Raw genomic sequence first — 288,358 nt, forward strand, 5'->3', positions numbered from 1 at the left:
CACTGCATAGACGATGTTTCGTGTTTTGCAATTTGTAAACACCTCGTGTTTCCACTTGGTGCCATGATTGATAAAGGTGTCGCCCTCTAATGTGGTGGAGCATGATACACAGTTCCCACATTTGTGGTGCCCACGAAGAGGTTTCAGGTTCCACTGAGCTATGAGGTCACTTCTCGGTGGAGGAATGAAGCTATCTGCTTTGATGAGATGTTGACCAATGCTCATGTTTTTCCGCATTGCAAAGATGGGTTTTGGAAGGGGGTACTCGAGAGATTCCAATAAGTGCCAGTTATTGCGAATGATATTTTTGAATTGGTTTGTGTGTTGACCAAACGTGGTCACACATACCAATTGGTCTAATTCCTTCTTTTGTTTTGGCTGGAGAAGTGTATCCCTGGGGGTATATTGTGCCCTATTCTTGGAATGTTTAAGCAATTTTTTGGGGTACCCTCTTTCGACCATCTCATTGCAAAATCTGGTTGCGTGTAAGTCAAAATCTTTAAGGTCGCTACAATTGCGTCGAATCCGTAGTAGTTGGCCGTAGGGTAAATTATCCTTAAGGCATTGCGGATGCGAGCTGGTGTAGTGAAGGATTGTATTCCTGTCAGTTTGTTTCTTGTGCAAAGAGGTCGTCAACTTGGATTCACTGGTGCCTACTTTGACGTCAAGAAAGATCATTTCTTTTGGACTTGAGTTCAACGTGAATTGAATGTCAGGGTGCCTAGAGTTGAGCCATGCGTGGAATTGATCAAGTTCCGTCTGGCTCCCCTGCCACAGGAGCCAGACGTCATCAATGTATCTCAGCCATTGCGTGATGTGATGTGAAAAAGGATTGTTGCTATGAATAAATCTCTCCTCGTATTGGGCCATGTACAGCCCCGCCAGCTCCGGCGCATATGGACAGCCCATGGCCGTCCCTTTGATTTGTGTGAAAAAATTGTTCTCAAACTTGAAGTAATTACTCCGTAGAGTGATTTCGGCCAATGTGAGGATGAATGAAGAGGGCACCTGATGGGGTCTTTCGCGTTTTTCAAGATACAACTCAATTACTTCGAGTGCCTCATCTTGAGGTATCTGAGTATATAGCGAAGCTACATCCATTGTCGCCATTAACTCCAAAGATTCATCAAATGTGCGACCCTCAATTCGGGTGATAAAATCAGTGGTGTCCCTAAGGTGCGATTTGACTTGTGTTATGCATGGTTTCAGAAAAAAGTCAATATATTTTGAAACAGGTTCAAGCACAGAATCGCACCCGGACACGATGGGTCTTCCGGGTAGTGCCGTCTCATTTTTGTGAATCTTGGGTAAGAAATAGAGAATGGGTGTCCTTGGTGATTTTTTATTGAGATATTCAAACTCTTTAGGCCCTAAGAACCCCTCGTCCAAGCCCCTCTGCGTGATTTTGCTTATTTTATCCTGGATGGCGAGGACGGGATCTTCTTTAGACGGTCTGTACCACTCACGATTGTTTACATGTAATTGTCCTTCAGTGAGGTACATGGGGCGGGGCCACAGGACCACCGCCCCACCTTTATCCGCTTGCTTGATAACAATAGACGTGTCAGATTTCAGATCACCAATGGCTTTTTGGATACCTTTACTGATGTTGTTTTTGACAAAACTGTTCTTCTTTTCAAGTTTGGTGAGTGAGGACAACACCGCCTGTTCAAAAGCAATGATTTGTTTTGGAATGTTGGATGTCGGGGTAAATTTGGATTTAACTCTGAGTCCGGTAGTTTCTTGGGTTGACGCCATTTCAGCACCAGCGAAGTAAGTTTTCAACCTAACTTTGCGGCAAAAATCTAGTGCCTCCAATTTTAATTTGGTGAAATCAGTTTTTTTCGCCGGGACAAATTTGAGGCCCAGGTTAAGAAGCATTTCCTCATCTCTCGATAATTCTTTATTGGAGAGATTGACTATGGTAGACAGGTTCAGTTGTTGTAATTCTTGTTGCGGGTGCGCATTTGCCAAGGTTGTTTGAAACGTGTCCGTGTTTGTCCGCCCCTGGCTAAAAAAGGAGTGGATCCTCCTCTAGCTCCTCGTGTTTTGGGGTTGGACTGTCTCGAATCAGAGGAAGAATCGGAAGAAGTGGTATCAGAGAATGTGAGAAATCTAGTTCTGGATCTTCCTTGGAATGTATTAAGGGCCCCTCTCGACTCCCCCGAGGTGTAGAAGTCCTCTTTGAGAAAGGAGTAGACCTGTTCGAGTCGAAATGTTTTGGAGTCTTTATCGAATTGGGCAGATTTAATATTCAAAGTATAATCTTTGAATGTAGCGATTTCTTTCTCTATTTTGTCAAGGAGGGCCCGCGCTTCACTAGTAGTCTGGCTATCATTAATGGATTTGATTAAATCTTCAATTTCTTTTTCTTCCTGATTGCAAATGCGTTGAGCTGTCTCAATGGTGTGTACCATTAAGTCTCTACTGCATTTCGTGTTAATTTGACTAAAACCTTTCTTGTACTCAGCATCTTCTGTGAAGATGACGGGAATGTTCTTAACCTGAAGGCCCCAGGGAATAGTCCCTGCTTTTAAATGTTTGAGTAAGAAGTAACCGTGAGCTCAGTTCTAATGTGCTTCTTCTGAAGCCTAATCAGTTTGTCTGCCTCATTCTGTTGTTTTGCTGAGGTGCTGAGGGTAATTGAAGAAAATGGCGAGGTATCAATAAGATTTTGGATATGGCTTTCCGTGAAGGACAGCGTATCCTTGTCTGCCATGTTACGCAAGAGTCAAGCAGCAGGCATAAAGAATTGACGTAGCAGCGTCGCAGAAGTGCCTGCGTTAAATCTTGTAGATTTCATGCAGGCACTTTTGCGAGGCGCAAAGCTGCCTGACCGCCCCCCCCCCTCCCCCACCCCTGCGTGGGAACGCACCCATTGTGGCGGAGACCCAGGCCTTAACGTGGCACATCTCCCTAGATGCAACACGTTGTACATGACTCACAGGGATGCGCCACGTTTATGTCGCTGTTGCGTCAGGTAAGGCAGCGTAAACGTGGCGCAAGGGGCTTGTAAATCTGCCCCTTTGTGTCTAGCATTACGCAGTTCTGTAAAGTACACTCATACATTACTCAGCCCAATTAAATGAACACAAAATAGAAAACAAATAAGCAGTGGCACCGCCACAGAGAAGGAGAGCAGTGCACCTGAAATGCACAGAAGATTTTGAAATATTAATTTACCTCTACTATCAATGTAATCGGCAGCATTATTGCTCTTTGTAAAAAAGTTAAAACAAACATTTGCAATATACACACAGAGCAGGTGAAAAAACAGAGTAGTGAGTGATGAAAAAATTGCTACTATTACTCACCAAGCCCGGGGACCTCCACTCCCAGCAGGTCGAGCAGGTCGCGCTCCCTGTCCAGGATATCCATCCAGCGGTGGGTCACCTGGTTGTAGGTGCGCTGGACCCCCGAGATGTCAAACAGGGCCCGGCACACCTGCTCCCACCGCTTCCGTAGCTCCTGGCGGTTGGTGTAGCCAGCAGCGATCCTGCCGCCTGCCGCGATGGTCCTGGGGAGGCGGCGCTGTACATAGAAAACCAGTGCGCCCACCTCCTCAGGGCTGAAGATCTCCCTGGGCACCACCATTTCCGCCCGTAAACGGCCACACGGGAGCCGGGCACGGGCTGCGGGGCCCGTCTTGGGCAGCTTCACTGCTGGCTTCACCATGGTCTGGGCAGGTGGTAGTAACAAGGAGAAAAAATGAAAAAGAATAAGACTAGGGAAGAAGAAAATAAAAGTTTAAAAAAGTAGTTGAAAAGTAAACAAAAGTAGCCTAAAACACAAAAATATAAAGCTAGAAAACTAGAGGGATAGATAATAATTTAAATAGATTCAAAAAATAATAAAACAAGCAAAGGATGGCAGAGATATAGAGAGGATTAGAAACACCATGCCCAGACACATAGGAATGAATGAAAAACAGGATGGCGGCCCGATCACGTGCGCGTAAGTAAGTTCGCGCGCTCATTCCACGAGATTACACATAGCGGGCGGAAACGGAAGTACGTCACGCAAACAAAATGGCGGCGCCCATACTCGACCTTGGGGTAATTTGCACGAGTTCGCGGCTTCCGCGGTCGATTTCGCGCGACGCCGCGCCTCGCGAATAGCACGAAATTACAGAAAAACTATTTTTGCAAAAGCAAAAGCAATGAGCAGGTGCAAAAGTTCAACCTCATCATTTGTAACCATTCCCTGTAGTGCTTCCTGAAGGGGCCCTCCAGAATTCGGTTAGGTTCCTGTTAAAAAAAATTTACATTGCAACAAAAAGGAAAAGGAAAGGAAAGGGAGCAGACAAGCAGGTGCCAGCCTTCATTAATGTCAGTTGGGGCAGGGCAGGTGTTGTTGTAATTTAATTTTGCAAAACTTAAAGCACTTAGCAGGTGTGCTTTGCTTTGCCACAATAATGTACACTCACTGGTCAACCAGAGGAAGCTGTGATGACACCGAGGGTGGCATGGGTGTGCCAGCCTGAGGGTGGCATGGGTGAACCAGAGTGCCAGTGTTGACAGAGGATGGCAGTGCTTTGCTTTGCCCCAATAATGTACACTGGTGAACCAGAGGGTGCTGTGATGACACAGAGGGTGACATGGGTGAGCCAGAGGGTGGCATGGGTGAACAAAGAGAGTGCCAGTGGTGACAGAGGGTGGCAGTGATGAAGAAAGGCTTGCAAACAGGCTGGGCACGTAGAAACAACAAGTTCGCTGGCGACCTGACAAGTAAGTTCGCAATTTGCGAAGTTGTACAAAACCCTCGCGAACTTGCAGAAACCCGTGCGAACACACAAAACAAAAATCTGCAAAATCCGCGAGGATTCGCGGATTTTCGCAATCCGCAAATTCGCAAATCCGCAAATTCGCGGATTGCGAAACCGCAAAATCCGCCCATGCCTAATTTGCTCCTTAGTATCCCACAAAATATTTTTGTAGTGTTCTGACCCCCACACACATACAAGAACTTCCCTCTCTATTACAGAGTAATTATGCTCGGCTCCATGGAGTGTTCTTGAAACATGAGAGACTATCAATTCTCTTTCTTTTCACTCTCTGTGAGGACTGGTACTATACCACAATTACTTGCATCCACAGCTAATATATATTCTTTTTCACAACATACGGGTTAAGACAAGGTGCAGTGCTTATTAATTCTTTCAACACATTGAAGACATCAGTCATTGCTTCATTCCACTCAAATGTTGCATTCCTCTTCAACAAGTCCCCAGAGAGCTTGACCTTCTCACTGACGTTTTGGATGATATTCGCATAACACTCAATGAATCCTAAAAAGGTGATCAATTGCTCTGTTGTTTCATTTATAGGCACTTTCGCAATAACTTCCACATAACTACTATATGGCCCGATACCTGTCACACGTATGAGATGTCTCAAATACTCTACTTCATGTTCTGAAAATTCACATTTGATAATTTTCACTGTTTATCCATTATATGTCAATGCCTGCAGGACTCAATCCAGATTTTTATCATGATATTCAATGTTGCACCCATATATCAAAATATCATCCTGGACGACAATTGCCCCTTATACTCCGTCCAGTGTTTCTTTCATTAAACGCTGGAAAACAGAGGCAGTGCTGGCTGGACCAAAAGGCATCCTACAATAACAGAATATTTCTTCTGATGTAATAAATGATATTAGCATTTGAGATTCATCCTCATGCTTTAACTTGTGGTAAGCACTAGCCGAATGCAGGGTAGAAAAGCATTGGCACCTACCAGGGTTGAAACCATTTCATGTATATTTTGGAGAGATGGATGTCTAACCAAATGAAATTATTGATATTTTGCAAGTCAATGCAGAGCCTTAGTTCCCCAGATACTTTCACTGGAATACCAATGGGGGACACCCAATGTGATGATTCTACTAGATTGATCATACTTTCTTGAATAAATCCTTTAGCATCATTTTAAGTTTCCCCTATACATAAACATTACATTTCTAACCTCATATCTTACAGGTATTGCATCACCCGTCAACACTCAACAATGTTTAAAGTCCTTATATTCACCTAACTTTCCATTGAAAACCCCATTATATTTGTTTTCCAATTGCAACCTAAACTCATTCACACATGTTGAATTCCCACAAGTACTGTTCTTCCATTCATCAACTACATAGACAGGTGAACTTAACTTAGGATCCAGAATAATACTCGTTTCTACTTGTTATGTTATGTTATGTTATGTTATTATGGGTCTTCTATAGCGCACGGCTACTCCAAAGGAGTGTCCCGGCGCTTTGTGCTCCAGACCCAGAAAAGGAGACAGGTAAAACATAACAGAAATAAAAAGAGAGGCAGAACCAGAGGAAAAACTAAAAAGCTCTAGCCAATGAAAAGCCAGGTCTTTAAACCCTTCCTAAAAGCGAGCAAGTTAGATGTGGACCGCAAAGACAGCGGTAGAGCATTCCATAACTGAGGGGCTAAACATCCTGAAAGACCGTCCTCCAATACGGACTTTCTTTATACGGGGGACTACTGCGAGTGCCAATGACTCTGATCTTAAAGATCGTGTCGGCAGGTAAAAAAACAGCCTCTTTTGTAGGTATTTGGCACCCGTGGCGTGTAAGGCTTTGTGAGCTAGTGTCATAGCTTTGAAAATTATCCTCTTCCGTATGGGGAGCCAGTGTAAGGTTTGCAGCAAGTTCGAGGCACTGGCTCGACGATGCAGGCCAAAAATGGCTCGTGCCGCTGCATTCTGGGCCACCTGCATACGTTGTAAGAGGTATTCCGGAAGACCCAGATACAGGATATTAGCATAATCCAATCTGGATCCAATGAGGGCCTGAACAGTTATTCTCCGATGTTCCTCAGAAAGCAGCGGAAAGAACTTTCGGAGCATCCTGAGGATACCGAAACATGTTCCTGTGAGGGTCAGCACCTGGGATTTGAGCGTAACCCCTTTGTCAATTTTAATTTCCAAGTTCTTGGCCGACTCAGAAGAGTGAGCTGGAGGGAACATGTCGGCAGGCCACCAACCATGCCAGTCCGGTTCCGATGGGCATCCAAAGAAAAGTATCTCGGATTTATCCGAGTTACACTTGAGGCTGTTCAGTTGGAACCAGTTAAAAAAAGCCCCAAGGCAATCACGGATCCTTTCCCCATCAAATTCTTCGCTCTTCCGGCAGGTGAAGAGAAGCTGGGTGTTGTCAGCATATGAGACGATCTGGGCCCCGTAGGACTCCACCAATGCCGCCAGAGGGGTCATGAAGATGTTAAATAGAGTAGGGCTCAGAACTGAGCCCTGAGGAACTCCGACTCCCAGAGGCGACATTTCGGCAGATCCCGGGGAGGCCCAGACCGTTTGTCGACGGTTGGCTAGGAAGGAGCAAAACCAACTAAGCACCGTCCCCCTCAGACCGATGTCATGTAGTCTTGTGAGGAGATCCTCATGGGGGGCGGTGTCAAAAGCCGCCGACAGGTCTAACATAACTAACATCACCCTGCCTCCGGCATCCAGCGACTCCTTAACAATCTCTGAAACCTCCAAGAGCGCTGTCTCAGTACTTAGGTTGGGTCGAAAACCCGATTGAGACGCGTGAAGAAGCTCATTGGACTCCAGAAAGTTGGAGAGCACGCTGTGAACATGTTTCTCCAAGATTTTAGTGAGTGCTGGAAGGAGCGAGATGGGTCTATAATTGGCCGGTACTTCAGGGGCAAGGCTAGGCTTTTTAAGAAGAGGGATAACCATGGCCTGTTTCCAGGAATGTGGTATGGCTCCCTGACTCAAGGAGAGGTTCAAAATGGGGTTGGCTAGGGGGTTGACAACGTCTGCCATTTTAGCTAAAAATTTGGCCGGACAGGGGTCACGTGGCGAACCGGATTTAAGGTTCCTCATGAGTGTTAATGATGAGGATACCGTGAGAGGCGGGAAGTTCGCGAGGACAGGACCAGAGGTGGGCAGAAGGGCTAACTCTTCCGGCAAGGTCGAAAGGTCTACTCTCGGTCTCGGGGGGGAAGGAATCCTGTATCTGCCTAATTTTGGTGGTAAAAAATTGGCAATAGTGTCAGCCCAGGTCTCAGTCGGTACTTCCTGTGCTGAGTTTGATCGTAGGGAAGTGAATTCCCTTACGATCGAGAAGATCTCCTTACAGGAATTAGCTGCTTCCTCGATTCTTTTGGCGAAGTAGCATTTCTTTCCCTGTAGGACTAGTCTATGATAGGATTTAATCATAGATCTGTAAGTCAGTTTTGCCTCAGCATCATATTGGGCTCTCCATGTCCGCTCAGCGACTTTACATTGTCTGCGGGAGTGGGCCAACTCCGCAGTAAACCAAGGGGCCGAGACCCGTTTGATGACGGATCGGGGGGGCTGTGGGGGGGCAAGCTCATTCAATCTAGCTAGGAGCCAGGTCTGCAGGGTTTCGAGGTCATTGTCCAGATCACCAGTGTAGGACACGGGATGGTTCACCAGGGCCTGGGCTAACAGATATGGGGTCACCCGGTGATAAGCCCTGAAATTGCTTCCCTGCTGTCTCATAGCAGTAGTTGCTGGTTTCTCAGTACCAAATATTTGGAAGTGAGTAAGTTGATGATTGGACCATAGTACTGGCAGCAGTGCAGTGACCTCAATTGGTGAAGTGGAGAAGACCTGGTCTAAGGTGTGACCTTTGTCGTGGGTAGGGCCAGAGAGATAGGGGAGTAAGCCCAAGGCAGACGTAACATCAAGCAACTTAATAGCATCCTGATCATGACAATCTTCCATGTGGAAGTTGAAATCTCCTGCCAGTAAACACCACTCAGATCTCAGAACTAATGCAGACATGACTTGCTGGTGTTCCTCAAAGAAGGACCCCGCAGGTCCCGGAGGTCTATATACTAAGAGCCCCTTGACAGATTGTTGAGGTGATAGGGATAGGGAGAAGGCAAGGGATTCGGTGCCCGTGATGGTCTCCATGTGAATGACTGAACACGTGAATGTTTTTTTTTACCACGAGGGCCACTCCTCCCCCTCTACCCTTATCTCTATCTTGTCTAAAGATGTTATACCAAGGGGGGATGTGAGCCGCAATGTCAGGATGGGAGGACTCATTGAGCCATATCTCAGTAAGCATAAGACAGGTAGGTTTGTCCATGGAAAGGAGATCAAAAATCTCCTGGGCATGTCTATGCATTGACCTGGTGTTGAGGAGTAAACAAAGATGTTTAATGCTACGCTCCTTCGTATGGAGTGTGGGGAGAGGAACGCTAGTAAGATGCCAATTACAACCTGGGCATTTGTGCTTACCCCTATAGCGACCAGGGAAGACTGAGTAACAGGACGCCGCAACTGAGCGCAAGGAGTGGAGCTCCTGGGATGAGTAAGATAACATGTTGATACAGGAGTATGAAGAGTAAGGGCTAAGAGATCCTGTCACGCCGTACACCTCCGGGACGCTGACGGGCGCAGACGGGCAGGACTCTGGCACGACTCCGGCGCAGATCCGGCGCGTCCGCTGTACGCGTCCGCTACGCGGAGGAAGAGGTGAGCTTTTTATAGCGCTACTAGAGCGCGAGGGCGGAGAGTCCTACCCCCAAGATGGCGGCCAAAGTCAGATCCCAGCCCTCGGCGTCAATACTCGGCCGAGGGCTGTCTGAAAACCCAGGCAAGGGGAAGGGAGCAGACGAAGCGCCTAAAAGCGCTGGGAAGTCTCTAGCAAGGCAGCAAACGCTTATTAGTCAAGCGCGAACCTGAACTGCACACAATTTAAAATGACTAAACAAGCAAGTCAACACACACGAATAAAAATGTGCAAAGGAAAGAAGGGAGACCTCCCGGCTTCCGCCTCAGGAGGGAAAAGGTTGGTAGCAGATGGTAATCCCAGAACAAATGACAAAGTTCCCTTTTATAGCGCTACTAGAGCGCGAGGGCGGAGAGTCCTACCCCCAAGATGGAGGCCAAAGTCAGATCCCAGCCCTCGGCGTCAATACTCGGCCGAGGGCGGTCTGAAGACCCAGGCAAGGGGAAGGGAGCAGACGAAGCGCCTAAAAGCGCTGGGAAGTCTCTAGCAAGGCAGCAAACGCTTATTAGTCAAGCGCGAACCTGAACTGCACACAATTTAAAATGACTAAACAAGCAAGTCAACACACACGAATAAAAATGTGCAAAGGAAAGAAGGGAGACCTCCCGGCTTCCGCCTCAGGAGGGAAAAGGTTGGTAGCAGATGGTAATCCCAGAACAAATGACAAAGTTCCCTTTTATAGCGCTACTAGAGCGCGAGGGCGGAGAGTCCTACCCCCAAGATGGCGGCCAAAGTCAGATCCCAGCCCTCGGCGTCAATACTCGGCCGAGGGCGGTCTGAAAACCCAGGCAAGGGGAAGGGAGCAGACGAAGCGCCTAAAAGCGCTGGGAAGTCTCTAGCAAGGCAGCAAACGCTTATTAGTCAAGCGCGAACTTGAACTGCACACAATTTAAAATGACTAAACAAGCAAGTCAACACACACGAATTAAAATGTGCAAAGGAAAGAAGGGAGCTCATTATTGATGAGGCCATTCCAATAATGATGCTTCCTTTTCATGCTACATACACTTTTCCTCTAGTACTGTGACCCAAAAACTCCAACCTTCCCCAAAAAGATCCTACTACATCAATTTTACGTTCTGTATATCTCTGAGGAGCAAAATCAGGTGCTATTAATATTTATTAGATCATTGTTAATCCATTATCCCTTGCTCAATATTAGTGTACCAAAAACAGGAATCAACTAGAACAAAAATTTGCTTACTATCAAAATTAATTTTGCTGGATGGAAATTCTCTTTTGACTGATCCATCACTTACATTCAACACAATATTTGGATCTTGCATCACTTCCTCAACTTCTTCGAACTAGTCCTTGGGAGAAGTGTGGCTCAGGGGTTAGAGGCGGCAGACCCGGAAGCTGAGATTGGCCCTGGACTAGGGTTCAATTCCCCGCCTCGGCGGGTCTTGGGCTCAAAAATTTCACGGACTCGATAATTCTCGCCCGGTGCCTTCTCGACTCACGGGTTCACACTCTGCGACTCTGGGCAATAGCTTGCTTAACCTCCACAACGGCCCCTCGCGGCGGGATGCCTGGCTTTCACCTTGTGGATACCCTGCCGGGGTTATCTCACAGGGGAATACCAGGACGGGTTTCCTATGCAAACGCCGGGAAACCCACTGCGGGTAGCTGTGCGCTATACAAGCTCAAATACATTTACATTTACATTTGCATACATTTACCGATTTCGTTTCCATTCATTGGCTCTACACACTCTATTGAAGTGCTCCTTTTTTATTTGCATTTAGTGCATACTTTATCTTTGGCAGGGCAACCCTTCAAACTATCTAAATGTGAGTGCTATCCACATGCATGGCATGCTAGTGATTATTTCTTGACCTCTCCTTTTTTTTCAATCGTTTAAAAAAGTTTTTCGTTATGTTTTGTAACTACATGAATCTCACCACTCGGTGAACCCCTTATCTCTTGTACACATTTTCTGAATGTTATATCGTTTTGACAGTCTCAATGGCAGCATTAAGTGGCATATCAGCACTAGCCCACAACCTCTCCTGGACTTTTCATCAGGATCTGATCTCTTAATACCTGCTCATATTTAATGTGCTCAAAATCACCAGTTGAAGCAAGTCACCGTACCTTTGAAATATATTCTTCTATAGATTCATCGACATTTTGTTTCCTAGAATAAAATGGAAATACCTACATAACCATATTTGTTTTTTTTCACATCTTATGTACATTTGCTTTGAAGCGTATTGGTAAACATGCAAGTCACAAGCACTAAGTAATACTTGTGGAGTTTTGTATTCCTTTAACCCAAAACTACCTAAACAGTGCCTTAGTAGAGACAACTTTCTTTCAGGTCCATAATTATCACCTACCAAAACGTTTTCATAAGCAAGAAACACTGCTTTCAAAGGGTATACACCTGTTACAACGCATTTGTTACAACGCACTACCATTACAACGTGACTTTTACAATGCATACCATTACAACGCATTGCGCTGGGGGGCGCTCTAGGATAGGGAATAAGTATAATTTACTATCCAACACCTTCCCTAGGGTCCACGGGGACTGGAGTTAGAATAGTAAATTATACTTACCACTATGCAGCACCTCAAAGCGCTATGCGTTGTAATGGTATGCGTTGTAATGGTCGCGTTGTAATGGTAGGTAGTTGTAACGGTATGCGTTGTAACATGGTACATCCCTTTCAAAGTTTACCAATCCATGGGAGGCTCCCCAGATGTTGGCAGAAACAAAGAGGGTGGTACTATGCTTGACATAATCATGCGTGATTAGAATATAATAGCAAACCTTTCCACAGATTGTAAACGTTGTATATTCATTTACTAGGTAAAAGAACAATTTAGAATATGATAAAATGTACTTTCACTGTTTCATTTCTACCTAGGTGTCCACATCACCATAAACATGCTGAGTAAAAGTAATTAATAATCATTTGGGTGTGTGCATCACTGTCAATGCGCCTCTCACTTCTACTTAGGTGTGCGCATAATTGTGAAAGCAGAAAGAAAAGTTAATAGTGATCACTTGGATGTGCACATTACCAGTCAGTCAGTCAAAAAGCTGTATTATCAGCAAAAAAGCCATAAAAGCGACATAAAATACAGTGTTTAACTAATTAACAACATGCCCAGTTAGTAAGGTAATATAAATACAGGATAAAATTTGATGATACAACCATTTAGTAAACAAAAAAAGAAATAAAATCAATGATGTTAAAATGTACATGTTGGGAATTTGACAATCCTCGCCTGTTTCATTCTTTGGCTAATTACTGGTAAATTCCTTACAGTGTCGACAGTCTCACATATTGGATTTTTTCATCTTCGCACTTCTAGAACACCATATTGACAAAAGAAACCTAGAGGTCACAAATACAATCAAGGGAGAGGTATCGGATTTTAATATTCTATAAACCTCACTATAATCTCTAAAGCCCATGTTCTTACAAAGTTGAATAATCCATTTAGCTCTTGCTTTGGAGTATAAAGGGAAAAAGAGAAGAACATACAAATCCGTCTCATTGCCATATTCACACCCTGGACAGGCCCGAGGAGCAATAGCTGCACTAGACCATTTGTTAGTAACTGCCCTAACTGGCAGTGTACCATGCCTAAATTGGACATAAAGTTTCTTTGCCAGAAAGGGCTGGATGTCATCCAGGAACAACTCGAAGTGATAATTGGCCTTGTCCTCCAAAAATTGCCTGCTCAGTGGGCCTAGCGCTGTGTTCTGAGCAAACGCGCCCGTATGGTACTGTTTGAGTAAGTTAGCTAAAGATTTCTTAGAAATCAAAGGGCATGTTTGTTCTGGTGCATAACAGAGCTGTTTCACATGCAATAGCCAAGGTATCCTCCCCACACCCCTTGTAGCCAAAATGTCCTTTAGATCCTCTCTATAGCTGATTAACTCTGGGGTGCTCCATAGGCGTCTCCAGTATAACATGGGGCGATCAGTTATAATATCCTGGATTGGGACCAGTCCCAGGTGTAAACGTAGTGGGATCAAGGGGGTGCTCTGTGGGAGTCTTAATAAACGCCTTATGAAGCTATTCTCAGTGATAGACAATGGAGTAGCTCTAGCGTGACCCCACAGCTCTACTCCATAGAGCGCACCCCCCCCTCGTCTGAGATCTATAGATTTCTACTGGGGGGCCCAATATCTTATGTGAGCAGTTATTATGAACCTTTAAGATTTTACCAGAGTCTTGTGCCCGATTTCAGATTGGCTTTGGCCATGTGGGGCCCCCACTCCATCCTATCATTCAAAGTTACCCCCAAATATTCAAAGGTGGATGCTCTTTCCAACGCTGAGCCTTTCATATGGGGGTGCGGACAATTGGCAGATCTTGCACGAAAGACCATATATTGGATTTTGGATAGGTTGATCTCCAAGTTTCTAGTTTTACAAAAAGAGCAAAACGCCTCTAAGGTTCGCTGGATACCCATAGAGGATTTAGATAACAGAAGCGTGTCATCAGCGAACATTAGGGCTGGAATCTTATGCTTGGCCAAACTGGGAGAATCAAGATCCTTTGCACCCAATAGATGGTCAATCAGGCCATTAAGGAACAGAGAGAAAAGAGTGGGGGCCAACACACACCCCTGCCTGACCACCTCTTCCACTGGGAAGGGCGCAGAAAGTTCCCCATTCCTCCTGTACCTTACTCTCGCAAAAGTGCCCAGGTGTAAGCGTTGTATGGGCCGGGATGCCCGCCACCCCTCTCAACACCAATTCCCCATGGGAGGAGACAGACACAGATTTGAACTTTTGGAAGGCGGGGGGCCTCACGACCCCCCGGTCGTATTTATTAAAATATGAAACAAATTTAAAACTTTAAATTAAAACTTTTCATGGATCATGTACAAATTCAACTTTAATTACATCTTGATGAAGACAGGTTTTCCAGGCTAACCTTAACAAATCTCTAATACAAAGGTTTCCTAGCCGAGTCTAGCATCCTGATAAATACATTACATTTTTGAATTTGTACAACCTAACATTAAGGGCCAACGGCAAGGTCTTAACCGGTGTCAGATCCCTATGACCAACTTCCCGCCCTCACGGTGTGAGTGGCGCATGCGCAGAGGACTTTACCCTTGTAGCCAACTGTAACTTCCCTTGTCGTGGGGGCCCCCTTTTACTCGACGCCATCTTAAGGTCATCTGAGTTCATGTGCGAGGTATCCGTAAGAAGGACAGCGTGGACTCCCCCCTTCCCCACACTCTCTTCCTCCGGAGCGGATATCCGGCCCCCGGGAAATTCGGGGGAGGGGCATATAGCCGACTCCCCTGGGAGGGGCCTATGGCCGTCTCCCCCTGGGCGACCCATCCGTAGTGGGTGCCGCCCCCCGTGGGAGGGGCCAATGGCCGCCCCCCCCGGGGGCTCCCATCCATAATGGGTGGCGCCCCCCCCCCCTAGGGACCTTGAAATCACTGCTCACAGATCATGACCTTACCGCCCGACCAAGTATAAATACGACAATTGTTTTACCTACTAAGGAAAGAAAAAACTATGCCTAAATGTGCAACAGTTTAATAATTCACCGACTTCACTTTGCTACAAAGGGAGAAAGGTCTTAAAGCAAAACACAGACTATATTGAATCCATTCCTTTACATCTCTACAAAGGAAAAAATGTCCTATAAGCAAGTGTTCAATTACATGCATACCTCGTCATACATTCTCGATGCAAGAAATGACTGTCATACATTGTTATTACATCGAATAACACCAACGATATTTCTTTTATTTTACAACTCTGCAACAAGGGGCTGGAGGGTGGGTCAAAAAAGTGCAGCTTGTTCCCCTGAGGGCTCAGGAGCGACGAGTGGTGCAGCCTTCAGAGCACAGGAACAAGAGGAAGCTTCGTCGGATTCCCGCACTATTTATCCAGCTGCGGGAGGGCGGGGCTCCGCCTCCAGCACGCCCATCAGTGCACGGACTTCCGGGCAGGTGTTTAGGACAACCCCTCTTGAGTGGGAGGGGCGTCTTCCGGCCTCGCTGCTTCGGGCATACCAGCCGGGACACGCCCCCCGCCCACAATGGTTTCCAGGGGGATCGGGGCACCCATCCATACGTTCGGGGGGACCGAGTGGTCTCCCCTTTCCATATGGGCCGGGATGCCCACCACCCCTCTCAACACCAATTCCCCATGGGAGGAGACAGACACAGATTTGAACTTTTGGAAGGCGGGGGGGCCTCACGACCCCCCCGGCCGTATTTATTAAAATATGAAACAAATTTAAAACTTTAAATTAAAACGTTTCATGGATCATGTACCAATTTAACTTTAATTACATCTTGATGAAGACAGGTTTTCCAGGCTAACCTTAACAAATCTCTAATACAAAGGTTTCCTAGCCGAGTCTAGCATCCTGATAAATACATTACATTTTTGAATTTGTACAACCTAACATTAAGGGCCAACGGCAAGGTCTTAACCGGTGTCAGATCCTTATCACCAACTTCCTGCCCTCACGGTGTGAGTGGCGCATGCGCAGAGGACTTTACCCTCGTAGCCAACTGTAACTTCCCTTGTCGTGGGGGCCCCCTTTCACTCGACGCCATCTTAAGGTCGTCTGAGTTCGTGTGCGAGGTATCCGTAAGAAGGACAGCATGGACTCCCCCCTTCCCCACACTCTCTTCCGCCGGAGCGGGTATCCGGCCCCTGGGAAATTCGTGGGAGGGGCATATAGCCGACTCCCCCTGGGAGGGGCCTATGGCCGTCTCCCCCTGGGCGACCCATCTGTAGTGGGTGCCGCCCCCCCGTGGGAGGGGCCAATGGTTGCCTCCCCCCGGGCGCTCCCATCCATAATGGGTGGCGCCCCCCCTAGGGACCTTGAAATCACTGCTCACCGATCATGACCTTACCGCCACAGGCCAGATAGTTGACCGACTATCTGGCCCCCCCAAATCTTCTACAGGTCATGTCTCCTTAAAGCCACTAGCCAAGCAATGAAGTCTCCTATCAGTAAGTCATTCCCAGCCCTGGACAGATGCACCCCATCATGCAAATAACAATGATCGCCCCTGGGTCCTTCTTCGGGACCACTCCCAATGGGGAACACACAAAATCAGTCACTGGTGGGTCGCCAAATGGTCCTGCCACCCGCCCTAGGCTAACCTCTTTTGCGATCTTTTTGGCGGCAACTTTTGGGTTGTGTTGAATCGACAACTGATTTCTGCAGGGAGAGCTCCCCTGAAAATTGCCCACCGGGATCCTGAAGCCATATGAGAAGCCATTCCTCAGAGTCCCGGCGGACGCATGATCAGGGTATTCGTTTAGCCAGGGGGTCAAAGCCAAGATATCTATGGGCGAAGATGTTGGCTTCCGAAGCACCACATCAATCCTGCTTGGGACCCCCTTTTCCTCCTGCGCCATTGGCCTTTGATCGGCAATTGGTTTCCGGGTGTGAGGAATTCCCACAGCCCGCGCACGCATGCCGGAACCTACACGTTCCATGGGGCCTGCTACAAGTTCCTTTGTTAAAGCCCCAACACACCCCTCGCTTGCTTCTAGGTTGGGCCTCTCCCCCAGAGCTCGCTCGAAAGGGCTGTGACTGCCTCTGAGGGAATACCCCTGAGCCGCTCGCACTGGCCCCTGTCGCACTCGCCGGTCCCGGCAAGAGCTGCGCATGCCAGGACACTGTATCTAAACAATCCCATGTCAAGGCGGCATTAAATTCCTTCGCCTTTCTAAAGGCAATATCATAGCCTTTCCATTCGTCACCCCAATACTTCGCATGGAAACTTGTTATTCTACTCTGATAACATGCCAAATCAGTCAACACCTCTGGTGTTCGTTCTCCTATAATCGATACAAAGATAGAGAAGGCCCTGATCCAGTTCATCATCGTTTCATCGACCCTGAATTCCGCCATCTTGGCCTGCCATACACTGGGGTGCCACAAATCTTTCTGGGTCTTTGCATACTCTAATTCACGATGATCAGTCAACAGTGAAAACATATTAACATACTTATTTGCCCACACCATCTCTTTCGTAGCCATGGGAACATGTTGAGCTAATCTTTCCCGCCTTGAGGGTACTGCACCCTCCCCCACCATCTGTAACGATCCCTTACCGGCTTCTGCCGCGCTTCCAGCCGAGTCCTTTGTTTTCTCCTGGTTGTCTGCCGCGACCACTTTCGCAACCTGCAGGGAAATAGAAGGTACATTCGCCGTCCCGGCACCCCTTGCCTGCCGCAACTGCTCGATGATTATTCTGGCTTCTTCGGCCGGGTCACCCCCAGCCGCTGATCCCCCTGCTCCCTTCTTTAGCCATGGTAACACCGCTGCTAACTGAAGCGCTAATTCTGGGGGCATCTGGTCATCCCCCAACGGCGTGATAAACACAGGAATAGGCAACCCCCCATCCGGTCCCGGTACCGGGCTGGCCGCTGGCGCGACTGGAATGGGTGGAGTTACTACTGGAACTGGGGCCTCGCTGGGACCTGCCTTCCCCTTCCTCTTCTTACCCTTATCCCCTGGGGTGACGTTCGGCAAGGCCGGTCCTATGACCCTCTTAGGCCGTCCCGAGGGGGCATTCTGGCCCTCCACCTGTTTCTTGATGGCCGCTAAGCCTAGTCGGTCAACTTTACCCAACTTTCGGTCCATCACTGCCACTTTGTTCACCAACGTGCGCAGCATCCTTTCCATCTAGGAGCTCTTTCCGGAATTCTTGCCAGGCATGTCCTTGATCGATCCGTCCGACCTGATTTAAAAAAGGTGACTCGATCTCCAACCACGCCTTGATAACTGAAAGAGAAAGACAAAGATTACACCTTCTCAAAAAAGTGCAGCTTGTTCCCTTGAGGGCTCAGGAGCTACGAGTGGTGCAGCCTTCAGAGCACAGGAACAAGAGGAGCTTCGTCGGATTCCCGCACTATTTATCCAGCTGCGGGAGGGCGGGGCCCCGCCTCCAGCATGCCCATCAGTGCACAGACTTCCGGGCAGGTGTTTAGGACAACCCCTCTTGAGCGGGAGGGGCGTGTTTCGGCCACGCCGCTTCAGGCATACCAGCCGGGACACGCCACCCACCCACAATGGTTTCCCGGGGGATCGGGGCACCCATCCATACGTTCGGGGGGACCGAGTGGTCTCCCCTTTCCATAATAACTGGCAAAGGTACATAGGGGCTCCCATATCTAACAATAAGGTCCAGAGCTTGTCCCTCTGGATCAAATCAAACGCAGATCAAAGATCTACAAAAATTAAATACAAGCTACCGCCCCCCATTACCACCGTCTTCCAATATGCTAGTTGGAGTCTGAACAGTTGATCGATGGTGGAAACCTTGGCCCGAAAACCCACCTGCAGAGAAGTGAGGATCTGATGTTCTTCTATCTAACACTGAAGCCTACTTAATAAAAAACGGGCAAACAGTTTCTGCAGGACGTCAATTAAACTGATGGGGCGGTAGTTTGCCGGATCAAGAGGGGAGCCCATTTTAAAGATGGGAATAATCTCTGCGCCCAAACATGTGAGGGGGATCTCCATGCCATGGAGGATAGCATTAAAGAAGAGCCAAATGTAAGGTGCCCAAACCTTCTGCTCACTAAGGAACAGGTCTCCGGGAATCCTATCCAATCCGGGAGTCTTCCCCAAAGATAGGCTACTCAGTGCCGCCTGAACTTCCATCGTGGTGCAAGGTGAGCAATCGTTAACATTTACCCCAAACCAACCTGGTGCAGTCAATCCATTCATTGGGGGGGAGGAATCAGCAACGGTTGGAGTATCACTTTGAGCATACAAGTTTTTAAAATGTCATATCCAAACCTCTTCGCTCAGATTAGGGGTTAAAGCTGGAAGTCCTTCAACCGAACCTGTTCTAACTAAATTCCAGAAGGCCCTTTAATCATGACCATAATATGTGTGTAAATTAGTGGCCCCTACCTCACAGGAAGAACCCTAGTAGGGAAACTATACTTTTAGGAAAAATTGAAATTCGCACCGGGTTACGAGCAAGGATTTTAACCACACAAGTTAGGCGCTGAACAAGGATTCAGGTACTAATGAATGTTTGTGTGCTCTATTTTTTATTTATTTTTAATGATTATATCCCAAAAAAATTGTACATCTTATATCTTTTTTTAAATTACATATTTTAGGACTTTGCTAATTGTATCATATTGCATGTGACCATGTGCAACTATTAATAAATTACAATCACAGATAAATCACATAAAATCGATCAGTCTTTTCTTGGAATACAGAACCAATTCCTCTTCAACGCGTTTCGGCGGTTAGCTTTCTTTAGGAATTCTGTATTTTCTATGTGACAGATTGATACTATGATAAAAAAAAACTTAATTTTAGTCGACCAATCTTACAAGTTTGATTAATAGTTGCACATGGTCACATGCAATATGATACAATTTGCAAAGTCCTAAAATATGTAATTTTTTTAAAAAAAATTGACATAAGATGTACAATTTTTTTTATATAATCATTAAAATTAAATAAAAAATAGATCATACAAACATGTGTGGTTAAAATCCTTGCACGTAACCCGGTGCAAATTTCAATTTTTCCTAAAAGCCTATAATCATGTCCATCCAGTGCTCTCCTAATGTTTACCCACCTTGTGGCCTCACACTCTGACTTAGACTCTGCAATTGTGTTCTTATAGTTGAGCCTAGCTACAGGAGTTCAATTTTTAACTTCCCATAGGAGCACACTTTTAGCCAGCCTACATATTTTGGTGTACCACTGACCCATTTTGTTTGGCTGCAGCTTTTTATTAACAGTAGTGTAAAAGTAGGTTGCCAATAGGGTAGTTAATTTAATATGGATAGTGCCAAGAGCAGTGAAGTATGAGGGCTCAAGGTTATCTGCCAAAAGGTCAAAGGCTTCCCCAAGGAGACGTGCAGCATTAAGGTATAGGTCAGCTATCTTGTCTGGTACTATCACAAATTTTGCCCATCTAATACGTTTGCCACCTGCAGCTGTGATTAAGTTTGTAGCAGATGGGCACTCTATATCACCCTGACTTTGGGAATATCCCAGTGTGTATTTTTTTTTAATTTTTATTTATTTAATTTTTTTGAGCAGAAATGGGGAAGAAACAAGAGGAAAGGAAAGACAAAAGAGAAAAGCATAGGCGACAATCCGCCACATAGCCCCACACAGGGGGCGCTGGAGAACGCTGCATTGTAGAGAAATGAGGGGAGACAGCATATACGACTGTGAATTGCAGTGGAAGAGTCATTGTTCGTCAGATGCAACAGATGAAGTAAGCTCAAATCCCTCAGCAGATGATACAAGCATGTCATGGATGGAGACATCCCCAACCAGGGAGCACAGCTGTAGAAGAAGGCAATCTAGTCCATCTGCAGAAGCGAAGTAGTGTCGCAACCAAGATAGAATAACAACCCATTCCCAACACCCCACCCTCCTCCCCTTCCCCTGTGGTGGCGACCAGCATTCATACACAGCAACTTTCACACAGAGCAGGTGGTTAAATTTGGAAGAGGTGTAGAGCACGGAGCGCGGAGGGGCAGACCGCAGATGGTAGACCTCGAGATAAAAATCTGACCAAGGGACCCCAGCGGAACAAGACATTTTTAAAGTCACCCATTAATATGTCCGACATTCTCTCCATACTCAGCAGGCGCCATAACCGTGCGTGCCATAAAGAGACAGCCGGAGCAGTCGGTTTTTTCCAGGCGGCTGCCAAGGTTAACTTGGCCGCCCCCAAGCACAGCCATATATTTGTTGGCTCTAGTCTGATGTTCCAACAGCGGGTCCCGAAGCCCCAACAGGACATAATCCATCGAGTCTGAGATCGGATAGCCCATCACCTCCTTAATGTGAGATAAAATTTCAGACCAGAACGGTCGGATGGTAGGGCAGTCCCACCAGATGTGGGGGAAGTCACCCAACATTCCGCAACCCCGCCAGCACCTATCCGAGGCAGTTAGGAAAATCCTACGCAACTTGGATGGGTAAAGATTCCAGTCGAACAGAAGCTTCATATGGGCCTCTCTAAGGTCAATCCAATGATTATGTGCCGCCACATCTCGCCAGAGGCTCTTCCACTCGCTTTCGGAGATGTCCCTGCCCAGAGTGGACTCCCAATGGTCCATGTATCGGGACGGGGGGATACAACGGTGTCTAATAACAACCAATAAATGAAGGAGATCGTCCCCTTCATAGTGGACGTGCGAAGAATAAAGGCCTCAAACCTCGACCATGGTCTTGTAGCGGCGTCCACCACTCCAGCCGATGTTGCCCAGTGCAAGAGCTGAATGTGTCGGAAGCGTTCAGTGGGTGGAACACCATAGTCTCGCATACAATTTTGAAAGGTGAGAGGCGTCACCCCGTGAAACAAGTGGGTGAGGGCTCTGCATCCACCCTCTCTCCATACACCAAAAGGTCCGTCGCTCTGAGCCGGAGGGAAAGCCGGGTTAAAATGGATAGGCGTAAATGGAGATGGGAAGGTGGTCCAACGGTCATCGCCTCTGACCGTGTCCCAGACTTTTAAGACCGTGCTGGTGGGAGTGCTGGTATATGCATTCCTGGGTCGGTCAGCTTTAGGCTTCCAGGCCAGGTCCCAGATGGATCTCCCGGCCACACTCCGATCCATATGGAGCCAGTGCTTCTCTGAAAGTTGCTGGGACCATTCCACCAGTACCCTCAGCTGTGCAGCTTTATAATACAGGTGCATGTCCGGGAATCCCACCCCACCCTCCGTCCGCGGACGCCGCATCGTTGCATAGGAGAGTCGCGCCCGGCCTCCCTGCCACACAAACTTCAGCATCATGGTTTTAAGCCGGCGAAAAAAGTCCAACTCCACTGGTATAGGTAGCGCCTGGAAGAGATACAAAAACTTAGGGAGGAGGACCATCTTGAGAGCGTGGACCCTACCCAGCCACGAAATGTACTTTGGCTTCCATCTCTCCAGCTCAGCGCGTATTGTTGTCAACATCGGGGGAAAATTAGCCAAAAATAGCAAGCCCAGGGTAGAGGTCAACCTCACGCCCAGATACAACAAAGATGAAGTCGCCCACGACAGTGGCGTAAGCGCTCGGACCCGGTGTACCTCCTCGGGGGGAAGAGTCAGGTTCAGAATATACGATTTGTCGAAGTTGACCCTGAATCCCGCTACAGCTTCAAAGTCAGAGAGTACCATGTGAATGTGGGGCAATGATATCGCCGGGTCCCCCACCAACAGCAGCACATCATCCGCGAATAGCGAAATCTTGTGCTGTTCACCCATGAAGGGGAGACCTATAATTTGCTCCTTCTCCCGAATCGCAAGGGCCAACGGCTCAATACTTAAAGCGAAGAGGAGAGGGGAAAGAGGACACCCCTGACGCGTTCCACACGAATGCTGAAAGCATCCGGATCTGTGTCCATTAATCATCACCCTAGAGGTGGGATTGCTATAGTTAGCCTCAATCATTCATATGAAGTGGGGGGAGAACCCGAAGGCTTCCAGAGTGCGATGCAAGAATCCCCAGTCGACGCGGTCAAAGGCTTTTTCCGCGTCAAGCCCCACTAACACCGCCGGTATGCGGAATCTATTGGCCTTCTCAATCAGATGGATCACTCGCCTCAGGTTGTCGTGAGTCTGTCGTCCCTTTATGAATCCAGACTGGTCCGGATGAATGAGGGCTGGCATCAAATCCTGGAGTCTACTTGCGATGATAGAAGAGTACAATTTAGCGTCCAGGTTGAGGAGGGCTATCGGGCGATAAGACGAGCATTTAGTAAGGTCTTTCCCCAGCTTGGGGAGAACGGTAATCAGGGCCTCGGCCATGGTCTCAGAGGTTCGACCATCAGATGCCATCCCATTAAAGAGGGAGACCAGGCAATCGCACAACTCTGACGCAAATGTTTTGTAAAACAGGGCAGTATAGCCATCCGGGCCCGGAGCTTTGTGGAGTTTCAGAGCCTTGATAGCGTCCAATACCTCCTCCCTAGTGATAGGGGCAGACAGCAATTCATTCCATTCTCTGGAGACCCGCGGTATAGGGAGGCCGTCCAGGAAAGCGAACTGGGCCTCTGGATCAAGGGTGTCGCCTTTATAGAGATTGGCGTAAAAGCGGCCGAAGAGAGCCGCCTTGTCTGCATCCTGGTGCAGCACGGAACCCGCGGGGTCCTGTATACCCCCAATGTAGTCCTTATCCCTTTTGTACCGGAGTTGTCGGGCCAAGTGCCGCCCCACTTTGTTCCCCTGTGAGTAGGAGACACGTCTGAGGTGCAGGAGAGTGAATTCAGCCCGATTGTTGTAGTGGGCTCTCAATTTCCCCCTCACCGCTGTTAGGGGCAGTAGGGTCACTCTAGACGGATTCGATTTGTGCGCCTGTTCCAATATGGCGAGTTACGCCTCCAGGTCTTCCCTCTCCCTCCTCCGAAGCTTGTTGAGGTTCGCATTGAGGCCTAAGCATGTGCCCCACCACGAGACCTTGCATGCATCCCAAGTGTTATATACCGAGGTGTCTGATGGTGGGTTAAGAGCCAGGAAGTCTCGTATAGCCCTCCGCAGCTCCTTACAGGACACATCATCTCGTACCAACGCTGCCGGGAAGTACCATTTCCGCCAACCGCCCCCCCCCCCCCCCCCCCCATCGACCAGTGCAATCCTAGAACCATCAGGCTATGATCTGATACTGAGAGTGGAAAAACGCTGGAAACTCGAATATCCCCCCTAAGAGCCTGACTAACAAAGATATGGTCTATACGGGAGTAAGAGCGATGGACATGGGAAAAGAAGGTGTAATCCTTGGTTTGGGGGTGCAAAAAACGCCAGCTGTCCACCAACCCCAGTGCGCCCACCTGCCTCTGCGTTTCATCCAAAAAGACCCCAGAGTCCGCCCTCTGAGCTCCTGAACTATCCATGTCCCTGTCCCACATCATGTTAAAGTCCCCCAAGAGGAACAAATGCCCTTCCACAAAATCCCCCAACTTGTCCAGCAAGTCCTGCAAGAAGCTATTCTGTCTAGCATTGGGAGCATACACTACCACAAAAGTACACTGTCGACCATGTAACGACCCCTTCACCGTCAACCAACGGCCTTCCTTATCGCCACTCACCCCCAGAGGCTGAAAGGGAAGGGATGCCCGAAACAGGAGAGCCACCCCCCTATGCTTGGTGGAGGCCGACGCCCTATAGATGAGGGGGAAGTGTCTGGGCCGGAGTCTAAGTTCATCTTTCCTAGCTAAGTGAGTCTCCTGGAGGCCCACCACATCAAGATGATGATCCGACAAGTACTTCCATAGCTTCTGGCGCTTCTGCGGGGAATTGAGGCCCTTCACGTTCCAAGTACCCACATTAACAGGCATAATGAAATAGGAAACCCCCGTGCTGTGTGCCCACTAGAGTGATCAGAGCCCGCCCCCCGACCTTCCCCAACATCCACTCCATCCTCCCCAGGCCAGTCCCATCTCCAAGTACCCCCACCCTACTCCCAAGCCCTCTCTCCCACCGCACATCCCACGTTTCAAAGCCCCCCAGAGGCCAGACGTCCAATACGAGGGACAGGATTACCAGCAGAACACAGCACAGTGACAACACCTGAGCAGAAATACCAGTATCAGTGACCCACCCAATACTCTTCCATATGGCACAGCACACATCCCACACATCCATCGGTCCCCACCACCCCTTCATCCCCCCTCTCCCCCGACCCCCAGTGCCCCCCCTACGCAATTCTCTCCCCCAACGCCTTCTCCCCCACCCCCCCTGCAAACAGAAGAACAGGAAAAACATGAGCACAAAACACAGTGCACTGAATCTGAACATTGTACACCTCAGTTCCAGTAGGCCATAGTCCGGAAGGTCCCCCCTGGCCTGGGAATGGGGTTGGGGCACCAAAGTAGTGTCCCCCAGGGCCACGGTCTGGGGTGTCTTCTCCAAAAGTACAATCAAACCCACAGGACCCCAGAGCATGTGCCCCTCCGGCACCAAACCAGCAGTGGCTCAAAGCTCAAGCTGCTCCAGAGCTTTGCTGGGAATCTGCCAGTGTGGCCGATGCCACCGTCGCCACCGCTTCCCCCCTCTCCTGTAGACTGGCAGTGCGGTCCGGCCGCACCCGGTCTGGGGACGGGCCCACTCTATGCCATGAGGAGGAACGGCGACGCCTCTGTGACGGTGAAGTGTTCGCCTCCTGTGCTGGCGTGTCATCATCCAGGCCCAAAAGATCCTTTGCCACTTGTAGAGAACGAGTCTGTTTTGCCACCTAAATATGATGCGGAAGGGATGACCCCATGCGTAGGAGATATTGCGTTCCCGCAGGAAGGAGGTCACAGGGCGGAACTCTCGTCTCTTCTGGAGGGTCGACGTCGCCAGGTCCTGGTAGAGCTGCGGACGGTGCATTGTAGAGATGGGATGGCTCTGGCCTTCCGTAGGATGCGTTCCTTCAACTGAAAGTCGTGGACACAAACAAGGATGTCTGGAGGAGGTCCCCCTCCCCGCCTGGGCAAGCCGACTCTATGCACTCTATCCATCCTAATGTCCTGCACCTCCTCCTCATCCAAGATCTGTAGGAAGAGCGCCTGAACATATCCTCGCAGGTCCCCTGCTTCACCGTCCGAAGGCACAGCGCGGATGCGAATGTTGTTCCGCCAGGAACGGTTCTCCAAATCTTCCGTGTGGGTCTGGAGGTCTAGATTTTGTTCCGTGAGTCGGATGATGTCTTGCTGCAACTGGTGGATGTCGTTCGCCACACTTAGGTCATGATCCTCCAGCGTTGCCACCCTCTCTCCAATGCCATCTACATCCCTCCGCACTTCCCGGAGATCCGATGCCAACTGGGCCCGAGTTCGGAGATGTCTTCTTTAATGGAGGTGAAGAGCTCAGTCATAAAGGCCTTGGTGGCGGGGGCATCATCATCCGACTGCTTGGAGGACCCGCTGGCACCGGGAGAGGCCGGCTGCTGAGAAGATTTCGGTGCGCCATCTTTCCCAGGCCTCCCCTTGCGCAGGGTGTTAGACATCTCGGGAAACCCGCCTCGGTGGGGGGCAAGGCGGCCCCACTCGACCTTCGCGAGGTATGCCACCACCAGACCTCCCACTATATCCGGAGAGGGGGACTGAGTGTATCGCGTCCCCTCCAGCCAGCTCAGTCGGGGATCAGCTCTCCCATCTCTCCCCCAGGGAGCACCGTCAGAGACCTCGCCTCAGTAGACACCCACGCAATGACTCTGTCAATCCACCTGCTGTGTCCAACAACGGGGGGACCGGATGTTGCGAGCCCCCGAGCCCAGTCCAGGCAGGTGGGTCCAAGAATGGCAGCCAACAAGTGTCCAGTTGGGGCAGCGTCGCAGCAATGGCCTCCGGCAAGAGGGCACTCCCCCTTTCTCTCCGTATATCCTCCCCAGCAGGGGGCAGCCCGAGATGGCCAAGTGTCAAAAGCGTAGGCCGCGTGGCCCTCTTTGCAGTGCGACCCCGCCGCCCGTCAAGGCGGAGAGCCCGGGCCCCGCAATCACTCCAGGTCGGGTATCTGTAGGCCTCAGATCGCCTAGATTCGCCGCTCTCCCACTCGTCTCCACCGGCCCTCTGGTGTCTCCCGCCCCACCTGCGTTGCACAATGGGACACTGCCGGACCCCGGCAGGTGAGGCAATTAGGTAGGGCGGTCCGTCCCGGGCTCAAATCAGAGGCGGTGCGGGAGCAGCACCACGGCCGCCGCCCCCATGGCTCCAGCCGTCCTGCTCCACCAGCACTCGTTCCCGGACACTATGGGGCCCCTCAGGCAGCCGCTCCTCACCGGTGGTAGGCGTGAGCTCCGGCAAGCGGCGGGATGGGAGCCGCGAGCTCAGAGTCTGCCGTGGCCCCCCGCTGATGTCCCGACTGCGCCGCTACCTGCCAGGAGGCCGGCCTCTCCGTCACGCATGGCCGAGGCTTACAGGCCGCAGCTCGCCGCAAGGCCGAAAGTCGCTGGGCTGCAACTCGCTGTCGCTCCGCAGTCCGTTCCAGGCGGCCTCCGCTCCCGCTGACAGCACCGGACACTGCTCCTCCGCTCCGGGGAGTCTCCGCAGGTCTCCGGAAGGCAATTAACACGCCACCTGGCAAGCAATACAAGGCTAAGAAGGGTCAGGCGCCGGAGGGACACGAAAGAGCGTCTTACTCCGTCGCCATCTTGGCCACGCCCCCCCCCCCCAGTGTGTATTTTAATTCTAGTGACAGGAGGTTGTGATCACTGTCTATTCTTTTCATCACACTGACATCCTTTATATGGGACCAAAATACTACATTGGCCATTATATAGTCAATGGTTGTGCCTTTTCCCATTCTATTTTAAGTGGTATTACCAGGAATGTCAGGATGGAATCTGCCATTGCAGGCTCTAAGGGAATGAAATATAGTGAGCTTATTTAGCTGTAGGGCTAATGGCGACCAACGTTTTGCTGGATACATGGAGCATTCCAGTATGGACCAAACAGAGTCCCCATCTTGTGTTATGGGCGAAATTCCTGCTAGAGGCTCGAAATGACAATTAAAATCGCCACCCACAATTCTGTGCATAGGCGAAGGAAATAAGGTAAGGAGCTCATCTAGAGCATTTAAAGTGGGGGAGACCTCATTAAGAGGGAAAGGGCATGAATAGACATTTAAAACAGCCACTCTCCTACCATCTGGAAATTCAAGAAGGGTACATAGAATATCCGGTGTGTGAGAATCCATTGCCTTCACTAAGCAACCCAAATGGGTACCAACCGACGTGCACATGCCCCCATATGGTCTCCCTCTTACTCCCTGTTGGGCTGGGATGTGGAAAGATGCAAATCCCACCCGATTGGGTACTGTTAATGCCCATGTTTCTTGGAACAGACAAAGGTCATACTGGTCCGTTAGCTCTCCCCAATCTGGATGAGCTAGTTTAGAGCAAATACCAGAAACATTCCAAGACCCAATCAATGTGATATGTAGCTCTTCCCTAGGGGGAGTAATTACGGGGGATAAGGCCATGTTGGGTAAGGGCACTTTAGCCGAATTACCGGGATAATCCATGTGATCAAAAGGACTACGGGCGGTACTATTTAGGCTCAGTGGTGAATCATCTTCATGAGTGTCTAGTCTAATGGCGGGAGTCCCACCCTCTGTCCTCTGGCTCTCTTTCAAGGGGAGACCTGCTTCTGGAGAGTCTGTTTTGTCCGACCTGGGAAGCGTAGGTAGTCAATCCACATAATCCAGGGGACTAAAACGGTTTGCTACGGAAAGATTATAAACTCCTGCCTGATCTTTGAGGGGGGGTCGGTTTAGATCAAAACCACCAGGTACTATCTCCGGGGGTAGAAATATCCCGAGGCTAAGGGAGAAATTGAGCCCGGAGTATTGGGGCTACCCCAATCTAGAATGTGGTTTATCACTCTGGGGATCCCTAAAGTTAACTACCACGCAGTCCCCACTAATGTCTTTAGATTTAGTCCCCAACCACTTTACTCTCCTAACAAATAGTATTTCTCTTTGGCCCAGACCCATTAGGGGACGATTCTTATTTAACCAAAAAGTGGTTTTGTTCTTAAGCTCATGAAACGTTTCGCCTCGCTCTGAGGGTAATGGGGGAACTCCTGTTAATAGGACCACGTACGGAGTGGCCGCAGGGGGGAGCTATAAGCAGGGTAAGGACTGATGTGTTTCCTTAGATGATGAATTAGAAGTTATTTTGTATGGGCCCAAGGACTGGCCTGCATTATTCATATTAGCATCATGTACATTTATGGCTCGGGGACCAGGGCAGCCGTTAGTAAGAGCTGCGCTACATGGGGTAGCAGACCCAGGGAGGCTTTTCCTGATGGTTAATTTTGGGCTAATCGCCTGTTCCACTACAAGAGTCGAGCTTGCACAGAGGGTACTATTACCGGTGATAACACTTTGTTTTGCCTGCTTAATGGGATTCGAGTTTACCTCCACTACAGTTCTCTTAGTAGAGGCAGATGTCTGGCCTCTCCACACTTCCCCCCTTGGTATTTAGCAAGGAGACAACCTTGTCAATTGGAATCAACAGATTTTTAAAGTGAGATATGATAAGCTGCTCTATATTTGTTTGGAAATCTATCAGATGGTGAGTAGCCCAAACCGGGGGGGCTGGGATGGCGTTAGCAGAGGCAATCTCTGGCTGAGGATCCTTTAGTTCTATTAGGGAAGCCGCTGCTGTTTTTTTGTTGTTGCTGGCTTAACTTTCCTTGTTCTAACTTGACGTTTATAGACCTTGCTTTCAAGGGTTTATCGAGCACGAGCTTAGAAGGGGGGCTAACAGCAGTTGTAATATGCGCACAGGGGAGCTCACCTGAGGGTGACCTGAAGTGTTAGGGGTAATTAGTGGTACACTCCCTGATGGTGAATGAACAATCGAGATAGCGGGAGTTAGGGAAAGACGCCTTTCAGTATCTACAATGGCAGATGAGACCGCCCCAATCGCTTTTTGCAGCATTTTGTCAATTGCAGTCACACTAGGAATAGGGGTCGATAGTGCTGCTTTCTGCCGTGTCACGGGACGAGAACTGGGAGGGTTAGTTTTACCCATAATGTGGCTAAGAGAAATTTTGTCCAAAAAAAGTCCCCCTTAATAATCGATAAAACAGATATCACTAAAACCTGCTTAGTTAACAAAATATAAAATTTCCCATACTCTTATGGAACCAAATACAAAATATTAGGCAAAATCCAACAACTAAAATAAAGCTTTGGCTGGTGTAACTATTGAATACCGTTGACATAAGAGAGTTGGCCCTGACGAGTCACTGCGTGTCACGAACAGGCACAAACGGGCCCGCCCTTGGTCCCGGCGTCATCCCGCGCTGCTTCCTGCGCCGCTGGAAGGGTGGAGAGGCTTTTATTCTCCTTCAAAGCACCTCCCCCAGCAATGACTCACAGGTGAGCGAGTCAAGATACCCCATGGGAGTTGGTATCCATAAACCTGCGTAGGAAGCCGTCAAATAATCAGCGTCCAAAGGGGGGGTCAGACAGCACTCCGCCTCCCGGCACTGCTCACGCTCTCGCCGATTTCACACCAGGTAATGCCTCAAACACCAACGGAGAGAGGAGGAGTCCAGCACTTTTATTCTCCTTCAAAGCACCTCCCCCTGCAATGACTCACAGGTGAGCGAGTCAAGATGCATCATGGGAGTTGGTGTCCGTGAACCTGCGTAGGGAGCCGTTGAAAAATCAGCGTCCAAAGAGGGGGGCAGACAGCACTCCGCCTTCCAGCACTGCTCACGCTCTCGCCGATTTCACACCAGGTAATGCTTCAAAGACCCATCTTGGAGGGTGCACATTACCATCAATGCTCTAGTTGATTTGGAAGCATACCTCTCGATTCCTCCTCGTAGGAGCAATCCAAAATGGCCACCACGTTGTTGATTCATGGCATGATGATGTCACACCAGCCCCAAAAAGCTTTTAAAAGGCACCCACACCTCTGTCAACCAGCAACTCCTCCAGCTGATGCAAACAGAATTGTGTACACAGGCTGCCTCCCCTCGTTTAAAACATTCTGAAATGTGTAACTGCTACACTTGCAGAGTAAATCAGGTTTGGGTGCTGCCCAGGATGCGAGACACGCTCACAAAGACTTTCCCTCATAGTCTGGTAAATAAAACGGATTCAAACGTCGATCTCCTGCAATCGTTCCTCTGCGTTCAAATTAATGGCTGTGGTTACCCATCCTCATCCCCAATGTAGAGGGTAAAGGGTCACACAGAAAAATTGATTTCACAAGGTATATGCTACATATTTTCATTCCTCAGTTAAAATGCTACAAGTACAACTCCAAGTCCCAGTTGTCCCCTCGATCTTGTGCCCTTCCCTCTATTCCCATCATCATCCCTCTCCTTCCCCGATGCTGCGTCCCCTGCAGCCCAGCCCCCCTGACTGCCCATTCGCTGCCCCCGCCTCCTGCCTCCCAGCTACTCCTCCCTCCCACCTCCACATATATGCCGGCCTGAAGGCGCACCTAGGGCTAGCTCATCTGCACCCATCTGCACCTGGACCGCGCCCAGCGCCAGAACCCCTGGCCCCCGCTCCCGCCACGATGACCGCCACCGCTATGATGCCAGCACACTCCACGCTCTCAACCCCGGACAAACTGAAGGACTGGATTTTTCTAAGACCCAGCGGTGCCAGGGATAACACCTAAAACCTTTGTGGGTAACCTGTTCCGGCGTACAAATGACAGAGACACGGGACCCTTCCTTCGGCGTCAAAGATTCGAGGTTTATTACTGCAGGGAACACAGAAGTCACAAGAAGTACAACACGTGTAGGTTCGAGGAGACTGCTTCGAATTGTATCTGTGGATCGCTCTTTCTATGCAGTTTTTAGTCATAGGATAACATGATGGACAAAAGATTACAACCTGGTTCCCACAGTAAATGTCATAGGGGGTCGCTTTCATGTATTCAGAGCCCGGAACATAATTACAGTAGCATTTGGCAGTTCCCAACTGTAAAAGTACATCTTCCCACCATTAGTACATTCCGTTCGACTGTAAACGAATCAAGGAAGAGACAGAAACAGGTGCAGATGAAGACAAGGATATTGAACAGATCGAAGAGAGCGTGAAAGGGGTGGTATCAGGAAACACGATTGCAGGGATCAAAGGAGACGTGCCTAATGAATGCACAACTGAGACAATAGACCGGCACGGCAAGATGAGCCTCGAGCGGGGCCATCTGCCTTAAAGTGTCATCCCCTCATCATAAAGACACCCTCAAAGGAACACGTGTCTTCCGCAAGAGTTTGGGAATCCCAGGGTCACGAAGCGGACAGCGTCCGTTCACTGGCTACTTGAGGGCAAGAGACAAAATGGATGCCGTATCTAAAATGGAACCCGTGGGTTCAGATGAAGAAACCCACAAAACAAACGAACGGTTTAGGCTAGCACAGCGAAAACGCGTACACCCACTAAACTCGTCATTTGCGGTTCATAGATACCAGACTCGACCATATTCGGGCGAGTCGAAAAACACCACTTACAATTGTCACAGAACCTCAGACGCTCCTTTTGCCCTCATGTAGGCAAGCACTAGTCGGAATCAGAATCGATTTCGATATTCATCAGACCATCCAGATGCTGCTGCAACATGCTTCTATCCATCAGCGTTCCTTTGGTAACAGGCGGCCGCCTTCTACACGTCGTAGCACAGAGGCCACATAAGGCAGGACCACACTGCACACAAAGACAACACGTGAACAGGAATGCTACAACAACCCCAATGATCATCAGAATCTTCCAACCCCAAGTCGACATTAGGCCCCAAAACCATCCTAGTAGCGTCCAATCCCCTACGTCCACGTGTATGGACTCGGAGATCTTATGCAACTTCGAGATGGCTTGATAGACAGTTGGAGCGTTGTCAGGAATGAAAATACAACAGCTCGAATGGATCACCTTACATACTTTGCCTCGATCTGCTAAGACGACGTCTAAAACCATACAATTTTGTAACGTCATAAGCCTGTCAGCCTGAAGCTCTGCTGTAATGTTGCCAAGGGCATTCGCAGTGATATTAGCGGTCGATTCCACCACTCGAGTCAACTGTCTCAGGTTCCTACTATTGATCATAGGTCCCCAAAACGGCAAGAAACCCTTGAAAAAGTCTCCTGCTTCTTGACCGGCAGTGTCCTCTTTGCTAATCACGCCTCTCACAACTCTAGTCTTGTGATAATCTGAGGCAACCGTGAAAGTCGGTGGCAACAAATTTGCAATATAACAGGTGCCCGAGAAGTCAAGGGGCAACCATGCATATGCACGGTCGTAACAGACAAAGTACGTACCCTTGGCAGTCAGGAGAACAGGGGAAGAGAGCATTGGTAAAACATACGTTTCAGTGCAAGCACTCTCCCCAAGGTGAGCTCTCGGGCTTCGGCCACGACCTTTCAAACAAAAATTACCAAGGTGGGGTACGATCCATATTGGAGATGAACTTTTGAGCTGTCTATCACCCACGAGCACACTATACTCGGCCTCACTCAAATCCCTATAGGCTCGCACCTCTTCCTCTGGGATGAGCGATGGATCATAGATATCCCTATCTAAATCAGCAATCGCTATTGCCAAAGACTTATGGTACGGACCGGGACCAAAGTGTGGAGAACGTGGCTCTCGATTGGGGTAGGAATCTAGTGCGCTTCGAAACATTGTTTGGAATGCTCGAGCTGAACCCTGGGAACTGTAAGGAAGGACCAAGTACGGAATTCCCTTATCGGTGGTATGTGGCATTAACCCACACACCCAACAATTGGTAGTGTTCATCACCAACTGATGCTGATGAAGGAGCTGAACGAAGGAATTGTTCATAAATTCCGCACGTCTAACCTGCTCGTGTTGGGGTAGGATGTGGAAGGAATGAGGAGAGACAGTGGAGGTAGGTTTAGGGTCAGAAGAAGGGGTAGGTGAGGCAGAAGGCAACAATGACTGTATCATGTAATACACCCCACCCACCAATAACGAAGAAACAGTTAGGAATAGAAGGAACACCTGAAACATGAAGCATTTAGTACGTACAATTCTATGCAGTTCGAATCTTTGAGCTTGAGCCTTTTCCAATTCCGACAGCTTTGAGAAAGCCATCCTCTAAAACCGTCCGCAACGTTCTTGACACACTTCGTTCTGTGTAGCAATAGTCAATCCCCAGGAGTTCCTAGGAATCGACGGTCTCCGACCTAGTGTCAGGACCTACTAACCAGAAGGAAGTACCCGCACGGCCCTACGGTCCACCCGGATGTAAGGTACTTTAATTAAACAGTATATACAAAATCTCCTAGCTGTGAAAACAAATACACATGTGCAGAAAAGGACTCAAAATTTACGAAAATTGTAGTTATTCAAAAATGTTCAAAGTGAAAAGTGATAATGGGGTAACGTGAATGTCAGGGGAGAAAGCAAGAATATTTTTTATTTGTCTCTGGTGTTGGAACGGAGAAAATATCTGCTTCTCCCTGGACGAGTCTGATCTTCAAACAGTTGGTCCGAAGATGAAATAGAATCCTGTCGACCAGACAATTGTTCAGATCTTGAGTCCTCCGATGACAAATGTTCAACAATATCGTCCGGCTGCACTGAGGTATCTCCGACAGGCTGAGCGTCGCTGAATGGGACAGAGTTCGGTACAACCTCAGCTTCAGACGAGGCGATGCCCTTCATCACCCACGAGTCCGCTGGCAAAGGTATAGGTACCTTCTTGGTGTGGGTGGCATGCACCCAGTGCTTGCGCCCCTCCAAACGAACAGCAGTCCTCGTGGCAAGGAGCACCTGATAGGGTCCAATGAATCTTGGCTCAAGATTTCTTTTTCGGCCAAAATTCCTCGTCACCACCCAGTCTCCGGGCTGGAGCTGGTGGCCTGGACCCTCCGTCTGCGTCGGTAGTGCTTCAAAGACCTGTTGGTGAATTAACCTCAGTTTAGCAGTCAGATCATGAAGATAATCAATCAACATTGGGTACTCAAGATCAGAAAACACACTGGGTCTAGGGACCCCCCAAACATTGGCAGGACGGCCGAACACAATCTCATATGGGCTGAGCCCTACCTGAGAGTGTACAGTCGCCCTAGTTGACAGAAGAGCTAAGGGCAAAGCGTCAGGCCACGAGAGACCAGTCGTAGCCTGAATCTTCGCGAGTTTCAATTTGAGGGTGCCATTGTACCCCTCAACCAAACCTGCTGACTGGGGATGATTGGCGCTGTGGAATTTCTGTGTAATTCCAAGGCCCTTACACACACTCTTCATCACACTCCCCACAAACTCACTTCCGTTATCAGACCATACAATCCGTGGCATTCCATACCGAGGAAAGTATTCCTTCAGTAGGACTTTTGCAGTGGACAGGGCAGTATTGTCTTTAAGAGGATAGGCTTCGATCCATCGGGAGAATGCGCAAACCACAACTAAAACGTATTTTAGGTTATTGCATCGCTTCATATGGATGAAGTCTAACTGGATCACCTCAAAGGGACATGAAGGAGGAGCAAAATGGCCAGGGGGTGTAGGAGTTCCCTTACCAGGATTGTACATCATACATATCATACAATTCTTGACCAACCTCTCAGCACACTTAGCAATACCATCATTCTTCCATACAGGGGACAACGACTTACAAATACCTTTCGCACTAATATGTGACAAGCCGTGTGCCATCGTCACAACAGCGAGCACATACGCATCCGGCAACATCCACCTCTTATTCTCGGACAAATCGATCCAACAGCCATTCGCATCCAGCTTTCCCGTACTCTCTTTCCACTTGGTCTTTTCAGTCTCGGTGGCCTCATTCTGAATCGCTTTCACACTCTCAATAGTGTCCTCACACATACCAGTTTCTACAGGCCACCTTACCGAACTCGTCACATACATTCTAGTTGTAAGATTCCTTGCAGGCTCCTTAGCAATCTCATCAGCGAACGCATTGCCACGACCAACATCATCCGTCACCTTACGGTGTGCACTACATTTAATAATCGCCACCTGCATCGGCAATGTAAGTGCATCCAAAAGATCATTCACAAGTTGTCCATGCTGAATCTTTGTTCCATGCGATGTCATAAAACCTCTCTCTCTCCACAATCGTCCAAAGCTGTGCGCAACACCAAACGCATACTGGCTGTCCGTAAACACATTCACCCGTCTCCCTTTCGACAAAACACACGCTCTGGTCAAGGCAATCAGCTCTGGCACCTGTGCAGAATTCTGATTTAATCTCGCAGTCTCCACAATGTACTCAACGTCACCACAGCATACGCAGTCGTCACATCACCATTCGGCAACTTAAAACATGAACCATCCACATACAAGGTACCATCGGGGTCTTCCAATGGAGTGTTTTTCAGGTCAACACGACCTTTTGTTTCCTCCTCAGTTCGTAGGTAACAGTCATGGGGTGCTACCTCATCTGATTCCATATTGATTGGCAACAAAGTCGCCGGGTTTAGGACATTGCAGCGCTTTATTTGAATGTGACTTGCCAGAAGCGTCAACTCATAACCAGACAACCTTGCGCTCGTCAGATGTTGAGTTTTCGTACGATTCAAGAGAGTGTCAACTGTGTGCGGAACCATCACCGTAAGCATATTATCCATGACCAATCCTGCAGATTGTCGGATGGACACCGCAGCTGCCGCTGTTGCTCTCAAGCAACTCGGCAATGCTCTAGCTACCGGGTCCAAGGTCGAGGAAAAATATGCACATGGATGCTGCTTACCACCAAATTGTTGCGTCAAGACACTCAACGCACAACCTTCCCTCTCGTGAACGTATAGTGTAAACGGCTTACTGTAGTCAGGAGTACCTAACACAGGGGCCGAACACAACGCATCACGCAGTTCAAAAAAACTTTTCTGACATTCTTCCGTCCATGGTAAAGGAGTTGGAACATCCTTGCATGTAAGAGCCACCAATGGTTTCGCTAGCAATGAAAAATTCGGAATCCATTGCCTGCAGTATGACGTGATACCTAAAAAGGCACGCACATCTCTCTGAGTTGTTGGCACAGCTATTCGAGCAATTGCTGCAATTCTCTCTGGGGTCAACCTCCTTCCCTCCTTTGACAATAAGTGACCTAGATAGGTTACTTCTTGACAACAATATTGCAGTTTAGAAGGTGACACCTTGTGATGTAAGTCACAGAGATGCTGCAACAACGACACCGTAGCAATTTTGCAAATGTCCTGTGTGTCCGCAGCCACCAATAAGTCATCGACATATTGGATCAAGGCTGCACCAGCCGGCAACACAAATGCGTCAAGTTGGCTCTTCAAGGCCTGGCTGTATATCGATGGACTCTCACAGTAGCCCTGGGGAGCGTGTTTAAACCTAAAGCTGCGGCCACCTAGAGAGAAACCGAAAAGGTCCCTACTCTCCTCAGCAATCGGAATGCTAAAGAAAGCATTCTTCAGATCGATCACCGAGAACCAGGACGCAGATGCTGGAATCAGAGTCAGTAAAGCCGTAATGTCGGGCACCACAGGGAACTGAGGAATCACAATTTTATTCACCTCCCGTAAATCGATGACAAAACGATAAACAGGAGGCTTAGATGGATCAGTGCGTTTCAGAATGGGCAGCACAGGGCTATTACACACGTTTCCCCGAGTCTCCTCGATAACATCTTTCTCGATCAAATCGTAGATGATCGCTAACAGCGCACGCTCACCATCAAGGGAGATACGATACTGGGGAATACGTGGTAAACGCACATTGGATTTCAGGTGAACAACATAAGGGGAGATGTCAAGCAGGCCCACGTCGTTGGGACCTGTTGCCCACAAAGATGCAGGAAGAGAACTCAATTCCGGTGGGAGCTTATCGATAGACAAGTACATAGGAGAGATAACTCTCTCACCCAATGTAAGCTTTACTCCCGCAGGAGAACAATACAGAGTCGCATACAGACGTTTCAGCAAATCCAGACCCAAAAGATTTTCACCACAACCAGTAGTCAGAATCAAAGGAGCTTGCAGCTCACGAGGCCCAATTGTAAGGGGCAAAGGGCGTGAAACCGGATTGCTAACAGGGGCGCCAGAGAATCCAACGGAAACATTTGTTAAGCCAGACAAAGGTGCGCCAGGGAGTTTCGAATGCATGATGGAACTTTTCGCTGCACCAGTGTCCAACAGAAAAGGCTCAACTACGCCCGAGGTGGCAACTGCGACGTAAGGCCCTCTCTGATCAACCGGAACTGATACTACTCCCTCTCCTTGTCTATGGCTGTCCTAGTAATTACCGTCGTCAGTTCCCTGATCGACGTAATAATCGTCCACATGTACTGTGCGGATCTGCCTTGCGATGATCCACGCTGATCAAAACAATTATTAGAATCAGAAGAATTATTAGAACGATCATTTGGATTTTGCGTGACACCACGACCTCTACCTCGTGAAGCTTGTTGAGGACCACTACGACCTCCTCTAGATAAATTACCACTATTCCGGTCACGCAAAACTGGACAATCAAATTTCAAATGACCCTCGTTTCTACAATAGGCACACTGATTGTTCCCAAGCATAGATCTCTGCGAAGAAGAGTCATTTCGTGATTGTGACCTATTTGACTGAGACTGCGATCAATTCCGCTGCTGCGAATCATTCTGATTCAAACGCGGAGGATATGCTTGTTGCAACAACACTTTTGTTTTGAGCTCTTTCGTCTTTTTGTCCGCACGATCACTTTCCTCTTTCTCTCTATTCTCATAATATTGGGCCGTAGCCAATATCTGAGCAGAGGTGGAAACAGCCCACGCACTCTCTGAATTCCTTAATTTGTTGCTTAGGTCCAGCAACAAATTCGACACAAATTTATCCACGAACAACCTCTGACCTCCCTCAGTGCCCATATCTTGACCACTATGATCAATGAATGCCTCCTCAAATCTCGTAAAGAAATCAGAGACACTCTCATCCTTCTTTTGCTTGCAAGCGGACAACTTGTCCCAATTAACCTTCATAGCTGGCATAAGCATTTTCATAAGGGTAATTATTCTCTGTGGCAGATTGGTAATGAGCTGGTCAGGCTTAGCCCCACCGACTTGCAAGTCATCTGCGGCTCTAAGTGCAGCCCAGTCACCACCTAATTCTGCTGCATGATCCTGCTGACAAATCTTTGCCCATACCGGTTGCGGTACGACATTGCCAAACAGCATATCGATGTCGGCAAGATTCATTATCGTAGCATCCACTAGCTGCGACAATTCTTTATAATACCCTGCAGGATTTTTGCGAGGGTCAGGCAAAGATTGCTTCACCTGCAAGACTTCCGATCGTTTCCACGGAAGATGTATCCACACTCTCTGAAAGTGTGGCAGGACCGCAGGATTTCCACCAGGATTACCTGGCATCCACACTGGTGGAACCTCGCGCATGGGATACTGACCAGGCGCTGCTGTCAGTCCCTCAGTTTCATCTGAAAACAATGCACGAGGTGTCATAGTGGGACGAAAAGACAGCAGCTGCTCGACTGCACGTCGAACATTGCTACCCACAAGTATTCCTCTCGCAAACTGAAGCTGAAGGTCAGTTAGAGTAGTCAATACATCGTCAGGTGCATCAACCGATATCACATCGCGTAAGAACTTACACATTTCTTCAAACACGAATCTTTGTGTCGGATCATTGAATTGAGAAAACGTATCAGCAACCACACGTGGAGGATTCCTAAGGGGATATCGAATCCAATTTGTCACCATATTATATAGCGTGTCACGTTCCCTACCACCAGGGAACTGACTTCGTCTTTGGGGAGCATCAGAACCCGCGGACCCAAGTACTGGTCCAAGAGAAGAGAAAAAGTTGGCAGCAATATGAGGAATGCGCCGCCCAACAGACGAGGAAGAAGAGAGAAGCAAGGGGGTAACAATAGAAGAGTCAGAAACAGAAGGAACAGCAGGAGTAGCCACAAGAGTAGAAGTAGCGGGAACAGGAGTATGAGAAGGTATAGACGGAGGAGCAGTAGGAACAGGAGCAGGTTGAGAAACAGGAACAGGGTGAGGAACAGGAGCAGGCTGAGGAACAGGAGGAACCACAGGAACGGTGGTATCCTGTGCATACGGAGGTGGTGACTTCAATAGATAGGACAACAAAGGGTCCTCTACTACTTCCTCTCCCTTCTTATCCGTACCCGTCGGAAAAGCGGGGTAACACTTATCCACTGTCATACGCTGCAATCTATCAAAAACTTCCTTTTCCTTCTCCTCCTTATCTCGCTGGAATTGCTCTGCATTTCTCATCGTTGTAACAATACCTTCTCTCTTATTACGTTTAAGCTGCTTGATTTCTTTCTGCTTGGCTTCTTTACGCCACAACCGAAAGGAATCAAACATGGCCGGCCTTGCTTTTCTTTGGAACAATTTAGCTTCAAGATTATCTAAAATCGGGGCCTCAAAACTACCATGAGGTGGCCAACTAAGGACACCGTCTTTTTTGGTGTAACGAACCCAACACTCATTGAATGTGATTGGACCCAAACCATGTCGACTATATAATTCGTAGGTTGGAGTTCCAACCGGAGGTATCGGACACGAGTCCTCCAGCAGGGAATCCGCACCACAACCTCTAAAGCAACTGAACAAAGTACTACGGCCAGGCATCGTGCACACTAACCGAGTTTCACAAACGTCAAGGGTTAAAGGATTACAATGTCCCTGCAAAAGTGCAAAAACCCTCGGTTTTTGGCGACTGCAGACGTCAAATAGCACAACAAAGAACAAAATACCAAGAACCACAAATGCAATGGAACCATGCAACAACTAAGTACCCACAACAACAAAGGACTCTGGGAGTGACCCACAAATACTCAACTCAAGGATCAATGGCGTCACCAGGAAGGCCCGTCAATCGTCTCGCTGTACCAAGGTCTATGCCAGGCGCCAAAACAGGTCTACAGTCAGGGCAGCAGTCCGTCGCAGCCATCAGGAGGCGGGGATCTTCGCGGGAAAAGTCGTCGGGCCACTTGTTTCGACAACAGGATCGATGAAGCGGGGTGCACCTTCCCTCGGAGATTTCACACGAAGTTCCTCACGATCGTCGGGCTTTGGACCGGTACCGCTGATGCAGCCCGACGTTGGGCGCCAACTGAAGGACTGGGTTTTTCTAAGACCCAGCGGTGCCAGGGATAACACCTAAAACCTTCGTGGGTAACCTGTTCCGGCGTACAAATGACAGAGACATGGGACACTTCCTTCGGCGTCAAAGATTCGAGGTTTATTACTGCAGGGAACACAGAAGTCACAAGAAGTACAACACGTGTAGGTTCGAGGAGACTGCTTCGAATTGTATCTGTGGATCGCTCTTTTTATGCAGTTTTTAGTCATAGGATCACATGATGGACAAACTCTGGACAGCTGCGCAGCACACAAGAACGCCGTCCGCAACCACCATCGCCTCATCAGGGCTGCCAAGAGAACCTCATTAAAAGACCACCTCGACAGCAACGCACACAATAGCAAGGAGCTTTTCAACATCGTTAAGGAACTCTCCAACCCCAGCTCCAACACCAACAACATCCCGCAGTCACAAGCCCTGTGTGACTCTCTCGCCGCCTTCTTCCTCTACAGCAAGAGATCAGACATCCACAACAGCTTTAACACTCAGACAGACCCAAAAGACAGCAACACAACAGATCAATCAATCAATTTGTAGAGCGTGCTATATACCCTCGAGGGTCTCAAGGCGATGAGGTGGGGGAAGCTTTGCTACTGTTTGTAGAGCCAGGTCTTGAGCAGTCTTCCGAAGGCGAGTAGATCTTCAGTCTGCCGTTGGTGGGTAGAAAGGGTGTTCCAGGCCTTGGCGGCGAGGTAGGAGAAGTTTATGCCACCTGAGGTTGTTCGTTGGATGCGGGGGACAGTGGCAAGGGCGAGGCTGGTGGAGCGTAGCTGGCGGGTCGGGTGTGGAAGCTGAGTCTGCTGTTCAGGTAGGCTGGTCCGGCGTTGTGGAGAGCTTTGTGTGCGTGGGTGAGAAGTCTGAAGGTGATCCTCTTGTCGACGGGGAGCCAGTGTAGGTTTCTCAGGATGGGGGTGATGTGGCTGCGGCGGGGGATGTTGATGATCAGTCGGGTGGAGGAATTTTGGATGCGCTGTAGTCGTCTTAGATGTTTGTCTGGGATTCCGGCATCGAGTGCGTTGCTGTAGTCCAGCCTGCTGCTGACGAGGGCCTGTGCCACCGTTCTTCTTGTTTCGGTCGGGATCCACTTGTAGATCCTGCGGAGCAAGCGGGGGAGGAGACGGCGTTGACCTGTTTGGACATGGAGAGGGAGGAGTCGGGGATAAATCCAAGATTGTGTGCGTGGTCGGTGGGTGTCGGTGCTGTCCCCAGAGTGATTGGCCAGCAGGAATCGTCCCAGGCTGAGGGGTTGGGTCCTTGGTGAGGGAGAGGAGGAGCTGAGTGTTGTCGACTTCAGAGATAATGTTGAGGTTGTGGTGGCAGGCCACTTGTGCGAGGGGGGCCATGTAGATGTTGAACAGCGTCGGGCTGAGAGAGGAGCCCTGGTGGACACTGCAGATGATGTCGCTGGCTTCGGATCGGAAAGGTGGGAGGCGGACACTCTGGGATCTGTCAGAGAGGAAGGATGTGGTCCAGTCTAGGGCATTCTCTTGGATACCGGCTTCTTGGAGGCGTGTTTTTAGAGTGTGATGGCAGATCATGTCGAAGGCGGCCGAGAGATCCAGGAGGATGAGGGCAGATGTTTCACCGTTGTCTAATTGGCACCTGATGTCGTCTGTGGCGGCAATGAGGGCTGTCTCAGTGCTGTCGTTTTGTCTGAAACCGGATTGGGACGGGTGCAGGATGTTGTTGTCTTTGAGGTGGCGGGTCAGTTGCATGTTGACGAGTTTCTTGATGACCTTCGCCGGGAACGGGAGCAGGGAGATGGGCCAGAAGTTCTTGAGGTCCTTGGGGCCTACCTGGGGCTTTTTGAGGAGGGCGTTGATTTCGGCATGCTTCCAGCTTTCCGGGAATGTCAGTGTTTCGAAGGAGATGTTGATGATCTTCCGTAGTTGGGGTGCGATGGCTGCATCTGCCTTGTTGAATATGTGGTGTGGGCACGGGTCTGTTGGTGATCCTGAGTGGATGGAGTTCATGACCTTGTGTGTGTCATCATCGCTGATGTTGGACCAGGAGGTCAGGCGGTTGGCGCTGTTGGTGTTCAGGAGAGGTGTGGAGTCTGGTGTGGTCGGGTCGCTTGTGGTGTTGAAGCTTTCGTGGATGTCGGCGATCTTGCGGTGGAAGAAGATGGCCAGTGAGTCGCACAGTTCCTGTGAGGGTGGGGTGTCGTTGGTGTTGGAGCTGGGGTTGGAGAGTTCTTTTACGATGCAGAAGAGCTCTTTGCTGTTGTGTGGGTTGTTATCCAGGCGGTATTTGAAGGAGGATCTCTTGGCTGATCTGATCAGGTGGTGGTGTCTGCGGGTGGCGTCCTTGAGGGCTGCGTGGTTGTCCGGTGTGCATTTGTGGAGCCATTTCTTCTCCAGTTTCCGGTGTGCGCGCTTGGAGGCCAGGAGCTTGTCGGTGAACCAGGTGGCTCTCTTGCTGGCATGGTTGTTGGAGGGTTTCTTCAGTGGGGCGAGTGTGTTGGCACAGTCGTTGATCCACTGTCTGAGGTTGCGGGCTGCGGCGTCTGGGTTGGTGGGGTCGGTGGGTGGGTTCTGGGAAAGGGTGGTGATCAGCTGATCTTCAGTGACTTTGCTCCAGCAGCGGCGAGTCAGCTGTTGGGTGCGATGGTGCGTTGTTGGTTTTTTGAAGGTGAAGGGAATGCAGCGGTGGTCGGTCCAGTGGGGTTTGATGGTGTGGTCGAAGGTGACATGGGTGGTTGTGGAGAAGACGGCGTCCAGCGTGTTGCCGGAGGCATGGGTGGGCACGGTGATGAGTTGTCTGAGGCCAAGGTTGGCAAGGTTGTCGATGAGCGTGGAGGAGTTGGCGTCGTTGTTGTTCTCAAGGTGGAAGTTCAGGCCCCCGAGGAGGATGTAGTCCGTGGAGGCGAGTGCGTGGGTGCTGGTGAGGTCGGCGATGGAGTCGCTTAAGCGGGACCGAGGGGTCTGTAGATGAAAGTTCCTCTGAGGGTGGCGTTGGGGTCGGTGTGGATCCGGAAGTGCAGGTGTTCGGCGGTGTTGAGGGTGTCATCTGCGTGGGTGGTGACCTTGAGGGTGGACTTGTGGACGATGGCTATTCCTTCTCCGATGCCGTTGGCGCGGTCCCTGCGGGTGATCTTGTATCAGTTTGGGAAGGCCACGGCGATGTCTGGTGCATAGGAGTCGTTCCACCACGTCTCGGTCAGGAAGGCTACGTCCGGGCCTGTGGTGTCGAGCAGGTCCCAGAGCTCGACGGCATGTTTGCGTGCGGAGCGGGTGTTGAGGAGTATGCAGTGGAGGTGGTTGGGTCTGGTTCTTGGTGGTTTGATGGTTCTGTCGCAGGTGAATCTGCAGCTGCGGAAGGGGAAGGGTCCGTGGGTGTCTTCGGGATGCCTGGTTGCAGCGTTGGTCTCAGCCGGTGTTGAGAGCGTGGAGGGAGTCAGCGTCGTAGCTGAGTCTGGGTCAGGTGCGGTGGGGGGTGCGGGGCCCAGGGGTTCTGGCGCTGGGCACGGTCCAGGCGCGGACGGGTGCAGACGGGCTTGCCTCTGTCCCGCCTCCGGTGCGCCTGCGGCACGGCCGCAAAGCGGCCTGCATTAAGAAGGGGTGGAGGGAGGGAGGAGCAGCTGGGTGGTGGGTGGCGAGAAGGGAATGGGAGAGGGGGGGCGGTGCTGCTGGGGAGCAGTGGTGGGAAAGGAATGCGGGGAGTGCCGGAAGCAGGCGTGAGAACTGGCACAACACAAGGGCACAGAAATGGGCAAAACAGAAGGCAACAGTTGACAAGAAGCACACAGAGAAGTAGGCAACAAATTACAGGCAACAGTTAGCTAAAGCAAAGTACAGAGAGACAATGCAACAGATACAGGCGACAGTTAATTAACGCAGCACACTGAGATAACAGGAGACAGAGACAACACAGATACAGGAGACAAAAATTCGAGGCAGGGCACAATAAAGCAGGCAGTAGAACAAACCGAATACTTACCACCCACCACTGGGCCAACAGGGATGAGGCGCAGGCGGGAGCCTGCGGGTGTAGGAGGGCCTCGACTTCCCAGCAGCAGCAAGGGGCAGCAGACAGGGACACACCAAAAGAAGGGGATGCTGGAGCAGTGGGGATGCGTCCTGGCCTGAACACAGGTCAAGGTGTGCTTCCGCACACCATCAACCACGACCCTCTGATAGCCTGGGCCAGTGTGAGCATCAATGACACCATCAAGACCATGAGCACAATCCACTCCAGCTCTCCGTCAGATGCCTTCCCTACAACCACGTCTTCAACAAAGCAAGCAACTCAATCGCACCCCACCTGCACAAAGTCATCAATCTCTCCCTCGAGACCGTGACGTTCCCAGAGAGCTGGAAACACGCCGAGATCAACACCCTACTGAAAAAACCCAAGGCAGACCCAAGAGACATCAAAAACGTCCGGCCCATCTCTCTGCTCCCCTTCCTGGCCAAGGTCATTGAGAAAATCGTCAACAGACAGCTAACCCAATACCACGAAGAAAACAGAATCCTGGACCCTTCCCAGTCAGGGTTTGGCAGCAACCACCTACCACCAACCAGCAACCACCAACCAGCAACCACCCTCATCCCCACCACCGACGACATCAGGACCCTGCTGGACAACAGCGAGACCGCAGCACTCATCCGCTTAGACCTCTCCGCCGCCTTCGACATCGTCTGCCACCGCACACTACATGCACGCGACAAGTCTCTGGAATGGACCACCTCCTTCCTCTCTGGCAGTACCTAGAGTGCCCGCCTGCTGCCGTTCCGGTCCAAAGCCTCCAAGATCATCTGCGGCGTACCCCAGGGATCCTCCCTCAGATCAACACTGTACAACATTTACATGGCCCTGCTCGTACTCATCGCCCAACAGCACAACCTCAACATAATCTCCTACGCCGACGACACTGAACTGATCATCTCCCTCACCAAGGGCGCCATCACCGCCAAAGCCAACCTCCATGAAGGAATAAAGGCCGTCGCCGACTGGATGAAGACCAGCCATTTGAAGTTGAACTCGGACAAGACAGAGGTCCTCATACTTGGCTTCAACCCTTCAGCCTGGGATGACTCCTTGTGGCCGACGGCACTAGGAGCGGCCCGACACCCACCGACCACGCACGTAACCTGGGAATCATCCTCAACTCAACGTTCTCAATGACCAAGCAGGTCTACACCGTCTCCTCCTCCTACTTTAACAGCCTCCGCATGCTCCGCAAGATCTACAGATGGATCCCGACAGATACAAGAAAGACAGTCACCCAGGCCCTCGTCAGCAGCAGACTCGACTATGGAAACGCTCTCTACGCGGGAGCCCTGACCAAGCTCATCAAATGACTACAACGCATCCAAAACACCACGGCATGACTGATTCTCGACGTACCACACCACGGTCACATCAGATGACTCTCCTTCTACATCCCCAACCGCCAGCTACGCTACACCGACCTCGCACTCGCCACCGTCCCGTGCATCTGAAGGACAACCACTGGTGGGATATCCTTCTCCCACCTCGCCGCCAAGACATGAAACACCCTCTCACTGAGCCTACGACAGACCTGCTTACCTTCAGGAGGATGCTCAAGACCTGGCTGTTCGATCAGTACCGGCCCCCCTAGTGCCTTGAGACCCTTGCAGTTATGTAGTGCACTTTATAACTTACTGATTGATTGATTTAAAGTTCTATCCCCACTATTTATGCTCTCAGGACATTCTCCTGCAGGCACTCACATAATTCATAAGACAATAATCAACCCCCAGCAGTTTAAATAGCAACATTTAATGTGTTACATATACAGCTCCCATTAGTTCAAATAACGACATTTGTAACAATTGCCACAAGCAGGGGTGGGGAATTCGTATCGCCCGATGCCCGAGACATCTAGATTTCTTGCAAGGGCAAGAAATTTTAATGTCTGTTTTGTCTGAAGGACAAGAAGACTCTGCACTATACTAATTCGATACACCAGATGGAAAAAAAGTACTTTATATGCGAGGCAGTTACATTACACAAGGATTCACATTTTATTGCTGTAGGCACGTGGAAAAATTTCCCCAGACTCACAGGATGTTAAACAGACACGGAGAACCGAACCTGGTTCCCCAGCTCCAAAGTCGGCCGCTGCAGCTGTTAGGCAGCATCGTCTCCATTGAATATGAGCATGATTAAGTTCAAATTGGCAGGTAGAACTTGCACGGTGCTGTCAGCTAAGACGTTTTTGTTTTTCCCCACAAAGCATTAATGCGGCTTCCAGGTTCCTCTTCTGGCTCTTTCAATCCTAACAGTAAGACGGAAACATGATGCAGCTTCTGCAGTCCGAGAACTGCACGCATTGGCGGGTGAAAGCCTGACGGACCCTGCTCTCACCTGGGCTCTCTGTTCACCCTTTTGATGTGCTGCCCTTCGACCTCTCAGATACAGCCCTGAGCCCTCAGGTCGCTCCCCGCTCACTCGCGTTTGAGTCCTGCAGTGAAGTAATTCACTGGCCCCTCCCTTCGCACATTACTTTCCCTCTGCACTTATCTCGTGCCTTTGCTCCCCACTGGCCTCACCTGCAGCCCCTGTGCCCTGCCCCTGGACCTCTCATGTTACAACCAGGGTGTAATTAAAGCTCCGGCCAGTACTTCCCTTTCCATGAGCCTCTCATGTTTCACACGGTTCTTGCACTATGCCTTTAAATCTTCTGTGGCTTATCTGTCCCTTTGAGCCTTAATTTCAATTAAATAACGTTGCCAAAACTTTGCACTTAAAAATTTCAGGGACTTTACATGCTTTTCTGTGCATCCGTAAGCGTGAGTTTAGGGATGCACTGGGGCGCTAAACTAAGGGTGATCTCTTCAATTTAACACTTGCCCAGTGGTTGTGATTAGAGGCTCCACGCCCTCGTGTGGCAGACAATATTAAACCAATTATGCAGGAACCCAATCGCTCCCATTCCAGAAGCACTGTTGCATCGCAAAAAACATATGCCACAATTATTGTCCATTAAGTCATTTTATTCACTTTGATCCAATCTTTTAAATTTTTCGGTTTATCCTGTCTCATGAAATCCATTAAATGAATAAAAATCTGATGCTGAACGTATGCCCATCCAGGCCTTTTCACAACAGCAGGACATATACATATTACATCCTCAGTAGTGTATATTTCCCAATGCATTTTGGGCTTCTTCTTCGCCCTTCGTCAGGGGTTCACTACAAAGCATAAACAATACCTTTAGACTGTGTGTTTCGACCTATAAAACTTATTACATTTTGAACTTATAGCATGCTCATTGTCTCTATATTTATAAAATGCTTCCCTCAGCGTATTCCCTCTAATGACCAACAACTAGAGACCTGAATATAATACTACCCCGATCCTCTTGCTCTTAAACTAACATTGTGAGTCCTATTATGCCCACTGTGGAAATTTTGCCCCGCTCTCTTAATACGCAAATAACCCTGTGCACGTTAAACCAAACATCTTGGAAATGCTCGCGTATCTGTGATGCATGTCCTGATCTTATTCCTCCTTATTTAAAAAAACGTCTGTAAACTCACTCACACCTGCTTCTCTTTTTACAGCCTGACAGACCCCTCCCCTTCTCATCTACAACATCCTACACTACAAAACTCATAATTCTCCATTTCGTTATACCAGAAACATCATCCCGTTCGAGCCCTTAATGATCTTCAAATGACAACACCCACAACTATTTGCCCTGCCCTCCCTTTCGATGTTACATACCACGCCTAATTTCAGATTTATTTATGAAACATTTAAAAAAAACATTTTGAACTTAAATGAAATGCCGACATTCCAACAGATCTCAATTATTACATGAATTTCGGAATTAAAATCCATATTGTGAGCTGCTCCATGTTGTCACTATGTTCAAGATGTGCTTATGAAAATCAAAACAAAAAGTGTCCCTCACGATTATAGACACAGGAGCAGTTCAAGTATGCCACACCAAGTTGAGGAGAGTTAGTTTTCCATGTGACCAACATTTTTGCTGTTTAAACCTTATAAGCCACGGGTGCTACTTCAATAGGGCTGACATAATTAATTCAAAAACGTGGAGTTTGAAGTGCACACCTTTTATCCTCAGACTGAGGGTAAAAGGTGTGCACTTCAAACTCCACCTTTTTGAGACAATAATAAAGCCACATTTACATAAGAGCCTGGTGCATTCTGTGCCTACATAAGACAGTAATGTACTTCAAATGTACTGGGAGGGATAAATAAAGCAGCATGTATGGCAGGACAGTGTGTTTATGCAGTGTACGGAAAGATATTTCTTAAAGATAGATAGTAAAGTAAACTGGGTTGAGAAGGTAATGTAAGTGTTTCCAAAGAAATCTGCCTCTAGAGCCCCGGATTCTCTGTCACAGCTACACCCCCAAACAGTGTCAACCAACACATGCCACTCACTTATCCGTGCAGACAGTCCCCAGGAACAAACGAGACAGACATCATTCTGTTCATCCCCGAATTCAAATCTATAGGTAGAGTGGACACCCTAAACAGGGGCAATATACTAAGACTCATCCACTCAATTGAAAGTCTATCACACATTAATACAGCAGATCTACTATCAATTGAATTTTACTCACCGTCTGACCGAAGAGACAGAGAAACAACAAAGTCAGTATGGAAAACAAAAGAAATAGTAGGTCAAATTTTAGGGGATACACTCAGATTCTCCAAATGGGGAATAAAATTGGTACCGGGAAAGAGACCCGCTTATCCCACCCCACTCCTAGAAGGAAGCAATAAAGACCACCCAAAAAAAGTCAACTCGATTCTAAAAGGAGCACGCAATAACTCACCAGGACTGAATGACACTCCAACATCCTCGACAACTTACCAACTTAACCCAAGCTGGGCAAACATACGGCGGACAATAACCGCAGGAGCCACAAAGTGACAAAGGTCACAAAGCCAGTCCTCCATAAAAGCTGACACTCCAAACATTAAAATATGCATTTGTAACATAAACGGTCTGACTAGTAAACTAGACGACCCAGACACACTAAACAACCTAAAATCATTCGACCTGATTCTGCTCCAAGAAACCTGGGAGAAGAAAGAGTTCTCTCTTCAAGGATACTCAACTCAAAATCCATCCAGCCATAAGAAACTCGTCCTATGGTCACAGCCCAGGAGGCTTGGCATCGCTAGCTTCAATACTTTCCATAGGAAAAATGGAAGCAATAAAGGCAAAAATTACACCTCCAAGCGCCATACAGGCAATAGTAATAACGATCAAAATAAACCAGGTTACCCAACAACTGCATATAATAAACACATATTTACATCCCAAGCATAGATTAAAAGGCACAGGAGAATTGGTCAACGAGGTGGCAAGATTGATGGAAGAAAGGGAAATAGAGAACTTACTCCTGGCAGATGATTTTAATCTTCAACTCTTCGGAGACCAGAAGACGAAATGGTACAGGACCTTAACATCGCTTGGGGAATTCCTAACCAAGCCGCACCCACTCCCAATAAGCAAACAAGATGCTCAAGTCAGCTATTAGGATGCCTAGAGCAGCTAAAACTGAGGGTATTAAATGGTGAATTTGAAGAGGACACACCTCCAGCATTTACGTACTTTTCCTCATCTACTTCGTCGCACCTCGACTTCACCCTCGTAACACTCCCTCTGTTTGACGCTATTTGCTCATTCATGATCGGTGTAAATGGTGAAAGTGACCACCAACCACAGGAAGTGGAACTATACGGCACCAGAGGGATTAACCTGGAAGAAAGAAAAACTGCTGGCTCTGAGCACACCACCAATCTCAGACGGATAAGGTGCAAGACTAATAAAGTAGAAGAGCTTACAATCAATGCAAGAGCAATCCTGAATCAGATCTCAAGTTTGTCAAGGAACCCACTAGAGGCTTGGGTAGACTTTGTAACAGAACTCGGAACAAAATTCGCCACAGAGCAAAAAGCCAACACTACGAGCTCATCAACCCACACAACAGCAAAAGTAACCACACAGGAGATAAAAAATCTAAAACGGGAAATAACTATGATCCTTAGGAAACTCCGTAAACAATCGAACAACGACCCCTTGCATGAGGAGCTGCGATCCCTAAAGACTCAGCTCAACAAGTCAATCTGGGAAAGGAAAAGTAAAATTAACGAGGACCTCTGGGCGAAAATCGTAAACAATTCAAAACAGAATAACAGCGCCAGGTTCTGGAAAACAATACAAAGTCTCCAACGTCCAAGCCACAAAGGAATAAATTCCCATGTATCCGAACCCGAATGGGCCCACTATTTATCAACACACTTCAATGACAAAATTCCTGAGGAGGGCTCATTTAGAGGAAAAAATCTAACTATGAGGATCATACGAAATGACATTTAATCATCGAACAAATGCAAACGAAAACAAAGACACTATTCCGGTGAAGACACCATGCAACTCTGCAACGCTGGAAATTGACGGAATATCAAGCTTTAGACCACCTTTAGGCAGCAAGGATAAAAAACATACAATAACAGCAGCCAGGATTAAGCAACAAATATTCAAAGGGAAACCGGAAGGAGCTCCTGGTCCCAATGGAGTCCCGCCAATAATGTACAAGTACAAAATCAACTTCTGGAGCGAGACACTGGTGCCACTCTTCCAGGAATTTAGGGAAACAGCGACGTGCCCTTCAACCTGGAGTGGATCAATACTTAGTCCGATCCCCAAACAGGGTGATAGGAGTACTCCAAGTAATTATCGCCTCATCTCCCTAATTGATGCAGAGGCAAAGTACTATGCGGGCTTCCTCCTGGAGGAACTAACATCGTGGGCAACCCTAAAATACATCATTCCCGTCAACCAAACCGGATTCTGCAGAGGACAGGGCACAATCACAAATATCATGGCGTTAACTCTACTGACAGACGCAGCCAAGACAACCAAGAGCTCACTATTTCTATGTTTTATAGATTATAGTGCAGCGTTTGATCATGTTGACCGAAACAAACTCTGGTTGAAACTAGACAAGTGAGGGATACCGGGGCCATTACTGCAGCAGCTAATACTACTCCATACCAACACCTGGGTCAAGATCAAACAAGGTAGCGGGACCCACCTTCCCAGGCAAATTAACACCACTAAAGGTCTGAAACAAGGATGCGTCCTTGCCCCAATGTTGTTCAATCTTTTCCTCGCAGACTTGCCCGGAGAATTGGACAAAACCAATTCACACGCGCCACGGCTGGGAGACATTTCGCTATCAAACCTTCTTTATGCCGATGACCTGGTCTTGGTAAGCCATCCCCCAATTGGACTGCAACATCTCTTGGACACTACCAATCAATTTTCAATAAAAAACGCTTTGAAGATTAACTTAAACAAGACTAAATTCATGTCAGTGAATTACAACAAATCAAAGAAATTGGCATGGTTCTTGGATGGTCAAAGGCTGGACCAAGTTACCAACTATAAATACCTTGGCGTATTATTAGACAGCAGAGGCTTGTCCAAACACCAGCTAGAGGCTATAGCACAGAAGGGAACTACTTTTATTTATTTATTTATAGGTTTGTACTGCGCTGGAATAAACTCTCGGAGGAGTATCTCTGCGCCTGTGACCTAGAGAACGCTTTCAACAAGTCCAAAGGAAATGATTTATGACTGAAACAAAAAGGTCTTCAGTTGTTTCCTAAAACTCAGATGTTCTGTGCATTTCCTGAGTAGCAGGGGTAATCCATTCCATAAGGTGGGACCGGCTACAGACAAAGCCCTACCACCCTGCCTTACTTTCTTGGCAGCTGGCACTGTTAGGAGCAGCTGGTTACTAGACCTAAGAGATCGCATCGGAGTGTAAGGTATAAATTTGTCTGTCCAGTATGTTGGCCCTAATCCATTTAAGCTCTTATGGATAAGGCAGCAGGTCTTAAATATCACCCTTTTCTGGACAGGGAGCCAGTGTAATTTATCCAAGAGTGGTTTAGATGGTGTTCTTGAAGGGGCATTTTAAACCAGCCTTGCTGCCGTATTTTGCACAACCTGGAGTTTGTCTTTAACTCCCTCGTTGGCAGACAGCAGGAGCCCATTGCAATAGTCTACACGACTAAGAATCAGAGCCTGCACCAAGGTTTTTCTGTGGCATCTGGTAGCAAGGGGGCGACTTTTCTAAGAAGGCCGATCACATGAAAGCAAGTGCCCACCACTGAGTTGGCATGTTGCTTCAGGGAGAGATCTCGATCCAGGTGTACCCCCAAGTTTTTCAAAACCTGGCCCAAGATCCTGCGGCCACCAATCTGGGGATCACAGGATCTTAGCTTCTCCAAGAAGCAGGACCTCTGTCTTCTCTACATTGCATTGAAGGCAGTTTGATGACATCCAATTGGCTACTGCCTTCATGCCGTTAGAGAAGGAGACTTTCACTTTGTTCGTGAGATGCCTAAAAGGATACAGTAGCTGGGTATCATCCGCGTAAGATACGGGGATGAAACCAAACTCTCTCAGGATATTTGCCAGGGGGGCCACATAGATGTTAAAAAGAGTCGGGCTCAAACAAAAGCCCTGTGGCAACCCCTTGGTGATCTCCATTTCAGCGGAACGAAATGTACCCATGCTAACCGTTTGACTCCGGTTAGATAGAAAGCTTTTTAGCCAAGCTAAGGCTGTGTTCTTCAGCCCAATGTCAGCAGATCGTTTGAGTAGGATACTGTGAGAGACAGTATCGAACGCTGCTGACAGATCTAGCAGCACCAGAACAACGGAGAAGCCTCTATCTTGATATCTATGGAGATCATCTGATAATAACGCAGTCTCCGTACCATGTTTGGGCCTAAAGCCAAACTGAGAATGATCCAAGCAGTTTGTCTGTTCAAGAAAATTAGATAGATGCCTATTTACATACTTGTCAGCTAATTTTCCCATAAAGGGGAGTAGAGATATTGGTCTTAAATTAGACAGATCAGTCCATGAGATAGTATGGTTTTTCCTGATCGGTCTGACCGATGCTCTTTTCCATTCTCTAGGCACCTGACCATTTGCCAATGAAAGATTCACTATTCTCTGAATGCCTGGGCCCAATGTGTTCTCAACGATTGGCATTATTCTTGCTGGAATAATGTCCAATTTCTCAATGAAGCCGCTACAAAAAGTTCTCCCTGATCGATCATTTGGCCCCCTCCTACAGGTGATTAATGCACGCCTCCAGCCTGTGCTCACATACGGAAGCGAACCCATGCAAGGGAAGGACGCTAATGCCCTAGATAAAATAATCAGCAGAGCATACAGGGCAATCTTCCGTTTGCCAAATTATGTAACTTCTGCCCAAATTTGGCATCCAAAAACAAACGGTAGAGAGAAGAGGCGCCTATATAAAATGCTGGCGCAAAATCAAAGGCTCGGAACGAGGAACCCTAAACGCTCAGTTACGGACAGAACTGTTAATACGATCAAAATCACCCGCTAAGAAATATCTTTTAAACTCTTTGGAATATCTGGACCCAACCAGCCTTTGGGAGTCATCAGCTGACAACAACAGTTTCAAAAAGGTGGTAACAAAAGTTACTAAATTAATATCATCTATCGAACATAAAGAAACCATGGCCGAGAGGGCACATGGATGGGCCCTGCTGAAGGATTACAATGCCCTGAAACCGCATAAATATCTGAAAATGGGCCTCATGCGGAAGACAAAAGATACATTTCTAAACCTGCGCTTTGGAATTCTACCAGTTCTAACTCACTTGGCACCATGGAAAAGGAGGCCAGATGAACATCTTTGCCGTCTTTGTAAATCAGGGAATGAGGATTTAATCCACATAATCTGTATCTGCCCTAACCTGATAGACATAAGGCGCGCCCTATTTCGACCACTTTGGAATCAAAAAGGTGTAAAAAGCTGCAGGCAAGCTGTGATGATATGTTTCAAACCAGAAGAGGTCCAGTTAAATTGCAGACTGATGAAGTTTTTTGACATTGTATCCACAAGACTTACTCAACTACACAGCACAGTGATCAACGGCATGTAATAACTCGCCAATCAAGAAATAGTCTGCCAAGGTCCTGCCAAGCCAAAGCAAGCAGAGAACATTGACTCACACTTTCAACTTCACAAGTGGGTTACTGTAATCGAGAATGATAACTTAATATGGTTTTATATACCTTTTTCCTTTAACAATACACACGTTTTTAAGTTTATAACGATTTTAATGATGTACGTTTTATATTGTGAGTTTTAATTAACTGTACAATAAAGTAAATATAAATCTAAAATCTAAATCTGTCACAGCTACATCTTGCAATGAAGCTGAACATGAAATGACACCACAGATCCAAGGCTTGTACTCCCAGGCAGTCAGGAAGGACATTTTTTTTTCTGCTGGAAAGTAATCATATGCAAAATAAATAAATACACCACATGGAAAAGTTCCAGACAGAAGCTGCTTACAGCAGAAACAGCTAACTTTGCAAACCTCTCAGGAGTGGCAGCAGAAGCAATTGAATGTGTACTTGTGCTTTGTGCCAGCCGGCATTAATTACAAAAGTACTAACTATAGAACATCCTCTACTTGCTATGTAACACCCTAACCACCTCAAGCTCTGTCTACCCCCCTTTGCTTCTCCTGTTTGCAGTCTCAGAACTGTCTTTTTTCTAATTCCCTGCACAACTCATCTCCTTTCTCTTGCTGTGTCTTAAGTCTCTGCCATTCGTACAGTTTACCATTGTGACCAAGCCTAATCCCCATGCTGTATCTCTTACCCAATCAAAGTCCCCCTTCTTTTCTTGCTTTTTATATAAATCCTTATACATCTCTAGACAACTTTGGCTCCCTTCCTTTGCTCTCAAACTACCAAGGTAAAACCACTATTCCTCCATTTCCCTGACCTGCTGCCCTCCCTTCTTTCTGCCCTCTACCTACCATCTAATTCCCTGTGTTTCTCATCTCCCTTTTCCGTTAAATGCCAAACCATCTCTCTTCTTTAAAAATCAGCATAACCCTAGCTTTGTTGTATTCCCTCCCCTGAAGCTATAAGTGGTTCCTTCGTTAAGAACTCTCCCATATTTAGCTGTGAATTTATGGTCCATCAGTGATTCCCACTTTAACCCCCGCCTAAGGGCATCACTGCCTTCCTCTGCAACTCCTCTTTCCACCTGCCCACCCCCTTACATCACTGCCACCCTGTGTAACTCCTCCCTCAGGACATCATTGCATCCCTCTGTAACTCCCCTGCACCCCCCATACATCACTGGCTCTCCATGTAACCTTTTGATCATCACGGACTGCCACTGTAACACATTTCTCATCTCTATAACGAGCCCAAGTAATGCTGAAGTGAATGTTTGTAAATGTTGTTACCTCCGTCATACATGTGATGGAGGGTTTTCCATGTTCTGGTGTCAGGGCATGCCTAGAACATATTATACCTGGAGGACTGACAGGTGCTCATTTTAAATGTCTCGTGTACAGTGCACAGGTGCAACACTTGCCTCACTGGTAACTATTGAATTGCTCTCTGGCTGCTGTCATGTGGATTTGTGAAGTATTATTCACATACTAGAAACATTATCAATTTTTGGAGGCTGAATACTGGCACAGCCACCTCCATATGAACCGCATGACCAAGGTGACTGTTACGGTTATTGTACGTTCATCCTTTTCGTCCTATTTTTCCATTCCTCTTTCTTCTTTTGCAAATGTCCCTAAATTTCCACTCTTCCCATCTCTCTCTGACTTTTTATGTTGTCTTTCTAACACCCAACTTTGTCACCCTTTCTTTAAGTTGCTATTCATTTTTGACCCTATTTCATAACCTATCATTCCTTTCTGTTTATCTGCAGACTTGTGAGTTGGTTTCCGGGACAAAATGATGATTGAGCACATCCCAATAGCACAAAGTAAAAACTATTAAAAAGTTGTTGTTTCTGGTCAAACTCCTGTGTCTGCACCCAAGCCCTTTCAAAATGTCCCCACAATTTGCTAGAGTAATCTAAAGCCTCCATCTGAAAAGATGGGGAAAGTTTTGAAAACAAACAAGTAAATTCTTCTGGCTTTTGTCATCAGGCCCCCAAGTTCTTTTTTGCTAGATTTATTCTGCCAGTCACATTATTCATGGTTCTCCCTGGATGTCTGCTTATACCACAGTATACTTTATTTAAAAATGCAAGGTTTGATTCTAGCTGATATGTGAAAATCTTTATATATTCATTGTAAATATCTTGTACAAAAACATACGTAATGTTAATATGTAATATTGATTTACCAGTATAGCATACACCAGGCAAAGTATCATTTCTGATTCTTGTATGCTCCCTCTTTGTTGACTTTGTTCTCCCAATGCTGCACTAGGATGTCTAAAATGCAGTCTCTAAGACCAAACGTACACTTTTGGCGGTCAGTTTAATTGATTCAGGAAATATGTTAGACATATAGATTTCTTTGCAGGACAAGTAGATTTCTACACAATTTTGTCCACTGGACAAGTAAAAAAAAATTACATTCCACACTCCTGCACAAGAGAATGATTACAATTATTCACAATTGTTTTAGCCTTCCTCAAGCCAGTTTGCAGCCTATCATAGGATAGAGGCATGTCTGCTTAGTTTCTAGATAGACACGTATGTTTCAGGTGAACCAATTAGCACCTCTTGGAGGGTTTGGAAAGACACCAAAGTGTGGTGGTAGATATGAGACTGTGAGAGATGTTCATGATGTAGAAATGATGTATTCAGCAACATGGACTGTAGATATGATTATATGGGACAGGGACACAGGCAATTGCAGATTGCCATTGAAAAGCGTTATTAACTGTGGAGAAACTGGATCAATGATAATATCGTAGGATTACATTTGCAGAATTAAAACTCTTAGACGCTGGGTCACGTTGGCTAAAGAAATTAAATGGAATATCTAGACGAATGTTATATTAGTAACAGAACATATGATATTATACCTCTACCCGATAAAGCAATTAAAACTGCCTTTCCTGGACCATTTAGGAACAGAGGGTATAACGAGACATATAATGAATCTCCGTTACAAAATGGCGGATATATTTTTAAACAATAACTGATGCAGGAATCTGACTGTGTTCGGAGAATGGATTGGCTAAAATTGACCATGTGACCACGAACCAACTTGAAATCCCCTGAATTTGGTAACAGGTGTCTTGACTTAAATAATTACGAGTGCATTAGGCTCTGGCAGCAGTGGTATAAATGGTGGGAGCCAGTGAGCAGCAATCTGAAGGTGTGGACGGATGCTGTGTCATGGGCTCTGATGACTATATGAATAAGAAGTAAGTACAAGCTAGAACTCTTGCTGGGGCTGTTGGCAAATCAAAGGGGACTTAGCATATTGACTATCTAGTTGGTAAACTAAAACAAACTGGTGGCTAAAAAAACTTTTGGCTCTGGTGATTATAGGAAAAGGAAGTGAGCAGAAGTTAGAACTCATTTTTGGGGCTTTCTGTAAATTAAAGGGGACCTAATATATTGGCTAAAAGCGAGTTATCAAAATAAATTGTTGGCTAGCAAAAAAAAGAATAATATTTTTTTGCAATTAAACAAGGATAGAACAGAAGCTGTCCGTTAATAGCATGATTCTCAATTGGGAAGCCACAGTGATAATAACAACAATTATATACGTCCTTCTAGGAATTATTAAGCAGTTTGGAGAAGTTTTGGATTTACAACCAAAGAAAAGGAAAAGATATAAGGTAGAACAATCCCAAAATAAATATCAGATGGTTGAGTGAACACCAGTGCAACGGAAGAAACTCCGATAAAAGGTACCCCCATATTAGAGACTTAATTCTAATAGATATCAGAAAGTGTTTATATAATGGGGGCTAATCAGGCTCTCTGTGCTTCCTATCTATCTATACAGAGTGAACAACGAAAGAAATAAAAAAACACACCGAATCTATACTTAACTCACGCTGTAAAAAGGTAAGAAGGGGACCTTAGACAAACCAGATAAATATAATAGAACAAGGCAAGAATAATTTTAATATTGGCAACATATGTCTCCCTTCAGCTATTGGAACATAAGGTTGAAAAAAGTATAAACAGAATTTTAAGCTGGGCAAAGATAAAAGCATCACACACAGACAAGAGTAAGTGTGATATAACCTTTTTTTCTGATATATGAATGCTGTAACTAAAGGATTCAGGAACAGGGAGTTATAGATAAAATGCCTATTGTAAGTAGAATCGGTGTAAATGCCGAGAGTAGGTGTGGGCAATTACGTATAGTATGAAAGCCTGGAAACATGTTAGCACTGATTGTTAGTACTATCCTTGCCATTTTAATACCCGCCTTGACTTAAGTAAGTAGGGCCAACGAACAAGGTACCAACAACAAAGGTGCACATAAATGGGAAAAGAATGAATGTAAGTGATCTAAACTCCCCACAGGTGTGGCATAAATGGTACTGTGGATATGTTAAGCACAAGATGAATGTGTTACGTGGGTCCAAACGGATGTTACTTTTTAATGTATTAGTATAGGGGCACTTTACGTAAAATCTTTACTTATATATATATTTCTTTTGTAGATACTCCTGGGTTAGAGATCCCTATGCAATTGTCTGACGGGTCCAAAAGAAGGTGGTTATCAATATCGCTTATCCCACCGAAACGTGTTGACCAAGTCTATTATTGAATCCTACGGAATGTAGTGAAACTATTGTGATCTATAGACAAACAACTGAAACGTGCCAACTTGTACAGATGGAGTGTGTTGTGTGAATAGTGTGCATGTAGTATGTATGTATGAGGTTGGTTGCATGTTTTCTCTACCCAGGTATGGATGCTAATTGTTAGAGGTTTTTTGTGCAAATAATTTTGTAATATTGTAAATTTTGTAAAGGAATTGTATTTGATTTGTAAAAACAATTGTCTTTTGAAAGAAAATGGTGTTTAAAAAAGAGAAAAAAGAGAAAAAGAGTTTACAAGAACCATAAAGGACTATATAAAGATGAATAAATAAAATGAAATAAGAAAGTAAAAAGAAACAATTGGTCTTTTTGGTGATTTGTAGTGCCCTAGATGGAATCTTTGACATAGATCCTTAAAATAAATGGGTCGTGAGGGAGAGTTTCTAGAGCAATCAGAATTAGGACTTAGTCTATACATACCCAAATGTCCATTTATATCAGCATAAATCAAATCAAATTGAAGACAAAATGATATACTGAACTGAGGCATTATTACTTCCGGACTCATTTAAGTACAGCAGGGTGGTTCTTCCCGGTCAGTGGGGGCTGTCATGCTTTGGTCGCAAATTTTTCCTGAACGTGCTTCCAGTGAAATGTGGCTCTCATGACACTCTTTCTGAAACAAACCCCTCACTCAACAAGGGGTTACTTCTGAAAAAATAAATGTGACTCATATGCTCTCTCAGTCAGCAGCAAACAATTCTGTGATTTTCCCGCCTGGGACTGCTGAGACTTGCATGAGGTATCAGGTAATAAAAATAGTGTTGTAAAGATGGTGGACCTTTCAACACTATTAAACCCGTCATCATTTTGCTGGTCTACTACTGTTAAATGGTTTCTGACGGAAGGAACCAATACGTTTCCCTGAATCGAGAAGAGGTTCAATCACCGAACAGGTTAGATTCCATGCAAAGAGTATTAGCTCAAAGTACTGATGAATAGCAATGGGGCTCTTTGTGCTATCACACATGAACCTGTATGGGGACAGGTTAACAAAAGAACAGCTGATATGAGGGTACCTAAACTATTACTATTCTTCTTTTCACATGGTATTCTTTGTTTATACAAATATTGACGTTGACCCAACCCCATTGGTGGTTAACCCGTTCGCTGCTTCTGTCGGCCAACTGTCATTGAGAGCACTACCTCCGTAGTGCTGCACATGTCCGTTGGCCGACGCAGCCCCGTCCACTCTTTAAAACCACTGCAACTGAATTTTGGCCCCGGTAAAGGGGCTAAATTCCTAGCACTCCTTAGTATAGATACCTTAGAAGTCAAGCATTATAGTCATCTTGCTAGCTTTTCTGGGTGCTATTCTGGGGCAACCCACACTCCAGTTTCCCAACTGTCTAATCATGTTTCGACCTTTAGGGGAGAGTTGGCAGAGTTGGCAGATAGAGCTTTATACATGTTTTGTTGCTGGATTTTTTTCAGGCCATTGTTTTATACTCTGTGTCTAGGTAGGAGCTATGAACTTTGATGGGGGTTGTAACTGTGCAGAACTTGCAGCTCTCAATCAAAGAAAAGTCAGCCTACTAGGTTTTTCCTGGCAGCTATTTTGGTACAATGTGTGCTACAGCTTACCACCTCTCTTTTGTCATGTCTTAGCCTTTTGGGGAGAATAAGATTAGTTTAAGGAGGAGTGCTAAAGAACAGAAAGCATCAATTGACAGTCGCCTTGGCCAACATGTTATTGGTTCTTCTGGAATAAATTACTCTAAGGCTCTTCTCTTGGATGTAAGATGTATGACATTTATTCCATGTAAGAAAGTCATCCTTTTTGCCCTGATCACCCCCATTTTTTGATTGATACTGGTGGTAACAGACTCTGAGTTACCAGAACCAGGGCGCTGCTCTGATATAAGGTTTATGATAATTAGGTTTAATCACAATTGGTACTAACAGCCTTGCTGTAAGTCCCTAGTATATAATAGGGCTTGTAGGTTTAGAAGATAAATAGACTTAATGCACTTAGCATACTTTGTATCCCGAGCAAAAATCACAGATTATTACAAAACAATGTTGGAGTTCAACAAGGGATTCCAGTCCACACATATATTTTATCTTCTTTTATTATTTTCACAGCAGCATCCTTGTGGATCCTAGCCAACACGTGTTTCGTCTTAAAAGCGGTATACGCACAAAGACTTCCTCAGGGCAACTCCATTTAGGTAAATTCTTGTGCCACAAGTATGTTCCAATAACAAAATGCGTTGTTCAGTTAAACAGATTATATTCCAGATTTTTTTTTTTACATAAGGCAGACCACTCCAGTATAAACGAATGTCAAACCCCACGTCTAGCTAGATGCCAAACCCTTGTGCTGATATTTGCTTGTAACATACATGATTGCAGGACTACCCCTTACATGGGGTTTGACATTTGTTTATACTGGAGCGCTTTGCTTTACGTGAAAAAATAAATCGGGAATATAATCTGCCTGAAACAACAAGGAGAAGAAGGACTGCCCTGCTGGAATTCTGATTTGGACCCAAAAGATTGCACTCTGAAGGACTGCACCTGCTGCACAATCTGGAACGACAGCTCTAAGGACTTTTGCCTGGCTTCACAAAGAGTAAGATATGGACTCCCTGACACCAACAGGTTAACCATCTCCACTAAGACGTCCCGAACCTGATGTGAGTCTAGTGGACTTTTAAGGAGTTGGTCAGGTGCACTGTGGGAAATGTACAGCATCCCGAGGACCATCTCAAAGCTTCTAGACTCTTGGATTTGTATTCACTTTGTAATCCCAAAAGGATCTTCTGGAAGGAGGTCTAGAAGTCTGGAGATGATTTGAGAATTTTTGTCAAAAATCTCCATAAGGTGACCGACTGTTCAACGATAGTCAAGACGCTGACATCACACTGCGACCTGGCTTGGATTTTAGGTTAATCCTGCTGAAAGTTCTAGAGCTCCAGTTATTGATGAGACTTCCAGGACTTGACTGGGCCTCACATTGAACCAAACCTGACAAAGTGCTTTGCTCAATGACAAGGGATAAAAGCTCTGAAAATGATTCTAAATGCGAAGGTTAAATTTTGACCGAGGCCGCTGTTGTAACCAATTGGCTCGGGATATGTAATGAGATGACCTCATGGATTGTCATAAGGCATTCTTTCCTTGGACAAGCTGGTGAAGAGACCTGTCGGTGATTTCCAGGAATAAAGCTTTACCAAAGCTTCACTTCTTTCTGGTTTTTAATGCTGGCAATGGTTATTGTACTTGAATAAGGACAAGTAAGCCCCCACTGACTTCCCTGCCAACCCATGCATACTGCCACCTCGGCACCGTTCTCAGCATTCATTGTTTCCTGCATTGCTGCACTGTATTTCAACCCACGGACATCTAGCACACACTAGAGTGTGTATTTTGCCATTTTTTTCAAGACATGGATTTTTCGCCCACACAACAGTACAACAGTATCCCTTGCGTGCCAACAGTCCATGTCTTCCATCATCTTCTCCTTGGAGGCTGAATAATGCTACGCGCATACTGACGCTTGAAGTACGCGTCGTATCACGCAACGTGCAAAGTGTAGCAGCCATGCTTTATAAAGGTTAGAGAATTCTTCATAAGAGAATTGTGCCTAACGCAATGACAACACCACTTTCAACGGCACAGAGTAACCGGGGCTGAAGCAATTCTTCAATATCATAAGCTAGCGTTACGGTGAGACTTTCTTTTTCCTATAAATTTATATCTTGAAGCATTTTGGGGCATATTGGGGTAAGTGACATTTCCATTTTACACTAGTGAGATTCCATTTTACCAACTACCTTGGCCACATCTACTAATATGTCCCAACCCCCTGCATTTCTGTCAGAAAAAGGGGAACCCACCCTCCCATTGAAAAGGTGGAGGAATCTATTTGACTCATATTGTGGCAATTGGGGGAGAAAAGTTCTCCGCCTTCAGAAAAAAAGCTATCCCATTACATAATTTGGGCATTGATAGTAGACATATTTATGACAGCATGGACCTTATATCAGTGGTGAATGGAGGAGAGCCTGCTAATGTTTTTGAAATGTCAATAATCATGCTATGTTAAAGTGTACTAGACATGTATCAAAGTAACCTCATGCACAGCGTGAATCACTCCTGGGAGTGTAAAACAGAAATCTTTAGTCAATATAAAATATAAATGTTTTTAACAATTTTTGGAAGAAAGTACACTCAGTATTCTAACGTGGATACAATGAGATGAGACATGTAGTTCATGTTCTTTTTGATTTTGTTTCTTTTATGTTGAAACAGACAATTTATCCATGGAAATGTTCAAAAAGCACAAAATCCAGGTTTGTAGTATATACTTCTTCAGGTACAGTTCAATTATAAATCCCAATGCATTTCGGGCTATACAGTTGGCCCTTCATCAGGGAAATCTAGAGAGACAATATCACAATTTTAGTACTGAAAGTTTAAGCTGCAGGCTTTCTACCAACACAAACGTGGAGGCGAGGAAGAGCAAGCTCAAGATAAGGTAAGTAATCCAAAGGAGAAACACAAAGTGGAAATAAATCAAAGCGATATACAGTGAAATGTGTAATTCAAGTGATTGTTCAGTAATATAGGTGAAACTCCGACAATCCCAAAGATAAAAAGGTGAAAGGATAGTGAACTGATAGAATTAATTAAAATGAGCGCGAAAAGTGCTGGGTACGATGTGCACAACGATGGTCATCAGAGAAGTGTCAATGGTGAAATGAGAGATGACTCCGATAGTGTGTAGCCACTTCTGGTGAACATGCAAATCAAGCTGACATGCGATATCGGACACTTACGAAGCTAAGAAATTATAATGGAGTTTTAGGCCATCCCGTTATTTTCAAAGATCTGTGCTGTTCAAAAAATGAAACGTGAATCACAGTGAGTTACCACTCATCTCTGTGACATAATCATTGAAGTGAAAGCGTGTATACGTGGCTTACCATTATAGTGTTGAAAATGCCATTTTCGTAAGCGCAACATGATCATGCTAGAGCATTATTTTGGACCTTGCATCGATGTGGTTCTGAAACGTCACAGACTTTTAACCAGAGTCCAAGGTCCAAGTGATCCTGTGGGCAGTTATGTTGCTTATCTTAAATCCCTTGCTGGCACGTGTGAGTTTGGAGAACTTTCAGATTCACTGGTGAGAGATCAACTGGGAAGGGGCACTAATAGTATCAGGATATAGGAAAAGCTTTTGTCCAAAAATCCATCGTTGGCTGAAGCCATTGCTCTTATGGAGGGTGTTGAATATACTTCCTCTTGGGTTAAGGAGATGAAGAAGAATCGTGAAGACAATAAACAAAGTCATGGTGAAGACAATAAACAAAACCAGGGTGGTGTTTATGCTTTATCTGGAAATTACTATTTTGAGGAACTTCCCGACAGCATTGCTAAGCTATCATCAGACACTAAGGGTGAAAGTGCTCCAAGGAATACACAGTCGAGTCATCTTCCTTACAAAGATGTTCAGCCATACACAGAACGTGATGTACAACTGTGTTATCCTGATCGAGGAAGAAACACTAATGACAATCAGAGAGGGCGATGTTATAGAAGTGGATGTTATTCCCATTCATCAAATTATCCTAACTGTTATGCAAAAGATTTTATGGGGAACAAGTAAGGCATTAAAGGGCATTATGTTCTTGTTTGCAGATCCTTTGGGAAGGGTCGTAGGGCTGACAGCACTTCTGAAACAATTCGCACCATCTGTGTCTCAAGTGTCACTGACTGTGATGGGGCCGTTGACTCTGGGAAAACTAACATGCCTTTTTGCAACATTGCTGTGAATGGACAAGAATTTAGTGTCATGGCTGACTCAGGCTCACCGTTTACCTTGACTGGTAATAAGCAGTGGAACCAGAAAATAGGGATGGACAATGCAACATTATTACCTCCTGACTTCAGTCCACTTAGCTATGGTGGTCCTCGTACAGATGTTATGGGTACCTTGTGGCTAAGATTGTATTCGAAAGAAGAGAGACGGTTGGAAAGGTGTATGTGGCTGAGAGAAGGGACAATTTGTTAGGATAGAGGCATCAGTGTGATTCAGGCATAATTTTGCATCCGGTTGCCAGTAATCCCCAACACCAAGTTATGTTGGTTGATAGTGTGAGTGAGGGGAGATACATATTTTAAGGATTTGTCTGAGGTATTTACAGACACCCTAGGTTGTCTCAAAGGCTTTGAGCATCAGATCATCATCACAAAGGATTGACCACTTTTGTAACTCCTTTGAGGGCTTAGCGATTTTTTAGAATGCCTTTCGGATTTGCCTCGGCTGCAGATTGTTTTCAGAGAATTATGAAGATTGTCCTGGGAGACCTGTCTAATGTGATGTTCTTCCAAGATGATATTTTTAATTTATGGTAAGAATTAATCTGAGCATGGAGATATTTTGAGGGCAGAATTGAACAGGTTAAGAGAAAAAGGTCTCACGGTTAAGAAGAAGTGTCACATTTGTTGGAGGTCTGTTACCTACCTTGGTCACACTATTTCTGGAGAAGGAGTACAGCCCAAATTGTAATTTGCTGAAATTATGGATAAGGCTCCTACACCTGAGGACAAGGAACAGGTTAGGTGTTTTCTATGAATGGCAGAGTTTTACTCCAAGTTTGTTAAAGATTTCACTAATGTGGTGGAGCCTATCAGAACATTGTTGAGGAAGGGTGTGCTTGATGAGTGGTCCCCTGAGAGCGAGGCAGCTTTTGTTTTGGTAGGATGGCAGGATGCCAACTTTAGGACACTTTGACGCCAAGTTGAAAACGATCTTAACCACTGATGCCAGTCTTAAGGGACTTGGAGCCATGCTCTCTCAACTTGATAAGGGAGAGGAGAGCATGGTAGCCTTTGCCTCCAGAGCTATTAGATAGGCAGAGGTCAATCACTCTTGTATTGAGAGAGAAGCCCTGAGTGTGTTCTGGGCGGTGCGTTATTTCAAGTTTTATCTCTGGGGATCCCATTCACTGTTAAGTCTGATCATCGCCCTCTTGTCCAAGTGTTCTCTTGTCATCATAGTGACCACATGACTCCCAGGCTCAGGTTATGGAGTGAAGGTTTGCAAGAATTTAGTTTCCGAGTACAATACATTTCAGGGCAAAGTAATATGTCTGTTGACTGTCTGTCACGATTGCCTTTAAGCACTGGGCATGTAGTGGAAGAGTTTGAGTGTGTGAGCTGGATAACTGAACCTTCCCTCTCAAAAGAAGAATGGCTATCCTGTGTCAACAATGATAAGGTATTTTCCCCTCTCAAGGTATTCATTTCCAAAGGTTGGCCGGGTTGCCAAGATCTTGATCCTGACCTAAAGCCGTATGACCTCACATTCTGCCATGGAATCTCATGATGGGCAATTGAGTGGTTCGTCCTGATGAGCTTAACAAGAAAGTTATCAATATAGCCCACAAAGGACATCTGGGTAGAAGTCTTACCAAAACATGTGCCAAACAGAGGTATTGGTGGCCTGGCATGGATTGTATGATTGAAAGTGTTGTCAAAGACTGCGACTTGTGTGCTATTAATGATAAATCTCATGCCACTAGTCACGCTCCTTTGTCCCCTGTGGAAGTCCTAGATGTTGTGTGGGCCAAGTTGGGTTAGGACATACTTGGTCCATTTGAACTAATGCCCCCCATGAGAGATTTGTTATTCTCCTTGTTGACTATACCTCCAAGTGGGTGATTTCCAAGTGTGTGAAAATTGTTAACTCTAAGACTGGGTTCAAATTTCTAAAATATGTATTTGTATCAGAAGGGATTTCCCAAATACTTGGTCACTGATAATGGGGTGCAATTCACATATCATGAAATGAATAATTTGCTTAAAGACCGTGGGATGGTTCATCAAAAAACCGCCTTATTTTCTCCACTGGCCAATGGCCTCACAGAAAGGATGAATAGTACTGTCAAGAGTTGTGCTCAACGAGCATTAGATTCAAGAATGTCCTTCAGCAGTGTGTTAAGAGAAACCTGGTGGGCATATCGAACTGTTCCCAATGCCATTTCTCAAAAACCCCATTGAAGCATTAAGAGGTAGATTGGCCAACTCTAAATGGAATCCAGTGTGGCTTCCTTGGTGTAAAAGGGAGGTTATTTTCAATGAACTGAGGAAAACTAAGCTCACTAGCTATAAACAGAAGTACAAATTGAGGTATGACAGTAAGATGTGGGTGACCTGGTTTTAGTGAAAAAAATGAGACATGGTTACAAAGGCTCATCTAATTTCATAGGTCCTTTTACCATCAATGCCATTGGGAAAAATGTTGTAACTCTGGACAATGGTTGTACTTGGAGTATGTCCAGACTTGTTAAATTCACTCAGACGTCACATCGTACTGTTGTTGAGCCTTCTTGTGATTTTGTTTCTCTGGAGAAGAACAACATTGCTAGTGATCCATGTAGGCACAAGTGGTTGCTTGTAAAATGTAAGGACTCTGATCTGTATTAGCATGTTATTGTTTTCCCTTGTTTCTGCGTAACAAATTTCATATGTAATGTACCAATTTTGTATTAGCATGTTCTTCCTACTTCTGGTTTTTTCCTTGTTTTTTTAAATATTGTAATCAATTGGCTTAAGGCATGGAATTAGATGGCCTCACGGATTGTCATGAGGCATTCTTACCTTGGAAAAGCTGGTGAAGAGACCTGTCAGTGATTGCCAGGAATAAAGCTTTACCAAAGCTTCATTTCTTTCCGGTTTTCCGGCCTGACAAAGTGCTTTGCTCGATAGAAAGCTCTGAAAAAGATTCTAAATGTGAAGGTTACATTTTGACTGAGGTCGCTCGCTTAGTGTACACAACCACAGCTCGATCATAGTTGACTTCAATTTTTGACTTTGTCCTCGTCAAGCATGACCAGATGTCCCAAGTTGGCGCTTTTGTTTTATAAGCACTGGAGAGTGTTTATTGTTTAAAAATTCATATCTGCAATTCATTACATTGGATGTTTGTTGTTTTGGTGTTTGTTCATAAAAATAGAATCTATTCTTAGAAATTGGTGTTGGATTATTATTGTGTGTTGAGTCTTTTGTTTTTAATGTGCTGGTGATTTACATACCTGTCTCCTAAGTTAACACTGCCTATTCATTGCCACCTACCAAGGGTTGAGCAAGGGAATCATTTATTGCTACCTTGTTGTGCTTGTGGCCATATTATTAGTGGTAGGTCCATACTTATAACTACTAATGATCTACTTTCCAGCAATCCACCTTGTGATTTTGATCTCTTTCCTTCTAAATTAAAGGTTGTAGACATGAGTCAATAATGTTCACAGTTTTTGAACCCACAGAGTTGTGTACTCACCCTTTTAAAGTTAAATATTCTGGACTCTTGAATGTGAGATCTTTAAATAAACATGGACATGAAATGCATGAACTCATTACTGATAATAAATTGGACCTCATTTTCACAATGTCTACATGATAACTGAGGCAAAGATATCCCCTGACTAGTTCCTGATTGCATGTGAACAGTGAAAATACTTACGGTCAGATAAGCTTTCTGAGATCTGACCTGACTTTGTTACCAGTGCTAGGATGCTCGCAGGCTTTAAAAACCCATCAATTCAATCAAATCCATTACTGAATTTAGACTTCTTTACATACTAGTAAATTGGGGTGTGGGACACATTAGAGACTGCAAAGCACTGGTTCACTAACCCTCCAGTAGCCTCCTAGTGCAACCCTTTATAATGTCTTACTGGACACACCTTCCCTTCTACAAGCTTTGTGAATAGAGAGAATGAGGATTCCTTGGTTTCCAGAAGCAGAAGAAAGAAGAGAAGTATTCGGCTGAATAAATACTGGACTATGAATTGGTTTCCACACCTTGTGACTGACTTTCCATTCCATTCGATTTGATGGACTCCTGTGGTGTTGATAGGGCCTTCCTTCTCTTCATTAGGGGGCCGATTCCGATTCGGGAAAAACCGCTCCGAATAGCCGTTCGGAGCGTTTTTCCCATACGAATCATACCCTGCAACGTCCCCCGTACGTACGACGAAGTACGATTCGTACCAGGAGCCGTACTCCGTACGAGTCGTACAGAGACCGTACGACTCTAATCTCCGTACGATTCACCCTTGGAACCCGCTGTACGTGACATCTGTATGGTTCGCGGCTGGTTATTACGACCCAGCAAGTACGATACGTATCGGGTATGCACCGTACGACCCTTTTTATACGGGACCTAAAAACAGCCGTAAAAGCAGAGTTTGCGCAGAAACAGGTACGGAACGGCCCCCCGGGTAAGGTGCGTACCCCCCATGATCGCAGGGGTACGCACCGTACCCCTGCGATCATGGGGTTTACGAGCCGTACCCCATGTATGATGGGTGTACGAGCTGTACCCCATGTACGATGGGTGTACCCCATCATACATGGGGTATGGCTCATACACCCATCGTACATGGGGTATGGCTTGTACACCCATCCACATGGGGTACGGCTCGTACACCCATTGTACATGGGGTATGGCTCGTACACCCATCGTACATGGGGTACGGCTCGTACACCCATCGTACATGGGATATAGCTCGTACACCCATCGTACATGAGGTACGGCTCATACACCCCATGATCGCTGGGGTACACACCGTACCCCTGCGATCATGGGGTGCATGGACCATTCAGTGTGTATGTTTTTGTGTGCTTTTCCGTATGACTCACCCTTATCTGGCGTGGACCGTACGAATCGCGTCCTCATACCCCGGTCCGGATCGTACTCGTTGGGTCGTACGCCATGTGTATGAGTCGTACGGCATGGGTACGAGTCGTACGGCATGTGTACAAGTCATACGGTTCACGGTTTCAGCCTTGCAAAATGTACGGATCGCGACGATTCGGACGGATTCACGGAATACGGATCATACTACGCCACTCGGACGGACGGGTACGATTTGTACGGAGAGGGCTCCGGATACAAATCGTACGGACGTTTTTTTTCCCGAATCGGAATCGACCCCTTAGTGTGTGAAACACTAAGAGTCTGCAGGCCTAATTGGGTTGGGATTGTCAGAACCAGACCTGATCATATTGCAAACACCTTCAAGGTAATGCTGCTTGTGTTGCTGAAGCATTAGCTGGTAGTTATACCAATAAAAGAAATCTTTGACACTTGAGAACATTGTTAAAGAACAACAAAGGTACTGTTGCACAAACTCCAGAAAAATGCAGTCTTGTTACTCCTATAAAAAATCCATTTTTGTACATGATGTCCAGTGTGAGCTCCCAGGACCACAGTTTAGGGCAGTGGATGACTGTTCAAAATAATAGAGTCCCTCATGTCCCCAGAGCAACTGCAAGGTCAAGGAAACATTGAAGCATATTTCAAAGGAGTTAAAACCGCCACACTATCATTTTTTTACGCTGCAGCATTTTTTTTTTAGAGTCACATGTACAAAGTGATGCTAGAGCCTCCTAGCATCACTTTTCCTCTGGTAGTGGCTATTTTTTCTTCACCAGTTCTGGTAGCAGCATTTTCTAATAGTTATATACAAGGTAGGTATTCCCTGGGAAAAACCCACACAAAACTGACGTCGCCATATGTACAAGGCTTTCTGAAACACTGCTATTTTTCCAAAATAACGGCATTTTTTACCGCTAAGGAAAGTCTGGTCTTAAAAATGATGCTAGTGCAATTGCAGAAAAGCAGAACAGCTCCAAAGCAATATGGCAAGCTCAAATACACCATTGATCTACTGCTATTGTAGCTAGGAGCACCAAGGAGACCACCACTACTATGACCACCACAGAGGTAGTGCAGAGGAATGGAGCAGACATACCATCGGAGGATAAACCTTATTGACCCAAGGATGGAAGATATCATTGTCCATTACAGGCTCAGGAGGGAGGTCCATTGTCCGCCTCCTGCACCAGATTGTGCCAAGGCTGCAGCCAACATCGCAGTGATGCACCACCATTCCTCCGCGAAGCGGTATCGTAGAACTGCGCTGCATTGATTGACTGTGCCATATTTTGAACTGCAAATTAATTGTATAGACCTCGCTTGCTTGCCGGTATCGTAGAACTGCGCTGCATTGATTGACTGTGCTATATTTTGAACTGCAAATTAATTGTATTGACCTCGCTTGCTTGCCGGTATCGTAGAACTGCGCTGCATTGATTGACTGTGCTATATTTTGAACTGCAAATTAATTGTATTGACCTCGCTTGCTTGCCGGTATCGTAGAACTGCGCTGCATTGATTGACTGTGCTATATTTTGAACTGCAAATTAATTGTATTGACCTCGCTTGCTTGCACCATATTTGTCTTGCGATTGAGTTAATTGCGTGAAATCCCCCGGCGCCCTGCTCGACTCCCCCCTCCATTTTGTCTCTGTTGTTGTTGTGCTCCGTGTTGACCTGAGCCCGCCCCGCCTCCCAGCTGAGCCGCCCTCCCACTAACTATTTACAGCGCTCCCGGTCCCAGAAGCGCTGTGATCCCTCTTTGCTTCTGCTCTGAGTGGTCGCTCCCCTGTCTCTCCACCGAGAAGCGGTATCGTAGAACTGCGCTGCATTGATTGACTGTGCCATATTTTGAACTGCAAATTAATTGTATAGACCTCGCTTGCTTGCCGGTATCGTAGAACTGCGCTGCATTGATTGACTGTGCTATATTTTGAACTGCAAATTAATTGTATAGACCTCGCTTGCTTGCCGGTATCGTAGAACTGCGCTGCATTGATTGACTGTGCTATATTTTGAACTGCAAATTAATTGTATTGACCTCGCTTGCTTGCCGGTATCGTAGAACTGCGCTGCATTGATTGACTGTGCTATATTTTGAACTGCAAATTAATTGTATTGACCTCGCTTGCTTGCACCATATTTGTCTTGCCATTGAGTTAATTGCGCGATATCCCCCGGCGCCCTGCTCGACTCCCCCCTCCATTTTGTCTCTGTTGTTGTTGTGCTCTGTGTTGACCTGAGCCCGCCCCGCCTCCCAGCTGAGCCGCCCTCGCCCCTCCCCCTTCCCACTTTCCATATATGACAGTAGCCCATGCGTGCAGCGTACACGCGCAGCGTTCGCGCCCAATCCGCGCCGAAGGTGCGCCAAAGGTAAGCCCGTCTACGCCCGTCCATGCCTGGCCCGCGCCTAGCGCCATATCCCCTGGCCCTCGCATCGCCCAGTCCTCCCGCATCACCTACGATGCCACCACCCTCCTAACCCTTAACCCCGGCCGCTCCCCCAACTGCGTCCAAGCCGCTCCTGGACACACCCATGGACCCTTCTCTTGCTACTCCTGCAAGTTCGACGGCACCAAGAACAACTCCTCATCTACGAACACACAACAGATATCCGACCCCAACCACCTAAAATGCATCCTGCTCAACACCCGCTCAGTCCACAGGCACGCCATCGACCTCTGGAATCTACTAGACACCATATCTCCGGACTTCGCCTTCCTAAGAGAAACATGGATGAACGCCTCTTCCGCCCCAGACATCACCATTGCCATCCCAGAAGACTATAAGATCATACGCAAGGACCGTACCGGCCACACAGGAGGAGGAATCGCTATCGTCCACAAGAAATCCATCCACATCTCAACCAGCTCTGATGTCAATCTCGCCAACTCTGAACACCTTCACTTCCAGATCCACACCGACCCCAAAACCACACTCAGAGTCACCCTCCTTTACAGACCTCCAGGACCCCGCGCACAATTCAGTGAGGACATCACGGATTTCATCACTCCACACGCCCTCCCATCCAAAGACTACATCCTTCTGGGAGACCTCAATTTTCACCTTGAAAAGAGCAACGACCATAACTCCACCACCCTTTTGGACAACCTCGCCAACCTTGGACTTAAACAACTGGTCACTTCCCCCACCCACATCGCAGGTCACACACTCGACCCTATCTTCACTTCCAGCAACCATGTATCCTTCAGCCACACTACGGCTCTCCTCTGGACTGACCACAGCTGCGTCCACTTTACCTACAACAAGCCCAAACCCAACAACCACCCCCAACCAACTCTGCAAAGAAACTGGAACAAAATCACCATCGACCAGATCTCCTCATCGCTTCTTCTAAACCCCCAGCCCACTCCTCAAACCCCGACCAAGCCGCCACCAACCTCACCCTATGGTTATCCAACAGCGCCGACATCCTAGCTCCACTGAAAAAACGACAAATCAAACTTGGCAGCAAGAAGCCTCCTGGTTCAACGATGATCTCAAGAAATCCAAGAAACTCTGCCGCTCCCTGGAGAAGGCCTGGAAAAAAGACCCAACCACCAGCACCAAGGAAGCCTTCAAAAACGCCACTCGCACACACCACCAACTGATCCGAAAAGCCAAGAAAACGGCCTTCAAGGACCGACTAGATAGCAACGCCCACAACAGCAAGGAACTTTTCAACATCGTCAAGGAATTCACCAATCCCTCGGCCAACTCCAATGACATCACCCCCTCTCAAGCCCTCTGCGACTCCCTAGCCTCATTCTTCCACAACAAAATTGCAGACATCCACAACAGCTTCGACAACCAACCCGGAGACCAACCCACCCAACCATCTGCTGGACCTTCACCACCCTCGAACATCCTTAATGACTGGAATCCAATCTCTACTGAGGACACTATCCGCCTGATGAACTCCATCCACTCAGGATCCCCAACTGACCCATGCCCTCACCACATCTTCAACAAAGCAGACTCCATCATAGCACCGCACCTCAGAGACGTCATCAACTGCTCCCTCAACTCCGCCACCTTCCCGGAAAGCTGGAAACACGCAGAACTCAGCGCCCTTCTGAAAAAACCCACAGCCGACCCCACCGAACTCAAAAACTACCGTCCCATTTCGCTCCTTCCATTCCCGGCCAAAGTCATCGAGAAAGCTGTCAACAACCAGCTCGCCGCCTTCCTCGAAGCCAACAACTCCCTCGACTCCTCACAGTCCGGCTTCCGAGCCAAACACAGCACTGAAACCGCCCTCATCGCAGCAACAGACGACATTCGAACCCTACTGGACAATGGAGACACAGTCGCCCTCATCCTCCTCGACCTCTCCGCAGCCTTCGACACAGTCTGCCATAACACCCTTCTACAGCGCCTCAGAAACATTGGAATCCAAGGAAAAGCACTAGAATGGATCACCGGAAGAACCCAGAGAGTCCACCTCCCACCATTCAAGTCAGAGGCCACTGAAGTCATCTGCGGCGTTCCACAAGGATCTTCACTCAGCCCCACCCTTTTCAACATATACATGAGCCCCCTCGCGACCATCGCACGCCAACACAACCTCAACATCATCTCCTACGCGGACGACACTCAACTGATCCTATCACTCACCAATGACCCTCGCACCGCCAAAACTAACCTACACGAAGGAATGAAAGAAGTTGCCGAATGGATGAAACATAGCCGTCTGAAACTGAACTCTGATAAAACAGAAGTCCTTATATTAGGTACCTCCCCCTCCGCATGGGACGATTCTTGGTGGCCAGAAGCCCTTGGAAAAGCACCCATCCCGACAGACCATGCACGGAACCTGGGCGTCATCCTGGATTCCTCACTTTCAATGTACAAACAAGTCAACGCCGTCTCTTCATCCTGCTTCAACATTCTTCGCATGCTCAAAAAAACATTTCGTTGGATCCCCACCGAAACTAGGAAAACGGTCACCCACGCCCTGGTCACGAGCCGACTGGACTACGGAAACACCCTCTACGCCGGTACTACCGCTAAACTCCAGAAAAAACTCCAACGAATTCAAAACACCTCAGCCAGGCTCATATTAGACATCCCGCGTAAAGAACATATCTCTGGTCACCTGAAAAACCTCCACTGGCTTCCCGTCAATAAGAGGATCACCTTCCGGCTACTAACCCACGCACACAAAGCACTCTACGAAATCGGACCAGAATGCCTCAACACACGACTGTCCTTCTACTCCCCCTCCCGCCAGCTACGATCATCCAACCAAGCCCTTGCCACTGTACCTCGCATCAACAAAACCACCATGGGAGGTAGATCCTTCTCCTACCTGGCAGCTAAAACCTGGAACTCCCTTCCCACTCACCTTCGCCTTACCCAGAATCACCTAGCATTCAGAAAGCAACTTAAAACGTGGATATTTGACAAGTAATTCCCCTCCCCTCCTCAAGCGCCTTGAGACCCTCTGGGTATGTAGAGTGCTATATAAATTCTTTGACTTGACTTGACTTGACTTCCTGCACAGGCAGGAGTATCACAGGCATCCTTCTCATGGTTCCTCCCCACCGTCTTGGATGCCATCATAACCCTCACACCCCAGTACCTCTACTTCCCCAACATAACACAGCAACAACAAGACAACAAGCAAGGCCGTTATAACCATTGCAGGATTCCCACATGTGTTGGGACAATGGACTGCACACATGTGCAACTTGTGCCTCCTGCTACGACATCCTATATCTACAGCAACAGGAAGCTCATCTACTCCATGAATGTGCAGGCAATCATGGACCATCGGGGCCATTTTATCAATGTCCTCACCAAGTACCCAGGCAGTGCACATGATTCATTCATGTTCCGGCATTCTGCCATCAATGAGCGTTTCAAGAATGGGACCTATGGGAATGACCTACTGATTGGGAGGCACATGACAGACCAAAAGGCAGTCAATCATGTAGGAATACATTGACATAACAGTCTTCAGTTGAATGACACAGTACATATGTAGTTGCTGTGGGCCTATATACTTGCGCCATACTTCATGGAATATGCCCAACACAACCCCACAAGTCACACATGTCAATTCCGCCTACGCCACAGTGGACCACAAGTATAGAAGAAGATGTGCTGATTAACTATCACTATTCATGATGCTCTGATGTAGCAGCTTCCCAAATTACATCAATGTGGCAATACAAAGTCTGTCTGTATGACATTGCATGGCCTTATTGGTATGCCTTAAATCAAGCCATGCTATGCTAAGGATGTCTACCATTGGCTTTGCAGAGACCTCTCCCATTCAATACCAATGATTAACTCTTACATTTTACACATAACCTGAAACTAATTTCCCCATCTCTCCAATTCAAAACACGGCGTCCAATTCATTAAGTGAAGGTCGTGCTGGAGCAGGCTGCCTGGGGTCCCCTGCCTCTTCAGTTATTCATCATCCCAGGCTGGCCCCACGACGACGTTGCTCCTGCGCTGGAAAGAGAGAAGGGAAATCCTGAGAGAAAATGGCTCTCTTAAAGGATTTCCCTTCCTCCAACAAAGCTCACCTGGCATGACGTCGTGGTCATGCCGTGACCTCCACTACTCAGTGAGGAAACAGCTCTCACTGCAGTAGCATATTTCCTTATCCTTAACTGAGAAAACATCGCAGCAGCAACCGCCAGGGCTTTAAGTGGGTCAGTTCTGAGTACCAGCAGTTTTATTTTGGGACCATCGAAACGGGTCTAAAAAAAAAAATTAACAAAGGACTATCTTTGTCAGCCGCGAAAATAGAGCCCGATAGAGACCCATTTCGAGGGACCAAAAAAAACTGCTGGTGCTCAGACCCGGACAGACCCAGCCCACTTAAAGCCCTGCCTTTCTCTTTATCACCTTAGTGTTGTGAGTGTGACTGTCCTCCTCAACGTGGCTCTAGGACCTCCGACCAGGACTGCAGCAGTGCACAGTTTCAAAGACAGCGTGCAAGCAACGATATAGCACGCAGCCCAAAACTGAAACTGGGAAATGCTAGATTTGCTCTTTGGACCCAGATCCCAGCAACCAATCACTTGCAAAACAACAAGCAAGTTACAACTGTTGCTTGGTCTGGTGGAAGAGGCAAAGGTGACTGCCACACCCCCACACATCTCGAAACCTGACGGACTGCCCCGCCCACAGCCATTGGGATTAATGGAGGGCCTCCAACTCCTCCCTGGGCCAAGCTAATAACGCCCCAAATCAGGATGTTGTTCTGGCAGTGAGACACAGGCTGCACCCACCAGTGTGTCGTCACTGCCCTGCTTTGTGGCTGCAGGTCGAAGAAATCTTCACCCAGCCAAGAGCAGGCACAGAGCAAGGGCCATCCTCCCCCACCCCCTTAAGAAAACCACAGATTTGCCCATGTTTGTCGGGAGCAGCCAGCCAGCATAATTGTTTGCTTTTGCTGCTAGCTGCTCAGTGTTCCATTAGGACTTTTGGTTAGGCCCCCTGGGTGGCAGGGCGACGCCCATCTCGCCCATGTACACCAGCCCCCCTGGTTGATCATAGTCAACACTGTCCTCCCCCTCAACTTTAAGCATTGACTCCTCACATATGACAGCGAACACCAGCTCCTCCAAGGGATACAGCACCTCCTGGGATGCTGGACTACCACCTCCTGTCTGAAATGCTACCTGTAGATTGAATGGCAGTTTCTCCTTAGTTTTGCGCTTGGCATCATGCCAGCGCTTCGTACATTCCTTTACTGTCCGCATGACTTCAACAACTCTGTTCACAGTGTCCACTATGGACTGCCATATGGTATTTTTCTTCCCCAATGACACTTTGGAGCTGTCAAAGAGCTTGTGTTGGTGCTGAGTCACTTCCACAATCAAGATCTCATTCTCCTGATTGAATTGTCACTTCCTCTTCCCTTGGGACTCTGGCTGGTCATCCTGGCTGTTAATGTCGCATCGCAGCGGTCTGATTGGAGTGGAGCACCATTTCTTGTACATATACCCCATTATCTTTTGTGATCTAATTAATGAAAGGTGGGCCCTTGGTGAGAAGTAAACTTAGATGTGCATTCTACTAATTTAAGCAATGGCCTACATTATATTGATTATCACGACATACATTGATAACTTTCACAGAGTTATTTAAACTGATACTAGTAATGATTTGTCTTTATATGTGTTTTGCAATCTGTAAACTGTGTACATACCATTTTTTTCATTAAAGAAAAGCTCAATTTCCTTCATAAATATTGCCCTATTGCAAGTCAATGTTCACATGGCTAATCCTTGAAACTTGGATTGCACTGGATGCCAAGGAGGCTATAACCTCCACACTCTGCCCCATTCCCACATGTATACCACCTTCGCCCATACTGTATTCCTTATCCGGACAAGAAAAAGCCAACGTACACCTTTGTCACATAGTGGTCATTTGTTGGCCGCAGTTTATTAGGAATACAAAGAAACATGTATATACTTTTCATATTTTGCATGTTATGTCCTGACAAAACGTTCTTGTTATTGTCTCTTGGCCCTTCTGGGTCGTCCTCTTTGGTAGGTTGTTTTTTGCGCTCACTTTGCGCGGGGAGGGAGTAGCTTCTGTCCAGGAGTTGGGCCCCCTCGCTACCTTGTCCGACTCTTGTTGTGCCCTGCCTTCAGGCGGGGGCTGTGCTGCGAGCGCCGTCTCCGTTTGCTACCCCCCCATCATTGGTAGGCCAACTTCCTTCCCAGCCGTGAGGCATCCCAGAGTGAGTGACCCTACACACCTGTCTATTAGGCCAACTCACCCAGCCATGAGGCATCTGAAGGTGAGTGGACCTATTCTGGCACACCGCCCTCCGGTGTGCCTCCGTACCAACCGATGTCAGCGTAGTTCTTCGCCACGCTTTGCCTGTTCCTCAGCCCTGCGACATTGCTGTTCCTTAGGTGTAGGTGGGTGGGACAAGAATGTGTGCTCCGCCGCAGGTGCTGCTCCCCCGCTCCGATAAGATTGGAGCTTGCCTGGGGGAGCAGCACTTATATGCCCCCCCATTCGCCTTCCAGGCCAGGTAGGCCCCATGCCCATTGGAGAGTTCGTAGCCTGCCTCAGCCTCCATTGGCCAGAAGTGCCGGCGCCTCTTCAGCGGCCGCCGCGGGGGAGGGGCCGGGCATTTCCTTAGTTCCTGGTCGCTTTGCGCACCAAAAACCGCCCCCCCCCTACTAGTTGTTTGTGTCCGGGGACGCAGCGCTGGTTATGGCGCCGGCTCTCGAGCCCCCTTCGGGAGCAGCCTCTGCAATAGCCCCCGCACTCTGCCCATTTCCCACATGTATACCACCTTCGCCCATACTGTATTCCTTATCCGGACAAGAAAAAGCCAACGTACACCTTTGTCACATAGTGGCCATTTGTTGGCCGCAGTTTATTAGGAATACAAAGAAACATGTATATACTTTGCATATTTTGCATGTTATGTCCGGACAAAACTTTCTTGTTATTGTCTCTTGGCCCTTCTGGGTCGTTCTCTTTTGTAGGTTGGTTTTTGCGCTCACTTTGCGCGGGGAGGGAGTAGCTTCTGTCCAGGAGTTAGGCCCCCTCGCTACCTTGTCCGACTCATATTGTGCCCTGCCTTCAGGCAGGGGCTGGGCTGCGAGCGCTGTCTCTGTTTGCTACCCCCCCCCATCATTGGTAGGCCAACTTCCTTCACAGCCATCAGGCATCCCAGAGTGAGTGGTCCTACACACCTGTCTGTTAGGCCAACTCACCCAGCCGTGCGACATCTGAAGGTTGAGTGGACCTATTCTGGCACACCGCCCTCCGGTGTGCCTCTGTACCAACCGATATCAGCGTAGTTCTTCGCCACGCCGTCTGGGAGGCTTCCGTCTCCCCGCGCCCACCCCCCCCGCACCGCCGCCCGCACCGACCTGCATCCTTCCTGCGCACTGCCGTTCAGGCTGCCAGTGCTGGAAGTTGGGAAATGATGTGCCTTTTCTCAGCTCCTGCCCAAGACGTCCTGCTTCTCCCAGCAGCAGTGGGCGATCCTCACCGCAGTTGTCTCGCCTTCGTTCCCCCTCTGAGGCATGTTGGAAAGGCGGGAGGCACGGCAGGCAGCCGGGTCATCAAGGTGGATGTCCCTTCAGGCTCCCCGGCCGTTGCCTCACCTCACGCTGCTTTTGATCAGGCTGTTTCCTGTGCTTCCCTTGCATCGGGGCGGATACCGGCTGCAGCCCCGTGCCGGCCTGCGTTTGCTCCTCACCATGGGAGGGGGTGGAGGCTTCCCAGCCCTACACCTGTTCTATCGTTCCCCCCGGGCATGGCAAGATGATACCCGAATCAGCTTTGTAGCATGGGCAGAGGCTCCGATCACGCTGTCGAACTTTGCCAATCGGGGTCCTGCTGGGCCTTAGCCCGTGTTCAGGGACGAAAATCGGAATTTCTGCCCGTGTCCTAATGCCCCTAAACATGGCAGCAGGGTTCTCCTAGCGGCTCAATGACCAGCAAGTTCGCTGACTTCGCTGGCCGGGAGTCTTCGGTTCTAAGTTTGTTCTGCCCCTGGCTGACCCTGCTCTGCTCCAGGCGGGGTGGATGCTCTCAGCTGCGGCGGTTGCTCCTGATGACCATTTCGTGCCGGGCTTCGCCTTGACTCATGTACTTGGCGACTCCACGATTAACCTTATCTTAAGTGTGAATGACACTTAACCTTAGCGCACTGTTGCTCTAGCGCTAAACACGCTACAAATTATATAAACACTCTTAAATGCGTTTTCAGAATTGATTTTAGTGATTTTTTCAAATGAAAATTTTTCAAAACATTACAAATAAACACAACATGTTTTCGTTATATATCAAACACAACACATGATTATAACAAAATGTTCAAAAACTTCAATATCAGTTTCTTTGTGAATTATAACATTTCATCAGTATATGCCCAATGCATTTCGAGCTGTGGGCAGCTCTTCGTCGGGGGCCTGAAAAGATAAATGTGGAATACAAAGCTATCACTCAAAGATCTTTTAGCACAAGAAAAATAATAATAAAAAGTGGAGCATCATCACTCCAGTAAGAGAAACCTTCACCAACACCTAAGTGCATGTGTCAGACTAACACCGAAACAAAACGTACTACAATCGCGCTCCTCAAGCGCTATATCCTTCTGTAAAAACAAAAACAGAACATACACTCTAACTCATATGTTCACCCTAATAGCTAAAAAAATATCTGTGGTCCAAAACATCAACACAAACTAGTGGAGCAGCACGTTACCTTGTCTTGAACTCCAATATTCAAGATACTTTGCTTTGCACCCAGCGCTTCTATATTCAACCTGAAAATGACGGAGAAACCAATGTCTATCAATCGGGAAAAAAACTAACCCTGGCGGATGTCAATAACACCACTGCTGTATCGCAGCACGCTCACCTAGTACGGCTTCCTCAGCATGTACAACGGAACTCCTCTCTGTTAATCTCTCGATCGCTCTGTCTGGGAACAGTGAATGCGAGGGAACAAACCTCGCCGGTTCTATACACGGAACTGCGTCCAAAAACATAGAAAACGGACTCATAACTCATATCTACCAATGCTAACCCGCGCCATCTTGTAATGGCTAAAAATAAAGACCAAACCACTAAATTACAAGGAAAGTTGTGAAAGAGAGAAATAAAATGATAAAAAATAAATAAAATGTGCCTCAGAATGCATGAAATTCAATACAAATACAATATGGCAGTACAAGTCACAGACAACATACTCAGGTACAGAGACAAAGTCAAGGGTAATCATAGAAAACATGAAAAATCTACTTTTTCATTGAGACCTTTGGGTTCTTGTGACGATAAAAATTTAATCCAGTGAATTTCTCTCTGGAGGAGGGATCTGGTGAGATCAACCCCCTCATGAATTTTAACTACCTCTAGGATGGAAAACCTTATCTGAGCTATGCTGTGGTTATTGTCATTCCAATGTCTGGCTAAGTTGCTTTTGGTATTTTTGTTTCTAATCGTACTCTTATGTTCTGAAATTCTTGTTTTCAGTTTTCTTTCTGTTTTTCCCGTGTAGATTTTGCCACACGGGCATTTGATGTAATAAATCAAATTTTTTGTGTTGCAATCACCGTTGTAATGTAACTTTATTTCTCTGCCAGTTTGCGGATGGTTTAACGCATTGCCTACAATTACATTGGAGCAATGTACACAGTTTTGGCATTTCTTCATACCTCTGTTGATTTCTTCAATTGCCCTGGTTGGGGTCATCAGTAGCTGTTTTAGGTTTTTTGAGCGTTTGTAAGCAAAAATGGGTGTATTGGTGTATATCCCATTAAAATCAACTTCATTTCTTAAGAGGGTCCAATGTTTATTTATTATTGTTTTCAGTTTGTTAGATGTTGTAGAGAATTTAGATACAAACACCTGTCTGTCTTGAAGTTTCTTGGGTTTTTGAATGAGCAAATTCTCTCTACTATAAGCTTTAATGCGGTCTTCAGCTTTCTTCAACACCTCCTCTGGGTATCCTCTATCTTTGTAACGTTGGTATTGCAAGTCTAGGTTCATTCTACATTCATCCTCTTCAGAACAAATCCTCTTGATTCTCATGTATTGAGATACCGGAAGGTTATCTTTAAGGTGTTGGGTGTGAAAACTTTGGTACAGTAGTGAGTTGTTGACATCAGTCTGTTTTCTGTATATGGTGGTAGAAATTTGTTGAACATCAATTTTAACTAGTACATCCAGGAAAGAAAGTTCTTTTTCACTTATGACATGCGTGAATTCAATATGTTCTGAACATAGATTTAACCTTGCTATCTCCAGTTCCAGGCTTTGTCTAGTTCCTGACCACATCAAAAAAATGTCGTCGATAAACCTCCTGTACAAGGTTGTGTGATCATTCCAAAATTTGTTATTGTACATGTGATCTGCCTCAAATTTCGCCATAAAAGTATTGGCATATGCCGGGGCCCCGGCAAATCCCATGGATGTTCCATGCTGTTGAAGAAAAAACTCAGAGGACCATTTGAAATAACTGTGATGTAAACAGAAATGTAATAGCTCTAAAATAAACACTTTGTTGGCTCTTATCGGATTCTGTTGTAGCAAAGCCCATTCCACGGCTTCCAATCCAGCTAGGTGGGGAATCGAAGTGTACAATGACTTGACGTCAATGGTACACAATAATGTTGGACTCGTCATGGTAACATTTTTTAGCGTCAAAAGAAAGTCATTGGTATCTTTGGTATACGATGGCCATTGTTGAACGAATGGTTGTAAAAATGTGTCGATATACTGACCGAGTGGTTCAAAAATGGTGCCACACCCGGTCACAATCGGACGCATGGGGGGGTCTAAGAGATTCTTATGCACCTTGGGGAGCATATAGAGTGATGGTCTCCTGGGATTTGTCACCGTAAGAAATTGTTTGGTCGTGGCAGTTATGTGGCCTTGGTCAAACGCTTTGGTCAGGATTTCATTGAGAGTTAGCTGCAATTCATCTGTAGGATCTCTGTCCAATTTCAGATATGTCATGGTATCATCTACATGTTCATTCACTTTCCTGTGGTACATTGACTTGTCCATAATAACTATGGCGCCTCCTTTGTCAGCTTTTTGTATGTGAATGTTTTGATTCTCCTGAAGGCCTTTTATAACGGATCTATCATAAATAGAAATGTTTTTCCTTTTTGACTTCTTCAGGTTCATACTCTCCATTTCATTGAGAACAGAGTTTTCAAAGGCGTCCAAGATCTTGTGGGTTACTGGGGCTTGAAATTTAGATTTCGGCTTAAACTCTAGGAATTCTGGTTCTTCTTTCGCCGCTTGTTCAGGTACCACATTAGTGAAGAAATGTCTGAGTTTAAGGACCCTCATGAATTTAAAAAACGCAATCTCATTTTCCAAGTTATTGGTGTCATATGTTGGAACGAATCCTAATCCTTTGTTCAACATTCTCATTTCGTCCTTTGTCAGTTCAGTCTTTGAAATGTTTAGAACCAAATTTACCTCGTGCTTCTTGTTCGAACCCCTTCTCCCTCCTCTCCTTGTTTTGATTGTTTTTTCGGTTGCTTCCCTGGTGGTTGACTTGCATCCCCTACCTGGGATAAAAAAGGCTGACTTGTAGTGGTGGATTTGGTGACTTCAGTTGATGTTTGACCAGTGCTTGTTTCTGCAATTTGGGTTTGAGCTGCCGGTCTACTTGTACTCAATTCACTTTCGGATACTAAACTTTCTTCTGAGGTTACAACAGTCTTTTTCTTCTGGAATGTTCTTCGCTGGGCATAAACTTCCGCCCACGTGTACACTTCATTCAATTTATAGTCCAAAGTGTCACGCTTAAATTTCCTCAATTTACCCTCTTGAAGCTCCTTTTGGTATCTTTCTAGCTTTGTGTTTAGATCCTCCAATGATTTATCCCAATCTGTTTTATCCATCTGAGACTCCAAGTTATGTTTTATTTCGTCAATTTCGTTTGATAGTTCATGAATGACTTTTGCCAGCTCTTCTATCAGTAAAAGAATCAAGTCCAGCGAGCATTTGTTTAAAATTGAGAACCATTTCTCCATAAACTCCTTGTTTAGGTGGAATCTGTGTAGCATTGGTTTTATAGACATCCTTAGACCACGTGGAATCCTCTTGACCCTGTGGTACTGCACCAGGGTTGATGCATGTAACTTTTGATTTACCTCTCGTTTTGCAAGAAATTCAAGTTGCTTTAATTGTTGAATGATGGTATTGCCTTGCACATTTGATGATTTAACGTCCTGAATTAAAGTATAAATGCTGTCTGCTTGTTCAGATGTGTAAGCTAATGTTTTAGCCCTGTTTTCTGTCATACTTGAAATTTGGTCATAAGCCACGATTAAACCACAAGAATTTGTGCTCCGCCGCCGGTGCTGCTCCCCCGCTTTGATAAGATAGGAGCTTGCCTGGGGGAGCAGCGCTTATATGCCCCCCCATTCGCCTTCCAGGCCAGGTAGGCCCCATGCCCATTGGAGAGTTCGTAGCCTGCCTCGGCCTCCATTGGCCGGGGGTGCAGGCGCCTCTTCGGCGGCTGCCGCGGGGGAGGGGCCGGGCATTTCCTTAGTTCCTGGTCGCTTTGCGCGCCAAAAACTGCCCCCCCCCCGCTAGTTGTTTGTGTCCGGGGGCGCAGCGCTGGTTATGGCGCCGGCTCTCGAGCCCCCTTCGGGAGCAGCCAGCCTCTGCAAGAAACCTCCTAAATCAGTGCTGTGATGTAGAAATATATGTATATACATCGTTTTTGGGTTATGTTTAAATTTTTTGTGCATTTAGCGGCACGAATGGCCGCCTTGAGGCCACTTCAGGGTGCAGTGCGAGTGTTAAAGATGCACTTCGACAAAGAGGTCCTTAAGCAACATACTTAGAAGTATACGATTTTAATTCGTCAGTTTATTCCACAAAGACCCGGGTCACATCACGTGCGTCACCAGGATTCCCTGTTTTTATAGATCATAGGTAAAGACGGGGCACCGCTGATGGGAGAGATTGCTTATAGGATTCCTGGAGAAGACATGCTTTGAACGTTCTCCAGTAAGGAAAAGATATCTTTTAGCAGAGTTAGCTGTTTGTTTTGTGAAAGAACAGGGCCAATTACGGCCTCCAGTTTTCTCCATTAACTCAGTGCACCCCTTTTTAAAGTCTATGTAATTTAGACATGCATGTTGCACCAGACTATAATTAATTTATATTATTGTTGAGTAGATTGGCTAGCTCGCGCCTCAGCTGCTTACAGGCCACCTGAAAGGAAGACAAATGTTACCATAAACACCATTACTACCTGTCTCATCCTGGTATTGATCTCAACGTGTTTCCAGAACGTGTCCGCTTCCATTCAATAACGCTACCTGTATCTATAGATGCGTTTTATTGTTTAATCAGTTAATGGGTGTACTCTCCAATCTCCAGCCTTCACTTGACAAATTGCCGCTGCCAGGCACGCGGTGTACGCCGTGATTACAGAACAATCTCTGCAAACCCAGGAAACTTATTCCAACAGGTTATTCTCCAAAATAGACAATTACAACAAACGAACTGCTTGACAACCTATCGATTTTCTGCGGTTTTTATTGCATTAAAGATGAAATAATAAACAGGCAGTCTGCGTGTATGGACATAGAGTGCACTTTCTGAAATTGCTCGTAGCCTGCATACTCGGCGCTGTAATGAGATTGATTATTTTCAATCTCCCTCTGGCACGCGGCCGGGCTGGTTGCTAGGCAAGCACGGCCGAGCTTTCGGTGAATGATAATGCTACAGCGATGGTTCCAGCCGGGATACTACCTTCCGAGGTCGGTGGAGTGATGCGCCTCTCAGGGGAAGTTGGTATTTGAAAATAGGAGAGAGCCGGAAAGTTGGGTATTAATTTTGAGGGGGGGGGGGGGGGGCTTACCAACTTTCTGAAGAAGCACTGGTTATGTCTCAGCACGAGTCTCAAGGAAACTCGACTGAACTGGTAGCTATGGTGTAGTCAAATGCGCGTTAAGTTCAAGCGTACCAACAGTTCTAAACGCAGGAAAACAGCAGCTGCATTTCAAAAACAGCATAAAAAAAGAGAAAAATGTAATAAACATAATATCATAAAGATAATAATATCAGATGAGGAGAAGGGGAGAAATGATTGTCCATTTTTTTCAAGGCACGTGCTACTAGAAATAGAAATGTGTCATTGAAAACACCAGTTTGTGGCTGACCGAGATGTAGGCACAATTGCATACGAACCTTGGTGGGGAGGAGGTCGGATACAAGAAGGGGTTAACTCTAAAGTTGTTACCTTTGGAATTAATCTTGCAAGCAGAGCCACTAGTTCCAGCTAGAAAGGTGTTTTTTGACTTCCCGATGTGTGTGCTTGACAGAGCTGATTTTAAGCCAGTACTGGTACAGGCAGTCCAAGTACTTGTAATACAATCTGCTCATTTGCCAGTTAGTAGCCTGCAAGTACTTATTATCAAAGAGAAAAATATTTTTGTGACACACAGAATCAGACACAAGTGGATGCCGCAGCACCTCAATGTGCACAGAGCCGGCTAAGGAGATGTAAGGTACAGACTTCTATATATATTCAAATAGAGGACTCCAATGGAGATCATGCTTTGAAACTGAAGCAAAAACATTGCAGGTATCTGAAGTAAAGGGAGAATTTTCCGATGACCGTAAAACAAAGGCGGTAATGCAAACTTTCAGTGCTGACCACGTTATTCAGAATTTCTCGTTTAAAGTGCCGAACATGGAAATAAAGGTTTACATGCCAGATGCAAGTGCAACTTGAAGCATTGATTAGCATTCAGCACAAAATGGCACCAGCATGTAAATGTAATCTAGGGGAACATTTTTGAAATTTCACTGTCCCTACTTTTTTTTCTTAAATTTCTATTTATTAAATTTTGTTTTCTCAGTAATAACAAACAAGCAAGATAATACATTTTCCAAAGATCTTCGGATATTGCTTTCTTGCGGCTAATTTGTAGTTACAGAGTCATTCAAGAGATCCGCCAACATCTTCAGAACTATGATATTTCTCCTACACAGACTAGAGTTGGTGGCTGTATCACATAGCACAACCCCCTGTACCCTTCCTTGACTGAGGTGTGACAGAGTAGACATAGCTTCTGATAGTGTAACGGCACAATGTGTAGCCTATACCATTAGCGTAAACATTTAGGCCACCTTTCTGCTTGTGACCATTAGCAAATAAAAAACTCTGCTAACGTGGAGGGTAACACACCCCTAAATAAAGAAAACCCTCTCCCTCCCCCCTATAACCAAAAGAAAAGAGAATGGTGGTGGTGTCAAGTGTGCAGTGTAGCAGGTCTCGATATAAGGCGCCATCTTCTGACTGCACACCCGCATAGGAGGGCCTTGTTGTGGACAGGCGCCCTTGCAGATTCCAGCTGCGACCGTGAATGGCAGGTACATGAGCTATTGAGGTGTGATGCTCTCCGTTGCAACCACGGAAGACGAGAAGAGGTCTCCTTAGCTCTTGTGGTGCTGAGATACACGATAGGACTAGGAGCGGGGGTTTGGCGACAGAGCATTTCAGTTACCATACACTGCTGATTTGCTGGCCCTGTAGGGTAGTATGCAGACTGGTGGTATATAGCCTATCTTCGATTGTTTTGTTCAGTGTCATCTGTGCAGTGGACATCCCCTTCAGCTACTGGACAGGAGCTGGCGAGTCATTCTGTGTGCTGGTGCTGCGGGTCCGTCACAAATACCAATAATGGACACTGCTTGTAGGTCCAAAAACGCCAGCGACCAGAAGGCCTAGGTGTACATAAGTTCCGAGTTACAGCCTATGCATCATAGAGTGGGGGTACGCTTTGCTGCGGCTGAGCTGAATTTCCACCTGACTGCTGGGATCATATCGACAGGCGCCTAAACTGCGCAAATAGGTAGGCTCTCCGCGGGTCAACTGTGAAGTGGCCGAACTCCCTCACATTACCTTCTAATAGGCACCCCTTCCGGGTCATAAGGAGCGTCAAAGTCGACAAGAGTGGGCTGCAGTGGCGATGGGCAAACCGGACGCTAAGCAACCCAAGATCGTGTTTAAGAACAAACAAAATGCTAAACAGTCAGGCCAGGCTCAGGACACGCAGGGCCCAACAGGCCAGGATGACCCATCCGGCAGCCCCGGGGAAGATATTTGCTCATTGATGATAGATGTGAGATCCAGCCTGCGCTATATTGACGCAAAGCTTGACGCTATCACCACCCAACTTAACTCAGTTAAATCCCAGGTCTCGACTCATGAGACACGTCTGGACAGCCTAGAAAATAGATGTACGGAGTGTCATGAATTCAGAGCAGAAACAAAATAGCAGCTCTTGAATATGGACAAGCTACTAATGGTCATCAGAGCAAAGAATGATGATTTAGAAGCGCGTTCTCGGCGGAACATCCTAAGTGTCACTGGAATTTCGGAGACGACTGCAATATCAAAGATGGAGATCTTCATGTCGGACTTGCTTCATGAACTCTTTGACCTTCACTTATCCCCGGTGTTCACTGTTGAGCAGGCACACAGAGCACTAGGCCCGAAGCCGCTGGTGGGGGGCAAGCCGAGACCCATTCTGGCTAAGCTTTTAAATTATCAGGACAGAGATCTCATATTACGGCTAGCGAGGGAGAGAGGACAAATCACGCAAAAAGGTAATACCATCTCCTTTTACCCTGACTTTACCCCTGCAGTCCAGGCGGCAGGGAGGGAATTCCTGCCGGCGAAATGTCTACTGGGACAAGCCGAAATTCCCTACTCCCTCATATACCCAGCCAAGCTGAAAGTCTCACATGATGGCTCACCTCACTTTTTTACGGATGCCAAATCAGCCCTTAAATCTAAACGGAGCGCAGCTGCTACTGCGGGGGGTCAGGGGGGAGAAAACTTGAGTGACAATGACTGATGTAATTTGGCCTCATTATTAGATTACAGTCCGTACTCTGCTACTACCATTGTAATGATGTTTTGCTTTCTATATACTAGACTTGTGGCAGCAGGGCCAATTGTGATGTCTCCTAAGTCTAATTTTCACTTACCCTTGTTCGCAACATGTAGGCCCTCACTCTGGTCGCTAGGAGAAAACCGAGCTTCTGATATATTATGTTGAGCCTTCGCAGATGGGCTGGATATACCCCCAGCCACCCTGTTTTCACGGGGGTGTATGCTGGTACTTCACGCCCCCACGGGAAGTTTCCCACTGTTTGATTCATGCTGCCTCGCAGAAGTTCTTGGGGGAGGTTTACACAAACTAATTGGGGGGTTGGTGTGGGTGGGGGGTGGGAGGGTAAGTTGGGGTTGGTTAGCATGCCCTGGCACACACGCTCATTGCATTTTGAGGTGATACGTTGGATGATTATCTGCCCATGGGTACTGGGCATCTATGCACTTAATACACACCTTCAATAATAGCACGCACTGTAAAATTTAACATCCTCACTTGGAATGTGAGGGGAGTCAATGACGGCAGGAAGGCACAACTGGTGCATGCATATTTGATGAGACACAATATTGACATCTGCTTCATGCAAGAGACACACCTAAACACACAACCTACTCCAAGATTGAAACATAGTAGATGGGGGGAGGTACACCCTGCAGTCTACTTCAATTATGCCAGCGGGGTGGCTATTCTAATCGGTAGGGGACTAGATTGGAAGGGAAGCTCCACCTGTGCAGATCCCAAGGGAAGATTGATTGTGCTACACGTCAAATTGGGAGGCAATTCGGTGGTCTTGATGGCCATATATGGCCCAAATGTAGATTCGCAACGAGACCGCTACACCCTAACGCCAGTCTTGCCCTACACGATCTGATTTCAGAAGGTGACCTAGTAGACATATGGAGAGTTATTCATCCGGGGTTGAGAGAGGGGACCTACATTTCTAGCCAACACGCAGCATGCTCCTGTTTAAATTACTGGTTGGTGTCCACAGATGTCGCATTCATGGACGCTGGAAGTAACCCACCTTGCTCGCTCCCTGTCAGATCACGTTCCATGCCTGCTTACGATATCATTCCCGGACTCGCCCCCCGTGCCTTCAGCTGGAGGCTCCCCCCTCATGCGCTACTAGACAAAGCATTTAAGGAAGAGATCAGAGTGGACATCACTGATTACTTTGAATTAAACAAAGGGTCGGTGTTAACTGCCACGGTCTTATGGGATGTATTTAAAGTTTTAGTCCGAGGGAAGTGCATAGCGAGGCAGGCAGGGGTTCTGAAGGCCATTAGGTGTACCATTGTAACTATAGAAGGGCGAATCAAAGTCCTGGAACAACGCTTCAGCGCTGACGCCTGTCCGGAAATTGCGGCGGAGCTTAAGGGTACACTCCTGGAATTCGCTGAAGAGGCACAGAGAGAACTTAAGTTTCTGCGGAAGTATGCAGAGGCACGAAGATATGGCACGAAGATATGGCACGGGGATAGGCCAGGCGGAACTTTAGCCGTTATGCCTCGCGGGCTTAGGTCCAATGCCTTTATACACACGATACATAACCCGAATGGAGACACGGTATCGGGACAGTCAGAGGTCCTGCGTGAGTTTGCGGGCTTCTACGCTTCTTTGTACACTGCCACCCAGTCGGAACAACCGGAAGGCCTACAGGAGTTTTTGGACTCGATAGCTATAGTTTGGTTCAATGATGTGCACACAGGCGGTATATGGACCTCCCGATTACGGCAGACAACATTAAACAAGTGATAACGGGCCTGCCACTGAATAAGGCTCCAGGGCCAGACGGTCTAACAACTGCTTTTCACAAAACGTATGGGGAGGAACTGGCTCCCTACCTCCTGGCCGTGTACGAAGAGGCACTGGAGACGGGGGTACTCCCAGATTCTATGTGCGAGGCCCTGATCATCACATTGCTTAAGCCTGATAAGTAGGAAACAGAATTGGATTCATACCCCTGCTTTCACTAATAAACGTGGATATTAAAATCTATGCCGAACTACTTGCGAATCGCCTCCAGCCACTCCTCCCCATGATTGCCCTCCTGGATCAGTCTGGGTTTATACCGGGATGTTCAACGTCTCATAACCTTAGAACATTGTTCTCCATTTTACATTATTTGCATCTAAGTGTACAGGCCGCTGCCATTTTCTTAGATGCAACAAAGGCCTTCGATTGTCTCGAGTGGCCTTACCTATTTAGGATACTAGGCTGCATGGGTTTCAGCCCTCTATTTATTAGCCACATCCAATTATTATACACCAAACCACAGGCTCGAGTCCGTGTGAATGGACTGGTCTCGGAAAGATTTGACATTACTAGAGGGACCAGACAGGGTTGCCCCCTGTCGCCCCTCTTGTTCGCCATCGCAATGGAGCCCCTTGCAGCGAAAATTCGCCAGCACCACACGGCGAGGGGGATTGGTCTCAGCACTAGAATTCTCCTGATTGCGCTCTATGCTGACGATGTTACCCTGTATATTCTGAACCCCGCAGTGAACCTTGACCCAGTTCTCCGGGAATTTATTAACTGGAAAAAAATCTGTCATTTTCCCGCAGACCGATGGAACTCCAGAAGTGGTGTCTGGATACCCCTTGCGGTGGGAAGCGGAGGAAGTCAAATACTTAAGCATTTGGCTTAGTGGTAATCTGCAGGAAATTTGGAACTGTAATTTTTGGCGAGCAATAATGTGGCTGGAGGGTAAGGTGAAGATCTGGTCTAAGCTACCATTGTCCATTGCGGGGAAAGTGGCCCTGGCATAGATGGTTATGTTGCCAAAATTCTCATATTTATTCACAAACGTACCCGTCCCTCTGACACAACATTTTTTTAAAAGTCTTCGATCCCACTTGCTTTCCTTGGTGTGGGCGGGAGGCCAGGCCAGAGTGTTGTGGGATCTTCTGACTCTGCCACTGCGACAGGGGGGATTAGGTGCACCGGACATGCAACTCTACGCCCTCGTGCACAAGCCCAATTCCTACACTTTTTGATATACCAGACGCCCTACCAGCCCCATGTGGCTGTTGAATAGACGCAGTGGCACCGACCCCGCTGAAGGTGGCGCTCTATGAAAAGGCGCCACGTCCAAGGGTAGATGTGGACACAGCTGACATGTTGAGATGGGATTTGGCGCTAGCTCAGATGCCGTGCTCGCCTCCCACTGCTCTATGCTCCATCTATGCCGCTACGGCACAACACATTGCTGTCGTGCTTAGAGAGTGGAGGGGGAACGGTAGAGATTGGAGGTACGCAATTGCTAACATTGGCAGACCTATACCCTGATAACACTTTCAGGCACCCGCCTGAAGCAGCGGAGGACGGGGAAGTGCCTTTTATGGAGAGGTTTGCTTATCACCAACTGAAGATGTCATGCCAGGCGCTTTGTGAGGGGTTTCCTCAGGCCCCCGACACTGAGCGCATTGGAGAATATTGTGGCCCGTGCTTCCCCGCGTAAACTGGTGACACGCCTGTACACAGAGATGCAGAATCAGGCCCCGATTATAACACCTGCGTCCCTAAGACTGTGGAACAAGGAGCTGGATCCCCAAATCTCAGATGAGCAATGGGATTTCTGTTGCAAGCAGTTATTGGAGTTATCCCCCAACTATAAATTACGCCTGATTCACTTTAAGTTTTTACACCGATACTACAGAACCCCTGTTGGCCTTCATATAATGCGCTTACGAGATAATGCAAAATGCTGGAGGTGTAGTTTTGAACCGGCTACATTCCTGCACATGGCCTGGGACTGTCCCAGACTGGCCGACTACTAGGAAGAGAAGTCTATGAGGCAGTCAACCAGATACTAGGGAGCACTGACGCCCTCTTCCCACCATCTGGCTTCCTTGGACTCGTACAAAGCACTGAGCCCGCATCACGTAAGCTACACACCCTTTTGCTGTTGTACGCCAGGAGACAAATACCCCTTAAATGGGGTAGAAGGAAGGTACCTACGCTCAAGGCATGGTTGATGGATGTAACGTATGGCCATACTCAATTGGGCATATACTGGGAGTTAATGCCACCCGCCTCCCGACCTAAAGATATCTGGGAACCATTCTTTCAGTGGACCCGAGCCAGAGCAACTTCCCCCACTGAGGATGTATGAAGGGACCTCCCTTGCGATGTATCTATACTCCCCTATCAGATTTATATCGGCCTCCACATAACATTGATATGTATATGACGGTTATGCATGGTTGGAACAGCTTTCCATGGCTGGAAAGTAAAAAAATTTGGAAATGGGATAGAAGTCGGTTGACCCATGCTCTCCTTGTTATAGATGAAATGTATATTACTGTGTGACGCTCTACTTGTACCCATGATATATTACTGTTTGCACTAAGTATTCATGACACAACTTGATGATGTAAAAATTGCATGCGTGTATAACCAAGGGCACGTATTTAGTTTGTCATTGTTATTTTGAGCTGTTGTATTTGTAACTCTTTTCCTTCCAAAGGCTTGGATTTTATGGAAAAATATGTATATTGAAGTTTGCAGAGGCTGTATACTTGCCTATATATTTGTAAAATCAATAAACAAATTTTATTTAAAAAAAAAGTGTGCAGTGTATTGGGCTTGTAGGTCAGATTGGAGCGAAGATACACACTTCCGTATGGGTGGTGTCTATCTTCTCCAGGGAGCTAGCAGGGTGTGCCCCGTAGAGCATTGTTTCAGTGTTGGTGATCTATTAACTAGAGCTCAAAGAGATGCATATCTCTGGTGGAGGGTGGGCACACTGCCAGGGGTAGTCCCTGACTCAGATAGGAAACTAGAGGACCCCATTTATATTAAAAAATGTTGTAGTCATCTGCGAAGATATTCGTCACTCTCTCTAGACAGAGTATTCTCCACAGCCACGCTTGCCACATCATACGGGTGGGGGCCACTGTCTTCTTCCAAGCCACTGCAATGCCGATTTTGGCTGCCATCAAGCAGGACCATAGAATGGCCTTGCCCCTCAATAGTAGTTGGTATGGGATAGGCAAACATAGTTCTGATATGGGCTAGTATCTCCTCCCAAAAGGATCTAAGAACGGGGCAGTCCCACCAAATGTGTTGAAAGTCGGCAAGGAGACCACAGCCCCACCAGCACATATCTGATGTGTTCGGGAATATTCTTTTAAGTTTGGTTGGGTAAAGGTACCAATCCATCATGGTTTTTAGGTGAGCCTCCCGCAGTTCCATGGAGTGGTTGCATTTAGCTGTGTCTGACCACACCCCAGCACATTACCCTTTGGTTATGTCTCTCTGAGTAATTCCTTCCCACATGGCCATATATCTCGGTCTCGGTGAAGGGGTGGAAGCAAACAGAATGTTATATAGAAAAGAGATTCCCCCCTTCATAGAGATAGCCGTTTGAACGAATGTTTCAAATTTAGTCTTCTCTCATGTGGCAGCTTCATGGATCTGAGGTGTGAAAGTCCAATGCTTGAGTTGAAGGTAGTGATAGTGTTCCTCGGGGCCTAAGTGAAATTCTCTCCTGCAAGTCTCAAAGGTTAAGATATCATAGTTGTGAAATAGATCTTGTAACATGAGGCATCCTCCCTCCTTCCAAGCATCAAAGGGCCCCTCATTAGGAGCTGGTGGAAATGCCGGGTTGAAGTGTATTTGCTTGTGTGGTGAGGAAAGCGTAGTCCATTCAGCTCCCCCAGAAACGGAGTCCCAAACCCTTGAAATGGTGTGTGTGGGGGTGCTAATATAAGCGTTGGCTGGCCTATCCTTTTTGGGTTTTCATAATAAATCCCATATCGACCTCCACACGATGGCCCTAGCTATATGTAACCAATGTTTTTCCGAGCTTTTTTTTTTTGATTACGTGTATGCGGCCTAGCCAGGAAAAGAACATTGGCTTCCATCGCCTAAGGTCATCCTGAAGTTGGCAGAGGAGAGGAGGGAAATTGGCCTTATAAAGACCCTCTATGCTCGGGGTCAACTGTACTCCCAAATATTGAAGGGAACGCTTTGCCCACTGGAAGGGGGTGCATTTCTTCAATGTCTCTACCTCAGGTATCGGTAATAAAAAGTTAAGGATAAAGGATTAGTCAACATTAATTTTGAAATGCTAGATGACCTTGCTCCACTCTCTACGCCTCGCTCATCCACCAAGCGTAGCTCGGCGCCATGGTTCTCAGAGTCTCTTGCTCTGGCTCGGCGTAACTGTAAGTTAGCCGAAAGACTCTGGCGGAAGCAATACGATGCGGAAGCCAAGTCCGCTTACAAATCATCTATTAAGTTCTATCACGCCGATATTCTGGAGGCAAAAAAGAACTATTTTTCCAACAGAATTGAGTCAGCATCAAACTCCTGTAAAGAAATCTTCACTATTGTCAAGGAGTTTGTCTCTCCCAAAGCCAGTGCAGTTCAGCATAAGTTCTCTGAATCTTGGGTAAATGAGCTGGCGAATTTCTTCACTACAAAAATCAAACAGATCCAAGAATCTTTCCCTCCCTCTGGCCTCAGTTCAGTTCTCACTGATTGTAACCCTTCGTCCTCTTCATCTGAATCCAGTCCTGTTCTATCGGAATTTCCAGTTCTGTCTACATCTACTTCTCTGGATCTCCTTCTCAGGATCAAATCAGGCTCTCCATTGGACCCCTGTCCGGCGACCTTTCTAGCTAGTAATGCCAAGATTTTGAACCCTTTAATAAATCCTGTTCTCAATCTATCCCTGACAAGTGGCACTGTCCCGCCGGCCTGGAAAAAGGCAATGGTTGTTCCACTCCTGAAAAAGCCTGGCCTTGATCCGGAAAAGCATGTAAACTATAGACCAATATCTCTGCTACCTAGTTTAGCAAAGATTTTGGAGAAGCACGTCCACTCTGTGCTCTCCTCTTTCCTGGAAGACCATGGTCTACTCCACCCCACCCAGTCAGGCTTCCGCTCCAATCTGAGCACTGAGACCGCTCTCTTGGAAGTAAATGAAGCCATCAAGGAAGCTCTTGACTCAGGTGGAAGAGCTATGCTGGTGATGTTAGATCTGTCGGCGGCCTTCGACACCGTCCCCCATGAGGCCCCCTTGAGTAGACTCTATGAGATCGGTCTCAGAGGGACGGTGTTGAGCTCGCTTAGATCCTATCTAGCGGGCCGTCGACAGGTGGTCTGGGCCCCCCGTACTCTGCCGAGGTGCCGACGTTGGAGGTCGGAGTCCCTCAAGGGTCGGTGCTTAGCTCGACCCTTTTTAACATCTTTATGACTCCATTGGCGGTACTGGCAGAGTCTCTTGGTGCCCAGATCATATCATACGTTGACGACACCCAGCTTCTCTTCACTTGTAAAAAGGGTGCAGAGTTTGACGGGGAGAGCATCCGTGGCTGCCTTGGGGCTGTCTTCGACTGGTTTCAGCGAAGCAGCCTCAAGTGCAACCCTGACAAATCGGAGGTGCTCTTCTTTGGCTGTCAGGTTGACCCGCCTTGGCAGGAATGGTGGCCGGTGAGTATGTCCCCCCCATCATCTTCCTCCTCGGTCGCCAAAAACCTTGGGGTCAAAATTGATAACACTCTTTCACTGAAATCCCAAATAACAGGTCTCACCGGCACATGCTTTGGTCTTTTAAAAATGCTGCGTAAATTCCTCCCTCTGCTTCCTCTGGTCCATAGGAGGTTGACGGTACAGGCCTTAATTTGTTCTAGGCTCGATTATTCAAATGTCCTTTACCTGGGTCTTCGGGACTACCTTCTGCAAAAACTCCAAGTGGTCCAGAACTCCGCGGCTAGGGCCATTTTTGGCCTCCCCCGCCATGCTAGGACATCGGAGTTGATTCTCTCCCTTCACTGGCTTCCTGTCAGGAAGCGGATTGCTTTCAAGGCACTTACGCTGGCCCATAAGGCACTCCACTCGGTAGGGGCCTACTACATTCGGAAACGGCTTTTTTTCTATAAGCCCACTAGATCTCTCAGATCTGAATCTCTTGGCCTGGCAACTGTCCCATCCATTAGGAAAGCCAGGATAGGTGGTCGTTCGTTTAAACATCTCGCCCCTAAACTGTGGAACTCCCTTCCCGTGGATCTTCGCCGTATTTCTAATCTGCTGGCCTTTAGAAAGGCCCTGAAAACCTGGCTTTACAGTCAATAACTGGTCTGTTCCTTATTTCTTCATCTTTCTTTTCAGCCATGGATCAGAAAGCGCCGGGACACTCCTTGGAGTAGCCGAGCGCTATATAAGACACCCATTAACATTAACATTAACACTTGTTCAAATATAGTCAATTCTAATTGTAATGCCGGGACGGACGACGATGGTTTGGTTAGATATAAAAGGATATTATCTGCAAAGAGTGATAGTTTGTGATTGTTCCCTCCAAAGGAAAGCCCCTTTATCTCGGGGTTCTCCCGCATATACATTGCGAGTGGCTCAATACTCGCTCAGCATAACTAGCTCTGAGCATATTGATAAATTTATCTGCAAAGCCAAAGTGCTTAAGAGTGGTAAAAAGGAATGCCCAGGCCACCCTTTCAAAGGCTTTTTTGGCGTCTACCCCTACTCTCACCGCTGGTATATTACGTTTGGGCGCCTTCTCAATCAGGTGGACCGTCCGTCGAATGTTGTCGTAGGTTTGCCTGCCTTTTATAAAAACCTGATTGGACTGGGTGGATTAGGTCTGCCAGTAGTTCATTCAGTCGTTTGGCAAGTATGGCTGAGTATAGTTTTGTGTCTTAATTTAAAAGAGCAATAGGGTGATAGGAAGCACATAAATGGTTTTATTTTCCTGGCTTAGGGATCAGTGTGCTGACCTCCTCCACCATTGTGGTAGTGACCTGTACACCCTCTACCATTTTATTGAAGAGTTTTGTAAGGTGGGGGAGGATTTCGGCTGCAAAAGTTTAATAAAAAAGGTCTGTTAGGCCATTGGGCCCTGGTGCTTTATTGGGCATAAGCAATTTAATTGCCTTACACACCTCGTCGCGCATGATAGGGTCTGTGAGGGTGTCATTATGGCTATGAGTGACCCATGGAAAAGTCAGCGCCTGCACATAATTATGCTGTGCTGTGGGAACTAGTCTGTCCCCTGTATATAAATGCTCGTAGAACTTTCTAAAAATATTGGCCTTTCTTGCATCTGTAGACTCCAATCCGCCCTCGCTATCCTGGATATTCCCAATGAACTCCCATTTCGCTTTTCCCTTAGTTGCCTAACAGGTGTGTGCCGATCTTGTTTCCCTGTGTGTAGGATATTTGACGGAGCCGCAAAAGGGTGTATTCTGCTCTGTTATTATAGATCGCTTTAAGTTTTCCTCTTAAGGCTGTGAGTTTGCGTTATGTTACCGTAGTAGGGGTATCCTTGTGTGCCTTCTCCACTACATCTAGTTCCCCCTCTAGGTTCACTCTTTCCTTGGTTCTCTGTTTGTTAAGTGTAGCGTTAAGTGTAGCGTTAAGCTCTAGGCATTTGCCCCGTATAATTGCAAAAGATAGTTGTGTCCTGTGGGAAGTTGAATTCCATAATGGCGGTTCTCAGGGCATCCTGCATCAGCTTATCTCTTGTGAGGGAGGCCGGGAAGTACCATTTAGCTGTCTTGGGCGATGCGTTATTCCATCTAAGGCAGATTAATACTGGGCAGTGATCTGATTTAGAAAGCGGAAAGATTTTCGCCACCTGGAGAGAACCCAACAGGCTCTGGCTAGTAAAAATATAGTATAGAATGGAGTAGGTGTGGTGAACATGAGAAAAAAGGTGTAATCTTAGTCATGGGGTAAAGTGTGCACCAATCGTCCCTGAGACCTATGTTGTGTATTGTTTGGTTCGCTACTGTAAGGAAGGAGCTCGTCACAGCTCTATGGGTATGTGTATTGTCTAGGTCTGCCTGCTAGGTGAGATTGAAGTCTCCCATTAGAATTGCCGGGCCTTCTAAAAGTTCCCCGACCTGTTTTAAGACGGTAGTTAAGAAGGCTTGTTGGCCCATATTGGGGGCATATGCTGTTATAAAAGTGCCTAGCTCTCCCTTCAGTTTGCCCTTTACCATGATAAGACACCCATCTTTGTCGGCATGAACCGCCTCTGGTTGGAATTTGTACATTGTATGAAAATGTAGGGCCACCCTCCGTTGCTTCGTCCCCGCTGAGGATCTATAAATAATGGGGTATTGTTTGTGTCGCAGCCTCATCCCTTCGTACCTTTTTAAATGTGTCTCTTTAAGGTCGACAATGTGAAAGTGGTGATCAATAATATATTTCCATACAGTTTGAAGCTTAAGTGGCAAGTTCAGCCCCTTAACATTCTATGAAGCTACTGTGATGACCATAACTCTGTGACTCCCCTTCTCCCTCCGTACTCAGGTCTGCTCCACGTCGTAGTTTGCCCTTGGTTCAGATTGCTAGTGTAGACTGCGCCCCACCCCCTCAGCCTCCGTGCAAGCATGGGAGCGACCTGGGCTCCGAGCCTTGCATGCCTCTGTGTAGCAGCTTTTAAAGAAAAACACATATTCAATGAAATGGCCCCATTCTTCGAAAATATAAGAATGTGGTCCAGTTTCATTGATGATGTTTTCATAATGAACTCATAATGTTTATAGAGTGGATAAATTTAGGAGATAAGAATTTAAAATTCCCTTCCACATACAGTAACCAAAGTTGTGACTTTCTGGACATTAAAATTAAGTATGTAGAAGGAACTTTAAAAGTGGAATTATTTAGCAAACCCACTGACCGCAACACGATGTTGCACTATGAAAGCCATCATCCTGAACCCAAAAAAAAATAACATACCCTTCGGCCAATTTCTAAGGGTAAAACGGAATTGCACGGATAAACATGAATTTGAAAAATATGCCCAACTCTAACAAAAAAATTCATAGAACGAGGCTACCCAAAGAAAATGATTAAGAAAGCCTACAAAAGAGCTAAATATTTCAATAGAGAAAGCCTGTTTGAACCAAAAAGACAAGACCAAGTAAAAGATCATCAATTAGTGTGTGTAACCAACTTTTCTAATATAAGTAATAAAATCAATAACCCCATAAACAGAAATTGGAATCTGCTTCAAAACACAAATTCCATGTCCTTACCCAACCCAATATTTGCATTCAGGCGTAACAAAACAATAAAAAATTGTCTAGTACATACATATCCGGACAGGAGCAAGAGAAACAATATTGGAACCATACATAGATGGTACAACACCTATGGGAAACTACCCATGTGGTTCCTGTAAAAATTGCAGTTTGATAATAAAAGGGTCTAAAATGACTTACAATGGTATCAATCACCACCAAAAGAATTTAGTAAATTGCAGAACTCAGAATGTAATTTACATGATTCAATGTCCATGCCAGAAAGCCTACATTGGGGAAACCTCGAGACAAATAAGATTAATGCTCAATGAGCACAAATCTGCAATCCGCACAAAACGAACGAATGCCCCCCTAGTAGAACACTGGAAATCAGCAAAACATACTGTTGATGATGTAAAGTGGTGGATTGTAGAGGTAGTGACACTTAACACCAGAGGGGGGGGGGTTTGGACGCTAAGCGAAAAAAGAGAGAGCAATACTATATGTCTAAATTTGACACCTTTAGGAGCGGAGTAAACAGTCGGGAAGAATGGGACAGAATAGTATAATCCTGATGAGATTCAAATCCTGCCAATAGGTTCATATGAAAAATACTTTTTGAAGAGGACATATTTGTCAAATAAATAATAAAATATTATTAGCATTATGGAAACCAGGGGATAATAGGATAGAAGAACAAGTCCAACGTCCAAATGCAAAGATGGCCCCGATTATGTCCTATAATGCGAGACTAGAACTGGTCCTGACCTACACAGCAACACTTAAACCGGCTTTTGATTTAAATAATAAAAACTAATAAGTCACTGCGAGTAAAACAAATACAGTCGGGTACTTTTTCTTTAAAATAAAAATGGAGCGAATCAGAATAATTGATAGGTAAATATCTAACGTTAAAGTACAGAACGATCGATATAACAAAAATGAGAATAATTTATGACACATTGGAGGCTGATAATCATCCACTTATTAGCAAGCGTGTAAACTAAAGAAATGCTATATAAATAATTGATTTACACATGAGAGAGACGGCGAAGTTTGCAACTAAAAGATGGCCGCCGCAATCTTGACCAGATTTAACCTTTAACATTACACACATTTCTAACTCGAATGGATGAGCCCGACCAGACACAATAAAATTGAATGAGTTGTGCATCTGGAAAGATAGTGATTAAATACGAATAATGAAATAGTCGTTAGTTCAACAAGAGAGGAAAGAGCGAGGATCTCATAGTATATAAGATACAGAAAGTCACTAAAAGATGGCCGCCACGTTAACATCGTTTATGGTGCGGCAGGACTTTAAAACTCCAGGTGCATGCCATTTGGTGTTTGACAGTCAATTAAGACGAGTATAAAAGAGAAGAACAGGGAGACCGGTTTCATTACAGCCCTGAAGGACGGTCTGTGAGGTCTTTTTTGTTGAAGGAGAGAAGGGAACTACAAGTAAGTGGAAAAGCGACCCTTAGATAACCCTCTAGTTAAATAACCCAGACTTTTATCATATAAGATACAAATGCCACACGCACTCCTTTGTTTTGATACAGATTGGAGTAAGGCACTGCTCAAGCCAAGCGCAGTCTTATTACCTCTAACGGCAGCCGCGCTCGTGCTTTGTCCTTGTCCTCCACTCCCACTCACTTGCCTCTTGCCTCTTAGTCTCTCGATGGCAGGCCAAGAAATGTTCGAGGAAAGGTCCAAGGAAGGGACCAAGAAAAGTCCAGGAGGGTTCCAGGAGGGGGAAGGTTTCCCTGATGAAGGGGGCTGGGGCGTTGCTGATACTGGCCCTGGCCCTTGAACACAGCAAAGCAGCCAACTACAGCAAGCGACGAGCTTGCAAGGCACAGCGCAGGGAGCAACTTACTGGGCTACCTCCTGGGAACCGCCGGGCACCATCACCAGACAGGTTATTCGCCCCTTGACTCACTGACCGGCTGCTTCCTTCTTCCTTCTTCCTCCTCGGTGGCTCTGGGCTGGCCGGAGCGTCCAGACGGTTAGCAGGGGCGGGAGCAAGGTCCAAGTCTCGGCTTCTCGGCCTCCTGTCTGTGCAGCTGAAGGAGAGCCGCAGAGCCGAAAATCAAAGCAGTCAAGGTGCGGGTGCAGGGTTGCTTGGGCCTGGGGCTGTGGTCAGATAACCCCCGAGATAACAGGTCCCGCCAAGCTCCTGCCAGCACGGCGTCTGTCCGCTCAGTGTCTATCGATAGGGCCGCGCACACACTCGCCACCTAGTGGTCAGCCTCTCAATGAGGTTGTGGAATAGCAAATATTATGTAGGCCTGTAGTACTATAAGTCTAGTGAGATAAATGAAATACCACCAAGTGTAAACAACTAATGTGTATAATGTTTTTAATAATAATAAAAAATTGTTTTAGAATGTTTTTCTGTCAAAAGTGAAGTATTTTGAGTGGAATGTGGAGACTATAATGTGGTTAAACTTCAGAAATGTTTATCTCTGTAAAAACAGCCATGAAGAAATTTCTTTGTGTATAATAAGTACTTTATGCTTTTGTTTTAGATTTAGAGTGCTTTTTAAATGAAAAATTGTCCTGAAGAAGGTGACGATCTATATCACCGAAACGCCGCGTCAACATATTTTTCTTTGTTTAAGTGAATATTGTTTTAAATTATGAAATTTATTTTTATGAATAAATATGATGTTTTTAACCCATGATACATGTATAAATAGACAATAAATTTCAGAGATAGACCTCGAAAGAAATCCTTTAGTCTCCACACTGTCAGTGGTCCAACTTGATGTTTGACATAAATATTTGAAATATATTGACTTTGCGAAATTGTAAATTTGTTAATCCCTATACAACCTCAGATAAAATCCAGTGTTTACCCATTGTCTTTCACTAGGATCCCGCAGAGACTCCAGTCTCTTTATTAAGGAATATATGAAAAGGGAACCTTTGTATTTGTTTTGTAGCCCTGACCCATGTAGCCTTCCCAACCAAGTTTCTTCAAAGTTGTCTAGGCAGGGAGTTAGTTTTTTTTTTTTTGCTTGGTAGAAAGGGCTTTCAAGAAGTATGTTAGAGTGATTGGCCACTTCAGTTGTTGGTACATAGGCCAGGGCTAAAACATTTTTTATTTGATAGTCAATCTATGTAGATGTTTGTAGGTGTTTCCAGATACTTTGGCTGAAGTGATGATAGCAACCTTGTATTGCAGTGTGTGGGTATATTTTTTTAATTGACTGAATCCTTGCTTGTTTAAACTCAATGATTATTTTTTGTGGAAAGTTGTTGTCGGTGTATTGTTTTATTATTGTAAGGAGCTCTATGTAGGTGATATTTTGCCTATGAGGGAGTAGTGCATAAATGAAGGGGATGTTAGTGTCTTCATATTCTCCGTGGATGGTATATAAAAAAGGCTTGGGGCAAACCTTGAATGTTCCATCCATCAACCATGTTTCGCAGTGCTTTAGTTTTTGTATGCTGTATGGTTCACCGAACGACCTTATTCCTGCCAAAACCCTGACCTCTCTCCGCACCTTGCTAGCCCCCCACATTCAGGATGTAATAAATCAGTCTTTGAAAGAGGGAAAAGTACCAGCTGAGTGGAAAAATGCAGTGGTGAACCCCATCCGCAAGAATGCGGCACTCCCGTGGACAGAGCTTTCCAACCTCCGTCCCATCTCCCTTCTGCGTTATTACAGCAAGATGGCCGAGAAACATGTCAATGCACACCTGTCTAGTTACATCGAGGCAGCGGGCGGCCTAGACCACTCACAATCTGGTTTCAGGCCTAACCATAGCACCGAATCAGCTCTCCTCTCAGTGACAGATAACATCAGAATGTCACTTGACAGGGGGAGCTCAGTGATTCTGGTGCTATTGGATTTGTCCGCTGCCTTCGACACGGTGTCGCATGAAATTCTCCTCGACCGTCTGAAGGCAGTGGGAGTAAAAGGGACCGCCCTTGCATGGCTTGAAAGCTTTCTTGAAGACAGACAACAAGGGGTCAAACCAGGCTCTCATAAATCTGTCTGCAGGAAGCTTACCAAGGGTGTGCCACAGGGCTCATGCTTGAGCCCGACGTTATTTAACGTATATGTGGCCCCTTTGGCAGAGATTATAAGATCTTATGGGTTCTCTCCAATCTCCTACGCTGACGACACTCAGCTGCTGTTTCCCTTTCAGACCATCATTCCTGCAGTCATGAAATCCTTCCAAGACGGCATGAGAGCAGTGGCGGGCTGGATGGCTCAGAACTTCCTCCAGTGCAATGTGTCCAAAACGGAGGTCATGTTGTTCGGAGGGGCCACTCTGCTCTGGTCGCCAGATTGGTGGCCACTTGAGCTAGGACCTGTCCCAGCGCCCAAACTCACCATCAAAAATCTGGGAGTACGCCTAGACCAAGCTCTGATTATGAAAGATCATGTCAGTCAGGTTACGGGAACATGTTTCCGTACAATTGGTATTCTACGGCGTATCTTCCCCTTCCTACCCAACATCTATAGGAAAACGCTGGTACAGGCACTAGTCCTTGGATGAGTGGACTATTGTAATAGTCTACTCATTTCCGCCAACCAGGAACAACTACGCAGACTGCAGGTGGTGCAGAATACTGCGGCAAGACTCATCCTGAATGCCCCCCCCGTACCCCTTCCCGCCCTCTTCTCTCCCACCTCCATTGGCTCCCAGTGCAACAGCGTATAAACTTCAAAATCTGCTGCATTATGCACAAGTGCATATATGGATCTGGCCCCAAATATCTAAGAGAAATTTTTCTTCCATATTCTCCTGGACGGGCTCTGCGCTCCAGCAACACCATGCTGCTGCATGTTCCTAAAGTCTCCAGAGCGAGACAGGGGGGGCGTGCACCCTCCTATAAAGGCCCCTTGTTGTGGAATTCTCTTCCACCTCAGTTGAGGCTAATTCCCAATCTCTTTTCCTTTAGGAAAAAATTAAAAACTCACCTGTTCTCATACGAATAACATGGCCACTCTCTTTGTCACCCCACTTACTACAGTCTGCCCAATTCATGCAAGCTACGCGCGGAGATACCCCTTCGGGGCTGATTCAGGCGCGATATAAGACCATAAATAAAATAAATAAATAAATTGCTGGTAAAGATGATCATTAGTTCTTCAAGTCTGCAATTGTCATGAAGAATCCATTTCTCATCTTTTTGGGTGACAGTGTATTCTGGTAAGATTTCTATTTCTGCAAAAGTTTGGACGGTGGGTGGTGTTTGAGCTGTAGCTTTTTTAGTTCTGGCCATTAATCTTTTTAACGGGGGATGGATGGTAGTTGTCCTGTGACATTGTGGTAAATAAAATTACCGGACTATTTTTCTATACATTAAATGACCATAAAGGATAGCTCAATAAATGAGAGGCAGAGTCCGTGGTATCTGAGTCATACGGGCTTTAATTATGATTCTCGAGAACCAGGACATCATGTTCCATCACCACTAAGGTTCAGGAAGGGACATTCAACATTTTATTAACATCACACATTATATATAGTAAAACAGTATAATTGGAATGAATACAGTAGGCGTAACAAGTGAGAAGAGAAAGATAAGAACACATGTGCGTAACAGGAGGCGTGTAAAAGGGCGTACACGTAGGCGTGTACCGAATACGTCACAAAAAGTGTCATAAGTGGGTGGATGCATAGTGAATTTCTGCAGGGTCAGCAGAAACCTTTGGCATGGGTGCGTGCGCAACTGGGCATGACGTGGTATAGACGTGTAACTAGGGAAAGCTGGGGGCTTGACTTTAGCTCTAGTAGAAGAGTCTTGGTGTCTGGGATGTCAGAATGACCTGTACCTATAGCATATCTGGTATCTCATGTTTGGAGGATGTATTGTCTGTAGTAAAAGGTCTCTCGGGCAGAGGCCGTTCAATACTGAATGCTAGTGCGTGCATACGTGTCCTGGTGTAATGCGAGGAGCCATGGGCCTACCATGGTAACGGGTTCTGTAAATCACTTGCAAGGAGGACAGGAGGGCCGGGCCCTTTGCTCTGCAGCCGGGAATATGTTTACCTATTTCACTAGACTGGAATGTGTTTTTGAGGAGGCTGAGCAGATAACTGTAGGCAAAATACTGTCTTGGCAGGCAGGCCAGGCTGAGCCGGGCACCGCTGCGCTGGGCAGGAAGTAAGGCAGAGGTCAGGGATGCATACTTAAACTGCAGCTTTCAGAGACAGAAGAGACTCGGAGCCCCAATTAAGGGCCTGGCTCGACTGAGCCAGAGAAACGTGGAAAACGTATGCTTCGCGTTATTTAGAAGTGCACCATGTAAAGACGTTGGCACCATAGGCCTAAAAGCTAAATTAACGTGGTTTTCTTGGTGGACTGGATAACTGACATGTTAACGTTGGACGCAAATGCATATGCGTCTTCATGGCATGCACGGGAAGGGAATTACACGACATACATGGAACATGGATGTATGGATAGGGTGCGAGTGGGGGACACATTGGTTACCTAAAAATGTCTATTTCCTCATTCCCTCCTTGGCCCCTACTTCACCCTTTAGTATATGTCTATTTTCATGAGACTATCTATCTGTTCATATAACATCATTTGTTCATCTTTTTTTCATTCGGGAACGGGAACGTGAACTTGGACGGGGAATACAAGCTGTGGCGCACAAGCCGCAAATCGCTGGCCCACATTGCAGACAGAGACAATAACTGAATACTATGAGCAGTATTATTCCCAGGAATGACAGTACTTTCCATCCCCAGGCGGATATCACACTCCAGAGCCAACCGGACCATGTCCAGGTGCCTGGATTCTGGTGTATCAGGTGAGCTATCTCATGAAGCCTTGTTATCGCTTTATATACAGATGGCGCGTTATTTGGAATGAAAATGCAACAACTGGATCCGATGACTCTACAAGCCCCGCCCCTATCGGCCAGGATGACGTCAAGGACAAGGCGATTTTGAAGAACAACGAGCCTCATAGCAGACTGCTCTTCGGTCAAGTTACCTAAAGCAAAAGTAGTTTCGTTCACTACTGCTTCCAAAGTTCTGGTCAATCTTCGTATTATCTTACTATTTTGGACGGGACCTATGAACCAGAAGTATCCTTTAATATAATCCTTATACTGATCCCATGCTGACTCAGAATAATCGATAACGGGAGGAAGGTCTCTCTTATGTCTCATATGTACAAGGTGTGAATTTCGGTGATAATCAGGTGGGGCTAAGAAATCAGGTGGCAATAGGAACGCGATATAACACGTTCCATCCCAATCTAATGGCAGACGTACATAGGCTGTCTGACCACATATGAAGTAAGAATGGCGGGAAGCTTTAAAAGTAGACTTTCCTTTATCACTGAATTCGACCACAGTATTACAATCACTGTGTCCTAGATGTACTGAACCATTCTTTCTGACACATAATTCACCTTTCACTGGTAGAACTGTAATAGACGGCAAGTCCGAATTAGTCTCGGACTGAACGTTCAGAATCATGAGGTTAAGTGTAAAATTACCTAATCCATATACTTCATTTTCTAGATCGGTCCCTGTCCTTTGGGGAAGACCTTCCTTGTCTGGGAAACATATTCTATTCATAACTGTATTCAGGTTCCCCCATATCCAATTGCCTTGGGAAACTGTGGACTTACTGTCTAGGGAGGACATTAAAGTAAACCATGCTCCACACGAACCATTATGTGTAAACGGGTAGGGAAAGAGGGGCAGAGCTCCCTTGTATTTCTGATAGGGAGGGAGTCGGCCACATACCCAGCAATTTGTGGCATTGCTGGTCTGGTGAGAATGGTGTAACATACGAATAAAAGTGTTGTTGCGCATTGCTAATCGATAGGACAGCTCGTGAGGGGGCAGGTCACTGAAAGTGTGCTCTACAGTATCATTAGAGGAAGTATGAACATGAGAACCAAGAGGAAAGAAAACATGTAGCATTAAACTTATGCATATTATCGTAAGACTCAGAAGAAACATAAAAATTAAAGTAGTGACACACCTGCTGTGCAGGTTTTTGCAATATTTTTCTCTCTTTTCGATTCGCCTATCTCTCTGACTACTTGGGTCTATCTTATACATGTCAGAAACCTGTCTAACCGCTTCACCCGAGGGGGGACTTAAACAATTAAACGCTGTCTGACTTACTAGACCTCAACTTGGCTCGGTACTCCTGTTGTGGAGTTTTCTCTAACAGGGGGAGTTTAGAGTCTGTAGCGGGGCAGTCCTTAGGGAAAGTCTTTGGACACAATCCATAAAATCTCTTAACGTGGCTGGAATGTAGCCACCCCTTCCGGCCTTCGATCTTCACAGCGGTCCTCGTGGTCATTAACACCAGTTTTGGTTCTTTCCACCTGGGCTCCAGAGGGCTCGATCGGTCAAAGTTGCGGACCAACACCAGGTCGCCTGGAACGATTTCATGCGGTTTCACCTGGGTGTTGTCCGGGAAGGCAGCTGCGACCTGTGAACGACAAGATAGTAGTGCAGACATCAAGGAAGCCAGGTAATCTGTCAACATGTTACTATCAACATCGGTTATTTTGCAAGGCATAGGTGTACCCCACATGTTTGGGGGACGACCAAAAACTATTTCATACGGGGACAATCCAGTTCTGGAATGGGCTACCATACGCATATAAAAGAGGGCAACCGGCAAGGCTACCATCCAATCTACTCCTTTTTCTGCACAGACCTTCGCTAATCGTGTTTTCAGGGTTTGATTATTTCTCTCAACGAGACCAGCGGCTTCGGGGTGTCGTACGCAGTGGAACTTCCACTGGTATCCTAACAGGAGTGAAACCTGTTTCATGAGCTCGGACGAGAATGGCTGTCCATTATCAGAGTACACGACACGGGGCAAGCCGTATCGCGGGAAAAATTTCCGGACTAACTGTTTGGCAGTGGTTACAGCAGTGTAATCTGGGACTGGGTAAGCTTCTGTCCATCGGGAAAGGGCACATACAACTACGAGGACATACTTGAATCCTCGGCATATGTCCATCTGGATATAATCCATCTGGAGGACTTCAAAAGGATGGTCAGGAGGATGAAATCCACCTTGTTCCACGGGAATACCTTTGCCTGGATTGAACTGACAACAGATCATGCAGGTACGCACTTTCTGTTTCGCTGCTGCACGTAAATGCTTGTTGAACCAAAGATTCTGAATGCTGTCTAACATGGCTTTTTCTCCTAAGTGTGCTGGACTATGTGCTGTATTAATGATAACTTGAACCATAGAGTCGGGGAGAAACCATGTGGCTCTTCCCTTCGTCATCCATCCCTGATCTGTCTGGATCCCTCCTTGTTCAGTCCATTTCTTGATTTCATCTGGAGTTGCATGTGTCTGTATGTCGAGTACATCTAGTGTGGGATCCTTAACTGTCATACAATGTGTCAGTGAAGTTACTTCAGTCTTTGTCGTGTCAGTCGGAATGTCTGTTTGAGTCTGAGCTGTGAGTTTAGCTGTTCGATCTGCCAGGTCGTTACCCTGGGAAATAGTGTCGGTGACTTTAGTATGTGCTTTGCACTTCATGATGGCTATGGCTGTAGGCAAATGTATTGCTTCTAACAGGGCTTGAATGAGGGGACCGTGTTGTATCTTGGCGCCATGAGAAGTTAAAAAACCTCTTTCTTGCCAGAGGATACCGAAGTCGTGAACAACTCCGAATGCGTACTGTGAATCTGTGTATATGTTTACTTTCAGGTTCTTGGCTCGTATACAGGCTTGAGTCAGAGCGATGAGCTCTGCGGCTTGAGTAGACAATGTGTCGATACAATGGATTTCTATGACTTCAGTTTCAGTGGTCACTGCATATGCGGCCACTAACTCTCCTGTGCTTGTTCTCATACATGAACCATCCACGTAAAGTGTCAGGTCTGGATCGGGCAATGCACTGTCTGTCAAGTCTTGTCTTGGCTTTGTTACGGTATTAATGACTTCCACGCAGTCATGTGGTGCTGGATCTGCTGTGATCGAGGGTAACAGTGTGGCAGGGTTAAGTATGTTGCAACGTCTGATTTCTATGTGTGGTTGGAACAATGTCAGTTCATATCCTGTCAGTCGTGCTATGGTCAAGTGTTGAGTCTGGGTTCGGTTTAGAAGAACTTCCACGGAGTGTGGAACTTGTACTGTCAGAGGATGTCCTAACACTATTAAGTCGCTTTGTCTGATAGCTAGAGCTGTTGCTGCAACTGATTTTAGGCACGCAGGCAAAGCCTGGGCTACTGGATCTAATGTACTAGAAAAATAAGCGCAAGGCTTGTGTTTTCCTGCTTGATCTTGTGTGAGAACAGATAATGCTGTGCCATCGCGTTCTGTGACAAAAAGTGTAAAAGGTTTGCTGTAACATGGTGTTGCTAAAACTGGTGCTTGACATAGAGCTTTCTTTAATTCATCAAAAGCTTGTGTATGTTCCTGAGTCCAAGGGAGGACAGTCGAAGTCGCTGCCTCCTGTGTTGTCAACTGTATGAGTGGCTTGGCTAGATATGCGTATTGTGGAATCCATTGTCTGCAGTACGAAGTGAGGCCAATGAAGGCCCGTACTTCCTTTTGTGTCTTGGGCTGTGGCAGATGTGCAATTAACTGAATGCGGTCAGGTGTCAACTGTCTACCCCTCTTGGACAGCAAGTGTCCAAGGTATACCACTTGCTGGGCACAGAATTGTAGCTTCGAAGGGGACACTTTATGCCCCTTTTCGGCCAGAAAATACAAGACTGTCAGTGATGCGCGTTCGCAGTCACGTTCGGTCCGTGCTGTGATAAACAGATCATCAACATATTGAAGTAGGGCAGTGTCAGTAGGCATGTGAATACAGTCTAGTTGTCGTTTCAGTGCTTGCTGTGTAACGTGTTGTGTGGCAGCAATAGGCTGAGGTGGGGGTACTGCTCCTGTCTGTTGTGTATTCTGTGGAGGTTGCGTGTTCTGTGGAATATTCTGTGGAACATTTTCTGGTCTAGGTGGACGCGGTCTTTCTTTCGTCCTGCCTGTAGCAATATTGTATTTTAGAACGGTACATTCATTTATATAGTGACCTGGCTGTTTACAGTAGTTGCAATTCCCTTTAACAGGAGCTGCAGGATGACTAGTCTGTATCGTACCCCTCTTCTGGCTGTCTGCCGGGACGGACTGGGCAACTAATACTTTCATTTTCGTGTCTTTAATGCGTCTCAGTTCATGTTCGTGTTCCTCTCTGATTCGGTTCTGGTGGTACTGTAACATTTGTAACATTTGGGAAGGGGTATTAGCTTGCCATGTACTCTCGACTTTCAGTACTCTGTTTTTAACCTGTGGTAAGGAATTCTCGACTAATTTAGTCACGAAAAGATGTGGATACGATTCACTACTCGTTTTCAGGCCGCTATTAATAATGAAACATTTCTCGAATCTGGAATAAAAATCACTAGTGTCTTCGTCTTGTTTCTGTTTGCAGGCTGAGATGGCATCCCAGTCTTCCTTTTTAACGGTCAATAACCTCGGCAAGACCTGTACTAACAATCCTGGTAATGCTTTAGCTTTATCCCCAAGACCTGTACCTGGGACTCGCCCATCTTCTTCCATTTCTAATTCTGTCCAAATAATCTTTTTATCTCCCACCTCCCATTCTTTTTCTTTAAGCTTTTCGTAAATGCCTGCTGGCAACAGTACCTTTAACATTTTAAGAATATCGGGATACGTATAATCCCCCATGAGTAGCATGTCTTTTAATTCACGGTGGAATCCTGCTGGATCTTTATCATGACAGGGCACTCATTTTTTCATTTCCAATAATTCCATTTTAGTCAAGGTGGTGTACACGAATACTCGTTCTAGCTCACCTCCTGCGGTCCGGACGGGATGAACTTCTCTTAAGGGGTTCTGTCTGTCTATGTAAAATGGTTTCCTTACTGGGGGTGGAACAGGAACGAAATGTGGAGTCAGGAAAGTTCTGTATTTATGTCGTTGTTCTAGAATGATATTAATTAAATCGGTACCTAGGCCTCTCCATCTTTTTAGGAGTAACTCTTCCAATACAATATATAGGGGACCTGGATCAGAGTGCTGACTTTCATACAGTATAATGAGGTGTTGAATCATGTACATACCAGCTAGTCGCTGTTCGTTTGGGGAAAGACTCAAAAACGTTTGCGCTACTATGTCATCTTTATATATTTATTTATTTTATTTTATGTAGTTTATAGAGCGCACAGCTACCCCCGAAGGGGTGTCCCGGCGCTAGAATCTGAGCCTCCAGAAGAGAAAAAGGAGCAAAGAGCATGGAGAACAGTAGGGTAAAATCAGAGTCCAGAGAAGAGCCAGGTTTTGAGTTTGGCTCGGAAGATGGGTTCGGAGGGACAGAATCTCAGATCGATTGGCAGAGTGTTCCACAGTTTTGCCGCAATGACGCTGAACCCTCTGCCACCCATTCTAGAAAGTCTAAAACGGGGGGAGATCAGGAGGCGGAGGTCATTGGATCTCAAGGATCTGATGGAGCGAGATATAGAGACACGTTTTTTCAGGTAGTTGGGTCAGAGGTCGTTGATGGCTCGGTAGGTAAGGGTAAGGATCTTGAACTGGATACGGCTGGCCACTGGAAGCCAGTGGAGTTCCTTACGATACGCGGAAACTGATTGGCGGTAGGGAATATTACCAATCAATCTGGCCGCCGCATTCTGGACAATCTGAAGCCGGTCTAACAGATACTGGGGGGCACCAGCATAGAGGCTGTTAGCATAGTCCAGGTGGGACGTGATGAGGGCTTGGGTAACTGTACGGCGGGAATCCAGAGGTAGATAGGGGAGAATTTTTTTGATCATGCGCAACTTCAGGAAGCAGGCAGAGGTCACTTTGTTGACCTGAGTTTTGCATGAGAGGGAGTCGTCAAACTGGAAACCCAGGTTACGGGCAGAGTGAACGGGAGAGGGAGCGGGATCAAGTGCCGTGGGCCACCACCAAGAGGAGGGGATGGGATCTTTCTGATTGAAAAACAGTACCTCCGTTTTGTCTGCATTCAGTCTGAGGTGGTTAGCAGTCATCCAGACACTGATGTTGTTGAGGCACTGGCGGAAGTTGGTGAATGCGGAGTCCGAGTGGTCTCTGAAGGAAAACACCAGCTGAGTATCGTCAGCATAGGAGACCACCCTGACTCCGTAGGACTCCACAACGTCGGCCAGTGGGGCAAGATAGACGTTAAAGAACAGGGGGCTGAGGGCGGAGCCCTGTGGTACACCGCATGACAGGGGTTTTTCCTCCGATTTGAAAGGCCGTAGCAGTACCCTCTGACTTCTTCCGGAGAGGAAGGACTCGATCCAGCTGAAAGCAGTGCCGCCAATGCCTATTTGTTTGAGTCGGTCAAGGAGGATGGGGTGGGAGACCGTATCGAAAGCTGCGGACAGGTCGAGGAGGACCAGCATGGCCTCCTCGCCCCTGTCCACGCATTCCCGAATAGTTTCCGATACTTCCAACAATGCCGTCTCGGTGCTGAATCCAGCTCTAAATACGGATTGTGAGTCGTGCAGTAGAGAGTGGTTTTCCAGATATTCCGTAAGTTGCAACTGCACGGCTTTTTCCAGGACCTTTGCGGGTTTGGGGAGAAGGGATATGGGGCGGTAGTTGGCGAAAACAGTGGGATCTGCATCCGCCTTTTTTAGGATAGGAATCACCAAGGCCTCCTTCCAAGTGGTAGGGAAGAAGCCATGGTGAAGGGAGGCGTTCCAGATGGAGAGGAAGGAGCAGGCTAGCGAGGGCGCCAGTTCTCCCATGAGTTTCGCAGGGACAGGGTCAGAGGGAGCGCCGGATTTGCAATGGGTAAGTAACCTAATAGCATCGTCCCGGTTGAGTTTATTGAAGGAGAGAAAGGATGGAGAAGCTGGGGGACTAGTGGGGGTAGGCAGGGGGACTAGCCATTTAGGGAAGGAGACGCAGAGTTTGTTTATTTTTTCAAGGAAGTAGTCTGAGAGTTCCTCGCATAGAGCCTGACTCGCAGTGTTCTGAGTGGCCCTAGCCGGAGGATTAATGAAGTCTTTGACAATGGTGAAGAGGGTTTTAGACGAGTTTTTGGCCTTGGTAATTTGAGAAGAAAAATGATCTTTCATACACTAGTATTGCCAGCCCATTGGACTGCTGACCGGGCCAGTTCTTGTTCAGGCATGGTACTAAGTTCACTGTAACCTATTCGTTCTTTCAGTATTTTATCGGTGGCTTGGAATAAATGTTCAAGAGAACATTGCTCTGGTATGGGAGAGAGAAAACGTTTCTGGTTTTCCAGACGTATGGGTTTGTCAAAGGGTCTCGCTCTACCTACGTACGCTATTCTGCCTTGTGTTCCTGTTTCTATATCATCGTCTTCTGAGACGTCATCATCGGCTTTCTAGGTTTCTCTCGCTGCTTTTTCCCTTTCGTGTATGTCTAGAATTTCTTTACGAATCTTTCTGTACATGGCTTCTATACAACCTTGTTTACTATGTTTTCCATCGGGTATGTTGTCACTCCATTTAATCAGAAGTTTCATTTCGTCTTTGTCTTTACCTGGCTGGTCTTATTCCCTAATCAAACAATTTATCAAAAACTGTAAGATCATACCTTGAGTCTCCACCTTTTGGTGTGCCATGGCCTCGTGAATACTTTCTGGTCTCTCCCCTATTCTAATAAAATTATATATGTTGTCTAAATGTTTAGTCATTTCTGGTAAAATAGTCAAATAGTTTGTAACACGTCGCATACGTAATGAATATAATATCATATCTTCTTCGCCTGGTACTGGATCATATCTACAATCTGTAATGTACTGTCTTAGGGTTGCGAATGTAGCTGCTTTTGGTGTGCGTTGTAATGCTGCTTCTCGAAGTGTGAGTCATTTTAGTGGAGGCGGGCTCTTCGTTCCGTCTCGAGCTCACGTGCAGCGGGGAGGTGCAGCTTCAGAGCACAGGAACAAGAGGATGCTTTCTTGGCTTGTTGCTCCTTTTATCCGTCTTTAGGCGGGCGTAAACCCGCCTCCGCCTGCCTCCGGGGGCGTGGCCGGCCACGTCCGTGTCTAGGACAACCCACTCCAGGGCGGGAAAAGGCGCGCCCCGGCTACGCCGCTTCGGGCATACCAGCCGAGACTCGCCTCCCGCCCAAGATGGCTTCCCGGGGGGATCGGGGTACTCCACCATACGTTCGGGGGGACCGAATGGTCGCCCCTTTCCAGGAGTCAAGTCAAGTCAAGTCAAGTCAAAACCACTTTATTCGATTTAGTTAAAAATCATAAAAGCATTCTACAATCACATCACAAGAAGGGCAATACAAATTCATAAGCAAATACAAAAAGCATCAATCAGTAGTATTTACATATACATAAAAATACATGATATGAGGAAACGTCGGTAATAATTAATTAATATACATTATAAAAATACATCATAAAAAGAGTAAGTACTCGATAAAATAGACATTTAAATGTAAACAACATCCATTTCAATCTTCTTCACAAAGCACTAATATTTGCATTTTTAAGTCTTTTCCTCCTGATCCTAACCGCAGCAACAAGGTAATTGGCCACGCTAAACATGGCCAACGCAGAATCCAATAATTGGAGGTACAGGAGAGCAGGTTTTGCCTGGTAAAAAGCTTTATCCTTCAATAATGGTACCAGGTATTTCTGTCTGGGCTCAGTAAAAAAATTACAAAACAACATAAAGTGCATATTATTTTGTGTAGAAAAACTATCACAATTACAGACAGGGGCATCCTCCTCCTTAAACCAACCTTGACTATCACACAAAACTGTGTAAATCTGGTTAAACCGGAGTTTAACCAGAAGCCACCTATGAAAGGGGATAGCGACGATAGTAAGGTATGGTTGTATAGTAAGACGGGTAATGGTCAGGTAGTGGGCTCTGACCGTGGGCTTGAGTAGTTGGCGTTCCTCCCTCTCCACATTTTTCATTGTTATAAAATTGGCCTTCACCCAATCTAAATCAGATTTCTTAAGACCCTGAGGGGCCTGAAAAATATCAGGACGTCCCAGGTCCAGAGAGCACTTTTGTATATATGAAAGCCAAATAATGTTTTTATAATTATCTAGTTTTAAACAGTCCACCAGTATTTTATGATTTAGACCCAAGTTTTTATTGGTCCAAAGCCTTATCCATAACAAGATAGGGGCCATAAGAAGGGTGTCCGATATATACCCAAGCCCAACTTCCTGGTGAACTGAGAACGTGGCTGTAGATTGGGGAAGCCCTAAGGTGGAACGCCGGAATTTATTTTCTTCCCTTTGAACTGGTTCACTATTTACATAGCCCCACAAACCCGAGCCGTACCTGGCTATTGCCACTGATTTTGCCCTGTATAAGTTAAGTAAGGCACCTGTTGGCTTCCCGCCCAGTCTCCTGGCAAAACTTAGGATAGCAGTGGCCGAGCTTCTGACCGCTTTGGTTTTAGCTACAATTTGCGGAGCCCAACTCCCCTTGGTGTCAAAGATTACACCCAGGTATGTAAAAATTTTAACATTAGTGATCACGTCACCATTGCAGTAGAACTGTCTGGAGTTGTTTTTACCAGCCCCAAAAGCCATGACGTGTGATTTGGAGTTGTTTATCACTAGGTCTAATGATAACATAAAATCATTAAAAGCATTTAAAAGTTTTTGCAAACCTATGGGGGTCCGAGCTATTAAAGCTGCGTCGTCCGCGTACAGGAGAACCGGAATACGAGTTTCCCCTGCGCGCGGAGTGTCCAAGGTAGCAGTTAAAAGAGTTTCCTCAAGTGAATTTATATACAAAGTGAACAGCATGGGAGCAAGAATGCAGCCCTGCCGCACGCCCCTGCTGGATTTGAACCAAGCGGTATGATTACCTTCTTGGTCCATTCTAATTGAAGCTTTTAAATCTTTATGTAATTCTGCCAAAAAATATACAAGGGGAGGATCAAGAATCAGCTTTAACAACATGGTCCACAGCCGAGCTCTATTCACCAAATCAAAAGCTGTGGACAGGTCCATAAAAGCAACAAAAATTGACCCTTTTTTAACAGTTGTGTATTTCGAAATTAACAGATGAAGATTTAAGCATTGGTCCTCAGTCCCTCTCCCAGCACGGAACCCATATTGGGCATCTACTAGAATATTATTGTCTATGGACCAGGTGTTAATTCTAGCAAGCAGGACTTTGCCCAAGATCTTCATTGAAGAATCCAATAACGAAATTGGTCGAAAACACTTAGGGTCGCTTCTTAGGCCCTTTTTAAAAATAGGTACTATAATAGCACATGACCATGTTTTTGGCAAACCCCCCTCATACACACAATTAAAAACATTAGCTAAAATCTCAGCCCACATCTCAGAGTTAAGTTTGTATAGGTCCAGGGGTACCCCATCCGGGCCCGGGGCTTTATTTGCAGCTGAGCCTAAAATTGCCAGCTCTACTTCTGATTTGGTAAAATCTAATTTGGTGGGAGGCGATGGGGAGTAAGGTATTTTAACACCTCGGCAATTTCATTAGAACCATATATATTAGAAAAATGGTTAATCCAGTCAGCTTCAGAGATGTTAATTTCAAGATCCATATTGTTAGTGTGGGAGAACAAAGGATTATTAATTATAGCCCAAAATTTGGAGCTATGTTTAAGGGTTATGGGGTCCATCAAAGAGTCCCAGGCTTCATCTTTGATGGCTTTTTTCCGAAGTTTGACTGCCAAAGCATATTGTCTTCTTAAATCTGCCACCAAAGTCCTATCTCTAGGGGATTGTTTAAGACCCTTCAGCAAAGCTGAGTGTGCCTGTGAGCAAGAGTGGTCAAACCATCTACACACTGGGGCAGAACCCCTCCCTGGTTTGACTCTAAGCTCTTTTTCCACTCTAGCACAAATAGCTTCAAAGGCACTCACGACTTCCCCTCCCCTCATCTCTCTATTCCTGCATTTCCCAATTTCGACTCCCATATCTTGTACAATAAGACCATGAAAATCCTCTGGACAGACTTTACACCATTTAAGGCGTCTACCCTGATCTTTACTCCTCACGTCCCTTATAGAGGTAGCCCTTAATACTCCTTTATGCAAACCAGAAAGAGCATCCAGAACCAATAACACAGGGTTGTGGTCACTAAACCCACTAACAATTGCGTTATAAAACAATACATAACGAAGGAGCCCTGAAGACATAAAAAAGTAGTCGATAATCGATTCACTGCCCCTTACGTTGTACGTGACCACACGGTTTGTTATATCTGAGAACCCTGGTTCATATAGGTCATTTGATGATAGCAAGTTTTCCATTGCCACACCCTTAGGGCTATGTTCAAAGTGTGGCGGTGAAGTATAATCAGGACCGTTATCATCAATAATCTGGCAATGGGACTCACACAAATGAACATTAAAATCACCCATCATTATACACTGAACAAAAGTAGTTTGTTTTGACATATATTTAGTTAAAAAGTCCGATAAACCATCTAAAACAAAATTTGGGGGCCCCCCCTGCATAGAATTGTAACAGTTTCTTAATACAATCTTATTCTTATCAGCCAAACAAATTTCCACCAGCTGAAAATAGTGAGAAGAACTAGGGATTTCTCTAACATTACCTGCAATTTTAACTGAGACAAGGAATAGCAAACCCCCTCTGTCCCTACCCGATGTGGAGCTCTGGGCATCAACAAAAAAAGAAATGTATCCTTCTACCCAGAAACCTTTATCTTTCATCCAAGTTTCTTGTAAGGCAACTATATCATGGTTCTTCACTGATTGTAACCAAATTGGGTCGTCTTGTTTTGCCCGTAGGCCCGCAATGTTCCATGATAATAACCGTATGTGCCCTCCACCTAACTGTAATGGGTCGTTTATAACAGTTTCAACTCTGGCATCAAGTAGGGCCACATCAGTATTGCCTGGGAGTTGGCAAGTCAGGTTTTCCTGTTCAGGTACAGGTTCTAGTCATTCAATGTCTATTCTATCAGCTAATGCCGAAAACATGTTTGACAATGGTAGATCATTGGAGGGTGTATTCCTTACAACATTTACTACACCATTACCTTTGATTGGCTTAGTCATCCAGACATTAGTTGGCATAGGTGAGATAAGATTATCCTCTGCCCAAGTATTGTCAATAAACTGTAACTTATTGTTCTCATTAACAACTGGCCTATAAAGTCGGGGATAAAAGAAGCCAAGAGGCATCGCCCGGACCCCTTTACTTACAGGATCCAGAGGGGAGTCATCCCAGAAAAGTCGACTAGCGACATTCTTGGATTTGAAATTTACAATGACACAGTCTCCAGATACCTCTTTCTTGCTTCTACCCACCCAGTTTACCCGTCTACTTGTTACAATATTGTCTGCGATGTTACTTTCTCCCGTGCAGTTGGCATTACACCATTTTTTAACGTGCCTAAGCAGGGTCTCATGTTGTTCTACCGCCCCGTCTTCAAGTTTAGGCACGTTAACCAAAATTGCGACAAAGGGTGTTGCATCCGGAGGTAAATTTATTGGAGGTACCCTTTTTTCCGCAGCCCCCCACTGGCCTCTAGGCCTTGTGGAGCAACTTGCACTGTGGCCGGCCTCTGTCGTGGGGATATATATTCCATTATCTACTTTCACTTTTTGTGGCACAGGTTTAACAGTAGGTAAAAGAGGGATATTGACTGGCCTAGTTATGGGTGGGTCACAAACTTTAGGGGCAGAGACCTGCACAACTGAAGAACATGGAGCCAAAGGCATAGAGAAGGCAGGGGCCCGAGTATTAAGAACATCATTGATACGATCACATTTTGCCATAAGGTTCTTAACACAGTCCTTCAAAGTTTCATTAATATCTGAGGCAATCTGGATTAAAGCAGTCTCAAGTCTATCTGTGAACAGTTTTTCCAATAAGGCCATAATGCCTTCCTCCGTCAGAAGGGTTGGCTGGGCAGAGCCAGCCATAGTTAAAGCAGACCTTCCAACATCCCCGGGGTTCATAGGGAAGTTAGGTATCACAGTTTCAGGTAAGGCCGGGCATGGAAGAACTGTGGCAGGTAGTGGCAAAGTAGGTCTACAAGCCTCAATGATGACCCGAGGCTCCAATGGTATACAGTTTATGGCAGAAGAGTTGGAAGTATCAACAATCCCAGGGCTAGGAGCAAGGCCCCGTTCACGCTCGGACTCAGCAATCTGCGATGATAGTTCCCCCACCTTAGTAGTTAGGTATGTGAGTATACTTGTAGTATACTTTGGCACCTTCGCTTTGGCTTCATCAGCCGCTGGTGTAACCAGTTTGCGCTTACCCATAATGGAAGATGTTACGGACGTGGCCCGTCCCGTCCCTGGTCGTCCTTGGATGGCCTTAGACGGCCCGCCCTCTGCCCGGGCTCCGCCCGGCGTCGCCCGCGCGAGTCCGCGGCGCGGAGGTAGCTGCCGCCTTTAGTAGCGCCGCCTGGCGCTTGTGCAGGAAGTGGGCGGAAGATGTTGCAGGGCTCGCTGGGAGTTGTGGTCCGCTCCGCGGCCGTGCGATGGCGCTGCACAGCGACGGGGGCGACCACAACGTCAGGGACCCAGCAGCGCTGTGTGAAAAAGGTAGTGCGAGCAGCGTCTGAGCAGCGTTTCCACGACCCCTCCTGGAGCCGGTAAGCTTCGGTTTAGACCCCCAGTGGGAGGAGGAGTCGTGTCATCTACGGGAATGTGAACAGGATTCGGAGGATGAGCATTTGGAGGAGGATTTCTGGTCGCATATTCTGGGACAGTATCATCTAAATAAGAGGAAAGGAAAATTTCCGCTGCGGTCTGTTTATGACGTAATTTAGTCGGGACCAATGGTGGCGGCATATTACGGGGTACTTCCGGGGTCGCCTTGGGCAGGCCCTCGGCAAGAACAGGATACATGTCTGTAATAAGGGCATTTCTTTGTCTGTCTAATTGTTCTGTTCTAACTCGTTCACCTTCTTCTAGTAACTCTCTTTCTTTAGCTTTTTCAGATTCTTCTCTACTTTTCTCTGCTTTCCTGATTTCTTTCTCTGTTCTTCTATGCGCTTCTTTACGCCATAATTCTATAGCATCTTTCTGGGATTGTCTGGCTTTCTTTTTCCATGGTGCTTCTTCTACTCTCATGATGCATTCAGCATCCCATGTCTCTGAGACAGGCCATCTATACTTCTCTTCCAGATCCCTAGTATAATCAACCCACAAGTCTAAGTACAGTATGGCATCTAAGCCATGTTTGTGGTACATAAAATGTCCTGGAGTGTCCCTAGGCGGGACCGGAACTGCTTCTTCGAGTATCCCTTTCCTAGTTCCTATCTGACGTAATTTCGAAAACAGCGGCATTTTTTAATTGACTTGAACGTGAACACAATAAACACAGTAATGAATAGCAAACAATCATTCATACCACGACATTAAACACATTTAAAACATTTCAGACTGATATAACCTGGAACATAGAAAACATAAATTCTGAAAATCTCGAGATTCAATTCTAGAATACTGGATCACTAGATGCACTGCTAAAACAGTACAGACAATACCGGTCCCATAAAGAGACACGTCTTACCGTATTCACCTAAGTGAACACGTCTGGACCAGGTCTGTGTACCCAGACCCGTCTCGACCGGGCACAAATTAATGAACCCGTCTAGATGCGTTCCCAACAACGGTACTCACCGGGAAGCAAAACTGAAGGCCTCGGAAACTGGACTGGACTGGACTGGACTGGACTGCTACGACATCTACCACGCATGCGCTTCGGAACAGGTGGGCCTCCGGATACCTCGGACCTTGCTCTCTCGGCTTGGGGCTCTGGTCGGGACCCTCCGCATTCCTCACCGCCTCGTCTGGATGCCGGACCGCAGTCTCCGTCTCCTCCGTGGGCCTGAGGGAGATAGCAGGAAAACCCGCAGGTGTGCACAGGATTCCGTCACAGCTGTAGAAGGGTCAGGGACCTGCGTACATCGCCGGCGCGTGAGGAAGGGGAGGGGTCACTATTCGGGCGCCAGATTATGTGGTAAATAAAATGCGTGCGCAACTGGGCATGACGTGGTATAGACGTGTAACTAGGGAAAGCTGGGGGCTTGACTTTAGCTCTAGTAGAAGAGTCTTGGTGTCTGGGATGTCAGAATGACCTGTACCTATAACATATCTGGTATCTCATGTTTGGAGGATGTATTGTCTGTAGTAAAAGGTCTCTCGGGCAGAGGCCGTTCAATACTGAATGCTAGTGCGTGCATACGTGTCCTGGTGTAATGCGAGGAGCCATGGGCCTACCATGGTAACGGGTTCTGTAAATCACTTGCAAGGAGGACAGGAGGGCCGGGCCCTTTGCTCTGCAGCCGGGAATATGTTTACCTATTTCACTAGACTGGAATGTGTTTTTGAGGAGGCTGAGCAGATAACTGTAGGCAAAATACTGTCTTGGCAGGCAGGCCAGGCTGAGCCGGGCACCGCTTTGCTGGGCAGGAAGTAAGGCAGAGGTCAGGGATGCATACCTAAACTGCAGCTTTCAGAGACAGAAGAGACTCGGAGCCCCAATTAAGGGCCTGGCTCGACTGAGCCAGAGAAACGTGGAAAACGTGTGCTTCGCGTTATTTAGAAGTGCACCATGTAAAGACGTTGGCACCATAGGCCTAAAAGCTAAATTAACGTGGTTTTCTTGGTGGACTGGATAACTGACATGTTAACGTTGGACGCAAATGCATATGCGTCTTCATGGCATGCACGGGAAGGGAATTACACGACATACATGGAACATGGATGTATGGATAGGGTGCGAGTGGGGGACACATTGGTTACCTAAAAATTTCTATTTCCTCAACATGTTCAGGGACCCTAGTTAATACGTTTTTAGTATTTGGGTACTGGTATGTTGGAAGCTGGAGCTTGCTTCTCTGATTTTTCTAGAGCATCTCTGACCTTCATTTCTGTCACACTGGGGGGATGGTTGTATTCCCTGACCTTAACTACATTTATTTCTACTGTGGTGGCTCTCCCATAGCAAGAATTAGAGTATTTACTACATTTCCAATGGGTTTTGTTTAAAAAAAAACGTTTTATTAGTTTTAGTTTAATACAAACATGAGACTACGGGCCATATGTATGGAGCTGTTATGCAATCGCAAACACTGCGAATCACAAACAAACAGCTTTTGCGATTGCAAAACAGAGTCTCCCCATGTAAGAAGGGGATCCGTTGCCCAAATATGGGAATCGCAAATTTAGCGATTACCAGTTCTGCGATTCAAGGATTCTGCGAATAAATATGCGACTCTGCAATCTGCGAGATAATATTTATAATAATTGAAAATAATCTTCTCGCAATTTGCGAATTAGCAAAATGATATGCATAAAAAAATCGCAAATTGCGATTTTGCTACAGTCGCTATTTTGCTCATCGCAATTACCACCAACTTAGAGCAGTTGGTAACCAGGTGCAACCCATAAAAACTGGCCCACAATGCTACAGGGTGTTCCACAATGGCTGGGCTGTATGTGATAGCCAGGAGGCTTAGAATCAGAGCTGCTGCACAGAGAAGGAGACACCAGGAATGGATCTTTAGAGCGCACATTACAATGTTCCAGCAGACAGAGGAGGAGACCCATGTGAACTACAGACTGGACACAGACAGCATCCTGGACTTCTTAGAGGAGCTCAACACTTCTATTCTGTTTGAAGAGTTGGCGTGCCACATGGACGTCCGGATCTTCATCCGAATGCCAGCGGGAAGTGAAAATAGGTTCCAGACTGCGAGTTGTACCTGTTAAAATAACACGGGACGTGAAGAGAATGCCAGACTGAGCGTCCATGTGGCACGCCAACTCTTCAAACAGAATGGTATCCAGGCAAATTGCAGGATTATCAAGTGCGGGTAAAACCATGAGTTAACTGAGGAGATTTACAAATAAATTTGTTATTTTTTCCTCTATCGTCCTAACGGTGTGGGCACTCCTTAGCGTGTGTGGACCCCCGGAGGACGTATTTTTCTATTGTTAAATTTGATCTTGAAGAAAGCTGAGCTAAAATAGCATATAACACAGCAGAAACATGTTGACCACTGACACCAGGTCACTAGGGTTTTAATTTCAACCTTGTAGTGATCTCACTATCTTAATGTGAACAATTGGCCCTTTAAATAAAGTTGTTGGGGTCCAGTTGGGATCTTTTATTGTCACCACTTATTCACTGATTTCAATCACTTCACTGCTGACATACGTGCTCCGCTGCAACCTCAGGCGGTCCCTCCTGTGACAAACCCTATGATGAAGCATGTCACCACTAGGGTGAGTGAGCGTTCTTTTAGAGAATAGTGTTTTCTCCCTGTCTTTTTAGTTTTTTGGCCACCCATTTCATTGAATTCAGTCACTGTGTGTTTTGTCACTTAGACATATAGTCTTTATAGGAATTCACAATAATAGGCTCTCTTTTGTTGTTAAGAAGCATCTTACCTTGTCTGGGGTCTGGGAGTTTGGAGCTGTCCAGGTCAGCCCCCTTGCTCCTTCTTTCGGAGACTCACAGCATTAATGATTAAGTTGGCTTGGGCTGGCAAGCAGGCAAGGGTCAGATGGGATGTATTTACATTACCATACCATATTATTTATCTCATTCTGCATCTGTGGATTCAATTATGTATTTTTGAAATTTCTGGGCGGATTTTTACACTCACGCTTCCAGTGTGCAACTTCGCCGCAATTAAAAAATGGGAGTTTCTGCTTAAGTTCTTCAATATTACCTGTTATTTGTGGCTTATTAAAATTACCCTTAAATTTCCCTTGATTCTGGTTAACATTTTTGTTTTCTAAAGTTGCAATTTGTTGTTCAGCTACTTTCACCTGTGCCCACATTGCTTTTTCTTTTAGCTTCTATTGCTTAGCATCTATCTCATCACTGCAGTATTTTGCTTTACTCAGGATGTCATCAACTGAGAGTGATTGCCAACAAACTATTCCTGATCTGATCATTTCACCAATTTCAGGTTTCAAGCCATATACAAATCTGTATATAAAATGGCTCATATCCTTCTCACTCAGCTTCTCATAACCACTGTATTGTTTAAATACCAGCAGTAATCTTTCATAGAAGGAATGTACTGTTTCTTTTGGCTCCTCATTTGTTCTGTCAATTTTAACCCAATCTACTTCTTTTGGGGGAATCTTGTTTTTCAACCCCACAATCACTTTATCATACAGATTTATAACATCGGGTGAAGGTGCACCTGTTACTTTATCTCGAGCAGGTTCTTCTTTGGGCCAATCTATAGAAATTTTACATTCTGTCCTAAGATCTGAAGGAGCGACAATGTCAAAGAATTCATCAAGATCAATCCACAGAACTTTTGAGACCTTAACAAATCTTTCTACTTGTCGATACCATTCCACAGGTTTTTCTCTCAATCTGGGAAAATCATTTGTAAACAGCAAAATGTCCTGTCTTGTCCATGGAACATGAACATACCCTCCGCCAGCTATTTCTCTCATGGGAAACTCAGTTACAATTTCCCCTCTTTCTCTTTTGTCTTCCTCTCTTTTCTTTGTCCATTTCACTCTCCATTTGCTTAATTCACCTAATCTTTTTAGAAACACTGTTAATTCTTTTATATGAATTATCCTTCCTGTGGTGTTCATGTTTTCAATATCTTTTTCAGAGAAATCCACTCTGTAATGTTTCTGCAAATTTTTCTGTCTACTCAAATCTATTTCTAATTCAGCAGCAGTTTCTTCTAACTGATCATATTTGGTTTTCGTTTTCCATTGTAGGCTTTTGCAAATGAACAACAATTCATCATCCTGATATAACTTCAAACTGTCAGGTCCAATTGTTCCAATGATTAATTCCTCTAAATCTGCTTTCAATTTTGCAACATCAAGTAATTTAAATTCTCTGGGCTGTGGAGTTCGTGTTAAATCTATTTTACTTATGCTCTTTTCTAGAGAACCGGAATCAGAACCTGCAACAGTTGGAGATTGATCATTTGAAAAACTTTGATTAAAAGTTAAGTCTGGCGTCCTTTTCTCTCGGTGAATTTCTGATAAATCTGAATTCAATTTTTCAGCTACTTTCTGAATTTCTGCATTTAAAGGGACAGTCAGAGCTGAATGTCTAATTTCTTTTTGATCAAAAACTGGAACAACAGGTCCAATTGTTACTGGTACCGTTACTGCTTCCATGCCTTTAGTTAACTGTTGTATTAATTCTTCCTTTTATATTAAATATTCAGAAATATCTGGAATATCCTAAAGTCTTCCTGTTCTTTTTACATTTCCTGGGATTTCATTTCCCTGAACTAGAGATTCAGATGTACTTGAATTAGTTCTTGTTTCTACTCTTTCAGGAATTTTTGTATTGTTCTGATTTAATCTAAGTGGAGACTCATCATTAATTTCTCTAGGAGGAGCACTTGGAGAATTTCCTTAAGGAATTCTCGGGGTAGACCATGAACAAACTGGTTGATAGGGTGGCGGGCGTTTTGTCTTTGTAATGTAAATCTCTTCTAAAACTGGATCTTCTACTTAACTATCTTCAGCAATATTATTTTTCTTTGCAGAATTCTTTTGACTTATTTCCTCATCAAATCTTGCTGGGTACAAACCATCACACATATTAGCTCGTCTCCAACGACGCATTCTATCCTCATGAGTTTCTCGATTAATATCTAATTTAGTGCCTCTTGTTACACCTCTGTTTTCTCGTTCTAATTCAAACATCTCATCCTCCCATTCAGCTAAAGCCTCAAATTGTGTAGGTCTGGGTTTTGGTACGAGAGACATCATTTTTTTCTCTCATATTTTTCAACACCTTAATGTTAAATGACCCATCTTCTGCCCAAGCCAATACACCATCATCTTTAGTATATTCCATCCAATTCTCCATCCAAAGGCAAGTATAATAACCATATTCACCTTCCATATAGGCTGCAGGTGTTTTATACTTATGAAGTAATTTTCCACCTCGCGTTTCGATTTTCGTGTCACTTTTGATAATATTTTTTAATTTCTGAAACCATGTAGGTTTCTTTTCATCATACATGTAATAATAACTCATGTTTTTAAACAGATCCGCTTACTTCAAAAAGATCGTAAATATTTTCTTGTTGTTCCGCTACTCTAGCCAATCCGTGCGCGAAACTCACCAACAAGCCAATCAGATTAAGCTACGTCACTACTCTGTTCAGCCAATGGAATTACTGAATTTCAGAATGAGCCAATCAGGTACGAGCCTACCAAGTCACATGAACCAATCAGTGCGCAAATACTGTGACGTATGCTAGCCAATCACAGCGCGAGCCCTGTGACGTACGCTGCCGCTGCAGCTTCACTGTCTCCGTTCCACTCTTTGAACTGACCCCTCCTTTACAAAATATTTTCACAGCGCCATATTTTTACAAATCTTTCAATGGAATTCAGTTAGTAACTTCACATAAACAAACCATTTGTCTGTTTCGCTAAAATAAAGAGATAGGTTTTTCAAACATTCAAGTATCCTTTCACGTGAAATAGACAACGCTATTTTCACAAAATATTTAAATTCATTGATAGAAACAAGTAGTCTTGTTCTACCCTTCTAACACATGCAATCAAACGGAAAGAATCCCTAACCATTCATACATGAAATTTTTGGTAGGACTTTAACCCGCCAATAAAAATCCTCGCTTGGCAGTAAGAATAGACAACTCTTCCTTACTCTTCACTCAAGCTTGGATAAATTCTACTACTCTTTTCGCAGTGAGTTTGAAAACAGGACAGTTGTCCCTATACTCGAAAGCTACGATTTCATAGACAATCCTCACTATACATTCAACCTAACACACCTAGGATTCCTAAACTTGTGCTGTACGTCCACAACACCTGTGATATATGTCAATACCATATTTTGAAACAGAACAAATGCACTGTGTAACCTCACTAGTCACACTTAACTTTTTGCCGGCATTTTTCACACTACTGGAAAAAACCTTTTGACTACATATAACAACTGAACAAACTTAACATGTTTTAGACATGTATCCTATGTATCATGTAGCATGTCAGTTACCATAGTAACCGTAACTCTGCTACCAAGTTTTGATCCAGCGCTCCTAATGAAAAACTGTCTCAATAACACTACCCATCTTCACAATACTCACCATTAATCATGAATCACTACTAAGGCCGATAAACTGAAGAGACAATTTTGAGCCACTGAATCATGTGACCTAATTAAACACCCTATTCATAAACTATTTACAAAAATATATACAACTGCAGTTTATCATATTTATCCATGGTTTTAATCATACAACATTTAATTAAGTCACTAAGGCGAATGGATTTAAGAATAAACAAGACCAGCTTGTCATTTCCAAATCTATTTTAATATCTTTATTTTATTCAAGGCAAGAGCATTTTTATTCAGAAATCATTATTTTATTAGCAATTTGAAAGCATCATTCAAGGAAAGGCACGTTAGTCTGACATTTTAAAAAGGTAAATCAATCAGCATGAATTAAAGCAAAATAAAAGTTTCCATTCCCTAAATTTTATTTCCCTGTCTAAAACTCTCTACACCTAAAGAATATTTAATTAAGTCTGCTGTCCTTACGTGCACCAGAAGTCAATCAGCACGTCATTCAGGAATCGGGAAGCAAGAACCCCCTCCTGCCTGTAGGGCCAGATTTGATACCTTTCTAACTATCTAATCTTCTCGAAAAGTGTTCTTTTTTGTTGCCATCAGAGTTCTCATTGGCTGACTTATGTCAGACCATCCATGTCATCACCGCTTTCAAACCAAGAACGGGGTCTTCTTTAGCCCTATTGTTCATGTTATTTCGCTTCCTCAAAAATGTTTCAAAATGAGTTCATTCGCGTTACAATTGTCTACTTCCTTACTTTGGCAATCCTGCCGCTTCCTGTCCTTGGACAAAACTCCATGAGCACAATATGCACGTCTTTTATTCAACAGTAATTTCTGTCAAAATCGTCAACGTGGTAAAACTTTCGACTTCTCGTGTGGGCAAGGCTCCTCTCTGGACAGGTTTCAAAACGCCATCGTTTGTAGGGCCAAAAGGCCTCTCACAAAACTATTATTTAAACAAACACAAGACAGTAATTAATTAGAGAATTGAGACCCAATCTGTTACCCACCCCCTCTTCTAATTATTAACCGGGTTAATTATGTTACCTAGCCAAAGCACAAAAAGCAGCTTCATATTAACCTTCTTCTTTCAGGCCATAAGGATTCTCCACAAGCTTTTGCCACAGAAAAGACACAACAAAACATATTGCACATAAATAGTATAGCACATGCCATTCATTAAACAGCCGCATTTAATACTGACAAAGTCAATAGACAAGGTTAGTTTATTATTTTTCCACGTACTTGCAAATGCAACATAGAAGCACGTTAATCCTGCATGTAGTGTCTGCAATTTTGAAAATAAGTTGATTATTTATTTCAACACATGCTATTAGTACTGTTATACTTATTATGGAAGTTTAACTTTGCGAGTTTGAACGAAATCTCATTCAACATGTCGCTCCATCAACTGCGATGGTGTTGGCGGCTCTGTTGAAAATGTGGTGGGGGTAGGGGCCCATGGGGGCCCTGGAGGGGATTGACTTCATCGTTCTCAGTGTGTCTTCGGTGGTGAGGACTGTCCAGTTATCGATCGCTGGCTTCAGTGTGGTGGAGATGGTTGGTGAGGGTTCAGTGTGTCAGTTGTCTTAATCGAAGTTGTCGTAGATGCTCTTGATTTTGTGGTGGAAAAAGGTGCTGAGTTTGTCGCAGAGGTTTTGTGAGGGAGGGATGTCAGTGAACTCACTGGTGGGTTTGGCAAACTCCTTGATGATGTTGAAGAGTTCTTTGCTGTTGTTAGCATGAGTGGAGATTCTGTCTTCAATTATTTCTTTCCTTATTTTTCCGATGAGTTGGTGGTGGGCGTTGGAGGCGGCTCAGAAGTTGTTGTGGGCTTCAGTGGATTTGGTGTTCCTCCAGACCTTTTCGAGGTGTTGGCAAGTGTGTCTGGACTCTCGAAGTTTGTTGGTGAACCAGCTGACTTTCTTGGCGTGGGTGTTGTTGTTTTTCTTGAGTGGGCTATGGTGTTGTCCCTGTCGGAGATCCATCTCTGCAGGGTTCGGGCTGCGGTGTTGGTGTCGTCGTTTTCCACGATGGTTGGGGTGGAGTTGCTGATTGATGAGGTTAGCTGGTCGTCAGTGATTCTAGTCCAGTTTCTTAGTGGGAGCAGGTGCTGGTGTCTGTGGATGGTGGGTGTTCTGAAGGTGAAGTGGACGCATCGATGGTCGGTCCATGAGAGTTCGGTGGTGTGGCTGAAGGTGATGGAGTTTCCTGTTTTGAAGAAGGAGTCGAGAGTGTGTCTTGCTGAGTGCGTGGGTTCGGTCATTATCTGGCGGAGTCCAATGTTGCGGAGTTTGTCTAGGAGGGATGTGGTGCTGGGGTCCAGTTGGTTGTCGAGGTGGAAATTGAGGTCTCCCAGTAGGGTGCAGTTGGTGGACGCGATGGCATGTGGGGAGATGATGCCGTGATGGAGTGGCAAAAAGTCAGCCGGTTCAGAGGGTCGGTAGATGAGGGTTCCACTGAGGGTGGAGGTAGGGCTGGCCAGTATCTTGAAGTGAAGGGGTTCCATCAGGTCTGTGGGCTCATCGGGAGTGTGCTCAGGCGGAGGGTGGATTTGTGGAAGATGGCGATTCCTCCTTCAGGGTGGTCCTTCCTGGAGATCTTGTCTCCTTTTTGAATGGCGATGGCAATGTCCGGTCCCGAGGTGGTGTTGGTCCATGTTTCAGTGAAGAATGCTGCGTCTGGGGTAGGGCTTTCGAGGTGGTCCCAGATTTCAGTAGCGTGTTTGTGGAAGGATCGGACGTTGAGGAGGATGCATTGCAGGGTCTTCGGTACGATTGTGTTTTTGCGGGCGGAGTGCGCTGGGTCAGTGGTCTTGGCGGTGCTGTAGAAGTGCCAGCAGCGGTGACAGCTAAGGGGTCCGTGGGTTTTGGTTGGTGATGCTAGCTTGCAGTTGGTATTGCGGCCTGGGTTGAGGGCGTGGAGTGCTGCTGGGTCGTAGCGTTGGCAGTGCAGAGATCCCGGCCGTGGGTTTGTTGGTGAGGGAAAGGATCAGTTAGATGTTGTCTGCGTAGGAAACAATGTTGCGTCAATAGTTCCTTATGATAGCCGTGAGAGGGACCATGTAGATGCTAAAGAGAAGAGGGCTCAGGGAGGCCCCTTGGTGGACTCCACAGCTGATCTCCATGGGTTCAGAGAGGAACTGCGGAAGTCTGACTCACTGAGTTTAACTGGTGAGGAAGGAGTGGATCCTGTCCAGGGTCCTTGTTGCGGATGCAGACGTTGTGGAGTCTCGTGATTAGGTTGCAGTGTTGAAGGGGTCCAGAAGAATAAGTGTTACGGTTTTGCCCCAGTCAGGGTAGGAACAGATGGTGTCACTGGTGGCGAGAAGTGTGGTCTTGGTGCTGTAGTTGCTTCTGAAGCCAGATTGGGAAATGTCCAGAATGTGGTTTGTTTCGATGTATTCAGAGAGTTGGGTGTTGATGGCCTTCTCAATGACCTTGACTGGGAAGGGGAGCAGGGAGATGGGTCTAAAGTTTGTGAAGTCTGTCGGGTCAGTGGATGGTTTCTTTAGCAGAGGGTTGATCTCGGCATGTTTCCAGTCATTGGGGAAGGTGACAGTCTTGATGGAGCAGTTGATGGTGCAGCGGAGCTCTGTGGCAATGGCGTTGACTGCTCTATGGAAGATGTGGTGTGGGCATGGGTCTATGGGGGATCGCTGAGAGGATGCTCCTCATAATCTTAAGGGTGTCGTCTTTGGTGAGATGGGTCCAGTGGGCATGATCTGTTGAGGTGTGGCGTGGTTGGGTCCAGTGGTGTTGGCATTGGTGGGTGGGTCTTGTGTGTCGAAACTATCTTACAGCTGCCTGATCTTGCTGTGGAAGAAGGCGTCAAGTTTGTTGCATAGGTCTTGAGAGGGTTGGACATCCATGGTCTCGCTGATGGACCTTGAAAATCTCCTTGATAATGGTGAAAAGTTCTTTAGTGATGGGTGATGTTGGCATTTATTCTGTCCTGGAGGGTTCTTTCTTTGTGGTTTTGAGGAGGATGTGTTGTGCAGTGATTGCAACTTTGAAGGTTGTATGGGTTTCTGGGGTTTTGTTGTTCCTCTATTTCTTCTCTAGTCATCTGCCGATGTGTGTGGACTCATGGAGGGTGGGAGAGAACCAGCTGGCTTTCTTGGAGTGTTGCTTTTCGTGTGCCTTCTTAAGGGTTGCCAGAGTGTCCAGTTGGAGATTCATCGGCGGAGCTTGCGTGCTGTGGAGGTGGGACAGGCTTCAGCTTCAGTTTCGGCAGGAGAAGGGTCCTTGGGTGCCCTTCGTCAATGCGAGGTGGCAAGCGACATGGGGCCCAGAGTTGAGGACAAGGAGTTTGTTGATATTGTATTGGTGGAAGGTCTGAGGATCTGTGGTGCTGGGTGCGGTCTAGGTGCAGAAGGGCGCAGGCAGGTTTGCTTTTGGCGCCCCCACAGCGTGGCTGCACAGTGGCCATCATAAAGTAGTGTGCAGTGGAGGCTGGTCACCTTGGAGGCGGGAACCACAGGGAGCGGGAAGTGGCACTGGCGTGGGGCCGGCAGCAGAGGTCACAGGAGTAAGCGCCGAAGAGCTCTACCTTTGTTCTTGTGTCCAATATTTCATTTATTGGTTATAACCATAAAAGTTGCTGTGAATCTGTTCAAGTTGTTGTACTGGTATGGGGCTAGTGTGGTAGCTTCTATAGAATTTTGAAACAGATTGAAAATACGTTGAACAGTTGCTGTTCCACTCAGCTGATAAGTCTAAATAATACAGACTTCACTACACTGTTAAACTTTAAGCAGTAAACAAATCCCTTGCTGGCACTTTTTTCCTTAAGCACAGGAAAGAGAGCAATCCATGCAAGCAGACTCAACTACGGCAATGCACTGTATGCTAGAATCTTCCAGGATCCTACACAGACTTCAGACCATCCAGAACAATACCACAAGACTCATTCTCAACCTCCAATGCCACACACCCACATCTCACACTTCCTCAGATAGCTCCTCTGACTCCCTATTCACAAACACAGCAATTTAAACTCCTAAAGCACACCTACAAAGCCTTGCAAAACACTGGAGCAGCATACCTGAACAGCCTGAACATATTTTGGCCACCAGTATACTACACCACTACTTGTAATTTAGACTTTTTGGTTATGGAACTTGTTGTTGCCAAACCTCAAATGGCTAGCCACCAAATTATGCCATTCATAACTAAGCATCTAACACAGTAGAGAGGCAGCTCCCTAAAATTCATGGGTCAAAGCAGTGTGCTAAATACTCAACAAAATAGATGAATCAATAGATATTTTATGTGATCTGTAATTTATTTTCATTCTCGTAGTTACTTTATTCACAGTCATGTGACTGAGGAGACGGCAGCCAGCACATTTCACCCGGGTATGAGCTTCTTCAGGGCTACAAATGCACACAAACATTACAACATTATTCTCCAATACATACATTTTGATTTACAATTAATCACTACGGGGCATATGTATGATGCTCATTTCCCGTTCACAAACGTGCCGATTCTCAGAATCGGCCTGTTTGCGAATGGGAAAAAGCCTTTTGCAAATGCATTTAAGGAATCTCAAATTGCTATCCCTTAAACACGATGTATAAAGCACCTAAGTTGTGCGATTTCTCCTTAAGAAAGCGCAAATTACCACCAACTTCAAGTTAGTGGTAATTTGCGATTTATTTGAAAAATTCACTTTTTGGCATTTTTCAAAGTGCCATGCGATGCACACACATCCCCCTAGGGCATGTATGTGCGCCACATGTGCACACATGCTCATTTCAGGGGTGCAACAGGGTGTCCTTATGACACCCTTGCATCCTTGAAATTTCATTCGCAATTTGCGAGTACCTAATGGATACTCACACATTGCGAATGTCTTCCCATTCATTCCTACGGGCCTCTATGCAAGTTGCTATTAAGGAATGCCAAGGAATCGCAAAATATTTGGTCTTTTTAATTAAATGCCGTTTTGCGATTCTCAAATAGCAATTCTCTAAAAATCGCTATTTAAGAATCGCAATACCAGTGTTTGATACATATGCCCCTGAATATATACCTCCAACACATACAATTTAAAAACAATTAATTGTGGCGGAATAACGATTGATGATTACATAACTATACTGAGAAGATAAAACCCAATCAAATTCGGTATCACATTATTGATGTACTATGTTAAAAAAAAGGGTTGGTGAACATTACGACATTCGTTTCGAGGGGCACACCTTCTAGTATTTGGGTGGGCTTAGGGAGGAATAAGTAAGGATTTAGGCAGACTAGAGGGGGATTTAAAGAGGAAGAAGCACCTACTGACAAAGAGTACGCCCATTGCTATTCACAAACCGCAATTCTTAAGTTATTACGGCACAAAAGAACTCACAATAGTAGTAAATGTACACCAGGTCAGAGTTGGAGCAAGTCCAGCACCACACATGGCCAAACACTGATAATGCTGCACTTTTCCTAGGAAAATGATGCATAGGTAACGATATCAATGAATTAATTTAATGGTAAATAAATTATCCCAAAATAAAACATATTTTTTACTTTATTTTAGCATATTTTACTAAACCACATACAATTTAACAATGAATGTATCATTACTTGTATTTAAATATATAGCTATCTCAGTTGTAATTAATTCTAAATATACTTTTAATAACCATTAATACATAATAAAAATACAACAGGTTTACTTTAATTTGAATTTAAATTTAAACTTCAGACAAATAATTTTAATTTTAGCTAGTATATTCAAAATAATTATACTATAAAATTAAATTAAATTATCCATGCTTTGGCATTTTATTTATTCTGTTCTACCCTTAAAGTGATATATATAATGAATACACAATATTATCTTAAACTACTTTACTTTCTTCTATAGGGAGATATCGGCCACTGGCTAGATAACCTGGGTATTTAATTATATTCCTCTTGAACATCAGCGCTCTCAGATAGCCCATACCGGTTCCTGACAACTAAAACTACTGAAGAAGCTTTTGCACTACATCAATACTCCAGTGCCGTTGGCCTGTGTGCAGTCCTTCCTGGATTACAGCAATTCCTGCTAACTATGACTCCTGAAAAACTCATGCGACAGCTCCGACTGTTCCATATGCAGTTGCACCTCTTTTTATGGGTACTTCTTGCGTCAACCATATTTTTCCCAGTTTGGAACGCCTTCTTGGGCTACTCATCAGAAAAAAAGTCCTTTTAAAATCTTCAGGAATTGTTCTGAGAGCCTTCCACGGTAATGCACATCACTTCATAGCCTCAATATTCCATCTTCTTCATTCACAGATCACTCTAAGGTCCTCTGGTCAATTTCTTTTGAAAATTACCAAATACAGAATGGTAACATTTGGTAAACAAATCCTTCTCAGTTCCATCCCATCTGAAAAGGAATGGCGTAAACCTGCAACAGGAGTTTGTTCCATCCCCTCATTGTATGTTTTTCACAAGGCAGTGAAGACTTCCTCTTTACCAAATCCTTTTACATTGTTTGTAATTTCAATTGTTTCATCCTGTTATTAGTTCTGTGTCATCAAAATACCTTGTAATCTTGTGCTATACAACATAAAATAATCATAATTGGCATTAAAGCATTTCTGCAAATTTAGGTGTTTGTATCTACTGTTTCTGAGCCCAGGTAAAAACGGTTAAAGTCTTCTTTTGGGATTCTCCATTCATTTTGAAATTGTAACGATGATGCTTCCTCCATGATTGTGTTTTTTTCAGGTGCTATGTATGTAAGGATATTTTTTTCTTGTTATGGTTCTTTGCTGTAATTGTCGTGCAGCTTAGAATTTGTGCTCAGTGCAGAAATCGGCTTTCCACACACCTCATGCGTCAAATAACTTGCAAATGCGATATATACATTTAACACCTACAAATGTGACATTTAACATTGTTTTCTGCTTTCCTGCCTTTATTTTGTTCTTTAGTGCTGATCTCTTCATTAGCTGCCTTATTTTCCAGCTACAAAACTCAGGGATTCTTAGTAATAGTACATGAACATAGAATATCATAATTTTACTAATACATGATGTAACAAAACATGGGCTTGTCTTCTGATGAAACTCAGTTTGAGAAAAATATCCTTACCTGAAGACCCAATAACTGTTAATGAGGTGCATGCAAATGGATAGAAAAACTTGCAAAGAAGAGGGTATTTTTTTAGGTCATGCCTTGAGCAAACTTTAGCTATCTGGTGAGGGCTCACATCTTTACACAACACATAATACACAACAATCACAATCAAATCAACACAAAACATACACATATGGGTATATAGGGGGGATTTTCACAAGCCTCTTTCAAATGTTGGTCATTGTGATGGAACTGACTGTTCTCATTGGCTAACAGACCTGGCCATCAGCAGTTGTGTCTGCCTATTGCATTTTCTGCATGTGAACTCTGGGAGTAGTTCTAACAAACCTCCCTATCTCGAGACCAAAGGTCCCGGCCCCCATGCACTGTAGCTCTACTTTGTATCTATTTAGTTAACGTAACTGAAAGTATACCAAACATTTTTTTATTAAACTTCTCATTATCAAAATGTTTTAATTTCGACACCAGAATGCAGAATCAACATAATCACAGAAAATGAAAACATATTATTTAAGCATTGCATTTCTCATATTTAATACATAAAGAAATTCATTTCCACAATTTCTTCTGTGAATCCTTTTTTAGATGCTCAATGCAATTCGGGCCATACTTGGCCATTCATCAGGAGCCCGTTTTATCTAAAAAACAATGCAACATTTCCATCAGCAACCTCTCCAGATTGGAGAATTCATAACATAATTATTTGTATGAATGAACATGAAGTGTATATAACTATACTGATAATACCAAGTTGTGAGTATATGTATTGGAGGGAGCTCAAACAACCCTTCACCACACCGTAGTGCTCAAAACATAAAATATAAGAGCAACCAGATAAATGCTTACGTGGTCTTGTAATGGAATGAACCTTTGTTATCTGTGAAACCAATCACAGCTATCAGCATTGACTTATTCTTAACAAAAAACATAAGTATTCTCCTTAATGAATCAACTCTACCCTTACCCGTACTAAAGACTCCACTGATCAACAAGTAGATATTCAAAAACGCCGGTCTCTCCCAGGACTCCGAGCGACCCAAATCAGACACCTGTAGTTATCACAAAAAGTAACCAAAAATCAATCTCACACTCTGCTGCAACGAATCCCAGATTAACATCGTGTACAAGCTCACCTTTCTCAGAGGTCAATGCTCAAAACCGTCATTCTCCACCAGAGTTTTTGGCGTACCCTCGCGTTTCCCTGTCAATAACCGTTATGCCTAGCGTCTTTTTACCCTCATGGAAACAAACTAAGGACTAAGAATGGCCGCCATCTTGGAAAGGTGACCGAAACCGAACATCTAATACTCGGAACCCGATGGGTTCAAAATACCTATATTTCTGATCGTTCGAACAACAAACCTTCACTAAACCAAGACAAATCAGATAAATCGAAAAATGGGCTATGTGAGACCCGAATCTACTGTGGAAAATACAAACAAAAAGAAAACAAACTCTGAACGAAAATTGGTGAATGAAAGTGAAAATAAAAATGAAAAAATATTTGTGTGCGGAATGTACTCCCCTAATGATCCATAATATCCACAATCTGGACACCATTAGTACTTCATGATTGTGTAAATTATTAAGCATGGACATATTTTAACAGTAACTACAATTGCCTAATTACATGGGCATATTTCAACAGTAACCACAAATTCCTAATTACAGAAAACATGCAAAATATATACGTTCATTTAAGCCTTTCGGATCCTGTGTACCCAGTTTTTTTATCCAAAATATTTCTCTCTGGAGGAGGGATTGGGTTCAATCCGTGCCTTCAGAATCAGAAACTTGTTCAAGAACTGAGAATTGTAATTGCGATATGCTTTGCCTTTCCTGTGTCCAGTGTAGTGCCAGACACTCTTCATGTTTTTGTTCCTAATCGTGCTTTTATGTTCTGAAATTCTCACTTTAAGTTTTCTTTTGGTTTTCCCTACGCATAGTTTTCCGCAGGGACATTTGATGTAGTAAATAAGATTCATGGAGTTACAATCTGAGTTGTGATATAGCTTAATCTCTTTGCCCGACGAGGGATGGTGTAAACTTCCTCCAACAATGACATTGTTGCAATGTACACAATTAGTACATTTCCTCATTCCTCTGTGAGATGTGGGTCGTGTTTGTTTGGATGAAGATTTCAAAATTTCTTTAACATTTTTAGACCTTGTAAAGCCAAACAATGGTTTCATACTGAACAAGCCTTGAAAATCTGGTTTGCTACTTAAGAGAACCCAGTGTCGATTAATGATGTTTTAAATCTTCTGTGTGCTTGTGCTGAATTTAGACACAAACACGTGTCTCTCCTTCCTCTCTTTCGGTTTCTGTTTCAATAAATTGATCCGATCCGTAGCCTGGATCCGTGTGTTGGCCTGTTCAATGATTTCTTGGGGATACCCTCGTTCTTGATACTTCCTTGCCTGGATAGTAGTTCTAACAAATACACATTGGCACTAATGCCATCTTGTCTGAGTAGAAGTTGGGGAAGGTTACAAGTTCAGGCTGACCACAATTGAGTATGGCCCGGATATAGGGACCAGGTTAGTCTAGCTGAAAAAGTTACCTTCTCAAAGTATGGTGCAAAAAACCCGTTTGTGGTGAAAGAGGCCACCCTCAGAAGGGAGAGCATTGTGGAAGGTCACTGCTGTAGTGCGGAGAGCAGGCCAGGTAGCATGAGCAGTCATTGCTGTTGTGCAAAGAACCAGTCTGGTGTCATGTGTAATCATTGCTGGAGATTCTTGGTGGCAGTCTCCACAGGCTGTCATTGCTGTAGTATGGACTGCAAACCTTGCTTTGCAGGTCGTCACTGGCATTCACTGTAGTGCAAATAGTGTAGTTCACCAGAGTTGTTGGCGGTCATCGCAGGTGGCAGAGTCTCTGTGGGAGCGGCCCGTTGATTGTCAGAAAGAGACCAAAACTTCAGGATTTCATCTTTATTTGTAGGAATGGTCAACTGAGGCTCACCAAAGGTCCAGGAAATGGAGATCTTACTCTTGGGTATCAGGAAATCACTCCAGCAGAGGCCAGAAGGGCTCAGACAGGTCCAGCACACCAGGTGAGCTGGATAGTTGCCGGGGACCTGTGGAGCTTATGCCCCTGTAGCTCAGACAGGAGGTCAGCCAACTGACCCTTGGAGTAATTCTGGTTAGCCTGGGATGAAGGAAGCAGGCCTAGTTTTCCTTCTCAGAAGGCAAGGCAGTCCCTAAGCAGTAGGACAGCCCTCGTGCTGCATCAGGGCAGCTCTATGGAGTCAAGGGGGCCCATCATCTGAAATGTCCACAGATCTAAGAGTGTACTGAAGAGTTGCTCTGGGATTCCAATATTTATACCCGGTGCCAGTTTTTGAATTGGGGGGATTCTCAATACTACCGTCTTCAAAAGTTTTCCTTTCCCATGCCGAAGCTGCAAAACATCTCGAGTGAGAAAGGATTAGTGTTAAGTTTGTTTCTATGGCTGGAGACAAGGTCTTTTTTTTTGTTCAGTAAATTGTATTGAATTTTGCCAAAACTATACAGAAAATACAATACAGAAAATAAAATGTTATAACAGCTTCACTTCCTAGAGGGTAGAGGCTAATTATTATGATCATATTTTGGATTTACCTTTTACAATTGCTACAGCATCCTATCAGGTGAGTAGACATTGTGGATCTAAATCATGTTGAATAAAGGTCCTACGCCTCCATACATGTATCTGAATGTGGAGGCAAGGTCTTTGAGGTATACATAGGGCACCTACAACTCCAGTGGCAGCCATCTTCGCAGGATTGACCATCGTGCACACCTACTTCATTGGGTCCCTTTTATGTCTGGAAGGAATACACACATCCAAACAGCAGAGCCATTCACACCCATGTCACCCAGGACACTAGTAAAAGGCACAAATAGCTAAGAGAAGAAAATGCCAGCTTTCTAAAAGTGTCATTTTCAGAATTTGACCTAAATCAGATTTCTATGATTAAAGAGGATTTTAAATTACAATGTATGTGAGTGTATACACCAAATTAGTGGGTGGCAGTTCAAAACTGCAATGTGAGGACTGAGACATGTTTGAAAAGGCTACTTTAGTGGTTGGGACAATCCGATCTGCCGACTCACTGGTAACATTTACTTTACAGGCCCTGGGTACAGGTACTACCACTTACTAGGAGCTTAGAAGTGAATTAAAAGTAGGGGTGGGCGGAATTTGCATAATCGCGTTACGCAAATCTCCACAAAACGGTAAAAAATCTCAGTGAATGTTCGCAATGCTTTTTTACTGTTCGCGATCACTGTTGCGTACTCGGGGGGAAATATCTTGCGAACTCGCATTTTGAGACGCGAAGAAGCAAACAATTCCGCAAAGTCGCAGAACGCTGAATTTTGGGCAATTTCGTGTTCTCCGCGGAACACGAAATTAGCCAAATCCTGCAAATTCCACGAGCGGAATGGAATTTGCCGCCCAGGCCTAATTAAAAGTACCCCCTTCTTAAAATAGACTGACTTACTACAAAAGACTGATGTAATATAAAAGACTAATCAATACTTGCCTGTTTTTACCCAATTAAGTAAAGAGAATCTTAACACTGTATGTACATACACTTGCTTTCAAAGATTTTGTTTAGACTTTATACTGTTTTTATGTTTTTATATAAACTGTATTTTTGTAATGGTTTTAAGTAACCACACAAATAAAGAATTCATTCATTCATTCATTCATTCGTTCATTCATTTATTTTAATTAAAAGTGCCAATCAGTTGCAGTCCAAGTTTACCAGACTTGAATGAGAGATAATGCACACTTTAGTACCATTTTGTTGAAGAGAGAGCGCAAACATCCTTTCCAGATAATATGCCTGCCTTTGGTGAACTGGTAGATGTGTTTTTGTATTAGGGTTGGGTTAGAAGTCCGTTGTTTAGTTGAGCACACTGCACAGTTTTGGTGTTTACTCTCAGATACACTTCTCATTATTTTGGGGTTGTATGGAAGACTGTAATACAATATAGTTCTTTCCACATGATGCTTCAGAAGAGAAAGGAAACAAATTGGTATTCTATATTCCACAATCAAATTCCTCATTCCAAGAGGCTGTGGTAGTGCCTCACAGTCACACAGCAGGACACGCTTTGGCAGAAATAAGGGAAAGGGGTGAGCACTAGACCACTCAAGAAACACTTGAGCACCATTGCTAACTTTCTTTTGCACATTAGGCACTGATTACCTAGTAGAACTAGCCAGTAACAGGCTGGACATATTCTTTTGCTGTGATGCCTCCTGAGAAAGATGCTACAGGAACAGTCCGCCTGCCTTTGGACAATGATGTCTCCAGCCGTTGTGGTCATGCTGGACCAGGGAGAACAGAACTGGTTTGGACTTAGCCCAGAATCTCTGCCACAAAGAGAGCAATGAGAAAAGTAAGTATAAGATCTTAAACCCCAGGCTTTTAGATTACCTCAAGATACAAGAGGGCCCTGCCAAGAAGAAGAACGGAAGGACTGTGTAAGGAGTGCTACCTTTTCTGCGTGAGCGGTGGATTGGCCTGCAGTTGTTGCTTCTATCTGTGGTGGAGGAAAAGGAATGACTCTTTTTGCCCTGCTGTGGTATCCTGCTTGTGAAGAATCTCCAAGGGCTTGTGTGTGCTTGCCTCCTGTTGGAGATAAAAGGAGTCAAGAAAGATCCTTGGCGGATTTAAGAGCAACCTGCCTAGAAGGAGGGACCTCTGTGAGGAGCACTGCCTCTGAAGTGTGTGGGGGTAGGACAGCCTGCATTTGCTGCTCCTGTCTGAGCAGGGAAAGGACTGGAGTGTTCTTTCATCCATTTTTCAAGACAGTGCATAGTAAGTGCTGTATTTTCCACCTTGAAAGTAAAAGCGCATGAGGAGCACTTTTGTTGCAGGAAGAGGGTGGTGAGCGCTTATATTCCTTTGTACAGCAGGGTCAACCTACGCTGCCCTATGCTGTTAAAGATCGCGGTGTCAAAGGAGAAGCTCCAGGCTCACTGTTGAAGCCCCCCTCTGTGGATCACCGTCCTGAGGACAGCCTCACTGCAGACAGTGGGTTGCCATGGTAACTGAGGCCCGGCATGGGCCTGGCCTCCAGGGAAGCCCAGAGTGAAATTGCGCTGCCATTAGGCAGCTGAGGAGTCTGCTGTAGCATGAGAGGCTACCTAGATCGAGGAACCCCTGAGGGCTGGCCAGAGTTGCTCCTAACCACTGAAGAGATTGAGCGGGATGGCTGCCAGTGGGTGGCTTGCTCTGCAGGCAGCACCGCAGGGAAAGACCAAGGAAGGTCTCTTGCCCTAGCAGCAGGCCCCAATCCCTGTGGCAAGGCAGCGCAGTCACTCAAGACCAGAGAAGTTTCCCAACAATTGCTGCTCGGAATCCTGGGAGCATCAGGCGCTGAGGGGCGATGGGCAGCGGGTAGGGAGGGCTGTGTGGTAAATGGTTCTATGTATTTTCCCTCTCTACCACTTTATGAGAATGTCCTGTGACATCATGGAATGTTAGTGTGCCTCCCTGTGTAAAGATTGTCAGTTGGTCATCTGCGGCTGAGGAGCTGGTAGCTCTCTCCTGGTGGGGTTTTCTCCCTGTAACTACTATCCTGTAACCTGCCACCTAACTACCTGTCAATAAAGAGGGATCTTCCACTACACCTGGACTACGCATCCTTGTTTGTTTACCACAGTTTGGCGACGTTTTTGGACTAATCTACGCTGCAAGGAAGGAACATTCAAGCTCAACGTTAAAGGGAACCAAGGACTGTTCTACATTTAAGTAAGTTACCTCTTGAAAATCAGAGTAACGCCCAGCAAACCCCACCAGTGTCCTTTTCAACTTGGACAGCCTCCACCCTGGGCGTCTGTGTTGTGAGAGCTCTAACTGCCATTCCTCTGTCATCTGGAGTCTGACTGTTTCCAGCTGCAAGAGCCACTGTCTCAGCGGGCCTGATCACCCTGTTGTCTCTCCTGGTCTTCTTGTGTGCATTGACAGTTTACTTCTTTGTCAACCAGTGTGGGCATATATCTTGAGCACTATTTGTCTTTGCTCTTATTGAGGTGCCCTGGCGCTGGCAGTACACTCTCATGCACAGCAACTTTCGTCAGTGAAGTCTCGTTTTTTTTCAGTTGGTTTTTGTGTAACCTGAGTGTCTCCTAACGTTTTTAGTGTGCCGTTGGGTTTTACCCGTTCTCGCACTTGTGGGAATGAGTTACCGCCCCTTCACTTTGGTGCCGGCATCCTTCAATGTGGAAGTCCACACGGAGCACATGTACAGCTTTGAGGGTGCGAGTGGCCGCCCCTCCTTCACTCTTATGCTGGCATCTTTTGGATTGATTATGTACACGGGGCGCATGTTCAACTTTGGTGGCCTTTCATGTTTGAATTTCAAAATGCGCACAAGCCGCGCACTTCTTACCTTCTCAAAAGCGGCTTCTATGACGTTCTTCTGTGGCTGCCCTCAGGAGTCTTCGTGCAGCAACGTGCCTGGAGCCATCCTGTGTGCGTCATGCGGACGTGACAGCGTGCTGCCATTCGTTTTGCAGTGTCTGCGCAGTGTGTTCGAGTGATTCTGCCTTTCGTCTAAACGCATCTCTGCCAGTTCCGTTTTTGAGGTTTAGTGATAAGCGGAACATGGTGTTTTCATTCCTCATTTTCGTGACTCGACTCGTCTCAAGTTTTCACCAGTCCAGTAATAGTTCGGAGTACAGCTGAACATGATGATCTCATCTTACTTGAGTAAGGTCGTGACTTTTCACTTTTGTGACTACAGCTTTTGACCTTGGATTGTCTGAAGCCTTCACTGCGTTTTCGAGGCATGCTACTTTCTGAGGGAGCTGACTACAGGAACCCGGGTGAGAGGTCGCTCACCGGAGCTAATGTAAAACAAACAACAGCAAAGGTGCACCACAAAAAATGAATCAGTTGGTATAAACGATATTAAAGTAACCATCAGAAGAAAATTCCTCAGAGATATTTAGAGTTCTTCTTTCAATCTTTATTTTTCAATCAGTATAAAAGCACAAACAGCCGACGCGTTTCGTCCCAACATGGGACTTCTTCAGGGCTTATGAATTGGTTGGACGTCGCATGTGTGAGTAAACTTGTGAAGCAGCGTGGTCCTGGGGTAACCTTCCGAGCTTGTGTGATCCTGTTCTCTATTATATTGCTCCGAGGCTGAGTATTTAATTAGGTTTCTAGGTATAAGCTTTTCTTGGTTGACAGATGAAGCAGTATCTATAAAAATATATAGGTGATGTAAGAGATCATATCACCTCGCTCATACAGGGAACTCAGTACGTTTGCTGAGTCTGAGAAAGAACTGGTTTGGGACTGGGGGTCCTATTCGTCCATTGGGAGAGGGAGTGGGCACTGTGTCCCAGTAGGCCGTTCTTAATATATCGGCCGGCACCCATCCACAGCCCTCGACCCGGAAGAACACCCGTGGCGACTTAAGGGCAAGGATAGCTCATGGGGGTAGAGTAGTCAGGTGCTTATCTCAGGTAGGGTCCATCATTTATTCAGTCTTCCCACCGGAGCTAATGTCATTTATTTATTTATTTGCGTAGCAGTTAATTTATCACTGCATGTTATTTAACACAGTCTTGTTCTGGAATGTGGTGTGTGTTTTTTTTTTTAATATGGCGAATTCGTGTTGCTCAAACAATGTTATGCGACAAGCACTCCAATCTAATCACCTTAATCAGACGGAAGAGCCCCAGAACCACGAAGAAAACTTTATGCAAGAGAGGAAAAACGCGAGTTTATTGGAAAATATTGGCAAGCATTAGAACGTGGGGTCTATATAGGACCGTAACAAGGAGAGTTTGGTATTTCATTTCGTGCAGCTGTTAGTGAAGCACATTCCCCTGAAGAAGGTGCATACCGAAATGCATTGGGACATGGCTTCATAAGATGTTTGAGAAATCCTAATTTTCATTGATGAAAAAGAAGAATAAAACCATTTTGAAGAAATATAACACAAAGCATTGTTTGAAAATGATTCGTTTTGTCGTTGTTTTTTCATGTTCTCAGTCCGATCTGTATGACTGTCAATACAGCTTGTGAATACTACATGTATATTAATTGCTTTTGAGTACAATGCTTTAAATGGATGAAAGATATATAGATAGGAAACAGAAAAAATTTTTAACACGTAATTGTGAATGTGTGAACAGTGCTCCCCATACCACAGGTTTCTGTGAATTTTCTGTAAGTCTGGAATTCGTGTTGCTCTCATGGAAAGTGTGGAGCTCATGATTTTCATTGATGTGTTGGAGTTCAATTTGTTCTTAAATTTGTGTGTGTTTTTATTTTACATTGCACAGTAGTGGTGTCTGTGTTTGTTTTCTAAGGCAACATCTTAACCCTAAGGTGTACCCTTATTTAGGGGAGGTTGTGGTCTCAATCAATGCAGGTTCCTAGGGTCATCTTGTGTCTTATGGTGTACCCTATATATGTAAATAGGGGATGTTGTTGTTGTGGTCTCACAGGGTGTGTGTATCCTGTGTTTCACCCTGCTTGGGCGGCCGGTGTGTTTGTGTCTAACTTTACCCCATCCATGTACTTAGGGTTAGTTTTTATGGTGTACCCTTACTTAGGGGAGGTTGTGGGGTTGTGGTGCCAGTCAGTGCCTACATGTGGTTTCTTAAGGTCTTGTCGTTACTCTTTGGAGAAGTTACGTTTTATTTGGGGAGGTTGTCTGCATGTAGCTATTTTTCTCCAAGGTTTCAAAGATTAGTTTTCTTTGTGTACCCTTTTCTGGGGAAGGTGGTGTGCGTTGTCAGCGCCGCCATTTAGTGATGTTATCTTGAACAATTCCTACATTGTTTAATGGTGTACCCTTTTGTTTGGGGAGGAGTTGCATCACTCTATGTGGGTTATCGGGGTGCGTTGTCAGCGCTACCTCTTGGTGTAGTTGTGCCACTATTGCGTGGCTACTGTCTATTTTGTTCCAGGGGTGTTGTGTTCCTCTGGTGTACCCTTTCCTGGGGAAGGTTTTGTTCCACGGTTTTAAGGTTGCCTTTCTATGTGTACCCTTTTTTTGGGGAGGTTGTTAGTGCACGTCATGCACTAGTCTCTTTTGCAAGGCATTCCTTTTTCTGTAGGTTGCTATGTTCATCTTATTGTGCTTATTTCCATCTGCACTGATTTTGTGATTATGTTGTTACACCCTGCTTGATTTGCCAGGATCGCTTCCTTGTTTTATTAAGGAGGGTGGATGGGCATGTTATATAATTTGCATTTAGTTTATCTGTGCATCTTATGTTTATCTTTTTACATGCCTCTTTTTATTGTCCTTTCTTTCTGCTTTCATGCTTGAGGTTTCTGCTTTTCAAATTGTCTCTTGACTAGCTCTTGTGTCTACAGTCTTCTCTGAACCCTTCTGTTTCGTCTTGACTTCTTTCTTACTGTTGTTTGTTAACGGAAGAGGATGTGTGGTAAATGGTTCTATGTATTTTCCCTCTCTACCACTTTATGAGAATGTCCTGTGACATCATGGAATGTTAGTGTGCCTCCCTGTGTAAAGATTGTCAGTTGGTCATCTGAGGCTGAGGAGCTGGTAGCTCTCTCCTGGTGGGGTTTTCTCCCTGTAACTACTATCCTGTAACCTGCCACCTAACTACCTGTCAATAAAGAAGGATCTTCCACTACACCTGGACTACGCATCCTTGTTTGTTTACCACAGGCTGCACCGAGATGTTCAAGGTAGCCCCCTCTACTGGTATTTCATAGAGGGGACCTAGTGTGGTCTCTCTGATGATAGTAACAGTGTTTGTATGCCCCCACTGAGCCTACACCTACCTTGTGGCTTTTCTTCTTGAGCACTGCCTTCCCTGGGCCACCAGCAGCTACACTCCATTTTCACGAGCAGCTTCACTTCCCTAAACAGTACATATGCAGAGGGACCGCGTGAGGTCTCCCATCCTCTCTGAAGTATGTCCACCCACTCCCCCTCCTTTTGTTGATTGGATTTGGCTGTAAGGACAGGTGGTACCTCGACGGAGGCCAGGGGCGGCTGGTGACATTTGAAAGTGGTAGGGTGTAAAAGTTTGGGATCAGTGACCTGCAGCGAGCAAGCTCGACTGCCATAATGGGGTCAGAGGGAATTATCCCCCTGAAAAAAAAAGCTTAGGCATTTTAAAGCATATTTGAGCAAGCAAGGAGGTTAATAAGGCAATTGGGAAAGTGTAGTTCTGACACCAGTAAAAAGATTTCATACAACGACATACATAGCTGCTTATTCAGAATAGCCCGTGCCTACTTTTGATCACAATGCAATCCTGCAGTGACCGGTTAAGGAAAAGTGTGTGTGGAAGCAGTGGAAAGGTTTTTTTGTCCACTGCACACTGTCTGCTTTATTTGTGGGATGGTCGGTCTTCATATAAGGTTGCTTCGTGACCCAATTCTAGCGCCTTGATACCAGTGGAGCGCTGTGAAAATCATGCTTTAACTGATAGTGTTCTCAGCCCGGTATTATCACCTCGTTAGCAAAACGTAGGGTCCCATGTTATTTTCTAAACACCAAGTGGAGAAAGTGCCTTTCAGTTACATTGCAGATCTCCATCTACACAAGTGCTTGGCTGCTTCATTATTGCGGAACAGCAGTCCTTCAGGGCAGCTTCTGAACAATGTGCCAATATACTAGTGCCAATCTTATTTAACAAGGCTCAGCCTCTCTCTCTAGCTGCATCTCTTGCCCTCTACACTCTCGCTCTGCCCCATCTCTTTCCTCTCGCCCTCTGGTGCCCTCTAGAATCTCACTTGCTCTCTTTCTCTCTCCGTCTCTATCCCCAACTCTTCCAGTCTGTCTACCTCTCTCGTGCCCTGTACTCTCTCTATCTTCTGTATCTCTCTCTCAATATTTTTTCTGGCTCCCTCACTCCTGCCCTTTAGTCTCTCCCCCACCTCTCTCTCTCTCTCTCTCTCTGATTCAATTAACTTTCATTTAGTGAAGCTATGCGAACACGCCTTTATTTCAAAAACATATGTAGCACAATAAAATGAATAAACGTAACTGTAATAAAACCTACCTTCAATTTTATTTGGGGGGGTCCGCTAGAGGTGCGTTTTAGCTGCACTGGTTCCTGTTGTTGGGAATCGGAAGGTCCGGACCGTTACTCTCTAATCTATGGTGGCTCCTGTGGCAGAGCAGCTCAGGCCGGCACTTCAGTTCGAGGCTGAGAAGACAGAGAGCTTGGAAGGCCCGAGCAGTATTCCAAAATGCTCAGTTCAGGGGGCTGTTTTGGGCCATTAATTTAGTAAAACTACTGCTTGGTTCTTTTCTACGATTCCTAACACAAGTAAAAGAACGATACACGCTGCTGCGACGTGGTTGTTCAATCAGTAAGCCCCGGCCCGCCGATCAAAGTGAGCAGCAGCAGTTTCAGAGGCAAGTGACACGCCCAGCCTTTTGTTTTCTCCATAAACCTACCCCACCCCTTGCCATTTACTTTGCGGGCACTGCTCCAGACACGCCCTGGGCCATTGCAAAGTATGCCCAAATGGGTTTCTGCATCCGATATGAACAATCACCACTCCCAGTACTATTGACGTCACATATCAAGCTTATGCTTGTAGTTCGAGCAGCACCTCAATCTGCCCCCTGACAAAGTGCAGGATCGTCCGGTCAAAGGCCATTTGTTCGGACCCTCACCCCGCTCTCAGAAAAACAAAGAACCAAATAAAATTAAAGGCAAACTTACATTTTATTTTAAGCTGCCCAGTGTTATTTATTTTTCATCATCTTCTTCTTTCTCCTGAAAGTTGGGAGGGCATCCCCCATTTTGACCATTAATACCAGCCGCAGATCCCTGTTGACAGTTACAACAGTACCGATCACCTCTACTTTTAGGGAGTAACTTGTTTATAGATTTCACGAAGGGGAAATTCATGGGCCGTATTAAGTATTGTGGCATAACCAACCCCAGTAATGGGATGTGGGAGTCTCTTGTTGTGTTTTAATCAGAACTACTGCATTTTTGTGTAAGAACTGCATAATGTGCACAGTGATGGTGTAAGGGGTGTTAGGCATAAATGATGTTTTCAAAACATGTTCAATATATAAGTAGTTACTTCCTTGCACTAACTGTGATGTTATGCCTAATGTTTCTATGACAGGTGCAACTTATAAGTATTGGCTTTATTGCACTAAATGTGGATGTTATGACACTTGCCTAGTTGGCAAAGTGATTTATGATCTATGTATTGTTGTGACAATGCCCTTGTTGGCAAAGTGATTTATGATTTATGTGATTGTGGTCTAATGTGTTTGTGTATAAAACAAAATATATTTTTATATAACCTGGGTGGAGTTTCTTTTGAGGTGTTCCTAGTGTGTCACTGGTGTGTGTGTGTGTGTTGATCAAACATTTACATATTACCTCTAGAATAAGTCTGACTACTCTGCCAAGCTACCAAGTGGATGAGAAGGAGTTATCTTGGGTGTGTAACTCCCTTACCCTGACTACCAGTAGCGGTCGGTGGTGGGAGTGTTGCTGGGCAGTGACGTGGAGCGGGGCAGGGGCAGGGTGGGGGGGTAGCAGTACTCCCACCACCGACCGCTACTACTGACTAGAGTGGTGTCTTCTGCCTGGCTTAGGTGCACACCATAGCCAACCAGAAACCCCATTCCTAACAATGTTAAACCTGTTTTCGGACATAATTATGGGAATTGCAATTTTACTCTACTGTCCCTTTCATTTCCAGACACCCTCTTTTCCGATTCAATATGTTCACCTCCAGTTTTATATCACAAGCATGGTCCAGAACAATTGTAAATGACTTCGTTTATACCTCTAAACTCCTGTCCAGTTGTGCCAGCATTGGAAGATGCCTCCCGTCCAGAGTGAGGGGCAGGCTGCCGTGTCACCCACACTTATGTCTGACCGAGCAATGTGACCCTGTTTTGTTTAGTGACTTTTTTGCCCCGGGCCCAGTGGTTATTAAGCATCCTCTTCTCCGCAAACACACTATAGTTCTCGAACCTTCACGCAAAGATTAGACTGTGTCCTCATCTCAGTGCCCCTAACTATCTTTGTGACTTAGCCACTGCTACACTTTTGGATTTACTCTACTTACTGCATGCAAAGCACCATGCTGAATCCAGGAATAGTCCCTTCACGATGTCTGCCATTCCCTTGCACCTTCTGGCTGCCGCATAATGTGATCAGTTCAAGTCTCCAACGTTGTTTCCTCTAATTTGCGCAACCTCTGAAGTATTCATTGGTGTGGCTGCAAAACATGAGCATCCCATCGGATAGAGTCTCATCTCAAAGCATGTTAATTCTGCAGATCATCCGAATTGTTTATTTATCTGCTGTTGTCTTAAATTGCAATTGCTGCAGGCCCGTTCCTACCTTATATAATAGTGCTCTATAGAATTAGCCACGCACCCCAGACTGCACTTCCACATCCCTCCAGTCTAGCAGTCACTCACTAGCAAAAGCTCTCTCACACCCCTCGCAGACCAGCAGCAATACACTAGCAGCCCGCTCACACTCCTTACACACTATAAGTGGTATTTTCTATCCTTCGTTTCCCTTATTTGTTAACGATCCAGAACTGTATTAGGCAAAGCTTAAACCTAGATTCTGTTCCAGAACGTTTAGATGTTGTGGTTCACTTGAAATGTCATTTGGGGAAAGGTCCTGGGCCCATGTGTACTCAGGATGTTGGCTGGATTTCATATGCAAGAACTATTTCAAGACTCATTGAACTTACGTCTGCTTCAATACCACAGGCTTCTTTATCTATTGGTCAGTTTTGCGAGTGTGTAGCTTTAAGGATCAGCGAGTGGGTGACTGCAGAAAGAGTCAAGGGGTGGAAGAATAATGCGTGAGTGCCCGAGTGCACAGACGATGCGAGATTAAGTCAGTAGACATATGAATTGGTGGTTGAATTGAAGCATCCAGCTACTCTCAGGTATAAGCCAGACTTGATAACTTTGCCAATGCGGTGTTGGCAATTGTTTATATTTTATGGGCATTCTTAAAATAGACAGACCTTTGCCAATGCTTCTTTCAGTTTACAGTTAAATTACTTCTGAAAAGTGAGCAAGGAATGGTTCTCAGTTTCTCAAGGCTCATCAACTCAGCAGTAACTCACAGGAGAAATGGAAGGAAATTGCACACAAGAAACACTTAAATAAACATAACACTGTGCAACCATATGTTTCTCTGCACTAAGAGCACTGCTTAATGTATAGTTTAGCAGAAAGCAGATTCATGTTTTATCGCTTTACATTTGTTTTCTAAAACTACTGTCCAACTAACACATGCCCTCCAGTACTTTCCAGTTTGGAAGGCAGCATCCAAATGCTGTTTATGTAAACATTACCAACATCATTTCACTGCTATAAAAGAGTCGTGACCAAAAGCGCATTCTGTACATTTTCAAATTTGCATGCTAAGATCTTTTTGTGAAGAAGCGATGACACCAAGATATTTTCAGTTTCGATTACAATCCTTTATTTACTCTATAGTTCAGATAAAAAGAAGTCTCCTACCCCACTAACTAGAGCACTTCACCCTAAATCAGAATGTATGAACTTTTTTGCTTCTATTTTGAAAATCCGTGATAACAATCTTAGTGCGATTCAAGAGGGTTTAAGTTATTGTAGATGAAGTTTAATTTTCTATTGTTTAGGTCATTCCTAGAGGCAGATTTGCCTGACTTACAGCCGTTTGATATAAGGAGAAACTATACATAGAAACAATATTAAAAATAAATAATGATGCATAAAAGCTAAGCCGCTTTGAGCAGTTTCTTTGTTGTGTTATTCACATAATGGATTACCCCTCACTCCATTGAGTGGTGCAATGGTTCACCACCCTTCAGCTATTAACGATAGGTATTTGATGTTTGAAGTGTCAGACTGTGCTCGCCTTCCAGAGAGCTGTTAGCTGTCTAGTTGGCTAAAGCCTATTGTTAACTATACCAAAAACCTACGGTGGGATTTAGCCCAACCCATTGCTATCTTTTACTATCACTTCAGTTAGCTTAATTTTCATGCAATGGCTTTCCTTGTACACCTTGTGCGTGTATCTCCCGTTCTTCTATTTGTCCTTCCCTTGAAATGTAGCCTTTTTACCATCCTTTTAATTGGATGGCTTGTTTCCTGCCACTGCTCACATTTAGCTAACTACTTTTTTCTTTTTCTTTCTTCTTTCAATACTCCATGTTTTATGGCTATCCCCCATGTGTGTTACTTACCTCCAAACAAGCGCTCCACATTGTGCCCGTCACCTCAAACGTCTCCATTGTTTTTCCCACCCCTTCTTCACTTTTGTATTGATTTGTTCAATGTCCCCCAGCCCAGCCTGAAGCACCTCCGTTGCTCTCTTGCTCTCTACGAAAGCATTGCACTGCACATGGAGAAAGAAAACAGTAGTTCCAGAGGTACTCTCTAATCGTGGGACTTCACTCCTCAGCCTGCATGCACACTTCATGTGATTTGGCGCTGGGGACTGCTAACCCGTGCTGAATTTTATTAAGCCCACCACTAAGAAGATGATGAGAGGAATGCTAGCAATAAATATAACTAATGGGAATCGCCTGGGGTAGAATTTCAACTCACTGTTCTTTTGCCCAGCATGCCACATCAGTGTGGACCTAGCTATATGCAAATCAGTCTTGACACTGCTCCAATAGGAACAGTGGAGCCTGAGCTGGCAGGCCAGTTCCTCCCTGAACCAGCACACAAGCAACCCAATACCAGTTTCATCATGATTGAGTCAGCAGTATCTTTAATCCAGTAGCCCATTGAGCATGGGATCAATGTGAGCGCACACCCTGCCCACTTAGGGCATTACATTGGATCCATGACTTAATATCAGTATTAATATGGATTCAGAAAAATATCAGAAAGTAAATATCATACCCAAAAATATTGTCTTCCTATAGTTAACTATTAAAAACACAAATATCGATAGCTAAAATATTTCTGTTAAAAAAATATATTTTTCCTTATATGGATAACACAAATATAGGAAACAAAAATATTGTTACCTTTAAATGCACATATATATTTTCCAAAGTATTTCAACACACAATAATGAGATCAATGTCACAAAAAGAAGGCATTTGATTGGAAAACAATATGACGGTATTTTACGTTAACCAAAACATAAAAATAATCTCTAAAATATATATAAATAAGCTAACAAGTCCAACTTTATAAAAATATATATGAATATATTAAACTTAAAACACCCAATAAGTATACACTTCAAAATATCAAAATATAATCAAAGTAAAAATATAAATTTACAACTTTTTTATACTTTTTATAATGTTATGCGGAATAGGCAATAACTTTAAGATTCAAGATTGAGCAGATACATATAGTGCAGATATATGTAGATGGGTAGATGGCTTCTTTATTAAAAATAAGATGCAAAGGGATGTTGTGAACAAAGGGGTTAGTTCAGTTTTTTCTATAATGGTTATTTATATTTTTGATTTACATTTTTTTTAACATGAAACTATTGTCCTGAAGAAGGTGACGATCTTTTTCACAGAAACGCCGCGTCAACAGTTTTCTTCTTATAACCCAAATTGTTTTATTATGTATTGTATTGTTTTTTAATAAATATGATGATGTTTTTACTAAAATAATGAAAAGATAATAAATTGATAAATAAAATAGGATACACAATCCATCCCTATGCCAATTCTTGCCCTCATTGTATTCTCTGATCCTATTCACTTAGAAAGATACAACATTTGATGTGTAAGGGCTATAGTTTGCATATGTCTTGACTCCATTCTATATTCACCATAATGGTGACTAATATAGCAGTTTTAGAATAGATGACTAAGTATGGACGAAATTTGCGAATTCGCGTTACGCAAATTCATGCGAAATCGAATTTGCAATCCGCAAAATCCACGAATTCGGGCGAATTTGTGGATTTTTGTGTTTTGCGTGTTTGCGGGGCTTTTTGCGTGTTCGCGGGCTGCTTGCATGGCGAAGTTACCCATGCGGTTGTGTATGGGCACAGCCACTCTCTGGTTCACCCCTGCCACCTTCTGGTTCAGCACTGTAACCCTCTGGTTCACCACTGCCACCCTCTGGTTCACCACTGCCACCCTATGGTTCATCACAGCACCTCTGGTTCACCACTGCCACCCTCTGGTTAACCACTGTCACACTCTGGTTCAGCACTGCCACCCTCTGGTTCACCACTGCCACCTTCTGGTTCACCCCTGCCACCCTCTGGTTCACCACTGCCACCCTCCGGTTCATCACGGCACCCTCTGGTTCACCCCTGCCACCCTCTGGTACAGCACTGTCACCATCTGGTTCACCACTGCCACCCTCTGGTTCATGACTGCCACCCTCTGGTTCATCACAGCACCTCTGGTTCACCACTGCCACCCTCTGGTTAACCACTGTCACCCTCTGGTTCAGCACTGTCACCCTCTGGTTCACCACTGCGGCTCTCTGGTTCACCAGTGCCACCCTATGGTTCACCCATGCCGCCCTCTGGTTCACCACTGCCACCCTCTGGTTGACCCCTGCCACCATCTGGTTCATCACTGCCATACTCTGGTTCACCCCTGTCACCCTCTGGTTCAACACTGCCACCCTCTGGCTCAGCACTGTAACCCTCTGGTTCACCCCTGCCACCCTCTGGTTCATCACTGTCACCCTCTGGTTCATCACTGCCACCCTCTGGTTCACCACTCCCACCCTCTACCGAGACCTTTTGTGACGCAGCGGCAGCACAAAAGATGCGCCATGATGCTGGGTATCAACAACGTGACGCATCTGAGAGATGCGTCACGTTGTAAAGCCCTGCGCCATCAGGAGGCGTTATGCCCTCTGTTAGACTCGTTTTTCCCTTGTTTTTCTGCCCTTCTGTCCTCTGTTAGACTGTTTTTTTGGCCTTCTGCCCTCTGTTAAGACTAATTTTTCCCTTGTTTTTCTGCCCTTCTGCCCTTTGTTAGACTGCTTTTTGTGCCTTTCTGCCCTCTGCATCACCACATCATCACTCAGCGCTACCCCAGCATCACTCAGCACCACCACATTATCACTGAGCACCACCACATTATCACTCAGCACCACCACAGCACCACTCAGCGCCACCCCAGCATCACTCAGTGCCACCACAGCATCACTCAGTGCCACCACATTATCACTCAGCACCACCACAGCACCACTCAGCACCACCACAGCATCACTCAGCACCACCACAGCATAACTCAGCACCACCACAGCACCAATCAGCACTACCACAGCACCACTCAGCGCCACCACAGCATCACTCAGCACCACCACAGCATCACTCAGCACCACCACATTATCACTCAGCACCACCACAGCACCACTCAGCACCACCACAGCATCACTCAGCACCACCACAGCATCACTCAGTACCACCACAGCACCACTCAGCACCACCCCAGCATCACTCAGCACCATCCCAGTATCACTCAGCACCACCAAAGCACCACTCAGCACCACCACAGCATCACTCAGCACCACCACAGCATAACTCAGCACCACCACTGCACCAATCAGCACCACCACTGCACCACTCAGCGCCACCACAGCATCACTCAGCACCACCACAGCATTACTCAGCACCACCACATTATCACTCAGCACCACCACAACACCACTCAGCACCACACAGCATCACTCAGCACCACCACAGCATCACTCAGTACCACCACAGCACCACTCAGCACCACCCCAGCATCACTCAGCACCATCCCAGTATCACTCAGCACCACCACAGCACCACTCAGCATCACCACAGCACCACTCAGCACCACCACAGCACCACTCAGCGCCACCCCAGCATCAATCTGCGCAACCATTAAACAACAACTGGTTCAAATATGTTCTCTCAATGTTTCAAACTTTATTACAAATGTCACAAAAAGATGTTAATATTTCACTTCTGTTCTTGGATTTTCGTCACAATGAAATACACTGAACATAATCTTCACAAAGGTTATTTACAAAAGTTTAAGCTATTGCCATTATAATTTAAAATCACTTTTATTTAAGTATTAATTATTTAAAAAAATTAAAAGCCATTGTAATTTGTAATATCAATACAGCTAAGTCACGTAAATACAAAACATGTTGCATTACAAATGCTATAGGTGTCACATTTGCGAAAGTTATAACTATTGGCATTGTAAATGACAAAGCTATTAATTTAGCTATTTTCAAAACCAACACATAAATAAAAAAATTGTCATTTACAAGACCAATAGCTGAAACTTTCCTAATGCGAGACCTATTGCATTGCAAATGCTTGTTTTTATATCTGTCAGTGCTTCCTGTTGAGGTTTAATTTTCGTGACAGGCGCCTCATTGCCTACTTGTAACTATTTTCTGACCCTGCTTCAAGGGTCAGAGCAGGGTCAGAGAATAGTTGCAAGTAGGCAACGAGGCGCCAGGAAGCACTTACAGGCTTACAGCAGAAGGTGCCTAAGTTGAAGTTAATTTCTTTGTAACCCTTTTCTAAAAGGTTACAAAAAATTAGCTTCAACTTTTGCACCTGCTGCTGTAACCCTGTAAGTGCTTGGCTGAAAATTCATCCAGCTGATTCGCAGATTTTACCGCGATTTCGCGAGATTCGTGGATCGCGAAATTGCGGAAAATCCACAAATTCCATGAGAGGAACGAATTTTCAGCCCATGCTTAGGTGCATGTTTCAATCACCCCCTGATATTCTAGTTGATCTAAGATCTCTCTGACTTGTTTTTTAGTTTCTTGCTTAACAGGATACTGCCTTTGTGCAGTTGGTTGATTTTTTAACTGGATTTTATGGTGAGGAGAATCCTCATCCCATCCTACATGATTTTTATTTAATGCAGTAGCAAGGGCCACTGCCCATTTTCTTGCATATGTGTATTTTTTATGAATTGGAATGTGATTTGAGAAGGCAGGCATAATCATTTCTTCGCCATGTGGGCACTCCCTGACAAACTCTGGTGGCCAGTCTTTTTCTGCTAGAAGGATATCATAGCCTTTAGATAGATTCTCCCAAAAGAGACCTCTTATTTCCCTAGTTTTATCATCCTCTATACGTAATGTTATTTCATATAGTTTATGGGGCACGCTAAATCGGGTGTCTGCAGTTTCATTCATCAGGATCTTGCGATCTATGGTCACTTCTGCTGCACTGTCTAGCATTGTCTGGGCCCACTCTTATTTTTTCAGTTGTGTCCTCAGAATTCTCAGCATGTTTTACTTTAATACTGGCTACCTTCTTTCTGGGAAATTGTAATTTTTTACTTTGATGAGCAGGTTCCTTGTCTTTGGACTTGACGTGCTCTCCTTTATGTTCTGACCGTCCTCTTCTTTCGATTTCTGTGAGGAAGTCTGAAAAGATCGAGAGGGACGTGTATCAATATCTTGATATCTGTCAGGTTTTCTCAAATTGTCCCTATTTCTAAGGTTTTATCTTTTTTCAGAGGGCTCCCGTAGTGGAGACTTGCTCCCCCTTCTGGAGATCTCTCTCTTCGTTGGGGTGACCTTCCTCTGGTCTGAAACTGTTTTTCTCTGGAAGAGGTTTGTTTATTACCCTCCCACTTCTTCTTTTGAGAATTGAGATTATTTTTAATGAAAGCTTTTTTCAGGATTTTCAATTAGTTGGCGTTTTATATCGGTAGGTTGTACCGTCAACTGTTAATTGAACTAAATCTCTATATGCTTTTGTTAATTCTTTTATTTTAACTAAGAGTTCTTCGCTTGACATTTTTTCAATGTCGGGATGTGGTGTATAGCTGGCTAGAACCGGCCATGTGGCTCCTGGTCTACCTAGTGGACCGAGCCTGGTAATGTGATTTTGATGTTTTAGGGCGCCATTAAACCAGAACAGGTGCTCTTGGTATGTTAGTGGAATTTCAACTTCCTCGAAAGGAGAGTATTCCTCTGGAGATTCCTCTATTTTGTAGTAGTGGAACTCGCTTGTCACAGCATGTGCTGCTGGAAAAGTTATCCAGGAATAGAACACCTCTGTCTGCCGATATTCATGGGCCTGTACCACAAATACAACTGTACCACCTCTTGATGATACTCCATTTTCTATAAGTTTTATAGTTATAGTTTTTCTTATATTGACCGGGATGATTATAGCATTCAGGTCGTCATTTTCATTAAACCCTGTAACGTCTGAACCCGGTTGATTCGCATCTACTGCAGCTCCACCGGTTTCGTTGTTGTCGCCGTTATTTGACATTGTTTAATGAAAGTTTGCAGATCAAGTTTCAAGGAAACAAAGATTAGGTGCACAATATTTTGGAACACTGTATCCTTCAACGTTGACTAAACCAAAAACTAATACATCGGAATCTCTTCCTACTAAGTTCTGGTGGATATTAACCTTTTACCCACTTCAGATGTCTATTGGAGTTTTTACGGTATAAGGGGTCTGTGTGAAAAGCACGACTGAGTTACTCAACTATCTTGCGTTAGATTATCGCCTTACCAAACGTGGGCCATCATGTAGTGTAGTTCCTATATTCCCAATAGGCTCTGCACATTGGAATAACATAAACGGTAGTTTAGACGTAGGACTGAGGTCGACTAGGTCTCTACTGAATATGTTAGACTTAATTAGGTATGCCAGCTAGCTCAGAGGTCACTAGAAACTTTCTCGAATGAACACGAAGGAGTTAACTTTCCTGATTAGACAAGAAGGAATTAATTTCTGATAACCGCATAAACATGACGACTTTGCTCCCTCCAGAATAAGGAGTATATCTCCAGAGTTGTGTGAAAACAATAGATAGCTATTTCACTCAGTCAATGGTGCATGCTTAGTTTCACCAGAGTGCAGAGAAATAGAGAGATGGGCATTTTCAATAAAAGTGTTATTTATTGAGCAGTCATAGTTCATAGTTCAAATACTTTATTCGGTTTTCTTTGTTTGAAACCATAAAAGTCACACATTAAAAAACAACACATACACTTTAAAACCATTATACAATAACTAAAATCAATTGATGTATAGTAACAACAATATTGATGCACAAAGTGTGGCTCACTGGTTAGAGCAGGCAGACCCTGAAGCAGAGGTCAGACCCGGGACCAGGGTTCGATTCCCAACGCGGCAGGGTCTTGAGCTCAAATGTCCATGGACTCGATAATTCTCGCTTCGGTGCCTGACCTAATCATGGGTTCACACTCTGCAACTCTGGGCATTAAGCTTGCTTAATCTCCACAACGCCCCCCCGTGGCGGGATGCCTGGCTTTCACCTTGGGGATGCCCTGTAGGGCTATCTCACAGGGAAAAGCCAGGACGGGTTCCCAAGGCAAGCGCGGAGATACCCCTTCGGGGGTCGATTCTGGCGCTATATAAGAAACATAATAATAATAATAATATTAATAAAGCAGGGAGGCTAAAAACAACAACAGTGGATCCAAATAAGGTGCCATGATATTAAAAGTCCAAACATTTTCTGCATTTCATTGCACATTTAAGAAACCCGGCCACAAATGGAATACAATCAAAGTTAAGCAGTTGCAAATATAAAAGAGCGGGGCGTACTTGGACAAAATTAAGTCTTTTTAAAAGAGGTAATAAATAGATAGTCCTGGGCATTATATAATATTTACAGAAGAAGAGAAAGTGGAGAAGGTCCTGTGGAGACAAATTGTCGCAGCCACAGGGTGCTAACACATTCCCACTGTTACTGCCCCTTGGAACTGCCAATAAAAAGTAAAAAAGGTTAAATCTGAACCTTGTTAATAGGAAGCGCTTGTATGCTGGCAATGGGCAGGTTAAGTATTGCTCTAAAGCCGTGGAGGTTTTAAGCATCAGATGTTTCCTCACACTGGGTTTCAACAGCTCTCTCTCCTCTCTATCCATTTTTTTTAATTGTATAAAGGAGTGCTTTATAAACATGACATCCTGCCTGGTGATACAGTCTGGGTTAAAAAACAGATCCGGACGTCCCAACTCTTTAAAATTTACTTTGAGGTATTTTAACCAGGGGATCTTCATCTTATTATCAAGGCTCAAGGCTTCTCTTAGTATACTGTGTGTGAGGCCTAGGTTGTTGTTGAGCCAACACTGTAGCCAAAAGGTTAAGGGGCGAAGGGCCAGTGTATCACTTATATATGGCATACCTGTTTCCTCATGGACTGACAAATCTGCTGTTCCCTTAGGGACACTCAAGAGCTGCTTCAAGAAGTTGTTTTCTGTCACCTGAAGGCCCTGCAGCCCGCAATATCCCCATAGGTCGCTGCCTTAACTTGCTATAGACACACTCTTAGCCCTATAGATTTTGAGCATGGCTGCAACCGGGCGGTTACCCATTCTAGCTGCAAATCCGAACAGTGCTGCGTTTGCCCTGATAACCTTGTCCCTTTTTTTGTTCAAAAGTGCCGCCCAGTTGAGCCGATTGTCTAGCAGGACACCCAAATAGGAGAATGTTTTACAGTGTGGCACCCTTGTACCATTCACCTCAAACGGGTACTGTTTTTTTAAGCTAGTCCCCACCTGCATCACATATGATTTAGTGTTATTTATGAACAAATATTGTTTGTCCATAAATTCATGAAATGCATCTAGAAGAGTTTGAAGCCCCTTGGGGGTGCGTGCCAGGAGGACTGCGTCGTCCGCATACAAGAGGACGGGCAAACCTCTCCTGCCCACGTACGGATAATCAGCCCCTGTTTCCAGCAATATACCTTCCAGGTCATTTATATATAAGTTAGAAAGAAACGGGGCTAATATGCACCGCTGCCTGACCCCCCTTTCGATTTCAAAGTTTCTTGATACCTTTAAGTCTTTGGAGTACCTGACACTTTCCTTGGTATCCCTGTGAAGATACCTCAGGAAGTCACCAGGCTACGCCCCACCCCCATGGCCTCCATGGACCCCCACAAACCCCCCCCGATTTACACAGTCAAAGGCAGATGAGAGGTCCATGAAGGCCATAAAAACGGAGCCCGAGCGAGCCCTGGTGTACTTCCCTATGATCATACAGAGATTTAAACACTGGGCCGTGGTGGAATGACCTGGGCAAAACCCGTACTGTATGTCAGAGATAATCTGATTCTCCTCTGCCCAGGTACACAGTCTCTTAAGAATTACCCCCCCAAATGACCTTGACAATGGAATCAATCAGTGAGATTGGCCTGCAGTTCTTTGTACAGCTACGATCCCCTTTTTTATGTACCGGGACGATCGTGGAAAGACCACAAGAGACAGGCATCCTCCTCTGGTGGCCACGTTACCCACAGCAGTCAAAATCCCCACCCAGAAGGTGGGTTCTGATTTAAATAAATCCGGGGGGATGCCATCCGGTCCTGGCGCCTTCTTGTTGGTCAAATTAGCGATGCCCTCCCTGAATTCATGCTCCATAAAAAACACTAATTCATTGCCTGGTTGTACTGATGGTATATAGGTTTTACAGGATGTATTTTTGAAGATACCTTCAAAATGGGCCACCCATTCCTCCTCCGTAATATTGGAGCCCACCTCACCAACAAATTCCGCTCAAAAAGGTGAGCGGTTTATTGTGCTCCAAAACCTGGAACTATTGGCCACAGTTGCGGTGTCAAGGAGTTCTCTCCACAATACTTCCTTTATTTCCAACTTACGTTTGGCTAGGGCATTTTTATAGTTTTTCCTAAGGATGCAGATCAAAGCCCTGTCCCTTGGTATCTTTTTTAATCCAACCTTGAGGTCTCTAGCTGCTTTGGAGCAAATATGACAGAACCACTTGGGTCCACTAGGCAGACTCTTTCTCCCTTGTGCGAGTAACATACCCCCTATTGTAGAAGAGATTTCTTCAAAAGATTTTAGAATACACGAGGGAGATGATTCTTGATTGAGGCAACAGGAAAATTCTGTCTTACATTCTGCTTTAAGTAACTCATGGAAGGTGGACGGGATGATCTCTTTCCATTTAATCCGACGCCCTCCATCAGTAGGTTGGAGATTAATACTAGCTATCACTCTGTCTTTTGTCTTCAGTATGTTCCCACCTAATGTCACACAGACAGGATTATGGTCGCTATGTGAACTTGGGATGATGGAAAAGCCCATCAGATGTGGTACTAAAGATCTAGATAGTAGTATATGGTCTATGAAGGTTCAAGTACCACGCCCCTTGAAAGTAGGTCTCCTTAGTTCGCAGTGGGGGAAACAAAGTTCATTGCTGGGGCTAAATCCTGCTCGGCAAGCATGTCATTCACTTCACCTCCCTGAATGGTATGCTCAAAATGGAGCCCCGATATTAAAGGGCAACCCAAAAGCCCCACGGTATGCAACATGGGGTCACCACAAAGGTGAGTATTAAAATCTCCTAAAATAAGCAGGTTTTTCTTGTGAGACCCTCCTCCCTGTTTGACAAAACTAATCAAATCCATGATCCCGCTTCCTTTTTCTCGGTTAACAGAGTTATAGAAGTTTAACACCAGGAGGGAGCCGGCCTTGAGTCCCAAGGAGATGGCCTGAATATTGCTATTGGCAGCGGAAATGTTCTTAATATTGCATCGAAGGGCCAGCGATGCAAAGATAGCAAGACCTCCCTTAGCTCTACCACTAGTACTTCTGGTTGCTGGGACGAAGAATGCTCGGTACCCCTCCAACGAAATATCACATTTTACTAGCCACGTTTCTTGGAGACAGATAAGCATAAACTTGCTAACGAACTGTACCCATAAAGGGTCCGTGACTTTACGAGCTAACCCTGCCACGTTCCATGAGAGAACGTTGTGGATTGAGTTATTCTCATGTAACCCCTGCATGACGTCTCCCGGGAAGACGGGCAAAGCTACTTCAGGGCAAATATCGTCACTAGACCCCTCGTGTAAATTATAGGTGGGTTTGTCTGATTCAGCCATCAGGGATGCAGGCTCAACCACTGGAGTGACTGCTAGACTACTAAGTGCTGGTGGTGGATTTTTAATATTACAGCTATAACCTTGTCCACCCAGTCAATCACAGTCATTAAGCCCGGAGAGTGACGCATAACGATTTTGGGTCTCAAATGGCGACGGAGATGCGTATCTGCCCCAGATTGGCTCCCTTAGTGAGGTTAACGGTGGCAAGCCCAGCCTCTTTTGCTCTCTCATATAGGGTGTCCAGTTGTGTTTACCCCATTTCTATCATCCAATCTGTTTTTATCAATTCCCCTATAGAAGAAACCCAGGGGCAATATCTCTATTCTCTGACCTCTATACTCCCCACCTTCCCTCTCATCTATGAACACCCTTTCTGCTATTGCTGGATCTTTAAAATTGACCACAATGCAGTCTCCATTTCTTGTTTTCCGTGTGCTACCTATCCAGGAAACACGTCGGGATATAATAACATTGCGTCCCGCCGTGAAGCCCAACCTTGTATTGCGTTGTAACCAGTGGGTGACCTTGTTCCTTAATTGGTCATAATCCTCCTTGGTTCCAACAGGCAAGGGTGGTACATTAGCGAGAACCATCACCAGTGGTGTTGATTCCGGGGGTAGATCGATGACCGGGAATTTTCCAATGGGAGGTACATCTGAGGGTCTTGTTGCCGCAGGCTGAGGAGTTGGGCAAATGTTTCCTACTGGCTGTTGTAAGTTCGCAGCCAATACATTGCATTTCCCCAGAACCCCCTGTTTCTTAGAGCTTACTTTGCTTGTTCCGTACTCTTTGTCTATGTTGACCCCTTGCTTTGCATCTAGAGTGTTAGATACCTGGCGTGGAGCGGGGAGGGAAGTTGTGGTCTGAGTGGGAAGGGATAGCGGGGGACCCCCCTTATTTAGGTTGGCATTAAGACTTTCTAGAATCTGGGTATTTTCTCTGGCCACCAATTGTAGCTTTCCTAGATCCTCATTTATTACCTTCAACCTCTCTACAAGAGGGAGTATAAGGGATTTGAGCAGATGTTCAATTTGGGGCATAAGACCAGCCATTTTGCTGGGGCCCGGAATGGAACACCCAGAAGAAGGTAGAGTGGCTTTGAAGGTAGCCTTGGGGGTGGCTTGCTTCAGCGCAAGGGAAGTGTTTATGGTCTTGTTATTCGGGGTGGGAATTACTTTCACTGGTTTGTTTATTATTTTGGGGATTTGGGATCTTTTCCCCATTTGTTTACCACCTCCCCATTTCCTTTTTCCTGATTGGGTAGTATTTGGGGCCATTAAGTTCTGGTTCACCATAGCAGGAACTTTCTTAGTGGTTAGTGTTATTGGAAGGTGATCATCAGGAGATAAAATACTAACAGAGGAATCATTAGTGATTAGGTTACACCCATCAGAGTCTAAGCATGATTCCCTAGATCTTAACCCACTTATTTCAGTAGGGATCGACCTTTCAGTAAGTATCGACTTTTCAGGTGTCCTGGCGTTTTGAATTTTCCCCAGAGAGGACCGTTTTGACCCCAAAAGTTCCAAAGATTACCTTTTTTCAGTAATGGCAATTTCACGCTCCAATACTACGGCCGCTCTCGTGATGAAGTTATCCAAAGTCCCTGTCACACTGCCTCCTGTTATGCTATGAGTCGGCCTCCTTCCCTTCCCTGGTAGCTGGGCCATAGTCACAGTTGTTGGAGATAAGTTAACCAGTCAGGTCAAAAGACAGTGACGTATAGCAAGTTACAATCCTGGTTACCTGGGAATCAGGATGCTGTACAGCACACATTAGTGGGGTGGCCCGGTACGGCCTTAAACAGCCTGTGATGGCCTAGGACGGTCCTGCCCTTGTCCTGGGCTTAGCCCGGTGCCGCCCGCGTGCGTCCCGCGACACGGAAGAAGCCTCCGATGTTTAAGCGCCTCCAGGCGCGAAAAATGCGTGGCAGTGGGCATGGCAGTCGCTGTGCAGCCTGGGAGCTGTGGTCTCCCCTTCTGCTGCTGCAGGATGTTGCTGGCGGCAGGGAGACCGGCAGCGTCAGGGACACAGGGATGACTTGTGCAGCGTTTCAAGTAAGTCCAGTGGTCAATATCACCCCTGCTCCTTAGAAGAAGCCTCCGATGTTTAAGAGCCTCCAGGCGCGCGAAATGCGTGGCATTGGGCGTGGCAGTCGCTGTGTAGCCTGGGAGCTGTGGTCTCCCCCTCTGCGGCCGTGGGATGTTGCTGGCGGCGGCAGGGAGACCGGCAGCGTCAGGGACCCAGGGACGACTGGTGCAGGGTTTCAGGTAAGTCCAGTGGTCAATATCACCCCCGCTCCTTAGAAGGAGCCTCCGATGTTTAAGCGCCTCCGGGCACGTGAAATGCGTGGCAGTGGGCGTGGCAGTCACTGTGCAGCCTGGGAGCTGTGGTCTCCCCCTCTGCAGCCGCGGGATGTTGCTGGTGGCGGCAGGGAGACCGGCAGCGTCAGGGACCCAGGGACGACTGGTGCAGCGTTTCAGGTAAGTCCAGTGGTCAATATCACCCCCGCTCCTTAGAAGAAGCCTCTGATGTTTAAGCGCCTCCGGGCGGGCAAAATGCGTGGCAGTGGGCGTGGCAGTCGTTGTGCAGCCTGGGAGCTGTGGTCTCCCCCTGTGCGGCCGCAGGATGTTGCTGGCGGCAGCAGGGAGACCGGCAGCGTCAGGGACCCAGGGACGACTGGTGCAGCGTTTCAGGTAAGTCCAGTAGTCAATATCACCCCCGCTCCTTAGAAGGAGCCTCCGATGTTTAAGCGCCTCCGGGTGCGCGAAATGCGTGGCAGTGGGCGTGGCAGTCGCTGTGCAGCCTGGGAGCTGTGGTCTCCCCCTCTGCGGCCGCGGGATGTTGCTGGCGGCGGCAGGGAGACCGGCAGCGTCAGGGACCCAGGGACGACTGGTGCAGGGTTTCAGATAAGTCCAGTGGTCAATATCACCCCCGCTCCTTAGAAGGAGCCTCCGATGTTTAAGCGCCTCCGGGCACGCGAAATGCGTGGCAGTGGGCGTGGCAGTCGCTGTGCAACCTGGGAGCTGTGGTCTCCCCCTCTGCGGCCGCGGGATGTTGCTGGCGGCGGCAGGGAGACCAGCAGCGTCAGGGACCCAGGGACGACTGGTGCAGCGTTTCAGGTAATACCAGTGGTCAATATCAAGAGCAGTCTTCTTTCTCATGCAAGATAAATGAATTGCCACAATTGCAATACTTCTCATAAAGTAAAGTGCGTACAGTAAAAGGAGTATTATCAAATAATACTGTAAAAGCACTTATGTGGTTTCTGAGCCATATGATACTTAAAACGGATAAAATATATACAATACATACAATGATAAAAGTTGACTAAACATACTCAACTGGTGCTTCTAAAATACGCCCACCCCAGTGTACCTAACCTAAGCCTAGTATGTGGGAAGGAGTAAGTGAGCTGCAGTTTAAGTTAATTTAGTTTTGCCAAGAATCTGAATCAAGAATTCTCTAAGGATCTAATCAGTTCCGTACCTTGGTTTAGAATGAAGGAGGTCTTGTATCGCTTTCTCAGGACTCGATCTCCCAGCAACCCGCAAGGATGACTGGAAACACTGGAGCTGGATTTTTCGGCAGGAGAAAAGACAGCGTCTTTCTCAGTGCGTCAAATGGGTGGGTCGGCTTCCTTCGGCACTCACATCAGCTGGGCTTTGGGTAAGTACATAGACTCTCTGCTCCAAACCACCGTGTGTTGCTTAAGGCAGATGCTGGTATATTTATACCTGGAAGGTGCTGTGTTTGACGTAAGGTTGGACATAAGACATCACTAAGAACTGTCACTATGAACTGGCAGTTCTTTCAGGACTCTCAGGAGTTCTAGGACAAATCAAAACAGAAGCAGGGGGAATTCCCGGGCTGCTGGAGGTTTGGTTTGTTTAAAGAACGCGTTGTACTTTCTAGGAGTCTAGGGAAGTAGCCTTGCCGTATTTGGACTGCATTGGCTATGGCTAAATATGGATATGATTCTTATGCCTTTATAAGGATATGATTTGTTATATCCACATAAGGGCATAAATCGGGAATATTTAATTAGGGTCCTAGATACGTTCACAACAGGAGCAGAAGAAGCAAGTGGCGCCACTTACCAAGGAAACTGGTGTGCTCACAGACACTTTTTTGGGGAAAAAAATACCTACGCCTGCAGCAGCGGAGTCTGCCGGGGACCAAGCTGGGAGCAGCACCTCCGCTTCATTGGGCTCAGTGTCACCATGCCAAGTTAGATCCAAAACCATGAGTGCTGCAAAGGCAGCCACTTTAATTGCTCAATCACCATCGACTAGTGATGTTGGCTAATTGCAAGAAAGTAGCATCCAATCAACGCAGGGTGTAACTCATCTGACGAGTGTTCAACAACCACAGCCGCAACGACAACCACAGGTGCAACTAGTACAAGTGCAAGTACATGCGCAAGTAGAGGCACAAGTAGAGGCGCAAGTAGAGGTGCATGGAGAGGCGCAAGTAGAGGTGCAAGGAGAGGCGCAAGGAGAGTCACAAGGAGAGGCGCATGGAGAGGCACATGGAGAGGCGCAACTAGAGGCGCAAATAGAGGCGCATGGAGCGGCACAACTGCCCACAATGCTTGTTCCTCCAGAAGTAGGGGCACATCAGGAAATCGAGATTCAAGCGGAGGTATCATCCGAGGAAGCAACTCCTCCTGATGATGATCCATTGTCTTCCAGATCCCCTGCATGAAAAAGGTCAAGGAGGGCTACTACTACTACAAGTTGTTCTTCAAGCCCTCTTCCTTCTGATGATCTTGATGTTGATTGGAACCCACCAATGCAGTCTGAGAGTGAGGCACGCCATGAGCCGACAATGGTAGCTAAGCCTAAAAGGAAGGTTCCCACAAGGCTTTCACTTATGGGTGATGATGACGAACAAGAATTGGTGTATTCTGCCGCTGATGAACAGTCTGACAACGACGACCCAGTCATCGCAGTCGTCACTCCAGCCCCAGCGGGCATGCAGCAGACAGACATTTTGACCCTATCCCGAATTGCTGCTGAGCGGGATGTGGGCGGCGTGGCACTGGTCCCACCACCAACGCAGTTAACTAATACACCAAAACAACATACAGCTTCCATATTTTCTCATTAGAAGGGCCGGCAGTGACCTCCATCCAGCTCGACCTCCATTACCTCAAGTAGTGGTGCAGTAAGTGCACAACAGAGTCAAATTCAGCCACGCCAATCCTCCACTTAATCTGGCATTGAAAGTAGCACCTCCACCATCAGCAGACATCTCCAGTCCTCAGTTTTTGACTTCTTTAGTGTTAGCAAAAAGGCGGAAAACATGGTCGTGTGTTCGATTTGTAAAACTGTAGTTAGTCGGGGTAAGCTTGGTACCAACTATGGTACCGGAGGCCAGAGAGGTCATCTCCAAAAACACCACACTATCATTTGGTAGGCCCACCTAAGGGAAATCTGGGAAGCCAAAAGTTCAACAAATCCAAATGTATCGATTCATATTGCATCTGATGATGACGACGCGGGGGCGATCGTGCAGGGGCGAAGTGAAGAAGCAACAGACATTTTCTGGTACACCCTTTACCCCAGCAGCATGTATGAGGCACACTAAGAGTCTGGGAGAGACAACAATGTGAAAAAGTACATCAATTAGCCTAACTGGGTTGAAGAAGTCAGCATCATCATCATCATCAAGTATGAAAACGGTCCAGACCACCATTAAAAGCATGTTTTGGTCGGATGCGCCATTTGAACACAACCACCTCACGGCACATCTTTATAATGCAATACTGGCTAAAATGTTAGTGCTGGACCTTCTCCCTTTTTCTTTCGTAGAAGGGGTGGGTTTTCTAGAATTTGTGGCAACAGTCTGCCCTAAAAGGAAGGTTCCTAGCTGGTCCTATTTTGCCAGAGTTGCGGTTCCAGCGCTACATCAAGATGTGCTGGAGGTGATTGGGGCAGCTTTGCAGAAGAGTGCTGTTCACACTATCCACCTGACAACAGACATGTGGACCAGTTGCCAAGCCCTTGATTACATGTGCATCACTGCACACTGGGTCTCTTTTGCAGGAGTTAGAGACAAGTTATATGACACAGTTTTTCAAGCTACTCGGAAACATGCAACAGTAGCCATGTTTGCCATGGAGAAATCTCATACTGCACTAAACCTTTTGGATGAGTTTCAGAGTAAGGTCTATGAATGGCTGCATCCAAGAAAGCACATGATTGGTTATGTTTCCACGGATAATGGCAGTCATATAGTTAAGGCCAAGCATGATGGTGGCTATTTCAGAGTGCCGTATTTGGAGCACAGTATTAACATTGTTGTGCAAGATTTCTTGAAAAAAGAAAACACAGTCAGCAAGTTACTGACCACCTGCCAAAGAATATGCACACATTTCCGCCATTCTTTTACGGCTCGGAAGCAGCTGAGGATCATGCAACGTGAACATAGACTGCCAGTCGGAGGACACGTTGGAACTCAACCTTCTACATGCTTGAGCGTCTGTCTGAGCAGTGCTTGGTAATCAATGAGTATGTCTTCACACAGGGTTCTACTATGAAAGACATGAGGCTAGAGTTGGAGGAATGGAAGCTAGTTAAAAGCCTGACAGACATGCTTCATCCTTTTGAGGTCTTCACGCGTGAAGTCAGCAGGGAGGGCAAAGCTATCCCATTGTTGCGCATGCTAGAGCACCAACTGAAGGCGGTGTCTTCAATGTTCAAAGGTGAGACTGACAAGCAAGACGCATATCAGTTGGCTGTGAGATTATTAACCCGCCTATTTGTCAATGAAAGGCTTAAAAAAATACACACAGAACAACATTACATTTGTGCCACTATTCTAGATCCACATTACATAAAGGCAGTGGCCAGCAAATCATTCATTCCTTTTAATAAAGCAGATGTTTCAAAGTACAAACATTGGTTAGCTCTGTCAGCCACTAGGTTCGAAAAAGAGCAGCAGAAAATTGAAGGAACCAGCAGAAGTACTACTGAATCAGCAGGCCATCTGGCGTAAAGGTTCACTTCTGAATCTGTGGCCGAAGGCAGTCACTTTCCCGCACAGCCGTTACCAACACCAGCAACCGTATCATCATCCTCACCTGCACCAGGCCCAGCCATAATATTGTCGGAAGCGGATTTGCTTTCTCATCAAGGGTTTGCTAGTTCCAGTGATGCAAAGGCCACAGATGGTACGCAAAGTGGAGCACCCCTGGAGAACCTTGAGTGGATGGTGCAGGCCTATCTGGATGACCCAACAGAGGTCTTCGTTAATCAGAACCCATTGCTGTATTGGTATGGGAAAAGGCCTCTATGGCCACTGATCACCAACCTGGCTCTAAATTATTTGTCTTGCCCAGTCGCAAGCGTGTCTTCTGAACTTGTTTTGAGTGCTGCTGGTGCCATTGTAACTTCAAAAAAGTAAATGTCAATCATTCTTCTTAGTGTCTCAACTGGACAAACTTTACTTTTTCTCATGGAAAAACAACCTTTTTATTTTATTTTGGAAACCGCCAGCCATGAATCCATGCTTGACTCGCATTTCAATTTGAACCAAAGGATATATTGCGCACACATACAGTTTCTGTTTCACCCACCCAGGCAGTCCTCTTTCCTTTCTCCTTCCACCCATCCTTGCTTCAGCCTTCAACCGGCCATGCATCATATTCCCAGCCACCTCGGGCAGCATTCAAAAACACGTATCATTCTTTGCCAGTCATTACTTTTAAATCGCTCGTCCTTCCTTACACCCTTCTTTCGCTTTTTGTTCATCCCATCCATCAAGTTCATCTCTGATCTGACTTGGCTTCTTGATAAAGCTTTCACAGTTGAGTTGAAGTCAAATTTAGAGGAGGCCATTGGTTACTCGTCAACTCCTGCCGCTAATGCTATTGCTAATGAGAAGTCAAGGGTTAATGTCTTCTACCTGGTTGACAAAAACTAACGGGATATTATCAAGGACCGGTGTTAAAATTATCGCTTTTTTATCGGCAGGAAACTGCCAATAAAACGGCAATAATGGGCTTGATAATACGCCCTTGTTAATTCCCATAGAAGCCCATGTTCTTGTGTTAACATGGGCTTTAATGGGAATTAACAAGGGCGTATTATCAAGCCCATTATTGCCATTTTATCTGCAGTTTCCTGCCGATATAACGGCAATATTTTAACACCGGCCCTTGATAATATGCCCCCTAGTTCGAAATGTGTAAGTCTTCTTAACAGTAAAGTGTACTTGTACTGTACAACATATACACCCCTGAAGAGAGCCCACTCTGCAGTCTGCAATCTCAATAAGTAATGGAATATAATAGCTTTGCTTACCACTGCCTGCCACTCCTGTGGCATCCCCCACAGCAGTTCCTGATGGCTCTTGCACCACATCCGACCCTGGAGTGCCCACCTCTGCGCTGGCCCCGGCACTGGTGCTTGGCTATGCCGATGTTCCGCCTAGAAAATACATTTAATATATTTAGATGCCATATACACCACTCCCTATTTTGTCTAGGAATGAACATTTTTTACTAATACTACATAAACAAATTTACTAATTTGTGACTCTAGTCTACTCCAACTACAAATGTTCCTTTCTTCAGTTTTTGAGTTTTCTATTTGCAAGCATGAGTCCGTGGCTCTGAGAGGTCGGGACTCTGACTCTGTAGTCTTATGTTCTGGGTATAATCATTGGGGATCATCGCTGCATTCGTGAGCTAAATAATGTCTCTGACACACTAGCTAGTCAGTAAGGAGATTGGGGGTTCAACTTCTGTTATGACTGAGGTATGTGGAAAGTCTAACTGCGCCTATTATAATTTATAACTAATGCCCTTTTTCTTGTCCATAGTTCTGTTTGTGCAGAATAGTCCCAGCAACAGTAGTAGTATGGATTATTTTGAACTTTGGACTGGCCACTGGCCTTACTGTTTGTAACTTTGGATGCCCATTCGGTGTGTAGGTTCTCATACACACATGTCCCTCCTTTGAACTATGGACTGGCCACAGGCCTTGCTGTTTGTAACGTTGGATGCCCATTCCCTGTGCAGGTTCTCATGCACACATGCCCCTCTTTTGAACTATGGACTGGCCACTGGCCTTGCTGTTTGTAAGTTTAGATGCCCATTCCCTGTGCAGGTTCTCATGCACACATGCACCTCCTTTGAACTATGGACTGGTCACTGGTCTAGCTGTTGTCTACTTTTGATGCCTATCATGATGATATGTAGTAAAGACAGTTAATCCTGTTGTCTGCTTTGCCAGTGTTCTTGCTAAATAAAAGTGCTTTCTGTATGGGTATGGTTGCATGTGACAAATCCCCTGTATGCCACTTTAACATTGCCAACTGCTTCTTTTACTGTTTTGGGGTTTGCGATTGGTGAGAGGCCCTTTAGTTCTTCTTCATTCTGAGGCTTGTTGGTGCAATGATAGGTGTTTGTGATGATCTACTATTAGCCTACTCATCATATGGTCATGTTTGCTAAATTGTACACATCATGTTATGATGCAGTACCACAACAAAGGTGACTTCTATCCACAGGATTACTTGCGTGGTGGCCAGGGTCCATCATATCTGTGTGTTGTTTCTTGATGTGTGAACAGAAGTATTGATGTATGGTTATCTTGTGATGGCCTGTCTTCCTAGTCACATGGGTACATTTGAATGTGTGCACTTGAGTAGTCATAAAGTGTGAAGGGGTGACTTTGTCAGTAGTGTTAATGTGTGTGTGCCCCTGCAATGCCAACTGCACATATTTATGATCCAGGTAATAAGTGCCTGTTTGTTTCAATTGTCTTCCATGTGCTTCAGATTGTGGGCACATGTAGGAGTTATAGGTTGAGCACTGTGCAGTGTATTGGTGTGAGGAGGAGGGTTGTCCACTCCTAGGGACACCTACTTGTTGTTGCTGCCAGTTGTGAGTATGCAGAGTGTGTGACAGCCAGGTCTGTGTTGTGTTTTGTTGGTGAGCCATGTGTCTTGTTACTGTTTGTACAAACTGTGCAGACCTGCTCAGCCACACTGATATTATCTGGGAGTTTTATCATGCATTGCTATCACTTAGCCCATTTTTGGCTCCAGTATGGTATGTGGTATGTGGAGTCATGCCATTCCCTATATGTGCTTCTGATGCCTACACATTGTGAGAAACTCCTCTATGTTTTTGTGTACTGTACACTCCTCACCTGTCCACTACTGAAGTTCACATCATTTCAATCTCATGTATTCCACCCCATGGCTTGCTATTTTGTGGGCCTCCCGCCACGTTATAGTGTGACACTATGCAGTGTGAGGCTGATCTGTGTTCAGGAGCAATGTGCTACTCAGGACAGTTTCCCAATTATTTATGTGTTATTTTCTTGTACTGGTTTGCAGTCATGGTTACTCATTTACAGTGCAAATGTTTGGGCAGCACATTCCTCTGGTCATGTTGTTTGCAACTGGATATCCCTGAGTTGTGCATCTGTGGGTGATGGGTAAGCTGTATGTGTGTTTGCTGAGGTACTGCTACCCTTCCTGAGTGTGATGTTCTTTGTGTGCTGTGATGATTTGTATTGTGGGGTACATGGTGTGGCACTGCAGTGTTGTCATTGTATGTGGCCTTGTACTTGCTAGTTGTGCATCTCCCTGATGTCGAGCAGAGTTTGCAATGTGATGGATTAGTATGTGCATCTATTGTGTTTTTGTTGTGGATGTATGCAGAGTTTGGCCTGCATTGGCTCTTTCTACTGACAGCTGCAATGTGTTTGTGATGCTCTAATTGCATGAAGTTGTATGTGAGTAGTTGTTGCTTTGTGATACATTTAGATATGTGTTGCAAGTGTAGTGTGAAATACTTGTGTGTCTGTCACATGCAGCAAAGTGGATTCTTGTTTTGAGTGCCCATTGGTGGTATGTCCTCCTATTTTTGACCTGTCACTTGTCAGGATTGTGCATGTGCATGTTTGTGGTACACTATTACACCATGTTCATTTGATGAGTGGTGTGGTGTCTCTGTCTGTGTTAGCTGATTGTGCCTTTGATCTCAGTTTGTGCTCTTGATTGATTGTTGATGATGCAATTCTTGTTTGTGTTGGGGTATGGTGTCTGTGCATCGGCCCTGAGTGACAATGTTGTGTACTCCTGCTCTGTCCCGAGTCACATTGTCTTTCCACTGTTTGGTTGCCCACGTGTGGGCTTGTTGGACTTCTGTGTATATTGTTTGTGAGGTTTGTGTTTGACTATTGTTTTTGTATCTGCATTGGTTCAGGCATCCCTGAGTGTGAGTGTGATGTTTGTGGATGCACCCAGGGGAGTGTGATTGGGTGTCAGTAAACTCACTTTTGGCTGGCCAATTTATTGTCCTACATTTCTGCTGACCTTTGGTATAAGTATGTGGCAGAGTGTCTTTGTGGGGTGTTTGTGAGTGACTTGACAGGCAGTGTGAACAGTTCAGTGGATGTTCATATGCAGTGTGAGGCTTCATTTTGTAAATATACTCAGTTGGCTTCACATGAGTGGAAGGTAGGTGTGAGGAGGAGGGTTGTCCAGAGCCTGAGCTTCTGTGCAGGGTGTTCCTCTTCACCTCCCCCTTCCAAGACAGGTTCCCTTGTCCTTTGGTGTGTGAGGTACAGGGTCTGACACCTGGCGTTTGAATTGTGCAGGGGGTACGGGAGGAGCACACTGCATGTTCCCAAATGGGTGTGGGGTGCGTATTGTGTTAAGGGTGGAAGTGTAGTCCTGTATATCTTTGTGGAGTGCCCATGCCTGGCGCCGGCCCTGCCTACTACATTGTTTGCAGGTTTTCCCGTGTGTTCACCGCTGCAGAGACATGACCAGGACATTGCAGTGATTTCACAGTTGATGGGTGACATGGTTGCGGAGGTGTGGGTTTCTAACAGATAGGACATGTGAGGGTATACTGGGGGATATTTGCTGGCCCCACTGTTGTGTTTCCGCCGTCTCCGGGTGGGTGGTTTCTCCACTGCAGTCTGATGGGCTGTTTGGGACATCAGGAATTTTTCAGTGACCGGGACGTCATTCCGCACGGCGGTGGGTCTCTATTGGCTCCCTCCGCCACAGTGGCAAGCGCAAATTTCTGGCGGTTCACGTTAATCCGCTGCGGATGGGAATTGGGCTATGTTTGCCCTTTGTAATATGGGGGGGTGTCATATGGTTACTGCGTTTCTATATATTGTGTTAAGTTAGCATGAGTTTATTAAATGTTTAAACACCATATTTTCCTTCAGCTTCAGTTTGCACACGACACCTAATTGTTATTGTAGCTTTCAACCTAGACGAAAGATGTGATTTATTTGAGAATAATATGTTATTGCTCTGATATCAGTCGTGCTTGGTACACTTGGTACAAATGTCTGCACACTGAGAACTGCACCCTCTAAGAATAACCTAACACAAGGTTGCTGAAGGCCTGATCCTCGCACCACATTAGACATAACACAAATAATGTTGCTGCCAACATTGGGCTCTACTCGGGTTTAAGATAGAGTTACAGGGAATGAATCAACACACTTGATGCTTCGCATGCAGAGAGCTGGTAGCTGTTGATGTGATCCGCTCCTACTGACCATTAGAGGTATGGGCCCGCCCTGCTAGAACCCAAATGAGACCTTCTTAGATATAATATAATAGGCTAAATAGGGTGCGCGAAATATAGGTGATACAGAATTCTATAGATTTTTGCATCATAACATGCTATCACCTTTTGCTTACTATGGATTAGTGACTATGCTGCTAACTCTGATTTTTATAATATGTATGTTGATATTATACAAGATACTGAGTTTGAGAACTTTGCATTGAAAAATAAACATTTCAAACTTGCACGTGTGTTCTTTGCCTCCCAGTTTCGGTTTGTAATGATTATATAACGAAAGAGTGTTCATGTGTTCCACGATACCTGAGGTACTCTAAGTTCATGTTCTGGATTGTCTAAGTCATTGGGAAGTTATTACTCCCGATGAGACACTGTAGCTAGCTTGGTAAGGGGATTTCTGAAACTAAGGTGAGTTTTGGGTCACCCTAACTCACCCAGGTTCTAGATCTCTGTGCACAGTTCTGTGGGAGAACGGAAACCATGCTACATGACGCCCATACGTTGATGGCCTTCTATCATGACACTCGAGTAGTATATCATTCAAACCTTAACCCCTTCATTCCCGTTTCCGGAAAACGGCAGTGTCGGAGAAACCTACCTATTTTTGAAATAGGTCTTTTTCAAGCTTGAATCTATCTAAAAACGGTTTCCTTGAATTACTACCCAGTTGTGCTACAAAGTAATCTTTGTTTTTTCACTTTCCTGTGCTGGCATGGCACAAGCCGTGGACATCCCGCAGCATAGTCGCATTGCGGTGCGTGACCATTTGCGGGCTTATAATGTCCCTGTGTACGGCTTGGCTGTGGTTCTGGTGGTGAGTGCGGAACATGCTTACCCGTACGAACTATTTTATTCGTGGGTGACATTTCCGGCGGTGGACGCTAATTCTGGAGTGTTCCATTCATACACTGCTTCGGCTGTACCGGTTGCGTATGCTCCGTACAGGGCACTGGAAGTTCCTATTGATGCTTGGCAGCATGGAGTTTGGTTTGGTGGCGCCCTACCACACGCTTTAACGGCTCCAAGGTTGGGTCCTTTGTCCATTCCGGGCACACCTTGGCCCGCTTTGGCTGGATTCACTCCTCACCCTAATCGCGCCACTTGTAACGTGGCTGATCTGCGGCGGCTTCATGAAGTCGCAGTGGCAGTGATTAGAGCGCTTGTTCATTACACTAGCCGTAATGTTCAGGACGTAGCCCCTAGGGGCGCACAGCTTCGTGTAGAACAGGCTGGTTTAAAAATCAATCCTGTCATGGTGAATTCCGTGATGGGCAAAAAGCCCAAGGACAAGGATGATTTTCCGTTCTGGCTTGCTGAGAAATTCGGCCAGCTGGAAGCTGTGTTTCCCAACACGAGTCCTGGTGATAAACACAGGATTCTTACACTAAGTTTACCGAAAGATTTGGCACCTGAACTTGTTGACTGTGAGACCTGGGGTAAGACTTTTGCAGCGGTCTATTCGAGGTGCTATGGCACCCCGTCTGTGACAAATCTGGGAGCGGTCCTTAAACGTGTTCAGGATGAACACGGACCGGAGTCGGCGGTTGAATTGGGTATGCGCCTGTGTGGCACCTTTGATGTAGTTTGCGATCTGATCCTTGCGAATGTCAAGGGGGATGCAGTGAACTTTCAGGTTGCTTACGCATTGGCGTTAGTTCCCGAGGCCGAGAGACCCCATAGGTTGGCAAGGATTATTGTGGCTGCTTATAAAACGGTTGGCCGCAATGCAAAGGGGCTTAAGGCTTTTCCTGATAAGGAGAAAAAGCAGCCCCAGGGTCAGTCTTCGGATACTAGTGGTCAACCTAAGTCCAAAAAACAAAATTGGCCTAAAAAGCAGAATCAGGGTAAGCAACAACAACAACAAACACAGGTTTCTGCTCCTGCGTCTCCATTGAAGTGAAGTAGTGTGGCTCACTGGTTAGAGGCGGCAGACCCGAGAGCAGAGGATGGCCCGGGACCAGGGTTCGATTCCCGGCGCGGCAGGTTTCTGGACCAGGGTCAGCGGACTCGATAATTCTCTCGCCTCGGTGCCCACTCTGATCAGCGATCACACTCGGCAACTCTGGGCATTAGTTTGCCTCATCTTCACTAACGGCCCCACCAGACCGCCGGGGATGCCTGGTCTCACCCTGGAGATACCCATTAAGGGACCATCTCTCAGGGAAGCCAGGAAGGGTTTCGCAGCGGTCGAAGCGCCTTGGGACCCTACGGGTAAGTAGTGCGCTATATAAATGCCTATACATACATACATACATACATTGCCTGCGCAGTCGGATCATGTTTATGATTTGCGCGACCGCGCGATGATTAAATTGCCTGAGAGGTTTCAGGCTTCTGACCAACGCTCTCCTCGTTCCTTTCAGGACTCATCGGCTCCGTCAACCGGTGGTGGAGGGGGCGGCAGGGGCCGGGGTGGCCAGCAAGGACGTGGTCAGCCCCGCCCGCATAACGGTGGAGAGCAGCAGGAAGGCACTACGCCCAAGAGACCACAGTTTGCCACGAAGAAAGTCGCCGCCCTGACAGCACATCGTTATGCCCCAGATAGTGAGAACACGGCTTCGGAATCTGACGTGGGCTCTGACCTTGCTGGACAGCGCAGCAGAGATTACGATAGTGAGAGAGGCCCTCCGTCCACTGTTGAAGGTGACAGCGACTGACACTTATGTTGTAATTGAAACTGCTGATACGCATGTTGCTCCCCCTGAACGTCTTTTTGAAATTGTCCTGTTAATTGAAGGTGACATGCAGCGAACTGTAAAAGGGGTATTTTGGGAAAATCTTTCGTCTACGTATGACATTTTGCTTTCGGAGGCTGACTGGCCCCCACCTTTTGTTCTCGCAGCTCCGCGAGGGGAGGAGGCAATCCTCCCCAGTTTCGCGCACACTGTATCGAGAGTGGAAGCGCTGCATTTTGCAGAAGAGTGGGCTCTGGCGCTTGCGCCGGCTGTGTACCGCAATCAATGTGGCTGGGATAAATTGTCTCCAAGCCATGAGATTCCGTTACGGTCTCAGCCGCAGCCTCAACCTCAATATCCCATACGGCGTGAAGCCAAAGCTTCAGTCGCGGCTATCCTTGAACAATTGGAATATCAAGGTGTAATTGAAACGTGTGTGTCACCGATGAATAACCCCCTTTTTACTGTAAACAAGCCGGACGGTTCATATCGTTTGGTTTTGGATTATAGGCATTTAAACTCACATTGCCGTAACTGCGCAGTACAGAATACTCATGGCTCTGCTTTAGTGAATAGTCTTGAGCGTAAACGGTTCAAAACCATGCTTGACATTTCCAATGGTTTTTATGCACATAGATTAGATGGACTAAGTTCACAATGGACCAGTTTTACATGCAGCGGTGTGCAAAAGATGTTTCGGCGTCTCCCAATGGGCTATAAGAATAGTCCTGGCGTATTCTCCGCACGCATTGTCTCTCTTCTAGAGGGCATCGACCCAGTTGCTTGTTCGTATGTGGATGACATTTATCTGACAGACGACGATCTTTGGGAGCATCTGTGTCGAGTAAATAGCATCATTTGTAACTTTGCAGACATAGGTTACAAGTTTAACTTTGCAAAGTCGCACATTGCAGAGTACATAGTGTTGTTTCTAGGTTACGAGCTTAACAACGAGGGGAAGGGTTTAGCACCTCACTTCCTGGAGAAATGCGCACAGTTGCGCTCTCCGACAACACTGAAAAAATTACAATCTTTGCTGGGATTTTTGAATTTCAGGAGAACTTACATTCCGAAATATGCCCAGAGTATCAAGCCTTTGTATGCTTTGATACAACCATCTTTTTCCAAATCATGCTGGCTGCCTGAGCATTCAGCCATTCTGCAGTCTTTGCAGGCTGATTTGCTCGCTTCTGAATACTTACAGACTCGTGATAACCAGACCAACCTGGTGATAAGAATTATCCCTGGGGCGGTGGGTTTCACGTACCTGACTTTTAATGAAGGAGATACAGTACCTATTGCTTACAAGTCACACTTGTACACTTCGGCTGAATTGCGTTTTTCCACTGTGGAGAAAGTTTTAACGGCTGTGCAGATGGCAATTCTTAAGGAACGTGCCCTGTCACAAGGAAAACGCATGTTGGTTGTTACCCCGTGTCCTGCCTTAGAGGCGGTTACGAAAGCCAGTGTACCTAATTCCAAAGCTTTGCACCCTCGGTGGATTCAATGGGCTGCATCCTTGACGTCCCAGGATGTCACGTTTATTTTTGACGCCACTTTACAGTCGCAGGAGTATTTACAGTATGAATTTGTTCATCCTGCTCCTTTAGCAATACGGCCGTTGGAGGATTTCCATTGCATCATTTACACTGATGGCTCGGCGCAGGTTGCGCATGGCTCTAAACATGCGTACGTTTCCGCTTGCGCCATTGTGGTCAGTGCCATGGTGAACGATGAGTTCAAGTCCAGTGTCGTGCACACGCAGACGCTTGGAGACTGCACCGCACAATTAGCAGAGCTTCGTGCTCTGATGCTTGCATTGGAGTACGCAGATCCTAGTGTGACGACTTTGATCGTAAGTGACTCTTACTACTGTGTTCAGTCTTACAATGAAAACTTGTTCTTTTGGATTCAGAATGAGTTTCGTGTTTCCAAAGGTAGCACAATAAAACATAAAATGATCTGGGTCCGAGTGGCGGAACTTAAAGAGAAGTTGCCACTCGTGTTTGTGATTCATACTCTCGGTCATCAGCGCGTGGGGGTCCACGCTGTTGGCAATTTGCTTGCGGATGAAGCAGCGAAGTTAGCGGTATCAAAATACTTAGTTGCAGCAGTCACGAGATCCAAAAGCAAAATAGATGATGATATCTTGGCAGCTGTTGCTGCAACAGGGAAGGGAAGTAAATATCCTGCGGGGTTCCCTTCTAAATACACATACCACTTAAGTCCCGATAAGGTTCCTTATGTGAAAATTCCTGATGTTGGAGAACGTCTAGTTCCCAACTCGGATCGCAGGGCTGCTTTGATTGCAGCGGCTCATGAAGGTGTGGCGTCTGCGCATGCGGGCGTCTCAGCCACTGTAACTCAGCTACAACAGAGGTTCTGGTGGCGGGGACTGTACAAACAGACGCGCGATTATGTCCTTCCTTGTGACATTTGCCAGCAGATTAAACCTTCCACTGCTGCGCGTCCGCCTCAGACACAGTTGTACATCTCTAATAAACCGCTTGGATGCGTTTATTTGGATCACTGCGGTCCTTTTTCTTCTGATACTGCATACAAATACATCTTAGTAGCAGTTGATTCATGCAACCGCTTTGTGTGGGTATGGCCACATCGGAGCGCTGATTCACGGACTGTCATTAAGGATTTGCGAGTCTTTGTGGGACTTTTTGCCTGTGGTACCTTCCATTCGGATCAGGGTCCGGCTTTCGCCTCTAAGGCGTATAAGGATGCTATGGTTTCGTTGGGGGTCCAAGTCAAGTTTTCGAGTCCCTACAGGCCCGAGGGCAATAGTGTAGTTGAACGAATGAACCGCGACTTAAAGCAATCTTTGACAGCTGGAGTTATAGGCACTGGCAGAAACTGGCTGGCCCACCTCAATGGCGTGCAGCGTGCGCTTAATAATCTCCCTAGAAGGTCTCTGGGTGGGCGGACCCCGTACGAAATGCTCTTTGGTATCAAGATGTATGTCCCTGACCTCGATGGGCTAGACTGCAAGGCCCAAGCCACGGCCTTTGACGTAGATGAACATTGCAATGTTTTACAGAATCTACAAAAGACCAGAGACAGTCTTGCAAAGGAACATTTGCCCTCCACATCGGATGATGCGCTGCAGATCCCGGTAGTTGGCTGGCTACCCCAAGTTGGAGAACTGGTTCGAGAGAAGATCGATAACAAGAAAGAGTTTGGTCCCTCATATCGTGCACCGGTTCGAGTTCTTGGAGTGAAGGGCACAAGAACAGTCATTTTACCACCACTTCCAGGTCGTAAAGAAAACAGATTTATTTCTATTGACAATGTCAAGACACACAGGGTGGCCGATTCTTCATAGCATGACACCGGCTGTATCCTGTGGCACTCTGTGCTGGCTATTACATCTGGTGCAGAACAGGAGGTGTCCCTCGAGATGCCTGCCATATCCAGTCCTTTATTAAATACTATTCCTGTTACTAACATTGATGAGTTGAACTACACCTATCCTGCTGATTTATCGATGCCTGATTTGCAGACTCGTTTGGCCGACCAGTCCAGATTCTCTTTTGACTCTGTTTCGGAACCTTCAAAGAAACCCTCAACTATTGCAAAATATGCCACGTTGTTTAAAAAACATTTTTTAATTCCCCCTTGGACATACATTTGGTTGATCCTATTTTCATTTTACCTTTTTATGTCAATTGGTTTTGTGTTTTATTTTTTCCGCCAGATCGATGGTCACTACGTTAAAGAAAGAACAGGAATTCGGTACCTTAATGGAACATTGGCCCCTCTTTCCTCTTCACATTCAGCGCACAGACTGAAACGAAACTTGAATACAGTTAACATTACTGCTTGGCCTGTCCTTGATGGGATTGTGTGGGATGCGGTTAGATTTCAAATACATGGGCCCACTGAAGTGATTAATGTTCCGAATGTGCTTAGAGTAAACATGGGAGATGTGATTAAACAAAATATACGTTCTGATGATTGGGATATTCAGTAAGCATGGGCGAATTTTGCGAATCTGGCGTTCGCGAATTTTGCGAATTTGCGAACTCGCAATCCGCAAAATCCGCAAATTCTCGCGAATTTGCGGATTTTTTTTTGTGTTCGCAAGGATTTCTGCCAGTTCGCAAGGATTTCTGACAGTTCGCGAGGGTTTTGTAACAGTTCGCAATTGCGAACTTGCATGTCGGCTCGCAACGGTCACGATTATGTTGTTTCTACATCTGGTTCATCATCACAGGTTCCCAGCACCCTCTGTTTCACCCCTGCCACCCTCTGTTTCACCCATGCCACCCTCTGGTACATCAATGCCACCCTCTGGTTCATCATCACTGTAGATTATGGGGGGAAAAAGCAAGCACAATTCCAGTCTGGCACCTGCTTCCTTATCTGTAATTTGCTTTCTGTTGCAGTGCAATTTTTTTTCCAGGACCTTTGTGGCCTACTTGTAGCTATTCTATGAGCCTACTGTGAGGGTCAGAGCAGGGTTATACAACTGTTGCAACTAGCAACTGAACTCTGGAGGGGCCCTTGTCAGGAAGCACTACAGGGAACGGTTACTAATGATGAGTTTGAACTTTTGAACCTGCTTTCACTTTTGCAAAACTTGTTTTTCTGCAGAACAGCATTACAGCAACTGTAATGCCCCACCAAGCTTATATGAGAAAGTTGATTTCTAATCCAAAAGTTATCCAAAGAAAATCAAAAGGCCTCAAATCCAAAAAAGTGCAGGCAAATGTCAACCTGAGGAGTTATTCTGATAAAAATCATCATTTTCAGAAGGTCTATGCTGCTTGCTAGTAGATTTCTTGTGCAGAATTGCAATTTTTGTAATTTCGCGGGCGCAAGATTGTTGCTGCCCGCCGCACCTACATGTTCGCAATTGCGAACTTACACCGCAAAGAAAAAAAAATCCGCTGCGTGCGAATTTGCTGATTTTCGGTAAATTCGCGAGCGTTCGCGGATTGCGAATTTACCGAAAATCCGCAAAATCCGCGAGCGTAACGGATTTTCCGCCCATGCTTAATATTCAGGCCGTAGAAGCATTATTTTCTGATTTGAAATACTATGCGGCTTTTGATGCTGAAGACTTATATTTAGATTCTATTAATTATGGTGATTTGTTTTGCTTCCAACATTATGCGTTTCTTTATATTGTGTTAAGTTAGCATGAGTTTATTAAATGTTTAAACACCATATTTTCCTTCGGCTTCAGTTTGCACACGACACCTAATTGTTATTGTAGCTTTCAACCTAGACGAAAGATGTGATTTATTTGAGAATAATATGTTATTGCTCTGATATCAGTCGTGCTTGGTACACTTGGTACAAATGTCTGCACACTGAGAACTGCACCCTCTAAGAATAACCTAACACAAGGTTGCTGAAGGCCTGATCCTCGCACCACATTAGACATAACACAAATAATGTTGCTGCCAACATTGGGCTCTACTCGGGTTTAAGATAGAGTTACAGGGAATGAATCAACACACTTGATGCTTCGCATGCAGAGAGCTGGTAGCTGTTGATGTGATCCGCTCCTACTGACCATTAGAGGTATGGGCCCGCCCTGCTAGAACCCAAATGAGACCTTCTTAGATATAATATAATAGGCTAAATAGGGTGCGCGAAATATAGGTGATACAGAATTCTATAGATTTTTGCATCATAACATGCTATCACCTTTTGCTTACTATGGATTAGTGACTATGCTGCTAACTCTGATTTTTATAATATGTATGTTGATATTATACAAGATACTGAGTTTGAGAACTTTGCATTGAAAAATAAACATTTCAAACTTGCACGTGTGTTCTTTGCCTCCCAGTTTCGGTTTGTAATGATTATATAACGAAAGAGTGTTCATGTGTTCCACGATACCTGAGGTACTCTAAGTTCATGTTCTGGATTGTCTAAGTCATTGGGAAGTTATTACTCCCGATGAGACACTGTAGCTAGCTTGGTAAGGGGATTTCTGAAACTAAGGTGAGTTTTGGGTCACCCTAACTCACCCAGGTTCTAGATCTCTGTGCACAGTTCTGTGGGAGAACGGAAACCCTGCTACAGGGGGGGCGCAGACTGCTGCTGGAGTACGGAAAAGGTCCATTTCTGGCAGCACCGTGGTTGTGCCTCCACCCACCATCATAATGAACCCCAAAATTTGTCTTCATGGGTTATATAGTATTGTGAGTCAAGCAGTAAGTCTTAGAGCTTCTACACCTCACCAGGGAGGTGTTAGGGTATTGCATGGTGAGTCAAGCAGCAGGTCTACACCTCATGGAGGGATACAAAATGTAAGACTATGAGTTTTTTTTTAGTTGCATTTTTTTTTACATTTCTGTGAGCTCCATTGAGTTCTTCAACATTTTGCATCATTTCAGCTACATCTGTCACAAAGCCAGAGCACCTGTGTTTGCATACAGATGTTAATACTGGCATTTGATTTAGTTTAATTGGCATGACCTGTTAACTTAACTTTAGCATGTTTCTGATAACTTCTGACAACGGACGGAATGCTGAATAAGTCGAACATTCACCCCCAGTCAAGAGATCTGGGTTAAAAGCATCATTTTTTTATCACTATGCCACCCCTGTTTGGACCCAGCCATATGCAAATCAGTCTTTACCCTGTTCCTCATGGGAACAGCCCAGCTGGAACTGCCATGTCTAAGAGCCAAAGCTGACTGTAAGAATAGCGTAGGTAAGTAGCTCATAAGCATCTAATGCTGGCAGGTTTGGCTAGAGGAAAGCAACCTATAAGTGAGGGGACTTTTAATATTACAAGTGTTTTACTGCTCAAATATATTTTTTTCTGTAAGTCTCTCTGGTAAAACATCCTCTTCTGGATATGATAGATTTCTCACCAGGATCAAATGACTTTTTTGACCTACTTAGAAATGTGCGTTTTACTCGGCGCATCATTTAATTAAGTAAGTGGCTACAGGCAATTTCGCCATGTTATCTATTGCAAAGTTTATATGAACATTGCATTGGGCCTAGGGGAGCTATAAACGTGTGCAAGTAATTGCCTCGTGCCAGGTAATGGTACCGAAGTGAGTGCTCAACTCTTGTGCAGTTAGATCATTTTAAAAATAATTTAGAAAGGACATAGCTCTTTAAATTATGAATATCATTTTAGTGCCATGGCAGAAAAACAGACCTCATGTCACCTTGCGTTCAGCAGTGGCAAATGACTGTAGACAAACACTCAGCAGACTGGCGGGAGAAGTTTAACACTGGCTGACAAAACATGCAGTGCTCCGAAAAGTTATATTCGTAGCTAGGCAGGTTGTGCCTTCAACCCTAATCTGAGGCCAGCGCTTAACAACGGCAGGAGTGAGGTATAACATTCTACATATATCGAATCAATGCTTTCGTGACAGATCCTACGTACATTGCATTACACACACAGTTGTCCACATAGAGACCTGAGTCATCCCCAGGCCCTAAGCTAAAATTACAAAATGGTTGGTGGATTCATCACATATATAAGCAGAGTTTTCTCAGCAAGGAACACAAATCACTCTTTCCGCAAAATTGTTTTTAAATTCAAATACAGAGTGTTGTTCCTCCAAGGAAAAAAAGCATAATTTCCTAAAAAGAAATACAGCCCCAAAACAGGTTTTTATTTAAAAAGCTGACTCTTATTCTTATTCTTCTCCAGAAGTAAGTGCAGTGCTTTAGGGAAGAAGTAGGGGTGACACAAGGAAGGCAAAAGGTGCTGAGAGAACGTTTTGAGCTTTGACTGCTTGCAGTCATGCCAAAATGGAGTGAACTTCACTTGCAATAAGACCCCTCTGGAGATCACTCATATGCAATGACAAGAGTATCTTAGCAAGTAGGGAATTGTGAGAAATTAGGACGTGCTTGCAGTGTCCCCTCACTCTTTGCCCCATTTTGACCACTAGATGCTGGTTTTCTGACTCTGACTGTGCCCTGAGCTCTGCTAATCATACCAAGGGCCTGTGCTCTGACTAAGGGCCTGATTACGAGTTTGGCAGTGCAGCACCGGGTCTGCCTGCTACTGCATTTCAAAACCCTTGGTTAGGCTGACCTCCAGATTACAAGTGTATTTCGTGTCTGGCTGTCTTTTTTTAAATGCTCCCAAGGTGGTGACTCAGAAAATGGGCACTGTAATAGGAATGCCAAAACAGTTCCTGCATGGCAAGGACTGTAAGGTTCATGCTGTGCAGGAACTGGGGTGCGTGCACACAGGGGTGTCACATGTTTTGCCCCTCCCACAAGCACCCCATGGCCCTGAGGCTTAAGGGGCCATGTAGGGCCATGTTTGAGACCTGTCCGCAACGGTTTTCATAGAGGGGGAACTGCCATGAAAACAGTGGCGTAAAGGAAACATGTTTGGTGGAAGTATATTGCAGCCTCAAGACTGCAGCACCACCCCCAGGGAATGGCGTTTTCCTGACACCTGCAGCAGGGCAACGGCGGTCCGACCACCCTAATTGTAGTAGGTCGGTCGGAAGACTGCCACCACTGTGCCCACGCAAGTCTGGCAGACTGTGGACCACCACACTTGTCATCGAGCATGTACATGTAATTAAGTCTAAATACAATTGGTAATGGCACACCCTAGATTTCAGGGCTACGGAGATTCAACTTACCTATCAGTCCCCGGTATATAATAAGGCATGGAGGTTTAGGTGCCCAGTAGATTTCCTGCACTTATGTGTTCACTGCTGTGGTGTCTGCTGTTATTTTAAAGGCAACATGTGCAAAAGAAACAATTGATGGACGGAAGGCTGGACAATGCAAACATTCACCTCCAGTCATAAGGATCTGGGATTAATCCATCATTCTTTTGCCCTCCACACCACCCCAGTTTGGACCCAGCCATATGCAAATCAGTCTTGACCCTGTTCCTAATGGGATCAGTCCAGCCCGAACTGCCAAGCCAGTGTTATATTTTATATCGGTACCCTAATATAGGTCCGGGGAACATCGTACACTTTCCCCACATCAGCTCCCGTTATTTCATATGAACGAGCCTTAAAAGGATTTAACTCCTAATAAGGACAGAATGCCTTATATGGGCATCACGCCTTATAAGGACTGCAACCTTTTATGGACTAAACCTTTCACCTAGTTCCCTGCCGAGGGTGGGTTTTTCCCAGTCAATGTTGCTAAGACGTCATCTTTAGCACATATGAATAATTGATGAGTACACTCTCCAGGGGGTATACTTCACCTCTCCCATTGACACACAAGGTTTAATCCCCAACGTCATCCTCATACTGAACAATGGGTAACACACGTACATAGACTGTATAAATACAGCAACTCTTGTTATCAGAAGGCAGGAGGGAACCACGACTTCAAGGCCGACACACTGACCAGAGACTCTGCAGCTCCGGCATGCCAACGCTCCAGCTGACAGTGGTCTAACGATCCCTTGCGGGGTTTCCAGCTCAAGTCCAGGACAAAGTCCCACACTCTCACTATTCAGGTATGGGGGTTCGACTAAAGCCTAGTAGGATTCTTGGCTCTTAGGCGTATAGGCTCTTAGATTTAGGCTCTATAGCACCTACTCACATGATAGGTACACTTAGGTACATCTAGACAAGCATCTTAGGAGTACGCACTTTATTTTATAAATGCATTTTATATTCATGTACATGTTCATGACTGTTGCAAAATGGGAGAACAATACTGTTCCATCTTGTTCACTGTACTGCTGGTTCTATATCTCTGCTACTGTGTTACAGTCGTAACAGCGCACTTATTCTACATGAGAAGAACTATTGTACAATCAATTCCTATTATAAACACGTTCAACTGTTTCTTCTCTGTATCTCTCTGAGAGCAAAAACAAGCAAGCAAGAGTGACTGGGTGACAAAGTAATATATTATTTCCACGAGTCTGAGGTTATTGTGTTCTGAGGTTGCCAAAAACAAATCTCTTTGATAATAGGAGTGTCTAGTGGCACTGCGAGCTAGCTAATGCAAACCATAGGCAAACATTTGCAGCGGGGGTGTACGGAGTCAGTCTGCCACTAGACCCATGGCATATGTTATCTGTAAACGTCGTAGATCCTGCAGGACAGGGTACTTTTGGGACTACACTACATGGTGCCCAACGTGGTCTAATAATGCCCAACGTGGTCTAATAATGTCCAACGTGGTATATTAAAGACGCACTTACTCAACAGTAGAATCTGAGTAGCTCAGTCGTGCTTATTCACAGAGACCATATTTACAAAACCCAGAGACGTCTGGAGTAGGTGGGAAAAAACTCCACCACAGCTGAGTAGGCCTATGTATTGGCTATTGATTAATCAAGCTTGAAGGACAAATTTCCCAAAATTGTGCATAAAACCTTTGCGTAAAACCATTTTATCCTTTCCTTGGACAATAATTCCATGTCCTAAACATGAAGTCTGATGAGGAGAGAGAGAGTTAGCCCTAGCACCTAATCAGTCTGGTGAAGAGGATGCAAATGCAATACAAATTGCAGCCAAAGTAAGACAAATTGTAACAGTTAAACTACTCAAACATGGGTTACCACCCAGGGTAGGTGTAGTAATATTCATGATAGAGGCACACAAAGATTTCAGAACAAAGGTATTCTACTCATGGGTTATATTCCCAGCAGCAGATGCTGTAACAAAAACCTTTCATTATTACATACATGATGAAGTTCCAACGATCTACACTCCTTTTGAGGAGACTGAGATTCTGTTTACTTTCCAGGAACATATTTTCTGGTTTAATGGTGCCCGACCCCACATAAAAACAAGAGCAAGACTTGGTCCTTTAGGAAGACCAGAAGCATCATGGCCAATATTAGCTATCTATACACCACATCCAGACCTTGACACAATGCCACAGGATGAATACATGTTCAACACAAACAGATGATAAAATCTTTACAGAAACATGATACACTTTATCTTGAGGACACTTGCAGTCCAACCAACAGTAATTAGAACTACTGCAGCGCCTACACAGAGCTCGAGTACAAAAATTACTCCACAAACATTACACTCGGTAATGGGCAAAGTGCCCACAAAATGTGAACAAATTACTTTCTGGTTAGCTAAAAAAATAACCCAGTTAGAAGCAGTATTCCCAAATACAACACAATTTAAAAAACACCGAATGTTAACAATCTGTTTGCCCATGGGAATTACGCTACAGTTAGATGGTTGCACCTCTTGGGGTACAGTCTTTATTGCCATATATACCAGAACGCATGGCATTCCTTCATTAGCAGTAGTACCAGATGTATTAAGACAAATACAAAACAACTACGGAGCAGAGCCTGCCCTAAACTTCGGGTTAAAGGTATTCAATAACTACGACCAGGTATCAGCCATAATACTACACAATATTAAAGGGGAAGCAGCATCAGTGGCAATCCGCCAATGCCTACGGCAAGGGCTTAACAAAGGCCCCTGCAGCCCCCGCAGTGCGAGGGGGCCTGAGCTCCAGGGGGCCCCTAACTCCTGTTCAGTATTGCTGTCAGCCAAGGGGCCTGGCCAGGGTGGATCCGGCCTGGGAGGACAAAAAGAGATCCTGCAACTTGTGGTACTGGCTGAGACACGGTGCCTGTGTGGTCTCTTGTGGAAAAAAAGGGACAAACAAGAAACCAGAAGGGGAAAAGGTAAACGGCAGCAGAACGTCAGAGCTGCAAGAAGATCAGAGCACTCATCCTTCCAGTATCACACCCTGAGGGTTTACATTTTATTGTACCCTGGTCATATGCACAGTTTTGTGCATGATATCCTGCCAAAAACATTGTGCACTGTATCAAACCCTGAAAATCAACAGCCAAATAAATAATGTGCAGGTTCAGGGGCGTATTACAGTGCCTGCGGAGCAGGTGGGGGGCACCCAACAGCCCCCATTCACGCCAAGATCAGTGAATATTTGTGAGATAGAAGACTCCGAGGCTCTTCATTACATTGCGCAGGGGGCCCCATCGTTTTATATTGCACTCCCGTGCAGGATAGAACACTTGTGTAATATGGCTGTCAAGATATACTACCCTGATAATATGCAGGATAATCTGTCCAGACAACTTGCAGGATGTTGATGATTGATTTCATTATTTGTTTGTCTGTGGGAGCCTAACTCTGCTAAAAGTCATCATTCTTACAAACTTCAGTGTGTTGGTGCAGATGTACCCTGGTGAATGGGGAGCCTCAGGGGCTTTGACCACCTTACAGAGTGAGCTTATGTTCAATGTCCACCGGAAGCCAATTCAATATTTGAACCCAAGAAGGCAAAGCTGTATTCCATCATCCACTGAAGTCTGTTTCTAGTGGTTCTCAGAAGTGAGTGGCTTCTTGATCTAGCACCCATGCTGGTCAATGCTATGACAATTACTCCTGTAGAGAGATTTGTCATTTGTATTTATGCATTTGAACACCAAACATGTCAGCTTGGATGTGCATTGGCTCCTGGTAACCAATAAAGACAGCAGAGTCTTGTCCCATGGTTATCAAAGGTGCCCAGCTTAGCACGACCCCAAATCACATCTTGTGTAATTGTGCGATGTTTTTGGGTATGGCATTAGCAGCTTCCAGGTTGGCGTTTGTAAGCAATCCTACACTTATTTTAGGATGTTAAGTGCTCAAAAAGTGATCCCAATAATGTTCAGCATATTGTACTCAGATAATTCGCAAAGTATTTTAACAAGATAATGTGCGGTGCAGGGTACATCATTAAGTTTTAAACAGTCATGCTGCAACAATGTGCCAGCTATGGTACCTTGATAGGCTGCAGATCAGCGTTCTTGCTACTCAAATAAGCCACTGGTTATTGAACCCAGGTAATGTTCAGAGTATTGTACCAGGGTGGTGTGCACGTTATTATACTCATATTATGTGCAAAGTATTCTACCTTCATAGTGTCCGGGTACCAGATAATCCGACTCAGTGAATATTGTACCCATATATATCCTGCCCAGATAATCTGCAGCCCAATGCAGGCTCCTTATTTGCAGAACGTTGTGCCAGATAATGTGAGCACCACTGGAAGGAGTGAACAATGTTAGGATTGGAAATTATTTATTGTATTAGTTCAAAAAAAAATTGCAACAAAACATGAAGACGAAGTAATTGCTTGTTAACAAATCAGTATATTACCAAATTCTTAAGACATTTGTTAAAGCATTATTTAAATAATGTAAAGATTCGTTGATGAAACTTTAGTTGCTAAAGCTCTTAATTTCATGGTGCAACCAATGAGTGTTTGAGTCCAACCTTCAAAGCACAACTCGGTGGCTTCTTTTATTGTTCTGATGATGCTACGCAGTGCTTAATTTGTAAACCACCAGGGCTCTCGTTGGGAGGCCAATGCAGCTTGCACCACACATTGCTCCTGTCAGTTGGAAATGACAGTACAAACACAGCTACTAGCCATCACACACAGCTGTTGTGCTAATACCTAAATTAGTCAGACAGCATCATCATGTGGCAGGCTGTCAAAAGCCCCGGTGGTGGCAATTGTGTACTGGTGCTGAAAACCGGCCAACACAGGCTCAAATTGTGCATTGCTGCTATGACAAAAATCAGTCTTAAATACTACTTTCAGAGGTCAAGTAATTTAGGGCACAGGGAAGTAAATGTTCGGTTATTTCGGCTTGAGGTTGACTGACAGAGTGTTTGCTTCTTGCCAGTGTGGTTTCAGTATCATTCTAACCGAGAAGAGAAATATAAAGGAGTCTGAACCTTAAAAAAGACTTTACTGTAGAGTCCAAGTACATTTGTCTTGTCTTGGTGCAAGAAGGTTGTAGATACTTGGTTTTATTTTCTATGTTGATGATTGTTTTAAGTTCCCAATGAAGTGTATGATTATTTTGTATGATCTTTCCTATTAGCTAGTCACATTCCGCCCTCATTTGAGAGAGAACTGAAATTGCTGGTAGCTGGTTATCTATCAGCATTGTTGTTAATTGTTGATTGACCAAATAATGTTTTTCCTCAGTTACTTTATATATTAACTTTTCTTTAAGATCTTTAAATTTTTCTCTACTGAAGGGAAACAGTTGCAAAAATAGTTGATAAAACTAACATTGTCAATGTCAATTTCTAATGAGAGACGTTGAGTCTTAGGCCCATATTACGAATTTGGCGGTCCAATGGACCGCTGAACCCATGCTGGTGGTCCACCAGCTGCATTAGGACTGTTGCGGTTGGACCGCCACAGGACCACTGCTGCTGCCAGGGATCCTAGATACTTGGCGGTGGCTCAGCGGTCTGAGGCCCCTAGTATGCTGGTGGTGCCGCTACGGTACCACAATTCATATTAGGTGTTTCCTCACTGTAACACTTTTCATGGTAGTGCGACCACCATGAAAAGGGTGGTGGTGAGGAAACAAAAGGGGTCCTACAGGGCCCCCTGTTTCTTTTGCACCAAGAGGTGCATGCAGGGGGGCACATGTCCTGCAGGAACTGGCTTTGACGCTACCATTGCAGTGTCTTTTTCATAGGCACTGCAGTGGGACCGCCAGAGAACCGCCTGTCAGAGTGAAAATAAGTTGCATCCTGGCAGGCGGCCTTTAATGGCTTTGTCAGTCTCGGAGCAGGGCCGCAGCATGGCGGCCGCGCTCCAAGACCACGAAAGCCATTATAAAGCCCTATGTCTTAACGGACGAGTGAAAACTATCCTATATTTGTTGCAGCATTTTGTATCTATCATACTTTTCATTATCTCGTATCCAGGTAATTATGAAGTTTTTTTTCTACGGTAATGTACAAGGTACTGTACCAGACATTGTGCATTGAAATTTACTGAGATAATATATGTGGCATCCTATCTACATAATGTGCAATGATGTTTACAGAGCATTAAACCCAGATAACGTGCAATGTATCCTTTTCAGATAATGTGAATAGTACTGCTCCTTGAAACTGTGCAGGATGTCATGCCCATGGAGGTATGCTAAATAGTATGTAGCAGATGGTACCCATATAATATGTGGACTATTGTAGTCACACGATCTTTGGGTATTGTGCGAAGATAATGTGCTGGCTTTTCTACCCATCCAGTGTGTGTTGGATCATACCTATATATTGTGCATGGTACTCTACCTAGAACATGTGCAGGTTATTCTACCTAGTTCATAATACCATTGCGGTTGTTATACAAAGATAACGTCGAGATATTGTACCCAGAAAATATGCAAGAGAATCTCAACCAATGGCATCCAGAGTGATGAACCCAGATGGTATGCAGGATATCATACTCTGATAACATACAAGGTATTGCGCCCACATAATAAGCACACTGTTTTAACTAGTAAACTGTTCCTTGATAATGGGCAGTTTAAAAAATGTTATGCAAATAAAAGCATTTGTGTATTATACCCAGAGTTTCAAACTCTGTTAAAGCGAAGAGTATCGTACCCATATTTTGTGCAGGTTATTGGTACCAAATAGTATGCAGGGTACCCATATAATGTGCAGTTAATTGTACAAGTAATGTGGAAGTAATTGATATCCCATATAATGTGAAAGGTATTAAAACCATATAGTGTGCAAGGTAGCCTACTCAGCTAACATTCAGAGCATTGCACTCAGATATCACACCTAGGTAATGTGTATGGTATAATGTGTAAAGTATGACACCCAGATAATGTTGATTGTATGCTCAGATAATGGTCAGGGCCTTCTCTGCAGGCAATGTGTAAATTTTCCTTTTGAGATACGGTACTCTAATAATGTCATATGCCAGGGGCGTAACACAAGCCCCTGCACCCCCCTCAATGCGAGGGGACCCTGGGCTGCAGGGGGGCTCCTCAGAACAGTACTCCGGATTAATCAAAGCGGGGGCCCCTCTGTGTACCTTGCAGGGGGGCCCCCTCAACTTTCGTTAAGCTACTGGCCTACAGGAGTTCTCTCCATTAGAACAGGAGAATGAACTACCCAAAATATTTGAAACTGCTTACAGAGGCAGATAGCAGCGCCGTGAGGGAAACGGCTTGTTGAACTTACCACCTTTGGGCAGCCAGTCCTGTGCATCAGCACCGCCGTGAGGGAAACGGCTTGTTGAACTTACCACCTTTGGGCAGCCAGTCCCGTGCATCAGCACCGCCGTGAGGGAAACGGCGCAACGAACACCCATATCTTGATCGACGGCGCCGAGCGGGCAGGGAACTACAATTCCCAGGTGCCCCTGCGGCCGTGATGCCAGCAGAGCGCCCGGAGGCGCGTAAAAGGAGTGCAGCGCCGAGCGTGCACTGGGGGCTTACAGAGGCAGATAGCAGCGCCGTGAGGGAAACGGCTTGTTGAACTTACCACCTTTGGGCAGCCAGTCCTGTGCATCAGCACCGCCGTGAGGGAAACGGCTTGTTGAACTTACCACCTTTGGGCAGCCAGTCCTGTGCATCAGCACCGCCGTGAGGGAAACGGCGCAACGAACACCCATATCTTGATCGACGGCGCCAAGCGGGCAGGGAACTACAATTCCCAGGTGCCCCGGCGGCCGTGACGCCAGCAGAGCGCCCGGAGGCGCGTAAAAGGAGTGCAGCGCCGAGCGTGCACTGGGGGCTTACAGAGGCAGATAGCAGCGCCGTGAGGGAAACGGCTTGTTGAACTTACCACCTTTGGGCAGCCAGTCCTGTGCATCAGCACCGCCGTGAGGGAAACGGCTTGTTGAACTTACCACCTTTGGGCAGCCAGTCCTGTGCATCAGCACCGCCGTGAGGGAAACGGCTTGTTGAACTTACCACCTTTGGGCAGCCAGTCCTGTGCATCAGCACCGCCGTGAGGGAAACGGCGCAACGAACACCCATATCTTGATCGACGGCGCCGAGCGGGCAGGGAACTACAATTCCCAGGTGCCCCTGCGGCCGTGACGCCAGCAGAGCGCCCGGAGGCGCGTAAAAGGAGTGCAGCGCCGAGCGTGCACTGGGGGCTTACAGAGGCAGATAGCAGCGCCGTGAGGGAAACGGCTTGTTGAACTTACCACCTTTGGGCAGCCAGTCCTGTGCATCAGCACCGCCGTGAGGGAAACGGCTTGTTGAACTTACCACCTTTGGGCAGCCAGTCCTGTGCATCAGCACCGCCGTGAGGGAAACGGCGCAACGAACACCCATATCTTGATCGACGGCGCCGAGCGGGCAGGGAACTACAATTCCCAGGTGCCCCGGCGGCCGTGACGCCAGCAGAGCGCCCGGAGGCGCGTAAAAGGAGTGCAACACCTCTCGCCCCGCGAGTCGCGCGCGGGGAGCGCCCCGGGCGAAGCCCGGGCAAAGGGCGGGCCCTCTACGGCCCTCATCGGCACGAAGAGGCAGGAGCAGGGCCAAGAACGCTGTCCAATTTCACCCAAGTAAGTGCTGCCACCCTCCCATTCCTGTAATCGTCTGGATCATCATACTGACTTTCTTCCCAAGGACTACCATTGTCGATATTAACATGTCTAAAGCCAAAGCATCTTCTGCTCCACTTAACACAATAGACAATTACATGGTACAGAAAGTTGCCAAAATTAACCAGGATAGGAGGTCATCTTTGGGTCTTAGCTATTCGCCGGACTTGCTCATTGACAATACACCCCTACCAGTTTCAGTTCTTGACATTAGTAATGAGGTTTTCCAAACCCCTGATAATAACCCACTGACCCAATTATTAGTCGAGATTAATGAACCAGCTCCAGAATGCACAACTGATGTTGAAAGTATTACCTTAGAAGAGGAAACTCCTACACCGGTGCCAGCCCCTAGAGTAACAAAGGGTAAGGGTAAAAACATACCAAAAAGGGGCGGACTTAGATCAGGTAAAAAATGCCCGGAGGCCTCCTCTGAGGATAAAAATGGTGATGACATTGGGAACAATGGGGGAGGTGTAATTCATCTAGATGAAGATCAATTCAAAAAGCTACTGAATGCCATAGATAATAAAATTAAAACGATTACTAAACCACTTCTAAGTAAAATTGACCTGCTCACAGCAGAGGTCACTAGATTGGGATCGCTTTTGCAAAAAACTATAGTAGAAACACCCAAGTCTATCCCAACAAATTTGGCTATGGCAGATCCGAAAAATACTAAAGCCGTAGTTTGCCCAGATATTGCCGCAAACACCTCCCAAAACACCACGTCCCGGTCGGGGCAAGGGGGAGAGGGGATGGGAATTCTAAACCCAGCTCCCATGGTCGAGGATTCTGCAAGGCCTGCCACTAGAAATTCCAATGAGATAGAGAATATAGATAAAGGTCCTGTAGAACTAATAGTGGAAGCGTCCCCATTAATACTGGTCCTAGCAAATGTTCCCCAACTAGAACCAGGACAAGAGGAGAATATCTCTTCTTTGATTAACAAATCACTTCATTGGTTAACAAAGAATATGGCTTTTAAACCAGGAGGCAGGGACCAGTTGGCACAGGAAGTAGTAAAAGCTAGAAGGGTTGAATGGATTGGGGGTGGCATTAAAAAGTTTAGGGGGGGATTGCGTGGTGTTGCACCTCTCAGATCCTGAAGTCCTACCAAACATACTAGCTAATATATACCCCCCCAGCGTAGATCTACAGAAATTGTGCCATTAACGTTGGATTTCTTTTATACAAAAAAGGGAAATACCATAAATCCAACATTGTTAAAAACTAAATGGAACCCTGTAATAAGAAAAGCCAAATACCCGGCAAACAAAAATAACTGGGGAATTGCGACAGAAAATAGGTTTGCTGCCATATCAGGATTAAGCCAATGTGACTGACTGGAAAACCCGATGAGTGTAGGGCAACTAAAGATTACAGAGGTCAAGCACGGGAATCCCAGTACTCCCATGTCAAAAGAAATAGATCGTGGAGAGACTAGGATACCTAGAGGTTATAGCCCTAAACCAGTAGAGAGCAGCTCATTTGCTGCTCAATCTGGTATCAAACTAGTTGAAGCAAGGTCTCCACCTGATGCGCCTTCCCCTAACCTGACTATTCCCTTAAATAAGAGGAATATGGAAAGGGAAAGTCCCACCAAAATCATCTCTTGGAATATCGCAGGTATCCAACATAAAATAGAGACCCCGGAATGGTGTGACTTTATAGATTCTTATGACATTGTGCTGCTACAAGAGACATGGTCAGTGTCACCAGTCTTTCGTCTGGGATTTCTAAACTATTATGTGCCCGCGAAAAAGAATACAAAGGGACGCCCTTCAGGGGGTCTAATTATTTGGATACGGCAAGCTCTGCAATGCACCATCAAGCAGAACCATATCTCCAATAGTGATCTACTTTCTATACTGCTCACTTGTAACGATGGTTGCAAGCTGGCAATATACAATATCTATGCTAGGGGAACCCAAGGGGGCATATCCTCAGATATAGTAGGAGATTTAGATGTTGATCTAGAGATGATATCTACCCAGTACAATATCTTGGTGGGAGGAGACCTAAACACAACATTTGAACCCCTAGGTTGCGAGGATAATGAGCTGACATATGAAGAAGACACCAAATGGGGAATTCCTCAGTTAGACATTCCAGTGGTTAAAAAATGGACAGAAGTTGCTATCCAGGTTAAAAGCTTATGCCTATCCAGAGGATTGAGGGCTGCCAATGGCCGCACTCCTTCTGATATCCAGGGTAGGCATACCTTTGATAACCTAAGATCAAGTAGTAGGATTGATTATATTCTGATAGATGTCAGAGCCTGGTGTAAAGTGATCGACATGCAGGTCATATCTAGGTTGGAGAGTGATCACAACCCTTTGTCTTTACTATTCAACCTGGAACAAAAAATAATGGCAGAAAATCCAGCTAAGAACTTTATGACTTCAGATGTTGTTTCATCAAATAATCTTCGTCATGTTAGATGGGCAACTTTAGTAGCCAATGCAGAGGATAGGCAGGTCCTTGAGGGGCTAGTTATCGATGAAGTCGCCAGACTACAGGTTTTAACGAATGATGAAAATTTTAAAGTGATGATTGAAGAGTCACAGCCAAAGTTTTTTGCTAGTATTCAGAAGCTATTCCTGAAAACAAGCAAGAAGAAGAAGGGTAATGGACAACCCATAAAGAAGGGTTGGTACGATCAATCATGTAGAATAGCAAGACATAATCTTAGTAATGCTTTAAGATCCAAAACGGGAGTTTTAAAAGCAATGGACGAATACAGAAAAACCCAGTTAAAGGCAAAAAAGCAATGGGATGAGAATCTTTGGTTAGATCTGAAGAAGGCATGTGTTGATAAACATCAGAAAGAGTTTTGGGCCATATTAAAGTGGGGCTCAGGGGGTGTAGCGGAATGCCCAAAAAATCATGTTCCTAAGGAGTCCTGGGTTGACTTTTTCAAACCCCAATATGCTGACAACACAGGCCTTCAGACAGTTCCCCCTCTAGAAAGGGTATTTTTTGTCAATGAATTATTCACATTAAAAGATGTACATGAGGCAATGGATGGAGTGACCAGAGGCAGGGCACCAGGCATTGATGGCATACCGGCTGATGTTTTTCTATTAGACAGAGATAGCTGGTGTAAATATTCTGTATGGCTTGGGAATGCTATCGCTCAGGGGTCAAAGATTCCTACAACATGGAAAGGGGCAGAAATAATCCCAGTTTACAAAAAAGGAGATAAGGCTCTAGCAAGCAACTACAGGCCAATCAGCCTCATCGACTGTGCCCAAAAGTTGATGGGCAGGCTGGTTCAAAACAAGTTACAAGCCTGGATAGTTGACAAGGACATCCTTTCGCCTTATCAAGCGGGATTTCGCCCTTTAACCAGCTCTGTCGACCAGGTGTTCCACTTTTTAACTTTATACTGGAAAAATGTTACCCTGCTAAATGGTCCTCTGTTCGCTGTTTTCGTTGACCTGAAGTCCGCGTTTGATTTAGTTCCCCGGCAAAAACTTTGGGATGTTTTAAGGGATTTAGGAATAAGCCCGGAATTACTAACTTTGCTTGTAAGACTCCACGAGAACAATTATGCCCGGATTAGGTGGGGAGCCCAGGGGGAGGTCACGGAAACCTTCCCTGTTGAGAGAGGTGTAAGACAGGGCTGTGTCCTGGCCCCCACGTTATTTTCCCTCTACATAAATGGCATTGTGGATTTTCTGAAGCAAGTTCCGACGGATGCTCCATTACTAAATGGGAAGCGAGTTCCAGTACTTATGTTTGCAGACGATACCTTGCTGGTCTCGCGGACCCCTAGTGGTCTACAAAAGACAATAAATGCTTTTGGCGAATTCTGCCGGATCCGGGGCTTAGAAATAAATACATCAAAGACAAAATTCATGAATCTGAATCCCTCCAAGAAATTCAAGGGGAAAATGGTTTACAACGGGGCTTTCCTGGAAGAAGTGGATGCCTTTACTTATCTAGGCATCTCCCTGAACGCTAGTATGAATTGGAGATCCCACATGGACTTTGTATTGTTAAAATGTAATCAGTTGGCAGGGGCAATAGCCAAAAAGTATAAATCTTCATTTACAAAGCCAATACAGCCAACATTGGAGATCTATGGCATGAAAGTGCTGGGTGCATGCCTTTATGGTTCAGAACTTTGGGGTTTCACCAATTTGAATGTTTTAACAGTGGCAGAAAATAAATTCCTGCGGGGCTTGATCGGGGTTCCACAGAGCACCCCCTCCACTCCTCTCCATTACGACCTGGGGAGGAAAAGGATTGAGGACATGATCAGACTTCGCCCCCTTCTATATTGGAGGCGTATAAAATCCACCCCGGAGTTGAGACATTATGCTGCTGCCTTATTGGACGTTGATAACTCTGATATCTTCCATAAAGTAGTTTGGTTAAAAGAAGTGAGGAAATTACTTCAAAAATTGCACCTTGAACACTTGTGGTCCGTAACAGACCCAGATGACTTCCCTTCAAAGACCACATTAAAAAAGTTATACTGGGACATGATAAATAATGCTGCACTGACCTCTAGCCAATCTCCTGCCTTGACATCCCAGTTCCTAGAGTTAAAAACCTCCCCAATGTTTGAACAGTATTGGGATTTGATCTCCAAGCCTCTAGATAGGAAATTGTATTTCCAGTTCAGAGTCGGCACCTTGCCCCAAATGCTTTTACTGTTAAGTGGTCCCCAGATAATGTAAACACATGCTTCCATTGTAAATCCCATGTAGAAGATATTTTGCACTTTTTATTTGTATGTCCACTATACGTTGCCCCAAGGAATAGGTGGCTGAAACCGGCATGCAGAAACTTGGGCACAAGGAGATGTATTGAGGCTTTTAGGGTCCTGAAATCAAATTGTGCACCTCAACTTGCAATTGCTGTGGCTAAATTCCTGGGATGGGCCTGGATAATACGCACGCGCACTTTAAAACCCCCATGAACTACATGAGCTTCCTTTGGTCTGTGATGATACTCCTTTTAAAAAGAATGTGTAAATTTTAAAGATCCTTATTCGCCAACAATGTACAAATGTATGGTATTTAATACGTTTTTATTATTAGATTAGTATTTATTCTGTCTAGTTTAGGGAAGAAAGCTTTTATGACAATGTTGTCGAATAAGGTATTTCAACTTGAAAAGAAAAACTTGAAACTGCATATGCAGAATTAGGCAGAAATAGTTTTGGGGGAAGAGCTTTAAAACCTCAACTACAGGACAGCCCTGAAAAGGACAGTTTTAAGCAGACACCTACTTCTTCTGAAAAGAAGTGGGATAACAAAAAAGTAAACTCTAGAAAAGAGATTTCAATCCCGATGTAGGTCTCCTCCACAGGAGCCCTCTGAAAAGAGGTACAACCTTAGGAATAGGGACAATATTAGAAAACCTGACAGGCATCAGGATACTGATACACTTTCCTCTCGTTCCTTTCAGGGATTGAAGAAAGGCTCTGAAAGAGAAGGATGGTCAGAACACAGAGAGGAGCACACACTTTCCAGAGACCAGCAGCGCGCTCAAGATTTTACTTCTAAAAAAGAAGATAAACAAAATCCAAAACCTCAATTTAAGAAAAAGAAAGTTGATGGTCTAAAAATCAGACATGCTCAGAATTCTGAGGACACAACTTCTGAACGAGGAATGGGCTTTGATAATGTTAAACAACGCGGCAGAAGTAACAATAGCTCGCCTGAACCTGAAAGAATTTCTGGTGACAGCGGAGTTGAATGATTACATTACGGTGGAAACACCAGACACCAGGGTGAGCGTCCCACATAAGTTATATGAAATAACACTTCAGTTGGAGGGGGACAAGCCCAGGAAAGTAAAAGGTCTTTTTTGGAAGAACTTATCATCTGGTTATGACATCCTGTTAGCAGAACAAGACCGGCCGCCTGCATTCGTTATGAAGTGCCCAAGGGAAGAAAGTATGATTTTTCCTGCATTTTCCAACCTCATTCCCATACACTTAAAACATGCATACAAAAACAAGCAAACATGAGAGACTGGGTGAAAAGTAATATATTGTTTCCGCGAGTCTGAGGTTATTGTGTTCTGAGGTTGCCAAAAACGAATCTCTCTGATAACAGAAGAGTCTAGTGGCACTGCGAGCTAGCTAATGCAAACCATAGGCTAACATATGCAGGGGGGATGTACAGAGTCAGTCTGCCACCAGACCCACGGAATATGTTCTCTGTAAACGTCGTAGGTCCTGCATGATAGGGGACTTTTGGGACTACACTACACTAGGTTCTCCCTGGACTGGAAACAAGCATCATGGGACTGGTCACAGGGCATCACCCTTCATCAGGCAGGCTAGCTTGAATCCACTGGTGTAGTGAGCATGGGACCCACGTCTAGATATGCCCTTCCCTCTTGGGGCAACATATGCAAAATAAAGAATTGATGGATAGGGATGCTGGACAATGCAAACAATCAACCCCCAGTCACTAGGATCTGGATTTAATCCATCATTCTTTTGCTCACCACTCCACCCCAGTTTGGACGCAGCCATATGCAAATCAGTCTTGAACCAGTCTAGCCCGAACTGCCAAGCCAGGCCCTCCTTGGACCGGAAACAAGCATCTTGGGACCGGTTTCGGGGCATCACCCTTTATTAGCCAGGCTAGCTTGAAACCAGTGGTGTAGTTTGCACAGGACCCATGTCTGGGCATACCCTTCCCACCTAGGGCGACATATGCAAAAGAAACATTTGATGGACCGAATGCTGGAAATGCATGGAAGTTATTATAAATGCAGCACTGCCTTTCAGGTTGCCTTTACGTTAAATGAATATGCAAATTTGACTTTGGATTTAAAGGTACTTCCAACATCTCAAACTACCTTATTTTTACATATAACTCATCCCTAATGTCTCCTCAATGTGCCCCAGGGGTAGGGCGCCTTTGAACTATAAGCAGGTGCATTATAAAAGATATTTTATAATGTCTGGTGAGGGATAAATTTGCCAATTCCATTTATATAATTTGTAGTGAATGGCTCTATTGGCTAACATTGTAATATTTTCTTTACCTATCTAACATTTTCATATTTTCTTTATCTATAAATATTGACAGGAGCCTAGAAATTATTAGTTGTGATAAATCCAACAACTTGCCATTGTTATATTCATAACCATTAAAGAAAATATGTTAATAAACTTTCTTTTCTGTGAGCAAAATCCAACTTTTCAGTTACTCTTTCCTGATTGGCCAGCCTGTTTCCAGCAGATGTTAGGAAGGGGGGGAGGGTTATCCAAACTGTTCTTCAAAGGAAGAATGCCAATTTAGGACAGCATGGGCCCACACCACATTCTGCTTCCCACAGCTACACAGGAGCCCCTTTAATTATATTAGGGAGAGGATTGGAAAAGTAGTTTTAAGGAAAATGGGCCACACTGTGTTGTTCGAAAATTAATTGATAGATGGAAAGAGGTGTTTGGCAGAACAGGAACAAGTTGGTTAAATTAAACTCTGCGGCTGGGAGAGTACCGACAGAGGCACATCTGAAGACAGTCTCGGATTACAGAAGTTTTGGCCGCACATATATACTTTTTTTTGGGTACAACAAAACACTTGGACATTCTTTTGAAAAGCAACATAGGGGCCATATGTATCATGCCCAAATGCATTCGCAAACGCTGAGTTTCTGTGAATTTCGCAGAATTTCGGCGTTTGCGAACGCATATTCGCAAAATGGTAAGTATCACACAAATCTGCATGCAAAATAAGGAATCGCAAAATTTGCAATTCCTTATTTTGTGATTGCATTTAAGGAATCACAAATTTTGCGATTCCTTAAATGCAATGTAAGAAAACAAAAAAAATTGAAAAAAATGTCCTTAAGAAATCGCAAATTACCACCAACTTCTAGTTGGTGGTAAGTTAAGAATTCATTTAAAAATGCAAATATTTGCATTTTTCAAAGTGCCATGTGACGCACATACATGCCCTTAGGGCATGTATGTGCACCACATGTGCACCCATGCATATTCCAGGGATGCAAAAGGGTGTCCTTTGGACACCCTTGCACCCTTGAAATTATTCTGAATTTGCGATTGGCAAATTGCGAATCGCAAATTTAGAATAACTTCCCATTCATTCCTATGGGCCTCCTGGCCCACAGAAATGAATGGGAAAGTATTCCTTAATTGCGATTGGCACTTTGCTAATCGCAATTAAGGGATTTTAAGAAATCGCAAAAAAAAGCCATTTTGTACATATATACCTATTTGCGATTCTCAAATAGCGATTTCTTAAAAATCGCTATTTAAGAATCGCAAAACGGGATGATGATACATATGGCCCATATTCATAAATAACAAGTACAAACATCTGACAAGAGGGACACATATTGAGAATATGGTGTTAGGACTATGGCACTCCAGTTGTTCGGTATTTGTGTGAGCTTACATCAAAATTAAAGTCCTCCTTTTGCGTGCTGCTTGGTTACTGAGGGCTGCCTGTCCCTAAGAGTATAAGGATTATTTAGAGGAATGGTACGTGATAACTTTTAACTTTTTGTCTTCAACACAGTAACTTCAAATTCAAAGATGATTTCTATTTACAAATAAGTGGTACCAGCATGGGATTCGGGGGAGCTCCAACCTATGCCAACATCTTTATGGCCCAATTTGCGGAATCACACATTTTGTCAGAGAGGAAATGGTCAGATCATCTGATTTTATATAAAAGATTCATCGACAACATCTTCCTAATTTGGAATGACTCACAACAAGCTTTGGAACTAAACATACAAGAACTGAACGAAAGAAATACAAGAATCAAATTCACTCACTCTATCAGCACCACGGAGATAGCGTTTCTGGATGTAAAAATAACTAAACAATCCAAGGAACTATCAACTAAACATACGTAAAACCTACCAACAGAAACAACACTTTGCTCTATCAAAGTTTTCATTCTCCCAAATTAATTGAAAATCTGCCTTTCTCACAAATGTTACGGAGCAAAAGAATCTGTTCTACACCAGAAGCCCATGAAGAGGATATACAAAGACTAAAAAAGAGGTTAAGGGAAAGGGGGTATCCCTTGACATGCATAGAAAAACCTGAAACACGAGTCAAGACGATTAACCGGGAAAGTTTGGTAAAAAGCAAAAACAAACCAGCTACCACTAACCGGAGTGTAAATGTATCTACATTCTCCACCCGAGCCATCAATATAAGAAAAATCATCACAAAAAGATGGGAACTGTTACAAAACGAGGAAGATTTTCATAACATATTCCAACTCAAACCCATTTTTGCATATACAAGAAGTCCTAATTTGCAAGAACAACTGAAAATTACTACAAAACCCAGCAATATCAACCATAAATGGATGCGCAAGTGCAACAATTGTGTACACTGCAATAATGTTATGCAACAAGATTTTGTGACTCATCCAAGAACTGGAGAAAAAATTAAATTGAAGTTCACAGCCGATTGCAACTCCAATTTTGTACTTTACTGTATAAAATGCCCGTGCGGATTAATGTACATAGGCAAAACGGAAAGAAAACTCAAAATAAGAATAGGGGAGCACAAGAGCATGATACGTAACAAAAACATAAAATCCAACTTGGCAGCTCATTGGATAACTCACAAGCACAACATTTCCCAAGTACGGTTCATGGCTGTGGAAAAGATTGAAATTAGAGAAGGGTCAGATAGTCGCAAACTCTTATCCCAAAGAGAAGTGATGTTAATTAAAAAATGTCAAACGATGGAACCCCTGGGGTTAAATGACAAACTGGATTTAGGATGCTTTTTGTGAAAAGTACTGTATTTCAAGACTGAATAATGTAACACATGAATAGTACTTTGTTGTTAAGAGACTCATATATCATGATTTGTGATCAGATTTAGAACATTTCTATATTCTCAAAATCTTTTTAGCTAGATAGCACTCACACTCACACTCCTTGCCCTGAACACCAATTATATCTAGTGCACACGTTATGTGTAACACTATATATGCATTTTTAGTCCTTGAACATCAGGCGATTCTTTATACTTTTTAGCATTCGCTTCATAAATTGAGTGTTTCTGTTGATCCATGGATCACATTTCATTTAAGACTACATATTCTTGTATAACCGCACTCATATTATTCCTCTATACCGATATCCAGTTAACCGATCGGTATTCTAACATGGCCGACGTAAACTCTTACTTACGTTTAGTCCGCTCTTTGTGTTTGACGCTCCAGTCTATACACACGTAGCACATCTATATATCAAACACCTGCGAGTTGCGCTCGCAACAACCCATAACTTTGCGTATCCAGTCGAGCACCAGACGGAGGAACAAAAGAAACGCACGCGCCAAAAACCTTCGGTAAGCTTTAGACTGAGAGTGTTCAAACACTCATTAATGTCGCTTGCAACAAATCCTCTGTAGACCTGAATCTAAAAACAGGTTTCTCCGTTTTTTCACAGACACGCTGACAAACATCTCGCAGAGCAGGTAATGAAACGCTCTATCATAGTTAAACAAACCAGCCGTAGTATTAACTTATTAACGCACAATAGCGGTTTTTGATTACATTTCCCTCATTTTTTATCAGAGTTTAAACACAGACGAGTCCTGTATACACAGAGTCGTTTATACCCACACTTGAGCAAACAATGTGAGTGTCTTGGCAACAATGTATTTTTTAGTATTGTTTAGCTACAGCATTACTATGTAACAACATTTACTCAAGTTAAAAGAAATTTATCTTTGTGGCATAATTTTCTTAAATTTTGGAAGTAGAACTTATCGCAATGTTTATTTCACAATGCATACCAGCCAGCATTAACATTAGAATGGTGAACTCTAAACTGAGTAGTGGCATATGTACAAAGAAGAAGTAATACAGATAGTTAAAAATGTAGAATTAATGTAAATATATGATTTCTTATAGAGTCCCCTGAAGAAGGGACGTGGGTCCCGAAATGCATCGGGCCAATCATTTCAACGATCGTCGAAATATATAGAGTCACTGTTTGTATGAAGTTTAATACAACTTATGTATTTCTAAACGTATTTACGTGTCATAACGAAATCAAAATGTATTGAAAAGTGTTCATGGATGTTTTTTGAACAAATGTCTTCAAAATAAATGTGTTAATCAAGTAAAATTTGAGATTGTTGAATCATAGAAGAGAATTGAAAACCATTGAATAGGTGGAGATACTATATATCAAGCTGTGCGCTAAGTAGGTCGTGATATTGTTATCACGTATCATTCCTCTAAATAAGAGGGCCACATATGCCTCTTGACCTCGGGTAGAGCTAGTGTGGGAATGTGTGTGCTTGTCCAGATGGCCGGTGCGATGAGCGCATGATCATCTTATGTGGTATACATATTGTGTCCTGGTAAGCTGAGTGTTCCTAACTACATGTGACATCTAACTTTGTGGTTTTTGGGGAACACAAGCCTCTGGCCAAATGTGTTTTATTGAGGTCCATCTCCTCGGTCCTGTTTATGGTGTGACTACCTATCTGTGGGATTCATCAGTGTTTTCCCTCGGTTCACGTTTGTCTTTGGGCTAAAGTGTAACCCCACCTGTGACCTTTCGATTGGTAGGTTGGGGTCACATGGCTTGTCTGACCATGAATCTGTGACTTGGGGTTTATGGGGAATTAATCTCAGATGAATCCGACAGCAATGATACGAGTTTGCGAGTGAGCAACGTATAACGTGGTGGTCATTGATATTATATTTATCGATATTCTCATTATGATACGTAAAGTTGTTACATCGCACATAAACATTGCATTTACTGAGATTTATGTCATTATGCATGCATAAGTTATGATGTACATTGACATTAGATTAACTGGTATTGACATCGCTGTGTGTGCATTGGTTACAGCGTACATCGGTGTTGCATTTACTGGCATAGATTACAGGGTACGTTGATATTGCATTTATTGTTACTGCCGTTGCTATGCCTGCATATATCAGGGTGTACATTGTTATCATATTTATAGATCTCAGGACTCTCCCCTCTAGTTGAGTGTATAACTACATCATTTTCCTTGTACATCATGACAGTCACATTATTTAAAATGGTGTCTGTTACTGTGGTGTCTATTATTCCTTCCCCAATTATTTGCATTTTACCTAGTTTGTGGACTGTGTCTTTACAGCAGGAAACCCCCACCTGTAGGAAACCACATATTAATAGTACAACAAAGACAGCAGGAAGCAGCAAGGTGCACAGCTTAGTCACCCATAAGGGGAACCAGGTGAAGAGACTAGGAACACAGTCCTGCTCAGGGGCATCCCCACTTTCTTCATGTCCGTTTGTAGATGATTAAGTGCTTGGATGGCAAGAGCCAATGTCCTATTGTCCATGTCACTTCCAGGGATAAAAGTACAACAGGAAGCCCCGATCTTAGCACCCACCTCTTCCTCCATCACGATCATCTAGTCCATCAAGTCCAGCCCATTTTAATGTTGCATCAGGTGCATGGCTTTCAGTTCTTCCCTGATAGCAGTAAGGCCAAGTGCAGTGTCATTAATTATTTTTAAGAGTTCCCAACTGGTAATTTATAACCAGCAGGCATTTGCTTTTGTTTGACTAGTGAAGAAAGGTATAGGCCCTCCTGCATTGATTTGAGTGTCCGTGAACAGTGTAAATTCATCCAGAATGTCCTTGTACTGAGCCGAACCAAAAAAAATCTGCAGTTCTTCTTTGAGCCTGATGTTGTTTTTGTCTGTAGCAAATGTTGGAACAACTCAGACAGATCTTCTGCAGTGATGACCAGGGTCAGGTGTGTATGGTTAAAAGCACTTAGAGGCCCTGCCATCCGGGAATGAGTTGGACATCGGCATGTTGTCACAAAGACAGTAAAAATCCTTTAGCATGGAAGTGCCCCATTGAAGGTCCGGTATGTGCAACACCAATTCACAGTTGTCATTGGTCCCAAGTGGTAACATTCCTTTTCTTCTGAAACACAAAACATACAGTGTAAGTTTCCTTACAATTAGGGGTTGCCCCTTCCCCTCCAACCATGTGTGCCTATTTATCTCATTATCCCAGATTTCCTGGCATGGGATGTTGTGCTGGACTTACACCCCCTCCCATAAGACTAATTTCCCCTAGTTTTATCAAGGTGGATGGCCCTACACTGGGATTTCAAACTGGGGATCCATTTTGTATTAAAAATGGCAGACCCAAATACGTTAAGGGCCATCAGCGGACCATAGACAAAAGCAGGGGTGGACTTGCTTGCAGACTGGAAAAGTGGTTTTGCTAACTCTAAGATCCTATTTTCTATAACGTCTCGGGGTTAAACAGTATCCTCTCCTACAGTGCCCCATCTGCACATCCTGTCTAACTCTGTTTGAATGTTGCTAGGTTCATTAAAGAGGTACAGTGCTGTGGGATTGGCCATGTATCAGGAGATATTCACTACTGCTTTTTGTGGTTCTACTCTACTGGGTTGTATCTTTTCCCTAATCCTACAGAGATATAGGTGGATTAGACATGTGGCTTTCCCGGGGGCTATCTATTGGTGTAAATGAAGTCTGTCTGCACCTATGGCATGGGGTATCAATGAGCATATGTAATATGACCTGTTTGTGGTTTGAGTGCCACTGTGGTTATATGTTGATACCATGTGTTGTGTAGGAGCAGGCTGTGCAGTGCATTTGGGATGCTAGCTTTGAATTCAGTGTATGTGTACACAAGGTGAGAGAGGTCTCTGCGCACGCATTGCAAAAATGTCAAATCGGGTTTATGGGACTAGGCCCATTTCGGGGATTGATGACGCATGCAAGCTCCCCGGCTAAGCAGAGTGTGTACAAAAATACAGAGGTACATACCTTATAAAGCATTTGTAGGCTATATGGTGGTCTTATGGGAAAATGTCTGATGTCTGAGTGCCCAGAGTTGTCTTGATGAAGGGCAAAAAAGAGAATTTGTTATCAAAAACATCTGAAAAGTAAATTTGTAGTCTGTGCTTTTGAGTGGTTGGCTTGCGGAAGTCCTTTTTGGAGGATGTGATTGAAATTTCTTTTGGAAGCTTCTGCTGAAGAAGTGGATCGCCAACCTGTAGGATAAGAAATGTGTGTTGTTTGTTAGATTTGAAAAAAAACACATCATTAGACAGTTTTTAGAACAATATATTGGTTTCCTTGTATGGGTACATTCTATGGCTTTACTGGAGCGTGAAGCTACCTAGCAGAGTGCTGAAGAATAGTGGTAGCAGCACTTTTAGGGAATGGTGAGTTTTAAACTTGTTATAGTTGTATTAGTACTTGTGCTCCCCCCTCTTTTTTCTAGGGTGGGACAGTATTTTCCCCTGTTGGCTGCTCAGTGAAAAGGTGCATTATTTTAATCGGTTTGAGGGCATCTTTTTGACCTGCATGCAATTTTGAGAAGCATAGGAGTCTTAAATATTTGGTGGTCTGCCTGTTGACATGTGAATGTTTTGCTGGTCTCTGCATGTGGTACACAAAGAGTTTCTCTATAAATGGAGTTGGGTTATTGGGTTACATCTTCTTTCTAAAGATTTGAGGATCTGAGGCTGATTCTAGACTGCCTAATGTGGGTTCTGGTGGGTGTTTACCTGTGGTCTGGGGGTTGCTGCTTGTAACAAGGAGTAACGGAGGTGGTCAGAGAGTAATTTCTGGACTCCATAAGGCCCTAAAAGGAAATGACTGGGATCAAGTTTGTTTGCTGTGTTTTCCGCCAAGGGTTGGGTGTGCCACTGAGACTCATCATGCTGATCCCCATGTGGGTGATGTTAATAGACTCAATAGATTTTCTACTACAGACTGGAGTTGTGTGATTACATTTCTTTGTTTTTTTGAGGACATCATTGCTCTACACATGTGAGAACTTGGCTCCTGACAAGTTTTGGAAATAAAGGAGGGTCTCCATTTGGTGGTAAACATTGAAGTTGGTGATACATACGTAGTCCACCCAAAATTGCACATTGGTGAGCGGTCCTGGGTGCCCACTTTTACATAACTACTAAGGGGGCCACCATGCTCCCTCGTCAGACTGTCCTAATGTGGTCAGCTTGCCCCGCCCTGGGTCAGCTTGCCCCGCCCTGGTATCTGAACAGTGGAGGGAGGTCTGGCCCCTATGGGCCCACAGATGGCAAATTCGGGTGTGGCCTCCCAATCGAACTGGCATTTGATGGCCTACACAACTGTTGCAGATGTAGGGAAGGAAATGTATCTGCACAATGGTGTGAGGAAGATACATCCTGCTGGGGGTGATCTTGTACTACTGTTTGTTCATATTTTGTGATTGTGTAAAGGTGCTGCCTTCCCAAAAAGTTAATTCTCCCTGCTGCAGCTGTGGCCCCAGCCGTTGCTGGACTGGGCTCCCTGTCATCGGTGACCGTTGCCACTCACTCGGCCAACCATCCTGTCCCTGCAGTGGTGGGGCACCAGTTGCCTGACTTCCCTGGGGATGATTGGAAGCTGCAATGACGTTGCTCTGGACTTGATATTGTGAATGGGTATTCTGTGTGGGCTGTCCTGGGATTATGCCTTTTTCTTCATGGTATGCTTTCAGGCGAGATCAATTGACCATGTGACTTGATCTGTGACAATAGTGGCATTCCATGAGCCAGCCTCCCTAGTGTCTGCCGCTAGGATTGGGCGGATATTCCCTAGGATCTGGGTGTGGAGCTACCTTTAAGACCGGTACCATCAGTACGCTAGCGGGCTTGAGAAAACACTGTCTGTATGCTTCCCAATGAGAATGCTGAACAGACTTTTCATGTCACCTAGCACTATGTTTATTCCTGCTGTGTTTTCTCAAAACACAAGATCCCTGATCTGCCCCGTCCATTAATGGAGATAGTTTATTTTTGAGCCCTTATTTGTCCATCTGTGCCAAAGGTGCATAGATGGTCCCTGATGCACCTTTCTCTAATGTACGGACAAATTCTGCTCTTTCTGTGTCTCAGTTGTCTTTCAGTCAGGCTAGCCTGCCCACTTATTACCTGTTTGGCCCCTTTCTTGTACCGAAGGCCAGGTGGTGTGCGTGTTTCTGTTAGGGGCCTTTCTTCTGACTCTTCACCAGGCTCATCCACATGTGGTGCCCGGGGACTATTCCCGGCTTCCTCCAGGGGAGGAGGGTTGTTCCCTTTCCAAATCAAGAGTTCTCTCTTTTTCTATCCTTTACTCACGTCTCTCCTCTATTTCCTGCCTAAGCTGGGAGTTGCATGCTGTTCTTCGAGGTAATGTCTTGGCCTCAAACTCACTTCCTGATGCTTCCTCTACACCATGGTCATACCCTGGGGAAGTGTAGTCTGCGGCTCGCCCTTTGGAATCAGATTTCGTAGGACTGGGGTCCCTTTCTTCACCTCCACTGGTGGAATCGCCTTCCAGGATAGCTTCAAATTTCGGACCTTAGGGTGTCCTGTGGGGTGGTTAGGAGCATGTGCTCCTCGTTGTGCTCCTCGTTCTGCTCAGACCTGATGGGTCGTGACCGATGGGTGAGTGGTCAAACCCCAAGGGGGCCTGGCACAAGACTGAAGCGGGCTGACTGTTCAGGCTGGTTTGTCCGGAGATCTCTCCCCTGGGTCTGATGGCTTGATGCCCTGAGGGTAGTCCACAAGCCTCCTCGTGTGGTGGATTTGTGTAACCCAGTTCAGGGGCAACTGGGATAGCTGGCATCAGTGAGGGCACATCCCTGCCAGTGTATGGCAGTGGAGGTGCAGATGACTCGCCTACAGGCTCGGGGTAGTCTTAGAGGCTGGAGACACCTCAAAGATGGCCCATAGTTTATGTAGGTCCTCTCGTTTGGCCCTCTTCTGTCCTGTATATCTGGCCTGTATGTGTGTCTTTGTGTGTCCTATAATGTTGTTATCGAATGTACCCCACCTCAGGCCAGGGAAATGTGTATGCTTTGGCATGGACATGGAACTCGCAGAAATGTTTTCTTAATATATGGGGAAACTATAGAGCATATGGTTGAGTGGAGTCTCCATGATGGATTAGGGAACTGGTTTTAAGGAATTAACACACTTTTGATTGTCTTGAGATTTTTGTTGGTTACAAATTTTACTCTAATTGTGGGGAAAACTATGTACACAGGGTTGTACCAGAAACAATTTACTGGTTATGAGCTAAAAAAAAAACTGATGCATCAAAAGACGTTTAACAATTTGACAATAGCAAATGCAATGAAATAATAACAACCTCTAACAAAGTGTAATGGTTAGTTCGGAACAATACAAGTTGACTTTTAGCAGTGAAATAGCAAATATGAAGTCCTGATTTAAAGAAACATAATGTATTACTTCATGAAATGCATTAACTTCCTAACATGAAACAACATTTAAACATGAAGCACAATTTTCCCTCCCGGCACATAAATAATCATCTTTGCAACGCAGGCACCCTTGTACCATGGTGCAAAGGTGCCTGTGTTAGCACACGGCAGCCCATTGTGTGCCGGCACAGGGGAAAAGGACAGGAATGCGCTGTATTTGATAGATATAGCGCATTCCTGCTCTTTTCTTTTGCCATGAGGCAGTGCAGCAGGAAGGCCTCACCACACAAAACCTCATAAATGAGGCCCTTAGGGCTTCATTTACAAGCCAGTTACCCCACCCGTATGTCACATTTCCCATATTTAAAATGACGCTCCGGCAGCGCAAGGGGCTTGCAAAGAAGCTGCTCAGTATTTAGTATGTACTTGCATCCTACCACCAAAATATTTTATGTGTTGCCTTTTTGACTATTAATAGCTCACTATAATTTTTTATTGGGTAACATTTACTTGCCTATATTTGTAGTTGGAACGGTCTTTAAATTATAAAGCTATCATTGTTTAGCAAGCTTTTTATAATCATCTTTTGTCAAATACCTCCAAATGACATATCACAAGCCATACATCTTGTGTCCATGTTATAAAGTTTACTTTGTTCAAGGATTATAAAAAAATATAATACTCATCAACTGCTTTTGACTATAAGTATTAATAGTACAAATGATGTGCTATTATGGAATAGGCAAGATCATGGGACAGTGTAATATAACTTTCCCCAAAATCTAAATCTAGGCCTGAACCTAAACCCAATTCAAGCCCAAACCTCAAATCTAAACCTCAGCCTAGCTGATGTTTACTCTAGTACTTTGATGTTTTGCAGCTGATATTGTGAAAGGTTAGCATTTTCTTAGTTCCCTGACATAGAAAATCCCAAAATACTGACACAGGAAATCCCGCCATCTCAGACTCTGTGTGACTTGATAGCCAACTATTTTGAGCACAAAGTACAGAACCTTACCAAAGATTTTCCCCCATATGAGCCATCTGATTCCGACGAATTTTCCATGGCCGATGCAAATACGGCTAGCATGAGGACCTTTGTCCCGATTAGTCTGGAGGAAACCCATCAAGCTATATCCTTAATCAAATCAGGATCCCCTTTTGATCCGTGCCCTCCGGCCTTGTTGCAAGCCATGATAGATGTGGCAAATTCTGCCATAAACATTATTATCAACTCATCACTTCTTTCAGCGGAGATTCCATCTGAATGGAAACTCGCAGCTGTAAAACCTCTCCAGAAGAAGCATTTACCAGATCCTACGACTCTGTCTAATTTGCGGCCTATATCACTTCTCCCAGTACTCTGTAAACTGGCGGAAACATTTATAAATAGGCAGTTTACCGCTTTCCTAGATGGAAATAACATCTTACATACCAACCAAGCGGGCTTTAGAGCGCAGCAATCCACTGAGTCTGCCCTTTTGTTTACAACTAAAACTCCAAGAGCTGCCAAGGATCAGGGCAAGAAGGCTGTCCTGATCCTTTTAGATTTATCTGCAGCCTTTGATACGGTGTCCCATGCTATCCTTTTAGATCGTCTGGCAACTGCTGGCATAGCAGGAACCATATTAGAGTGGTTTAAGAACTTCCTGAGGCATAGACGTCAGGTAACCATCTTAGGACATTTCTGCTCAGGGGAATAGGCGCTGACAACATGGTCCCCCTGATAAAGCTAATCTCGTCCTTTAACATCAGCGCTATTGCTTATGCTGATGATACACAGCTTATTCTAGTCCTTGATAAGGTCATGGCTAATGCAGAACAAAATCTCAAAAACTGTTTATCAGCAACTTTCACGTGGATGAGAAATAATCATCTGAAGTGCAACTCCGGTAAAACGGAAATTCTGCCATTTGGACTCCATAATTTATTCTCTCCAAAGAAATGGTGGCCAGCGGACGAGGAAGCCCCTCCGAATACAATCAGTGCTGCACAGAATTTAGGGTTCAAGTTTGATGATACTTTATCATTCAAACAACAAGCACTGGCGGTAGCAGGCACCTGTTTCAACATCATAAAGGGCCTGAGGAAATTCTTCGATCTGCTCCCCCTGGCAGCCAGGCGTACGGTGGTGGTGGCACTAATAACATCAAGACTGGACTACTGTAATAGCCTGTACACAGGGTCGAATAAAGTGGCCCTTCACAGGCTACAGATGGTCCAGCACGCCTGTCTGGTGTTCTGCTGCACTAGTTGCCCTCCATTGGCTTCCCATCCATAAACTCATCCTGTTTAAGGTCCTAATCATCCCTTTTAGGGCCTTTCATTTGCAGGGTCCGATATACCTCCGGAAAAGTTTTACACATTACCATCCCTCACGAAATCTTAGGTCTGCCACAGCCAACCTGCTCACTGTCCCCAAATTTAGGCTTGCCACGAAGGGAGGTAAATCCCTGGCAGTGATTGGCTCTAGGGCTTGGAATAAACTCCCCCTTATCTTCGTCAGATCCCATCAGAACAGAGTTTCAGGAAATCTCTTAAAACCTGGATATACAGTTTATAGGACAAGCGTGCAAAGCATTAGTATGAATACCTTCACCCTTGGATAGCACAGTTGCGGGTCACCATTACATCGACTTTCTGATCCAAAGCGCCAAGATGCTCCTTGGAGTGATAGTGCGCTATAGAAATGTACTGTCACATCACATCACACACAAAAAACTGCCATGGCCCGCTTTCCCCCCTTGTGCAAAACCACCCATAGTACACATGTCAATATTTTAGAATAGGTAAGTGGGAGATTTTAGAAAAATAATCAGGAAAAGGTATTTTCCCTCGTTGAATTTTATTGAAACAAAGGCAATTTCAGGTGGAAGAAAGCCAAAATAAAGCCATTTTTCGCTTCGAAAATTGGGAGTTTTCCTCCTGAATCTGGTCTATCGACATTTATGCTATAGAGGCCTGGGCTGTCCATTTCTCTTTTAAGTGGACACCATCAGCCAATCAGGAGGGTCTAACTGCATGGACTCATTCTGTTAAGCAGATAATCAGAGCTGTTTAAAAAACATCTGTTTCTGATTGGTTGCCATCCGCCAATCAAAATGGCTCTCTGTGATTAGACATTTCTGATTGTCCCAGATTGCCCTTGATCGGCCCTGTCTCTGCACTCCTGTTCTGTCCATCACATATTATCCCGTGACCATTGGGATGTGCGACAGGTTGGTTATTCTAAAATGGTGTACGTTTCTCTGCAAAACACTGTCTGCATTCTGCTATGATTTTCACCAAAGGTAAATGGAAGCAAATTGAGAGGAATTGCAGTTTCATGCTTGGATTGTCTTAAACTTCCTTTGGAATAAAAAAGAAAATGATTGCACAACTGACTACAGCGCAAAATTATTAAGTGTTTTGAATAAGCTTATGCTTAGGATTAAGTTTCCTGAACAGGAAAGATCTGGGTGGGGGGGGGGGAGCACAGATAAATAGGCAAAACAATTCCCTGAAACACATTTGTGCTCCATCCAGACCAAGGGTACTGCTGCACATAGTGTTGCTAGTTCAGAATTTTGGTGAAACAGAAAACTGGGACAGAAATCCAGCAACTCTTGTAGATCAAGATAATGAGCAGAGAGGGAAAGGTTTGGCCTCCTAAAATGGTCCCCTGGACCACTCCTCACATCCATCTCCTTAAGAAGTGACATCACTGCTGCTAGCAGCATCATTCTCTACAACAAGTGACATTGCTTCATTTCCCAGCATTCACCACCACAGGAATTGACATCACTGCTTTCTGCAAAAAACGTCATTGATAAACGAAAGTCAAACAGTCCTCACTGCCTACCCAGCTCCACAGAAAGTGGCATCACTGCATTTCCTATCATCCATCACCACATGAAGTGATATCATGTGTTTCCTGGAAAAAAATATCTCAAAAAAAAACTTTATACCATGGTACCTTATTTCCAAGCATCCATCTTCATGGAAGCATTATCACTGTACCTCCTCCAAGAAAGGAAGAACCAGCACACCATTATCCAGAAGAAACCAGACAAGCAATCCAATTTCCCTGCATTCATCTCTACAGGAAATTAACTCAATGCAGCTCCTTGCAGCTCCATGCATCCATCTGCATAGAAAGAGGCATTACTGATTCACTGCCACAACATCTATAAAAGAAGAAGCCAGGGAAGTGGCCCTTATTGTACATATCCATCTCTACAGGAATGGACATATCAATTTACAGCAAAACCATGTTTAAAATAACTAGTCAGACCAGGATTTCCCAAACAGGGGTTTGGGACCTGCTAGTGGGTTGTGTGCTTAGTTTTGGTGGGTAGAAAAAGTCCTTATCAATACATAAGTAATATTTCAAATGTTTAACCCTGTTTGTTCACTACTACATAGGTGCTGAACAATATCCCTAAGTCCATTATTATTAAAAAAAAAAACCTTGCAAGCATTCACAAGCAAAACTCTGGGTGAAACTTTCAGTATTTATTGCTGCTGTTTTTTGACTACACAAATCAGTCAAACAGACGGTACACACTGTAGGTTATTATACACAAACATACCACTTGTGACTGACTTTCACATTTAAATTGAGAAATATGGATGTGGCTTAACTGCCAGAGCTGCTGACCAGGTTTGAGCCCTGGTGTTGGATCAACGTCTTTTGATTCTGCACAAATCACTTAATCACCCATGCATAAAACAAAATGAGTCTGACCTTGTGCAATGAGAAATGGTGCTCATGTAAAGTGCTCCAATCCCCTTGGGCCCTGCTCTTAATATATAAAACTGCAGTGGCGTAGCTGGGGGGGGGCGTCCACTTCAGGCGGCACTATCTTGGGGGCGGCCGCGTGGCACTGGTGGCCCGTTGCGGCGGCCTTTATAATTTGTTTGGGGACACTCACTGACACTACTGTTAGTCACAGTAGTGTCAGTGTCCCCAAATAAATTATAAAGGCCGCCACAACGGGCCACCAGTGCTGCGCACGCAGCCCAGGCAATTAAAGTTTGAAAGTGCAAAGCAGTGCGCACCTCCTGACCTGCTTGCTTGCTTTTATTGCAACTGCTGCGCCAGTCAGTCAGTGCGCCTGCAGTGCTGCCAAAAATGCTGCTGCGAGGTCCAGCGTTGTTTGTGCTTGAGCTTGCTTGACTGTTGGTCCGTCTCACGGGCGTCAATCTTGTAGCGCAAGAGCGCACCTAATGATGGCCCTGGGAATCATTTTGGCCAGCCCTCACGGTGAGGATATAGCAGTGACACGTCACGTGCTTCACTACTACGCGCTATTGTGAGGAGTCAATTCTGGCCTGGGGCAGTGGCAGTGCTGCTGCTGGGTGATTTGCTTTGCTGGCTGCTGCTGTGCAGCAGAAGTGAACGAAGTTTGAACCAACACCTGCCTGCCATTGAATGAGACCCTGGAGCGAGTGAGGTGGGAAAGAGGAGAGCAGCAAGAGCTAGCTAAACATTTTCAGAAGGGTGGCTCATCTCCTAGGCTCCTATTTTCAGAAAACAGTGGTCCTTAGACTAAAAGGAAAATTGTTAGGACGATAAATATAGACTAAATAGGACTATATTTTTTAAAAGAATTGTCCAGCCGGACAGTTTAATATCTTAATAAGGAAGATCACAAGGGAATATAACACACAGTGTGATGGAAGTGGGACACCAGCCGATGTCCGACTAACCCACTGGGGGGCACAAACAAAACGTAAAAGTAACAGGCAAGGTTGGGTCATCTAGATATCATAAATCATAAGTAGATAATCCACAAATATACACATATGCATGAACAATTGTAGTCAGCTATGCATTTAGTGCATTCAGGTCGACGACGTTTCGAACCCTACAAAATATCGGTTCATCTTCAGGACAGACAATGGTTGCCTAAAGAAATTACTCTTTCAATTGACGTCACAGTGGGGTGAGGCTGAAAGATTCAGCACGGTAATCAGGGATATATTGTATTCGAATGTGAAGAACAGGGCGAGATAAGGAATTAATCAATGTGGACAATGCCTTGAAACAGATGATCGGAGGGTCAGTGATGCAGGTCCACAATGGGGGTCCTTGCAGCACGAGAGGATCTTCGCGGCTCGAACCGAGCCGCGAAGATCCTCTCGCGCTGCAAGGACCCCCATTGTGGACCTGCATCACTGACCCTCCGATCATCTGTTTCAAGGCATTGTCCACATTGATTAATTCCTTATCTCGCCCTGTTCTTCACATTCGAATACAATATATCCCTGATTACCGTGCTGAATCTTTCAGCCTCACCCCACTGTGACGTCAATTGAAAGAGTAATTTCTTTAGGCAACCATTGTCTGTCCTGAAGATGAACCGATATTTTGTAGGGTTCGAAACGTCGTCGACCTGAATGCACTAAATGCATAGCTGACTACAATTGTTCATGCATATGTGTATATTTGTGGATTATCTACTTATGATTTATGATATCTAGATGACCCAACCTTGCCTGTTACTTTTACGTTTTGTTTGTGCCCCCCAGTGGGTTAGTCGGACATCGGCTGGTGTCCCACTTCCATAACACTGTGTGTTATATTCCCTTGTGATCTTCCTTATTAAGATATTAAACTGTCCGGCTGGACAATTCTTTTAAAAAATATAGTCCTATTTAGTCTATATTTATCGTCCTAACAATTTTCCTTTTAGTCTAAGGACCACTGTTTTCTGAAAATAAGTACCTACCCAAGGTCCTTAGCATATTGCGCCCTGGGTTCCCTTGTTTTGTCTAAATCATCTCCTAGGCTCGGCCAAAAATCCACTTTCATAGATATTACGATGAAAACGGTTGCACATATTAAGCACTGCATTAACTTACCACCAGGCACATGAATAATGCCAGATAATAATGTTTACTGATGCAGCCCTAGAGCTCCCTTTAAGTGACGAGGCCCCAGGGGTTGCATCACAGGACATTTTTTACTGGCCATATGTCCTTGGGGGGAACTTAAAGCAATTCTTGATGCAAATACTTTTTCCACTGTATCACAAACGAAAGCATGATTCTGGAGGTGTTAATGTGTGGCAAGAATATTTCTGTGCATGTTTGTGGTGTGCCATTTTGCTGCGGTGGTGAGATCTACTGTCGTTCTGGATGGTGTAGCATTGTGCTGTCTCCTCCCTTCAAATGATTGCAACAGGAAACGCAGAATCATCTTTCTAAGATGTCTTACTCATGTATAACATTAGTTCATTGCAAAGTTATTAGAAACACAGCACAATAGGGATTCCAACCTGTGTGTGTGTGGTGTGTGTGTTTGTGTGTGTCTGTGTGTGTTCTGTGAGTATCTGTGTGTGGTGTGTGTCTGTGTGTGTGTGTGTGTGTGTGTGTGCATGTGTATGTCTGTGTGGTGTGTGTGTCTGTGTGTGTGAGTGATGTGTGTGTGTTTCTTTGTGTTTTTCTCCAGAGTCCCAGGGCAGCGCATCCATGTTATCCAGTCATGTCTATGAACAGTTCAAGTGACTAGTAATAGTTTATTAGTTAATTAAAAGCATAAACATGTAAAAAGCGTGCATCTAACATATTTACAAAATGTAAAAAGCAGTGTAAGAACAACATTGCATTTCCGGCAAAAAAAATATCCCAGTTAGAAAAGCCATCTCGGGATTTTTTTAAGGGTGGGCGTAGTGGGCGTAGTGGGGCTTCACGAAGCTACGCGAAGTGGGCAAGACATGCGCAAGAAATGCAAATGTGCGGGCGGCCGCGCAGGCGCATTACTATCAAAGACGGCCGCGCGAATCGCGGGATGACGAGAGGGAGCCCCGGGGACGCGGCGGACAAGGTAAGTAGTTTTTAATTATTTTCTAAATTATAATTTAAGTTTTTAGGGACGACAGGAGGGAGGCAGGTGGCGGGCAACTGGCGTGCAACTTCGCTACGCCCGCGGGGTGGGCGTAGTATTGCCTGCTACGCCTACTTCGCAAATGGCGAAGTAGGCAACACTATGTCCACTCCGTGGGCGTAGCGAAGTGCTACGCCCAGGGTTAATTTTTTTATGTGATCATGTGCCTGCTATCGGTGGAAGAATCTGTAAGATGGCACCCTATCCTGCTAATCCAATGAAAGTAGTTAGCGTGTTAACCGCCCATTGTCATAATTGACGCCTTCATCCAATCTTGTCTTTTTAGCAAAGACCACTTTGCTTCTGTGGATCCTAGAACACCAGAAAGCTAAGTGCTGTTTGTCACAAAAGCAGAACTTGATGAAGGTGCCACTGATGTCAAAGGGTCACTTGAAGATGTGAAGTACTGCGTCACTCCTTTACCATAATGCCTTGTTACTCTTAAACTGTACCACTTGCAAGTTAGTATGATCCATCACCAGTTTTGAAGCCTACATCTCTGCAGTGATTTCAAGAAGAACAATTCAAGGAAAAAAGGTCTAGGCTAGGTCTGGGCATAGGGGCATTGGTCTTTACTCTGTTTTAACCAAATTGGGCCCCCACTCAGTCTCACTGATAACCCCAGCCCCCACGAGAAGCCAAAACTCTACTCCTGCCATGACTTCTTACCTTAGTTCAGCATGCCTCAACCTGAGATACAATGTTACTCTACAGCACAGAAGAACATTGCCAACTGGGCACTAGGGAGATCTGTGAGGTCCAAAGTGTTCTGTGAATAATAATGGGGTTTAAGTCATTTACCTGTGTGTTTCTAACTGCTTCCGAAGCACACATGAGGATTTTTGCTTTTTTTTGCTGATATCCTTTCAATTTTGTCGGGTTCCTCTTGTGAACCCATTGGCTTCTGTTTTCTTGCATAGTCAGCATTTGCTCTCTGTGGTTTGGAACAAAGGTGCAGCATATCTAAGAGGAGGCTGAGGTGCAGGACCTCATACATCTAACAACTTTAACCTAAAGTCTAGTTTAACCCAGAATGTAAGCCAGATGTGGTTGATTTCATGTAGCTTCAATATTGCCTTTGACACACTGATATGGACCTACGTTCTTTGTGGAGGTCGGGAGTTTGGAAGAATGGGTTTAAATTTGGTTACATGGTTTCCCCTTGCCTGGTTGCTTGAGGGTGTTGATGGCACTTTTGCAATTATTTTTTGTATTGTATTGTAATTGCATTTATATAACACTCACTACTCATAACGAGGCATTGAAATGCACACTACTCCGGAACCCATAAATGATTAGTGGTGAATTAGTATAGTGAAAATTTGAAAGAAATGTGAGTGGTGTATATGTTAGTCAGTTATTTGAAATGAGAAGGATTGAGACGGATAGTGGAGGGATAGAAGAGGGAAAAAGGTTTGCATTTATATAGCACTTGCTACCCTTGATGGGGTGTTAAAGTGCTTTTTTGGTGAGTGGCACGTTACTTCGGAACCCAGAAAGGAATAGTGGTGAATTAGTATAGTGAAAATATGAAAGTAAGGTGAGCGGTGAATATGTTAGTCAGATTATGTGGATTGAGAATGATAGTGGAGGCATGGAGACGTAGACACTTAGTACTGTGTCTTCTTACTTTTTCTTACTTTATCAAAATTTTTGTTATGGGTTGGCAGTCGCTGATGATGAGAACCTGAGGATGCAGGCGAGTACCAGACTGCAGACTCCCATAGTGTTACTCCTGTGAGGCACTGCCAATCGTCTTTCACCTTTTTTCTTTCCTACTTATGTTTGGTCATTTCACACTGGAGGGTGGGATAGACCACGGAAAGCAGAGCTCACAGACACAATTGTTTTTTTTAACTACCAGGTGATCCAGGTCCCTCCTGAACAGACAGCATAAGGAAAATCGCTGTTCCGTCACACAAAGTTGGGTGACTGTACATGTTTGGAGGGGTCACTGAGCAGTGTGTTCACCTTCTGAACAGGTCCATTGTTGTTTATTATTGCATTTATATAGAACTTGATGGGGGGGGGGGGTTGAAGTGTTCTTCGGCAAGTAGAAGACTACTGTAGAACCCATATGGTGTTAGTGGTGAATTAGAATAATGAAATATGAAAGCCATTTTTAATAATTTGAGTGGTGTATGTTTTAGTCAATTATTTGGATTAAGAAGGATTCCGAATGGGTTGAAGAGGTAAAATGGTTTGCATTTATATAGTGCTTGCTACCCCTGTTGAGATGTTAATGTGCTTTTTGGCGAGTAGCATGCTACTCTGCAACCCATGACTCGCTGGCACAAATCACCTCAGAAAATATTGAATGGGTGAAATTCAAGAGACTGGAGACAGACACCCACAACGACTCCACCATAATTGGATTTGTGAGCCAGCAAGCCCAACAGGCCGTCCTTAAGGAAGCAACACTATTTGCTGAATGGGGCATTGAAGTCGTTGCGCCAAGGGTACTGAAATACCCACATGTCCTCATGCCGCAACATGAAACACATGAACCGGCATCCGTTCTCAAAGGCACAAGGCCCACCCGCCCAGATATGGGGGCGAAATCAGGGTAGGCAAAAACCCCGCTAAAAATCAAAATCCAGCAAAATGACTGGCAACGGAGTGTGCAGCGGCCTCAGCAGGTATCAGATCACCCGGAGGCCACATGGAGACAGTGTCCCTATCCTAATAAACAGCCATGTAAATAATGCCCATTCAAATCCACTCAGGGGTCTAGTTTGCAAGTTAACCATTATTTCATGGAATATTGCCGGGCTGAGCAACATATTTAGGGACACAACTACACTTGATTACCTTGCACATGGGGACATATTGTGTATTCAGGAAACCTGGGCAAGGGCAACGACCGCCATTGGCGGCTTTTATGAACATTTTAAACCAGCGACCAAAAGAACAATCTTTGGTCGCCCATCAGGGGGCATTTCCATCTATGTAAGTCATGCGTGTAAAATTAATACAACTGAACTAAATCTGGGGTCTGCTGACCTTCAAGCCATCTTAATCGAGGGGTTGTTATCGGGTCAAAAATCCCGCCCCCTTCTACTAATTAATTGCTATCTCAACCCAATTAAGTATCAATCCTCCCAGGCCATGGAATCACTTATTACAATATTGGAAGACCTTTTAATAAATCGGGAGGACCAAGATGTAATAATCGCGGGTGACTTCAATGGCCTGGGTCTAATCTCGGAGGCACGATCAAGCAAGAAGTCAGCCCTACTGACTGAATTTCTCGCGAATTTTAAGCTGCACTCCACCCACTGAATACAAAAAAAGACCCACCCTGAATGGACCCCCAATCCGACCTTTAGAAATTACTCTACCATAGACTACATCTTCATCAACGAAGGGCTGGCCCACAATCTTTGCAACTTTATAGTGGACGAGAGAGATGAAAGCGATCATAGGCCACTCCGCGCCACATTCAACCTGGCGCGGGTACAAGCAGAATCACAAGTAGTCATTGGAACTACCACGGGGGAAGAACATCATAAAGTCCTTAAAAGAATAAAATGGTCAACCAATCTCAGCCATAGACTGCTAGATTATGTAGCCAGAAGGGAGAAAGAGCCTAACCCAATCCACGCTGAGAACATCATCTACCTCTGGGAAACTCTGACCTCCGACTTATTGAAATGTCTGGGCAATAACCACCATTTAAGAAGTTGCCAATTCCACACTGGGCCTCGCCGTTGAAACCGCGGTGCCTGTCACAGAGTAAGCGTGCTCTTAACAAGGCAGTTAGGCCATAAAAGAAAGGCACTCATTTGTCTGGGAGGCACTCCATTGCAGCTTTGCGAACTGATTATAAAAAGAAAGTCTGGGACCACAAAAAACTGCAGACCGAACAGAACTGGTTGACCGTGATCTCCTTAATTAAAGGAAATGACAACAGTAAGCTTTGGCGCTTTATTAACAGTCTGTCCTCCAGAGGAGTGCAAAAGGAAAACAGTGTTGCAGGGAAAGTGTGGGAACAGTATGCCAAGGGGCTGTACACCTGTGAGTCTAACTGGCCCACCCCAGGAAGCCTTGAGTGGTCTAAGGTGGCGGCGGAAACTATCGAACCCAAAGGTTCCACGACAGAAGGCCAAAATTCGACCTGACCCGGAAAGTTTACAGAGGTGGAGGTACTAAAGTGCATCAAGGCTATTAGAACAGATGGTGCTCCAGGCCCAAATGGGATTCCGGCCCAGGTCCTGAAAACTGCCTCAGGCTTTTTTGCATCTAGACTTACCCCCTTACTCAACCTCTCTTTTGCCACTGCAATTTTGCCAACCTCTTAGCAAGGTTTAATTCTATTCCCTATCCATAAAAGGGGGATCATACGAACCCGGCCAATTACAGGCTTATAGCTCTCCTCGACATAGAAGCAAAGATATACGCCCGCCTTCTTCTCAGGGATCTGGAGGACTGGGTGGACAAGAACGGCATTCTCCCGCCCACACAGACCGGCTTTAGGGCTTATAGCTCCACCCTCGACAACATCATAGCCCTTTCCTACCTTGCTAAGAAGACAAATACGAGGAATAAGCGGCCCCTGTTTTGCTGTTTCATAGACTACTCCACAGCCTTTGATCGAGTGAACAGAGGCCGGCTCTGGGTAAAACTTGATTCCTGGGGGCTACCACAGGCACTGCTAAAAGCCATAAAAGTGCTCTATGAGGGTACCTGGGTCAAGGTGAAGCTAAGTCCTACAATAACAACTGCAAGAATCGACCCTAATTCTGGCCTTAAGCAGGGGTGCGTCTTGGCCACCATGCTTTTTAACTTGTATACTGCGGACATGGGGACAGCCCTGAAAGATGCCAACTTAGCACCCCCAAAATTGGGGAAGCTCGTCTTGGGAACGCTCCAGTATACAGACGACACAGTGATCATAGACCACACTAGGGTAGGGCTCCAAAGAGCCTTAAGCAGCCTTGCCTCATATAATAAGGCAAATGCCTTACGATCAACGTGAGCAAGACTAAGATCGTCATCTTTGGCAAATACCCCCACAAAAAAGAAGCTTCATGGGCCCTGGGGGAGCACCATATCGTTACTGCCCCATCCTACAACTATCTGGGCACCTGGGTCTCTGAGAGTGCCACTGCAGTCAAACACCTGAAGGAGCTTAAACCAAAAACAGACAAAACCATTCTGTCGTTAAGACGCCTAAGTCATCGCTTGGACAGTCCCTCAGCCGAACCAATGCTGACAGTGCTCAGGGCAAAACTGATCCCCGCCATCTCGTATGGGCATATAGCCTACCCAGGTGCATTTGACAAAGTGGTCAACGCGGCCCAGGCGAAAGCCTACAAGATGGTGTTATAGGCCCCCAGATATGCAAGGAACAACAGATTAAGGCTAGAAATAGGCCTTAAGCGACCACAGCTGGCACTATTGGGGGACCTGTTAAAATTCTATATTAGAGTATTGAAAGCGCCAGAACATACCCTAAAGCACTTCCTAAAATCAATCTTTGGTGAGGTGGGCTCTCTCTAGCACTCAAAGGTAGAACTAGCCATTGAAACATTGAAAATCGAGAGAAGGAGTCTGCCCCTGCATGAAATTCCATTCTCAGCCTGGGCCCAAGCTGTTAAGCGCCAAGTCCAGACCATCTCTTTTGGGCTTGACCTTGCATCTCTTCGGCAAAATCCACTAACTCAGGCCCTGGACAAATCATATATTCCTGGTAAACCCCAACCATACCTGCAAGACCCAGTATCCACTCACGCGAGAAAGGAAATTCTGTACTTTCGCCTGGATCGCGGACTTTAACCCCAAATGGGCACGAACGGATGGCGCCATAGCCTGTCGTCTATGCAACTATCGCAGAGAATCCTGGCTACACTTGTTGTGTTGCTGCACAAAGTTGGTCAATGACCGCCATCGTTTGTTGCTTCCGATATTACGGAACATGGGCTACAGAACTTGCAGAGAGGCATCGGACTGGTGCCTCTCTGTCTCCACGACCTGTTTGATAGCCAGAGTTGGGAAATTCATACACCAGGTAAAAATGGCACTCGACTCCCACTTAACGGGTGTGTCTGCAAAGTAACTGGAATTCTTCAGCCCCAGTCATCTAACCTGGGCTGGTTTAAAGGTCTAACGAGGAATCCATCTATCGTTAACCGCCCTTGGTGTACGAATTGATTTTACCGAACTTTCATGTGCCTCCCCTTATCTGTTGTGAAACAATGGAGCAACCTATACTCTACTCCTTTTAAAGGAACTCTGTTTTGGACAACTAAACAGTACTAACTGTTAGTATTGTAACTTAAAGTGATATTTACTTTTATGAGTGGATGGGACGCGTGGTGGGGGAGACGGGACGTTCATCAAGTTTTTATTTATTTTATACAGTAAAGATTTTAAGTAATCGTGCAGTTCATCAATAAATTGTCCAAAAAAAGAAAATTTGTCGCAACCCACAAAGGATTAGTGGTGAATTGGTATAGTGAAATAGGACATCTATTTGAGTAGTGGACATGTTAGTCTGTTATTTGGATTGGAAAAGGATAGTGGAGGGATAGAAGGGAAGGATTTAGAACTTTTTGTATTTTTTTGTTGTTTTGTTGTTGCTATACCCTTCCTTACAAGTGGTTATTCCCCAGTAATTAGGACCAATGTCCAGATCTGGCTGCTCACTGCACCGAAATGCCATCTTCTGGGTTTCCCTTGATAGATATCAGTAGGTTTGGCCTAAAAGCATTTATCAAGGGAACATGGTTCTCATTCCAAAACTCATAAGTCCAATAAGTGTGGTTCCAGGAGCTACTGCACATAGCAGAATTTAATATAAACTCGTAGGGAAGGCAAAGACAAACTTACCTTGGGAAATTTTTCAGACAGCATAAAATTGAAATTTCTCAAAACTTTAGCAGCATAAAACAGGATTTCAAAAATTCTAACTTCATGTAGGGCTGATATGTGGTATGCACTCCTTTCGTGTTCTAATTGTTCATGCAGCTCTCTGATGGATGTCACATGAGTCCCCAGATAGATCATGCAGTGTGTGTGTTCTCCTTTGTACTGCTGGTCACCGGTGTATTCAACTGTGTAGCCTTGGACCGTGTCATGTATGTGTCAGGGATTGACTCCTTGCAGCGCCTCCATCGCGCAGTTCATGTACTGGACGACATTACCCAGAAGGCCTCCTGGGAAGAAGCACAACCCTATTTAATCACTTAGGAACGCTGTAGCGTCGTACAGGATTCTACATGTTACCGTCTTGAGAACGGCTGCTCTGTTTGTTTTCCTGGTGCGCATCGTTGGATAACCCCGACCCGCTAAATTGGAGAGAGTCGGGTGCTGCGGGGAATCGGAGGCTCGGCTGAGCCGTGAAGTCTTCGCGTCTCACAAAGCTGTGAGGACGCGACTTGCTACCTTTACTTTTCGCCCGCTCGCGGCTGTGGCGGGCTTTCACTTTGTTCGGCACTGCTGAGCGAGAACGTCTCCTGCCTCGCAGGCTTGCGGGTGCGGCGGGCTTCACCTTCTGTTGTTCTTTGGCGGCGGAGGGTGCAGTTATCGTATCCAGAAGACTCTGCACTGGAGTACTCGCGGACTTATTGCAGAGAAGACATTGGAAATAAAGGCTGTTTTCCCTCGGTGAAACTCCTGAACTGGTACAGTCATCTGGAAGTACTTTGCTGTGTGAATCTTCTCTCGAAGAGTGGCAGTGTTTGAATTTGTAACTTTATTCTTTTTGTCAATTGAGGAGCTTGAGGTTTTCTGGCCACACCTGGTTACTAGCTCTCTGTATATAGCCAGAACGGAGTGCTTTCTTTTTCCCAGATTCAACTGTACCTGTGAACTCCTCAGAACTTATGATTTTTTGACAGCTTGCATTTTTTTGATTTCCTTATGGGATACTGTGGGGTGTGGAGTGAGTAAGATTGTGTATACAAATACTTACATTCAACTATACGGCAACTTGGTTTGGTATTAATGTACGGATATTGTTTTTTCTAGGTGGCATTGTTTTACTATCAGTAAGAGAGGTTTCTTACAAGAGCATTCAGGAAGACATCACAGGGAGAAACCTTACAAGGTATGGTGTGGGCTCTAGTGGTATCTTAATGAGTGTAGACAGGATTTATGTACAGTCTTGATGTTATACTTTTTCGTTACAGGCAATCCCTCTGCTGCTCCTACCCTTTCCCTATCCCTCGCTTGATCGCCTCTATAAGCTGTGTATTGTTAATAGTCAGAGTGTGGGGAAGTCAGGGGGTGGACCCCTATTGAGCATCGCCCTGATCCTGAGGAGCCAGGTGAACGTTACAGTATGTGCATGTAACTTGCATGATCGAGGTAACTATTAGCAGCGGTACTACGCGTCTCTCGGATCTCTTTCAAGTGTTCACCGTCCTTTTTTCCCCAGCACCCCTCCCCCCAGGGTGGCTATCTGAGGGATAGCCCCGGAATCCACAAGCTCTAGCTACGCCTCTGTAAAACCGCACAACATATAAACTGAGTCCACCATGGTCTTGTTTTAATTAGGGCTGGGTGGAGCTCGCAGAGTTTCACTCCACAGAATTCCTTGGAGTTACTGCAAACCTCAGTGATATTCTGTGACAAAAATGTCACTCATCAGTGATTCGGTGAGCGCTCACGTGCTGCTGAAAGCAGACCTTGTCCTCTACCCAAAAGAGACTTTTGGGGAGATTATTCACAATCAAAAAATCCGTCCATTAGCCCAGTTGGAAGCATATTGCTTCTAAAGAGGAAAACAAATGCTGCCATCAACATGCCGCATCTCTGTTTACCCTGCTAATTTACTTAATTTCTGCAGCTCATGTCCTGTGGCTTGAAGCATCCGCTCTCTAGCTTAAAAATAATTTGCAGACTTTCTTCTAGCACAGTACAGAGTTTCTGTTGGCTTAGTGTCCTATATAACCATTGTTTCATTCAGAGCGGGCAGGAGAGCACGCATGTTAAACACTTCAGAACAGAAGCCAAATCGGCCTCCAGCAAGACATCTGCCCAATGTGAGGGTTTAAATATCCTTTCCCATTTCGCATGAATTCAAGTCTCAGTTGAGGCCAATGAAACAGTATTATTAAAGGTGGACTTTGCGCAAATGGCCTGATTTTACCATGTCAGCTTCAATGAGACTTTCACAAATGTATCGCACAGGACGGTCAATTGTAGCGACAAGATTATCGAAAGCGCTGCCACCGGCTCCCAAATTAAATTTGCATGTGGGCGACCCGTGGGCCTTAGACACCCCGATTACACCGGATCTTTGAGGGTGCTTTTTATAACTGTCAGCTGAGAGGGGGTAGAGGTGTAGAGTGAATATACAGTTGTTGAATGCACTAATCATTCTTTACAGGGTATGCACGGGAGGCAGCGGTTTAGGTATGTTTACCTATGTTTACTTCTGATGGTAAAGATGCTTCTTGCTTTGTTTTGGTACAGGAAGTGGCTTATCCACTAGCTCTGTGCAGATAGGCTTTAGAGTATTTTTCCTTGTTTGCTGGGATGCCAGATGCACACATTTTTTTCAGGGTTTACCAGTTTACTAGATTGCATGTTAGTTTCTCGTAAACGTAATGCATGATATTTTTGTGGTTCCATCGGGTGTTACTTTGATTCTTGCCTGCTAGATAAACTCCAAGGGAACTTTGCCAAGCTCGAAGGCGGCTCCAACCCAAATGATCAAGCCTTGGATGCAGGGTGGGGTGATGAACACTCTCCACCATAGAACAAGCGTTTGGAATAGCAAATCCAGGACCAGGTTGAGCATGGCCTCTCAGGCCGCCTCACCTCACAGACCCTGGCTCACATTGGTGAACACAGCACCAAGCAAGGTGCCAAAGCTGGCCAATCACAAGCGTGATCAGCACCCACAGCAACGAAAAGGAATGTGTTGGTGGAGAGGGCTTTCCAGAGATATTTGTGTTGCCAGTGGATGAATTTTTATGTGTTCACACCATGTAGGGTGCGCCAGTAAACTCTGCTCCTCAGTTGGCAGTTGTGCCAAATTCTGTGCTGATAGAAGAGCAAGGAGTGGCAAAACTCAGTGAACTCTGCCGGCCTAATTTAACACACAAATTGATATGAGGACTTACCCAAACCTCTGCAGAAGAAGTGGTTTGTCAAATTTGGTAAAATCATGACATCAAAACAAGGACTTTTTGTAAACCTTGTGATTTCAGGAAATGGATGCCACAGGCCAGCACCCCAATCTGAAAGGTTTTCCAGTCCAGTCCATTCAAGTGCATTCCAGTGCAACTCACCATCTGCCTCTTTTATGGGCACATCACTAGATTGGCTACATCCCAATATTGAAGGGTGTGGTAAAGGTTGTTACATTTACAAACAATTGCCGTTATTCCATTAACCTCTCCGTCGCGGCGCGCATTCCGCCGCGGGGTTAGCAAATTTCACGTTTGCGCAGATCGGACCGCCCCAGGCCATCCGAGGCACACGCCCACGTGATGACGGATGGCCTGGGGCCATCGGACAGATGGAAGTGGTTAAAAAGGCCTCATATCCATCACAGCTAAGAGGGTTGCAAAGGTTCATCGTTGTAAAAATGGTGTCATGGTTCAAAATGTTTGGGAGACACTGAGCTAGACTATTGCATCTCTTTGCCAAAGGCATTCACCTCCATAGGAAGTAGCATCAATGGATTTACAACCATTCATAACCAAAGATTGTGACAATAGTTTCTTGTCAAAACCATCTTTGGAAAAAGAAACCAGACAAACACATCTCCTTCCCCAACATTCATAGTTATAGGAAGTGATATCACTGTGGCTCCCAGCATCCATCACTACAGAATGTGACATTACTGCATTGCTCAGCATCCTTCCTCACAGAAAGTGACATCACTGGTAGCCTAAGCCACCTTCAAACGTAAAAAGAAGAAGCCAGAGAAGTGGATTACATTCTTCAGCATCTTTCTACAAAGAAACTACAATCACTTACCAGGATTTGTCTAGACCCAAAAGTGACACAATCGGATTCCGAATTATGTGACATCAGTAATATCCAACCAAAACCATCTTTAAAAAAAGAAGGCAAACAATAAGACCTAATTCTCCAGCATCAATCTCTAGATGAAATTACATAACTGTAACACTTACAGTACATATTTACAGGAAGTGACATCACTACACTTCAACGTTCAGGTGTCACCAGTCACGTGCAGATTCAGATAACAGTGTAGGTTATTTGGGTAGGTTAGGGCCACGGAGGGCCTTTGGCTTTGACCCCTGTTTCAGTGCTACCACAGCAAACAGGTACAATGGAACAGTTCGTAATTTGCTTAATCCAGCAGCCCAAACTTCCCCTTCTAATAATCATATCCCGGTCTAGAGAACACAAGCACCCACATCCTGTCCTCACACAAGCCACCACACAACCTCAAGCTACAGAAAAATCACTCAAATGCATCCTCATTAAGTTCTATGGTATGCCATGCTCCAGATATCGCAGATCTCATAACATATCACAACCTTGACACACGTAAAAAAATGTCGTACTCCGACATCGTCACACCTCCTAGAGATCCTTGTTCCCACAGGCAACAGCATTCATCATGAAGAGGTGAACATAGGGAGAGCTGAGGCCTCATTGTTAAAGTCTGTGAAAGTCCTCATGGCCACGTGCCCTCGGCAAGCAATTGGCACTCAGCTTGATAAAGCTCTTTACATGCTACTTCAGTGTGCCATCATCAATCCTAATGTACAGGCCTAAAGACAGACCAGAACTTCATAGATGAATTCTCAGACAACTTCATCAAACAACCTCATCCATCAAGCATACCATACCAACCTCCTGGGTGACTGCAACCTCCCAGACAACTCAAGCATGGAAAAAACAAGAGACATCATCTTCAACCTCATTGACACACTCATTTCGAGTGTTACCCAGCCAAGAAACTTCAGAACCCAAATCCTCAACCTTGTCTTCTCATACTCCTGTACTGGACTGCCCACCTCACCATCCTCATCAACCTGCTCCTCATCCAACTAATACACTGAGGCTAACCCAAATGTGAACACATCTTTTTATTCTTCAAATACATTTGCATTAAAAACTGTAAGCTTAAACTTATCTCTTGTCCCACCTCTACATCTGAAACAAATACTCTTCCAAACAACTTAATTGCATTCCTGGAAAACCATGTGAACACCTATAGTGTAACTAAAATACCCAAATGCAAGCTGAACGGTTCATCACCCTGTTACTCCAAAGACCTCTGTCACATCAACTTTCCAATGCAGAACAAAATGAAAGTGAAGAATACAAGAAGAGCACCCTCATTCTATTGAAGTGTCTCTGTGTAACTGGTAGTTAACTCACCACTTCAGCCAATTCCAAGTACAAGTACCAAGAATGTTGCCAACAGAAGCAAAATGCCCTTCAAGGCAATCAAGCCCTATATAAATTATTTCTTTCATTAATCAAATACAGAAGATTCAACAACACACTGAAAACATGAAACCTGCTCTTGTCTAATATCCACCCTTCCACGCTGCATCCAATAATGGCAACCCTTGTATGTCTCTCCTTGATCTCATTGACTTCTTCAACTCTCCCAAAGTCTCTTCATATGGAGATGACGCCTTTCATCAAAGTCCTCACCAGAGAACTCTCACTCACACTCACTATCATTATTATATCTCTCCCACAAGGTATCTTTGCAGAAGCTTTCAATACAAATTAGATACTCCCACTGCTGGAGAAACTCATGCTACATGCTAGAGCCCCTTGGGACTCACTGATAACATTAACACTATTCACAAATAAACAGAATGAATACAACTCTACTTGAAAGTCTGCTCCAATCTAAACATCCTACACCTCAAACACTGTTTGCACTTCATCAAGAACTAGATGACCACCACCTATCTGAAGCTCAACCACACCAAAGCAGAACCCCTTCTGTTTATAAAGATCAGCAAGCAACAAAATAATCCACATGTCGCTCAGCAATGTGAAACTGGACCAATTTAAGCCCCAAATTTCACTCTAAGAGCCACCATTTGGATTCTTCCAGAACAACAATCTCACACAAGAAACACATAACTAAGAAAACCAAGATGTTCTGGCACAAGAAATTTAAACTGCCTCCCTCAAAATAGTAATTCAGACCTTATGTTCAAACCCTCATACTCTTGAACTAAGATGGTGGCAATGCTTTACTCCTCAGCCTCCTAGAGCCAATATTGGCTGCATTAAGTGCAATATACATGCTGCAGCATGCCTCTTCACAGGCCTGAAGAAACATGATCACATTTCACCTGCTTTGTGTGCACCCCTCTTACCAGTCAACATCATATTCAAACTCAGCAGCATCATATACACAACCATCAAGACCATTATGTCTGTCTATTTGGCTGACACGCTCATCACCTCTGTCAACAATCCTTCTCTAGCTAAGCTTCCAGAATCTGAAACAGCATTCCAGTACCTCAGAACTGCCCTAAATCTGCTCACACTTTTATTTGAGATACAGCTGAGGACATGACACATTATAATTCAGTTTAGCTCTCCAGTGCCTTCTCCAATCTCTTGTTGACTGTAACCTTGTACTTGACCCAGTACAGTGTTTCCCAGCCTTTTGGCTACATTTGTGCTTTACAAATATTATTAATATAAATCTTCACAAAATGTCTACCATAGAGGGGGCCTAGGGGTATTAATCAGTGATAAGCTAAAAATGTCATCAAAAGCAGTACAGAGGGCTTAGTTGTTTGCCACAATGGCTTCTGTGTGAGGTTGCTATCCACCTCTTCTTCCTTGCACCCTGTCTGTTCTCCGATGTTGGACTTAGGAATAAGCGGCATGAATACTGCCCCGGCACTAGGACCCTGGATGCCGAATGCTGGGGTAGGATTAATTGTTGGAAGGCTGGAAGCAGCTACGGTTGGTGGAGAGTTCTTGGCTGGCTTTTGTTCTAGGCTGCTGCTGCGGCTACAGCTGCGGAGCATTTGTGCTGCCATGTTGCAGTTAAGTCTGTGCATAAGTCTTGTGACTTGTGTTACGGTCAAAAGTATAACTGCATGAGGTGGTGGCAAAGTGAGTAAGCAAAGCCTGGTGCCTCTGGAGGCACCTACCCCAATAGTATACCAACAGCGGTGAGAGGCGGCCTTGAAAGGCAAACTCGGGGGGAAGAAAGGTGAACCCAACCCGGTAAGGGCAAAGCAGAGCAGGAAAAGTGAACCTCTTTACGGAATATCCAGAAACCAGGGGGGTTGAAACATTCAAATACAAGTCTCTGTTCCCTGGCTGGTGATCCGGGCCATGAATGGAAATTGAATAGGAGCTTGAAGGAATCCCAAGTGCCCTAGATGATGGTGTTAATGAACTTGGCTTAAATTACCTGGCTTCCATAAGTGAAAGCAGAGAGTCAGGTAATGCCTCTGAAATTGATGCCGGTATTTGACTGTGACAAAATGAGGTAACTGTTCTGGAAGCACCTCTGGCAGTAGCTATTTTAGACACTACTGTAGCGATGGCATCTAGGGGAGTACCCCTAACCAAGGTTGCCAAGAAGGGAAATGTATTCAAAGAGGGAGAGTTAATGACTATGGATCCTTGCATTGTGAGGGATAAAAACTGTGAGGGAAAAGGCACGGAGGGAACGTGCTTGACCCCAGATTAAATGGAGAAGTTTTTCTACCTAACAGAGGAATAAAATATTTCAGATGCAAGTATCACTGCAACTTGTGGGGAAGGAGCCGTACAGTTAAGCAGGAGTAGCATGCAGGAAGGTGTATCGGGATCCACCCAGCAGAGAAAATCTCTAACTAAAAGGGGGAGAAAGAAGTAGACTGGGGAAAAATCCCTTTTAGAAGCATGTGAAAAAGATACCCCTGGGGGAATTAAGATGGGATTATTCTGCCATACAATGGCTACCTTCAGAGCAAAACACAGGAGGAAAAGAGATAACTGATCCTGGCCAAAAACGCAAGGAGGGCGAGCAGGAGTCACACGGCACTGGGAAACTTGGTGAACCTTCACTGGCATTGATTCTGAAATCATTAAGGTTTATTCAGGAGGTTGTGAAAAGCGATAACCGACGGGCATGGTTGGCTGCCAGAAAACATCAAAGTTCTGTGAGGAAAATTGGTAAAAGTTGCTCTGACATTGCCAAGAGAATGTGTATGGTCAAAACTCAGACACAAGTTCTGGAAAATGAGGTGGTGGCTCTGAAGACCAAGGGGTCATCACAGGAATGGGTCTTGAGTGATGTAATGTGGAAGCTAGAAGACCACGAAAATCAACAACGACATAGTTATTTAAGATCGCTGGGGATTCCAGAAGGAGTTGAGGGTGGTGACATTAGGAAGTAGATTGTATCCTTGCTGAAAGGTGCCCTCCCTGTTTTGTCTTCCTGGAACTGGGATAAGGAAGTCTAGCCACACATAGATACCTATATATAGCATTACACATTCATCTGGCACATGTGACAAACTTATATATAACAGTCATAAAGATGTAGTCTTCAAATGTAATTTCTCCAATGTCGTTCTTAGCAAGTTGTTTATTGTGATTCCAAAGAGTAGTCAACACGTGTTTCGTCGTTATCACAACTTCATCAGGGCTTGTTGTCTATTCAGATGTCAATATGGGAAATAGCTCATTAAGGTAATATTCATCACTCCACCCCTAGAATGGATTTTATAGATGATCAGTGAAGGTAATTGTTGAAAAATAAGGTGTTTACACAGTAAATGTGTCCACTGATTGCAAGGTCAAAGCTTTCAAGTATGCAGTTGGTTCGTTGAAGCCCAATTCAGGGTGAAGCCCTGTAATCTGGCGCTTGAAAGTGAACCTTTGCTGCAAGTATGCAGCCTGGTCTGGGGAAACCCTGAAACCGGTCCTAGGATGCTTTTTTCCAATCCAGGGAGGACCTGGCTTGACAGTTAGGGCTGAACTGTTCCCCTGAGGCACAGGGTCAAGACTGATTCCGCTTCTCAAAAAACCGGGCCTTGACCCTGACCTTCATGCTAACTATCGCCCGATCTCTCTCCTACCTGCTTTTGCTAAAATTGTCGAGAAGCATGTCCATAAGGTCCTCTCTGCCTTTCTTGAGTCACATAGCCTGCTGCATGCCACCCAGTCTGGCTTCCGTACCAACTTTAGCACCGAAACGGCGCTTCTCGAAGTCAGTGAGGCTATCAAGGATGTGCTGGATTCAGGGGGTAGGGCCATGTTGGTCAACACCGTCCCTCATGAAGGTCTTCTCTGCAGACTGTATGAGATAGGTCTGCGTGGGACGGTGTTGAGGTGGTTTCAATCTTACCTGGTTGGTCGCCGGCAGGTGGTCTGGGCCCCCCCTTACTCAGCCGAAGTGCCGCCGCGGGAGGTTGGAGTACCGCAGGGCTCCGTACTGAGCCCGACACTCTTTAATATCTTTCTGACCCCTCTGGCGGTGCTGGCTGAGTCCTTTGGGGCCCAGATAATATCATACGCCGACGATACCCAGCTCCTTTTCACGTGCGTAAAAGGGGCTGAGTTCGATGAAGAGAGTATCCGTGGCTGCCTGGGAGCTGTATTTGAATGGTTTCAGGGAAATAGTCTTAAGTGTAACCCTGGAAAATCTGAGGTGCTCTTTTTTGGGTGCCAATCTGACCCGAGTTGGCAGGAATGGTGGCCGCATGACATGTTTCCACCGGCATCTTCCTCCACCGTGGCGAAAAACCTGGGGGTCAAAATTGATAACGGCCTGACGATGAAAGCCCAAGTTCTTGGCTATGTGGGCGTCTGCTTTGGCTTGCTTAGGATGCTTTGGAGGTTTCTCCCTCTGCTCTCATTTGACCATCGCAAGATTACCGTCCATGCCCTCATTGGCTCGAGGCTGGACTACTCCAATGTTCTCTACCTGAGTTTGCCCGACTACCTGCTGCAGCGTCTTCAGGTAGTCCAGAACTCAGCGGCCCGAGCCATTTATGGTCTTCCCCGCCGTGCCAATGCCTCTGACCTTTTATCCACCTTGCACTGGCTCCCTGTTAGAAAGCGAATTGCCTTTAAGGCCCTTACTTTGGCCCACAAGGCGCTCTATTCTACTGGAGCAACCTATATCCGGAAAAGGCTAGCCTTTTATAAACCTACCAGGGCTCTGAGATCAGAAACTCTCTCTCTTGCGGTGGTGCCAGTGGTGAAGAAGGCCCGGACTGGTGGACGCTCCTTCAAACGTCTTGCTCCTCAGCTCTGGAACACTCTCCCCTTATCACTCCACAGCAATGCTAATTTGCTTGCTTTTAGAAAGGGACCTAAAACCTGGTTGTTTTGTCTCTAGTCTTCTGTTTTCTTTTTCCACTGGTCCTATTTCCTGTTGTGTTATGTGTTAGTTGCTGACCTGTTGGTCTGAAAGCGCCGGGACACTCCTTCGGAGTAGCTGAGTGCTATACAAAACCCCCCCATAACATAACATAACATAACATAACATAACATAACATAACATAACATAACATAACATAACATAACATAACATAACATAACATAACATAACATAACATAACATAACATAACATAACATAACATATAGCCAGGTCTATTGAGCAAAAGAATGAGGGATTTAACCCAGATCTCTTGACTAGAGTGAATGTTTTGTTTTGCTCTGCATTCCGTCCATCAATTGTGTTCTTTTGCTTTCGAGCCCTAAGTGTGCCAGGTATGCCCAGACGTGGGTCCTGGGCTCACTGTGCCACTGGAATCAAGGTATCCTGGCTGAAGAGTGATGAAACCCCGAAACCGGTTCTAGGATGCTCATTTCCGGTCCAGGGAGGACCTGGCTTCGCAGTTTGGGCTGGACAGTTCCAATGAGGCACAGGGTCAAGACTGATTTGCATACGGCCAGGTCTAAACTAGGTTGGCATGGTGAGCAAAAGAATGATGGATTTAACCCAGATCTCCGGACTAGGCGTGAATGTTTTGATTTGTTTTACATTCCGTCCATCAATTGTGTTCTTTTGCTTTCGAGCCCTAAGTGTGCCAAGTATGCCCAGACGTGGGTCCTGGACTCACTGTGCCACTGGAATCAAGCTATCCTGGCTGATGAGGGGTGAAACCCTGAAACCGGTCCTAGGATGTTTGTTTCTGGTCCAGGGAGGGCCGGCTTGGCAGTTCGATCTGGACTGTTCCCATGAGGCACAGGGTCAAGACTGATTTGCATATGGCCAGGTCTAAACTGGGTTGGCATGGTGAGCAAAAGAATGATGGATTTAACCCAGATCTGTTGACTGGGTTGAATGTTTTGTTTTGCTCTGCATCCCGTCCATCAATTGTGTTCTTTAGCTTTCGAGCCCTAAGTGTGCCTGATATGCCCAGACGTGGGTTCTGGTCTCACTGTGCCACTGGAATGAAGCTATCCTGGCTGAAGAGAAACCCCAAAACCGGTTCTAGGATGCTTGTTTTCGGTACAGGGAGGACCTGGCTTTGCAATTCGGGCTAGACAGTTCCGATGAGGCACAGGGTCAAGACTGATTTGCATATGGCCAGGTCTAAAATGGGTTGGCATGGTGAGCAAAAGAATGATGGATGTAACCCAGATCTCCTGACTAGGGGTGAATGTTTTGATTTGTTCTGCATTCTTTTCCTGTAGAGCCCTAAGTGTGCCAGGTATGCCCAGACGTGGGTCCTGGGCTCCCTGTGCCACTGGAATCAAGCTATCCTGGCTGAAGAGGAGTGAAACTCTGAAACCGGTACCAGGATGCTTGTTTCAGGTCCAGAGAGGACCTGGCATGGTCGTTCGGGCTGGACTGCTCCTATGGGGCACAGGGTCAAGACTGATTTGCATATGACCAGGTCTAAACTGGGGTGGCATGGTGAGCAAAAGAATGATGTGCTGTCCACCCCCTTTCACCAACTTGCACTACAGCCCAATAGGGGAGCGGTTCAATGTGGTCACTGCACACAAGGATTTCTGCAATCTCCAAAGTCCAGATGCCAGCATGTATGCCAAGTATCAAGGCATCACATAAACGGGTATCACAGTGACACTCGTGACCGTGTGCCAACAGGGGGAGCTCACACATGTCAAAATCCAGTTCAGCTACCGTCCTGTTGGATAGGCAGTCATCCAGGCACCTCTCGAATATGCACGATCAACAATGCAACAAAGGCTGAACGCAGGTGACTTTGGCAAGGCGGAAGCTTAGCCGTTAACTGATCCACATCACTGCGAATGGCAGTGCCTCCAGTAAATGCAGCATACTTGCAAGGTACAGTTCCACGTAACAGGGGCTGTGCATGTGTCCGGGATGTTCTGCCATTGCACCAGTGGCACTGGTTGAAGCTACACTGTTCTGACCACCGCCAGTTCTGTGGATGAAATGCTACTGCTCAGATCAATTATTTGTTTTACTGTGCAGCGCTTGTACGACTGGGATGGTGTGAGAGTAAGTGTGAAGGCAGTTCCATGCAAGATAACTTTGAGCAAGGACTTCTGTCTGTGGGGTGTGTATACGCTGTTCTTTTGTTGGGCTGTGTTTAGTGTGGGAGTCATCATCCGCTGCTATAGTATCTGTCACGGGGTGCCGGGCACAGGCAATCCTGAGGTGGGAGGTGCAGATGTGCTCCCGCCTGATAGTTCAAACAAAGGATCTTTCATTCCTAATGTTAGTTTGTCATTCGCTTGCTTTCAGGAAATGTTATGTAGCTTGTTGGGGGGGGGGGTTTGGGATGTGTGCGACTTTGGGATTCATGTTTCAGATGTCTTGCATGTGGCATATGGGTGGCATCACTGTGTGTTACGTTGCCTCATGGCTGCTCCTCCCTCCCTCGGACCAATTTACTTATGTGCGCTGCGCGATCGCATCACTTGCACTCCTACGGCACAGTATTGTCATGCCTGTCGGTACATGTCCACAAGCCTGACAACGACACTGTGAAGTTGCCCGTTCAAAGTGGTGGGCCATGTGAGGGTAGGCCTATGGTAAGGACAGGGCGGATACAGATGTAGAGTACATACCTGGCTGAACTGACGCTGCTAATGTGGCTAGCCATTTGGTTCATGCTGTGGCAATACATATACACAAAACACTTGGCATGTATGATCCTGGACCCTAACCAGTCTTGCGCTTCTTCATTACTCCATTCGTGCGAGTCCGTCCTCCGGGTGCATGATACATTGCAACATTATCGCTTACAGGGGGGCACAACTTAGCTACATGTCAAAGCTCTTACCCACTGCCTGAGGTGACATGGTTGCATCCGCTGTCCACAGCACAATGTAATGTGGCAGGGCCCGGGCCATCATTAATACATAATGACCACACGGACACACTTGGATAGGTAGTGGAACTGGCTACGGGCACATGTGCCCGACCCCTTTTTTTTACCAGGATCACATATCCAGTGATGCCTGTGCTGGATGGGTGTGGGGTGAGTGTGAGCCAGCCCTCAGGGAGTGGTTTGTGCTGGCAACAACTTGAGCAGTGATCACTATTAAAGCGGAAACAGAAAACACCAACATAACACAAACAACTGCAAAGCATCATGGAGGTAGCTGGAGCAAGAACAGAGTTCACCCACTATTTAATCAGAGGGGGCCATGACTTTTGGTGCATTGAGGTAGGGGCACCAGAGCTGAGCAGGCTCATGTGAAGAAATTGTCAATGATTGTATCCCTTTGGGATCTTCCTGCTGCAACTGCAGGGGTGTGTGTTACACCTGCCTCATCTTCATCATCATCGTCCCAGGTCTTCGATACTGCCTAAGGTGCCATTGTTGTGTTCGCAGTACGTAACTCAATCTTAAAGGGTCCATGGGTTGTGGTTAACCCAGGGCGAAGAACTACGCTCCGTTCGCGGAGTTTGCGGAGTTTCGGCAACTCCGCGTTCCGCGGAGAATGCGTAGCTGTCGATTACTCCGCGATCCGGTGCGTAGCGTAGTTCTCGCGCGCTGAATAACATTATCGCGTGCGCGGCAATGGCTTACCTTGGTTCTGCGTTCGCTTTTTCCCGGTCGCGTGTGCCACCATGTTTGTAAACCCTGCCGCACAATCCCGTGCGACTGTGCGAACGCGATAACGTCATTTGGGTGCGCGATAGCGTCATAAGGACGCGCGAGGATGCTTGTTGGTAAGATCGAGTTCCCGAACATGTCTTGCACAACCCGAACACGTTACTTGTGACCCGGAACAGGAAATAAGGGAACGCAATCGGGCGGGACAAACCTCTTGGGTAACTTAGCGCGCTAGCCATCCCGAGCATGCAGGCAACGCCCTGAACACGCGCACCGCGCTCCCGAAGACCAAAAACGGCGCGCAAACGGGTCTAGCAAGCAACTACGCATGGCTGCGGAGCTACGCGTAGTTCGCGGAGTGCAAGTTCGTCTTCGCATAGCTCCGCGGAGTCCGCCTCTGCGAACTACGCCCAGGGTTAGTTGTGGTGCAGAGAGTTAGTGGCACCTGTGGCACTGAGCGAGTGTACAGCCTGCGATGTTCGTGAAGGTCAGGAATGGATTGGATGGGTGTGAGCCCTGCTGGCTGCAGTGTAAGCCGGAGGCAGAGGTCAGCAGGGGCCCACAGCAACGTGGTGTTGACTTGTGGTGCAAGGAGTTAGTGGCACCTGAAGTGCTCAGGGGGTGCGCAGCCAACGGAGATGCATCGTCTGTGAATGTCAGGAATAGATTGGATGCGTGTGAGCCCTGCTGGCCGCAGTGTAGGCCAGGGGCAGAGGTCAGCAGGGGCCCACAGCCACGTGGCATTGACTTGTGGTGCACAGAGTTAGTGGCACCTAAAGCACTCAGGGGGTGTGCAGCCTGTGGTGATGCATGGTCCGGGCGGGCCGCACTGGTAGCAATGTCTGTTGCCTACTAGACTGCGTCATATGCAATCGTGACTTGATCTGAATTGTAAGCCCTGCTAACCTCAGTGTAGGTTGAAGGCAGTAGTCAGCACAGGCATAACTGTGCCGCTGGGTTTGCAGGGGGCCTGTGTTGAGGATGGGGAGGATAATTCTTTTGCCACTTTTGCTGCGCTAAAGTGCTGATAACTCGAAGATAAGTCCTTGAGAATATGCCACCAAAAGTTTTTCAGGCATTGAGGGGTCCGTGTGAAGATCATGGCTTGGTTAACAGTTGGAATTTTGATAAAGCCTTTAGATCCTGTGTTTACTTTTTTTTCTGCTCCTCACTTATCACATGCCTATTAGATTCTGTGTTTGTGTCCAACTCCTCAATCCAGGAATGTAGTATAGAAAAAGCACCATGTATTCTTTCAGACCATAATTCATTAGTTCTAGAACTAGAGGGCACTGACCTCAATTTAAAGGCGAGGTCTTGGACTTTTGAACAAACTCTTCTGTTAAATGAAGAATATTGTAATTAGATGAGACAATGGATCCCTTTATTTTTGGGGGAAAATTTGGGGAGTACTTCTATGGAGAGGGTTTGGGGTGCCATGATTGCAGGAATTCGAGGGGAAACATTGAGGTTCTCCTTAAAATATGACAAGCAAAGCGGACAAGCTCTACAGAAGCTGCAGGCTGTGCCAGCCTCTGCCGAAAAGAGCTTGGTCACTGCCACTCAAATGGGTAAGGATCTGGAAGAGGGTCTAATAAGGGTCACTGTTGCCAAGTCTGTTATTAAAGAATTTTGGTGAAAAAAGCTGCTGATACACTGGTGGGTCCGAAGGACTCAGCCAATGAATTTAGTGAGCAGATGGGCCATCATCTTGCTATAGGAACTAGGCAGGAGGCTATGTTAAATATAGTCCGGGAGATCAATAGCCCAGTTTTAGGTCGAGTAACTGACCTAGTTATGATCAGAGAAGCATTTAAGCAATATTATCAAACCTTATATTTGGAAAACAGTGAGGGGAAACTGATTCTTTCAAGTGAATACCTAGATTCAATTATGTGTGTGAAATTCTCTACTGAGGATCAGGAACAACTAGACAGTACCTCGCAGTAGGTCTAGACCTTATTTCTATAAATAGCCTTGCAAGGGGTAAAGCTGCTGGTATCAATTGCATACCAACCAAATTGTTATAAAGACACCTGGAACAGGTAGGTGAAGTTCAAGTTGCCGCCACCTGTTTTACCATCTTAAGGTCGTTGCGGAAGATCATCTGGATGCTTCCAGACTTCACTAAAAGAACAGTAGTCCAGGCACTTGTCACCTCTCGCCTGGACTACGGTAACGTTCTTTTTCTGAGTGGAAGCCAGGAGGTTCTGAAGAAGCTCCAGGTGGTCCAGAATTCTGCAGCCCGCCTCCTATGTCACATCCCAAGGAAAACATTTATCCGCATTGACAGCCGTATCAAATTTAAGACGATGTGCTTTGTTTTCAAAATCAAACAAGGGACCGCTCCGTCCTATCTTCAGGAGCTTATCTATCCATATTTCCCTTCCCGGTCTTTACGTTCAGCCACTCAAGGTAATTATGTAACACCCAGGTGTAAACTTACCAGAATAAGTGGTCGATCCTTTTCATTTCTTGGTCCCAGAATATGGAATTCCTGCCCCAGTTCCATGAAACAGGAATCTCTCTATCCTAAGTTTTTTTGCGAGATCTTAAGACCTGGATTTTCCCTCAGTGATCAGCTTTCCATTTACTCAGTCTGCAGCAGTGGGCATGCCTGCGCCAGGAAACCCTGTCTAGGGTAGCTGTGCGCATTATAAATTCAATTAATAATAATAATAAGTTACTCTTTTATTATGGCCTCCACTCTGGAACCTCTAACACATCGCAGTAAAGCACAGCAACAAACTCTGCCAGTCAGGCTGCTCTTGTCAACATTTCAAGGCAGCCTCTGGCTCAACTGTAGGAACGTTCCAAGGGATGGAAGGAGGGAGGGAGGCAGAGGGAGACAGGGCTCGAAAAATCCACTCGACCGCTCGCATTTGTGAGCTAAGTTTAACGAGGGCGAGCTCTTCTTAGGTCCTACTCGCCCTTTCTGGCGAGTAGGAAAACAAACAAACTTTTGTCCTCTCTCTGTGAAAACAGAGCAAATGTGACAAGATAAGATTTAAAGGCATTTTTATTGCTCACAAAGTTAATGAGCAATAAATATGCCTTTAAATCTTGTTATGTTGTCGCATTTGCTCCCCTTTCAGAGATGGAGGTCAAGTAGGTTGCAGTTAGGTCGAGAAGATTGTTCAAGGTACTAGTCCTGCAGTACTAGTACCATTCTTTTGATTTTTCGAGCCCTGGGAGAGTAAGGGAAAGACCAAATGAGGCACATGGAAATACCCTGATAAAAATCCAGTAAAAACAAGGGATTATAAGACATCTTCCCCCCTTAACACAAAGAAGGGGAAAACATGAACGCTATTGCATAATAAAGTTTTTTATGCCATTCAGGTTAAACAGTAAGTCTCTTGATGAACTGAAAAATGAATTACATTTTGTGTGAAAGATTTTTTTAAATATCTGCAAGTAAGAGATTTTTTGCTGTGAAAAGGGGTGGGCTAGTGGGATTTGTGAGATCAAAATATTGGGAGCAAAAGCAATTTCAATTGGGGGAATTTATGTCTTAATTCTGTAATGACCAATGGCATGGATAAACAATCACAAAAATGTCAAGAGAAGGTGAGGATATCAGATAGAACATTCTTTTAATCTCTTGATTCGGCACAATCCATCTGAATGTCTGCGTGATTACAAGCACAGTTGTAAGACCTGCTTTTTCTTATAATCTACACCTCACAAATCCCACTTTCCATATGGACGACCACAATGACCAAAATGCCATCAAACTGTTAGATCTCGCATCCACCCTGGGTCTTTCCCCTTATCTTTCTGGTCCGACCCACGATAAAGGCCATACACTTGATCAGGTTTTTTCCACCATACCTATCATGAATGTAACACTTCTGCCAATCGTTTGGTCTGACCATTTCCTTGCCCATTTTGAAATACCTTCTACCTTGGCTTCCCCGGCTAGCGCCACGAGACAGCAGGGCAGCAGTTATAGGGCACTTCATCGGGTGACCCCAGATATGCTCACACATGCTCTGGCTGATCACCCTGTGGCTTGTACTGGGGACCTGGAGAAAGATCTGGAGAGCCTGCAATCCTGGCTTCTTGACAGATTAAATGAGCTCGCTCCCTTACAGTCACCCAGGTCCGCTGCTCGACGGGTTTCTGCCCCCTGGTTTACGGAGGAATTAGCCAAGGCCCGTAGGCAATGTAAAGTGGCGGAGCGGGCTTGGAGAGTCCAGTATGAGACCGAGGCCAAACAACGGTATAAAACCATGATGAAGTCATACCATGAACTAGTCCTTCAGAGCAAGAAACGGTATCTTGCCAAAAGGATTGACGATGCTGCTAATTCCTGCAAGGAGATCTTCTCAATCGTGCGCGAATTCACTAGCCCCCGGTCCATCTCCACTCAGGGTGCTCCAGCGGAGACCTGGGCTAACACTATTGCCAATTTCTTTACCACCAAAATTAGGCAAATCCAGGTTTCTTTTCCGCTGAGAGCCCCAGATGATGTGTTTGCGATGCCGATCGAGACAGCGTCTCTGTCTCCCTCAGGCCCAGCTCTGCTTGATTTTCCTCCCCTCTCGGTTGCCACATCTTTAGCTTTGATGAGGAACCTCAAGTCGGGCTCACCATTAGATCCGTGCCCTGCAAAATTTCTGGCAAAAATGGCAGAAGCCATCAACCCCATAGCCAATCCCATTCTTAATTTATCCCTTAGCGAGGGCTTTCTACCCCAGACCTGGAAGCAAGCCATGGTCATCCCTCTGATTAAGAAGCCCAATCTTGACCCAGAGGCACCCTCCAACTACAGGCCAATCTCGCTCCTTCCAGCACTGACCAAGATCTTGGAGAAACACGTGCACAGCGTGCTTTCCAACTTTCTGGAGTCTAATGATTTACTTCATGAATCCCAATCGGGCTTTCGCTCCAACTTAAGCACCGAGACGGCGCTCTTGGAAGTCTCGGAGATCGTAAAAGAGGTACTGGACATGGGAGGCAGGGTATTGTTAGTTATGCTAGACCTGTCGGCGGCGTTTGACACCGTCCCCCATGAGGATCTCCTCACCAGGCTCCGTGACATCGGGCTAGGGGGGACGGTGCTCAACTGGTTTTCTTCCTTTCTGGCCAACCGCCGCCAGACGGTCTGGGTCCCACCCGGATCCGCCGAGATGCCGCCACTGGGAGTCGGAGTGCCTCAGGGCTCTATTTTGAGCCCCACTCTATTTAACATCCTTATGACCCCTCTGGCGACATTGGCGGAGTCCTATGGGGCCCGGATCGTCTCTTATGCTGACGATACTCAGCTCCTTTTCACCTGTCGCAAGAGCGAAGAGTTCGATGGAGAAAGGATCCGTGAGTGCCTTGGGGCTGTTTTTAGCTGGTTTTCACATAACAGCCTCAAGTGCAACTCGGACAAATCCAAAATACTATTCTTCGGATGCCCATCAGAACCAGATGGCAAGGATGGTGGCCTGCCGACATGTTCCCTCCCACACAGTCCTCTAAGTGGGCTAAGAACCTGGGAGTTAAAATTGACAACGAGCTTTCGCTCAAATCCCAGGTTTCCACTCTTACGGGAACATGCTTTGGGATTCTCAGAATGTTGCGCAAGTTTTTTCCCCTTCTTTCGGAGCAACATCGGAGGATCACTGTTCAGGCCCTTATAGGGTCCAGATTGGACTATGCCAATGTCCTATATCTGGGCTTGCCTGAATATCTCCTCCAACGTCTTCAGATCACCCAGAACGCTGCTGCGCGTGCCATTTTTGGCCTTCATCGCCGCACTAGCGCCTCTAATCTCCTTGTATCCCTCCACTGGCTTCCGGTGCGGAAGAGGATACTGTTTAAGGCCATGACTCTTGCCCATAAGGCCTTGCATGGCAATGGCGCCAAGTATCTCCAGAGGAGGCTGGACTTCTATCGACCTGCACGATCCCTTAGGTCAGAAGCCTTGGCTTTGGCTCGGGTACCACGCATTAAAAAGGCGCGGCTAGGCGGCCGGTCTTTTAGCTTCCTTGCTCCTCAGCTATGGAACTCGTTACCGTTGTCCCTGCGAAACACCTCAAATCTGCTTGTCTTCAGGAAAGACTTGAAAACCTGGTTGTTTGCTGGATAATTTTTCCCCTCCTTTGGGCCCCGTTCTGTTATTGTTATGTTTCTTGCTCTTTTCTATGGTCTGGAGCTCAAAGCGCCGGGACACTCCTTTGGAGTAGCCGTTGCGCTATAAAAGTTCCATTTTAACATAACATAACATAACATAACATAACATAACTGTTAAGATTGCAAAATGGGGAGTGGCTAAAGGATCACACTGCCCTCGATATGACCTATATAAAGCAGACATTGTAATATTTTTGCGGTCTGTGGAGAGTTAGAAAGCCTGAAAAAATAAATAATCAGGTTTATTTCGGAGGTCCAGAAGTTAGATATAGTTTTAGCACCAGATGTAATCTTATTAGGAGTAATGAGATGAATCAGCTGGAATATGGGCATGAGTTGATTTTAATTGCTATGGCAATTCTAAGGTTTTGCATTGCTTCAGCGTTGCTTGTTTCCTAACCCGCCTGGTTCCAAATATGGTTGGCTAGGTTTTTGGCAGTTTATAATCTAGAAAAGGTCATATACATGCGGAAAGGTAGTCGTACACGACAAAAGGATTTGAGAATCCTGGCTCCTATATCCAAGTGGTTTAGTAGGTCCAGGTAGGAGGGAGGGCCAATCAATTTTAGAAAGATAATCATTTATAAATGGTTCACTCTGCACTCTGCACTTTAGGATGTGGTGGGCTGGTTGTTTCCTCATTTTTTTGTCCTAATTTGTATTTAGCAATGGATTGGAGATGCAAAAAAGAAAAAAGAAACAGAAGAAAAAAGGGTTTTTTAATTACGACTTTTTCCTTGCACCAAAATGTGAGGAAGTCCGATCTCTCCTTTGCGGAAGGATGTGTTTAGCAAATCGGACCCTTGATTGGTCTAGCCGTATACCCCTTTGCGTTTTTTTCCAATTATCTTTCTCCATTATGACAGGACACACGGAATTTCCGCTCCAGGCTGTCAGTCCAAGCCATCTTGGACATTCCTGGCCTGTATTGCTACCACATAATCTTAGGACTAAATTAACCACTAAAAAATAATGGAGAAAGAAACAACTTAAACTAAAAAAACTCAATGAAGAAAGAGCTACCACAAATGAAAAATTAAATAACAATACTTTAGGATTTTCTTTTTTTACAATTGCCTACTCCTACACCAATCATTCCAAACATTCCAAAAGTAATTTTTTTTTGTGATGCATATTGCCCTATCCAGTTTTGCAATTCTATCTATCCAGTTGAGCCATTCACACTCTACTACAGGGGGAAGAGGAAATCCACTTAATGCACAATTCCCTGCACGCCAATAAGATTAGCAAAAACATAAGGATTTTATGTTGTTTAGATATGTTGATTATTAAATCTTCATGTGGTGTTACGCCAAAAATAACATGAGGAAGACTCACCCTAATTTCATGCCCCATAATGCTGGAAATTGTCTCACCTACTTTTCCCCAAAAGGTTTGAATGGAAGGACACTGCCGAAACATATGTGCTTCGGCTGCATCAGCTTCCCCGCATTAAAGGCACTTCACAGCTTTGGTGCCAATGTTGGATAACCTTCGCGGAGTTCAATACGCTTTGTGAATAGTAAATAAATGATTTTTTCTTAGAGGTGCAGACTTAACACTTTGGCATAGAAAAGACAGAGATACTTGCCATAAAGTGTCAAGATCGTAGCTCAGCAGTTCCTTCCTCCAAATTGATTTAAACCCCGGCTGTGAGTCCATCTGGGGCTGAACTAGCATCCATTACCATTCAGCAATTTCTTTTCGACCCAAAAGAATGGTAGCAAGTTTAGATTCAAAATGTTTGTTACCGTTTCCACATCTTCTCAGTGATTTGGCCCAACTAGATAGCTGGTAATATTTAAAAATGGAGACAGCCCCCTCTGTAATGTCCTGTATCTTTGGCCGTGAGATTAACTCCGACCCCTCTAGCAATTTACCCCATCTCTCGATTCTCTTTGCTTGGATTGGAACCGCAAGAGAATCTAGTAGGCATACTGGCGTTCCGGGTGAATTCCATATTGGAGCGTAGGTGCTATAATAGGGGATTTGCAATATCACTCTTGTTTGATACCATACTATACAAGCTGCTTGTAGAATTTTTAGCTTCACCTTAAAAAAAAATCGGATCTCTAAATTTAAAGAGAAAAAACCTTTATTGGAGGTATAAGCCTAATGTCAATGCCCAGAATAATGATGTAAAAGCAGCAGTGTCACCCAATAGTTACCTGAAAATTTGTAAGTGAAAAGCCCTCTGGTATTGCAGAAGATCTGGACTGGCAACCCCTCCATTTTCCTTTTTTCCCTGAGAATTCACCAAGCTATTCGGGGTCTTTTCTTGTCCCAAATTAAACTAGAGAAAAGACCTTGTATCTTAGTTATTAAGTCCTTCTTGAACTCCAATGGAATTGAATTGAATAAAAATGTATATTTGGGTAAAAATGCCATTTTCAACAGGTTCGACTTTCCTAAGAAGGATAGAGGTAGATTCCCATTTTTGCAGTTGTGCCCTAACCTTAGATGTTACTTTATCAAAATGTGTCTTCCGTAGTATTTCAAGCTCTGAACCATCTCTATGTAATGTAATGTAATGGGGTTCTTGTATAGCGTATCATATCGCTCCACGGAGAATCTTGGTGCTTTGAGAAACTCGGCAGGGATGGAAAAACAATTGGCACTGAGTCAGCTGTATGTCAGATCAAGCATATTAAATCATACTAAACTTTTGAATAAGGCATCAGGTAGACTGGGACTACAAAGGGAGGAGTCGCGCTCTAGTTGCGAGATTCCAATTCCCATCGGCGGCAGAAGCCTGGCAATACCCCACCACATTGCCTCCGACTACTACGCTTCATTATTTCCTTTGCACCTGAGGCGGAAGCCGGGTGATCGCCTGTTTGTGTTTTTAAATCACTGTATAACTGTTATTTAGTTTGCGGCGTAATTTGTGTTTTAATATTGCTCATTTGTTAAAACCCTTACCGCATTGACAGCGCGTGTTCTCCGTGCTCACAGACAATTAGGTTCTGTGGCAGGAGACGCGTGATTAGCCCCCGCTCGCTTTCAGGTATAAACTACAAGTCCCAGCGCCCTTGCGTAATTGAAGGGACTACAAAGGAAGATGGCTACCACTTCGCGCAGTGAACGCAAACAGCGAGCGCGCCATTGTCGCGCCGGAGTCGAGCCAGAGTCTAGCCCGTCTGCGCTCGTCCGCGCCGAGGTCGAGCCAAGGGCCACCCAATATACTCAGGTGACTTCTGTATCCAGAAATACTATTTTAGCCTTGAACAATTCCCACGCCCAATGCCACCATGCCCTCAACGTAGACAAATGGGCAGGCCCTATTTGCTGCGCTACTTGTAGGAACACACTAAAACCCTATCACCCTATTGTCAATCAACCGACACCCAACTATTTGAAAGGTGGTCTGATAAATGCTCGCTCAATGTGTAAAAACTCACTTCACATATTTCATCTAGTCATTGAAAATGAGTTAGACTGTCTATTCATCACAGAAACTTGGCTCCGTGAGCGGTGTAACCCAGACATTGTTCATGCTGTACCCCCTGGCTATTCTATTTGCAGACAAGATCGCGTAGAACAGCGTGGTAGTGGTTTGGCTATCATCTATAGAGACACCTTTAAATGTTCTATTAGAGAGCTTCCTGACATTGAAGAAGCTGAAAGTCTGTATTTTTGCATTCAAGTGCATGACACTTTCACTTTCTCTGGAGCATTGCTCTATCGTCCTCCCCGCAATCCCATGCAGTTTCTTGCCAGTTTGGGGGAAGTGCTGAGCGACTTGATCCTCAGATTCGCCAACTTCACTATTGTTGGCGATCTGAACCTCCACTTAGACAACCCCAACGACAATTACGCCTCCAGCTTCAAAGAAACCTTACAGATCCTGGGACTAACACTCAGGGCTCTCGAAGCCACTCATAAGGCTGGACACTCCCTTGACTGTATCAGTTCTAATTTGGATAAAATGACGGTAAATGATCCCATACCTCAGACCTGGACGGACCATTACTTTATTGAATTCAATATCGAACTTACAGGGAACCAAATGGTGTCTAAAAAGGCAGCAAACAAAGGAAACACTTTACCCAATTGGGGAAAAATCATGAAACATCCTGATCTCACTAGTTGGGCCAAGGAAAGTAAACCCACCCTATCAGGGAATACTACCATAGATTATCAAAAATTTGAGAGATGGATGACAGAGATCGGAAATAAACTTAGACATCCAGAAAGAATTAGAGATTCCATAGGGAAAAGGAAAATGTCAGCTCCCTGGTTCCTAGATACACTAAAAGAACAACTGGTGGAAATTAAACTTTTAGAGCGTAAATGGCGACGGAACTATGATAATGACGCTAAAGTGATATACAAGAAAGCTAGGAAATCATATCACTCCTCAATCAAAGCTGCAAAGACTAATTATTTCACCTCCCTTATTGAAGCAGCTAACAACAAACAAAAAGAAATTTTTAAAATCGTCAACAGCTTCACTAAGCCCAAAATTGCAACCCAAGAAATCCCTCCGTCTCAAACTTTGTGCAATGACATAGCCAATTATTTTACCCAAAAAATAGATACGCTTATTAAAGACTTCCCCCATTCTGTAACAGTAGAACCTGCAAGTGAAACTGTTTTTAATCCCCATCAACCCAGATGGGAAAAATGTTGCCATATTAGCCTTGATGACTCTTCACAGGGAATCTCTGCCCTGAAATCAGGATCCCCTTCTGACCCCTGCCCCCCCACACTCCTTAAATCCATAATACAGGAGGTCAACCCTTGTATCAATGCCATCATCAACTCGTCCCTCCAATCGGGGGAGATTCCTTCTCAGTGGAAGGTAGCGATAGTGAAACCTTTACAGAAAAAGGTACTACAAGACCCCACTACCTTGTCCAACTTACGTCCCATCTCTCTTCTTCCTGCCATTTGCAAGATTACAGAATCTTTTGCCAACAAACAACTAATGGCATTTCTAGAAGAAAATGACATCCTGCATCCCTGTCAAGCAGGTTTCAGGACCCACCATTCTACTGAATCTGCACTCCTGTCATCCACTGAAACCATTCGTGCTGCATTGGATCAGGGCAAACTGGCTGTCCTGATCCTATTAGATCTCTCTGCAGCATTCGACACAGTGTCCCACGCTATCCTTTTACATCGCCTGACTAATGCAGGCATAGCAGGAACCGTGTTTGAATGGTTTAAAAACTATCTAGCACACAGGCGCCAGATTGTCAGATTGGGCGATTTTTCTTCAGAAGAAAAAAGTCTAAGCCCCACCCGATTCAACCTTTATATGGTCCCCCTACTAAATTTAATTTCTTCTTACAACATAAGTATGATCGCCTACGCTGACGATACTCAGTTGATTCTAACCCTTGATAAAAATCACTCCAACAAATACTGAAAGATTGTCTGTCAGCAACCTTCAAATGGATGTCACACAACCACCTAAAATGCAATTCCTCAAAAACTGAGATTATTCCTTTTGGTCCTAATAACTCCTTCTCTCCACAAGATTGGTGGCCTGAAAAGGCAGAACCCCCCCAAAGACTATTAATGCTGCACAAAACCTAGGCATAAAGTTTTACAACACTCTGACATTCAACCAGCAAGCCAAGGAAGTAGCAGTGGTATGCTTCGGCATCATCAGAAGCCTTAGAAAATGTTTTGATCTCCTCCCTCTGAGTGCCAGACGAACGGTAGCTGTAGCCCTTATAACATCAAGGCTGGACTACTGTAACAGGCTTTATGCAGGACTAAATAAATCAGTCCTGCATAAACTCCAAATGGTCCAACATGCAGCTGCCAGACTGGTCCTCAGACTGCCTAGAAAATCTTCGGCCTCTACAGCCTTGGATGTATTACACTGGCTCCCAATACATTAGCGCATTTTGTTTCAGGTTCTAACCATCACCTACAGAGACTTTCACCATCATGGCCCACTGTATCTGCGCAAATACTTCAGACAATATCAACCTTCACGATCTCTTAGGTCCTCTACAGCCAACCTGCTCCATGTCCCCAGGTTTAAAATGACAACAAGAGGAGGAAAATCCATTGCAGTCATTGGCGCGAAAGCATGGAACAAGCTGCCCCCATTTCTGCGTCAATCTACCACTGAACAAAAATTCAGAAAGCTCTTAAAAACATGGATCTACTCCTTGCCAAACTCCGAATGCATGGGGTTCCTATGATTTGCCACGTAGACAGGCAGTCTTTTACCACTCTAACTGCCTGCTTCCGTTTCTGGAATTCAAGCGCCAAGATACTCCCTGGAGCGGTAGCGCACTATACAAGTGCCATTTCACGTCACATCACATCACATCACTGTATATCCAGGTTTTTAGGGTCTTCCTGAATGCCTCTTCAGATGTAATTTGTCGGAGAGGCAGTGGTAGTTTGTTCCAGGCCTTTCAGCCGAGGACCGCCAAGGTCTTTCCTCCCCTAGTCTTTAATCTAAAAGTGGGAATTGTGAGGAGGTTCGCTTTTGCAGACCTCAGATTTTGTGTGGGATTGTACTGCTCAAACATGCCCTGGATGTAGCTGGGTCCTCTTCCGTGATAGGCCCTAAAAGTAATTAAAAGGATTTTGAAAAGCACCCTCTTGTGTATCGGCAACCAGCGGAGGGCGTCCATTGCCGCTGTGGCTGACGTCCTCCTATGCCATCTCAACACCAGTCTTGCAGCGGCATGCTGCACCATTTGTAACTTATGACCCACCGTCTTGTTTGTCCCTGCATAGAGGCTATTGCAGTAGTCAAGTCGCGATGTAATGAGTGCTACTGCCACAATTTTCCATGCTGGAAGCGGTAGCAGGTCGAAGAATTTTCTTAGGCCTTTTATGATGCTAAAACAGGTTCCTGCCACGGCTACTGCTTGCTGTTTAAATGCCAAAGTGGCATCAAATCTAATCCCTAGATTTCTAGCTGTCTTAATGGTGTTAGGGGGAACGGAGGCATCTTCCGGCCACCATAATGTGGGGCTGAACTGATTATCTTTCCCATATGGCAAGATCTCAGTTTTCCCTGAATTACATTTCAGATGGTTGTTGCTCATCCATTGAAACGTTGCTTTGAGGCAGTTTTTGAGATTAATTTCAGCCTTGCTGGTGTCGTCGTCCAATACCAGGATGAGCTGCGTAACATCCGCATACGAGATAGTGTTAAATTTAAAGGATGATATCAGTGCAATCAGGGGGGCCATATATACATTGAAAAGTGTGGGGCTCAGACAGGAGCCCTGTGGTACTCCTGAGGTGAGCTGTTTTTCTTCCGACCTGAAATGGCCTAGGGTGATTACTTGTTGCCTGTTAGTTAGAATTTTTTTTACTCAACCCAATACGTTTCCAGCTATCCCGGCCGTGGCTAGAAGGTCCACAAGAATGGTATGTGAGACCGTATCGAACACCGCTGACAGGTCCAAGAGTACCAGGACGGCCTTCTTTCCCTGGTCCATAGCTGCTCGCAGGGTTTCAGAGGTAAAGATAAGGGCTGACTCAGTCGAGTGTTGAGCCCTGAAACCTGCTTGGTTTGGGTGCCAGATGTTATTAGCCTCCAAAAAAGCAGTGAGCAGTTTATTTACGGCTTTCTCTGTTAATTTACAGAGGGCCGGGAGCAGTGAGATGGGGCGTAAATTTGAAAGGGTTGTTGGGTCAGGCAGCTGTTTTTTCTGTAGGGGTTTTACCGCTACTAGCTTCCATTCGTCGGGGACTGAGGCTAGCTGGAGTGAGGAGTTTATGATGCGGTGGGGTTGACTATGTCCACCATCGCATGGAGGACCAGGGGCGGGCAGGGATCAAAAGGGGAGCTGGATTTGATCACCAAGATTGCTGTCCGGGATTCCTCTAGGCTAACCGGATAGAACCTGGACATACTGGTCGTGGCTGTGTCTTGCTTAGTGCCCCCAGTATCACCTTGGGTCGGCGGAGAGGGGAAGACTTTAATGAGTGTACAGATCTTGTCATCAAAGTAGTAAGCTATTGTGTTGCAGAGGCTTTGAGAGGGGGAATGTCTTTCTGCATGGTTACAGGATTCATAAAAGTACTGACTATCTTAAAGATTTCGTTTTGCTTATTTGTGCTGTTATTTATGGCTTCAGTGTAGAGTTCCTTTTTTGCAGTTTTTATCATGCTATGATACTAACCGCGCGCAGCTTTGTAATGATTCCCGTTTTTTTCCTCATAGTTTTGACGCCATCTTCGCTCCAGGGCCCTCACCTTCCGTTGTTCTTCTTTTAGGGTCGATGTGAACCAGGGAGCGGATACCCTCTTCCTCTATGAGAGCTTTCTAATGTCTGTCCTAGGAGCAGTGTAGGTAGTTTCTAAGCTCAGTGTATTTATCCACTCCCCGAAGAGCTGGCTGTCTCTAGTACGATCTCTCGTTAGGGTGGGTCTATTTACTGCAGCTGCCGTTAAAAACTCCGGCTGTCGTATGATGTTTTTCCAACAAGGTTCCCCCTGAGGTCAACCTGTCACCCTCCCTGCATTCTTTATTTTTTGACCGGCCCTAACTGTAAGTTCAAAGGGGATACAATTATGGTCTGTCCAAGTTAGTATTTGGGGCCTTTCCACCCTAAGAGTATCTAAGTTTGAGCAGATGCAATCTAAAATGTGCCCTGCCTTGTGTGTGGTATCCGTTGTAAGCTGGGTTAGTCCCAGAACACTCATTGTGTCCTTAAAACATGTGGACGCTGGATCTGTAGAGGAGTCCAGGTGCACATTAACATCTCCTAGGAGTGTGAAATTGGCTGATTTAAGGGCTCAGTTGCTGAGCACTTCCCCGATACTTCCCAGAAAGTCTGTATGCTTCCCTGGTGGTCGATATATTAGGGCTCCTGTGAAGGTAAACGAGTCATGGGCCTTAATTGAAAAGCCCATGCTCTCTGCTCCTTTGAGGTCTGGGAGATCAGAGGTTTGACAGTGGAGGGTGTCTCGAGATATGATTGCGATGCCCCCTCCCCTTTGATTTATTCTGTCCACCCTAGAAATAAGGTAGGCAGGGGAAAGAGTGTTAGTGACATCCGGGTTACAGCCTGATGTCAGCCATGTTTCAGTTATGAAAAGACAGTCTAAATCCCCCTCTGTTATAAGATCAAAGATGTGCAGCGAATGTTTGCTCATTGATCTTACATTAATGAGCCCGCCTCGTAGGACTATAGGCTGGCTTTTTTCTTGTGTTTGTGCGCACAAACCAAAACTTTCCTTGCACAACTTACAGCTCAGGGGCCCTGTCCAGTTCACCATATTCATTGACTGAGTGCATATATTCGGGCCGGAATTCAGTGCCATTAAAAAGTCCCTCGTAAGCTGTGTAGCTGGACCTGATGGTGCAGGGTGCATGGCCCCGGGCCCGGCCGTGGCGCCGACGGGCTTCCCTTTGGCGCCCCTTTGGCGGGCCATCGGCGCGTCCGCTTACGCGTCCGCTGCGTGCATCCGCTGCGCGCCCTAGTCATCATTATATAGTCCCAACAAGGAGGGAGGGGGGCGATACGGTCCTAGCCCGATAGACTAGAACGTCACCTCGCCCAAAGATGGCCTCCACTGATGTGCCCCCGGAAGTGTGTCAGGTTCACTTCCCGTGTGGCACGCTTGTAACCTCCCTCCACACAAACAGCACAAGCTGCGGTGGACCGAGGAGAAAAAGCGGCGATTTTACAGTGAGTATGTTCCAGTGATTAATACCCCAACACACTGTCTCACATGTGAAAATAAGTATTTAAAAGCATCCACTGCATAGATCTTAATCATCCATACAGAGCCCCTAACTCTAAATTAAAAACGCTCTTTCTCTGCTGAATAATCAGTCATTCACTCCAAGTGCAAACACAGAGAGTTGGTCCGTGTACCTCTGCGTGTTACCAATTCTATCCCCAGATACCTAATACTATGATGAATCTGGTCACACCTGTAGAACACATTCCATTGCATGACGTCTGTTTTGGCTGGATTAACTGCATATCCTGATATCTCCCCGAAACTTTTAGTGTCCCAAATAGCGACTATTGAATCTTGAAGATGTCCATTACATATTATTAGGTCATCTGCATAAGGGCCTGTTTTCTTTACCCATCCATTACAGGAGAATGGAATAATATTCTTACACTCCCTTAGTTTGATGTTGGTTGGCTCTCTGTACAAATTAAAAAGTTTACAATAATTACATTTTATGTGATAACATGCACTGTAATTTATTTTAGAAATTTCGAATGGAGTATATCGTGTATTTTTAGTGTGCCACCAGCAGTTGCATTGCTCATAACTGAGATAAACACTATTAACCCAGACCCCATGTCAAATACAGTGGGAAGGGCTTCACCTGGTGTAATACTATTACAAATAAAGTAGGAACGATTTTACAATTTGAACTTTTTGTCAAATACAGTAAGAATGAGTTTTATATTGTTAACTCCTTGCCAAATGCAAAGGAATGTGCTTCAATTGTGAACTCTGCCACGAACACTGTACCCAGGGGCTTCACATTGTTTTAACTGAGCAATCATTGTATACAGATTTCTAGTTCAGGACAGGCTAGAGAGGTCTAGTTGTCATTGTGTGCATTTGCAATCTTAAATGTAATATTTAGTTGAAGGTGAATTCAATTAAAAGCACTCACTGGACAGTGATTTACTATCATTGTGAACTTTCCAGAGCTCACAGTTTCCATAACACACGGCCTCCCTCAGTAAGCCTTAGCCAGGTCTGCATTCCAATCCTGAAGCGCAAGTGCAGGTATACTTGGTGCTCAGTTTGGATCCAATAATAGGATGGCCTGAGACTCTTTGTTGATTTATTTCTCAAGCATTTGAATGGGCAGCCAACAAGTTAGCTCATTTATGAATTACTTTCATTAATAATAACCGATTTAGACATTTGGTAATGTAGACTCCATGTCAAGTACTGTAGGTATGGGCTTTGCATGTTTTAAACCCAAGACAATTAGAATAGGAAGATATTTTACATTGTGAACTCTATGACAAATACAATAGGAATCCATTTACATTGTGAGCACTGTGACACATACAATAGGAAGTGGCTTTATAATTCGAACAGGTGAAGAAACAAGAGGCAGGGATTTTTCATGGCCTAAAATTGAGACCTCTTACACAGGTCTCTAGTTTAAGAAGGGTTGAAAGTCTGTTTTTATTGTGTACATTTGTAATTTTCTATTTATAATTTTGATGTATGTGAATGAAAGTGCTTTTCGTTTAAAAAATAAAAGCACTGCCTATGCTTTGATTTTTTTGCATGTATGTATACAATTTGCAGAGCTCTGCCATTTTAACCCCACAGCATTCCTTATTAAGCTTCCAGCAGTCTGCCTCCCTACTTTGGGGGTCAAGTGCTGATGTGGTGCTCTCTTTGGATCCAAAAGTAAGGTGACCCACAACCTTTGGTTCTGAAACTTTGTTGGTATTATTATATAGCCATTTCATTGGGCAGTAGTAATGTTAGGATGCACTTCAAGTAGTGCCTTAACTAGTAACTGAAAGAGACATTTTGAATGCACACCCTGTGTAATAAACAAAAGAAATGAGTTGTGCATGCTGTAACTCCATAACAACTACAGTAGGTAGGGTTGGGCTGGAAAAGCTTGCAGGTGGTTCATTCTAAATAAACAATGCAAAAACAAATGGTTTTAAGCACGCGTCAGATCCATTTGTTTTTGCATTTTTAATGTAGAAGGGCTGCAAGCAGGGATGTGGCCGGTAGGTCCCTAACAATAAAACTATCCCCCACCGACAGTTAAAACGGCCCCAGCCAGTGAAGCCCACTGTGATACCTTGTATCCAGTCTCGCCCTGAGAAGGGGGTTAAAATTGGGAACACCATGACACATACCATGGGAAGGGGATTGAGTTTCTAACACTGAAATACTTTCATTTACAAATCGCTAATTATGGAGGGTCTATAGAGGTCTGGGGGCATATTACCAAGCAATAGCGATAATTATCGCTATTGCTTGGTTAGCGTGAAAAAATTATCGCCGAGCTGCGGCGATTTTTATCGCAGATAAACCTTGGTATTACCAAGGTTTATCGCAAATGCGATAAAAATCGGCCGCAATGCATGAATATCGCTGAAAAGTCAGCGATATTCATGCATTAGCGAGCTAATGCTCTTAGCCATGTTATCCACCCCCCATTGGATAACATGGCTAAGAACTGCTCAGGGCAGGTGATAGCTTTTGGAGATATTCGCGCTTAGCGCTTAGCGCGAATATCTCCAAAGGTTGGTAATAGGAGATAGCGATGTTAGCGACTGTTTACAGTCGCTAACATCTTGGCACGCCCACTTTGCATGTCATTAGTGATAAATATCACTGACATGCCAAGTGGGGCCCAAGATGGTCGCTATCTCCTACTAGCTGTCACTAACTGGTGTTAGCGACAGCTAGGTAATAGGGAGATAATTATATCTCCGCTTTCTTGGCTTTTAAAGCCTAAAAGCGGAGATAAACCCCCCTGATAATATGCCCCCTGGTTTTTATTGTGTCCTTTTGTAATGCTATGCTTGGTATTTCTGTGTGTGAATTCAAGTGTGGTTTATTTTTAAAAGCAAACTCACTGGTTAGTCATTGCATTATCATGTGCTATTGTAAGCTATGTTGAGTTCTGAACTTCTAACCTATATAACCTCCCTGAGTAATTTAATATAAACAAAGTTACAGTAGTGACAATGCCCTATGTTGCTCAAACCATTTCAAGATCAGAACCTTTCCGAACTCAAAAACCATAAAATAAAGAGAGGGGGAACAATTACAATAATGCAAATTACATTGAGCCTCACCTCACAGTCTCCGAACAGTGTTCACATTTCTCAAGAAAAATACATAAGTAGTGTATTTTCAATTCAATTCACTCTTTAGTATAAAACAAAGTGCACTTATAATAAACTAAGTAATACATGTCCCAAATTTTACAATTTACATAAGTTTGAGTCAAACATAACTTTCACATTTGTTTCAAACTTTAATCATTCCATAATGGTGCCTGAGCCTTTGTATTGATCTTTTAATATTCCATAATTGCGCCTGAGCATGTTTTAAGGTTTCCTACCACTACTGCATTGCTCTTATAGATGAAATCCCTTAATTATTCAATATATGAGTGTCTCCTATCCAAAGCAATGTATAACATAAACCTGTTCATGATGTAGAGTGTAATTCTTAAAAGTCGTTATCTTCTGCTATCTAGTGCTAAAGCTCTTATTCTCACTCCCTTAAAATGGGGTAAATTGGCTTATACCCAATGGGCATATTCAATTTACTTTTATGTCCCTTGTAGAGTGGTAAACTAATTTCCCAGGGCCTGTAAATGAAATGCTACCAGTGGGCCTGCAGCACTTACTGTGCCACCAACTTAAGTGGCACCTTGAAACGTGACTCAGGCCTGCCACTGGAGCCTGAATACAGTTTTAAACTGCCTTGTTGACTTGGCAATAAAACCATCTTTCCAAACCTTAAACTCTCATTTAATGTATATGTGTCACCACTGAGGTTTGGCTTGAGGTAGCCAATAGGGCAGGGTGCTGTGTATTTAAAGGTTTGACATTGGCTTTTGCGTTTTACATGTCCTATTAGCGAAAAACTCCTAAAAGGCTTAACCCTTCCATGGAATAACATTGGGGATTCCATATTACGTTTAAAGATCTGTAATTTCCCATTGGGAGCAGGTAGCTGTTACTTGTTTAATGTTTTTTAAATTGCAATGAAAAACCCTATTTAATGGCAAAGTCGGGTTTTTCATTACAATTTTGAGAATTACACTTTTAGAAAGTTTACATTTGTCTGCTCTTAGCCCCTTTGTGCCCGCAGCATGTCTTGGGTCACATGACTGGGTGTAACTGACAGACTGTGTGAATGCTTCCCAAACAGTCACACAATAGAGGGATTCGATGTGCCTCAATGGGCCACTGCTGCCAGGATGGGGGCGGAGCTGAGTAACGTCCCACGTGGAAATAAATAGGGAGTGCTCTGCCTTCACAAAAAGGACATAGAACCTCAAAATTGTCACTGCAGCCAGCTTGGAGCCAGGACAAGGGGGTCAGGAAATTCTATGCACTTCGAAACCACTGTCTAAATGCTTCTACCACCTTCTGGAAGGATGGTACCAGGGTATAAAAATAGGGCCCTAGACATTAACTGTTCTGTGCACTTCTATAACTGAAAATACTCTGCCAGGAAGGACCGCTGTGCTGCTGATAGGACTGCCATTTTGCTGGACTGCTGTCCTGCTGCTGCCTTGCTGCCTTTCTGTCCTGCTACCGTCTTTCCTGGGAAAGAAGGACTGGACTTGAAACTTAAACCCAGGACCCCCAGAGTAACTTCAAGGGGATACTTTGGTGGCTTCCTGATCTGAGCTTCAGGGACAGAAAATGTTCCCTTCACGTTGGACCCACAACTGAACCCCGCTGAGTGAGTCCTGACCCTCCAAGTGGTGCCTCACCTATCCTGGACCATTGAAAGTGTTGCTGAAGGTGACCAGATACCCATAACCAAAACCCAAAGTTGGAGACTTAGAAGAGTTTTAACTGCTCTGAGAACCAGGAGGAACAACCGACTCGCCTAACCAGCAGAGTAGGATTGACTTTGTGGCTTCTCCTCTACATTCTTCTCCAGAGCGGTACATCCTGTTCAGCGGTCCTTTCCCAAAGGGGTATTGGACCTCATGTAACTGTCTTCGGCTAAAGCCCTTTGCCCCATCCAGCTGGAGATTTTCAACTCCCATTTCAGAGACTATGTCTGAACGTAGAAATTTTCACTGCGGTATCGACCCATGGGTATCTGATGACGATGGTCCCTCTTCAGACACCTCTTACAGTCTTGCCCCTCTGAACTTTACCTTCTCCCTACATTTCTCTAAAAAGACCACAGGTAAACCCTAACCAGACCCAATCTACTTTTTTTATTCTAGAGTTTTATATAGCGCTTTACATAGCACCAGTTGCTTTACATGAGGACACATTCATTTTTTTGTTAGGCATGGGGATTTTCCCAGAATCACAGGATGTTCAGCATCGTTGCAGAGACTTTGGGTATCCTTACCATGCTCTATTGTGGTTGAACATATTTTTTTACTTGAACCCAGTTTCACGTGACTAGATGTCCATGGTTGGCACTGTGATCTTTTTGGCTCTGGTTTTTGCTTTAAAAATGTATACCTCTGGTTCTCCTAATTGAATTTTTTAATGCAATACAACAAATACTTTATAAAAACTCTCTTTTTCTAAATTGCCGGTAGAATTGTCTTGTATTGTATGTTAACTTTTCTTACTGTTTATTTGCTGCATAAATACTTTACCCAGGGTTAAGCACAGGTTAATATTGTGACTTTTTGTGGTTCACCCTGTAAGGGATTGTGTCTGTTTTTGACCAGGGCTCACACCTGAGTGAACCAATAACCCAATTTCTCACAGCACTGTTTTCACAGCTGTATTCTTCACCAGGAGCCACTAGCATTCTATCCCAGTAGGTGAAGCAGGGCCTAATTTGAGCCGGAGCTTGCCGGTGCTTAGCACCGGTACCTAATTATCAGGGCCGGATCTACAGTGAGTCATGCATTAAGATTAAGTGCACCAATAATTGATTTAAAATGACACTGGCACAGAGAAAGCGTGTGCTGTGTTTAAGTTACTCCCGGTTACCGTCGTGTTTGTTCTGATCATGTAAAACACTTACTGTGTGTCTTTGGTGACAAAGTCACGTGATATGGCTGATTCTCAATTTCTCCTCACTAGTCTTTTCAATTCAAGACTTCAGGCCATGGATCAGTGTTGCCTCCGCCGGCCCGGTGGGCGGGACACTCAGTTGGGCAGCATAAGGGCTTTGCCTTTGCCTGGGAGGACTGGTCTTCTGCGGGGGTTTGGGCTTTGCGCGGGAGAGGCAGCGACATATTTTGCAGTTGAATGAGTGGGCACTCTGCTTTAATTTTGCCACAGCACGCCCGCCCCAGCATACCCACGCTGCCACACCCCACCGACCACCAGTACAGTATCCACTGGTGGTTGATGATCTCCTTCAACGCCGTCGTTCAAAGGTCGACGTTGGACGACTTTGAGACAGACTACTACTGCTGCAATACATAGCTCTTCTCACCAGGTGAGGGCGTGCGAGTGAGGCACGGCCTGGGGTAGTTATAAATAAAGGTGCGCAGGTGAGGCAGGGCAGGACATAGCATGCCGCAGTCGCCGTGACGGTTCTTTTAATCATTATGTTTATTGGTCTGGTGTGTTGACCGTGACTGTCATGATGGCCTGGGGTAGGCTGACGGCGGCGGCCAAATGATCATGATTTAACAGTTTATTCCTGTATTTTGCGCTTCAAAAGCCAACAAAAATAATGTTTAAAAAAACTCCCGGCACATTCAGAGTCTAATCATGATCTGAAACAAAGCCTGAAAACCCATCATAAACAGAGACCCAAGATATTTAAATCATATGAATATTAAAATATCTGAGAATGAGATAAATAACGCCCTGTGTTAAGTTCATAGTCCACATAAACATAAAGATGCGCGATCAGAGAGTGCATTGGCTATTGTTGCGCAGAGAGTGCAGTTGCTATTGTGGCGTAGATGCGGGCCGGCCCGGGCTGCCTGGATGGATCAGTACTACTGGCCCTGATATGGATTCAGTTTTGGTTCAGGGCAGGCTGGCTCATCAAATCTGTGGGGGACTGGGTTGGGGCTGTAAGCGGCAAGAGACGTGCGGAGATTTTTTCAGCAATGCGCGCGCATTCACTGCTTTGCCACCACACCCCAGCATGCCCACACTGCCTCAGACTCTGAGGCCCAGTCGCAGCCTTGTCTGGAATGAGGTACCGCACTGAGGTTTAGCGTTGAGGGAGGGGAGTGAAGGGCTTTCAAATTTCTTACACCTAACTAACTACACATTGGGGATGATACACTTTTATTTATTTATGTATGCAATTTTATATAGCGCGGACTTTACCCGAAGGTGTCAGAGCGCTTCACAGAAGGACCAATAATGATATACAGGAACAAAATACAAAAGCAAACAATAAGTTACATGGATCAAAACTGACACTAGTGAGCAACCAAAATACATGAGGTAGCAATCGGTGCATTATAGAAGAAAAAAGTGATAAGGGTGCAGGTTACAAAAACGTACAAAATACAAGTAGAGGTATAATACTGCAATAGAAGGCAGACACTCCAGCACAATAACAAACGTTACGTAGGCAATGGTGGCACTTGTGCAAGTATCTGAAACAAACAAAATGTGCGAGGTAGCAAACAGTGTCACATTTCTACATCACGCATGCCCCGGGGTGAATGATACTATTTAGAGAGGGGGTATTCTTCACTATAGATAAATTACTGGGCATGCACCGCTGCAAACTTCTACGGTGTGTGTCACTTGAGTCTTGAGCTACATTAGGGACATATTGGCCCCGGATCCTCAATTTAACGCTCGCTATGCTCTTACTTATGTCCAGACATAGAGTATCCAAACATTGGGGTGGGCAACCCACTAACACCAATGTGGCCTGGCTACAGGACATTCAAACTGCCTGGAACAACAATACACATTTTGGGAACAGTTGCTAGTGTGCTCTCGACCCAATGATATTTGGGAGTCCTTCTTATACTTCATCAGGTGGAGAGACGCCTCTGTGTCCTCCACAGTCCATAGTTGGAAGTGTTTTAGAGCAGTCCATGCCTGCTGGACCGGACGTCATCACGTCCCCACCTCTTCTTATGTGGTGTCCGCCGAATGTCTTGCACCGCCGCCTACACATGCATTGACACACGGGCATTCTCTCCTGATGTTGTTGCTCTCCGCGCAACATGCTTTTTCACGCTGTTGTACTGGGGTTGAGCACACTTTGCTGGTCCTTGTGCTCTGTAAGCATTGTGGTTGTGTCGAGATATGCCTTATGAACCTTATTACACCAAGGGCTGATGTGTAAGCGTGTATCCCCTTCCTACTCCCTCCTTCCTTCTTCCTTCTTTTGTTCCTTCCTTCTCCCATTTGCCCCCTGCAACCTCAACTTTCCGTTGATTTCCTTACCAGATGAGCCAGCATGGTTGTATTGTTTATTCCTGTACTTTTGCGCTTCAAAAGCCAACAGGTTGAGGCTGTGAGCGGCAAGCAGCGTGCGCAGATTTTTTCAGCAATGCACGCGCATTCACTGCTTTGCCACCACACCCCAGCATACCAGCACTGCCTCAGGCTCTGTGGCCCGCTCACATTCTTGTCTAGAATGCGGTATTAGCTCACTTTGCCACCCCAGTTCAGACATAGCTATATGTTTTGCATTCTGTCCATCAATGGTTCTTTTTACATTTTTTAGATAAATGTATAGGCTCAGATGTTATTCACTTATTTGCTTCAGCGTCAGAAGGCTCCCTTGCTGAAATTCAGATCGGGCATTACATCTGACTTTCAGCAGTGCAAGTTGAGTATGTGGGTGGAGTCAGTGGAATAAGTAGGTGGAGCCGGAGAACGTGGGTGTGGCCTCTGACCAACATTTGAGCACCTGGACCTCATATTTTACAAATTAAGCACTGGGGTAAAGTCAGTAGTGGCTGGGGTCTAGGCTGAGCAATACTGGGTTGTCTAGTCGGCGAGAATGCTGCTCTCTGGTGCATACATGAATACATGCTCTTTTGCACATGCACAGAATACTGTCAGACAATTATTCAAAATCTTGTCAGGCTTAACACACAAGTTCAATAAACTAAGCTCAGTCCCTGGTTACTATGACAAAGACCTAACCTAAGGAAAGCACGTTAAATATTTAGCTGTACCAAAACACCTAAAAAGATCAACACAATAAACTCCCATAACCAATTCCTCATAATCAAGAAAAATGTACTTAGAAAAACAACAAAAAATGATTCAAATTTAATCAGGGAAACAAGACATGATTTTCTAAAGTTTTAGGGCAAAAACGACAGAGCAAATGTGGTAAACAGTATTTACAACGCTGTCATTACATCTTGCTACTATTACAACGCTGTTGTTACAACGCAGTCATTGCAACGGCTGCATTGTTCGTACGCGATGCAATTACATTTCAATTCCTTACAAAGACTTGCACTAGGGGGCGCTGAGGTATTGGAAATTAATTCCATCACCTTCCCTATTGTTGCGCAAACTGGAGTAGAAATAATATTTAATACTATTCCTAAGTCCAGGGCGCCCCCTAGTGTAAGTCGTTGTAATGAATTGCAATATAAATGTACTGCGTACTAAGAACGCGGTCGTTGTAATGACTGCATTGTAAAAGCATGCTATATAATGCATGGCGATGTAATGAGATATATTCAGCAAATGTATAGGACCAGTCACAGTGCACATGGAGTCTGTGAGTCAGTGTGAGGAGGTGGAGGATAGGAACAACCTGCCAGTGGCCACTGAGCAATGGCTCTCAAAAGTAAATAAATGGACAGCCCAGGTCAATCATTTCCTCCCTCAACCCAAATCTCTTAGTAGCCCCAGTAGGAAAAGAAAGTCAAGACTCCAGAGCAGTATTATTTTTATGAATGATTGTTACAGCATTGCTTCAAGGCTAAGACTCGGCATTATCAAATAAGTAAATTGTGTATCTGTCAGGAATAGAGGTTGGAGGATCACAGGAACATAGGGGGTACTGCCCTGCAATTGCAATAAATGGGGTATTTCTCCATGGGTGACCATGGGCCCCTGTACTGCGAACCCCTTTACTGGAGAACGAGTACTCATTTTTGGCACCTTATTCTCAGGGTAGTGAGGTGGAGCAGTCCATGGATCACTCAATTGAAATGCTGTGAGTTAGAGACTCGGGGACTCAGATATGCAGCAAACAACACTCAATAATTCTTTGTCCACTCATAAAATAGCAACATTTTATAATATGAAAAAGCTTGTGTTGCGCAGACCACTAAATATTATGTCCACATTTTCAACTATTTACAGATTGGCCTCTGGGGATGCCTAATGTGACGGCCTCTGGGGATGCCTAATGTGACAACCTCTGGAAGGCCTTATGACCAACAGGTGGCGCTCACTAAAAGCATGTCCACAGTTTACAGCTGGTAACAGCTGGTGACACTAACAAGCCCTAAACGCAAAACCATATTAACTCCCTAGGTGTTTTCCACAGTGGGTGCAATCACTAAAGGTCGGGTCTACTGTTTTTTCAAGGTGTTAACAAAACAGCTAAGGACAAAATATTCAAGACTGAGCAATATATAGGTCTTGCTATATTTTTTCATTTGCTGTGAAAAATCGCACGACACACAAAGGTCCCCACCCATCAGAGAAATAAAACAAAGAATATCAGGCCTGCGACACCGTGAGTCCACTGAGCAGCTTCTGCCACAAAAAAAGCACCAAAGGCTGATTTATCTGCAATTCTGTGGCTGCACAGCCTCCTGAACAGTTGTAGAGCACTAGTGTGTACAGCAGAGGCCAGTGGGCCCCCATTTAATGGTCTTTTGACTACCGACCTTCCACAGAAACACCCCCTGCAAGGGTCACACCGGTAATTCAACCCAGCTATTGTTTTCAAGAGGGAGTGGGAAGAGCAGTGGCACTGGCCTTTGTGAGATAGATCCAGGGAGTCCAAATCGGACCAAGTCCACAATAAACTGCACTTTCAAGAAAGTCCAAATAGAAAATGCTGAAGCAGCACACTTCACCGTGAAGAGGTTGAGAAATCCCAATTTGAGTGGTCTTCTAATTTACCGCCCACCTGGGCTGCCCACCGACTTTACGACAAATCTTGTGGAATTGGCCATGCAACTTGCCCTTCAATACACTTACTTTATGTGTCCGCCGACGATACTCAGCTGGTGGTCTCGTTGGCACAGGAGAACAACAGGCAGCCCTCGGAAGGTCTGCTGAAATGCTTGGAGGACGTCAAGGAGTGGATGACCAACTCCTCCCTCAAATTAAACGGAGAAAAAACAGAGCTCATGCTCCTAGGACCAGCCTCGCCAGTGCCTTTCACTTCCTTATGGCCCCCCAGTTTGGGCACTCCCCCCACCCCTAAGGAAAATGTAAAGAGCCTGGGAGTATGGCTGGACAAAAAGCTCTCCTTCTCCACCCAGGCCACCAAGTTGTCCGCCACATGTTTTGGCTTACTTAGAACCTTGAGGAAGGTCCTTCCGCTTTTACCACTGGAAGCCAAACAGGTGGCAGTACAAGGCCTCATCCAGTCCCGCCTAGACTCAAACAATGCCCTATATGTAGGGGCCCCTGAGATGACTCTTCGGAAGTTGCAGGTGGTTCAGAACTGCGCAGCCCGTACCCTGCTACAGATTCCGCGAACCCAGTCAGCCAGACCTGGACTAAAAAGCCTGCATTGGCTGCCAGTGAGGCAGAGAGTGGCATTCAAGGCTCTGTGTATTGCGCATCGGGCCTTCTGGAAGACAGGCCCAGCAATCAATGACAATCTAGTCATCCCCTACCACCCAAATAGGAACCTTCGCTCCATGGAGGCTTTCCTGGCAGTTATTCCTAGAGTAAAGAGAGCCAGGACCGGTGGAAGGATGTTTTCTTTGAACACTGCCAAGCTTTGGAATGCTCTCCCCCTACCACTTCGGTCCAACCCAAATCTGCTCTCGTTCCGCAAAAAGCTGAAAACCTTACTGTTTGCCAAATCCTCCGAGTTCTAACTCTTCTGCTCCGCCCCATCTCTGTTATTACTCAGCGCTTGGACGCCTGTGGGCAGCAACCGCGCTCAACAAATCTATTTACAATTACAATTACAATTTACAATTACAATTATGGTTTTGGGTGACCTAAATTTACATGTGGAAGATCACCTGAAGATCGAGGCACAAGCCTTATGCAAAAAACTGGCTAGCCTACAATTGGAACTCAAGTCCATGGCACCAAAACATTGTGCTGGCCATTTGCTTGACCCCATCTTCTCGAATCATCCGAGGCTGGTGGTTGAACCACCGACCCCCATCTCATGGTCCGATCACCATCTCATAATCTTCCACATGCCTCTGATCAAGCCCTGACCCAAGTAAATAAAGGGCTCTGCCTTTCCACATAGACAATGGGCCGGGTTTAATGGTGAGAATTTTTCCTGTGCACTACAGAAAAATCCACCTCTACTAAGTGATGACATTAATGTGGCCAACTCTTCAGTAGAGAAGTGGATCTTGTAAACACGTCATGAGTTAGCACCTTGGGCCACAAAGATACCAAAGAGATGGTCTAAATCAGAGCCCTGGTATAATGAAGAGCTGAGAATCGCTAAACAAGGCTGTAAGAGCCTGAAGCGTAAATGGAGGAAAGTCTTCTCTAAAGAATCCAAGTAAGCTTATAAGACAGCACTAAAAATGTACCATTATCTGCTAAAAACGTGGCACATAATATACTATTAGGAGAAAATAGAAACAGCAGAACATTCATCCAAGGAACTGTATGCCACTCTTAAAAACATTTAATTTGTAGAGAGAACACTGACCACCCCTACCAGCTATGATTAACAGTGCAATCAGATTGCCAACTTCTTCCTAATAAAAATATCAAATATATATACAATACCTTCCCTGAGGAAGCCCATAATGGTCCTACCACACAGCATGAGAGACCCATTGAGCTGAGGTTTACTCCTCTCCAGGAATTCCAATCTCCCCCAGTGACAGAGCTGAAGGAGGTGGCCTTAAATATTAAATCCGGCTCCCCTATCGATCCAGCTGCACCTAACAGAATAAGGGAGGGCATAAAATTGATTCTACCGTTAGTGCAGCAACTAATGGACTTATCTCTTAAATGTGGGGCGGTCCCTAGGTCGTGGAAGCACGCGATTGTCTTACTACTCAAAAAAAAAACCTCGGCTAACCCTGAGATATTGGAGAATCTGTGGCCCATTTATCTGCTTCCCTACATCTCTATAATCACAGAGAAGGTTGTGAATAAACAATTAGTGGCTCATATCAATTTACACAATCTTCTACACCCTACACAATCAGGTTTCAGAGCCTCTTTCCCAACGGAGTCTGCACTTCTCTTTGCAACAGAGTCTGTTCGAAGACGGGTGAAAGCCGGTCAGACAGCGGCCCTGGTCCTGTTGGACTTAACTGCCACTTTCAACACAGTATCCAAAAAACTACCACGTCAGAGTCTCCAGGTGTGTGGATTGGATGTAGTAGAACTGAAGTGGATGCGGTCCTTCTTACAGGATCATAGTTTCCAGGTTGCGCAGCACCCCTACCGATCTAAAACTCTACCACTCCTTCAAGTAGTTCCAAAGGGCTGTATTTTAAGCCCCACTCTTTTTAATCTTTATATCGGCCCGTTGGCAGATATTATGGACAAATACAAGATCACCAAGGTGTCATATGCGGATGACACCCAACTTGTTGTGACCCTAGCACAAAACTCTCGAGAGTCAGCGATGCAGAATTCCTCCTGTCGTAACGACCTGGCTTCATGGATGTCGAATAACTGCCTAAAGTTGAAAAGTAGTAAGAAAGAGGTCGTGGTCATTGGGAAATCACCCTCCATCTGATGCTCAGCCTAGTGGCCTCAGAGATTAGGGCCTGTCCCCACGCCGAGAACAGAGGTAAAGAATCTTGGAGTGTGGCTCAATCCTAAACTATCCTTCGAGTCCCACACTAAGAAGGTGGCAGGGAGATGCTTTGGAACCCTCAAAGTGCTAAGGAAAACCTTAGACATTCTCCTCGTATCGGCTAGAAAAACTATAGTCCACACCCTGGTGACCTCGCAGCTGGATTATGGGAATGTCCTATACGCATCAAAATGCAGCCTGCAACGCCTTCAACGCATTCAGAATGCGGCGCCATGCCTAATTATCAATTTACCTTGGCATGCCTCAGTGACAAAAGACTATGACTCCCTTCACTGGTTGCCAGTTGGACAGAGAATTCTTTTCAAAGCCTTATGTTCTCTCACCAGAGAATACAGGGGAAAGGCCCCAGTTACCTGCATGTTCTCCTGACCCCTTACAATCCCATTCCGCAGCTAAGATCGACAGGAGCTCACCTGCTAAAAATACCGAAGATTAAAAGGGTAAGAATGAGAGCACCCTCTTTTGGCTATCTGGCAGCTAAAAATTGAAACACACTCCCATCTCTGCTGCGGGCAGGGAAATCTGAATCCATCTTTTGGAGATGCCTGAAAACCTGGCTATACCAACTATAGTCCTATCCTCCACCTCACTCTCGCTGAATCTGCTACTTAGCGCGGGGACACACCAGAGGGTGTAGCCAGGCGCTTTACAAATTACTTTATTATTACAAATTAATTTATTATTGTCTCACTACTCTATACAGGGGCCCATCCATGAGGAGTCCATCCATCCTTGGGATACAGCATAATTCAGTGCTCCTCAAAGCCCCTCCCTCGTGCAGTGATTTGTAATTGGGGTGAAAGGTTCCAAACTGTGGGCACCCCTGCCCAATCCCAAGGTGATACATCATCTCTGCATTCCACAGCATCTTCGGTCTTTCAAAGATTGCAACTTCTAGTGGTCACTGGTCACAGCTCTCTGAGAGCTATAAGCTCCACTCCTAGTTGCCAGTGGCAAAAAAGTTCAATACCACCAAAAAGTCCAAGTAGTCTTCAGGAGACACTATGGACTGAGGCCTGGTGTCTCCCATCTCTTTCTACCCAGGGAGGACATGTCCAGGCTTGCGAGGAAATGTGAATGGAAATAACATCAATTCTGGCCTTACCATCTTCCTCTCCCAGGAACAAGCTTAATCGTTTCCCTGTTTGCTATTGAAGGACTTGATCCTCCCGCTGCCCAGCAGAGTAATTAACTTAGACCAGTAGGGTAGCTTAAAGCCCAAATCTAATTAAATGGCTGATTCGAGAAATATGACCACACTTAAAGTAATTAAGGACATCAAATAAGAAGAAGGTCAGGCATGATTCGCATAGCAGGAAAATGTATTTCATAAAAGCCGCTCCTTCACAGACATAGACTTTTTGGACAAGTGGTCTGTACAGTCTGCTACACATTGGTACTATCATCATCAAAATGTTCTATTGGGGTGGAAGGGGATAACCCAGCTGGTGGAACTTGCTTGTTATACATAGCAAAATAGAGATAGCTACATTAATTACACACCACTTATCTTTCTATCGGAGTAATCAATCGTCTTAAAACAGGCTATTTTTACAGTCCATTTATCAAGTGTAGAGCACTCTGTAATTAACTGCAAAAGCCAACCAGGAAAATAGCTTGTTTTAATTTAATTGTAATTGGGTTATGCAAGGCAACCCATCGCCACATGATGACAGCTACAGAGATCTAGAAAAAAACAGATGTAAAATGATATTAACTGGAACAAATATGCATTTCAGGGCACGTTCGAAAGATTACCTGTGGAAAAAAACGACATGAGTAAATTTAAATGGGAATGAGAATTCAAAGGAGAATTCAATGCAGACTGCGAGTGTTCGATTTTCCTGGATAAAGCCCTATTGATATACAAGAAACACGCTTTTGCGGGATGGCTTATTTTGGTAAATCCGTGTTTCTTTTTCAATTTTCTCCTACAGAGATTTCTGTATCCCGGTTATGATACGTGCATCACATTCATCTTCAGCAGGGCATATCACCATGGCGTGCTTTTCAAATATGATTTGCAGCTCCAGCAGATTTAGGATATGCATCCAATTTACATTTCCAATGTTTGTTGTGTGGTTAACCCTTACGCAATCTCTGTGGAGCAAGAGCAGTGAATACCAAAAACAGAACGTATTTTTGCTGCATGGGAATGTTAATCTTCGAGCATTTTGTTCAGCTTCTACAGTACCACAAAGCCCACGGACGAGCGCACAGTAAGGCAATTGCCGTTTCAATTTACTTTAAAAAAAGATTGATTCAGTATACCTCAATGTCCTCTGTGTCGATAACTTCACTGATTTTGAGCCCACTGTTCTCTATTGCATTGTGTTGCTGTGTACTGACATAGCGCTACTTATTGCTGATGAGGTGCTGAAGCGCATTCGTTAATTGGAAGCAAACATGCCCCCTCGGGAGAGTGAATGGAAGAGTCTGTGGGCCCAATTCACAGACCTAACAAGACAAAATCCTATGCTTACTACCATTTTGGCATTCACAGAAGGCACTTATTCATTTCGGTATTCACAGAAGTTGGGAGTCCTAACTTTAGGACTCCTAAATGCCTTCTGTGAATACCGAAAGTCTTAAAGTTAGGATTTTTCTCAGTTTAGGAGTAGTAAAGTCAGGCCTCCTATCTTCGCTACTCCTAAACTGAGAAAAATCCTAACTTTAAGTCTTGGTATTCACAGAAGGCATTTAGGACTCCTAAAGTTAGGACTTCTAACTTCTGTGAACACCGAAATGAGTTAGTGCCTTCTGTGAATACCAAAATGGCCCTGTGTAAGTAGTAGGGCCTATGTGGACAGTGTTTCTATGTTGTAAGAAATCGGAGTATGAGTTGAAGGGATGAGAACCGACTTCGAATAATCATCATAGCTCTTGTCAGGATGGACCACAAAAGTCACAAAATAAACTTGTGCTCAAATGTCAGTTTGCTTGGCATACATCAGTAAGGCTTAACTTAGAGGCAATATGCAAAGTATTTATGAAGCACACAAATATTAATATAGTGAAAACACAACAAAAGAACAATCCCAATACTATATAGAAAAAAAAGAATATTTGAATAAATACAACGTCATTGAAACAACAGAAATCCAATAAATAGAACCAGAGATTTATATTTTAAAGTTAGAATTTCAAAAAGCACCAAAAAAGCACAAAGCACCAACCAGGGGTGTCTAGTTGGACTCGACTGACTGACTGACGATAATCGAGTCTGGATCAGGTACAGGAGGGCTAGGTTCTTCCAGGTGGAAACATGCCTTCTGACTTAGAAATGTCCATGGAGAAATAAATAATCATTGGGGCCAGGCACATGACTAGAGCAGAAGAAGAGTTTGACAACAACAGGGTGTTCTATGTGAGGTCTCATTATCGATCGGAGGTTGCTCAGTGTCGGACCCAGTGAAGTAGATGATAAACTTTGGTGGTGTCACTCGGAGACTGTTCAGCAGGGAGTCTGGGGTAGCCATTGACCATGTGCTGCTCCTTCTTGGATCCGGTGAAGCAGTCAACAAAGTATGTAGAGCCTCGGGAGTCGCCAATGAGTGTTTTGGCATTGATGCTCGGCATGGAGTCCGGTAAACTTCCATTCAGGCACGAAAGACTACATTCTGACCACAACCAAAGGGTCCAGGCCTTTTGGGACAGTACTTGGGGGGGGGTCATGACTTACTCCTGCCAAGGGCCAGCAAAAAGGACCAGGTCCAGGCCAGTGGGGACTGGTCAGTTGAAAACAGAGAAAGGCCTCTTGAAGCTTGCTGTGTTTTTGCAGCGCAAACAGGAGGTCAACCAACTGATCCTTGGAGTCACTTTCGGGCAAGCAGGTCCAATTTTCCTTCCAGTTCATCAGACAGCAGGTTAGCTCTTTTTCTGATTCTTCTCAGGTCCAGCAGGGTTCTGTGGAGATGGCTTTGGAGCCTGCCTGACTAGAGAGACAAAAGAGAGGCAGGACTAAGTGTGAGATGACCTCCCCCCACACCCAGAACCCTTTGTCCACCATCTGGGAGCAATCCAGATCTCCGCACAGGGTAGCCATCAGGGGTTAAATGGCAGCCTGACACTAGCAAGAAAGCTTTTTGGTTTTAGAGAGGAAAATGACAAATTTCTAAAAGTGTAATTTTCGAAAGAGTAATATAAAATCCAACTTGAACATTTAGTTGGAGTTTAAATTAATATTACAATGAGTCCTTGAACAGTTTTTTAGCTACTCCCAAACTGAATGCAACACTTAATACATGTAATAGTGTAAACTGGTGTTACCCTATGGGAGAGCCACCCTAGCCACACAGAAAAACAACTGTGGAGGCTTTTCACTGTCAGGAAATGTAAAACATTAAATATACATGTCCTACTTTTAAAATGGCATGCAGTCTTACCTTAATGGGGACTTCTGTGCATTAAAAAGGAAGGTTTATGCCTGGCAAAGGTCGACATGTCAATTTAAACTGCACACTTGAGTTGCAGTGCTACTTTAGTGGGTGGGCCAATGAGTTCTGCAGCCTACTTGTAGCATTTATTTACATGCCCTGAGTACCAATGATACCATACACTAGAGGCGTACAGGTAAACTAAACGTGCCAACTAGAGCTATACCAATTCGAACATGCTTAGAGAGAAAAGCACAAGTAATTTATACTGATTAGCAGAAGTAAAGTGTGCAGAGACCAGTAAAAACGGGTTAATCAAAAGCAGGCAAAAATCTGAGAGAATACTTCACACACGATGGTCATTCCCAACACTAACATATTAACTGCTTTCAGGGTGGGAAACTGCATGCAAACCTGTGATGAATACCTCAAACCTATACATTTGTGGATGCTCTCCATTGTTTGCAAGTGAATAAACCCTTGGACACAAACACATGCACACACAGATGCATGCAAAGTACAGCACGGAAGGCACTCAGGGAATGATTGTAAAACACCTTTATTCGCAGACGCGTTTCAGCAGTAAGCTTTCATCAGTGCTCTCAGGTGTTAGTATCTCGTACACAGCATTGCATTTTTAAATAGGCAGAATGTCTTTCCTGATTGGCGTTTTCGCAGTGTGGCAAATGAAACAGGACTCACGATATACAATCCAGATCACTGCCATACTTGAAAGGTGATGTTTATATTTTAAGTGTTGTTCTCCATTACCTACGGAGTTGAACGATATTACTCTTGCTGCCAGTAGCGTTTTTTATGGTAATTTAGTCCGATGAAATGTCTCTTACCACACGCAAGCTGTGCATCTGTTTTCCCTCGCCAAGCCTCTTTCCAAACAGGATGAAAACCGCAGGCAGCGTTATGTGAAGGCTGACCTTGAATTAGGATAATTCACGACCTTCGGTCGGCAGGCACATCCATTAAGAGACGGTTCAGCTTCTGAACATACCACCTCGCTCCACATTCCTTCAACAAACAGACTCCTGCTGAACTCCTGGCGGGTGCCTTGTAGTGAGGATGGGACTCACTTAACATACATGCGCCAGCGCATGCAAAGTACAGCACGCAAAGGCACTCAGGGAATGATTGTAAAACACCTTTATATATATACCTTTATTTATATATATATATCCCCGGGAAGATTATATTAAGGAGGCCAAACGTCAGCTTGACAATATTGATTGTTATGAGCCATCTAACATCAAAAAATACAAACTGGCTACAGACTCGCTCAAGAAACTGTTAACACAATTGCGTAGCGATGGTCTAATCTCCAATGATGAGTTTAAATTTATGCACAATGAAACTCCAATTGTACCAGTATTTTATTTGATACCAAAAGTGCATAAGTGTGTTCTCCCCACCCCTGGCAGGCCTATCATTTCCGCTATTGGTAGCGCAGCGGAACAGGTGGGCCAATACATAGACTTTTTTCTGCAGAATCATGTAAAAGCACTGCCTAGTTACATCAAAGATACTGGTGACTTCCTGGGTAAAATTAGGAATATTCAATGGTCAGATGGGATGTATTTAATTTCATTAGACATTGAATCCTTGTACACTAGTATAGACCACCAGGTAGGATTATCAGCTGTAAAATTCTTTTTGGACCAAAGACCGTGCGCAACAAGGCTCTAGTGAGCATGATGAAGTGGTGTCTCCATAACAACTTCTTTCTCTTTGGAAAGGAGTTGTATAAACAACTAAGGGGTGTGGCCATGGGAGCTTGCTTCTCCCCCAGCTATGCGTGCTTGCATGTTGGCTGGTGGGAGGAGCAGGTGCTTAAAAAAGACTATTCTGCCATATATGAAGAAAACATCACACGCTATTACAGGTTCATCGATGATATTTTCATCGTGTGGCGGGGAAGTAAAGACAAGGCGTTGGAATTCATTAATAACATCAACATGAATAGTTTGAATCTCCACTTCACCCACCACATAGATAACTCCAGCCTGGAATTTCTGGATGTTAAGCTGTATGTAGCAAATGGCAAAATAGAAAGTACATTATTTAGAAAGTCCACTGCTGGTAATATCACACTCCATGCTACCAGCGCCCATCCCAAGCATTTGATAGCCAGCATCCCCTATGGGGAATTGCTGCGCTTGAAAAGGATATGTAGCACGGAAGCTGAATTCAATGTCTGTGCTGCAGAATCCATGCGTCGCATGCAAGCCAGAGGCTATTCAGATAAAATCTTGACATCAGCTTTAGCTAAGACATCTGCTAGATCTAGAGCCAGCCTACTCCCAGATCCTACTGAGGAAGAGCCTGTCCCGGAAGACCAATCTGATCCACCTACAGTCTCCGGGGCAGTTGAAAAAGTCCAATGTCCAAGACTGATCACAGCCTTCAGTGAGAACGAGCGCAAAATCAGATCCATCATTAATAAGAACTGGAGAATAGTACTCACTGACCCAATACTGAAAATGAGTTTGCCATCCAGCCCCACTATAACATTCAGCAGAGGGAGAAACATGGGAGCTGAGTTAGATCTTACCAGCCCTGAGATTAGAACTAAAACCAATTGGTTAAAACCCAAAGATGGTTTTTTCAAATGCTCCTCATGCCGGGCTTGCAAGTTCGGGGTAAGCACCACAGAATACAGTACTCCATTCAGTCCTACACCACATAAGATAAGGGGAAACTATAACTGCAAAACTGAGTTTGCAGTATACGTCCTCACCTGTACCTGTGGACTTAATTACATCGGAAGTACAAAGCTACAGGTACATGAGAGAATACTTCAACATCTACGTGCCATCCTACATAGTGATCCCAATTATCCGGTGGCACGCCACTTCAAACAAGTTCATGATAACAACTTATCTTGTTTGAAATACTATGTGGTATCAGCAGTCCCCAAACCACGCAGAGGGGGGAACAGAGAAGCTTTGGTTAGGAGATTGGAGACGAAATTTATCCTAAACTTCGATAGCAAATGCCCGAATGGTCTGAATAACACCGAAGACATGTACACATGCCTGTAATTATGTATTCTGATTGCTGCCCCAAATGAGATGATACACACTGTATAACTTATGAGTTTGATTTCTGCTTAATCGAGATATTTTTATCCGATTTTTTTGTGTTTGGATTGTCAAATTCGTGGTCAATACTGAGACGTTGAATGTCCTTTGACATAGGAATTATGACAATTGTTTAGTGTTCACCTCACTTTTCTACACCATGATAGAGATAATGTATTATATCTTATCTCAGTTGAGGTTAGGTTGGAAGACGCATCTTTATCTTTCCACCATTTTTAACATAGTTTGCACGTAACACATCATTTGCACAGGGTACATATAATTTTGTAGAAGAATGTGGGAAGCAGCTTTACCATGCACTTATTCTTTTGTATATCCCCTTTTTTACTGAAGTCACAAATCAGTTTATAGCTATTTGCATTTATGCAGCTATTATGAACTTTTTCACTTTTTTAAGTGTATGTGGATTTATCCAGGAATGTTTGATAAAATGCCGAAAATTAAATTTGAGCTTTGAAATTAATTAAATTGTAATTTCATATAAAGCCTTTATGACGCCATAACACTGTAAGAGAAATTTCCCATGTATATAACGATATATTTGGAAACGGTGTTAAGGTCATGCAAAAATGTTTTTTTGGCTTCATGGGTTAGCTAAATTACAGTGATTGAGCACAAATCATGTAGTCTTTTTGCCATATCCATTGTTTTCGTTCCTGAACACGTGACCTTGGTGGGAAGGGCATATTATTTAAAAATGGCTTTAATCACATACAGCCTTTATGTGAACAAGGGCGCCTGAGCCCGAAACGCGTCATCTGTTGACTGCTGCTAGGTTAAAATAAAACATCTTGCCTGAGAACAGAAGTGGTTCGTGTCTCTTTCTTCGCCGCCGAGGCTTTGGTGGAGGTGGAAGGAGAAACCTGTTTGCGATATATATATATATATATATATATATATATATATATATATATATATATACCTTTATTATATATATATATATATATATATATATATATATATATATATATATATATATATATATATATATATATATATATATATATAACGCTCCAAAATCCCTCCAACTCACGGAAAGAACAAGACAGCACTCGAGGTGAAGTTTTCCAACGCGCTAGATTTTATTTAGCGGGGGGGTGCACACAGACGCGTTTCGGCGGTCTGCCTTCGTCAGTGTGTGATGCACTGTGTTTTCTTCCGACATGGTTATAAACAAATCATAATCACACCCACTTTCAGTTAGGCTAGGACATAAACATAAACAAGGGGACTTACACCACGCATGGAATAGGTGCGGTATATATATTACCTACTGGCGATAGCCAGTAGGTATATATAGTTAGGATTTTTTCTCTATGGAACTTTTGAAAATTCTATGCCTAATAACTTTGGCGTTTGTGGACGGAATTGGCTGAAATTTTCAGGAAAATGGCACATTTTGTTTCTGAGCAGCTCCTGGAAATTTGGGGGGGGGGTTCGTCAAGGGGGGCCGAGAAAAAAGGGGGGTCCCAAAACGCGTTTTTCCCATGTTAATTTCCATAGGGCGGTTGGCCTCACTTTTAGCCCGAACGGCTGAATGGATTTCCACGAAACTTGGCAAAATTGTAGGGACTGTTAGCCCGATGTGCCTTTGCTAGGTCTCAATATATGTGCTTCAGTGGATTTTGAGAAATTAACGTTTAAAACAAGATATATATCTGTAACAGCGCTCCGGGTAGCGCTCCGGTTCGCAAACTTTTCGCGTATCGGAACTTTGCGAAGCGAAGCTGATTGGCTCTCCGGTGTCTGTCAACATTCTAAACAGTCCGGAGCGGCCGCCATCTTGTCTCTCGGTAGGATCGAGAGACAAGAGGAGGCCAAAACAAAGGGGGAAATGAAGGAAAGGGGGCAAGGTAGACCCCTTCTGACCCCCTAGGATTGATGAGGGGGATATTATAGAGCCACGCGGGGTCCAAAAAAAAAAAATCCGATTTTTTCGCCGTAGAGACGCGTCTTGGTACGCGAACCGGGCAGCTAACCTGGCAGCTAACCGGGAAGCTAACCGGCAGTGTAACGGGAGTCTGAGGAGTAGCTGATTGGCTATCAACATTGTAAACAGTCCGGAGCGGCCGCCATCTTGTCTCTCGGTAGGATCGAGAGACAAGAGGTGGAAAAAAAAAGGTGTAAATGAATGAAAGGGGTAAGGCAGACCCCTCCTGAACCCCTAGGATTGATGAGGGGGCTATTAAAGTTCCCTGCGGGGCAAAAGAAAAAAATATTGCGATTTTTCGCGGTAAAGGTGCTTCCTGGTACGTTAACCGGGCAGCTAACCGGCAGCGTAACGGGAGTCCGACATATTGTGTTTTTTGAACGTTTGTGATATGTGCACGTGTGGATTTTGTCTAATTAAGGTTAAAAAAATATATATATATCTTTAAGCGTGTTCTGGCGCGCTTACGTTTTGGGTTTGGTTTGCGCTGCAGAGACGATACGTCACGGTTATGCGATGCATCATGAGGCGTATCACGGGCTACGTGATACGTCACTTAATAAAGAATATATTTTACAGCTATAGATATTAGCTTTTAAAAAACCAATGAAATTCACAGAAAAAAAACCATAGGTTATAGACCATATATAGTTAGGAATTTGCATTTACAAAACCTTGAAAATTCACTGAAAAAACCATAGGTTATAGACCATATATAGTTAGGGATTAGCATTTAAAAAACCTTATTTTATTTGCACAAAACCATTGAAATTCCATATATAGTTAGTTGCACTAACTATATATCGCGGACCCGCAATCCACTGCTAATGATGTCACATATTACATCATTCATGACATGGTCAGTAACATCACTGATGACATCACTGATGACATCTCAAATGACATCACTGATGACATCACTGATGACATCTCAAATAACATCACTGATGACATCACTGACATCTCATTTGACATTACTGATTACATCACTGATGATATCATTTATGTGATAATACATCTTCAGACTCTAATATAACCTTAGATACACTCAGTGTAAACAGGCACTCACAGACTGTCACACATCCATGGAGTTACTCACACACCTAGTCAGTCATGCAAAGAATCAATCACATCTCCATTTCCTCAACTATACAGTTATACACACCTTACTTATTCAAACATATAGTAACACATATTTACTCTCTTATACAATCCTTGATACAAGTTCACAATGATTCATACAGCCACTCACACATTCACTGGCTCTTATGTTCAGTTATTTATATATGTCAACTCTCACATGGAGTGTGTTTTACATATGTACTTACTTTGACATGTAGCACTGAGATATCCATTCACTCACCAATATACTCATGCACACAGTCAACTGTCCATACAGCTGTTTCTACATGCACTTTTGAACCCATACACCTAGGGAATCAACTGCTCACACATCTATGCACAGAGTTATACACCCCCCAGCCACCCACACACATACTCAGTCTCCCATACAAATACTTGGGCAACCATTCAATAACCCATATAGTTACTGATATAGCTACTGATTTAAACATGCAGCAGTTTACAGAACAACATAAATAATGATTGCCAAATTAAGACACTTTAATCACTAACCCATACACTCAGTGAGACACATTTAATCATTCTCTCATACAGTCAGTCATGCACCTACTAAATCCTTCATCCAGACACTTATACATCCACTCATTCTTCAATATGTAAGACATATTTTAACTTTACAGAAACATACAGTCACTGGGTGTTGTCATCAGTGATGTCATCAGTGATGTCATTTGAGATGTCATCAGTGATGTCATCAGTGATGTCACTGACCATGTCATGAATGATGTAATATGTGACATCATTAGCAGTGGATTGCGGGTCCGCGATATATAGTTAGTGCAACTAACTATATATGGAATTTCAATGGTTTTGTGCAAATAAAATAAGGTTTTTAAAATGCTAATCCCTAACTATATATGGTCTATAACCTATGGTTTTTTCAGTGAATTTTCAAGGTTTTGTAAATGCAAATTCCTAACTATATATGGTCTATAACCTATGGTTTTTTCTGTGAATATATATATATATATATATATATATATATATATATATATATATATATATATATATATATACATATATATATATATATATACTAGCAGCCCGCCCCAGCGTTGCCTGGGGCAGAAAGGGGCTGGGGGCAGTACACCCGCTCCCGCCCCGACCCCCTCCCGCACCGACTCCCTCCCGCCCCGACTCACTCGCGCCCCTCTCCCGCCCCGACTCACTCGCTCCCCCCTACCGCCCGACTCACTCACGCTCTGACATTTGCATTTGCATCACACAGTCTCACTTTCCCTTTCCTTACCTGCACAGCCGCTCGTCACTGCACCGCCCTCCTCCTTCGTCATCACGCACGTCACGTAGCGGCCAGCGCTAGGTCCCGGCCGGCGCTACTTTCAGGGGACTACTTTGTTTACAAACTTAATTTTTTTTATTTACTTTTTTTTTAAATGTATATAGCCTATGTCCATCTACACACCCTGACATTTTCATAGATGTATCGGGTGTGTAGATTGGCGCTGTGGTTCCCGAGTTTACCTGGCCAAAAGGTGCAAGTTCTCTCTTTATAATAGTAGTATAGATTGGCAGCACATAGGTGGAGAGCTTCTTCAGGCGTATCACGAGCACTCCTCACTTGAAGCCGCATAAACGACCTACGGGCGGCTTATCGAGTGCATTACAGTAAGTCTTCAGGCTTTGTGGTTAACCGACATGTCTGCGGAGGCTTTCCGTGCTAGGGAGGTGAAGGCGGAGCAATTATTCGAAAACATTTCACTCACAGGAGAAATACCGCAAAATGTCCCGGCCGGGACAGGGCCAAATAATGATGTTGGCATAAAAACGCTGTACCAGAATTTAGAAAAGCAGAAACGTTTAGAAGTTACCAAGTGGTCAGAGCACTATTCATTATCTAAATATGCAGACGCTGGTCGCGTTCCCAGAGGACTACGCATCATGCTCGCTCCGAGCTTTGACCGTCCTAATCCTCTGATGCTCAAAGAATGGGGTCAAAGCAATCTGGCGGCATCGAAGAATCTTGTCCACATACTCATCAAGTATGCAGCTATCGACCGAGCTGAAAATCCGCACAAGTATTGAAAAACTGAACGATGACATCGCCAAAATTAAAGAAACAGATATGATAAAAAATCTCAGGGAGGCGATGGAAGACAGGCTCAAGAAACATGAGGAAAAAATTAAAGCAAGAAAGGTCAGCAAATTTGCGCGTGACCAAGCTGACTACGCCCATGGGCAAATTTTCACTTTTGCCTGTAAGTATAGCGTGGCCAAGTGTCAGCAATAAAGTGGGAAAACTAAGAACCAGGTTGGACCTGTAACAACACAGAATGCACACGAGGAAAATTTTGTTACGGATGAGGAAGCAGCAAGCGGGGACACCATATCTGTGTCAAGTGGTTCAAGTGACGACACTAACAGCAGGAAAGGGGGGAACCTCTATTGTGACCTATATTTCTTTATACATGAACATTAAAGTTTCTTCAAAGTTACATACAGGATTCTGCAAGAAACACGAATTCATTCACTTAGACTTAGTATTTATATTTTATTTCTTTCATTTATTTTCTATCATTTTCATAACAGTTTCGTTTTTTCTCATTTTTTAGTGATTATTCTATCAAAATTGCAATACAGTGACATGGTAACATACGTACAAAGCAGTTAAAATGCAAGGTTAAATCATATCTTGACAGAAACCCCTACACATTACATATAAAGTTACTCTCCCTCATACCATTATTCATACATACTCAATCTTTCATACTGATTGTCCTGGCATTACTAACACAACAAACAGCAATAAAAGAAGTGAAAAACAGATACACACTGACGAGTCCCCTTTCAGTGTCTACCTACTATGTTCAAGTAAAGTCCCATCTCTATGTTCACGCATAGGACGGGCTACTCACATTCCCGGCACTTCTTCCGGCTGTGAACAATCAAATACAATTTCCGCTATAAATACACACGAAGTAACGCTGCCAGATGTCAGTGGCAGTGACATCGGCCGGAGGCGCCCCCCTGGAGACGAGCAAATCTCTATTCACAGGTAAGCGACTTTCCCCAAAGCTCTCCTTTCACTTGGTTAACGAGTCCGATCTGATGCGGCAATAGCACTGAAACCGTCCGCCATGAGCTAGCTAGCAGCTCCTGCCTTTTTCAATATACTTAACCAACAAGGACTCCACAATCACATAGCGTTACCACACATAGATAGGCATTCACCATATAAGCACGAGATAGACCAAGCTATACCGCCGCGCCAGGAAGGGAACAGTAGGTGTTACAAAACAGATAAGCGACTTTCCCTAAAGCTCTCCTTTTACTTGGTCGGCGTGTCCGACCGGCTGCGCAGAATGCACTGGGTCCGCCCTCTACTAGCTAGATAGCCGACTCCTGCTTTCTTCAATACAGCTAACCAGCAAGGGCTCCATAGGCACACAGCGTTGCTACACGTAGATACACATACGCTATACAAACACGTGAGAGACAAAGACAGACCGCAGCGTCAGGAAGGGAACAATAGGTGTAATAATACTCCACCACATACCTTGGACATATGTCTAGAGAGCTGTAGCTGTAAATAGATAAAAGTCCGTATACTAGAGGAGGAGCAAGACACATCAGAGAAAAGGAAGATAGTAATAGAAACTGCCCTACAATACCTACACGGTCACATCTAGCATTAGAATAAAAGCAGTAGGTATAGGTTGTTATATACCCCCAGAGAGATATTAATAGCATTAACATCTCCATATGTTAACTTTACCACTTGATAGTAGATACCCACATAGTGGTATGCACAGGTTCCAACTCACCTTGCCTTTTTTTTGTTACTTTAAGAAAAAAAGAAAAATTGATCATTATCCTATACCCGAGATAGATCCTGGACCTCTTTTCATTTCAGGTCTACCAGTTAATATTGAGCTATTGGTTGGAGCCACAGAAAGCGCTACAGACAAATACTTAAAACACAGATCTTATATTGTGGACCAACAGCTCCTGGGTAAAAACTCAGTCGCGTATAGACCCAATTCCAACTGATTCAACAACATGCAAAATAACTCATAAGGTTTTTTTGCATCTCACTTGTAGGATTGAATATCTGTTCATAGAATCAGAATACAAGCACCCAGCTGTTCCATCTCTCTAAAAGTGTCTAGAAGGTTTCATCAAAGACACTGTTACTCGCTCAAACTTACTTCTAGATATTATACACTATAACACCCCGCATGTCATGCATGTATACACACGCCAGCAGGCAAGCATGGATTCAAATTTTCTTTCTTTTAATACCAATTTTCTAAATATTCTTGGACTCACAGGACTTCATTTATTCTTTCACAAGTCTTTTTCTCACTCTGGGTATTAAGGTACTTAGCTGCTCAGTGCACTTTTCCCACCGACTATCTTTTTGACTCTGGCACAGGTTAGCAATAAGCATTTAAACATTCAAACTATGCATTGATTCATAGATGCTCAGAAACTAATGATGGTACATATGCTCTTATTACAGATAATGAGAACCCCCTGGTTTTATTAGTATGTATGCACCTGTCTGTTGTCCAGTTTCTTGTTGGCCCTGAAGAAGGTGAAGCAAAGTAATAACATCACCGAAACGTACATAGGCCGTACGCACCAGAGACCCTCACACAAAAATTAACTCAAACCCTGGAGAAAGAAAGGAAAGGATCACAAAAGACTATTAACCCTCATAATAAAAAGAAAGACTTAAAGACTACTGGTCTTAGCAACATCTTGAGGAGTCTACTAGAGGACATATTATCTGTTTTTCACTTCTTTCATTGTTGTTTGTTGTGTTAGTAATGCCAGGACAATCAGTATGAAAGATTGAGTATGTATGAATGTTGGTATGAGTGAGGGTAACTTTATATGTAATGTGTAGGGGTTTCTGTCAAGCTATGATTTAACCTTGCATTTTAACTGATTTGTACATATGTTACCATGTCACTGTATTGCAATTTTGATAAAATAATCACTAAAAAATGAGAAAAAACTAAACTGTTATGAAAATGATAGAAAATAAATGAAAGAAATAAAATATAAATACTAAGTCTAAGTGAATGAATTCATGTTTCTTGCAGCATCCTGTATGTAACTTTGAAGAAACTTTAATGTTCATGTATAAAGAAATATAGGTCACAATAGAGGTTCCCCCCTTTCTTGCTGTTGGTTTGCCACTCCCTCCTCTAGCCCTGAAAGAACTTTAGGGAGTACCCTGTTTACCCATACCTCAAGTGACGACACTGACAGGAATCCGCAAGCAGCACCTATCCTCAACTTGGAAGAGGAACTTGATTTTGTAGTGGCGGAAAGACTAATGACATTGCGCCCACGCCAAAACAACCAAAATCAAACAGTAAAGGCAAAAGCCAAAAAAGACGAGAACAGAGGAAACAAGCCAAACAAAAATGCGCAAACAAAGAAAACAAAAGCGCCATGGCAACAAAGGAAATAAGCAACAACAAATCTGTCATTAATCTATCTAGCGTCATTCTGAGCAAAGCGGAGGAACAATTGCTCACTTTGGGGCTCAATTTCTGTCCAGCGCAACCATATGATTATGAGGCATCCCGCATTGATGTCTACCGTTTCATTAGAAAAATGAAACTACAAAAATTCTTCGCCACACAAAAGTTAAAATCCGATTCAGACAAGTCCTCACCCGAGGAATCTAGCACCCCGGATGGAGTGCCTGAGGTAAGAGCTGCTGATGTACCCACCTTTTTAACTCTAAATGATTTATGCCAAGCCACTGATTCTCAACCGATGGGTCAGGACAGTGATGGTAATACCCAAACTAGACTATCTAAAAGTAATATTATCCGAAAGGGAGCAGGCATCACACCGTTCAAAAATAAGTCTAAATGTATCCCTTTGATGGTGAAGGATGCCATAGACACTTTTCAAGACTGCATAGTCAATGATATCAAGCAG

Source organism: Lissotriton vulgaris, chromosome 7 (genome assembly GCF_964263255.1).
Source record: "Lissotriton vulgaris chromosome 7, aLisVul1.2, whole genome shotgun sequence".
NCBI lineage: Eukaryota > Metazoa > Chordata > Amphibia > Caudata > Salamandridae > Lissotriton > Lissotriton vulgaris.